Genomic DNA, 277,011 nt, shown 5'->3' with positions numbered 1-277,011 from the left:
AGGGGGGGATTGAGCATCCAAACGGGAACCCATCTGCCCCCCTCTCCCCCGCCAAGCAGCCGCCGGGTGTTTTGCAGCCTCTAAAGCCCCGCTCTGCAGGGGTGGAACAAGCTTAACCAGAGCTTTTTAAAGCTCTCCCACCTTCGCCTCCTCTCTTCCTCCGGGTCGGTGTCCCGGCGGCGGCAGAACAAGACGGCTACAGAGGGCTGCTGGAAGCCGTCTGTGTCAAATACACTGGGAGGCCTCTTTTTTTTTCCCCTTTGGCTTGGAAACTATTTCCTCGCTGCCGCAGGCTGCGGTGACAGCAAACATTCCTACCGGGAATGGCGCAGGGAGGCAGAGCTGGGGCGCCCGGCGCCGGCTCCAGGGCTGCCGCTGCTCACCGGGGTGCAGCAGCACCCACTGACTTGCATCCACCCGCTCCCCATGGGAATAGGGGCCACTGCGGACAAGGGTCCTTTATACTGAAAGGATTCGGGTTTGTTTTTCCAATGGGGAGACGGGGGCAGCTCCCGTTTAGCTCCAGCACGGGGAGAGCCCTCGCCTGACGCGCGCCCTGGTTCTGAGGAGCCGATGGGTCACATGCAGGGATGAAAAGAGAGGTTTGTTCATAAAGAAAAGCCCAAATTCGTAACTGTTGGGGAGCAAAACAGCCCATTAAAGGCAGGGATGTGGTTGTAAACCAACAGAGCTGCTGCTATTTCCAGCTGCCTGTTTGGGTGCAGGGGCAGGGGTGGTGGCTCCTCCATCCCTGGTGTGTGCCAGGGGGATTTTGGTAGCCACCGGGCTGGCAGCACGTGGCATGCACATGGGGTGAGCAGACAGCCCACAGGCAATGCCAGCCCTATGGATGTGAAGCCATGGGTGAGGAACGAGGGGCTGGTCCTAATAGCTGGACCCAGAAACCTGGAGAGGGGCTTGGGACAAGGGCCTGTAGGGACAGGCCAAGGGGAATGGCTTGAACCTGCCCGAGGGGAGACTGAGCTGAGCTCTTAGGCAGAAGCTCTTCCCTGTGAGGGTGCTGAGGCGCTGGCACAGGGTGCCCAGAGAAGCTGTGGCTGCCCCATCCCTGGCAGTGCTCAAGGTCAGGTTGGACACAGGGGCTTGGAGCAAGCTGCTCCAGTGGAAGGGGTCCCTGCTCATGGAGCTGAATGGGCTTTAAGGTCCCTTCCAACTGAAACCAGTCTGGGGTTCTAAAGGCACCTGAACATCCCCACATCCTCAGTTTTCCCCTTTCTCACGAATAACCAGATGACGATAGCTTGGGAAAGAGAGATATAAAAAAAGGGAAAAGCTGACATCTGAGGCACTTGTGGATATTTTCCTCCAAATATTTGCAGATGCAGAGCTGCAGACTGCTGAATCACCTCATCCAGCTGGGGAAGGGCCGGTGCTGGTCTGAGGCTGTGCCTGCAGGCAGCGGGAGGGAGCGAGCAGCAGAACTCCTGATTCCCTTCTCTTCCCACCCTTGAGACCCATTCCCTGGGGACATAGAATGATCCAGTCCCACCCAGTGCTCACTCCAGTTGGGCACTGCTTATCTCTGGGAGCCGGCTCCCAGTCTCCATGCCCCAGCCCTTCCCGGCCCCATTGCCCAGTTAATTCAATCTGTGCACAGGAGACAGAGCTCCGAGGTCTCCCACCAGGAGTTAAATCCACTCTGGAGGGGACATGGGACCACTACACCCCTCATCAGCCCGGCTCTGTATGCAAACAGCGAGGCTCGTCCTTATCTCTCTGCAGGCACCGGCTGCAGATGTGCTGCCCCAACATCCTCATCCACCAGCATTTACTGAATGAAGAGCATGGATTACGGTTTTATGTTTGAGGTTTAGACTTTGGGTATGCTCTGAGACAGGGAAGCAGTAGGAATGGGGTGTCTGGATGTGTCACATGTGTATTTTAATACCAAAAGATGATATTTTTAATCAGAAAACAAAGGTCAGAGGGAGCAGTGATGAGTGAGACGTGAAAATATGAGGAAAGACCAGACTGCAAAGAGCTGGAAATGAAAAATAGGCAAGTGAGGGGAATGATTTCTCCTTTCTCTTGCACTTGGGATCTCTCTTGTGCCAGCATGGGAAGGGGAAGGGAAGAGCCCATGGACCCTCCTGTGCCAAGCTTCTTCCCACCACCACCCAGGGCTGGTTGTGCTGCTCCCTGTTGCCCATCACCCTCATGGGTGGGCTCTGCACACTGCATTGGAGGGGACCTGACCCTCAGAGGCATCCCAGCTTTTGGAAACATCCCCTTCCCAGGCTCCATGTGCATTTTGCACCCACACCGCTGCTGACAGCAACCAAACAGCTTCGCTTTGCTCTCCCAGGCCTCACTCCAGATGGGTTTGAGCCATTCCCAGTGCAGGAGCCAGCCAAAGCCCAGCGGCAGCTCCTGCCTGCAGCTGCCCAGTGCACCCCATCACCCCCATGGGCTGCTGTCATGCACGGTCATGGTCACCGAGCCCCAGTCCCCACTGCAGAAGCAGCCGGAGGGTACCGGAGCATCACAACTTTCACCCCTGCCACCACTTTCACTGACCCCCCTCTTTCCCCTTCCACTTCCATCACAAAAGACCCCCCAGGGGACAGCTTTCCCAATCCACAGAAGCCATTCCCACCCACAGCATCCTTGCCTTCCCACCACCCACATGCAACACCCCCCCACACACACCATCTCTTCCCAGGCTTTTAGGTGTTTTTCACTGCAAAATGAGGTTTTTCCCTGCTTGCTCTCCTGCCGAGTGTCTGCAGTGGGGTTGGAGGGGGAGAGGTGAGCCCCTCGCTGCCCCTGGTCTCTGCATCTCACACCTTACCCCCAGCATCCCTCACATTAACACCTCATCAGCTCCCCGGGGTCCCCAGCAAACACAGCCCCTGGTCCTTGTGATGCAGAGGTGGGAGGAAGAGGAGGAGGAGGAAGATGCTTCCTGGCCCCAGGAGCACAGCTGCCTCCAAGCCTCTCGGGTGGGCAAACAGCACCTGGGAGGGCAGGGGTGCCAGGATGTGGATTCAGGAAGCTGCCCTGCATCCTGCTGCTCCCGGAGCCCCCCACACATACAGATGCTAATGGGATCCTTATTAATTATCCCTGTTCCCCTCCTGCTGTAGAAGATGCTTCCCCTCCTCTTGCTGTGCCATGGATTAGGCCCAGCACGGGGGGGATTCGGCACTGGCACACAGCAGACGGCCTTGGGAAGAAGATTCCCTGCTGCCAGCAAGGAGGGGACAGGATTTATTCTCCGGTGGCAGCTCGCAGCCATGAACGCTGCTGTGAAAAACAGCACATCCTTTGTTCAGGATGCTGCAGAGCAGCAGCTCCGTGCCTGTGGAGCAGATAAAGCACTGCAGAGGTCAGGGATGGACGTCTGGCACGATGATACCTCCCCTGCCTGCTTCACAGGGCCAGGAAAGGTAAAGGGAGGCTCTCAGAGGGAGTGGGACAGGGTTTGGGAGGCACACAGAAGCATCACCCAGGGCCTGGACAAGAGGGAAAGGCACCCACAGCCCTCCCTGCTCCTGCTCATTCAATCCCACAAGGATAAAGCCATCCAGTCTTTCCAACCCCCTATAACCTGCTACATACGATCCCAAACCACCTGCAACTATGGGGACCAGCATCCTAGCCAAGTCTGCAGCATCATTCCAGCTCTCCAGAGGTTATAGGGATGACATGATACAGTCTGCCTATGGAAAGCCTTTCTCCCAGGTCCCTGTGTGTGAAGAACAGTGTGTAAGTGTGCCCATGGGCAAAGAAGCAGTGGTATACATTGCACACCACCCAACGTTCCCAAGGATAAAACTTCCCTGTGTGCTCTGCTCACTTCCAATAGCGTGCAGCTCAACGTGCCTGTCTTATGGGGAAAAGCAGTCCTGTAGGATTTTAGGGAGCTCACAAACTGCAGGCCATGGATGGAATACTTGGGAAGCCCCCCAGTATGGCCCAGCCCCTGCACAAGACTCCCTGTTTGGGTGGTGGAACCAGTGCTCATGGCCCTCAGGGATGTGATCATTCCTATTGCTCCTTGCAGAGGTGACAAGCAGGGCTTTCTTTACAACTAGAGGCTGCCTGGCAAGCTGAACTTATCAGGAAGGGGAGATGCTAGACTTGGAAAGGGGAAAATAAACACATTTGGAAGCAAAGGAACTGAGCAATCCCACACTTATCTCCAGTCACAAGCCCTGCTTCACTGGTGCCGGGCGATAGCATCACCGGGGCAATGGAAGGCACCATCACGGGCTTCAGTGAGTGATGCAATCAGGAACAATCCTGAATCCTTCTGGAGATAAAACCTTTCCTTGCCCCTCAGAGGGCTGAAATCAGCTCCTGCTGCCGTGTCTGCCCGAGACCCCACACTGGTGTCAGGATGGAGATGGGTGCCTTTGGAGAAGAGGATTTGGGGAGCACACAAACCACAGCGAGAGGCTGCAGGCCATAGGACAGCAGCGTTGCAGGGATCAGTCCTTGCACCCTGCCCTATCTGCTTCCTCCTCCCAACAAAGGTGTTGCTTAAACCAAGGCACTGACCTCGTCAGGGGCCCCTGCCCTTGGGACCTGTGGGATGCTTTGGAGCGCTCCTACTGATGCAAGAGTCTGCGGGCAGGAGCCTCCAGGTCTGAAAAACACATCTCACATCCACACCAAAGTCCTTTTGGCCTCCAAGGTGAGGAGCAGCCCCCAGACACAATCTCAACCCAGGCACCCAGCAGAGGGCAAAGATCATGTGCAAGCAGCTGTTTGGGCTTCAGCAGGATGCATAAAACCCATGGAAACACAGCACATCTTAGGTGCAGTCACATAACCCATGCTCCTGAGAACAGAGCGTTGAGGTTTAACCCCTGTACTTGGCACTGGTGCGGCTGAGGGACCTGAGGGGTTCCAATGGAGAAGAGAAGGCTCAGGGGGGACCTGATGGCTGCCTCCAACTGCCTGACAGGAGGATGGAGCCAGGAGGGGCTGGGCTCTGCTCCCAAGGAACAAGGGATGGGACAAGAGGAACCGGCCTCAAGCTGCACCAGGGCAGGGTTAGATGGAGCTGAGGAACAATTCCTGCCCCAGAGGGTGCTCAGGCATTGGAACAGGCTGCCCAGGGCAGGGCTGCAGGCACCGGCCCTGCAAGTGTTCACACCCTGTGGAGACGAGGCCTCAGTGCCATGGGTTAGTGCTGGCCTTGGCAGTGCTGGGCAATGGTTGGACTGGGTGAGTTTGAAGGGCTTTTCCAACCTGGCTGATTCTGCGATCATCCCCATGCTGCAAGAAGTCGATTGAGGCTGTGCTGCCTCCCTCACACAGATGTGGCCACATGTTCATCACACCCCCATCCCCACCATCCCCACCCAGGGCTGTCCCCAGCAAGCCCCTCACCACCACCACCATGGTCCCAAATCCCAGTAGACCCCTTGTGCTGTGCCACAGGGGATCCCTGCATGTGGCTCCCAGCACACACAAGGCACTGGAAAGCGATTGCTCCTCGCAGCCTTGTTTGACTGAAATAATTCTATTTGAATACAAGGCGCTATTTCAACAGTTTTAAGTTGCAGGGGGTTATTTCAGATGATTCCCTTTTAATCAGTTTAATGGGATTCTCTGTTTTTAAGATAGAGCACCTCCAAATGGTCTGATTAACTTTTCAGAATCAATACGCTTAACAGCAAAGCATACAATTACACAGGCAAATGAGCTCCATCGGGGCTTCTGCATGAGCAATCACCCAGTGTCAGCTTGGACCACGGCATCTGCAGCCTGGGCCCCCTCCCCAGACCATGCTCCCTAAGGAAGAGGGTCCTTGGGGCTGGTGGGGGAACCGCGTCCGCTTGGTTTTGCTTTCACACACCGTGATTTAAGTGCAATGTGTTAAAGACTCAAAGCATCCCTAGGAAAACAGGGCTGGGGCTGCATCCACTGCAGTGTCCCAGCAAACAGCCCCAATCCACCTCGAACTGGCACGCAGGGATAGCCCAAAGTGCCCCATCCCCTTTGCACCCACCATACCCCCAGACACAGGAGCATGGTCCATCCAGCATCACTCCCAGCATCGCTCCCCATCCAGGCCACGGCGCACATCCAGCCTCCAGCTCCCGCTGATCCCAGGCAGGCGCCGCTCTCCCTCCCCTCCTCGCTTTTGTCAAGTTGCATAATTTTTGTGAACTTACATACTTCAAAAATTCTGTTAGAAATGTCAAGGTGACTGCGCATTAGAGCTGAGCCAGAGCAAACACCGGTGACATTACTTTAATTCTTTCAGTGCCAGGTCATTTTCTCTGTAATAACAGTGCTCAGATCCCAGCCCCCTGCCCCCTTCGCAGCATCCTCCCCACCACTTCCCTGCTTGTTTTGGTTTGCTCACCCAGCAGGTACAAGCAAAGAGGAGGAGGGAAGTCACTGCTCCTGTGGAAACCCCTTTGGCTGGGATTGGAGGGATCTGTTCCCCAAAGCCCACTGAATTTAGAATCATAGAATCATAAAATAGTCAGGGTTGGAAAGGACCTTAAGATCATCAAGTTCCAACCCCCCTGCCATGGGCAGGGACACCTCGCTCTAAACCATATTACCCAAGGCCTCATCCAACCTGGCCTTGAACACTGCCAGGGATGGAGCATTCACAGCCTCCCTGGACAACCTATTCCAGAATTTCACGGGGTTTGGGCAAATTCAAACTCCTTGTAAATCTCCAATTTAACACTGTAAAATCCTGTGCTCTCTTTTAGTTTCTGGATGCTTTTCTGCAGGGAAACATTCCAGATTTGCACACTGAACCGCATGTTATTGGAATAATCGGGATTAGGAATACCTGGAACATTAAGGGGACCTACAAGAAACCTGGAGAGGGGCTTGGGACAAGGGCCTGTAGGGCCAGGCCAAGGGGAATGGCTTGAACCTGCCCGAGGGGAGACTGAGCTGAGCTCTTAGGCAGAAGCTCTTCCCTGTGAGGGTGCTGAGGCGCTGGCACAGGGTGCCCAGAGAAGCTGTGGCTGCCCCATCCCTGGCAGTGCTCAAGGCCAGGTTGGACACAGGGGCTTGGAGCAAGCTGCTCCAGTGGAAGGGGTCCCTGCCCGTGGCAGGGGTTGGAGCTGGAGGAGCTTTAAGGTCCCTTCCCACCCAAACCATTCCATGGCTCTTGTGATTTCCTGCTGCAGGGTACAAGGTGCATCCTGTTGGTTTGCAGACAAAGGAACCCGGGTCCATCAGCAGACCCAGGACAAGCTGATGCTCAAAACCCTGCCCTTTCCACTGAGCCCTGCTGCTCCTGGAGGTGTCCAACAAGAACATGCACCTGCATTGCTTTCTTTCCTACCTTAGAAACACTCTGTTGGGATGGTAACTGATGCCCTCCCCCGGGGTAGGAACACCTTGCAGTTCCCACAACATTCATGATGAAGGCACCACAGAGTGAAGGGAACCCAGTGGCAGCTCAGGGCCCGGCAGTGCTGTGATCCAGCTGGAGGCATTTGCTTAAAACACAGGAAAACCAACCCACATTTCCTTTGGCTGAGGGGAACCAAGCCCCAAAGCAGCCGGCACAAGGGGGTGCTCCTGGCTCTTTTGGCTGCAGGGTTTTACACCTCTCTCCAAACACCATCCCAGCAGCCCTAACACACTAAACCAGCATAAAAGCCATATGTTGCCAGTGGGGTTTGTTTTCTGCTGGATCAGTGAGTGCTCATAACTAACGCGGGAGCATGGGAATGGGAGCAGCAGTAGGAGCATGCTGCAGGGATGGCATACCTTCACCTGGGCTCAGAAGGGCTTGCGACGTGGAGGCACCACACTGCAGGGCTTAATGAGCTTGAAGAGGCTATTTTGAGAGTCAGGCGCCCTCCCTACCCCCCGCAGAGGATGCTGCGTACAACAGCAAAGCCCTGGACCACAGCATCCCCCTGCTGAATGCCGTGTAAAGCACTAGGTAACAGAACAGGGAGGAGCGGGAGCGTTCCCTGCCTCCCTGAGCAGCACGGGGATGCTGAGAGCACCAGAGAGCTGGAACATCCGCCACTGCCACAGCTGTGTGCTTGTGCAAACAGAGCCCAGCCCTGAGGCCTCTTTCTGCTCCCCGGCTGCCAGAGCCCGCTCGGCTCCAGGCAGGAAAAGGCATTTCCTCGGGTAGGGCATTCACTGCGGGCTGAACCAGGAGGTGATTTTTCCCCTCCAGCTGTGCACACAGCAGGCAAAGCCCGCGGGGCAATGGGCGCTAAGCTCGGACTGCCACACCGAGCCGGTGCCACCGAGGGTTTAAGAGTTCCAGGCTCTCCATGGAGCATCCAAGCAGCCTGGGTGTGGGGGCACCAGCGTCCCACCCCTGATGCTGGGAGAGCAAGGGGGATGCTGAGTCCAGGCCCGTTTGTAGCATCTTAAACAATACAACTGGTTCTGGAGCCAGGCTGAGAGAGCTGGGCTGGGGCAGCCTGGAGAAGAGAAGGCTCCTGAAGGGGAGACCTGAGAGCAGCTCCAGTGCCTAAAGGGGCTGCAGGAAAGCTGGAGAGGGGCTTGGGACAAGGGCCTGTAGGGACAGGCCAAGGGGAATGGCTTGAACCTGCCCGAGGGGAGACTGAGCTGAGCTCTTAGGCAGAAGCTCTTCCCTGTGAGGGTGCTGAGGCGCTGGCACAGGGTGCCCAGAGAAGCTGTGGCTGCCCCATCCCTGGCAGTGCTCAAGGCCAGGTTGGACACAGGGGCTTGGAGCAAGCTGCTCCAGTGGAAGGGGTCCCTGCCCGGGGCAGGGGTTGGAGCTGGAGGAGCTTTGAGGTCCCTTCAACACAAACCAGGCTGGGGTTCTGTGATTCTTGTCCCAGCACTGCTGCTGAGGGTGGGCAGGAGTCAGGGCTGAGCACAGCAAAGCCAGGTTCATCTTCCCTGCTTGATCTTCAATGCTTTCCATGGCATCCAGCAGCTCCAAAGTGGGGATCCTCTGGGCCAGGGGTTTGCTGTCCCTACAGAGCATCCTCTGCCAGGGGGAGAGAGTGTATGTGACACTGCTCAGAGAAAAGCCCTCATGAAACTGTGGCCCCCTCCTGCACAGCCAATTAGAACCGGTGCTCAGTGATGCTCGGGGCTGCAGCACCGAGGGCAATAAACACGCTGCTGCGAGGGAAGAAAAGATTCTATCCTTTTTGCAGTGTTTATCTGAGCAAACAGAAGCTATTTGCAAATGGTTTTGAGGTGGTAGCGCCTTCCCCTGCGAGTGCCAGAGGCTCCAGAAGGCGCAAGGGGTGTTTCCTCCCCCAGTGCAAACAGGGAGATGCGTGGTGAGGGGACGGGTGGGAGAGTCCTTCAGTCTGACCATGATCAAATAGAGCTCTACGGAAGGAGCAGCAGAGGCTGGGTGCACAGCCCTAAGCAAGGGCCCTTTTCTGAGCATCAGAGCCCATCCCCGTGGCCACTGGCCCATGTCAACCTGGGGACCAGGGACAGGGCGAGATGCTCCCAGCTGCCTGGTTTCTTGCATCCACAGCGTGCTCTGCTCCAGCAGGTTCCCTGTTTGTGGGCTCTCTTCTGTGTGCTGCCCTGCTGTACCAGCTCCCTGCTGCTCCGTTTGGGCAGCCAGGAAACCTCAGCTCGGAGGAGCCCAGAGGAAATGGCAAAGCCTCAAGGCTCCTGCTCTCCAAAATAAGGTGCAGCTAAATTAACATGGTGTGAGGGCTGGGTGATGTCAGCCCGGCCCTGCATGAGGGGTGAGGGGGGGTAAATGCATCCCTCTGTCCTGGCTGCATCCCGCTCTTCCCAGAAATGCCCTGTGAAAAGCTGTGGCCAGAGATGGAGAACACCAGGGGGGAAGCTGGGATCATTGAGGGATTTAACACAAAGGTGTCATTGCCTTCCTTTCACAACAGGAAGGGAAATCCTCCTCCTTCTTTTTCTGGACTAACAAGAGAAACCCTTGTGCTATAACCAGGGGCTCTGAAAAACATCCCCATGATTCCCAATGAGCTTTGTGCGGGTTGGCGGCCGCAGCACTTGGGTCTCACCTGCTCCCAGTGCCTTCCCCTTCCTACTGGGGCTGTCCATAGCCAAAGGGATAAACTACAAATACGATTCCCATCAGGAAGAACAGCACCGTGTCCTTTGCACATCAGCATCTGGACCAGTTACCAAAGGCAGCTCCTGAGCCATCGTCTGGCTACTGTATTCCTGTATAACGTGGCCTGCTGCAATGCCCCGGCAGAAGCTCATCCCTCACCACGCTTGCATTTAATCCAGCAGGATTTAGACAAATTCCACTGTGCTGTTTAAATACTCAGACTCCTCAGCCGGTGCATCCTGCACATCCCTTCAGGCGGCTTCCATTCCAAACCTACCTTGGGCTCACTTCTCCAGTTGGTTGATGGCCAAAAGGCAGGAGCTGCCTTTGCCACCCCCAGACCCATCTAGAGCAGAGGAGCATGGCCAAGCCCTCAGACCCCAGCAAGGCAATGGGGAGTTCACTGAATTACTCCTCTCTCCAGCCTCAGTTCCTTGGGTTTGGATGTTGCTTGGGTTTGGGGTGATCTGGGATTAAGGGGTTACTTCCTGTCGCTGGAGTTGAGATAAATCCAGCTCTTTGCTTCCGCTGTGGTGCTGTCTTGCATAGCCAAGCCTATGTGCTCACCAAGCCATCCACTTGCTCGTCACTCAGCTTGCTGTAAATCTGATAGATACACCTATAGCACAAACCTTGCAAATCCATAGGGTCTGAGAGACAGAAACCTGCTCTGTGCCATGCCTCTGCCCCTTCCCTGCTTTGTCAGCACAGCTTTGTGCCAACAGAGCCAAGGTTTGGGCACACAAACCCTCCCACTTCAATGCATGCAAATGAAAACCTCACTTATTAATGGAACTTGACGACCCAAGCGATGGGGTTTGGGGATGGGAAAGACGGGATGCAGCCGGAGCATCCCTCGGCCAGGCCGTGCCTCCCGCAGCCCATGCCACGTCTCCCAGCCCACAGGGGAGACGTGAGAGGCACTGGGATGGAGCAGCGGGCTGGAACGCTGGGTCAGACGGGGCGCAGGGAGCAGCCCCTGCCCGGTGCTCGCTCCGAGACGTGTCCTGTGTACATTGGCCACGGCCCCAAGCCCCAGCCGGCGGCCGGACCCACACTGCATCCCCTCTCTGCGATGGGTGATGGCAAGGGGATGTCCAGATCGTGGAGTCAGGGATCACCCCTGCACCCCCCCCCATGGCTGTCCTGCACCCTATGCACCCACACCCTGCTCCCCATCCCCAGGCTGCTGTGGAGGTGCATTGGAGGCACAGACACAGGGGCATTGAGCAGGGCTGTGAAACGCAGCAGTGTCTGCGGCGCTCCCGGCCGGCACTGCCAGCATCCAGGAGCTGTGGGACAGCAGCCAGGGCAGGAATAAGTAACAGCACTGTGGTTCCCCAGCCCGGGTAAACAAATACCTGCTCAGCACAGCTCCCTGCCCGAGCTCCGGCAGCGGCACTGCGGGATGCATGGAGCACCAGCATCCATCGCCCCTCAGCAGCAGGGATAACGCCCCTGCAGGGGGAAAGGAAGTCAGGGTTTCGGATATGATCCAGGTATTGTAGGGTAAAACAGCAGCAAAGCAGCCTGGAAGGTGGCAGCAACCTGCCTGCAGCTGGAAGCTCCATCCATTCCTTGCGTGGTCCATGCAGGACCCACACAGGTAACACACCACATCCTGGTGGTGGCAACAGCGGTCTTGGCATCCAAACATGGACACAAACACCGTCAGCTTTCTGGGCTTCTCCTTGGGTTTTGAGATATTCACTTTATAACTGCACAAACTGCAATAAAGGCCTTTTCCCCTTACTGGGTAGGGACAGGCCAAGGGGAATGGCTTGAACCTGCCCGAGGGGAGACTGAGCTGAGCTCTTAGGCAGAAGCTCTTCCCTGTGAGGGTGCTGAGGCGCTGGCACAGGGTGCCCAGAGAAGCTGTGGCTGCCCCATCCCTGGCAGTGCTCAAGGCCAGGTTGGACACAGGGGCTTGGAGCAAGCTGCTCCAGTGGAAGGGGTCCCTGCCTGTGGCAGGGGTTGGGGCTGGAGGAGCTTTAAGGTCACTTCAACCCAAACCAAGCTGGGATTCTGGGATGATTTGCATGGGGATGCACACATCGAGGCCTCTCCCAAAACACTTCTTCAATACCAAGGTGGCTTTGAAACTACCCAGAGCTTTATTTTCTTAATGCTCTTGCCAAAAATTGGTGCTTTCCTGAAATCAGTTTCTCCCCATGAAGTGGCAGAAACCCTGAAGTTAAGAGGAGGAAAAGTCTGGAATGTTCAAAGATCCTATTTTCTGGAACATGAGGAAGCAGCAGCTGGGATGAAGATGTCCACAGGGTACTGGCCATTAACTGCACTGGTCAAACACCTCTTGCCTGTTGTATCTCAGGCCAGAGAGCCATTCCTAATCAAAGGGGCAGTTTTGCCACATCTCCCAGTAACAGAGGATTTTAGGAGAGAAAAGGGATTTTCCAATGGGGTTAGTGCCTGGTTTTTGGCATTCTGGAAGGATCCTGTCCCAGTGCCTAAATGAGAAGCTCTCTTTGCTGGAGCTCGGTTTCTGCTTGGGGACTTAAGCAACGTTAGAAGCTCCTACAGCATAAAAAGGAGGCATCCTTGCAGCTTGCAGGTGCATGCGGGGCCTCAGCCCTGCAGAGCCACCGGGCGGGCTGCGGCTATGGCATGGGGGAAAGCCCTTGGGATGCACCCGCACGGCTCCCTCGGTTCCGTTTGCGAAGCGGGGCTGGAAAGGCACCGAAACCACCCCAAAACCGGGTGTGGGCAGTGGAGGGGGGGGGGGACGGCTCGGCTCCAGGGCAGAGCCGACAGGAGAGGGCAGCAGAGCCCCGCGTTTGGGCTCCTGCAGCCAGCGCTGAGAGCAGCTCCAGTGCCTAAAAGAGCTGCAGGAAAGCTGGAGAGGGGCTTGGGACAAGGGCCTGTAGGGACAGGCCAAGGGGAATGGCTTGAACCTGCCCGAGGGGAGACTGAGCTGAGCTCTTAGGCAGAAGCTCTTCCCTGTGAGGGTGCTGAGGCGCTGGCACAGGGTGCCCAGAGAAGCTGTGGCTGCCCCATCCCTGGCAGTGCTCAAGGCCAGGTTGGGCACAGGGGCTTGGAGCAAGCTGCTCCAGTGGAAGGGGTCCCTGCTTGTGAAACTGGAGGAGCTTTAAGGTCCCTTCCCACCCAAACCTTTCCATGTCTCTAAAGCATCACCTCCTCCTGTCCATCACCATCCCTCAAGACCATACCATGAGGCTGCAAAGGTCATTGAGCTGCATTACCAAAGCCCAGCTTAGCCAAGCCCCTGGCAGCAGCAGCAGCTCCCTTGCCAGTGATTAAGTGTGATAAGGAACACGAGCAGCAGCCGCTGCCGCTCTGCCCTCACTCCATCAGCCATGTGGCTCCACTCAGCACCCTCTTCATCTGGCACAGGCGCAGGGAGCACAGCAGGGTTTGGACGGCAAACACAGGATCCCAGCGTGGCCGCTGATAGGAGCCGGCAGGGGCTGCCTGCAGGGGAGCTGCATTTCCACACTGAGCAGGAAACACCACATCAGCAATAAGAGAACGGGGAAGCCAGCATCGCGTGTGCCCTGCAGCCGCAGGGGAAGGGAGGGTGTTTCTACCCTTGGTATCTATCACGCAGAGGATGGAAAAGCATCTTTGGAGACTCAGCTCAGCCAAGAGCAGGTATGAAGTAAAGCCCAAGGCTGCAGCTGGCAGAAAGCAAAGGGGGTTTTATTAAAGTGTTCACACCCCGTGGAGACGAGGCCTCAGTGCCATGGGTTAGTGCTGGCCTTGGCAGTGCTGGGGCAATGGTTGGACTGGGTGAGCTTCAAGGGCTTTTCCAACCTGGTTCATTCTGTGATTGCACCAGTTTGCAGCAGAGCCAGAGCCAAACCCTCCCTGCTGTTAGGAAACAAGCCCCAGGCCTGAAGGCAAGAGGCAAAGGGATTTCTCTACGGTGACACAGGATTTCTCTGCAACAGAGCAGAGCCCCCAAAACCCAGGCACCACTGAAGCAGCAAGGCAGCATTGCACATGCACTGCAGCCGGCTGGGGACAGCAGCACCCACCACCTCCCAGTGACCCATCACAGCCAACCAGCACCCAACCAGAGCTTGGAGCCAAGGAGCAATGCACTGACCTGTATGTGCTCTCAGAGCCCAGCAAGAGAGATTTATAACAGCAACAGCCTTCTGCATGCCTCAGCCCTGCCAAGCCATCACACCCAGGGAAACACCAGCCTCTACCAGGAGCATCCTCACCAAGAAGGGGCCCTTTGCACCCTTTAAATGGGATTTCATCCTGATAAAAGCCACCTGAGGAGCCCTTATTTACCTGTTAATTCACCCCCAAGCTCTGTTCTCTGCCATACCCACAGCATCTGTAGGCTCTTCTGCTCTTCTATGTGGGGCTGAGCCTTTGGCTGTCAATTTGGGGTCCAGCTATAGTAAGAGAGCAAGGCAACTCTGCTGCCAGCAGGCACTGGGGGGAGTCTGCTCCCCACAGGGTAAATGCAGGCTAAGGAGAGCTAAACCAGCCCCTTTGCTAAGGCTGGGGCAGAGGGAAACCCATCATCTCCTTAAAACCCAGGACTATCTCCTTGGGATTTGTGGACTTGGAGGTTTCCTACAAACACTGGGTGCTGCACACCTTAACCCAAACCTGGTCATCCTGAGGTCCATAATTCCCTAGGACATTCAGCATCCCTGTGCTCATAGGGATGTGCACAGCCACTGCGAGCAAAGCCGGCTTTTCCCTTTGCACCCAAGCAGGCTTCAAGAGCCTTTCCTTCTCCCTGCCAAATCCTGATGCTGTTAATGGTATTGTTAGCATAGAATCATGGAATGGTTTGGATTGGAAAGGACCTTAAAGCTCAGCCAGTTCCAGCCCCTTGCCACGGGCAGGGACACCTTCCACTAGAGCAGGTATTATTGTTTATTATACTGTAATATCTCAAAACCAAACCCCAAAACCTTAATTCTTGAGGGTAGGAAGAACCCAAACCCTGGCTACTCCATATTGCTAGAGACAGCAGAGACCCTATATAGCGTTATTCCCCTCATTGACAGGTAAAGAGAGATGGGGTTGGGGGGATAAGAAGGAGGTCAGTGATGGGGAGCAGCCCTGGAAAGGGGCTCAGCACCCCTATCCCGCAGCAGCACATTCCCTAGAGGGGATCCATCAGGGTGAGGGCCATGTCATGGTCCCATGAGGGGCGCTGGCAGCGGTGCCGATGCGATGTGTTCACATGGGGATGTTTGACCCAGGAGCAGCTCTTGCTGCCTGCCAGGAACCGCTCTGACTCAGCCGAACGCGTTCAGGCTCTCCGATAACCCAGCCAGGGGAAGGCTCTTTGCCCTCTTCAGCACATCAAGCACTTTCTGAGTCACTGAGCCCTGCCCTTGGGCTCTCTCCAGCTCGGCTGGGCCGGCACCGGGCGCTGTCAGGGAGCTGGAACCCATGCGGGGCTGCTTCTCCTCCTGTGTTTCTGACCCAGAGTAACTCCTGCTGCTCCTCTGCTGCCCTTCAGTGCAAACCCTCCTCCCACTAACAGGGGGCAAGAAGAGGTTTGCAGCCCTCAGAGAGCCACATCTGGGATGGAACAGGGCGGGAGGGGGGGGTCTGCTGCAATCTCCGCACCTGAATGGGGAGCTGTGATTTCCTATGCTCCCATAGAGGCAGGCAGAGCAAAGCCACGTTCACTTCATCCTTCCAAGCTGGCAAGATGCTGAATGAGCTCAAAGTGTCGGCATTAGTGTTTGGGATGAGATCATGCGAATCACCAGGGCTTGGCTGTGTTGCTGTCATCCCCAGCAAGCTCGGCATGGATAGAAAGGAACGGGCTCCGCAGCCGAGGGCAGTGCAGGAAGGGTGAGGACACGGGCACCACAGGGACAGCTCGAGGAAAGGGTTGTGCAAACAGTTTGTTCTCTTCAAAACACGTGTGTTGGCCAAGAGCAAGGGATTAGTGGAAACGGGATCCTGCGGGTGCTGAGGTGCCAAGGAACATCTAATGGCTGGGACTTGGAGGCTTTTAACAGCATTAGCTTGGCTTCGGAAGAGCCTCCCAGGGTTTTCTGTGCAGCCACCAAAGGAAGAGGCACATATGGGGAGCAGAGAAGCTGTCCGGGTTGGGACCCTGCTGGAAGATGCCTGTAGCAGAGGCTGCTGCCAAAGCAGTTGTTTTGGGGTCATTTCCCCAGCTGCCTATTCCAGGGAATGACAGAAAACATCTTCAGGGCTCCCTGGAAATGCTCATTCCCAACTGATTGATTTGGGCCTACAGGGATGCCGGAGAGGGACTCTTCTTCAGGGACTGTAGTGATAGGACAAGGGGTGATGGGTTCAGACTGAAACAGGGGAAGTTCAGGTTGGAGATAAGGCAGAAGCTCTTCCCTGTGAGGGTGGTGGGACCCAGGCACAGGGTGCCCAGAGAAGCTGTGGCTGCCCCATCCCTGGCAGTGCTCAAGGCCAGGTTGGACACAGGGGCTTGGAGCAGGCTGCTCCAGTGGAAGGGGTCCCTGCCCTGGCAGGGGTTGGAGCTGGAGGAGATTTAAGGTCCCTTCCAACCCAAACCAGGCTGGGGTTCTGTGACTGAACATCATGGAGGTGTCTGCTGGCGCTCAGGGCTCTGCTCCATTGCAGTGGCCACGGGGGCCACGTTGGGGTGTATCACTGCTGACACTGGGGCCATGGGCTGGGTGCAGACATGCCCAGCTGCTCCTCATCAGGGTCATTAATGTATGCTGGAAGGACCTCTCTCCCTTCCTCTGCTCTCCCCACTGCATCTCCTCTGCTGAGGCACGAGCCTTAAATTCCTGTCCTAGCACAAGAGGGGTCGGTGTCAAACGCTTCATTCTGGGTTTTCCTGCACGGAGCCAGTTCATTTACACACCACCAGCTGGAAGGCATTAGGCCCTTAAAACAAACCAAATCACTGCAGAACTGTGCCTCCCTGCAGCTGGCCTGCTATTGATTTGTGCTGATTTCTGGAGCCAGCCAAAGCCGGCCTGCTGGCTGCTGCCTTTGGTGTGATGGAGAGGGCAGGGAGGCAGTGCTGGGGTTTCAGGTGCCCTGCTCTCCATCGATGCTGGGTCCATGCAGTGCTAGCTGCTTTATTCCCAGCTTCATTTAGGAAGCACCAAGGACTTGCTTGTAGGAAAAACAGTGGAAAAAAATATGGAAAAATAGGATGAGGGCTGGAGCATCTCTGCTCTGGAGACAGGCTGAGAGAGCCGGGATTGTGAATCATGGACTGGTTCGGGTTGGGAAGGGACCTTAAAGCTCCCCCAGCTCCAACCCCTGCCACGGGCAGGGACCCCTTCCACTGGAGCAGCTTGCTCCAAGCCCCTGTGTCCAACCTGGCCTTGAGCACTGCCAGGGATGGGGCAGCCACAGCTTCTCTGGGCACCCTGTGCCAGCGCCTCAGCACCCTCACAGGGAAGAGCTTCTGCCTAAGAGCTCAGCTCAGTCTCCCCTCGGGCAGGTTCAAGCCATTCCCCTTGGCCTGTCCCTACAGGCCCTTGTCCCAAGCCCCTCTCCAGGTTTCCTGCAGCCCCTTTAGGCACTGGAGCTGCTCTAAGGTCTCCCCTTCAGGAGCCTTCTCTTCTCCAGGCTGCCCCAGCCCAGCTCTCTCAGCCTGGCTCCAGAGCAGAGCTGCTCCAGCCCTCGCAGCATCTCCATGGCCTCCTCTGGCCTCGCTCCAACAGCTCCAGGTCCCTCTTGTGCTGCTGCCCCAGAGCTGGATCAGGATCTGGCCTTGTTATTTCAGGGAGGAGAAGTAAGAATCCTCCTCCTAAAGCTCCCCTCTCAGTATAAGGCGCAGTGATGCGGATGTGCTCATTTAACCCCTGCAGCAGGAACAGTTGCAGCAAGGCTCAGATATTGTCCCCTCTGAAGAAAAGACCCGTGCTTGAAACAGGAGCATCCCAAGGTGCCCAACTTGCTGTGGAATTGGGGTGGTTTTCTCTGGAAAAAGCAAGGCCGGAGGAAGCTGCAAAGCCCAATCCAAGCGGTGTGAGATGCATGGGGTGCAGGGCAGGGGGATCTCTGCAGCACCCCTTCTCTGCCAGCAATAAGGTGGAGCCCTGGCTGTGTCCAAAAGGGCTGCAGTGGGATGTGGGACCTGCCCTGGCTGCGCAAGGACCACGCCACGCTGGGGCACCCCCCCTTCACCCCCAGCCCTGCGCTCATTGTTTCCCTGAAGGTTCCCAGTGCTGGAATTTCCTTTGGAGGGGCAAAACAATATCAGGAAAATCAGGGTTTCTTTTCCCTTTTTTTTCCTAAAAAGCCACTGGAGGTTCCCCCTCCCCTCCATGCAATAACATCCTCTGCCATCCAGGCTCCCCGTCCCCGCTCTGTGATGAGACATCAGATCCTGACACCAGCTTCCTCCCCACTCCAAACTCAGCATCAATGGGAAAAGGCTCTTTCAGTGGCTTTTCTTTCCAAGGCCCCACCTCAAATGCTTTTTCAGTGCAAACGGCTTGGTTTATAATCTGACTGCGGGACTTTTCCTCCACCTTTACCTCCGTGTGGATAACATTGGTCATGGGAAAGCGCCAGATTCCCCTTTACTGCCCACTGGAGCAGTTATTTGAATCAGCAGCAACACTGAGACGAGATTTGGGGTTCTCCATCGCCACACCCCCAGCTGTGATTCAGATGACGCCTCCACAGTGTTCCCAGTGGGGATGCTGGGGGGGGAGAGTGGGTGCATCCCACATGTGCTGCCCTCAACAGGGAGCATGGACGAGGCCAAGCTTCCCTTTCAGCCCCGTGTGCTCAGGATAAACCTCAGACCTGCATCCCAGCCCAATTCCTGACTTAACCCAGAGGAAAAAGAGCAAAGCTCTCCCGGGGCCAGGCTCCATCCACAGAAGCCTCATTGAAGATGCCGGGATGCTGCGGCAGGCTGCGGGATGCCTGCGATGGGATGGGATGAGATGGGATGGGATGGGATGGGATGGGATGGGATGGGAAGGAGCCAGGCGGGAAGGATCCGGGTGCTGGCAGCGGGACACGGGAGGAGCATCCCATCCGGCAGCACAGCCCAAAGGGAAGGGTGGGGGTGACATCCTCCCGGGAGAGGGGCAGCCCTAACTCACCTGCACACCATCCATCAGTGCTCTGGGTATGGACACATCCAAGTCGCTGCTGCAGCCCCCCCCCCCAGCTCTGACCTTCCCCTGCTCAGTGGACACGAGTGCTGCAAAGCCTTGGGATGCGATGGAAATCACCCCAGTGTCCCCGAGGTGTGAAAGGGACGAGACAAGGCCCTTGGGGTACCAAAGCGTGGTGTCAAGAATCAGTTCTATTCACTGCACCTGGGAAATCACGTAGGTTTGGGGGAGAGCAAACCTATGAGTTGAGCTCGTGCCCATGGGTGCAAACCTCGTGAAATGCAGTGAGACGCTGAGTCAGGGCAACCCCAGCACAAACACAGAATGATGGAGAATGGATGGAGCAGCCCTGAGGAGAAGGACTTGGGGTGTTGGGTGATGGAAGCTCCCCATGACCCGGCTTCAGTGAGCGCTTGAGCCCAGAACCCCTCCATGTGCTGGGTGCACCCCCAGAGCGTGAGCAGCAGCTCAGGGAGGGGATCCTGCCCCTCTGCTGTGCTCTGGGGAGCCCCCCCTGCAGCCCTGATCCAGCTCTGGGGCAGCAGCACAAGAGGGACCTGGAGCTGTTGGAGCGAGGCCAGAGGAGGCCATGGAGATGCTGCGAGGGCTGGAGCAGCTCTGCTCTGGAGCCAGGCTGAGAGAGCTGGGCTGGGGCAGCCTGGGGAAGAGAAGGATCCTGAAGGGGAGACCTGAGAGCAGCTCCAGTGCCTAAAGGGGCTGCAGGAAAGCTGGAGAGGGGCTTGGGACAAGGGCCTGTAGGGGTGTTTGGGCTATGGTGCCCCAAAGCATGGACAGCATCTCTTGGAGGTCATGTGGGGAGCCTCGGATCTGGCTTTGCCACCCTGGGGGTGTAGCACAGCCCCAAGGGCAGAAAGGAAAGAGGAGAACATGCTCATCACATGAACCAGCAAGATCTGGGGGATCACATGGAGCGGGAGGTTTTCCTGCCCAGGACACGTTTTGCTTCCTTTGCCAAAGCTTTGGGTCTGCAGAGCGGTCCCTGGGAACAAAGGGAATTCTATGGGGATGCCGAGCTGCCGCTGGACGTGCAGGGCGTTTGCTCTTGGCTGCTGGGGCAGGGGAAGGCAGGAGGGAGGCAGCAGCCCCGGCTCAGCGCTGCTCCCAAGGGCAGGATTGTTCCCACCGCAGAGGTGTGGTATCCCGCTGCTGGCCCTTTCCGGGACAAAGGATCCCTGAGCTCTGCCAGGAAATCCCGAACCTGCAGGAACCGGCCCCATCTCCACTGCCCATTGTCATCTGCAGTGAAGGGTGGTGGGGTTCCTGCTTTAACCACCCACAGGGATGGTTTTGTGCTGTCCAAGTGCAGAATAACGGGAGCATGGTGTGCGATCTCCATCCTCTGGGATGGAGCAATGTAGGTGGGATGAATCGGACAGGGAACACTTTGGAAGTGCGGGGAATTACCTGAAATGGCTTCAGGACACAGCCCTGCGCAAACTCCTATTTAGTTATATATTCTTTATTGCTTTCACTTTGTTAGAGGAAAGCATGGGCTGAAAACTTCACCCACAGACAGTAACCATGATGTTGTTCCCATTAAACAACCCCCCCGAAGGCTTTCCCTTGCCACACATGGATGTGTTGGGAAACGCAGTGGAGCGAGGCCAGAGGAGGCCATGGGGATGCTGCGAGGGCTGGAGCAGCTCTGCTCTGGAGCCAGGCTGAGAGAGCTGGGCTGGGGCAGCCTGGAGAAAAGAAGGCTCCTGAAGGGGAGACCTGAGAGCAGCTCCAGTGCCTAAAGGGGCTGCAGGAAAGCTGGAGAGGGGCTTGGGACAAGGGCCTGTAGGGACAGGGCAAGGGGAATGGCTTGAACCTGCCCGAGGGGAGACTGAGCTGAGCTCTTAGGCAGAAGCTCTTCCCTGTGAGGGTGCTGAGGCGCTGGCACAGGGTGCCCAGAGAAGCTGTGGCTGCCCCATCCCTGGCAGTGCTCAAGGCCAGGTTGGACACAGGGGCTTGGAGCAAGCTGCTCCAGTGGAAGGGGTTGGAGCTGGAGGAGCTTTGAGGTCCCTTCCCAACCATTCCATGATTCTATAATGCTATTATATCACAATCCATTCTTAGTTTGGATATGAGAAGTTCTTTAATGTGAGGGTGCTGAGGCACTGGAATGGGTTGCCCAGGGAGGTTGTGAATGCTCCATCCCTGGCAGTGTTGGACAGAGCCTTGGGTGCCATGGTTTAGTGTGAGGTGTCCCTGCCCATGGCAGGGGTTGGAACTGGGTGATCCTAAGGTCCTTTCCAACCTAAACCATTCTATGATTCTGCTGCTGGGCGCATCCTCCCCTCCTTGCTCTCCAGTACCCAGAGGCTCTCCATGCTGCAGGCAGACAGAGCCAGGTATCCAAGGTATCCCCAGCTATGGGCAGCAGTGGCATCTGGTTGGGTTCTGGGGAAGCCCTCTCCAGGATGAGCCCTTTGCTTTTCCTTTAGGTGATTGAATGAGAGAGGTTTCCAGGGAAGACGTAACAATAACTCCACTTACAATGTCTCATTTCCAACTGTGCCTGGTGGGGATGCAGCCTCTCCCCTCGCTTCAAAGGGCAGAGGGGGATGCTTCAACTGCAAGGACTGAAAAACTTGGCTTTTCAGGGAATAAACTTGGGGTTCTTTGATGCTGCTGGTTCTCACAACACGGCCATGAAGCACCCCACATCCCCTCTGTAAGAGAATGGGGTTTTCAGGAGGAGCCTTTGTTTCCATCAGAAGCCCAGAACCTGGTGTTGAATTTCATTGCTTTCAACTCATTTTCCATGCACTCTTTTGGGAATTAATAACTGAAGAAGACACATATTTGCTCTGGGGAAGGGTGGGATGCTCACTGTGATGGCTGCTCCCCCACAAAAGCAGAGGCACCAACACCCCAACGCTCTATAATATGACTGAAAGTATTTTACACCTCTTTTCCCTCTGTGCTTGGCTGTTCTGCCCCAGTGGGAACCACATTATCCCCTTTTGTGGTTTCTTTTTCATTAGAACTGTAAAATCAACTGATTTTTGTTTTAATTTCCATTTCATTGAAATTTATTAAGCATTTTAGACAGATTTTCTCTTCCTTTTGCTTTTTCTCTGCCACCGGCCATGATGCTCTTACTGCTCAGAGGCAACTACAACCCTTGGGGATGACACTGGCTCTTCTGTTGAGCAGCCGTTTGAGAGGGCTCTTTGTGAATGAACTGATGGGACCATTAATGCTGTACCACTGAGATTAAAGTTGGAGCAGTGGGGTCAACTGTTTGAGTCTGATTTCCCTGTCTGCTGCAGGGGTCTGGAACTGGAGGAGCTTAAGGTCCCTTCCAAACCCAACCAAGGCTGGGATTCTGTCATCTTTAAGGTCCCTTCCAGTTCACAACAGTTTGGGATTTGATGATTTCCTTCTCCTCCTTCCTAACTGTACAATGTTCCACCAGAATACAAAGTCTTTTTGGCTCATGCCTAACATAACCCAGCCAGAAGGAAACGTATGTAAATGCTGCAAAGCAAAGATGCTCACGTTTAATATTCAAGCTTGAGAGGCTGAGAGTGGAGAAAATGCACATTTGGCTGCCTCGTGTTTGTATTAATCCAGGTCTCACTGCAGGGATTAGCCTGGTTTTAGCTGGGAAAGCAGCTCCTGGATGCTGACAAGGTGGTGGCACCACTGTGACATGGGTTAGTGGTGGCCTTGGGGTAATGGTTAGGCTTGATGATCGTAAAGGTCTTTTCCAACCGAGCTGATTCTATGATTCAACGGTGATGGTGAAGTGACCCCCAGCCCTGACGCACTCCCCGGGCTGGATTCAGCCCTACAAAGCCCTCAGTGTGCCCTGGTTTCCAATCAGATGAGGAACCAGATGTAAGTTGGTGGCAATGAGTTAACATGAGCCACGCTAACTGCAGGGAACGGAACGTTCCTCATCGCAGCGAGTGTTCACACCACCACTGAGGTATGGAAATGGGGCTAATTGGACACAGCCCCGTGTTATAGCCCGTGTATATGTTCCCACTGGATACATCCATCTACAGCTCCTCCAAAGCACAGTCCCTGGTGTGAGCTTTACCAGCTGTGCCCCAGAGCCTGGAAGGGGCTGGAAGCATCATTTCCACCCTGGGATAAGAGCTTGGAGCCGTTTTAAACCCTATTTTTCAGACATTTTCGAGTTGGAATATTTCAGCAGTTCCATTTCTAAACCACATTTCTTTTTTAAGGAAAAGATTTAAACACAAAAATAGCCTGAAAGGGGAAAAAATAACCCCCACCGCCTGCTCTGCCCAGCACCGCATTTCATTAGCGTTTCATTCTGATCAGAGAACAAGACATTTTTGATGGCCTATTTTAACACTTTTGGCTGTGTTTCAAGGTGGATTTTTATGTTGCAGGCAGAAAAGAAACTATTCAGCGTGAGATGAGATCTTACCCAGGGAAGCTGTGGCTGCCCCATCTCTGCAGTGCTCAAGGCCAGGTTGGATGGGGCTTGGAGCAAGCTGCTCCAGTGGAAGGGGTCCCTGCCAGGGCAGGGGATGGAACTGGATGAGCTTCAAGGTCCCTTCCATCCAAACCATTCCATGATTCCATGATGCTATTTAAGCAGCACTTGATGCTGTCTCGGGGAGGGAATGACTTGGGGTTTATTTTAACATGGACCATCTGGAGAGCTGCACTGGAGGGAAAGCAGGTTGGGCTGGCTGCTTGGGCGACTCAACCAAAATAACTTGGTGGAGAAGCTCTCATCTCAACTCTCTGCTCCGTGAGGTTTGGATGGGAGGAAGGAGGGAGGGAAAGGCTGGTGAGCTCAGCATGGAGCACAGCACCAGGAGAGGGTTTAAAGCCGTTATTGCTGGCAATGGGGGGCTCTTTGGCTTAGAGAAACTCATCTTTCCCAAGCACACAGTGCAGGATCCCTTGGGAAATCACCCCAAATGGGAGAGCTGCCCCAAGCCGCTGGAGGAGCGCTTCAAGGCCAGGTTGGACACAGGGGTTTGGAGCAAGCTGCTCCAGTGGAAGGGGTCCCTGCCTATGGCAGGGCTTGGAACTAGAGGAGCTTTAAGGTCCCTTCCAACACAAACCAGGCTGGGATCCTATGATTCCCAGGGCACGAACAGATTGCCCCATTGTACTGCACCCACAGCCACCCATATGGAGGCTCCTGTGGCACCAGCCACCATGAAACGTTGTGGTGCAGCCAAACCTCTTCGTGCCCGCTCTCCCCACCCAAAGCACTCTCAACCAGCAGCACAATGTGGGCAGAAGTCCTGCTCCCTGCGAAGGAGTTTCCTCCCTTACAGTAAAGGAGCATTTAACCATTTCCTGTTCCTCGGGCCGATGTAATCTCCAGGCAGTTTCATTGTTTTATGCCCCATTTTCCTGTCGCCGGCTGCAACAGGAACGCCTGGAGCCCGGTGGCCTCCGTGTCCATCTCAGCACCCGCTGACACAGGGAATTCGGTGCCATTTTCTCCCTATTAAAACACCCCGTGGAGACGGAGGGGGAGCACTGCGTGGAGATGAGGTCTCCGTGCCCTGCCTCATGGTCCCTGCAGCTCCGGGTACCAGCTCCCCCTGTGCTTCTCCACATCCATGATATTTAAGCTGGGATATCATAGCCAAAACATCTTCACCAGCTGCTCAATTAACTATGGTTGCATATGTAAGCACCAAGAGGAAAAATGCACCTGCTTTCCCATGCCTGTTCTCAGTAATCTAATATATGGGTTTAGCTCCATTCCCAGCCCTGCAGGACCCCATCCACACACAGATGAGCCCATCCAGCCTGCTCCCAGCTCCATCCTGACTTCCCAAAATCCCCATGACCCACAGGAGCATGACTTGGGAGTGTGACACGTGGGAAACTGAGGAAAAGGCAATCACTTGATGGCTCAGAGTGGGAGGATGAGGATGGGGCTGCACCATTAATATGTCCCCAGCCCCATCGGTGATGGCATGTGGTGCTGCCCGCCCCCAACTGGGGCTGTTGCTGTGCTGGTGCTGGTGGTTTCTTGGCATGAAGATGTCCTTGATCCCTCTCATAGGAAAAAAACCATCCAAACTACCAAAGAACCACACAAAATACCCAATAAACACAAGAGATGATTAAAGAATAATAGTTAAAAATAGAAAGATGGAATCTCTGCCCCATTTTTACTCATTGCACCAAGAAATTTGGTGTAGACTTGCCCCTGCCCATCATAGCAGGGGGTTGGAACTGGATAATTTTAAGGTCCTTTCCAACCCAAACCCCTCTGGGATTCTGTGATCTGGGGGGAGGGTTTCAGCACATAACAGGTTTTGGGGCCAGGTTTAGGCTGGTCCTCACCCCCTCACCCTCTGGTCCCCGGGTTTGGATGCCGGGTGCTGCGGGATGCTCCCTTCCTGCGGAAAGGGGGGTCCCTGCCTGCACCCCCTCCCTGCAGTGAGGAATGTCGGGGCAGGGGGAGGGATGCGGGAGCGAGCGCGGATGAAGGGGGGGGCGGTTTCCAGGGCAACCTGCCTCCATCTCCTGCCTTGCCCGGGCGGGGACACCCCGGAGGGACCCGGGGTGCGGGGGGATGCGGAGGCCCCGTCCCGTCCCCCCTCTCCCTCCCTGCATCCTTCCCTCCATCCCTCCCTCCCGCCCATCACCGCCGCGCCCGGGCTGCAGCATCCCGCCCGCCGCAGCGCCCGCAGCGCCGGGGCCCCGGGGGACGGCGTGGCCGGTCGGGGTGGGGGGGCAGCGGGACCTCGGAGAGGCAGAGCAAGGGGACGTCCGCTGCTTTGTTCCCCCCGGGAGAGCCTGAAGCAGAATCCTGGCTGCTTTCTGCTGGCGCATTCTCGATGGACAAGCTGATTTCCCTGGAACGGGCGGTGGGGATGAGCTTTATTCCCAGCCGGCACGCACGGTCTGTCCTTCACTTTAAAAGGTCCGGATCCTCCCGGTCATCTGATCCAGGTCAAGCAGGACTTTGCATTGCCAACAGCCCCTGCATCCCACCGGAGCGGATCCCAGCGCCTGCGCCCCCGGAGCAAAGCAGGAGGCTCCTTCGGTCCCTGGAGGATTGAGAGGTAACGTATCCCCCGGCTCGGGTTCTCCTTCCCTTTGCTCCCCCCGCAGGGGTTAATGACACCATTGAGATGTGCAGGGATTCACTGGGATGGTGGCACTGATTCCCAGGCCAGGTTTGTCACTGGCAGGCCCCCATGCATGGTGAAGGCACCCACCACCACCACCCCCCCCCCCATGCTCAACAAGACCCCCAAAAGCCGGGATGCTCCGGCCTGGAGAAGGATGCTGCTGCCCTGAGGAGTGACCTGCAGGTGCCTGGGCAGGGATGGAGGGAGCTGGAGGGGGGAACAGTCAGAACTGCCCAATGTATGTAGCTGTGAGAGTTGGTGGTGGCAGCGCTGGTGGGGGCTGCCCCATCCCTGGCAGTGCTCAAGGCCAGGTTGGACACAGGGGCTTGGAGCAAGCTGCTCCAGTGGAAGGGGTCCCTGCCCGTGGCAGGGGTTGGAGCTGGAGGAGCTTTAAGGTCCCTTCAACACAAACCATTCCATGACTCTATGATCCATCCAAGAGGGAAGGCAGGGAAGCGTGCTTCACATCCAGTGTGCCACAGCTCTCACCCCCATCTCTCTGTGCCCATGCCCTGCCTGCAGGCTGACCCCCCATCCCCGGCACTGTCCCATCCATGGACAACCTCCCATCATGAGTGCGGACACCGAGCAGCTCCCAGCGGTGTCCCAGGCAGCCAGCGTGTCCCTGTGGACCGTATCCAGCTGGGCCTCCTCCGAGGTGCCCCCCAACACCAGCATGGCCATGGGGGAGGCCGGCTGGCAACAAGGGCAGACGGAGTGGGGCAGCAAGGCGGGTGAGATCGTGGGCATGGTGGTGATCCAGTGCATCTATGCTCTGGTGTGCCTGCTGGGGCTGCTGGGCAACTCCCTGGTGATCTTCGTCATCCTGCGCTACGCCAAGATGAAGACGGCCACCAACATCTACCTGCTCAACTTGGCCATCGCTGATGAACTCTTCATGCTCAGCATCCCCTTTGTGGCCACGTCAGCCGCCCTGCACCACTGGCCCTTCGGCCGGGCCCTGTGCCGCACCGTGCTGGGCGTCGATGGGCTCAACATGTTCACCAGCGTCTTCTGCTTGACCGTCCTCAGCCTGGACCGCTACATCGCGGTGGTGCACCCGCTGCGGGCGGCCACCTACCGCCGTCCTCGGGTGGCCAAGATGGTCAACGGCGGCGTGTGGCTCCTCTCCTTGCTGGTGGCTTCACCCATCCCCATCTTCGCCGGCACCGCAACCACCCGCGATGGCCAAGCGGTGGCCTGCAACCTCCTGTGGCCGAGCCCGGCTTGGTCGGCCGCTTTCGTGGTGTACACCACCCTGCTGGGGTTCCTGCTGCCGGTGCTGGCCATGGGGCTGTGCTACCTGCTGATCGTGGGCAAGATGCGCGCCGTGGCGCAGCGGGTGGGCTGGCAGCAGCGCCGGCGCTCCGAGGGCAAGCTCACGCGCCTGGTGCTGATGGTGGTGGCCATGTTCGTGGTGTGCTGGATGCCCTTCTACGTGGTGCAGCTCGTCAACCTCCTGCTGCCCGGCCGCTTGGATGCCACCGTCAACAACGCCTCCCTCATCCTCAGCTACTCCAACAGCTGCGCCAACCCCATCCTCTACGGCTTCCTATCGGAGAACTTCCGGCACTCCTTCCACGGCGTGCTCCGGCGCTGCCTCGACGCCAGCCTCTGCTGCTGCCACGCTGGTGAGGGGGCAACCGAGGAGGAGGAGGAGGAGGAAGAGCCCCTCGACTACTGCGCTGCCCCCCGGGGGGACGACAAGGGCAAGGGCTGCGTGTGCCCAGCCCTGCCCTGCCAGCAGGACCCCGGGCTCCCCGAGCCCTGCTGCAAGCCCGCGCCGCTCCTCGCCAAGACCACCACCTTCTAGGGTGGCCCCAGGCCCTGTGGGTGTCCAGCGGGCGTGGGGAAGGGGGATGGAGAGGGGATGAACTGCCGTGGACCCTCGTGCTGTGCGGTTCAGCCAAATAAAAGCCATAAGAGTGGCCTGGGGTGCAGCTCGTCGCATCAGCTGCGTGAGTGTTGTGGTTACCTTCGGCATGGATGGAGGATCCATGGGGATCGCGGGTGGCGGGGACCTCAAAAGGCAGTTGTGAGCAGTGACCAGCCACAGGGCAATGCCACTCCATGGTAATACAGAACAATGCACCACCAACTCACTGATCCTTCCCAAAGCACGCTCCGAAGGACGGAGGGAAGCCCACCAGCCCCTTGGCTATAGCCAAGTGAGGGGGTAGGACCAGGCTGGGCTTCTCCATCACTGTTGGGAGCACAGGATGGATGTGACCCTGCTGGGCTCCTTCTACATAGAAAAAGGGGGTTCTGAGCAAACCAGCCTTGGCAGGAGCCAGGGAGCACCAAACCTCCCTTCAGCTAATGGGGAAAGGGAAGAAGTTAGGTCCCACCAACAATCTGCCCCCCCCAGATTGCCAGGCAAAGGGATTCTAGCACAAATGGGTGGATCTTCCCCGTGAAAAAGCCAGGAGAAGCGAATCCCACCCTCTCAGCATCACCTCCAGTGGCACCTGAAGCACACCCCCAGAGAAACATCAGCCCTGGGGCACCATTGAATTCCCCATTTCCAGCTTGTTTGGTTTTCACTTTCTGCTGTTAATGCTATTCCCGTTCTCCATTATTTATGGCTCATTCCTGCTGTTTGAATCACGCCGATGGAATAACTGGCAGGGCTTGTTTACAGCTAAGAGCCCACGGCTCCCTTTTTTCCCAACTCCAACCAGGCTTGTGACAGGTTAAGACAGATCAGTGCTTAGTGATGGGGGGGGGGGGGAATAAAGGGTCATTTTAGGGAAGGGGGGGAAGAATATCTCAGCAGCAGCTTTCTGTAAACCAGCTTTATTTGTCTACACATGGGATTGTGCATTGCAGAGGGTATATTTCCAATAAATAAATAAGTATTTACAAACGTGCCGGGTGTATAAAACAGGGGCTTGGACCATTTACATTAGGAAAGCTTTGATTTATACAATGGGTGTCTTTTATTTCCCTTGGAGGCTGCAGAGGAGCTCTATCATATGGGAACGGGGAGGGGGGGGGATGCTGCTTGTTGTTTAGCACATAAGGACAGACAGGACCACCCCCCTGCCCCGAGCCCTTCACCCCTCTGCAGCATCCAGCCCTCCCAAGCGCTGACCCCGGCCTTCCAAAGCTTCCTGTGGGAAAGCCAAGCCCTGCTGCAGGGTGATATCTCATGGGCATAAAGCTGTCAGCACCCGCTCCCACCACTCACCCCGCAGCCGCTCCGGCTCCCAACACCACTCAGGCTTTGCCCTGGGAATCCCCATGGAACAACGGGGATGGAAAAACACCCCAAATGCTTTTCCTGATGATCTGTGGATGGGAAGCATGCAGCAGGGTGGATCGTGGCCCCCCCTGGAAGGTTTTGCCATAGGCTTCAACATGGGTTAGACTCAGCCCTGGGCAAGCCCAAAGGACAAAACCCTGTGGGCAGGAGGGGTCCGTGCTGTGGGTTTGTAAAGAAAACCACAGCGTTTTAAGGCACCAAGGGCAGAAAATCATGGAAGGAATGGGATGGGGAAGACGAGGCTGGGAACGACCGTTCCTGCCATGGAAAACGTGACCCCGGCAGTCTCAGTGTCCACGTTTAACCTCTGCCCACACCAAAACAGCCCCAAAATGGTAAAAGGGAAGAGAAATCAAGTGGTTTAGCCCTGCCTGACCGCAGCAGGGCCCCTGCTGTCGGTACTGATTTAAGGTGGAAAGTGCTCAGCTGCCAGAGGCAAGAGGCAAAAGGGGGGGCAGCAGAAGAAAGCTGGGAGTGTTGCAGAGTGCTGAGCACGAGGTCTTTGCTCCTTCTGCCATCACCGGTCGGTTTAAACCCACTAACGCAAACACAAAGGCAGGGGCATCCCATCTCTTTGCCACTCCGGGAATGCCATCCATTCCATCCCAGCTTCCCAGTGAAGGGAGCGGGATCTGGGGCCAAGCGACCTTCCCTGGGTAGCAGCAACTCAGCCAGCGCAGCTCTCATCCCATGATAGGTACAGACTTACAAGTCACATCCAGAAGGAGACCTCCCTCCTGTAACACACGAGGGCTCCCCTTGAACCCCCCCCCGGGTTCCTGGAAAAGGGCAAGGAAAGCTGAACCCCCACACTGCCTGCAAAGGGAGAGGAACCAAGCAGCCCTTCCACCTTCCCTGCTCTCTGGGGTGAATATTGCAGGAGCCGGCTGGAAAGCAGGGACTGTTTCGGGATGGGGGGGGGGGAATCACAGCTTTTCCCAAACTCTTTTTATCCCTCAAAGACTGCAGGGGATGGGGAGAGTGAATGTTAGTGAATGTTACCCAGTTCCATCCACCTCCCTCTGCCTGTCCTGCCCGGTCTCCCTACCCCTTCTGGCTGGCTGCTGCGCACCCCGAGGTGACCGGCTGCAGTCCCATCTCCTTCTCATGGGGACAATTGCACTTGTAATCCATGGTGGCGGGGGCCCTGCAGCACCTCCTCGCCAGATGGTAGGCGAGGGCCAGCAGAGCCAGCGCTGCGGAGAGGACGCCCACAGTGATACCCACCAGGGCACCGGGGTGAAGGTGCTGTGCCTTCGGGGGGGTCCGGCTGGGGACGGGCAGTTGGGGTCCGGGCCCAAAATCCCCTGAGTAGGCTCCTTCCCCGTCCTCCCCCAGGATCTCAGCGCAGTCAGTCTGGTCCACGAGGCGGTAGCCGGCGGGGCAGTGGCACTCGAAGCCGCCGGGGTAGTTGGTGCAGTTGTGCTGGCAGAAGTTCATGTCGCACTCATCGATGTCCATGCAGACCTGCCTGTTGTCGGCGTTGTCCAGCACGAAGCCTTCGGGGCACTCGCAGGACAGGGTGTAAGGGTCGCACTTGGCCGGGCACTGGCTGCGGTTGCAGTGCAGCACGCAGTGGGTGGGCACCCGGGGGTCAATGGCGTAGCCGGGGAAGCAGCCGCAGCGGTACCCGTCGGGCACCTCCTCGCACTGCTGCTCGCAGGGTGCTTTGTAGCAGCGGGACATGGGCAGCGCCTGGCAGTGCCCGTCCACCATCGCGTACCCGCGGTGGCAGTGGCACTCGAAGCCGCCCTCGGTGTTGACACAGACCTGCTCGCACACGCTGGGCACCACGGCACAGTCATCGTCGTCCTCGCAGCTGCTGCCGTCGGCGGCCAAGAGGTACCCGGCCTCGCACATGCAGACGAAGGTGGAGCCGGCCACCACGCAGTGGTGCTGGCACGGGGCTCCGGCGCAGGGCGAGCGGCACCCGCGCTCGTTGCTGCTCAGCACTTTGCCCTCGGGGCAGGAGCACCGCGCCTGCCCGCTGTCCTCCTCGCACGCCCCGTCGCAGCCCCCGTTGTCCAAGCGGCAAGCCCAGGGCCCCAGCTCCGGGCGGCCCCAGCGCAGCCGCCCGCTCTCCCCGTCCTCCTCGCAGTGCAGCTCCAGCCCCAAGGCCGCGATGACGGCCGCGCTGCCGGGCGGCAGAGCCAGGAAGTCCCCGCCGCTGGCCCCGAACGGGGTGGTGTACACGACGGGGAGCCCGTCGGCGGGCGGCAGCCGCGGGCAGCTCCCCCAGTAGTTGTACTCGCAGAGGAAGCCGTCGGCGGGAGCCTCGCAGGGCCGCTCCTCCCAGCGCAGCTCCCTGGACACGGTCACGCAGAACTCCCCGCACTGCCGCCCCGACGGCGCCCAGTTGGAGTAATCGGTGCTGCGGTCGCCGGTCACCCACTGGAAGCCGCGGAGGCGCTGGGTCGGCTCGGTGCAGGGCAGCCCGAGGCGCAGCCCCAGCCACAGATTCCCGCTGCGGTTCTGCAGCAGCAAAGCGATCGCGTCCTCCGCCACGGTGGACCGGACGGTCATGAGGTGCCCGCCGCCCCGCTGGCACTCCGCGCCGGCCTCCGCGAACGGCAGCGCCGACCAGAACACCCCGAAGCAATCGTGCTCCAGGCACTGCGCTCCCGAGGGGCCTCCGGGATCCGGGTCCCCCCCGAGCCCCAGCCCCAGCCCCAGCCCCAGCCCGGCCAGCAGCAGCGGCAGCGGCAGCGGGAGCCGCCGCATGGCGGGCGGCGGAGGGGCCGGCCGGCACGGCAAATCTCTGGCATGCCGCCGCCCGCCCGCCCCGATTTATAGCGGCCCCGGCCCTCCCCGCCGCCCGCCGCAGGAAGGAAGCGCCTCCGGGGACGGGCCGCGGCCGCCGCCGTCGTGGAGCGGAGAGATTGCGGTGGGGGCGGCCCCGTGAATCCCGGCCCCCTCCAGCGGGGGGGGGTGAGGGGGGTGCGTGGGTCCCCCCCACCCTGCTCCTTGTGCCGGCTCCTCCCGCCGAGGTCCCGCCCGAAGGGAGGGAGCTGCCGCGGTCCCCCCGCCCCGTCCATGCGGGCCGGGAAAAGCTGCTCATGGCCTTGAGCGAGGGCGAAAGCAGCGCTGGAGGGAGGGCACCTGCTGCAGGGCGCCGCCGGGTCCCTCGGCCTGGGTAGGAGGGAGCTGGTCTCGGTGTGCTAGCGCCTAAGTCGGTCAAGCAGCTCTCAGGCTGGATGTGGGGCTTTAGAAAGCAGCGTTCCCTATTGCAGCGCTGGGCGCACACGCTGGGAGCCTGCCTGCAGTTTACAGGCATCCATGTATCCAACAAACTTATGCATATGGAGCATTGTGTGCAGTTCTGGTGTCCTCAACATAAAAAGGACATGGAACTGTTGGAACAAGTGCAGAGGAGGCCACGAGGATGCTCAGGGCCTGGAGCACCTCCTGTATGGAGACAGGATGAGAAAGTTGGGGCTGTTCAGCCTGGAGAAGAGAAGCTGCGTGGAGACCTCAGAGCAGCTTCCAGTGTCTGAAGGGGGCCTATAGGGATGCTGGGGAGGGACTCTTCATTAGGGACTGTAGTGACAGGACAAGGGGTGATGGGTTCAAACTGAAACAGGGGAAGTTTAGATTGGATATAAGGAGGAAATTCTTTCCTGTGAGGGTGCTGAGGCACTGGAATGGGTTGCCCAGGGAGGTTGTGAATGCTCCATCCCTGGCAGTGTTCAAGGCCAGGTTGGACAGAGCCTTGGGTGCCATGGTTTAGTGTGAGGTGTCCCTGCCCATGGCAGAGGGGTTGGAACTGGATGATCTTAAGGTCTTTTCCAACCTTAACTGTTCTATGATTCTATTATATGATTCTATATGTACAGCCTTCCCGGAAAATGCTTTAATTAGATTTCCTAGAACTCACTGTAGTATTTGCATTTTAATGACACATGCACTTTTCATGCCGAGTGGTGGTCTCCAGGGGTCTCTCATTGTCCTCCATAGTCTTCCACTGCTTGATCTCCGTGCTTGTGCCTGTGAAAAGACTCTTGGGAATCACCTAACAGTTGTGTGTGTGGTTTAGGTTAGCTCTGATTTGTTCCTCATCTCGAGGAACCAGCCCCAGCCCTGTCTGCTTTGCTCATTCCTGTATCTTCACAAGCTGCCCTCGTTTTATTCATGCCCTAAGGCCGCACAGGCCCATCTTGCTCAAAACAGAGCAGTCCCAATTTACAGCTCAGCATTTTAGCTTACAGGTACAGCATCGGCTTTACTGCAGTGAGCACCAACCCGAAGCTCTGAAGCAGGGATGGGCCTTGGAGCAACCTACTCTAGTAGATGTCCCTGCCTGTGGCAGGGGGTTGGAACTGGATGAGCTTTAAGGTCCCTTCCAACACAAACCAGTCTGGGATGCTATGATACGAGTCAATGACGCTGCCAGGATGCAGTGATGGAGCAGCACCGACGGCAGCCCCACTGGGACATCCACCAGTGCCAGCACAGTGGCTGCTGCCTCCTTCCAGCCACTGTGGCTCATCTCCCCTGTGTGAGCTGCAATGTCCCAATTCCCCATCATCACTCTAATCCCCTCCGAGGCAGCCAGGATCAGGGCTATGGGTTCATCATGGGGGCTGACCCCTGGGGTCTGGCTCCTCTTCTTGCTCAACAAGCCAGACCCTTTCCCATGTGTTCAGCTCTGCAGTTAGAACATAGCCACAAGCAAACTCCAGATGAAACACAAACATCCAAAGCTTACAGGAAAGGACATTTGACCTGGTTATTTTGCCAGCTCTGAGAGTGGTGTTTTACCAACACAGGCACTGCAGTTAGCCCTCAGGAGCCACAGGTTTCCTTATTTCACTCATTGCAAGGAGGTTCCTTTATTAAACTCTTAGGTTTTGGCTTCTCCTCTCCCAGCCCGGGGTGGTTCATGTTAGCTCTTCAAAGGCTGTGAGGAAAAGGAAAGAAGGGGAAAAGAGTACTAATAACCCCTAATAATAGTAGTAATAATGGCAATAAGAGCCATAGAAATAGTAATCATGAAGAATCACAGCCTGGTTTGGGTTGGAAGGGACCTCAAAGCTCATTCAGTTCCAATCCCCAGGCACGGGCAATGACATCTTCCACTGGAGCAGCTTGCTCCAAGCCCAGTAATAGTAATGGTAATGGCAATAGTAGCAAAAGAATAGCAATAGTAATAATAATGCTAATAATTGATCACCAAACCAGCTGTGCTGCTTGGTGGCTCCAAAGCTGTCCCGATGGAAGCAGGAGCAGCAGAGCTCATGCGCTCTCAGACACCTCTGCTTTCTTTGGCCTCTTCTGCTCCTTCCTCCCCGTCTCCCCAGGAAAGGGAATGTCACGGGAATGCTGTTTTCCACTCGGACTGCAGGAGGAGCGATTGCGAGCCCAGACCTCGGGCTCTGGAGCCTCCAATCTACCCTTTCCCCCCCGATCTCAACCCAAAACCAGCGTCCTCCCTAGCTGACAGTGTGCTGCAGGTCTGGCCGTGGCAAGGAGGGACAGGCCGGTGCAGGGACAGGTTCCCCCTGGGCAGAACCAGCCGCTGCCTGCAGCAAACAACCCCCAAAAGAGCTCGGTTGCTCTTCCCGGCCAGTAAAGGTGTAAATAGGGAATTCCGGGAGGGCCCGGCAATGCCGACCGCGATGGCTCCAGTGAAACCGGTTGTGTCCCCAGTTTTTATCGCACAGATTTCACTTCTGGTGGCCTTTTTCCCTTTTAATTTTCCTTTTCATTTCCTTTTCCTTTCCCCCTTCTTCATCCTCTATTCTTTTGCTCTTTCTTTCTTGTCTTTTTCTTTTCCTTTTTCTTTCTCTTTTTATTTTTCCTTTTCTCTTTATTTTTCTCTTTTCCTTTTGCTTTTTTCTTTTTCCTTTTCTCTTTATTTTTTCTCTTTTTTCTTTATTTTATTTTTAATTTGTTCTCTTTTTCTTTTCTCTTTCCATTTTCATTTTTTCTTTAAATTTATTTCTTCTTTTAATTTTTATTTTCCTTTTTCTTCTTTTTATTTTCCTTTTTCTTTTTCCTTTTCTCTTTATTTTTCTCTTTTTCTTTATTTTATTTTTAATTTGTTCTCTTTCTTTTCTCTTTTCACTTTCATTTTTCTTTAAATTTCTTACTTTTAATTTTTATTTTCCTTTTTCTTCTTTTTCTTTTCCTTCTTTTTTTTTTTGTTCTCCCCCTTCTTCATCATCTGCTTCAGAACCAAACCAGCAGAAACACGAGGGGGGGGGAGGTCAAAGCAAGGAGCAGCAGAAGCCAGGATGTAACGGGTGGGAAAGAAACAAAGCAAACACCCACAGCAGATTTCTGTTGGGTTTATTATCACAGAACCGGATAAAAATGCGCTTGTCAAGGCTGCCTGACGGGAACTGCGCCTGAACTTCGGCAGGAATGCAGCCCTCCCATAGCAGCGAGCTCTGAGCTCACGGCGCTGCCGTCCTTGCCGCTGCCAAGGGGCTCCCGGGTCGGTCTGGCCACGGGAAGGGACAAAGGAGCGGGGTTCCTCGCGGTTTAACTCCTCTTCACCCCCCGATCCCTGCCCCGGTGACTCACACCCGCCGCGATGCAATTCCCGCTGACCAGCGGCTTTTCCCCCTTAGGAAAGCTGATTGATGCTGAGGACATCACCGCCCACCGCTGGGACAGCGCCTGACTCACCGGGTCCCTGCGCCCCGGGCACGGGGGTGCCGATAGCGGGATGTGGAATTGCTGCTCTGATCCCCGGTGATGGGGAATGTGTCATGGACTGGCTCGGGTTGTGCTGCTGGGGTTTGGAAATGAGGCTCCTGATGTCTGGATGCTGGGGATAGGGCACGATTTAATGGCATGTAGTATAGTATTAGGCAATATGATGTAATGTAATACCACATAATGCAATATAATACTACAATATAATACGATATAGTATCATTAATACCATATAATAGACTGTAATGCAATAGAGTGGAATTAAATAGTCTAGAATGAACAGGGAAGGGAAAAATATAATAGTAAATCATAATTAATTGAATAAAATGAAGGGAAGATAATTAAATGGAATAGTATTGTATTAAATAGCATATAACAATATAATCTGAAATAATTACACCAAGATTAAACCAAAATGAATAGCAGACCATTAAACAGGCTTTCTGTGCTTTCCCATCTATATATGCTCAGTGTGTGATCCCACCTGGGGTCATGAAAACTGCACAGGGGTCCCCTCTCTTCACTGATATGGGTGATGTGGTTGGGGTCTTGTGGTGTCCCTCAGCACAGATGAGCCATGTTTCTGCAGATCCAGGGTGGAATTCCTTGTGGAAAAGGTGAATTTCCCTCCTCTGGATCAGACACAAGGAGACAAGCATCTCACGGTTAGGAAGTGCTGGACAATATGTCCAAGAATAAGGCACAATGGGGCACCCAGGTGAGGCTGGGACCTGCAAGGGGCAGCAGGGACCTCAGTCACTGCGCTGAGGATGCTTCATTTGCTGCACGTTCATTGGGTCTGAGCTAGGTCCTGCCAGCATCTGGTACCTTTGCCTTTGCCTTTGGCTCATGTTTCTATGTTCACTCCTGGATTACAACCAGGGGAAGCAGCCAGTGCCGCTTTGCACAGGGAGTAAAGCCTCCCAAAGCTGGGTGTTGGCAATATCTGGCACATGTGTGACTTCTACCATAGAATCATAGAATAGTCAGGGTTGGAAAGGACCTTTAAGATTATCCAGTTCCAGTCCCTGCCATGGCAGGGCAGGGACACCTCACACTAAACCATGGCACCCAAGGCTCTGTCCAACCTGGCCTTGAACACTGCCAGGGATGGAGCATTCACAGCCTCCCTGGGCAACCCATTCCAGTGCCTCCCCACCCTAACAGGAAAGAATTTCCTCCTTATATCCAATCTAAACTTCCCCTGTTTCAGTTTTAACCCATCACCCCTTGTCCTGTCACTACCATCACCTTCATGTGGCAGCCACCTTTGCACCCTCTCCTATCCCTGTACTCCCACCCCAAGCCAGTGTAGCTGAATGAATGGGTGATTTAATCACTGATGTTCATTGATCAGTGAATCCATGTTCAGCTCCATTTACAGTGCATGGAGAGGCCAGATGGGGTCAGCACCCCAGCAGGGAAGATGCTCAAGATTTGCCTATTTAGGAGCCTTGGACTCTAATCCTTCCCCCGGAGCTGTCTTTGAGCCTTGCACCATCTCCAAGACCTACACTTGCTTGTGGCACCGGAGGCTGGGTTTTCCCATAGGAAAGCTGAAGGATCTTTGCCACAAGCTGGCTCTTGCCCTCGGTCCTGCTGTCACTGGCACTGCTCAGATCTGCTTGTGAGACTGGAGCTCCATGGATCAGCCTCCAAAGGGCTTGGGAGAACCAAATGCCAAGAAACACTTAAAAGGGTAAAAGCAAGGGAAGGAGGAAATGAGCAGATACTTGAAGCATTCGGGATCGCAGGGGCCGCCTCTTTGTGCATGGTATTTGGTAGGTTGTATTCCAGCCTTAGGCAGCGCCTCTGGTGGAAGCTGTTTCCTTGCATCAGCTTTCCCAGAAACAGGGGAAAATGATAAATGGGAGGTGAATGACTACCTCCTGCTTCCATCATCCCACCCTTGGCAGCTCCCTGTGCTTGGCAGGGCCCCCCCACCACCACCACCACATTTGGCATGGCCTCATCCCTATGGGAGCTTCCTGGGGCAGGCAGGACAACGCTGGGAATACTCTGTACTTCGATGCATTGAGGCACCAAACACCCATCATGAGATGTGGTGTCCTGTAGGGTTTTCCTGGTTTGCAACCCTACTGACGGCCAGTGGCAATGACGGACAGGGCGCGCCATGGATGCTGTCCCAGATGTGGGTGATGCATGTGGGGGGTTATGAGTCATTGAGGTTTCCCCTTGTCTTTGTGACCTTTTCACTTTCAGGATGGCCTTTCCCTGCTGCTGCCCATGGTGGAGATGCTTTGGATTCACTGAGTGATGCCTGTGGCCAGGTGCTGCCCAGAGCCAGACATGCAGACCCCTGCCCTCATCCAGAGCTACACCAAAATCTGGGGTTGCTTCTGGGTTAAGAGCCTTGACTGTGAGCTTGAGACCTTGACTGTGGGCTTGGGACCTTGACTGTGGGCTTGGGACCTTGATCGTGGGGTTGGGACCTTGACTGTGAGCTTGAGACCTTGACTGTGGGCTTGGGACCTTGATTGTGGGCTTGGGACCTTGGTCTTGGGCTTGGGACCTTGATTGTGGGCTTGAGACCTTGATTGTGGGCTTGGGACCTTGGTCTTGGGCTTGGGACCTTGATCGTGGGCTTGGGACCTTGCTTGTGGGCTTGGGACCTTGATCGTGGGCTTGGGACCTTGATTGTGGGCTTAAGGACCTTGACTGTGGGCTCAAGACCTTGATTGTGGGCTTAAGGACCTTGATTGTGGGCTTGAGAACTTGAACGTGGGTTTGGGACCTTGATTGTGGGCTTGGGACCTTGATTGTGGGCTTGGGACCTTGATCGTGGGCTTGGGACCTTGATCGTGGGCTTGGGACCTTGACTGTGGCCTTGGGACCTTGATTGTGGCCTTGGGACCTCACCCATGGGTTTAGGACCTTGCTTGTGGTCTTAGGAACTTGGTTGCTGATTTAGGACCTTGTTCATGGGCTTAAGACCGTGCCTGTAGATTCAGGACTTCGCCTGTGGGCTTAGGACCTCGCTTGGGGGTTAGGACCTTGAACATGAGCAGAGGACCTTGCTTGAGGATTTAGGTGCTCACCTGTGGGTTCAGGACCTTGCTCATGGGCTTAAGACCTTGCTTGTAGAGTCAGGACTTCGCCTGTGGGCTTAGGACCTCGCTTGGGGGTTAGGACCTTGAACATGAGCAGAGGACCTTGCTTGGGGATTTAGGAGCTCACCTGTGGGTTCAGGACTTTGCTCATGGGCTTAGGATCCAGCTGAGGTCACCCCAGTGCCCCCGCCCCATGGCCCTGGGGACATGACGTGACTGGCCCTTGCTCGGGACAGCAGCTTCTATGAAAGGCTGAGACCCCACTCACCTCACTACAGGGATGAGTAGTGGGGTGATGAGTAACGAGTGGTGTCCCTCAGGGATCGGTGTTGGGACCGGTCTTGTTCAACATCTTTGTCGCTGCCATGGACAGTGGGATTGAGTGCGCCCTCAGCAAGTTTGCCGATGACCCCAAGCTGTGTGGTTGGGTTGATGCGCTGGAGGGAAGGAATGCCATCCAGAGGGACCTTGACACGCTTGTGAGCTGGGCTGATGCCAACCTCATGGAGTTTAACCATGGCAAGTGCAAGGTCCTACACCTGGGTCGGAGCAATCCCAGGCACAGCTACAGGCTGGGCAGAGAAGAGATTCAGAGCAGCCCAAGGAGAAGGACTTGGGGGTGCTGGTCCATGAGAAAATGAACATGAGCCGGCTGCAGTGTGCGCTTGAGCCCAGAAAGCAACCGTATCCTGGGCTGCATCAAAAGGAGTGACCAGCAGGGCGAAGGAGGTGATCCTGCCCCTCTACTCTGCTCTTGTGAGACCTCACCTGGAGCATTGTGTGCAGTTCTGGTGTCCTCAACATAAAAAGGACATGGAACTGTTGGAACAAGTGCAGAGGAGGCCACGAGGATGCTCAGGGGCTGGAGCAGCTCCTGTATGGAGCCAGGCTGAGAAAGTTGGGGCTGTTCAGCCTGGAGAAGAGAAGGCTGCGTGGAGACCTCAGAGCAGCTTCCAGTGTCTGAAGGGGGCCTATAGGGATGCTGGGGAGGGACTCTTCATTAGGGACTGTAGTGACAGGACAAGGGGTAATGGGTTAAAACTGAAACAGGGGAAGTTTAGATTGGATATAAGGAGGAAATTCTTTCCTGTGAGGGTGGTGAGGCACTGGAATGGGTTGCCCAGGGAGGCTGTGAATGCTCCATCCCTGGCAGTGTTCAAGGCCAGGTTGGACAGAGCCTTGGGTGCCATGGTTTAGTGTGAGGTGTCCCTGCCCATGGCAGGGGGTTGGAACTGGGTGATCTTAAGGTCCTTTCCAACCCTAACTGTTCTATGGTTCTGTGATTCTACGAGCACTGACAGGGGTCTGGCAGCACCACCACTGTAGAAAACACAAGGCCCACGTGTACCAAACCAACAGGGGTTGATCTCCTATTAAAAACCACAGAGAACACTGTGTTCTGGGCAGGGTTTATTGGTGTCTCATCAGGAAAGCAACACGCAAGAGTCACCAACGCATTGGCAAACCTTGTTCTTAGCAAAAGCAACCGTCTTCATCGTGCACTGTAAAAATACAACTTCATCACAAGGCCCTGGCCATGTACAAAGCGAATCAGCCCTGTCCTGCCCTGGTGGCCGTGGGACAGCTGTAGCTCTGGCTTTGTCCTTGCTTCAATGGAAGGATGAGGAGCAGAGGTAGCTGTGCCGGTCCTGCGGGATGAACGCCCCGTCTCCTCCAGCTGTGAGACAGGGTACCAACCCATCCATCCCTCTGCCCATGGGATTCCCCACGCCCCTGGATAACTCCACTGAGGAATGGATCAAGATATTCCTGCTGGGTTTGTGGCAGGAAGAAAAGGAGACATGACATTATCCAGGTGTGACTGCACCAGGATGAAGGATGCTACATCAGGAAAGCTTCCACCAGGGAGACCCCAAGCTAAACCCTAGTCTGGACCTGCTCCCATCCTCCATTGTGTAAAGCACACACCCTGGAATACACACAGGTTGTAACAGAAATTGGGATTATGGGCTTTACTGAGGAATTCCTGGAATAAATAACACGGTTGAGCTCAGGGCCCGCAACTGTGCTTCCTTCTCCCTTTTTCATAGCGGAATACAAGAACTGATTGATACCTTAACTAAAAAATAAGGCAGAAACACTCCTGAGATCCCAAACATCTGGAAAATTCCATAAAGCAAACACGGCTCTGCCTGCCTTTTCCCACAGGGGCCTGGAGCTGGCACAGCCCAGCAGCACAGGCAGGATTGTACGGATGTAGGTTGTCCTACTGACTTCAGCAGGATTATTCCCTGCTCTCATTCATTCATGTATTCCAGAGGCTTTGCAGGCTTATCGGAACACAGGCAGGGATTTGCTGTAGGGCATCCAACTGCTGCGTTCACTGCTTCTCCCAGCCACTGCGTGCAGAAAAGGAAGCACATTAGGGCAGAGCATCAAAACCTCTCCATCTATCAGCCTTGTTTTGGTTTTGTTTGGTTCATTCCACAATGGAGACACGAAGACGGAAAAAACCCAGCAGGAAAGGGGTTTTTTGTTCCATGGAAGAACAGGATGCAGGTCCCTGCCTGCCGCAGACTCCTTTGTGCTCAGTTCCCATCGCGGCAGCAATTAAGCCTCGAGGAGACAATAAACCCAGCAGAAGCTTCAGGAAACTGCCATCCCCCCAAAGGACATCCCTGCTCTTCCCTAGCACCCTTTTGCCCTGTGGAATGTGGGTACACACTGAAGCTTGGTGGGAAGCAGGAACGGCCTCTGCGCCCTTTGGGTCCATGCTGGAGCAGCTCGATGAAGCTTCCTTGTCTGCAATCACTGAGTATAAAGAGCTCCCTGAAGTGACGTACCCGGGCAAGGCTGTGCAACAACTTCACCCTGAGAACGCTTGTGCTCTGAAGCCAGGTTAGACACTTTCTATACAACAACAGCACATACACAACATCCAGTGCATCCTTTAGAGGGAGAGGGATGGAAAACGCGCTCAGCCTGGACCCCAAGCTGTCAGGAAGAGCTTCTACCCCAAAAGTATGACCCATGAGGAAAAGCCCCCTCACATCCAGCTGTATGTCAAGGAGAGTGCTGTTTTCTCTGTTTTCCGAGTGTTTTTACACTGAACACACAGGAAACAGGTCCATGGTGCTTCCAAACCTCCTTTTCCCCTATTTACCATGTGGTATCTCCTTGACTACAGCTTTCCCTGGGCTGTGCACTTCCTGAGCTCAGGGGGTGAACCCATGTAAAGGGGCTCGATTCATTGGGAAGCACCAGTGTCCCGCTGCTCCAAACCCAGCACAATGCCACTGGGAGCAGCAGGGATGGATGCCTGATACCCACCAGCGCTCCTCCCTGTGAGAAGCTGGCTGCTGCTGTGGTTTTAACCAGGTTTATTCCATCACCTCTAATGGGACACCTTTAACAACAACAAAGCACAACAAACACCTCTGCTTGTGGCTGCAGTGACTGGTGCTTGTCCTGGGGAAACACAGGAGGATTTCAGACCCATCCCATGGAGAACAAAGCAAACCCACAGGTGAATGCAGGCTGTCCATGGCCAGGCAGGCAAGGGGGGGGCACTGGCAGTGCTTCTGGGATGGCAAAGGACTGGGGAAGATGGGAGGACAGGGCAGGGATGCTGCTGCTTTCGCATGTCAGCATTTCAAACACAGGGAGGGGAGACCAAAAGACAAGTGCAATGAACTGGTTTCCTTTAGGAAGTGAAATCAGTCCTTTTAACTTGCTGCATTTAAGCACAGTGAGGTTCTGCAGAGCTGAATCCAACCCCATTCCCTTCCCCCTCACAGCATTGTCCCTGTGATCCCTTCCCTCAGAGGAGCAGTGGCTGGTTTCTAAACCACATTATAGGACACATTGCAGCTGCCTTCCCACCAGCACTGCCTTTGAGCTCCTGGTTCACAAGGAGCCCCAGGACAAGCTCTTGGACATGCACCCCACATTGAACAGACAGCACCACCCCCCCGCCCCCCCATCCCTGTTCCTTCTCTTTCCCATTTGCAAACCAGCTCTGTCCCATGGAGGCTTTTCCTGCCCCAAGCACCGTTACCTGCGCTCACCGCCTGCCCCACGGCTCTCCGGCTGCTCGGGCACCCAGCAGTAGTTGTCAGCCGCACTCTTAGCCGGCCGCTTCTCCTTCCTGGCCTCCCTCCTCCTGCAAGCCACCAGCACCAGGGCGAAGGCCAGCAGCAGCAGGATGGCCACCAGGCTGCCCAGGATGTAGTAGAGGAGCAGCCTGGGGCCATCGGCGCTGTGCTCGGCGCCGGGAGCCGACCCTACTGCTGTGGGGGACGGTGGTGTTGCCCCAACAGGGATGCTCGTGGTGTGGGGGATGCTCATGGTCCATGGGGTGCCCGAGGTCCGGGTGATGCCCGTGGTCCGTGGGATGCCCGTGGTCCTCGGGGTGCTGCTGGAGACCCCCACGGGCTCCTCTGCGGCGGTGGGTGCAGGGCGGCAGCCGTGTCCATCCTCCTCCAGGAGGAAGCCAGGGGGGCAGAGGCACTCGTAGCTGCCGGGCAGGTTGCGGCAGAGCCCGGGGCAGGGATCCTGCAGGCACTCATCCACATCCACGCAGGCATCGCTGCCCCCGGGCTGGCGCTTGTAGCCGGGCTGGCAGGCGCACTGGAAGGAGCCGGGGACGTTGATGCAGAGCTGGGGGCAGACGCCCGGCCGGGCACACTCATCCTCATCGCTGCACAGGGGGCTGCCTGGCGCCTCTGGCTGGTAGCCGGGCCGGCAGAGGCAGACGAAGCTGCCGGCCGTGTTGTAGCACTCGTGCTGGCAGGGCCCGGCCTGGCACTCGTCTACGTCCAAGCAGCTCCGTCCATCGGCCGCCAGCGCGTACCCCTCGTCGCAGCCGCACTCGAAGCCTTCGGGACGGGCGCGGCAGGTGCCCTGGCAGGGGCTGGGGTTGCAGCCATCCTCGGGCACACAGGACACCGTGTCCGGAGCCAGGACGTGCCCGGGGTCGCACGCACAGCGCGGGGGCTGCCCCGGCTCCTCCAGGCAGCGCTGCTGGCAGCCGCCGTTGCCGTGGGCGCAGGCGGCGGGGCAGAGCGGGCCAGGGGGGTGCCAGGCGAAGCCGCCCCCCTCCACCGTCCCCCTGCAGACGGCGAAGGCCGCGCCGGGGCTGCCGTCGCAGCGCGCCTCGGCCAGGGTGCCGAAGGGGGCCGCGGCCAGGCGGGCGCTGCGCACGCCGAACGGGGTGCTGTAGGTGACGCGGTGCAGCGCGGCCAGCGGCAGCGGCCCGCACATGCCCTGGAAGCTGAACTTGCAGAGGAAGGCGGGCAGCGGGGCCCGGCAGGGGCCGTCGGCCCAGCCCGCGGGCCGCAGGCTCACGCAGCGGGAGCTCAGGCAGGTCACGGCGGGCTCCGACAGCCACGCGGAGAAGTTGCCCCCTTCGCCGCCCGCCGCCCACGCGAAGCCCCGCAGCGGCTCCTGCGGCTGCACGCAGCGGCCCCGCGGCAGCGAGAGCCCGATCCAGGCCGGCCCCGTCCAGGCGGCGGCCGCCAGCAGCTCCCGCAGCCGCTCGGCCTCGCCGGCGCCGCGCACCGGGGCCAGGTTGCCCCCGTTGAGCCGGCAGCGCTCCTGCGCGCTGCCCCAGTCCAGCCTGGCGCGGTGCAGGGTGTAGCAGGCGGTGCCGGCGCACAGCACCGCGGCCTCCTCCTCGCCGGGCACCGGCAGCGGCAGCGGCAGCAGCAGCAGCAGCGCCAGCAGCCGGGGGGCATCCATCCCGCTGCACGGACGGGGGGGACTCGACAGCCGCCGGCTCACATCCCCTCGCCCCGCCGCGCTCGCCCGACGTGCATCCTGTGTTTCCGGGTCTCCTATTTATCACCGGAGGCTAGGGCTTCCTGTAGCGCGGTGCGGCTCCCTGCGTGGTGGTGGCGGTCGCCTCGCTGGCTTCCTCTTTCCCTCCTCGCTCCCATCCTAAGGCTTGGCTGGCAAGGCTATCCCGAGGTTAAAACCAGCCGTGTTCCGTTTTGGTTTGGGTTTTGAGGGCTCACGCAGCAGATGGTTTTTCTAGCCCTTAATAGGGCCTGATAGTTTTCAAGCATGTATTGCTAAAAGGGGACAAAAACATATCAAACCCAAACAAACAAAGAGCCGTGGGATCCCTTGCTATCGGCCTCCAACAGAAACTGAATGTTTGGCTCCTTTTCCAGTGCATTTTTCCCCTTCTTCGTGCGCTTTAAATAGATGGACAAACCCTGAAATAGGAGTTGGGTCGTGGGAAGGTCCAGGCTGCCAGGACAGAGCCGAGCTCCCGGAGCAAACCCTCTGTGCTGGGGTTAGCGCTGCCCCAGCATCACCGGCTGAGGGCTGGTGCTGTGATGCTCTATGGTAATAACTCTGATCACTTGACCCCGAGCCAGTACGGTGCAGAGCATCAGCTGTGTCTGATGGATGTTGGTGGCCCTGCAGAGAAAGGGCAGCAGCACTGATACAACACCCTGTGATGTTTAAACAAATATTTATGTGGCTAAAGCCCCTGAAAGGGCTGGAAATGGCTTCTTGCACCAGTGCTTTGGGATCCAAACCCATTCCAGCAGCGTGGTTGGAGCTGAAATGGGAATTGGAATAGGAATCGGAACGCTTTTGTTTACCTGCACAGACATCAGAGCCTGGCAGTGCAGGGCAGGGGTGGCAAGTGAGCAAAAAGCTGAGTTTAAGAGAAGGAAATCCCAGTTCCCTGCCCTGATGGTCCACCCGTCCTCCTGCATCCCCAGTTCCTTCTCCTGGAGCCTCCCTATTGCAGCAGCTAATTCAGGCGTGAAGCCCTTGGCCTGTGAGCCTGTCTTACCTGATGCTGTTTAGCAGGCATCCTTCATCACCAGTGACTCAATGTTCACTCCAGTAACCTGCCTGTTTGCTGATTTAACTGGGTGTGTGTGTGTGTGTGTGTGCGTGTGTGATGTCTGTGAGCCACAGCACCCCAACCAAGCAACCGAAACAAGGAGCCCCCTTGTTCCCTTCCCTCCTTTACACCCTGAATATAAACCTTTCCCCAAATCCCAATACTAAACACTACGGATTTCTGTTGTTCTTCCCCAGATCTCCCTACAAGTGCCTTGGTTCCTGGGATGTCCCTGCCCATGGCAGGGGGGTTGGAACTGGATGATCTTAAGGTCCTTTCCATCCCAAACCATTCCATGATCTATGTCCTCTGGCCAGCAGCAGGGACTGCTCCTGGGGTTTGGGTCTTGGCACATCTGGAGGTTGCAAAGAGCTTGGATGCAAAGGAGGAGGGGACGGGAGCCGGAGCCCCTTCCCCAACCTCCCCTGCACCCCAAGCTACTGGATGTCAGCAGCCTCTCTAGCAAACAGAGAGAGATGCATCATTTGGGTGGCAGGGAGATGTCATTTCCATCCAAGCCAAGAATAAGATGCAGGGATCAATACCAAAAGTGTTTTGTGCCAGCAGCCGCACTGGAATACAGCCTTGGGAGGGAAAAAAAATCCCTTTTTCGTGCCATTTTGAGTTGGTTTTATTCCGAATTTCCTCCTGAAAGGAATGGGGGGGGGTTTCTTTGGACTTGCCCAGAGCAGGAGAGCTCAACACAAAAGCATTTCCTTTCTGCTCGGGCAGTACGTGGCTGTGCTCTTACAAAAACACTGCCAGTGTTTTCTCTTCCCAGCCCCAGCCGAGCTGAGGGCTCAACAAGAGGTGATTTCAGGGACCCAAATGAGCATTTTCCATCCCAATCCGTTCTAGGATTCGATGGGTTTTTTTACCCAGCCAAATTCCATGGGCAAAAAACAGTCATTTCCAGCTATAGCTCCTCCGGATGTTTCCCAGCTGGGGCTATGGACAACACCAGGAATAGTTAAAGCTCATCCCAGGGCTTGTATCTGAGGTCATTGCAGCCAAGTAGCTGGTGATGTCCTTCACTGGGATGTGTGTGAGGGCAAACCAGCTGAAAGGGCTCCTGTCCCTGGGAAGAGCACTCTTTGAAGACCATGGTGTCAGATCCTTGCCTTTGGTTTGCAAGGATATAACTGTGTGCCTTTAGTCTTGGCTTGGGCTTAGTCTGGGCTTGGGGTTTTCTTTCCCCCAGTCAATGTCTGGATGTTCCAACCAGTGCTGTTCACTGCTGGTTACAATTTCACAGACAGAATTCCTTCCCTTTAGTGGGATCATCATCCCCAAAGCTGATGCTAATATTTATAGCTCTGGTTTTGCACGAGAGTCACTTAAAAACGCACCAAGACCCTATTGTTTCTGTTAAATACACCAGGCTTTTTACATTTCCTCCTCAGCTGGGCTGATGTTCCCATTTGAAAACCAATCATGTCCCGTTCCTAAGTTAAAAGGGGGGGGAAGTGTTGTTTCTCAATCCCTAGGGCAGAATCCATCCATAAACACCCTGTTTCGGATAATAATCGAAACCAAACTATCTTCTGGCGAGCAGAAATCCTGCTGAATGGAAAACTGCCCTTAAATATAAGTATATATAATTAAACTAAAGGCATTAAGCAGTCAGCTTGCTGAAGGCACTGCTTCAACCGTGCTTCCCCAAGGCCAGAGAAGGAAACGTGCACCCTCTGCTTGACATCACGCTGTTTGTGCAGAGCCCCAAGGCTGGGACAATGGGGCCGGGGGGGGGACACCTGCACCAGCAGCACCCGGAGAAGAATAGAAGGAACTGGGCTTCCTCTGGGGCCGTCCTCAAGGACATTGCGTGGGGCCGGTGCCGTGCACTGAGCCAGCGCTCCTGGGGTGAGCAGCGGGGCCCGGAGCTGTGGGCAGGGTCCTGGGGTGGGGAACGGGGTTTGTGTGTGAGGCATGGATCCAACAGGAGGGACCTGGAGCTGCTGGAGCAAGGCCAGAGGAGGCCATGGAGATGCTGCGAGGGCTGGAGCAGCTCTGCTCTGGAGCCAGGCTGAGAGAGCTGGGCTGGGGCAGCCTGGAGAAGAGAAGGCTCCTGAAGGGGAGACCTGAGAGCAGCTCCAGTGCCTAAAGGGGCTGCAGGAAAGCTGGAGAGGGGCTTGGGACAAGGGCCTGTAGGGACAGGCCAAGGGGAATGGCTTGAACCTGCCCGAGGGGAGACTGAGCTGAGCTCTTAGGCAGAAGCTCTTCCCTGTGAGGGTGCTGAGGCGCTGGCACAGGGTGCCCAGAGAAGCTGTGGCTGCCCCAGTACTTGTCTTTGCAGAAAATACATGCATTATTTATGTATATATATAACACTATTACACACAAACACATGTGCATCCTGCATATACAGGTTTTAAACCTTATTCTGTGCAATTCTATCAACAGGTATATTAGAATTCCCTTTAGGCTACGGTAGCATCACAGAACCCCAGCCTGGTTTGTGTGTTCAAAGCTCCTCCAGCTCCAACCCCTGCCACAGGCAGGGACCCCTTCCACTGGAGCAGCTTGCTCCAAGCCCCTGTGTCCAACCTGGCCTTGAGCACTGCCAGGGATGGGGCATCCTAGGAGTATGTTCTCCTCATTCTGCCCAAGGAACACCATGCTCTGCGAATCCTCCCAGCAGTTTTGCAGGGGCTTTATGCAGAGAAAGCAAAAGAAAACAGAACAAAACACCCCCTGCGAATCCATGCCACAAAACCAACTTTCTGAGAACCCTTTCACATATATTAGTGGTAATCATTTCTGTTAAGACCTTCTTTTGGTGCTGTTCCTTTCTCCAAGCGGCTTTATCAAACCAGGGCCTCATTGGAGGTGCAGGAGGTGTTTCCAGCTCACTCTGTGTTGCTAAAACAGCTCATGAGGCACAATCGCAGCCTTTGGGATAGCAGAGACACAGCAAAGAGCCACTGCTGATGGGAGGAGGAGGAGCATGAGCAGCCAAACCGGACCAGGCAAGGATGTCACCAGCACCAGGGGTCTTCTGGTGTATTCTGGAGCACATGGACCACAGAGCCCCAGAGATGCGGTTACATCGAAGAGCATCACCTTCAGGCAGCAGGTCCATGGGGCCATTACTGCACCAGCCGGTGCGAATCCCAGCTTACCAGGATCTGGATGCTTTTGAATAGCAAGGGGTTGTTACAATAAGGCACTATCAGCAGCACACATGAAAGGCAGCCCCATAAGGAGAGCACTTCCCTCTCCTGAGAGCCTTAGCAGCTTCTCCCCCCTGGCAGAGAAGGAACAGTGCTTTTATCCCAAGGCTGGGGGCGGATTGTGCTGCTCTGTGTATTTGTCCTGCCTCTCCCTCTGTGCTGTGGGGGATCTGCCCCTGCGAGGTGCAGCAGTGGGGTGGGGGGTCTGGGTAAAGGGGTGCTGGGGTGGGGATGCTCAGAACGCTGTGATTTCTTTATAGGCTCTGCTGGGTTTGGAGCATGGTTGGGAGGTTGGATGGGGCTGGGAGCAAGATGCTCCAGTGGAAGGGGTCCCTGCCCGTGGCAGGGGTTGGAGCTGGGTGAGCTTTAAGGTCCCTTCAACCCAAACCAGGCTGGGATTCTATACTATTTAAAGAAGGAACAAAGATGTCAGGGATGTGGTTCCAGTACTGGAACCTGGGGCTGTATCACTCCCTGGAAGGAGTGCACTTCATTAGGGCAGATCGATGTAATTAACCTCTTTAGGTGGACACCTTCTGACTCTCCTTCTGAAGGTTCCTGCTTGTGTATTTAGCACAAAGGGGGGAATTAAGAGAAAGGCCTGAAAGCCCCGTGGCTCGGCTGGGCTCCTCCATCTCTCAGATGGAGATAACAACGGAGCTGCGTTATCTCCATCTCCCTGGGCTCTGTGCTCCACAGATAAAGATTTGCTTTTAATTCCCACTTAGTGAACGGAATGATCAGAGCCCACAATCTCTGTCTTGCCCTTCCCCTCGCCCCAACGCATCACTGTTTGCTTTCTACAGCATGACTCTCCCAAAGGACCGAGAGTGAGTGCTGTTATCCAGCCTCCTCCTCCTCCTCTCACCCGCAGCATCATTAGCTTACACCACATGTTTGGGATGGCTCCTGCTTTAACAAGCTGAGGGAAGCAGGGATGTGAAGCACGTGGGATGGGGGCCAGCAAGGAGGGTGCAGCAGCACGAACACAGCACTTCAGACCCCTCCACAGAGACGCCTTGGGGGCTGCTGCTTCCTTTCAGTGGTTAAGTAAAGCTCGTGTTGCTGCTCACCCGTTGCACTCTGCCCCTTTGGCTGAACTCACTGTCCTCAAGCCAAAAGAGAGTGTTTTCCACCCGGCGTGGCTGGGAGAGACCTCACTGCATCTGCTCACATAGATAACATCATTCCTTCAGCTGTGATAAACTCCGCAGGGCTCGAATGTGCAGGGTTCAACTGAGGAGCTGACCCAGCTGCTCCTGGCTTGCTAATGGCTGAGATCATGGAATGGTTTGTGCTGAAGGGACCTCAAAGCTCCTCCAGCCCCAATCCCTTCCACTGGAGCAGCTTGCTCCAAGCCCCTGTGTCCAACCTGGCCTTGAGCACTGCCAGGGATGGGGCAGCCACAGCTTCTCTGGGCACCCTGTGCCAGGGTCTCACAATGAGCAGCAGAGCCCTGGGGCTGTGGCCAACAGCTCCTTGGGTTCCCTTGCACCTGAGTGGAGCCCTTTCCGCAGGTGATGGGGATCAGGCAGCTCCCACCCTGCTCCTCAGGGCTTGATGAGCATCAGGCTCCTCCAAGTACAGCTATTTCACTGGGCTGCTCCCCCAGCACTGCCCCTCTGAGAGCCTGGGCCATGAGCATCTTCTCTGTGTTGTGTACTGAGCACTGCTCCAAGCCCAGCGTACATTGGACCGAGGGACTCCAGAAGAGCGCCTGCAGCCTCTGCTACGGCAGGTAGGGGATGAAGTGGGTGAACTACTGCAAAATGCTTTCCCAGAGGTGGTTGTGTGTCAGTCTGGTGGTGCTGAGGCTGATGGTTGGCAATTCGGAGGTGTTTGGGTGGAGATTGCTCCAGGACTGAGTACCCAGAGAGATGGTGGATGCACCATTCTTGCAGACACTCAAGGCCAGGCTGGATGTGGCTCTGGTTAACCTGCTTGTCCCTGCTCATTGCAGGGGGTTTGGAGTAGATGAGCTTGGAAGGTCCCTTCCAACCCAAACTATTCTGGGTTCAAACTGAAACAGGGGAAGTTTAGATTGGATATAAGGAGGAAATTCTTTCCTATGAGGGTGCTGAGGCACTGGAATGGGTTGCCCAGGGAGGTTGTGAATGCTCCATCCCTGGCAGTGTTCAAGGCCAGGTTGGATGAGGCCTTGGGTAATATGGTTTAGTGTGAGGTGTCCCTGCCCATGGCAGGGGGGTTGGAACTGGATGATCTTAAGGTCCTTTCCAACCCAAACTGTTCTATGATTCTATGATTCTATTCCATGACTCTATGATGCATCCCAGATGCTGTACCCAGGCTGCTGCTCTGGCACTGGACGTGTTGGGTATCCAGGCTCTTTGTCACGTTTAGACCTTACAGCAATGGGTAAGGCTGAGGCTGGCACACAGTGACCTACCAAGGGCTGCAGTGGGTTTGTCTTGGTAGAGCCCAAACCCAGAGCCACCTTCCCCAGCAAAGGAGAAGCAATCCAGCCATTCCCTTGGTGGGCTCATGTGCAGTGATGGAGATGGGGAGCTTCTTTGCTGGGGACCACTGGGGAGCGAGTTGCCTGTTGCTGGTTAAATGCTTGCTGTTGGTATTTGGGGATGTTCTCTTGGAGAACTGTGTGGGAAAACACAGGGGAAATGGGGCCCCAGCTGCGTGTTTTTATGGGCTCCGAGCTGTAGAGCAGCAGCAATGTCACGTTTGCATGGGTGTTCATGCAGCGTGTTCGTGCAACGTTGGCCTTTACTTAACAGCAACAAGATGTGCCGGTTCCCTCTTCCCATTACTGTGGCCTGTGGGACATGGCAAAGAAGAGCACGGGACATGGGTGATGATTCCTGGCTGTGCAGTGTGGTTTCTGGGTAGCACAGGGAGCAAACAACGACAGCACCTTGCTAAAGGAGAAACCCAAATGCTTTAAAATAGAACCTTGGGCTAAGTAACTAAGAAAATGTGTTTGCAGAGGTTAAATGGGATAAGCTGGGTGCGACTGGAAGGGGCTGGCAGGATGCACACGCAATACAAGGGCTTCCTAGCATCTGCGTGGCAATGTCATGCTTGGCTTCTGTCATTTCTTTCCTTAGTATGCTGTTTCTGCTTAGTGGGGATGAAGCAAACGCAGATGTGACACACAAGCCCCAGCACCCAAAGCCTGTGGTGCCATTTAATGCTCCAAAATCCCTATTATTTACTAATTATGGTTGCCTGGTGTGTGATCAATGGTGCAAGGGCTGATGGTGATGCCTCGAAGCGTTGAGGAATGGGATTGGGGACAGAGGTGGATGCTTGTCACCATTTCCTGTCTTCTTTGCTCCCCCATTCAAAACCAGCCTCTACAGAGAGCTTCATCCTCTGGTGCTTTCACCCTGTGTAAGGAAACCCCTTGTTATACCCGGTGTAGCTGCCCAGCAGAGGTGGTGCTTTGATGGAGCCAGTGAATTCCCACCTGGATGGAGGGAAATAGGGAGTGGGGGAAGGAAGGAGCAGCTCCCACGCGAGCATCCCATCCCTCTGAGTGCCAGCATCTTGCCTCATCGCTCCCTTCTCACCCCTTTAGGGTGGAGGGGAGGTTTATGGGTGTTCCCAATGGAGGAGCCCTCCCAGCAGCTCCATCAGCTCTGCTGCTGCCACTGTTTCCCCAGCGATGAAGCATCCCCAGGCTGAAGCTGGGGGAGGATCGGGGTGGGATGAGCCCTCCTGACAGCAGATGAGATCAGGGGGCTGAGCGCGAGGCGGTGCCGCTGCTGTGCTCACGCAGGGGGTTGTTCCCTGCAGGATGCTCTGTTCCTTGGCCGTGCATGGGCTGTGAGTGCCTCCTGCTTCATAGCATCAGCTGCCAAAAGTGGGTTTTCCACCTATTTCTGAGCAGCTTCCAGCAGAGCTGCTCGGCTGCAGCAATACACGATGTTCAGAACAGCCTCCTGTCTGACCAAGGAGGTCCCTGTCTCCTGCAGATAAACCCAAGCTGCTCCCACCCTTATCTCATGCATGGGCAGTGCATGTGGGCACTCCAAAGTCCTTTGAGCATCCCTCAGTTGGCTTGCAGAGCATGAGGCACTGAGCTGGCAGTGCGTAAGGGGAACACCAGGAGATGGTGGCATCTAAACAGGGTGTTTCCAGGCTAAATAGGAGCTGTAGCAGTGTGCTGGGAGCTGCTGGTTGCACCAGCCGAGCTCCCTGCTTGTCCCTGTACTATCCCAGTGGGATCCCTGTGCCTTGGCTTGCTTGGTGGAGACACTTGCAGCAGGGCTGTGCTGGTGGGAGGGAGCTGATGCAATGTGCTATTGGCAGCTCATAGGATAATGGGTACCACATGCGGCTGGAGGTCAGATCAGGACACGTCACCGCCTTTGGGCTGCTGCCCTCCAGCGCTGGGTGCTCTGAGAGAGGATCCAGCCCCTTTGGACAAGGGATGTAGGGACAGGGCAAGGGGAATGGCTTGAACCTGCCCGAGGGGAGACTGAGCTGAGCTCTTAGGCAGAAGCTCTTCCCTGTGAGGGTGCTGAGGCGCTGGCACAGGGTGCCCAGAGAAGCTGTGGCTGCCCCATCCCTGGCAGTGCTCAAGGCCAGGTTGGACACAGGGGCTTGGAGCAAGCTGCTCCAGTGGAAGGGGTCCCTGCCCGTGGCAGGGGTTGGAGCTGGATGGGCTTTAAGCTCCCTTCACCCCAACCCATTCCATGATTTCTTTACATGCCAGGAAAGGCTCCCCAGGTGTCCAGGAACAGACCACGAGCTCCCAGGCACTCATCCCAGTAGCTCTTGGCTCCCTGGGAGCCGCAGTGGGACACCAGGCTCCTCGCAGGGAGCTGCTCCCACAGAGGCTGCTTTGCCTCTCAGCTTGTTGTTCGAGTGCTTTCCTGTTGCTGTTTCTCATTGCTGGGGTGGAAGTGCTGACTGGTTTGTACTGGGTGGCCCAGGGGGTGGATCCATGGGGTGTGTGAAAGGCGGTGTCCTAACAGCATCTCGCTGCGGCTTCCTCACAGATGGAACACGTTTAGGGAACCATGAATCCCGTTAGATGCTGTCCCTTGGTGCTTGCATGCGGAGGGGTCTCCTCCCACTGATGTGCTGGGAGGGCGAGCAGTGCTGTACAACAGCAGGTCCTGGGGGGGGAGAAGGGGAAGGGGAAGGGGAAGCAAAGGGCAGACTGAAACAAACCCCCAACCCGGCAACGCCTCCTTTGAATCTCATAGGGCAGATGGGGGGATTTGGATGCTGGAATCCCACCAAGACACCTGGCAAAGCACACACCCCCCCTCTGGCTGTACAAATAAACCCTGCCATTCCCACAGCCCACCAGTCCAGCCCAGCCTGTTCAGCTCAGGAAGCTGGAGTGAGTGGTGATTCCCCTGCTGATCCAAAGCGTTTCTGTGCTGCAGGAACTGCTCCAGCTCTCCCAGATTCCCTTCTTCTCCCTGAATCCCATCCCTTCTCCTCTGTGGGACGAGCCCTGAGGTAATCTGGCAGCGCAGGGAGGGCTCTGCCTCCTCGAGGCGGATCCTGAAGCAGTGCTTGAGGGACTCGCCATGCGCCTTCCCAAGCAGGGATTGCCTAAGGAAGGGGGAACTGGGCTGCTTCATCCGGCAGTGACCAGCCCCGAGACACAAACTGGGGCAAGGCAATTGTGAATGACAAAGGGATGGGGGGATTCTGCGTGGTTTAACCCCAAAGTTGGGTTTCTCTTCATGGGGAGCTGGCTGCAAGGGTGAGGAACACGCATAGCAGCCTCCGATGCTTTTCCTTCAGCCCTCGTGCAACGCTGGGGCTGATATTTAGGGTGAAAAGGTAAAAATTAAAGACCCAAACCTCTAAAGCCACAAAGCACCCGAAGCAGAAGTGGGATGAACGTGCCCAGGTGAGGATGTGGCCCTGGTTCCTGTTTAACACCGGGCCCCAGGCAGGACCACGGGCCGAGCATCCCTGGTCCCTCCATGGAGGTGCCTTCTCTCACCCCAGTTTTGGGTGATGGTTTCCCCTCTCTGAAGCTGTTTTGCCCCATCCAGCAAACAAGCATCTCCTTGCTGCTTCCCCTCCCTGCATCACACAGCAGCATGAGGCCGGGGTAGGGAATAGCAACGGTGCTTCTACAGGGTCAAACAAGAGGCAAAGCATTGCTTTGGTTAGGGAATGCTGGGGGTTGCCCCGTTTGCTTTGGTGTCCAAATGCCTCGGAGCTGGGCGTTGGGAGGAATGGTGTCACTGATGTCCCGTGCTGAGGTTTCTGCCTCCCTTCTTCCCTTTGAAGCCATACAACTGCAGCAGAACCTAAGCCCGCAGGCTGGGGGCTGAGGCTCCCAGCAGCAAACAACGTGTGCAAGGCTCTTCCTCTGCAGTACATGGAGGGGAATACCGCACAAGGGAAACAGGGGGAGAGCAGGAGGAGAGGGGGGAAGCAGGGATGGGCCGAGCTGCTCGAGAGCTCAGGTCAGCAGCTCCCAGCGCCTCCAGCTCCTGCCTGCAAGAGGTTTAAACTGGCACAGGGGAAGCTCAGGTTGGAGATAAGGCAGAAGCTCTTCCCTGTGAGGGTGCTGAGGCGCTGGCACAGGGTGCCCAGAGAAGCTGTGGCTGCCCCATCCCTGGCAGTGCTCAAGGCCAGGTTGGACACAGGGGCTTGGAGCAAGCTGCTCCAGTGGAAGGGGTCCCTGCCCTGGCAGGGGTTGGAGCTGGAGGAGCTTTAAGGTCCCTTCCAACCCAACCCAGGCTGGGTTCTGGGATTCTCTGCAGCCTCAGAAGTGCTGTAATGCTCAATAGAATCATAGATAATACATGCATAGATAACATGTGTAATGTAACATGCATTTGGCCAGGAGCTACAGCAGTGATGATGCAGAGACTGGTGTAGGGACATGGGGAAGCATCTTGGAGTCATAGAATGGTTTAGGTTGGAAAGGACCTTAAGATCATGCAGTTCCAACCCCCCTGCCATGGGCAGGGACACCTCACACTAAACCATGGCACCCAAGGCTCTGTCCAACCTGGCCTTGAACACTGCCAGGGATGGAGCATTCACAACCTCCCTGGGCAACCCATTCCAGTGCCTCAGCACCCTCACAGGAAAGAACTTCCTCCTTAGATCCAAACTTCCCCTGTTTCAGTTTGAACCCATCATCCCTTGTCCTATCACTGCAGTCCCTAATGAAGAGTCCATCCCCAGCATCCCTATAGCCCCCTTCAGATACTGGAAGCTGCTCTGAGGTCTCCACACAGCCTTCTCTTCTCCACTAACCCTGTCTAAAACCCAAGTGCATCAAGCACCGTCCTCACCAGCTCTTGCTCATTATTACTGCTGGCCTGTAAGGTCTCATTTCATTGCAAACGGCTCTTCCCAGTGTAGATTTGATGCTTGTCCTGCATTGGTGGGTGTCCAGCACTGATCACCCAGAGCTGGGCTTGCTGATGGATGTGGAGGTGGGAGAGTCGCTGCCTGTCCAAGCTTTGGGTTAGTGTGGGAAGTGTTGCACCATTTGTCCCCCAGGTGATACGTGAGGGCTTCATTTCCTCTATGGTTCCATGAGAAACTGCCCTTACATGGGAGCGTCAGGCTGTGGGAACCACCTTGGACCTGGAGCTGAGCTCGGTGATAGGCAGTGTGGAGGTGCCGTCAGCTTCAGCTTTAGTTTGCTCCTGGAATAGGAATGGAAATAAATGGGGCTCTGTTAGGGCTCCAAAAGAGACTTGGGCAGAGTGGAGGGATGCAGGGCTGGGTGTCCTCCCCAGAGAGGGAATCCTAAAGGAAGCCCCATCAGGCAGAGTGGAGGGATGCAGGGCTGGGTGTCCTCCCCAGAGAGGGAATCCTAAAGGAAGCCCCATCAGGCAGAGTGGAGGGATGCAGGGCTGGGTGTCCTCCCCAGAGAGGGAATCCTAAAGGAAGCCCCATCAGGCAGAGTGGAGGGATGCAGGGCTGGGTGTCCTCCCCAGAGAGGGAATCCTAAAGGAAGCCCCATCAGGCAGAGTGGAGGGATGCAGGGCTGGGTGTCCTCCCCAGAGAGGGAATCCTAAAGGAAGCCCCATCAGGCAGAGTGGAGGGATGCAGGGCTGGGTGTCCTCCCCAGAGAGGGAATCCTAAAGGAAGCCTCATCAGGCAGAGTGGAGGGATGCAGGGCTGGGTGTCCTCCCCAGAGAGGGAACCCTAAAGGAAGCCCCATCACTTCTTGCACCCACAGATCCAGCCTCCAGCACAGGACATCCCACCGGTGGGGATGGTCCAGGGTGGATGTTCTGGGAGGCTGTGATTGATGTTTGGGGTGAGGCCTCTGCTTGATGCTCAGGACAGTCACGCACATACATCAATGAAGGTGGCTCCAAATGCCTGTGGCTTCCTCTCTGGAGCAGGGAGGGGTGGGTTTTTCCTATGAAATGTGAGTTTCCTCCCTTTCTAGACTGTTTACTCACAGAGCACCGTTTCCTGCCCCTTCCCCGCACCCTCCTGCTGGAGCTCCTTGCCTTGATGGCTTTTCCCCTGCATTTCCTGCCCGAGCTTTGCTGCTTGGCAGCAGCGAGCGCAGGGATGGGGAAGAGCTGGAGTGGCAGAAACCCTGTGAAACGGAGCCTTGGAGCCCAACGGGGGCTCCTTGCTGTGATCCAAGCGTGATGTCCTTGTCGTTCCCACCGCCTGTGGCCCGGGAGGGGCTGGCACACGGGGGTGACGCAGTGGGGCGGCACCGGCAGCAGCATCCCTCCGCCTCCATCTGCAGCACACCCAGCTCTGTTGTGGCTCCGTTTCCTATTTACTGTCCCAGCCCTGCTCCATTGAATTGCTTTTCCTCCCTCTGCCTCCCGCTGATGCGCTCGCTCCTGTGAAGGAGGTGCCTCTGGAGGAAGGGAGAAGGAAAAGGCAGGGTTGGACACAACGGGAGGGACGGGTGGTGTCCTGCCCGGGAAGGAAAGGGAGGGTGGGAATCCTCCAAGCAGCTCCCCAGGACCCTCCCCAGCTCGCAGCAGCACTGCTGGGGCTCGGTTCAGTGCGGAGGGATGGGTTTGCTGCTTCCTTCCTCAGGCACTGCCTGGAGAGCAGCGGGGTAAGGTATTAACAGAGCCCGAATGATGAGGGATTGATCGAGGGATGGGACAGGGTCGTAAATCCCCGAGTGATTTGTGTTGAAGGGAGCTTAAAGCTCCTCCAGCTCCAACCCCTGCCACGGGCAGGGACCCCTTCCACTGGAGCAGCTTGCTCCAAGCCCCTGTGTCCAACCTGGCCTTGAGCACTGCCAGGGATGGGGCAGCCACAGCTTCTCTGGGCACCCTGTGCCAGCGCCTCAGCACCCTCACAGGGAAGAGCTTCTGCCTAAGAGCTCAGCTCAGTCTCCCCTCGGGCAGGTTCAAGCCATTCCCCTTGGCCTGTCCCTACAGGCCCTTGTCCCAAGCCCCTCTCCAGCTTTCCTGCAGCCCCTTTAGGCACTGGAGCTGCTCTCAGGTCTCCCCTTCAGGAGCCTTCTCTTCTCCAGGCTGCCCCAGCCCAGCTCTCTCAGCCTGGCTCCAGAGCAGAGCTGCTCCAGCCCTCGCAGCATCTCCACGGCCTCCTCTGCAGTTCACCTCTCACCAGGCAGGGGCAGGAGGAGCATCACTCATTCCTTCCTTTCAGAAGTGCTGGTACCATTCTCCTGATAATACTCGTGCCAGCAAATCCATCCTCTGGGATCCTCCATTCCCAGGAAGATAGCAGTTATAATACGTGAACTGGGTGTCCCCTTCTGGGGGACTCTGCAGTGTCACTGCAGGGGGGGAAGCATCCTATAGGAACAGGGGTGTTACAAAATGCCGTTATTGACTGTCTATAGGAGTGTATAGGACTGGCAGCCTGGAGCTGCTGACCCCTGCCATGGACAGGTCCCATAGAGGACCACCCAAACCCAACCATCCCATGAGGATTCTTCCTGTTTCTCTTCAAGTCCAGGCCCAGCTTCTAGGGAACAGCAGTGCCTTGGGGAGCCCTGGGGCCGCATCCTTCAGCTGTGCTCATCTCAGCAAGAAGCTGCTGGGGCTGATTGCAGGGAGCTCAGCAGAAGCTATGGATGTGTCGGGATCCAGCTGGTCAGCGTTGCTGGAGCTTCATTCCCAGTGTCACCAATGCCTGTGGAGTCCAGTGTAAACACCACATTATCTGCAGCTGGCATTAGTCAATGCAATCCTCATCCTATAACTGTGTATAAACAGCAATCAAGGGGGAGCCAACGCTAAGCCCTGGCCATGTGGGCTGCTCCCTGTTTCCTGATGGGTTTCCTTCCCGAGGCACAGGGTGCAGCTGGAAGTCATGGCTGACATAGCCACAAGTGCCCCTGCTTCATTCCTGAGCCTGGCTGCCAGGAGGGCTCTGGGTTTGAACCCCAAAGGTTTGGATCCCACGTTCAGCAAATGCATTGGAATAACCAATCCCTTCATTCCTGCCAGTTTGTAGCTCGCATCCCCTGGGATTTGGACCTCAGAGGCTGTGGAAGCTGCTGCTGGGGGCATTATCTCACCTGGGATGGGTGATGCTGCAGCTCGCATGCAAGCAAGTCCTGGTCATTCCCTGTGGAGCCACCTAAATGCGTGGAAAACCCTCAACTCCTCCTTTACCTGCTGACTGCAATCACTAGCATGGGGAGTGTTGGGCTTAACCATGGGCAAGCAACAGACCTGCAGAGATCTTGTGGAGAGGCCAAAATGAGTCTATAAGTGTTTAAATACGTCCTTCACATCCCAGTCCCTGGAGTTACCTGATGCTTCAGGCTTCATTTCAAGAACCTCAATGTTTCCAGCCCCTTTGGTTATGGAGGAGTGCTCAGGAACCTGCCCCATCCTCGCACCTAAAACCCCATCAGCAACTAAAATAGGGCTTAAAGGGGGGAAAGAAGCTAGACCCAGGTTGCACAACGCTGCCAGCGTGACCTGAAGTCACGGCTCTGACTCGGGTGGCTCCTGCACAAGGAGGTGATGCAGCCCATGGCTCCTTCCCCTCCGTGTCCCCATGCTGCTGCCTCTCCATGAACAGCAGCAGCCAGGCTTGAAGCCCTTCCCTTGGCTGGTTTCAGCTGAGCCTCACGTGTGGTTGGGCCCCTCTGGAGGGGTTCCTGTGGGTCCTCTTCTGGATGAGCTTTGGAGGCCATGGAGTCCCATTGAGCTGGGGCCGTGTGGTCCTGTTTGCAGGAGCAGGGCACTCACGGGTCCTCCTGTGCTGTTCCGGGAGCTGGGGTGGTTACAGAAGTCCTGGAAGGTTCCCATCCTGGCATTTAACCATTAACTCGTTTAAAGGCAGGGTGATGACCACGTCCAAGCTGTGCTCCTGGAGGTGTGTTCTGGTATAGCTTGGGATAGAGCAGATGGATTAACAAATCCATGTGAAGCAAAGGCCTTGTGCTGTTACAAGCTCATACAGCACCAATGACACAGTCTGGGAGGGGTAACAACCCAACCCAACCCATTTGATCATGGATAATGCACTGAGTTGCGTTCCTGCGCCCAGCTTGGGAGAGCTGCCATGGAGGGAGGTATGGGGCCGTTCCAACGTGGTTGGCATTTTCCATTAGTCCCAGTTTTCTGCCCTCTGCTTTTGCTTTGTTTAACTCCTTTTTCCCCACTCCCATCCCGTATTTACCCACGGAAACAGGCCTGCTCAGCATTTCAATGGCAGGAAGGCAGGAGCATCCGAGCCCAGCGTGTGCTGGGAGCTCAGACCTCCGCATCCGACCCCTTATTGTGCTGCCCATGATGCTGGTGAGGGGACCCTGAGGAGCTTCCCTGCACTTAGATAGGAGGGAGGAGGAATCGCTCCTGAGCTGGGCTGCTCCCTATCATCACCACCCGCAGCTGCAGGGCTTGGAAAAGGGCATCTCTAGAGCACCTTGTGCTAAGCGCCTGCTCCAGGGCAAGCCAACAGGCAGGGAATGCTGTTCTGGGCAGGAGGGAAAGCAGCAAGCCTCTAAAATCACCAGGCAAAGGTCAAGCAAGGTTTTACCTTCCTGCTTTAACGCTGGGCAGGAGTAAATCCCACCCCACTGGAAGCACCACTGGGGGCTCTCGGGTCTTCCTGGACGGATGCTGGTACAAGATGCCCTTTGCTCAGCATCAGTGTGGATCTGTGTGTGAACAAAACCCAGGTCCTGACCCCATGGTGCTTTGTGCTGCCAAAATAGGCTGGGCTGAGCAGAGCCAGCAAGTGGTTGTGCTTCAGTTTGCTCCCAAGACATCTCACTATGGATCAGGGCTGGGTTTGGGGATGGCACTGTGGCTCTGGCAGGGGAAGACCTCCAGATGCAGGAGGTGGGATGGAAAAGTGCTGGCAAATGTTCCTATATAGCCAAACAGAATGGATCCCATCCAGAGGTCACCCCCACTGGGGCTCCTGCTGTCTCTGGATATGGCCCATAATTAGCTTGCTCTACGACTGCATTCCCATATGAGGCTAACAACTGGTGACCAGTGGCGCAGGGGGCCCCTTCCCAGTTCTTCACCCTGTGGGAGGTGATGGGAGAGGAGGCATCCAGCCAGGATGGAGCTGTGCATCCATCTGACGGCAGCTTGCAGGTGGGTACTGACCCCATCTCCAGTGGGTGTGAGCCTGGTAAAGCAGTCATTGCCTCTGCTCCCTGCTGCTGCAGGGCACAGGGGTTACAGGAGTGAAAGGGCACGGCTTGAGTGCAATTGAGGGGCAGATCCCTGGCCAAGCCTGGCTTCATCCCCTGGAGGTGCCAAGCCTTGCTTTCAGCCACCTCTGGGGGGTTTCTCCCTTCGGGAAGCAGGGCTCACGCTGCCTCTTTGCCCCCTTCGTGGGCGATGTGAAACCCCTTGTGCGTGTCCGTGTGGAGGGCAGGGGATGGGGCTGTCCCTGTCCCTGTCCCTGCCGGGAGCAGGCAGGAAAGCGAGGCACTCTGCAGGACAATGCATTGCTTCCTGCAGGGAGGGACCCCGCAATACAGGAAAGCATCAGCACTTTCTGTAGGCAGCGCCCGGGCACTGGGCTGGCCCCTCCTGCAGCAGCTTCTGCTGCTGGCATCATGCAAACCGCAATGGGTTTGATTGTTCTGACTGAGCAGAGCTAGGCTGGACCATTAACCCATCCCTGGCAGTGCTCAAGGCCAGGCTGGACACGGGCTTGGAGCAAGCTGCTCCAGTGGAAGGGGTCCCTGCCCGTGGAACTGGATGAGCTTTAAGATCCCTTCTACCCCAAACCAGTCTGGCTCTCTCTGAAGGATGGAGCTGCCCATCACTGGGCACCCTGCTCCAGTGCCCAACCACCCTCCCAGTAAGAAAAGGAGGTTTACATTATCAGCCCACCTGCAGACAGTGGCTGGAGCCCAGGGCCAGCAGCAGGGCTCTGGAGCACCACTGAAGGCTTTAAGAGGGCAGCTTTCCTTCCAGTGCACCAGCCCAAACCGGTCCCCATCCAAGGATGCTGGAGGCGCCTTGTTTATAACCATCAACCTCCAGGATAAGAACTTCATAAACAGAGATGGGGACGGGGTGATTGTTATAGCATGGGCTATAAAGATAAGGGGTGGAAAGGCTGTGCAAGGCTGTTCCCTGCCCGGAGGACGTGCATCCATTGTCCCGTGTCCCTGTTCCTCCCTCCTTATCACAGCGCAGCAGGAGCCGGACACCGGTGCCAGGGGATGTGCTGCCTGCCCGGGCCAAGGTACCCGGGCTGGAACGTGACCACTTCATCACAAGTGAAGCAAATCGAGTCAATGCAAAGGGAACGGCCCCTCGTGTGGTGCTGTCAGTGCTGGGGAGTGCTTCAGCTGGAGGAAAAACTGCCCTTGACTGCGGCCCAGCTCTGGTTGTTGTCATCGTTCTCACCCTCTGCATGGGGCTGCCAAAAGCAGGGTAGAAACTGCTTACTTGGGGCTTTGAAACAAAGGCATTTTATCTCTTTTACAGCGCTATTTCTTGGTGTCCCCATGGGCAGGCTCCTCCCCTGCGCTATGATAAACATGTGTCTTAGAGGCATCCGCTGCTCCCTTTGCTTACATGGGGATGGCTGATTAATGGCGCTGAGGTCAGTGATGTTTGGGGGCTTTGCTGCTGCTGTATCCTGCTGGCACAGGGTGAAAGATGTAAAAGGTGACAAGGAAGATGGATCAGGCTCCAGGCTGCATCACCAGAGGCGCCAGGATGCCCTTGCTCCCAAATCGCTTGCTGATCCTCTCAGGAGGACTTGGATACCCATAGGACAGAGATGTTGTGGCTTTGGGAAGGGGAAACCCACTGGCTGCTACCAGCAGACCCGTAGGGATTGGGGCTGTAACCAGAAGCTTCTGGGGGCTGCATCCTGCTGGCAGCATTGCATGGATGCAGCTGGTCCCATGGTGTGGAGGGGGAATGCTCCCCATTTCTGAAGCTTCATGTTTTCCCTCAGTTTGGTGAATCAATGGGTCAAAGCTTTGTGTGCACCTCACATAACTGCAGGTGGTTGGGATTCCATTGCCATCAGGTTAAACAGGCTGGGGGAGACCGGATGGAGCAGCCTGAGGAGAATGACTTGGGGTGTTGGGTGATGGAAGCTCCCCATGACCCGGCTTCAGTGAGCGCTTGAGCCCAGAACCCCTCCATGTGCTGGGTGCACCCCCAGAGCGTGAGCAGCAGCTCAGGGAGGGGATCCTGCCCCTCTGCTGTGCTCTGGGGAGACCCCCCCCTGCAGCCCTGATCCAGCTCTGGGGCAGCAGCACAAGAGGGACCTGGAGCTGTTGGAGCGAGGCCAGAGGAGGCCATGGAGATGCTGCGAGGGCTGGAGCAGCTCTGCTCTGGAGCCAGGCTGAGAGAGCTGGGCTGGGGCAGCCTGGAGAAGAGAAGGCTCCTGAAGGGGAGACCTTAGAGCAGCTCCAGTGCCTAAAGGGGCTGCAGGAAACCTGGAGAGGGGCTTGGGACAAGGGATGTAGGGACAGGCCAAGGGGAATGGCTTGAACCTGCCCGAGGGGAGACTGAGCTGAGCTCTTAGGCAGAAGCTCTTCCCTGTGAGGGTGCTGAGGCGCTGGCACAGGGTGCCCAGAGAAGCTGTGGCTGCCCCATCCCTGGCAGTGCTCAAGGCCAGGTTGGACACAGGGGCTTGGAGCAAGCTGCTCCAGTGGAAGGGGTCCCTGCCTTTGGCCGGGGTTGGAGCTGGAGGAGCTTTAAGGTCCCTTCAACCCAAACCAGGCTGGGGTTCTGGGATTAAATATCCTGTATCCCTCACCCGATTCTCACGTTTATGATTTGTTTGTGATAAGAAATCTCATCGATATCTGCAGCATTCCCAAGGCTTTTTATCTTTCCCAGGTGCTGCCCCATCTGCAGGGGTTATCTGTCGGTGTTGTCTGAGCATCCACATGGATTTCGGTGAAGGGCACCGCGGGGCCGGGTGAGCATCCCGCTGGAAGCGGTGGCCGTGGGAAGAGCCCTGCAGATAAGCATCTGGATCCTGCAATTGTTATCCCGAAAGGAGCGGCGGGAGGAGAAAGGTGGGGAGGAACAAGGGATGGTCCTGGCTTAGGGGGCAGCGCAGGGTGCTGGAGGATGGGAATGGTGTGTGGGGTTTGGGGAATGCTGTGTAAGGCAAGATCCGGCTGTGCGGTGATGCCTCATCCCTCCCGGACACCTGCACGCCCCATCCTGATCCAAACCCAGCTGGAGGCAAGGGCAGCCTTTCCAGTGATCTCACTGGGGAAATAGGGCCCTCCCCTCTGTTTGTGCAGGAAGGAAAGGATTGGGAATGGGGGACTGGACACGCAGAGGGATTTAAGGAAAAACGAGCACCCTCTGCACACACAACCTGCTCCTGACAGCCTGCTCCATCCCAAAGCCTCCTGGTGTTTCCCAATGAGCTGCACCCCTTTTCCTCACTGCTGAGAGGGCTCCAAGGGCTGTCTCCAAGCAGGATACAGGAGGTTTGGGGCTCAACCCTCCCACCCCATCCCACTGAAAGCTTCCCCCTGCAAGAGCTGCCCTTTGGATCAAGGGAAAGCACAGTGCTGGGGTTGGGCCTCTCCTTGTCCCTTCCCAAAGGAGCTGCTCCATGAGGCAAGCAGCTCATTCCGGGTGCTTTGGCATGGTTCTGGGGACATCATCCTCTTGGGAAAGCCTCGCCAGGCAGCTCTGATCCTGGTACTGCAGCAGAGCAATGGGAGAGCGGAGCCGGGGGTCACTGCAGCAGGGACAAACCCATCCCAAGGTTATTCCTAGGGAGGTGCATTCCCTCTCCTGCTCTTCTGCACTGGCAGCGTTGAGGACAGGGAACGTCTCCTTGACTCCAAAGGGCAGGGATGGAAACGTGGCAGCTCGTGCTGGGAGGAATGTGCAGCGCTGGCGCCGTCCTCCTCTTCCCTTGGAGCTCTTCCCTTTGGAGCAGTTCCCTGCCCCGTTTCTCAGGCTTTCTTGCTTTATTTATGGGTTTTGCTATGAGTGGATGGCACCAGGAGCAGCAGGGCTGCAGAGTGATGCTGCGACAGTGCTCCTGGTGACGTCCTGCATTGCCTGAGCTGCAAAGCCACATCAGAGCCCCATCCAAACCACAAATCCCCTTCTAGGCTGCAATTACAGCCCCTGTCCGATACCATCTGAGAGTCTCCTTGGAAAGAGGGTTTAATGTAAGCACAATTTGTGTGCTTCATCCTCAGCAAGGCCCCGTCCTGGCTTCCTGCTGCCTCCCTGCTCCTCATCAAGAGCCACAGATCCCGGCTGAGTCTCGGGTAGGATCTCGCTCCATGCGTGTCTCCATTCACAGTGCTCAGGACTATAAACCTCAGCAGCAGCTTTGGCACTGGCCGAGAACAAGGTGGGTTTGAACTCTCGCCACCTTTGCAAAGGGATTTGGTGTTGATTAACATTGCTGCAAAGGTGGAGGAGAACCCACCCCATCCCTGCATCATCCCTCTTGCAGTGAAATGGCTGCAGCTCCAGGAAGGGGGAGGCGAGGAGAGGGTGTTCTGTCATAGACTCATGGAATGGTTTGGGTTGGAAGAGGCTTTAAAGCTGCAGCCCGCAGCTTCATTTCAGAAATAGCAGATGTGTGCTATTCCTTCCTTCTGGTTATAAGGGTATGGGGTGATCTGCACAGAGAAAGAAGCAAAATGGGAGCTTGCTTCATAGAATCAGCAAGCCTTTAAGCTCACCCAGTCCAACCCTTACCCCAGCACTGCCAAGGCCACCCCTAACCCATGGCACTGAGGCCTCGTCTCCACGGGGTGTGAACACTTGCAGGGCCGGTGCCTGCAGCCCTGCCCTGGGCAGCCTGTTCCAATGCCTGAGCACCCTCTGGGGCAGGAATTGTTCCTAATGGCATGCCAGCAATGAAGAGCTTGGGCAGGACTCAGGTCATAGCAGAGCCCCCATCATCCTCAAATACCTGCACTGGTGTTTTCAGTGAGCAGCTACAGCTGAACAGCAGGAGATGCTGTGCCAGGGGGGACAGAGCTCAGAGCAGCTTCCAGTGTCTAAAGGGGCTACAGGGGTGCTGGAGAGGGACTCTTCATTAGGGACTGCAGTGACAGGACAAGGGGTGATGGGTTAAAACTGAAACAGGGGAAGCTCAGGTTGGAGATAAGGCAGAAGCTCTTCCCTGTGAGGGTGCTGAGGCGCTGGCACAGGGTGCCCAGAGAAGCTGTGGCTGCCCCATCCCTGGCAGTGCTCAAGGCCAGGTTGGACACAGGGGCTTGGAGCAAGCTGCTCCAGTGGAAGGGGTCCCTGCCTGTGGCAGGGGTTGGAGCTGGAGGAGCTTTAAGGTCCCTCCCAACCCAAACCAGGCTGGGGTTCTATGACTTTAGGGACCTCTGCAACCCTCTCTGTGCCCCACTGGCTGCACTAAAGCACATGAGCAACCTCCATGGCTCTCGGTGCCCAAGGGCAGAGAGCAAACCCTCACTGGTCTCACAGACCCGTGAGAACCGGCTCTCTGGGATGTACTGGGAGCCGATGAGATCACTTGTTGTGGTCCTGGCTCTGTTGCCATGGCAATGAGCTCTTGGTGACATCAGCAGAGCTGGAGGGGTCACCAGGCTTTGCCTGCCCGAGGAGCTCCCATCTTCTTTCCCAAGCCCATCCAGGACAGGAGGGGACCTGGGGGTGTGCTTTGGTTCACTGAGGGTGGATGGAGCCGCTCTGCCTTTGGGGTTTGGGCTAAAAGCCGCTCGGCACAAAGGAGCCCGGAGACAAAGGCAGGCGGGGGCCCCAGTGTCAGGCTCTAAGGAAGGGATCTGGGTCCAGACCCTCCCAGGGCTGTCCCGGGGGAGCTCCACCATCCAGGTGGGAAACCCATTGGGATGAGTCAATGGGAGCAGCTCTGTGAGCAGGGGGTCACTGCTGCGGGGTGTGGGTGCCTTAGGGCGTGCAGGGAAGGAGCGTTTGGGGCCAGTGTGTGTTTAGGTGGGGATGAAGCGTGCCTCAAGCATCGATCTGGAGCAATGGGGGCCCTGGGGGCTGGAAGCAAGGATGGGGGAGCGCTGCTTCCCTTCTTCTGCTGCCTCTCCCCATAGGGGAAGGCTGTCCTGTGCCAGGCTGCACCTCCTCATCCTCCCTTCCTCTTCTCTTGGCTCACTGGCCGGGGACACCAGCACAGACCAGTGTGTAGGGCACGTGCTGCACTGGGAGCCTGCAGAGCACCACGAGAGGCAAAGGTGCGCTCCCTTTGCTTTAGAGAGGTGAAACAAGCCCGCAGGCTGTGCTCAGGGTACCAATACCTGGGTAGGGAATCGGGAGCCCCTTGAGGACTGTGAGTAAAGACCTCTGTTCAACAGCCCCCCGTGTGCCTTCTGCTCATGGCTCATCCTTGCCAGCCCTGCTCTATGGAAAAGAGGGATTACACTGCCTCAGAAGCAGGCAGCAGCAGGCAATGGGAAGCACCTGTTTTGCTCCAGGCTGCTCCCACAGGCTCTTCCCATCCTTTTAGCCATCTCAAGATCCCACAGTCACACTGGAAAGGCCAGGTTATTCTGGGATGTCTGTGGAATGGGGAAAGGGCATGGAAAAACCACTAACAAGGATGTGCGCCAGCATCCCAGTGATCCCGGGAGGAGCAGCAGCAGCCTCGGATGCAGGCTGCGGAGGGGATGTGTTGGTCACTCGCTGCCTGCTCCTGCCAGGGGGCTTTTTCCTTCTGGGACAAGGTTTTCCACCTCCAGGCAGCGCGGATGGGATGGGGGGAGCAGCCTCTTTCCATCAGGGAAGCAAACCCCAACTTGGATGTTTCAGGTTCGGGACAGCTTGGAAGGCTCATAGGAAATGAGGGAGCGCGCATCCCCATGAGGGGCTGGTGGTGTGACACGTCACAGCCTGTGTGCTGCCTCTGTCACCCGGCCTGGCTGCTTCCCAGCTTACTAACGGGATAGGCACGGGATGTGGGGTGGGAATTCTCTGGGATGGTGTCACTTTGGCAGAGCTGCTCTGGGAGGAGGGCCAGAGCACAGCCAAATGCATCAGCAGCCTCCAGCACAGCACCGGTCACCACCCGGGACCTGCAGCTGGGATCTTGCTGTTCTGTAACAGAGCCCAGATAAGCAGCGGGGGAGAAGATGTGGGCTTGGGGAACCCCCCCATGTCCTGCTCACAGAGTGAGCAGCTTTAAGGGACCTTAAAGCTCCTCCAGCTCCAACCCCTGCCACGGGCAGGGACCCCTTCCACTGGAGCAGCTTGCTCCAAGCCCCTGTGTCCAACCTGGCCTTGAGCACTGCCAGGGATGGGGCAGCCACAGCTTCTCTGGGCACCCTGTGCCAGCGCCTCAGCACCCTCACAGGGAAGAGCTTCTGCCTAAGAGCTCAGCTCAGTCTCCCCTCGGGCAGGTTCAAGCCATTCCCCTTGGCCTGTCCCTACAGGCCCTTGTCCCAAGCCCCTCTCCAGCTTTCCTGCAGCCCCTTTAGGCACTGGAGCTGCTCTAAGGTCTCCCCTTCAGGAGCCTTCTCTTCTCCAGGCTGCCCCAGCCCAGCTCTCTCAGCCTGGCTCCAGAGCAGAGCTGCTCCAGCCCTCGCAGCATCTCCATGGCCTCCTCTGGCCTCGCTCCAACAGCTCCAGGTCCCTCTTGTGCTGCTGCCCCAGAGCTGGATCAGGGCTGCAGGGGGGTCTCCCCAGAGCACAGCAGAGGGGCAGGATCCCCTCCCTGAGCTGCTGCTCACACTCTGGGGGTGCACCCAGCACACGGGGGGGTTCTGGGCTCAAGCGCTCACTGAAGCAGGGTCATGGGGAGCTTCTCCCCACGCACCCCCAAGTCCCCCTCCACCCAAACTGTTGCTGTGCCTGGGATTGCCCCGACCCAGGGCAGGACCTTGCACTTCCCCATGTAGGACCTCAGCAGCCCCGTGCTCAAAGCCCCGTGTGGGGCGCGTGGAGCTGTGGCAGGAGATGCTGGGGTTTTGTGCCAAGGAGATGCGTTTCCTTCCCCATTGCCCTGACTGGGAAGCAGGGAGCAGAGCAGCACAGGGAGCCAGGCTTCGCCTGTGCTCTGAATCTGGGGTGCGGAGCAGGCTCCATGCATCTCCCAAGGAAGGAGAGAGGAAAGGCGGGATGCTGGGGACAGCCGTGATGAGGGAAGCATCCTGAGCGGGAGCAGGGCCGTGGCCGGAGCCGGGGTGGTGCAGGAAGGCTGCGGCAGGGCTGGCACGCACCAGCACACCCTGCCCTTCCTCCTGCCTGCTGCCTTGCGCAACACCCTCACCCTCCTCAATGGGGTCCAAACGGGGGGCTGATGGGTGACCTCGGAGCCAGTAACGCAGTGGTGGGCTTTGGGAAGGGAAAGCCTTGAGCAGCACTGCTGGCTGCTCCGCAGCAAGCACACGGATCCTGTGTGTCCTGGGCTGCAGAGTGGCCAGGCACGGTGAAACAGCAGCAGAGAGCAGCAGGGCTGTGGTTTGTGCTGCTTCCCCTCGGACATGGCTGCAGGAGAGGCTGCGGTGGGGATTGCTCACTCGCATCCTCCTCCGGGAGCCCACGTCTTCCCCTGGGAAGCCTGCAGCAGCACGGTGAGACCACGCAAGGGCTGCTTCCCGTCCCCCGGAGCTCAGTTTGCCCCACGGCGATAGCGAGTGTGGAAACCGTGTGTTCCGGGTTTATCTTCAACGAGGGAAGTGTCAACAGGGTCAGCAGCGTGAGTCAGTGCAGGGTGGGTGGCGAGGAGACAGCCTAGCAACAGAGCAGCGTGCCACGGGCCTCCTGTCATTCCCCTTGTCTTCCCGTAGCCCACGAGTCATCCAGGAGCTGCCTTTGAAACGGCCGTGACTCTGTGTGATGACTTACTGTGAGTGGCAACAGCCTCAAGTTGCTTCAGAGGTGTGGAAAGCCTTTTGCTGCTGCAGCCCAGCCGCTGCTGGCAGAAGGTGACTGAGTTTCCTCTGCCTCACACACTGTGGTTTTGATAGGCTTGTCCCCCTTGGCTGTGCAGTTACTGTGGTCCGGGATGAGGGATGCTCACTGTGGTCCAGGATGGGGGATGCTCACTGTGGTCCAGGATGGGGGATGCTCACTGTGGTCCAGGATGGGGGATGCTCACTGTGGTCCAGGATGGGGGATGCTCACTGTGGTCCAGGATGGGGGATGCTCACTGTGGTCCAGGATGGGGGATGCTCACTGTGGTCCAGGATGGTGGATGCTCCCTGTGTTTCAGGATGGTGGATGCTCACTGTGGTCCAGGATGGGGGATGCTCACTGTGGTCCAGGATGGGGGATGCTCACTGTGGTCCAGGATGGTGGATGCTCACTGTGGTCCAGGATGGTGGATGGGGATGCTCACTGTGGTCCAGGATGGTGGATGCTCACTGTGGTCCAGGATGGGGGATGCTCACTGTGGTCCAGGATGGTGGATGCTCACTGTGGTCCAGGATGGTGGATGCTCACTGTGGTCCAGGATGGGGGATGCTCCCTGTGGTCCAGGATGGTGGATGCTCACTGTGGTCCAGGATGGTGGATGCTCACTGTGGTCCAGGATGGGGGATGCTCACTGTGGTCCAGGATGGTGGATGCTCACTGTGGTCCAGGATGGGGGATGCTCACTGTGGTCCAGGATGGTGGATGCTCCCTGTGGTCCAGGATGGTGGATGCTCACTGTGGTCCAGGATGGTGGATGCTCACTGTGGTCCAGGATGGGGGATGCTCCCTGTGGTCCAGGATGGTGGATGGGGATGCTCCCTGTGTTTCAGGACGGTGGATGCTCCCTGTGGTCCAGGATGGTGGATGCTCACTGTGGTCCAGGATGGTGGATGCTCACTGTGGTCCAGGATGGTGGATGCTCCCTGTGGTCCAGGATGCTGTGCACACTCAGGATCTGCTCTCCTTGCAAAATCTCCATGGGCTTAAAAAGCGGTTTTTGGGATGCTCTGCTCCATGAACCTGTTGTCGGGCCCTCTGTGGAGTTGAAGTCGGGATGCTTTGGCACATCCATAATAAACATCATGACAGCAGCCAGAGGCACCTGGCTCTGAGGAGTGCTCTGTAACCCAGCCTAATTAAACTTCATTATACTTCAGTGTGAGAGGTGAGAACTCTCTTCCTCTGCATACAGCACAGTGCTCAATGTGCATGGAGAGCCTCCTGGAGCAAGAGCAGCATGGCTGCAGGAGAGGTTTGCTGTTCAATGAGGCCATGGCAGTGTCTGGCACGTCTCATTCCCACTTTGATGTGCACCTGAGATCACGGGGAGGTGGGGCTGGCTGCTGGCAATGCTCACAACCCCATGTGCTCCTCTGACAATCAGAGCTGCAAAACCAGATGCAGAAAACATCACCTGCCTTTCTGTCACCTTTGAGGCACCGGTGAGGAGCCAGTATCCAAACCAGTGTGATCCCTTTCCAAACAATGAGTGCTGATGTAAAGAGATGCGCTTTGTCAGGCCCCTGCTGTTCTGCAAACCAGTGTAACCCATCTTCCCCTCCTCCAGTGGTTCCGTTATGCTGTGCAGCTTCCCCAGGAACTGGGAATTTAAGCTGGTTTATAGAGATCCTTGATGCAGTTTTCACAGCCCTCAAGCCTTGTGATCATTCCCCTCCCCAGCACCACACAGCAATTAAAAATGCATTCTTATGAAGCAACACAACTGCTGGGAGCCTGCTGGGAATGTCACACCACTTTGTCCTTGACATGGCTCCAGGGTGAAGCTGGAGCACTGGAAAGACAGCGCACACTGTCATATTCAACCAAAAGTCCCTCTATTTGCCCCATTTCTGAGGGCACTTAGAAATGAATCGGACCAAGCTGAGGTTTTGGGGTGTATGTAGGGACAGGCCAAGGCTCCCGTGTCTGGGGTCCGGTTCCAGCCTGGAGAAGAGAAGGCTCCTGAAGGGGAGACCTGAGAGCAGCTCCAGTGCCTAAAGGGGCTGCAGGAAAGCTGGAGAGGGGCTTGGGACAAGGGCCTGTAGGGACAGGCCAAGGGGAATGGCTTGAACCTGCCCGAGGGGAGACTGAGCTGAGCTCTTAGGCAGAAGCTCTTCCCTGTGAGGGTGCTGAGGCGCTGGCACAGGGTGCCCAGAGAAGCTGTGGCTGCCCCATCCCTGGCAGTGCTCAAGGCCAGGTTGGACACAGGGGCTTGGAGCAAGCTGCTCCAGTGGAAGGGGTCCCTGCCCGTGGCAGGGGTTGGAGCTGGAGGAGCTTTAAGGCCCCTTCATCCCAACCCAGGCTGGGGTTCTGTGACTCCAAGATAAACCTCAGCCCAGCACAAGGCACCGTTTCCCATCTGGCCCCAGTGCGGCTGTGATGTATCTGTGTGAGGTTTACTGGGCTGGTGAGCAGGCAGCTGTGATGCAGGCGGGCCAGGGGGCCTTGAATCCAGCCCGCTGGCTTGGCAGCGTTGCTGCTTGGTGCAGCTGTGTGTTTTCCATGTGGATTCTCCTTCCTGCAGGTGGGAGGTGCAGGGAGGCAGAAACAACACGACCCTGGCCCACTCCAGCCCCGCAGGGCACGATTACTCACCCTCTAATCACTAGAGCAGACTAATGAATGAATAGATGTTTGGTGCAAGATAGGGAGCTGCCTGCTCACGGCTACTGTAACTGCTCTACAGTCCATGCTTCCCAACCTGCATGGCCTCAGCCCTGATTCTCACTGGGTTTTCCTTCCAGATTACATCAGCAGTGTCCAGCTGACCATCCCTAAAGATCCTTGGTTTGGAGGGACTGAAGTCAAGCTGGTTCTGGGTGTGTTCAGTCTCCCATGCAAACCCCTGCACCCGCAGTGTTGAATCCTATGAGTCACAGCATCACTCGCACCCTTGTGTGCCAGGGTCTCCCCTGGGGTTTAGTCACCAGCCAGTGCAGATGAACTGAATTCATAGCTTCTTGTACTGTTGTGTGGGATTAAGAAAGCCACACCAGGGTCACTGCAGGGTGCTCAGCAAGCCTATGCACACTAAACCTATAAACCAAGTGTGTGCTGGGTGCACCCCCAGAGCGTGAGCAGCAGCTCAGGGAGGGGATCCTGCCCCTCTGCTGTGCTCTGGGGAGCCCCCCCTGCAGCCCTGTGTGCAGTGCTGGGTCCTCAATGTGAGGACATGGAGCTGTTGGAGCAAGTCCAGAGGAGGCCATGAGGATGCTCAGGGGCTGGAGCACCTCCTGTATGGAGCCAGGCTGAGAACATTGGGGCTGTTCAGCCTGGAGAAGAGAAGCTGCGTGGAGACCTCAGAGCAGCTTCCAGTGTCTGAAGGGGGCCTATAGGGATGCTGGGGAGGGACTCTTCATTAGGGACTGCAGTGATAGGACAAGGGGTGATGGGTTCAAACTGAAACAGGGGAAGTTCAGGCTGGAGATAAGGCAGAAGCTCTTCCCCTCAGGGTGCCCAGAGAAGCTGTGGCTGCCCCATCCCTGGCAGTGCTCAAGGCCAGGTTGGACACAGGGGCTTGGAGCAAGCTGCTCCAGTGGAAGGGGTCCCTGCCTGTGGCAAGGGTTGGAGCTGGAGGAGCTTTAAGGTCCTTTCCAACCCAAACCAGGTTGGGATCTATGAAAGACAGGCAGAGCCTTTCCAGCAAGGCCTGCTGCAGTGGAACAGGGGGGATGGTTTTAAACTGAAAAAGGGAGATTCAGGCTGGGTGTGAGGAAGGAATTCCTTACAGTGAGGGTGGTGAAACAGTGGCACAGGCTGCCCAGAGAGGTGGTGGCTGCCCATCGCTGGAGACATTCAAGGCCAGGCTGGGTGCGGTTCTGGGCAACCTGGTCTAGATAACCAGGACCTAGATGGCCTTTGAAGGTCCCTTCCTACCCAAACTGTGCTGTGATTGTAAACCAGGGTTGCTCTACTGATCTTTGTGCTTGGAGGAATTGCTTTCCCCCTAGAAGTGTATCCTATCTGCCCTTGCAATGCTCAGCACATTCATGCTGCTTCAAGGCAAGGGAAGCGGAGCTGTGCCACGTATACACAGCACAACTCCTCCTCTGGGTACTGAAGGTTGAGGCTTTCACTAATGTTCCTGTGAGCACGTTTACAGCAATGCTGTTCTCTTCTTTCCCTGCAAAATGAGTTTATAATCTCATAAAGAGTAATGAAACCAGAATGCAAAAGCCCATTAGTGCACGGCGTCCTGGGATCTTAATTAAGGTGAAGTCAAGCTTTGTGAACTCCATCAGAAGGATTTGCACTTTCTTCTCCCTGGCGTTTCTACAGCTCTTGAATTTGTGCATTTCTGGCACTCTGCAACCATTAAATATCCTGAAGTGAAACAGATGCTTCTAATGAAGAGCTCATGGCCTAAGCAAAAGTCCCTGCTCCTGGACCGAGGGGTGTGCGGCCTCTTACAGCCCCACTGCTAGTTAGGAATATGCACTTCTTTAACTGTCATTGAGGAAGACTTCTTTTTAAGCACCAGTTATTTCTCTGGGAACACTTCTGGGTATCTGCTTGGTGTACATAAGGAGCAAGGTGGCCATTGATCCACAGTGGAGCACAGCAGGTCTCAGCCCAGCCCATGCTTGGTCCTGCCTCCAGCAATGAAGTGTCCCTGAGATTTAGGACCACTCATTAGCTGGACTAAGCCCAAAGCTGGTAAATTCCTGATGCAAACCTCTGTGCATCCCTCGTCCCCCCCTTCAGGTGGAGTTAGTAACGCCCTCTCCTCAGACATGGATCTGTTTTGACTTGCACCATTTACAAAGCAAGCCCTCTCTGGCCAAAACCAGATGTAAAAGGCGGTTGCAGTGGAGCTGTCACTCCCCTGCTCAGCCCGTTAACTCCTGCCCAGGCTATGCTGTGTTCCACTGACCCGTGTCAATCCCCTGAGCCAGATCAGCCCTCCCTGGTATTAGTTACCCATCTGCTCAGGCAGTGTGACCCCCGGATGGACAGCGAGAGGGATAACACAGTGGGGTGAGCATCGTTTGAGAAGCAGTTCCATAGGCAAGGATTGAGCTGTACAAACAATGGGAAAAGAGGTGAAATGAAAGCACTGCTCGGAGCCAAAAGGCTGAAGGTCTCTTCCCCAACCTGCTCTTTTAGCCCTGAGGCTGGCATAGACTTGAGCTACACAGGGGACCCTGCCCACAGGAGGTGGGAATTGCCCATTGTCTTGGGCTTGAAGACTCTTGGACTATGACTGTACTAAGCAATTTAATGCTGCTCGAGCCCTGTTCTGGGACCAGCTTCCATCTATGGCATTGAACTCTGCATCTCCCACACACGTGGGCCTTTTGGCATGTCCAAGCAGAACTGGGGTATCACGGAACCCCAGACTGGTTTGGGTTGGAAGGGACCTTAAAGCTCATCCAGCTCAATGTCCTGCCACGGGCAGGGACCCCTTCCACTGGAGCAGCTTGCTCCAAGCCCCTGTGTCCAACCTGGCCTTGAGCACTGCCAGGGATGGGGCAGCCACAGCTTCTCTGGGCACCCTGTGCCAGCGCCTCAGCACCCTCACAGGGAAGAGCTTCTGCCTAAGAGCTCAGCTCAGTCTCCCCTTGGGCAGGTTCAAGCCATTCCCCTTGGCCTGTCCCTACAGGCCCTTGTCCCAAGCCCCTCTCCAGCTTTCCTGCAGCCCCTTTAGGTGTTATATATCAATAACGTCAGGTGTATCTTTGGCTCAGATACATCTGCCACCTCACACCAGCAGCAGGGCATCAGAAGCATTCAGTGTCAGACTCAGGACGCTGCCTGCTCACAAACCTGCACACAAACAGCTCCTCACGTTGCTCCTTGCTCTGGAGAGAGGGTTTTGTGCCCCATTCCAGCGGCAGCGGGGACTCTTGGAAGCAAAGCTGTGTGTCACACAGGGGCTGCTGCTGCTGCACGTCACGTCTGCCAGCGCCGGGTTGGGAGTGAAGCCTGCCCTTAACTGCATGATTCACTCGGATACCAGTCACAAATAGCTTTCTAGCCTCTGTTTTCCCCAGTAATTCATCAGATTACCCCTGGAGCCCTATGCCAATAGTGCTGTAATTGGCAGCATCTCCTCTGATACTACCAAGAGCAAGCACTACAGCACTGGCCATAATCATCACTTCATAACAAACAGACAAGAGTCATGAAAACTTCTTTAGGCTACTTAAATAACCCTGGCTTTATGCTTCCTGTAGGGACAATTAGATAACAGGCTTAGTATAAATGGAAGCTTATGACGCATTCAGTGGAGCTGGTGTGAAAGCCTGACTCAGGCCTCCCGGCTGCAGAATCAGCCCAATGCAGTTTCCTCAGCTGCTTTCATCTTTGATTCCACCTTTCCCTGCTGTCCTGCCAGGAAAAGGGCCACAAAGCCATCCCTCCAGGCCAACACGGGCAGCAAACAGGGATGGAGCTTCGTGATCCTGCACAGTCCGCAGCGAGCTTTGGTTTCTGTGCAAGTGGAATGTTCCAGCTCATTAAAAACACAATTAATCCCCTTTTAACCATCCACGCTCGTTCCCAGCATGGCCATTAAACACAGAAAAGGAGGAGGGAGGTTTCATGCTGGAAGTTAACAAATGGGTTGGTTTTGGACTCCTCCCAAGCAAGTTCTGCTTTTCCCCTAAGCCCTCCCTGCCCTCTCCAGTCCCCAAGGCTCCATGCTTGGATGGGAAATAATTCATTATTTCCCGTGTAGAATAATAGCAAAGAGGAGTGAAGGGACTGTAGTGCCAGGACAAGGGGTAATGGGTTAAAACTGAAACAGGGGAAGCTGAGATTGGATATAAGGAGGAAATTCTTTCCTGTGAGGGTGCTGAGGCACTGGAATGGGTTGCCCAGGGAGGTTGTGAATGCTCCATCCCTGGCAGTGTTCAAGGCCAGGTTGGACAGAGCCTTGGGTGCCATGGTTTAGTGTGAGGTGTCCCTGCCCATGGCAGGGGGGTTGGAACTGGATGATCTTAAGGTCCTTTCCAACCCGAACTATTCTATGATTCTATGATTCTATGAATAAATCAGAACGTTGTTCTGCTTGATGAGGAGGTGGGTCTGGCTCCCCTGGGAAGGTGGGAAGGGGCAAAGCTGGTCCTTTGCTCCAGTAATGTATGTAATGGACATTTAGGGCAGGTAGGGACAGTCCAAGGGGAATGGCTTGAACCTGCCCGAGGGGAGACTGAGCTGAGCTCTTAGGCAGAAGCTCTTCCCTGTGAGGGTGCTGAGGCGCTGGCACAGGGTGCCCAGAGAAGCTGTGGCTGCCCCATCCCTGGCAGTGCTCAAGGCCAGGTTGGACACAGGGGCTTGGAGCAAGCTGCTCCAGTGGAAGGGGTCCCTGCCCATGGAGCTGAATGGGCTTTAAGGCCCCTTCCAACCTAAACCAGGCAGGAATTCTATATCTTGTGCCAATAAAACCTGTGGCTTTCATCCTGCATCCTCCTGACATGTGGCTGCCTCGCATGGGGTGGTTTTCCTGAGGCAGGGAATGCAGAGGTGACACTGGTATATAAATAGAGTTCATTCCCTGAGCCAACCCCAGCCCCTGCTCCAAGAGGGTCTCCAGAGCTGCTTCCCAGGACCATGTGTGGATGGCTGTTGAGTATCTCCAAGGATGGAGCTGCCCATCACTGGGCACCCTGCTCCAGTGCTCAACCACCCTCCCAGTAAGAAAAGGAGGTTTACATTATCATCCCACCTCCAGACAGTGGCTGGAGCCCAGGGCCAGCAGCAGGGCTCTGGAGCACCACTGAAGGCTTTCAGAGGGCAGCTTTCCTTCCAGTGCACCAGCCCAAACCGCTTGCCCTCAACTTCTCCCTCTCTCCTGCTGTCGCATCCCCTTCTCCTGCTCGTCTCCTCTGTGTTATCTCTTCTTCCCCCCTCTGCAGCGTGTTGCTTGTTTGTTTGTACTGCAGGGCAGAGGTATCTGGTTTCTTGGATGAAGTCCCAGAGCTCCACATGTGGCTACTTGTGCTGACTTTAACCCAGATTCCTGGCCAAAGGAAGAATGCGATGCTGCAAGACCTGGAAGTTAGGACCAGGGAATGTCCATTCCTATGGTGATGACCACTTCCTGCCCAGTATCTGGGACACCCACCGCAGAAGGGAGGTCGCGTGCTTTGGGGTGAGCGGCTTGAAACCCAAAGCAACCTCAGATGACATTTCAGATGCATTTAGCAGTTAAAGCTCATTCCTGCCGTGCCTTGGCACACCCTAGAGCAGACGCCCTGCAGATGCACTGGCACATTTTCAAGCAGCTGAACCTTTGAGTCCACCCTCTTTTAACCTGCCAGAGGGGACATTGGGATGAGCTCCTAAGCAGAAGCTCTTCCCTGTGAGGGTGCTGAGGTGCTGGCACAGGGTGCCCAGAGAAGCTGTGGCTGCCCCATCCCTGGCAGTGCTCAAGGCCAGGTTGGACACAGGGGCTTGGAGCAAGCTGCTCCAGTGGAAGGGGTCCCTGCCCGTGGCAGGGGTTGGAGCTGGATGGGCTTTAAGCTCCCTTCAACCCAAACCAGGCTGGGGTTCTATGATCTCCTCAGTTGGACAATTGACATGCACCTAAATTCATGCAGATGTGGCCTGTGACCAAGACACCTCGGTCACCTCACGATGGTTTGTTCTTCAAAGCTGCTACCAGCTGATGCAGGGAAGGGACATCATTTCCCAGCATCCATGCTGCAAAGCCAGGGTTACAGTGATGATTAAAACCTGCTGAGGACAGATGCAGCCTCCGGGAATGCTCCTCACGATCCAAGCTCCGCAGCTGGGCTCTGGGAACCTTCCTGAACACACAGACTATGATTAATGGAGAGCCTTCCCGAAATATCCTCCAGGTGTTTCTTTCTCCAGCCTTGCTGCCTGTGTACTCATCCCCAGGACCTCCACACCCAGCTGCTGATAAAACAGGCATGTTCTCATCCCCGGCAGGGAACAGGCCAGAGCAGTTGGAGGTGGGAGCACACCCACAGCAGAAAGCTCCGAGCTGATGGCAGCTCCCTGAGGACACTCAGTCCAGGATGTCCGCTCTACCCACTCCAGAGGGAGCAACCAGATCCAAACCCAAATTCTCATCTGTTTCCAAGCAATGTCATGGAATCATGGAATCAGCCGGGTTGGAAAAGCCCTTTAAGCTCATCAGGTCCAACCATTGCCCAGCACTGCCAAGGCCACCACTAACCCCTGGCACTGAGGCCTTATCTACATGGTTTGTGTTTGGCAGTGTTCAAGGCCAGGTTGGACACAGGGGCTTGGAGCAAGCTGCTCCAGTGGAAGGGGTCCCTGCCTGTGGCAGGACATTAAACTGGAGGAGCTTTAAGGTCCCTTCCAACCCAAACCAGTCTGGGGTTCCGGGATATCCCAGTTCTGCTTGGACATGCCAAAAGGCCCACGTGTGTGGGAGATGGAGCGTTCAATGCCATAGATGGAAGCTGGTCCCAGAACAGGGCTCGAGCAGCATTAAATTGCTTAGTACAGTCATAGCCCGAGAGTCTTCAAGCCCAAGACAATGGGCAATTCCCACCTCCTGTGGGCAGGGTCCCCCTGTGTAGCTCAGGTCTATGCCAGCCTCAGGGGTAAAAGAGCAGGTTGGGGAAGAGACCTTCAGCCTTTTGGCTCCGAGCAGTGCTTTCATTTCACCTCTTTTCCCATTGTTTGTACAGCTCAATCCTTGCCTATGGAACTGCTTCTCAAACGATGCTCACCCCACTGTGTTATCCCTCTCGCTGTCCATCCGGGGGTCACACTGCCTGAGCAGATGGGTGACTAATACCAGGGAGGGCTGATCTGGCTCGGGGGATTGACACGGGTCAGTGGTCAGGGGTTGGAGCTGGAGGAGCTTTGAGGTCCCTTCAACACAAACCATTCCATGATTCCATGATTCCTTTGGATCTGCAGTACATGAAGCAGGACTCGGATGGGTACAGGAACACAAATTGAGTCCTTGGCAAAATCACTAACCACATAATTACAATATTGGATTACGGTCAGAGGCACAATTGACTTTTGTTTTCCTTATGGCAGAAAAAGCTTGGCTGAGGAAGAGCTCCATGGAAGGTACCTAGGTCTTGCCTTGCCCCACTATTGCTTGCTCCCAAGCTGTAGGCCAGCTTTAGGGATGAACCTTGGTGCACAGCAGGGATCTAGATGCTGGATGCATCCTGCAGGTACCAGGGGTGACCTTCTGCTTGCTTGGGCTTCACAGAGGGAGTTTGGGGTCTTGCAAGGCAATGCTGCTTTTGGGGATCAAAGGACAACGCAGCTAGTCATTAGGAAAGAGCCCCATCCAACGGATTTGGATTGATTTCTTCCCTCTAAAGCCTCCTCAGTCAGCAGGTGGAGTTTGTCCACCAGCACCTTCATGGAATCAGCAGCTATTTTAATACAAGGCTTGGTCAACATAAGGGATGACAACATGAGCAGAGCAGGGCTGGGACTGTGAATCTGGCAAGGGACTGCTGGTTTCTTGCCATTCAGACTAGCTTGGGGGGGGGGTGGTTCTGGTTTATTTCTCTTGGCTGGGAGCAAGGTGCGAATCTGAGCTGATGCTCTGTGATCCTCTGCAGTCCATTTGGCCTGCCTAAGTAGGAGAGCAAGAAAAATGTTGGGGTTTTGCTTTCTGCTGATTGCATGGTTTATATTTAAGTGACTGGAACTAAACAGGAGGCAGCTTGTTTCCAAGAGGAGAAAGCTCCAGCATCCTGCAGATATCAGCAGCCTCTGTTAGCCAGAGACTGAACATCACCCACCTGCTTTGGAGATTTCTGACACAGGAACAAGGTCTTCATAACCTTTTATAAAGCCCAGACTCATCAAACTAGTTGAGTATGTCCTGGTGTCCTAGTTGAACTAGTTGAATAGTTCTGGTGTCCTCAACATAAAAAGGACATGGATCTGTTGGAACAAGTCCAGAGGAGGCCACGAGGATGCTCAGGGGCTGGAGCACCTCCTGTATGGAGACAGGCTGAGAAAGTTGGGGCTGTTCAGCCTGGAGAAGAGAAGCTGCGTGGAGACCTCAGAGCAGTTCCAGTGTCTGAAGGGGCCTATAGGGATGCTGGGGAGGGACTCTTCATTAGGGACTGTAGTGGCAGGACAAGGGGTGATGGGTTCAGACTGAAACAGGGGAAGTTTAGATTGGATCTAAGGAGGAAATACTTTCCTGTGAGGGTGGTGAGGCACTGGAATGGGTTGCCCAGGGAGGTTGTGAATGCTCCATCCCTAGCAGTGTTCAAGGCCAGGTTGGACAGAGCCTTGGGTGCCATGGTTTAGTGTGAGGTGTCCCTGCCCATGGCAGGGGGTTGGAACTTGATGATCTTAAGGTCCTTTCCAACCCAAACTATTCTATAATATGGGCTTGACTGGACATATGAAGAGTTATGGAGTTAAAGAAGGGGTTGTGTAGAGAGGAAAAGCTTGCCTGAGCTCTCCAGAGCTGACTCAGACCTTCAGCATGTCCTGGAGCGGGATAGGCAATCCTATGCTTCCAAAGCCACTGTGTTTGATGCTGTAGTTTAGCAGGGGTTAAAATATTTTGCTTCTCTGGCAGGTTCAGGGAGAAGCAGAAGTTCAGGATGTGCCAGCAGCTTAACTGTGTGTAATGAACAAGGGCACGTAGCAAACGAGCTGCGCAGGGATTGATTTCCTAACAGAGCGAAACCATCCGGTGATGCTCCTCTTACATTTGGTCCTCCATCGACCTCACAGGCCACTTGTCAAGAGCACTGTGTCAGGATTGTGGTGAATTCACTCAAAAGCAGCCATCCCCCCTCTGGGAAGCTGTGGGAATATATATCCTATTGCAAATGCCTAAGCCCAGGAATGAGCTACAGAGACAAATGAGTTGGGAAAAGCATTGGTCTGCACCCGGAATTCACAAGCCAGAGCTGAAACTGCAGGCGCTCTGATGATGCCAATGGGTGATGCTGACCTGGTTCCAAGATCATTCCTGAGAGACCTTCTCAAATGAGGGTCTTGCCTGGGACCCCTGACCTCGGAGGGAGCCCTTCCAGTGAGTTTATAAGCTTTGGATGTGTCCCCAAATGATTTAACTACCCTGTGGAACCGATTCATCCAGCGTAGCCTTGGAGAACATCACAGGTCTTACACAATTCATACATTCATGGAGGCTCAAATCCAAGAGAGGCTGTTAGTCCATTAAGTCTGGGTCATCTACCATCAGCCATGCAAAGTTACCCCGTTTCTGAGTGCAGCTGTGGCTAGAGCCTTCCCTCTGGAAGCGAGCTTGAAATCATCTGGAGACGCAGAATCATGGAATCCACCAGGTTGGAAAAGCCCTTTAAGCTCACCCAGTCCAACCATTGCCCCAGCACTGCCAAGGCCACCCCTAACCCATGGCACTGAGGCCTCGTCTCCACGGGGTGTGAACACTTGCAGGGCCGGTGCCTGCAGCCCTGCCCTGGGCAGCCTGTTCCAATGCCTGAGCACCCTCTGGGGCAGGAATTGTTCCTCAGCTCCATCTAAACCTGCCCTGGTGCAGCTTGAGGCCGGTTCCTCTTGTCCCATCCCTTGTTCCTTGGGAGCAGAGCCCAGCCCCTCCTGGCTCCATCCTCCTGTCAGGCAGTTGGAGGCAGCCATCAGGTCCCCCCTGAGCCTTCTCTTCTCCATCTGAACCCCCCAGGTCCCTCAGCCCTTCCCCATCACCCCTGTGCTCCAGGCCCTGCACCAGCTCCATTCCCTTCTCTGGCCCCGCTCCAGCCCCTCAATGTCTCTCTTGGAGTGAGGGGCCTCTTGTAACGAGGAGCTGCTGTTCCCTCTTGGTCTGCTCCAGCCACCAGTGTCTCCATTGAAACAAATCCCACCTTGCTGAGGATGACACCGTGCTTCTCTTTAGTATTGTGGTAGCACCTTTTGAAGACAAAAAAAGCCTGAGGACTTTTACCAATTGTCCTGGGTTTAGCAGCAGCAGTCATTTTTTCTCCTTCTTGGTAGCTGGTGCAGTGCTGTGTTTTGACTTTCGGGCTCGGAACAAAGCTGATAGAGGTGATGTTTTGGTTTGGCCAAGGACTTTGTGAGTCTCATGCTCTGCCAGGGAGGAGGGGAGGCCGGGAGGAAGCAGAGACAGGACACCTGACCCAAACTGACCAAAGAGGTATTCCATACCACAGCACGTCATGCCGAGGGGGGAACTGGGGGGGAACCCGGAAGGGGAGGGGGTCGGCCGGGTCGGACTGGTGGTTCGGCGCGTGGTATTGTACTCCTTTCCTTTGCTGTTTTCTCTTATCATTGTTGTCGTTGGTGGTAGCAGTGGTGATTCGTATTGTACCTTAGTTACTAAACTGTTCTTATCTCAAGCCGTGGGAGTTGCATTTCTTTTTGATTCTCCTCTCCGTTCCCCAGGAGTAGGGGGAGGGCAAGAAGGGGGGGGAGTGGGTAACAAGCTGTCTGGCTGTGGGTTAAACCACGACACCAATTCATATTTTTCATGTGACACCAAGATCTTGGGACATACACAACTCCTGCTTCTCGAGACCTCACCTACAAGCAGCATATGGGGGAATATATCTGGTCTGTGTGATTTGTAGCACAATCCTATGCTGAAATGCATTATGCAGAGCAGCATCAGAGGCTAACCAGTACACACCGCGGACATACAGCCCGAGAGCCTGCTGTTTGCTTTCCATTAGGGCTTTGTCTGGAATCTGCACTTTGAGACTCTGCTGAAAGCTCTGTCTCTGCTCCGGGGACAGCCCCAAGCTTTGCTCAGTGGTGGCTTGGCTCCTGTTCAGAACGGCTTCGGTTTCATCAGCTCCAAACTTGGGGAATGCGTGTTTGGAAGCCCTCTCCTCCTCAAAGGCTCTGCAGACGCGTGGTCACGTTCCTCCCCACACAGCGGTCACTTGAACAGGATTTGCCCACCAAGGGAAACTTTTGAGACCGGCCTTTTTCCACCCTTCCCAAAGTATTTTCCCTCCATGCTCCTTCACTCTTTACCTTGTCTTTGTGCTTTCTTGATGGCAAAGGGGGTGCCCAGCACAGACCATGCTCCGGCTGTGAAGCTGCCCCATAAGGGGTGTCCATAAGGACACAGATCTGCTCCTACCCTGCCCAGGTCTGGCTGGCACCCTCTCCCTGCACATCTGGCAGTGCTGTCAGCACACAGGGCTGCTGTCAGTGGGACTGAGCCCACCAGGCTCTTGGCAGAGGCCGGTGGGAGCTGGTGATGAGCCCAGCAAAGCTGCAGGGTTAGTTTCTCTGACTGCAAGCACGTTAAAGTCCTTCCATGCCGCATGTGAGAAGGTCCAGGTTACGGCAGGGAGCAACTGGATGCAGCTCTCGGGATGCTGGAAAGGATGAGCAGGGCTGCAATCCCGGCGGCTCTTTCCAAAGTCTGCAGCATCCTCTGGCGGAGCCATAAGGAAAGGATGAGGCTGTGCAGGGGAGAAACACCAGGAGGTTTTATCTCATCCTTAGGGAAGGGTTTGGGACCTCAGAAACTAGGGACTGTAGTGATAAGACAAGGGGTATGGGTTCAAACTGAAACAGGGGAAGTTTAGATTGGATCTAAGGAGGAAATTCTTTCCTGTTAGGGTGGTGAGGCACTGGAATGGGTTGCCCAGGGAGGTTGTGAATGCTCCATCCCTGGCAGTGTTCAAGGCCAGGTTGGACAGAGCCTTGGGTGATATGGTTTAGTGTGAGGTGTCCCTGCCCATGGCAGGGGGTTGGAACTGGATGATCTTAAGGTCCTTTCCAACCCTAACTATTCTATGGTTCTAAATGTACCCCAGCTTTGCTCATCTGCAACACAACCAGGAAGAGCCAAACTGCCCATGTCCTGATGCCAACCAGGTGATGGGGAGCTCCAGAGATCCCATCTCTGGATGGGATTTTAAATCAGCCTGAGATATGGGGACTGCACTCCCACTCCCTGCTTTGCTGCACGTCCTGGCTGATCTCGGGCAAGCCCCTGCCAATCTGATAGTTCAGTGCCCTGGGAGCAGAACCTGTGTCCAGAGTGGAGCAACCCAGCTGGCAGAGCTGCTCCCCAGGTTCTCCCCTTTTCCTGCTCTTAGTCACCATGACCAAAGCTGGAGGTGTTCCTTCAATCCCAGACAAGATAAAATCTGGGCTCCCAACCGTGGTTCTCTCCTGGACTTTGCTGTGGTTTGGTTTAAAAGGGTGAAGCAGGTTGCTGCATCCTGGTTTATTACAACAGCCCGGCGTCTGGAGCTCTTCCTCCATGCATGGAGCACCTGAGTTCAACATCTTTCTCAGCCTGAAAGGATTCAGACACCTCCTGTTGCAACTGTGCAGAAAATAATCAATGACTCAGAGAGAACAAATAAGACATCCTCCCTCTCCTGGTCACATCCAGCAGTCAGGACACTCACTGGGGGTGAGGGAGACAGGGCTAGGAAGCCAAAGGGTCTTGCACATGAGTTGGAGCAATCCCCAGCACAAACACAGGATGATGGAGAATGGATGGAGCAGCCCTGAGAAGGACTTGGGGTGCTGGGTGATGGAAGCTCCCCATGACCCGGCTTCAGTGAGCGCTTGAGCCCAGAACCCCCCATGTGCTGGGTGCACCCCCAGAGCGTGAGCAGCAGCTCAGGGAGGGGATCCTGCCCCTCTGCTGTGCTCTGGGGAGACCCCCCCCTGCAGCCCTGATCCAGCTCTGGGGCAGCAGCACAAGAGGGACCTGGAGCTGTTGGAGCGAGGCCAGAGGAGGCCATGGAGATGCTGCGAGGGCTGGAGCAGCTCTGCTCTGGAGCCAGGCTGAGAGAGCTGGGCTGGGGCAGCCTGGAGAAGAGAAGGCTCCTGAAGGGGAGACCTGAGAGCAGCTCCAGTGCCTAAAGGGGCTGCAGGAAACCTGGAGAGGGGCTTGGGACAAGGGCCTGTAGGGACAGGCCAAGGGGAATGGCTTGAACCTGCCCGAGGGGAGACTGAGCTGAGCTCTTAGGCAGAAGCTCTTCCCTGTGAGGGTGCTGAGGCGCTGGCACAGGGTGCCCAGAGAAGCTGTGGCTGCCCCATCCCTGGCAGTGCTCAAGGCCAGGTTGGACACAGGGGCTTGGAGCAAGCTGCTCCAGTGGAAGGGGTCCCTGCCCATGGCAGGGGTTGGAGCTGGATGAGCTTTAAGGTCCCTTCTAACCCAAACCACTTGTGGGTTCTACGATTCACCCCTGAAGTGCATCTGAGCACCCCCAGGGCATTGGGAGGGTCACGTCCGTCTCCTCCATCCTGAGAAGTGATGCAGTGGCAGAGGGCAGTGTGAAACCCAGCCTGGAGCCGCGCAGCCATGGTGCCAAAGGAGCACCGGGAGAATCCCTCCTGGGCAGCTCAGCAAAGATTGACACAGCAACAGAACCCAGCGGCACGGGCTGCCAGCTCCCGCAGCAAGTCACTCAATCCTTATGAAAGCCAGACTAAATTGGACAGGAGCCTGCACTTCATCTTCCCTCCCAACTCCTCTGGGTGAGAACTGTTGAGCAGACCAGGTTTCCGATAAAGTAAAAGCAAACACCATTCCCTCGTGCTAAGATACAGGAATATTATCCTGACATTTTAGCATGGATCACTCATATTGCGGCTCGCTCGCTCCACTCCTCGAGCTGTGTCTTGACAATAGAAACATTCCCCGACTACAAACAAAATAATCAGGGTTGAAAACCAAATTCATGGTGGAATCTCGGCATGCCTCAGCAGCAGCCATCTGTCAGGCTGGATCTGCTTCTCAACCCAGCCCAGCCCAGCCTGAGCAAGCTGCCTTTGCACTCCGTGTATTTAGGCTAAGTATTTTTATTCTCTCTCCTACAGGAGTCTTTGTTCCACCATAAACAGGAGAACACTTCTGAATATCTACTAGTTTGAATATCTAACAGTTCAAATGCTTGATAGTTTGAGTATCTACTAGTTCAGATAGCTAATCGACTATCCAACAGTTTGACTATCCAACAGTTCTAATATCTAACTGTTCAAATATCTACCACTTTGAATATCTACTAGTTTGAATATCTATTAATTTGAGCATTTGTTTGAATATCCAATAGTTTAACTAATACTTGACTATCTAATAGCTTGAATAGTAGTTTGTATACTTAATAGTTCAAATAGATAATAGTTTGACTACCCAATAATTTGAATATCCAACAGTTCTAAAATCTAACCCTTTAAATATCTACTAGTTTGAATATCTATTGAATATCTATTAATTTATGCATCTAACAGTTCAAATATCCAATAGTTTGACTAGTACTTGAATATCTAATAGCTTGAATACCTAATAGTTCAAATAGATGATAGTTTGACTACCCAATAGTTCTAATACCTAACAGTTCAAATATCTACCACTTTGAATATCTACCAGTTTGAATATCCAATATATTGAGTATCTAACAGTTTGAACATCCAATAGTTTGACTAATATTTGAATATCTAATAGCTTGAATAATAGTTTGAATACCTAATAATTCAAACAGATAATAGATTGACTATCCAATAGTTTGAGTATCCAACAGTTCTAACTGTTCAAATATCTACCACTTTGAATATCTATTAGTTTGAATATCCAATAATTTAAGTATCTAACAGTTTGGCTATCCAATAGTTTGACTCATATTTGAATATATAAGTTTGCATATCTAATAGTTTGCATATATAACACTTTGAATACCTAACAATTTTAGTATCTAACAGTTTGAATAGCTAATATTTGACTGTCTAATAGTTCCAATATCTAATAGTTTGAGTATCTAGTGGTTCTAATATCCAATAGCTCTCGTATCAGGCCAGCAGCCTGATAAGCACAGGATCTAGGTACAGATTTGGGTGCCCAGTATGGAAAGGCAAGCAGCAGAGGAACTGGCAGTGCTACCCGCCTCTTCCTGATGGTATTTTTAATGGAGGAATTTATCGCACATTTCCTCAAGGACTCACAACCATCCTCCACCAGCTTGTTGCAAGCTGTTAAAATGTGAAGATCAAAACCCGCACTTCAGTTAAAAACCACATTTAAGATGAATTTATCCGTCATACGGCTCAGAAACGCGTGTTTCACTCCCAGCCTGCAGCTCTTTGAAACCATTTTGTGTGCTGCATGAGAGCAGGCTGGGGTCACCGGTGGGAAGCAGCAGCTCATCCTGCAGGAACAGCAGGCTGGGAGGTGGGAGACCCCATCTGTGCTTCTGAGCCTGGATTTACCCCAGCAAAGCCCAGCCCCTTCAGTTGGCTCCTACAAAGCCATCTCTTCACCCTGGCAGTAACATGCTGGTGTCGATGGAGGAGCTGGAGCTGTCACCGATACACGGATAGCCTCCACAGCTCGTCAGAGTTGTAAAGTAGGTATGCTTTATTCAGCACTGAGGCACATGGGGATTGCTCCTCCAAAGGCGTACACGCCTTTCCTTTGCCACTCAGTTCCTTTATGTTACAGATAATGATTATAGGTAACCCTAAACATGGGATTGCTTCACGCCTCATACATATGCAAAACACTTGGACTCTTCATTAGGGACTGTAGTGATAGGACAAGGGGTAACGGGTTCAAACTGAAACAGGGGAAGTTGAGATTGGATATAAGGAGGAAATTCTTTCCTGTGAGGGTGCTGAGGCACTGGAATGGGTTGCCCAGGGAGGTTGTGAATGCTCCATCCCTGGCAGTGTTCAAGGCCAGGTTGGATGAGGCCTTGGGTAATATGGTTTAGAGCAAGGTGTCCCTGCCCATGGCAGGGGGGTTGGAACTGGATGATCTTAAGGTCCTTTCCAACCCTGACTGTTCTATGGTTCTATGAAAACCTATTCCTGTGTCTAGTATTACGTTTTCTGGCATTCGTCCCATTGGTGCGCCTGTGCAGTGCCTCCTGGTGGTGGTCGTGAGGGGGTCGTGACGATGAAGGCCTGGAGTTCCTCTTCATCACCGCGAGTAGCCCCTTGTTTTCAGGCAGCCTCAGTGGGGTTTCTGCTCCTGTCCACGTTTAGTACAAGCCGGTTTTATGGACCTTACAGCAGAAACTTGTCAAGTCTCAAAATGTTGTTCCTCTGGTTATCTTTTGTTCCTTTTCTTTCTATGGGTCCTATTTAAACAAGAATGTCTTCAATGTGATGAACCTCATCTACCACAATTCTGCTTCACCATTCTAGCAACTTTGACTCCTCCGGTTCTGCATCACCAAGCACGATGACTGCTTAAGGAGGCAGGCACAGGGTTAACCCCTGATTCCCTGGGATCAGGCTCCTCCAAACCCATCTCTTCACCCTGGCAATAACGTGCTGGTGGCCATGGAGGAGCTGCCAGGGCCAATGGGTCTGTAAGGTAAAGAGATGTATTAAACTCACCTGAGGAACAAGCCCATTATAGACAAGCAGTGCACTTTGCAGGTATGAAAACAAATAGATTTTATTTGGTTATATTTTTATTCTTTGTTCAGGTTTGTAGAAACAAGGCATGAAAATCCATGCATTTCTTTCAAAAGACGACTCCTCATATGGATAGAGCACTGGAAAACCCAGGTCCCCCCAGGAACTGCTATTTACTGCAGTCCGAACTGCACAGGTAGAGGGTGATGCTGAACCACACCTGAGAACTGAACCCTGGCAACAGCTCCAAGGGGGTTTAGGTCTGGGGCCCTGACCTTGATGTGCTGTGAAACGGGAGCAAAACTGGAACAAAAAGCAAGGAAACCTGATGGGTTTTGGAGGAATTCCGGAGCCGGTGCCCAGCATCGCCTCAAGGATGGCGGCATCACCACCACCGCTTCCCCTCGCCCCCCCTCGCGCCCAAGTTGGCCGCTTCCTCCTGCCCCGCCGCTTCCCTCACTCAAGATGGCCGCAGCAGGCCGGCGGCCGATGAGGTGAGGCCGTGGCGGCCATGTTGGTTTGGGGCAGCAGGGTCCGCACCATTCCGCTGGGGGGCTTTACCTGTGGTTACCGGGGAGGAGCGCGGCTGAGGCGGGAGCGGAGACACCCGCCTGGGAGGGTAAGGGCGGGCGTGAGGGGATGGCGGGGCCGGGCAGCGCGGAGGCAGCCCCAGGAGGGCGGGGAGGGGGCGCGGGTGCTGGTACCGGTACCGCCGTTGGGCCCGGCGGAAGGGCGAGCACCGCAGTGCGGGGACAGGGCGGGCCTCGACGCCTCAGGAGCCGGTGTGCTCGGTAAGGGTCCTTCTGTCCGCCAGTGACTGCTCCGAGCTGCCGTGTTTGGGGTCTGATTCCAGCCTGGAGAAGGGAAGGCTCCTGAAGGGGAGACCTTGGAGCAGCTCCAGTGCCTAAAGGGGCTGCAGGAAAGCTGGAGAGGGGCTTGGGACAAGGGCCTGTAGGGACAGGCCAAGGGGAATGGCTTGAACCTGCCCGAGGGGAGACTGAGCTGAGCTCTTAGGCAGAAGCTCTTCCCTGTGAGGGTGCTGAGGCGCTGGCACAGGGTGCCCAGAGAAGCTGTGGCTGCCCCATCCCTGGCAGTGCTCAAGGCCAGGTTGGACACAGGGGCTTGGAGCAAGCTGCTCCAGTGGAAGGGGTCCCTGCCTGTGGCAGGGGTCGGAGCTGGAGGAGCTTTAAGGTCCCTTCCCACCCAAACCATTCCATGGCTCTTGTGGTTTCCTGCCAAGGCTCAGGGTGACCCGTGCCTGCTGCAGGATTTCTGTGTCCCCATAAACGTGTTGTCTGCACAAAGGAAGCAGTAAAAGCCAGGAGCTCATCACACCTGTGTTGTGCTGGTGCTGTAAGGGGTAACATGCTGTGCTGTCTTTCAGATGGGATTGTGTTAGTGCTGTCCCACCTGGGAAGTGTGGGCAGCCTCCATTAGCTCACATGAGCAGTTACAGCTGTGTCTCAAAGGGAGCATACTCAGGGTTTAGAGAGGTGGAAAGCGGAGTTCTCTATGTTTAGGAACAAACAGTAACCATTGAGCTCTAAATGACTCTTGGAGGCGTTTGCCCAGTGATGTGCAGGAGAATACTCCATACATACACTTTAATACTGCAAGAATACAGGATGGCTTTATGAAATCGTAACTTCCAGTCTCTTGAGGAACCATCAAAGTCCCATACTGGCAATATTCTATCTCTATTGACTCAGTAGTATGTAGACATTCAAAAGTTTTATTCATTTCCCAGACATCTTTTAACAAACAGGAATCACATAAGGGTGGGGGTTTTGTTCTCCAGAGGAAAAATGCAGTTTTAACAACGGCAGAACTTTAAGAAGTGTTCTGTGGAAAGTGTGCTACAGTTCTTCACTATGGATTGTAATCACTGTGTGAAAGACTGTATTGAGTTACTTGTTTGACATTTCCCGTGTTTCTTTTTATCCTTTTTCTTTTGAAGTCACCTTGTGGCTTCTGTTGCTTTTCCTTCATAGACAATCTCCACGCTTGGACTTTCTCATCTGTGTTTTCTTTTCCTTCCGTGTCGTGTCGCTGCCTGCTTGACTGTCTGAAAGGCTGTCTTCATGTGTGTAGGAGTCACTACATTCTGAGGAAGTCTCCTAGGGGTCACTTTCTCATTCTCGATTTGTGCTCTCAGTGAATGTATTCTCCAGGTGGCGAGTTTTGTGCTTCCTTTTCCCACCAGGTTTTTCACTTTTCATTCTCTCCGTTCCCCTCAGAGGAGTCCTTGACCTGCTGCTGGATCGACTCCTTGACCTGCACCGTTCATAACAGTAGTAGTGTCTGTGAGGAAATCCCCTCTGGCTGTGTGGATCTGCCTTTTCAGTAAATGATGGTATCCTACATTCTGGACTCGGAGACTGCCTTGAGTAGGTGTCATTAGACTGAGTCCTCCTCCTGCTGGAGGATTCATAGCCATCTCCAAACACCTTTCGACTACAGAAAGCATGTCCCCACTCATGTCTACTTTGAGAACTGTCTTTTACATAATAACGATCACCGTCTCTGCTTCCTGATCTCCTTTTGCCATGGCCTTTGCTGCGTGATCGTGATCTGCTTCCTTCTCTGCATGGAGTGCTCTCATGACTGAAAGAGCCTCTCTGGCTTTCTAGAGAGACTTTGCTTTCATGAGCCCTTGACCTCCTGCTGCTTCTTTTCCTACTACGTTTGCTGCTACCTCTGCTTCTTGATCGTTTCCTTTTAGTTTGGCTTTTGCTCTGGTGCTCCCTCCTAGAGCGATGCCCATGACTGCCATGACTGTTCCATGAACAGGACTGTGGGCTCCTGGACTTTCTCTTCCTAGACAGTCTGTGATTCCAAGGGGAGCACACTGTGTCACTCTCTGGAGGGGGGCTCCAGCTTAAGACCTGTGAAGTCAGATCTTTTACCTGATGTTTGTACTTCTCATCATCTTTTGTCTCCTCACCTTCAGGAGATAAGCAGCTTCCACAGCTACCAAGGTTCTCCTTGTCCGTGGTGGAATGTGGTGATGAACTCCAGCTTGGTTCACTATCACTCCAGCTGTGACAGTTGACTGGCTGCTGTTCCTTTCCATCTTCATTGTTGTCTTCCCCAGTGGGTTCCTCAGAGTCTGAGGACAGCTCAACAACTTCTGGTGTCCTCTCAGCTGGTGGCTTAACATACCCAACAAAAACACAGTTGTCTGAGGAAGAATCGCTGTCACTGGAGTCAGCGTTAGCCTGTAACTGAGTGTGCAGATTGGCCCTTTGACTCTCTGGAGCAGAGCCTTCATCAGAACTTGCTGACATCTCCAGAGTCCCAGGAACCTCTTCTGAAATGGAATAGGAAGGGCCTGGAGTTTCATCATCCCAAGGAGCCTGGCTGACACCAGTCACAGACAAACTGTTATCTGGGCCTTGAGAGTACGCTGTATCTGGAGATACTGTAATAACTGACGAGTGTGAGCGGCTTCCTTCATCGCACGATGGTGCTCGCCAATCGTAGTTGACGCGTTGATCGTACTCTTCTAAGTTAAAAGGGCAGCGGGCAAAGCTGATGAATTCATGTAGGAAATGTTCAGTCCGCTCCAACAAAAACGGCTGTAACTCATCAGCAAAGGCCTGGCTTTCCAGATCGTACGCAGTCAGATTGCTGAGGATAAGGCGCCGTACAGTATTAAAACATTCATAGGTTCCAAAGAGGGCTGTAAGTTCTCTGTCCAGCCAAGGGACCAACCTGTGCAGGCAGGCAGGGTTACAGCGGAAGAACTCTGCTGAAATGTCTCTGGAGCGGCCAGCCCCCTGAATGCTGCGAATACGCACCCCAGTGCTGTAGAGAGCTCTGCGGAAGCTGATCACGTCCTCCACCTGAATCCGCCGCAGAGCTCTGCCCTCTGCACCAGCCTGGCTCCTTGAGGCTGGCCTCCTTAGCGCCTGCTGTGTCTCTCCCTCCCTGTGCTGCGCTGGGTCAGAAAACACTGGAAGATACAGCGTCCTGCGGGAAAGGGAAGGGTCAGGGCGAGGAGCCTCTGCTGAGGTGATCCGGTGATGAATGATGCGGCCATCAGGGCCGAAAAAAGGGCCTTTTCCTACAGGGCTAAGGATGTACTCCTCGGAGTCGTCTTCTTCACGAATGGGATGGAAAATAGCAATGAAGGGTTGCTTGCAGAGGGGACATTCTGCTTTGGTTTTTGACCACTCCTTGACACAGCAGTAACAGAACCTGTGAGAACAGCCATCCAGAAACGCAACATTGTCCAGTCTGTCCAAGCAGATAGGGCATTTAGAGTCAGGAGAAGCATCTGCTGGCAGCTTGCTTGTGCTGGCTTCTGCTGACAGATTGCTGTCTCCTGACAACTCCTCCTCTGCTGAAGTCATGTTGGCTGCCGTGCCCTCGCTCCCCGTGCGGGCTGCGGCCGTCTTCAGCCTGTGCCGTACCCGGTATCTCCCGGCGCTGGCAGCCTCCTGCCGCTCCTCTCCCGGCAGGGAGCCCCAGTGGCTGCTGCCCTCGGCCAGAGGCCGTAAGGGTTCTGCCATGGGCGGCGCCGCAAACACTGTGTTGCCGGGCAACGTTCGTCCATCACAATCACCGCAAAGCTGAGCCTGCGACTCCTACGGGAGCTGCTCCAGGCCCTGAGCATCCTCGTGGCCTCCTCTGCACTTGTTCCAACAGTTCCGTGTCCTTTTTATGTTGAGGACACCAGAAGTGCACACAATGCTCCAGGAGAGGTCTCACGAGAGCAGAGTAATGGGGCAGGATCACCTCCTTCGCCCTGCTGGTCACTCCTTTTGATGCAGCCCAGGATACGGTTGCTTTCTGGGCTCAAGCGCACACTGCAGCCGGCTCATGTTCATTTCCTCATCGACCAGCACCCCCAAGTCCTTCTCCTTGGGCTGCTCTGAATCTCTTCTCTGCCAGGCCTGTAGCTGTGCCTGGGATTGCTCCGACCCAAGTACATTTTCCAGTGTACCTGGGAACCATCCCCCTGGATTTTCCCAATGATTAGTACAGTTGAGTAACTTACGTTGTCATAAGACTCTTTTTCACCTATATTAGCTTCTTATCTCACTGCTCCCGATATGTTTTCATCATCACAGCCCATCTTTAAGACAGGCAAACATTCCCTGATTGTAGAGGAAAAGAAACAAAGCACAAATGAGAAAACAGAGAACAGGAAAGGCTCGTTTACATTGGATGTAAGGAGGAAATTCTTTCCTGTGAGGATGCTGAGGCACTGGAATGGGTTGCCCAGAGAAGCTGTGAATGCTCCATCCCTGGCAGTGTTCAAGGCCAGGTTGGACAGAGCCTTGGGTGCCATGGTTTAGTGTGAGGTGTCCCTGCCCATAGCAGGGGTTGGAACTGGCTGATCTTAAGGTCCTTTCCAACTCAAACTGTTCTATGATTCTGTGATTTGCGGACTGAGGGGAGTTCTTGCCATGAGTCTTATTGCCCTTTGCTTAGAGCAGCTTGTGTGTTCATGGATATTTATGTGATCTTAAATATCCCCTCTTGGGGGGTTGTTGTATTGGTCAGGATTTGGGTGTTGCGCTGCTGTTACTGTCTACCCATGTTGGTCTTGTTTTGCCAAGCTGCTTTTGCCTGGCTACTGCCAGCTATGGAGGAGCAGTTCCATGTCCTTACGCTGCAGCAGCGCTTCAGAGAGATATTTGGGCAGTTCCTGCAGGGGGTAAAGATGATCAGGTAAAAGCATATCAGGGCCCTTTTGGGTATGGGGTTTTTTCCTAACACCATTGATACTTTGAGGGTTCTCATTTTGATTGCAGGATCAGGGCTGTTTGTTGTACATGTACGTGCAGCTATTGAGAGTTTAAAGGAATCTTTAGTGGGAAAATAAGTAAGATTTTCCTCCTCACTTCCCTGAAAGTGAAGATCCAATTGAGAGGGATGGAGGAAACCAAGCAAGCAGGGCTTATGACAGTCTGCAAAAGCAGGGTGTGTTTGTGTGCAGTGACAGGAGAAGTGCGGTGTGATTTCTTTGATTCATTGGGATTTTCCTCCTTGATGCTTGGGGTATAAATCATTGCACCTTCCAAAGGGCTCTCCAGTATCAATCACACCAGCTGAGGCTCTGGCCCATAGAAACTGCCCAATAGATGTGACCAGTGAACATCCAAGGAGCCAGGATGGGTTAGAAACGTGTCCAATAAATAGAATCTTCAGAAATATTTACTTTGTAATTATTGGATCTAAATATTTAGAATGTTTTATTTATTTATAGAACTTCAGCCTGGTTTGGGTTGGAAGGGAGCTTAAAGCTCCTCCAGCTCCAGGCCCTGCCACGGGCAGGGACCCCTTCCACTGGAGCAGCTTGCTCCAAGCCCCTGTGTCCAACCTGGCCTTGAGCACTGCCAGGGATGGGGCAGCCACAGCTTCTCTGGGCAGCAAACCCTGACTATTTAACCTAAACACTTAGGAGTCATTACTTTTTTATTTAAATTCCTAGAAATATTTCCTTCTTTATTTAAATATGCTGGAATGTTTACTCTTATGTAATCCAAGTCTTTAGGAATATTTACTTTTTAATACAAATATTTAGGTATTTATTTAAATCTGGAGAGTTACTCACTTTTTGACCTACTTAATATTTAGAAACATTTAGCACACCCGTCTTCATTTGCTGTATTAAATCATCCTTAACTGGAGAGCTGCTGTTGCCCGTGTCATTGCATCATTAACACAATGAAAAGCAGTACTGCACAGAGCAAGTGTAAGTCTCTTTCTGGAGGCTGGAAACCCCTGTTAGGCTTTGCTTTTAAAGCAGTTGTGCTTACAAAGTGGCTGCCCACACAGTGTTCAAGTGGCAGTGCTCAAGGCCAGGTTGGACACAGGGGCTTGGATCAAGCTGCTCCAGTGGAAGGGGTCCCTGCCCGAGGCAGGGGTTGGAACTGGAAGAGCTTTAAAGTCCTTTCCAATGCAAACCAGGCTGGGATTCTATGATTCTATTCCAGTGTCCTTATCAGGAACTGTAATTGGATTGAAATACACTTTGGCTTTTGCAGTAGGTTTTTTTTAGGGTTCCTGATGTTTTCTGTAAATGTTGGATACATGCAAATTCTTTAAAGCATTTATTCCCTTTTTCCAGGCAAATTAAGTTACACACAGAGCATGCAGGATGTGGAAAAAACGCTTCCATTTGATGCCTCCCATTGATGCAGCTTCAGGGTGCAGCAGGATGGTGTTTGTAGTGCTGTGAACATCCAAGCGGCTCCCTTTTGCTTCCTAAGCAGTAACAGCTTCCCAGTGAGCTGCAGGGAGCAGCGGGATCTCCCTCCCAGTGCTCTGTGAGACCTGGAAGCAGCTCCAAGAGGGTTCCCGAGGGTGGGAGAGAACAGCAGAGGGGTTGTGGAGCAGCTCAGCGCTCTCCTCCTGCTGCACTGCACCTTCAGTAACACCCTACAGCACCTCTGTGAGCTTGTCCTGCAGGGGTTGGGGGGGCTTGAAGTGGAGCAGGAGGGAGAAGTGCTGTTCATCCTAGGGTTTGGGCCAGCCAGAACACTGGAAGGTGGGAGATAAGTGCAGCTCTGGGAATGCTTGGTGTACAGATGGAGTTTGGGCTGAGAGCCAGGGTTATGAGCACTGGGGTGTCAGTGGAAGCACAGAATTAAACCTTACGCTGTTGATGATGTTACTGTTATTTTTCCTGTCAGATACTGGTGGTTTTTTCAAGCCAACATCAACCTTTAATTAGAACAAAATATGTCCTTTAATTCAATAACTGGATGATTTACTGTGACATTTGTCACCCGTATTCCCATTGCTGCAGATGGGAATTCCTCAGGGATCTCCTCTTGTCATTAGGTGTTAATGAAGTGCAAAGAGTAAGGACTGAAATAGCTTTCCTATTTCACTGGGCTGCTTCCTTACTCCCAGGGGGAAAGCCAAACACTTGGAAATCTATTAGCTGGGCTTTCGGGAGGGGGGGAATAATAATCTTACACCGTGTTTTACAGCCTGTGTTTGAGTCAACCTCATGAAACTGTAAGACATGGGAAAACAAACTGTATTCTGCAGCACTTCAGAAAGCTAAAGCTCAATTTCCTCTCCAAATGGGAACAACAAGCACAGTCTCATTGCTCCTGAAGGAAAAGAACCAGTGAGACTTGATTGATTTGTGGCATTTTTCATTGGCAAGACACTGCAGTCAGATTTAATCTAGAACCAGGTGAACTAAAGAGGGGATGTTGGAACCTACCGCTGCGGTTGGCTTACTATCAGATACTCACTTGAGAGAGCTCCCAGGGGAGTGTGGATCGGGTATTTATCACAGATGGGGATCTTAAAGAGGAGGAGGAGGAAATGAGCACGTGCTGTGCTCATTGATTTCTGGAAGCACTGCTAGTGGGTGAGCAGCTCAGCCCAGGGTCAGGCCTGCACAGGGACAAGGAAGGATATCCTGTTGGAAATCATGAAGCAGGACAAGCTGGGGACAGATAAGTGGAAGCTGTTATGAGTTTGTGGGATGGATGCAGGTATCAACCTCCAGATGTGTGCTTCTTCCTGCTGCCTGCAAGCGTGCTGTAGGAGCTGGTGGGGTTACGTCTCCATGTAGGTGGTGGTTGTTGGTAAGGAGTAGCCACATACTGAGCTGGGAGCCCATACAGGCCAGACCTGGTAAGGTGGGGACCGTGGTAGTTACTGCATGGTTGTAAGGGTCTGGCTGTGCTATTTTGCACATCCCCTCCTCAGTTTCTAGCTTCTGTGGGATGTTTCAAACCTGCTTTGTGTTCACTTCTCCCAGCTGTTGTTCCTGTAGTAATACTTTGGTTTTCCCTGAGTGAACACTTCTGACTTCCGTGGCAGTGAGGAGTGCAGAGCAAGGAGGCTCTGCACCAGCAAGGGGAGAAGGCTGATAGCCCACACAGGCCTGTTGGATGGGTGGCACCTCTCACAAGAGCGCATCGGGTGCGCAGGATCAACCCCCAAAATAAGGACAAATATGGGGGTTCTGCATCACTCAAACTTACATTTTTTAATGCAGTAAAATGTGTGTTTCCTGGGAGTGCAGCTCTGCTCGCTCCAGTGGCATTTAATAGGGTCAGAGGAAAATCAGTTTAAACCTTTAAATGCACCTTTTAAACCATCCTTTGGGGTGCCACAAGCATTGAATGACTCCATTAGAAGATGATTATCCTCCTGGTGCTTGCTGCAGTAGCTTGTAACAGGAAGAGGATTCTCAAAGCTATCTCTTAGGCTTGCTATTGAAACCTCTTCACTCCAAGCTGTGTATTGTATTCCACTTCCTGGTACTTTATGTTGAAGATGCTTTTGTCTTCTTAATCAGACAGTTTCTATCTGCCAGGAATGGATTTAGTAGAATGTCCAACATAATTTAGATCAGAAGTGAAAGTAGAATTGGGTGTTGTTTTCTGCCAACCATTATTGCAGTGAGGGAAGCACAGCGAGCCAAGCTTAGACAGAGCCTTGAAGCAATAACAACCTGATTCCTCTGTTTATTTTGGCCTGATGTTCTTCCCCGGCTTACAAAGCTGCTGTAAGCATGTGCTAAGCAATAGGCATTTAAAAACTAGGCTAGATCAGGAGAAGCAGCTTAGAGGATTGGAGCAGAGCATCTGAAGGCCTATGGCAAAGGTAAAGGAGACTTCATGTGCCAGCAGTGAAGATGTCGTGTGCAGGTTGAGACAGGGAAGGCCCCGAGTTCTCAGGCACTGGATTTCCTGTCAGAGTTGCTGGTGTCTGTCTCTGGAGCTGGTGGGGAAAGACATATGGTTCTTTCTGAAAGCATCAGAAAACTTGTGAGCCCTCTGTGTGTCGATTGAGAAGGAGCAGTTCTGGAATACTGTCCAAAGAAACCGCCGTTCCCTCCTCAGAAATATCATAGCTGTTTCCAGCTCTGCCTTGTCCCTGGCTATTATTTAAGTGGCCAAATGCACCACAAGTTTGCCAACTGGCGTTATTAACCCCCAGGTCTGATTGTGAACGTGGGGAATTAGAGCAGAGACAGAATTGAACCAGATCCAAAGATTTCTTGCCCTGCTTTGGCCCGAGGGGCTGCCTGGCGCAGGAGTGGAGCCTGGTGTGACTGTGAAAACATGGCTCTGTTCCAACAGCAGCCAGGAATCCATCACAGGGGATGCAACTGGCTATGCTTCAGTTACCCTGCACTGCAAGAAGGGGGGGGAAGAACCCTTGTTTCCACTCTAAACTGTTGGGACTGCTACTGTTGAAAAGTGCCTGGTGAAGAATGGTTTAGTATGAAGCTGAGTCAATCATGTTGCTTGTATTTCATTACTGGGCTACAGAATATTCCCTCTGAAGGGTTATTCTGGAGTGCAGATCTCAGTCTGTGCCTGTAATAAACCACGTGTGTTTGCTGATGATGGTTGCATTGATAGAAGTAACCTTGAGGTCTTTACCATGTCTCCTAAGTGAAGAATTAGGGCATGGATCTCCACTGAGCTTTTCTCAAGTGCATGATCACAGAATCAGAGTGGTTTGGGTTGAAGGGACCTTAAAGCTCATCGAGTTCCACCCCCCTGTCACAGACAGGGACACGATGTTGTTGTACATCAGTACTCATGGAAAAGGAGCCCAAGCATTCAAACCTTGTCTGTTTTTCCTGGCAGGATGGAGAAGAAGAAGATTCGAATGAAATCCAAGGTTGCTGCTCCCAACCTGCTGCGGGCTCTGCACTCCCTGTACCAGTTGGGTCACCTCTGTGATGTGACCGTTCACACACAGCACCTGGGAATTCAGGAGGAGTTCCTGGTGCACAAAGCTGTCCTGGCAGCTTCCAGCAACTATTTCAAGGGGCTTTTCCTGCACGATGAGATGCTGGACACCAAGAACTGCACGGTGACTCTGCAGGACATTTACACGGAGGAGTTCACCTCCTTCCTGGAGTTCATTTACACCGCAGAAGTGGAGATTGAGGCAGAAAAGCTGCACCGGATGAAAGAAATAGCTGAAAGACTCGAATGCAAGGATTTGCTTGACATCTGTGAGGAGGTGAAGGCAGAGGGCAGGAAGGGCTTGGATCTGAGCCTTCACCTTAAAGGTCAGCTGTGCACAGAGAGTGGGGGCCCACAGTGGCCATGCATCCAGCTGGAGGAGAGCCACAAGCTGAGTAACTCTTCCCAAGTCGTGGCAATACCTGTGCAGAGGAAACTCTGGGATAGGCAGAAGCATAAAAAGCTGCTGGCTGGGTATGAACTCATTGAAGGGCAAGCAGCAAGCCTGGAGCAAGCGGACATGGCTTTACCAGACCCAAAACCCAGGGTGGCAAAGCTACCAGGGTGTAACCGGGCAGGACCCAGGAGCAGACTCAGTGTGGAGGTCGTTAGTCTGCAAAGCAAGAGCAGTGGCTCCCTCCTGAGCCAGGCCGGGTCAGAGGAAGCCCGTGCTGTCATGGAGAGCACTCTGTCTGAGCAGTGGGAGGAGGAGAACAGTTTCATTTCCAAGCTTGCCCCTAAACCAGGGCGGAGGAGACCCCCACGGCGCGTGGCGAAGGCGCTGCCGCAGACGCCGTGTGAGCAGTGCAACGAGTCGCTCCGTGTCAACGGGCAGCATCAGTCACACGTGGCCCTCAAACACAACCCAAAGCCAGCCATCAAGGACAGCTGCAGTAGGTGTAAGCAGCTCTTCCCCACTCCCCAGAGCCTCCAGCAGCACCACCTCACTGTTCACGGCCGCGAGCGGGGCTTCTCCTGTGTCTTCTGTGAGCAGAGGCTTAAGCGCCAGAAGGCCACAAGTGACCTCGTGCCCAGGGTGCCCAGGCAGCAGCAGCGTGCCCTGGCCTGCCCATGCTGTGACAAGGTCATCAGCTCCAAGTGTGCCCTGAGAGTCCACATGCGAACACACACTGGGGAGAAGCCCTACAGGTGTGAGCGCTGCCCCGCCAGCTTTGCTCACAGGTCTGCTCACAGTGCTCATGTCAGGTACAGCATTCCCTGTGTGTGTGGGTGTGTGTGTGCGGGTAGGAACGTGTGTTTTCCCCCTGAGCAACAGGGTAACAGCATTCCCAAAGTCCTCCCTGGTTTAGTTCCAGACTTCTTGGATCTGATGAGAAGTGTGTTGAAATTGGGACTGATTTTTTCCCATTGACCTCATCCAGTTCTCAGTCTGGGTTAGTGGATTGAGGTCCCCCAGACTGGGAATTTAGGGGAATGTTTCCTGTTGAATCAAAGGGGACTTGTGCAATCAGAACTTGGGGGTGATTCTGGACACTTCAGATGTGGGTTTTTAAACAGGAGCCTGAAAAGAATGATCATCTGTTTAAAATGCACAAGAAAATCCCCATTTCATAGAATCATAGAATGGTTTGGGTTGAAGGGACCTTAAAGCTCCTCCAGCTCCCACCCCTGCCACGGGCAGGGACCCCTTCCACTGGAGCAGCTTGCTCCAAGCCCCTGTGTCCAACCTGGCCTTGAGCACTGCCAGGGATGGGGCAGCCACAGCTTCTCTGGGCACCCTGTGCCAGCGCCTCAGCACCCTCACAGGGAAGAGCTTCTGCCTAAGAGCTCAGCTCAGTCTCCCCTCTGGCAGGTTCAAGCCATTCCCCTTGGCCTGTCCCTACAGGCCCTTGTCCCAAGCCCCTCTCCAGCTTTCCTGCAGCCCCTTTAGGCACTGGAGCTGCTCTCAGGTCTCCCCTTCAGGAGCCTTCTCTTCTCCAGGCTGCCCCAGCCCAGCTCTCTCAGCCTGGCTTCAGAGCAGAGGTGTGTTTGTTTCCTAAATGTCAGGGCACTGTGGTGCTTTTTAATGCAGTTTTTGTGGGCCCCACGCCCTTTGTGCTGTCTGCTGGGTGGTCTGAGCTGCCAGACAGGCTTATTGAGCACTGCCTGACTGGAAACAAGACGTTGGAATTGCACAGTAGTTTCCAGAATTGCAGAAAGCCACTGTACGTGTCAAAGAGCTCCATACCCCATAGCCTGCCTGTGGGGGGCAGGAGGTGGCTGGAGCTCAGCTTCCCTTTGAAATATGTCAAAATCTGTTTATAGTTCAGTCCAGCAGCAGGGAAAACATTCCAGATGGGTTGTGAGTGCAGTGCTACAGCTTCTTCTGCTCACTGGGTAGCAATAAGCAGTTAACTGTTTGGCTTACCAGGGAGTCTGTTTTCTTCCTCCATAGTGGTGTTAAAGCAACTTAAACAGGGAAGTTCAGGTTAGCTATAAGGAAGAAGTTCTTCCCTGTGAGGGTGCTGAGGCGCTGGCACAGGGTGCCCAGAGAAGCTGTGGCTGCCCCATCCCTGGCAGTGCTCAAGGCCAGGTTCAACAGGGCTTGGACAGCATGGTCTAGTATGAGGTATCCTTGCCCATGGCAGCGGGTTGGAACTGGGTGATTTTAAGGTCCTTTCAAACCCAAACCAGTTTGGGATTCTATGAACTGAGATATTTTAATTCTCTTTGATTCCCTGCTCCAACTCTGCCCAAGTTTCCCTGGTTTTTTGTCTCTCCACACATGCTGTAATATCTCAAATGGTTTGAAGAACAATGAAAAGGAAACGACTCTTCCTCTAAGGCAAACATGTCTGAGCTGAAACAATGAAACTCACTGAAGTTGTGCTCTGTGCTTTGTTTGTCTTGCAGGAAAACCCACGAGGCTGGGCAGCAGAGGCAGCTTGTGCCTGTCTATTGGATGGTGGTGCCACCTGAGCATCAGCCAGACCCTGTGAGCTGTGACAGGGATCCTGACAGAGAGACGTGGGCTGGGACATCAGAGCGTGAATGGGTGAGGCATGAAGAGGCCACGAGTTGTGAGGAAGAACCTGGGGGTTCATCTGCTGCTGGAGCACACTGTAGCAGTGAGCAAGAACAGAAGCAGAAGTGTGAGGAAGGTGAAGCAAGGTGTGAAGACGTGGGTGAAGGTGAAGGTGAAATGAGTGTGAAGGGCGAGGAGGTGGCAGATGATGATGCGGGGTACTCAGAAGCTGATGATAGCAGAGACAACGAGGTGTGTACTGAGGAGGATGAATACCCTAATGAGAAGGATGGTGAGGAACATGGATCAGATGAAGAGTTTAAGGTAAAGAAGATAAATAAAAGCAGGATGCAGAAGAAATCTTCTTACGTGATCCGGTGTGAGAAGTGCAAGGAGCAGTTTGTATCCCGGAAGAAGTACGTGGATCACTGCAGAGATGTCCACCAGTGCCTGCCAGGTAAGGTGTACCAGTGTGACATCTGCAGCAAGTCCTTTGCCACTTACAACAGCTGGAAGGAGCACCGGGCCTGTGTCCACACTGAGGAGAGGCAGTTTGCCTGCAGCCTTTGCAGTGCCACTTTCAAAAGGAAGCGGGATGTGAGGACGCATTCCATGCGGAAGCACGAAGGCAGAGTCAAGCGCCCGCTCTGCTCCGTCTGTGGGAAGATCCTGAGCTCCAGGACAGCCCTTGTGTTCCACATGCGGACACACACGGGAGAAAAACCTTATGAATGTAGCATTTGTCACTCCAGATTCACTCAGCCATCACAGCTCAAGATCCACACCAGGTCAGCCTGCAGCACCCCTGCTCCTGTTCCTGCTTCCTGCATGCTTCATCTCTTCCTCCTCTGACGTCCCGGTTCCAACTCATTCTCCTCACATTTTGTCCTATAGGATCTGTGATTAATTCTCTTACGTAAAGGCAGTGTCAGCATCTGGCCACTGCCTCATTTTGGGCAGGGGGTTGGGAATGGATGCCCTGGGCAAACTGGTGAGCAAAAGGCAGCCTTCACAACGAGATGATGGCCTGCAGTGATTAGAAGTAACATAGAGTGAGTCAGGGACCTCAGGGATCCCAGTGACAGAGCAAGTCACTTAGTGTGGGATTTCACTTCTGGTGTGCAGTACAGAAGCTGGTCTTCACATCTGGACTCCCTCTGTAGTCATTAGGCTGGATGAGTTGCTCTCTGGTGGTGTCTCTGTTCACTGTGTCCTCTCCCAGGAGGGGGTGAATCATCCCATGGAATTCCCAAACTTTTCCAAGTGGGGAGCCCAGTTTAGAAGAGGAGATTAAATGTTGGAGGGCGCAGCTAGGAAAGGGAAATCCCATTACTGGAGACTGTGGCCCCATGCAGTGGGGTCTGCAGCTTGCTTCTGTTTCCTAAAGGGTTTTAAAAGTGGTGATTCAGGACCAGCAGGACATAGAATCATGGAATGGTTTGTGTTGAAAGGGACCTTAAAGCTCCTCCAGCTCCAACCCCTGCCACGGGCAGGGACCCCTTCCACTGGAGCAGCTTGCTCCAAGCCCCTGTGTCCAGCCTGGCCTTGAGCACTGCCAGGGATGGGGCAGCCACAGCTTCTCTGGGCACCCTGTGCCAGCGCCTCAGCACCCTCACAGGGAAGAGCTTCTGCCTAAGAGCTCAGCTCAGTCTCCCCTCGGGCAGGTTCAAGCCATTCCCCTTGGCCTGGCCCTACAGGCCCTTGTCCCAAGCCCCCCTCCAGGTTTCTCGTAGGCATCTGAAATGTTTGGCTAATCTGTCAGCTGGAACCCAGCAGAGATGTGCTACATGTAAGACATGGTGTGACTGCAACAGTACAGTCTCCCTTGGGGTTTGTGTTGGGTAGCTGCTGTCTCAATTAGCATTTTGCCTGACAACTCCAAATGAGATGGTTTTGCACATCCTGCTGTTTGGCTTGGAATAAGGGGACTCAGCGCACTGTTAGACCAAAACGTAGGCTCAGACTTTCTCCGATCTGAGCTAGTTTAAATTCAGGCCTGCAGCATGTGTGCAGGAACACCGTTTGCCTGGCTTCCCTTAGTGCCTGTTGCCTAAACAATGGGAGTATCTCCCAGTTAGAGTTTGCAGCCTGGAGAGCCTGATGCTGCAGTATCACAGGAGCCAAGAAGAGGGCCCACAGTATCACAAGGGATCTGCTGCTGGCGTTGTGCTGGGGACAGTCTGGAAGTGCGTTCAGGCTCTTGCACAGCAGCAGCTTGTCATCCCTGCTTCCTCCCTTCTGATGCCAATCCTGTGAGGTGTCACTTGTGGGAGAGGTGGGTTTGTAGTGCCTGAGTGAGGAAAAGGTGAAACTGAAGTGGGAGGTTTAGTGCTTTATTATAGCACCCGTCCTTGTTTTAAATATTATGTCTCCTGAGTGAGCAGAATGTGCTTTTTTTCCACTGCATTGAAAAAGTGAAGTGTGCAGAATACCATTTCAGATAGAGTATTTTACAAGAGCTGATTTGTTGTCCCTTGTGTCTCTCTTTGTGTAGGTCCCATACAGGGGAAAAGCCATATATCTGTGAGGACTGTGGGGCTTGCTTTGCTGACAAAGGGAAACTCACTGGCCACAAAAGGACCCACACAGGTAGGTGGTAAATACTTCTGTTCCTTCATCTCCCATCACCTCCCTTTATGTTGCTAAAAATCACTGGTAGGGGTCTGAAGAAGCAACTAGGGATAGAAAGCCATTTAAAACCCAACTCTGAAGCCCTAACCTCAGCTGCAGGAATTCAGAATGTCTTTTCCTTGTGCCTCAGGAGAGCGCCTCTTCAGATGTGACGTGTGTGGAAAACACTTTGCCACCAATGAATACCTGAAGTGCCATAAAAGATGCCACCTGGGAGCCAAACCCTACAAGTGTGGGGTGTGTGGGAAGACATTTGGGCTGAGGGCCTCCCTGGCCCAGCACAGTAACGTCCATGCAGGTAATGAAGCAGATGGTTCAGGGATGGGAAAGTAAATGGCACTGGGAGCTTGGATCTTCCCAGTTTGGATGGTGACATTTTATTCCACGACTGCTTTTATATCATACATATATCTTGTATCATAAAATCAACCAGGACCTTTAAGCTCACCCAGTCCAACCATTGCCCAGCACTGCCAAGGCCACCCCTAACCCATGGCACTGAAGCCTCGTCTCCACGGGGTGTGAACACTTGCAGGGCCGGTGCCTGCAGCCCTGCCCTGGGCAGCCTGTTCCAATGCCTGAGCACCCTCTGGGGCAGGAATTGTTCCTCAGCTCCATCTAAACCTGCCCTGGTGCAGCTTGAGGCCGGTTCCTCTTGTCCCATCCCTTGTTCCTTGGGAGCAGAGCCCAGCCCCTCCTGGCTCCATCCTCCTGTCAGGCAGTTGGAGGCAGCCATCAGGTCCCCCCTGAGCCTTCTCTTCTCCATCTGAGCCCCCCAGGTCCCTCCGCCCTTCCCCATCACACTTGTGCTCGTATGGATGATGCTTGTCAAGAGTCCTGGTTTGTGCTGAGGAAGATGGAGCAGGGAGCAGCTGTAGTTCCTGCTGTTGCCCTTGTAAGATGGGGAGAGCTGTTCTCATGCTTTCTATTGGTCACAGCTCATTTCCATCCACACCATTGAATCAGTATTGATCTTTTAGAAGCTCTTCATGCTTTTTATCCATTGGAATGCAGAGAAGCTGCCTCCTAACGCTGCTCTCCCGTCGTTCCAGAGACGCGTCCCTATTTCTGCGAGCAGTGCGGGAAGGCGTTCACCCAGCAGGGCGCGCTGCGCCGCCACCAGCGCATTCACACCGGCGAGAAGCCCTACAAGTGCCGAGCCTGCGAGAGGACCTTCACGGACATGTCCACCCTGCGCAGACACGTCTCGGTACGCGGCCCTTGGCGCCTCTGTGGCGGGCAGGCTGCTGTCCTGATGCTAACTACCGGGAGAAGGCTTTTGCCTTAAGGAGGGATCGTGGAACCCCAGCCTGGTTTGGGTTGAAGGGGCCTTAAAGCTCCTCCAGCTCCAACCCCTGCCACGGGCAGGGACCCCTTCCACTGGAGCAGCTTGCTCCAAGCCCCTGTGTCCAACCTGGCCTTGAGCACTGCCAGGGATGGGGCAGCCACAGCTTCTCTGGGCACCCTGTGCCAGCGCCTCAGCACCCTCACATAAATCACTTCTGCCTTATCTCCAACCTGAGCTTCCCCTGTTTCAGTTTGAACCCATCACCCCTTGTCCCGTCCCTACAGTCCCTGGCTTCATCACATTGGTGATGAAATCTGGGGTTGAGGAACTGATTGACCATCTTTTAAAAATATAGAGACCTTTAAAAACCAGCTTTTAAAGCTGCATTTCTGAATGTGCAGTTTTCCTCCATGAGCAGCACAGCAGCTCCCGCTGCTGGCTGTCAAACCACTCATCTCCCAGGTACTTGTAATGTCTTTCCTAAGGCAAATCCAACCTTGAAAACGTCTGAGCAAGGACTCGTTCTTTAAAAGGATGAAATCTTCCTGGTGGAACTGAACCCTTCGCATCAGGATCCCAGAGAAGCTGTGGCTGCCCCATCCCTGGCAGTGCTCAAGGCCAGGTTGGACACAGGGGCTTGGAGCAAGCTGCTCCAGTGGAAGGGGTCCCTGCCCGTGGCAGGGGTTGGAGCTGGAGGAGCTTTGAGGTCCCTTCAACACAAACCATTCCATGATTCAGAGCTCAGCTTTTCATTCAAGCACAGTGTTAATCCTAGCACCATTTAATTTTGCACTGGATTCAATGTTCTGTTATTGAAGGCACTGTCATTAATCCTTCCCCTTTTATTTCCCTAGATTCATGACCGCAACGCTCACTGGAGAAGCTTCTTGATAGATCTCACAACCAAAAAAGACCACAACTGGTCCAAAATAGAACCATTCTCAGGGGCCTTTGTGAGTGAGGCCTGTGCTCCGGAGGTCTGGTCAGTTGACCAAGGTAAACTCTATAAACCAGACAGCGCTGCTCTTCAGAAGGGGGACCCGGTGCCACTGCGTGTTGGTGACACAGAGGACACTGCTCCCACCCATTCATATTTATAATGGAATTTACCCTCTTGAGGGCTAAATGACCTCAGACGTTTGCTGCCATGGCCTCGTTGGGCTCTGCAGCCCTGTGTGGGGGAGCTGGCAGAGGAACGGGCCCTAATTCCCGTTAAAAGTGTTGGGTTTAGGTCTGTACAGAGTTACAGTTTTTAACCAGGTCTGGGATAGTGTCACGTGCCGTGGGCACTGTCGCTGTACATATCTGCCTTTTGTATGTGAATAAAGACGCGCTCATCCCGTGCCTCATTCATTGGCGTGGGTTTCACCATAAAACTCCTTCATTTGGGAAGGATAAAGCCCAAGAACTGGGAATTTGGGCGGAGCGAGGGCCGCCGTTAGGCCGCGTTGCTTAGCAACGCCCGTCGCGCCGCTCTGACGCCACTTCCTGCGCGTCCCCAACGGCCGTTGTCAGGGCGGGGGTAGCAGCGTCAGCGCTTCCGGCCGCCGCCCGCAGCCTGAGCCCTGAGGAGCGGCACGGCCCGGTGAGTGCGGGGTGTCCGGTGGGTGCGGGCCGGGTCCGGTGGGTGCGGGGTGTCCGGTGGGTGCGGGCCCTGCCCGGTGGGTGCGGGTCCGGCCCGGTGGCTGCGGGGTGTACGGTGGGTGCGGGCCCTGCCCGGTGGGTGCAGGGTGTCCGGTGGGTGCGGGCCCGGCTCGGTGAGAGCGGGCCCAGGCTGTCCTTCCCCCGCCCGGCTGCAGCCGGCCCTCACCCGGGAGCTGCGGCGGCTCGTCCCCCCCCCCCCCTCACGGAGGCCTTTCCGCCTCCGATGGCCACTGTGATCCCCTCCCTGCCCGCCCCGCCGCCGGCCCGGCCTGGGGAGGTACCTTGATGGGCTCCCGACGTTCCCGTGCGCTGCGAGGCCCTTCCTGAAGGGGAGGGGAAGCGGGGTCGAGATCTGCCTCAGCGGGGGGTTTGCAGGTACCGCACGGCCCCGTTACCCGTCCCGCGGCTCCTGCCCCCTCTTTCGGCACGGGAGACGTGATGGTGGCGGCTGCAGCCGGGCCCGGCGGCTTCCGGCTGTGGCAAGTAGGGGAGGCCGAGGAAGAAGCTTGCTGAGGAGGAGGAGAAGGAGAGAGCGAGCTGTGCGGATCCATGTGGTGCAGGAGCCTCCTGGTCTAGGGTCAGGGTCTCCATGGGGTGTTCTAGCCTGTCATCGAACAGTCACACCGGGTGTTCCCTGCAGCGCGCTGGCCTTCGCGGATTGAACTGCTCCTTCTGCTGCTGACCAGTGGTTGTGGTGCTGTTAGTGTAGCCCCAGTGGCTGGAGTGATCCTGAATGAGGCAGGTCAGTGCCTGGCAGTGATGTCTCCTCACAGACTGCAGGATTGCTGGTGCAGGGGAAGGGACAAGCTTGGGGGTCCACAATCTGCTAACTCTAGCTGGCTCTTTTTCTCTCTTTTCAGCTAGTTCTGCCTCTGGAAGGGGACACATTCATTGTGTTTCATGACTGACCTTATACAGATGCAGCTTTTCAGCCTTTGTCTTCTTAAAGATGAATACATTATGCTTCTGTGGACCATATCCTGCCAGCCTGGTGCTCAGCAGCTCAGCATACTTCCCACAGGAGTAAAACTCTTCACAACACACTGAGTCTTACTGTACACATTCCTTAGGGAATATGCTCCTCCCATATTCCAGCTGGGAAGCTGGATGGAAGCAAGGGTTCTGTTTTCACAGTGGCCTTCGCTTCTGCAAACACTCTGGTCAGAAGAACAGGGGGTTTCTGCTTTGCAGCCTTAAGGAAAAGGGGACCAGCACAGTGTGTCTGTTAACACTCGTGCCTGTGGTCAGCTCACAAGGGACAGTTTGCCCCAGAGGGAGAAGTTTGTGGTTTGGGCTCTTGTTTCCTGCTGGGGATCGCTCTTATCTATACGTGACCCCAGTTTGTGCTGTGGGCTCAAGTGAGAAATAGATGGATAGTTGTGAAATAACAGAAGTAGTTGAAAAGTAATTGTGTTGGGGGGGAAAAGTTACATTTTCAGATCATTCTTAAACCAAATTTAAAGCTTGTTTGGCTTAGCCCAAGCCTTTGCTTAATTCAGTCTCAAATATTCAGGGTGCAGCAAAAGTGGGAGCATTTAAAGAGCAAAGTTGAACAGGTGAAGTTTAAACATAGTCTTTTATGAGTGTTCATAAGAGTCAGCCTTTCAGTCAGGAGCCGAATCGTGTCGTTCTCATTTCTGTCAAAACTGAAGTGTAACACTGGGGTTTGCTTGCAAGAGGACAACATTTTGGGGTGCTTATTGAGCTCTGAGATAGCACAAGCAATTCTTACCCCCTTCTGGGGTCTTTTGTTCTGGGTGGAATAAGTGCAGCTCAGTAGCAGTGGGCTTTAGCTGTTTGTTAGAGTAGTGTTAACAGAAACATTTATGTCTTATGGGTCAGCTTGCTGAGCTGATGATCCAAAGGCTGGCATACAGGAAAGAGGAGAATCTCTTGGTTCTCAGGAGAATCCTTTAATGTAGAATCTAAGGCAGGGTTTGGGTGCTTGTGGTGGATTGTGTCCCCTGTTCTCCCACTTGCTTGTTGCATGAGGCTGGGAAATAATCCTGCTTCCTTCAGATCTGCCTTATTTATAACCCTTTGGGGCAGGGCTCCCTCTGGCTCTTTGCCTTGTGTAGCGTCAAGTCCATGTTGCACTCCTTTTCCCTGGCTACTGATGACCTCCAGTTTTGTCACTCTCTGTTGTATGGTTCCTTCAAAATACTTCCCCAAAACAGTTTTAACAGTAAATTGTGTTGGGATGCGAGTCAGCTTTCAGGCTGCTGGAATGGGTGAAAATTTGACTTTCCGGCCCTATGGGAGAAGAAATAGCATCTCTGCCTGATGCTATGGATGTTATTTCTCATATCTCTTTCATGCTTAATATGGCTTCCTTACTCTTACATTAATACAAATCTTGTTCCATTTCTATTTCTGAGCAACACTGTTCATGTCCCATGTATAAAAGGCTTCTAGTCAACTGCAGAGTGAAGACAAACCTTAGTTAAGTATTAGGAAGTGGAAACAAGCTTTTCAGATTCAAAACGTGTCTGTATATAGTTGTTAGGAGCACAGTAAGGCTCTGCTGACTGGGGGGTGTTGCTCCTACCATCTTCAGTTCATAGAAATATTGTTTGTTCTGGAATCAAACATTTTAAAGACAAAAACTCAGCTCTGTTGAGCACTTTGGAGCAGTTTAAATCATTACTGGGAAATACAACACAACCTGAACACTAGTGGAGACTCTGAAGCTCTTGTGAGGCTGTAAGTGGGCACTCCAGACTTAGAGGCTTTGGCCACGCTGGGTGATGAAGTGTTTTCAAGAGGAAAACCCTGAGGAAGTGTTATCATTTCCACTTGTGGCTATTGTGCAGGCTCCCGTGCTTGAGGCACTGAAACATTTGGAATTTCATCTGAGTCTTGTTTAAAGGCTTATCTCCAAAGGCTGTTGCAGGAGCTGTTTATTTAGCATCCCACTTAACTTGTACTTAATCTCACTTTTCTCTTACTGCCTGATTAGGAGGGAGAATAATTTCTTCATTCCACCTTAATGAGCACATTTCCTTCGATCTTCCTCTGTTTGCTCTGCCCCTATTACAGGCTCTAATAGTGTTTCAGGCAGAATTAGGGTTGAGCTTTAAACTCAAATTAACTTCAGAGAACTCTGTGTGTGTGACTGGCATTGTGCTTTGAGATACAGCTGCTGAGGGTGATGCTTTTGAAACCTGTGCTTCTCACAGTGCTCTCTTAAGCTCAAGCACTTTGAGTGAGCTTCCCCTCACTCCATTGAGGGGCTGGAGCGGGGCCAGAGAAGGGAATGGAGCTGGTGCAGGGCCTGGAGCACAGGGGTGATGGGGAAGGGCTGAGGGACCTGGGGGGTTCAGATGGAGAAGAGAAGGCTCAGGGGGACCTGATGGCTGCCTCCAACTGCCTGACAGGAGGATGGAGCCAGGAGGGGCTGGGCTCTGCTCCCAAGGAACAAGGGATGGGACAAGAGGAACCGGCCTCAAGCTGCACCAGGGCAGGTTTAGATGGAGCTGAGGAACAATTCCTGCCCCAGAGGGTGCTCAGGCATTGGAACAGGCTGCCCAGGGCAGGGCTGCAGGCACCGGCCCTGCAAGTGTTCACACCCCGTGGAGACGAGGCCTCAGTGCCATGGGTTAGGGGTGGCCTTGGCAGTGCTGGGCAATGGTTGGACTGGGTGAGCTTAAAGGGCTTTTCCAACCTGGCTGGTTCTGTGATTCTAAAGTCTTAAGTGTTTAACTGTCAAGTGAAGCGCTCTCAAAAGTCTGGGTGTGACTTTGGCTGCTGAAATCTCTGGGTTTTATGAGCCTCCATGCAAACAGCTAACACACAATGTTGTTAACAGCCTTTTACAGAGCGAAGAAAGATGGAAAGTAATGCAGTGTTGCTGGAGTCCAAGTCCTCTCCTATCAACCTGCTGAATGAGATGCACCAGCTGCGTCTCCTGGGCCACCTCTGCGACGTGACGGTCAGTGTGGAGTACCAGGGCGTCAGGGCCGAGTTCGTTGCTCACAAGGCCGTGCTGGCAGCAACCAGCAAGTTCTTCAAGGAGGTGTTCCTTAACGAGAAGGGCATGGATGGCCCCAGGACCAACGTGTTCCTCAATGAGGTCCAGGTTGCTGATTTTGCCTCATTCCTTGAGTTTGTCTACACTGCCAGGGTGGAAGTGGAAGAGGACAGAGTGCAGCGGATGCTCGAAATAGCTGAAAAGCTGAAGTGCTTGGACCTCTCAGAAACCTGCTTTCAGTTAAAGAAGCAGATGCTGGAATCAGTGCTGCTGGAGCTGCAGAACTTCTCAGAATCACAGACCTCTGAGGAAGAGAGCGCTGCCCAGCCAAGTGTTCTGCTGGAGCCCAAAGCCGTGGCAGAAGCTGGCCAGGCCGACTGCGCCCTGGCTCCCCCAGGTTCCCCAGCAGCCAGGCCCAGCAATGGCATGGCTCCCGAGCCTCCAGCTGCCAAAGCAAAAGAGAAAATGGACAAAAAGAAGGAAATGCTGAAGGCTCCTTATGCCAAAATCAGGAGGGCAAGTGGGAGGCTGGCTGGGAGGAAGGTGTTTGTGGAAATCCCAAAGAAGAAATACACGAGGCGGCTGAGAGAGCAGCAGAAGAATGCGGAGGTTGGTGCTGAAGAAAACAAGTGTCCTCAGGATCAGATGTGTGAGCTGGAGAGGGAGGAGGAGGAGGAGGAGCAAGGGGAGAGCAGCATCAAACCTGAGAGCGAGGAGTGCGATGGCCACTTGGAACCGGACGCAAGCCTGCAGAAACCCGACGAGGATAGAAAGAAGCGCGGCAGCAACTTCAAGTGCAGCACGTGCGAGAAGGAATTCCTGTACGAGAAAAGCTTCCTGAAGCACATCAAGCACAGCCACGGCATCGCAGCCGAGGTCATTTACCGGTGTGAGACCTGCAGCCAGACCTTTGCCAACCGCTGCAACCTCAAAAGCCACCAGCGGCACGTCCACAGCAGCGAGCGCCACTTCCCTTGTGAGCTCTGCGGTAAGAAGTTCAAGAGGAAGAAGGACGTCAAGAGGCACATTCTCCAGGTTCATGAGGGTGGTGGGGAGCGTCATCAGTGCCAACAGTGTGGAAAGGGGTTGAGCTCCAAAACTGCCCTGAGGCTCCATGAAAGGACGCACACAGGCGACAAGCCTTATGGGTGCACAGAGTGTGAGGCTAAATTTTCTCAGCCTTCTGCACTTAAAACCCACATGAGGTATGAACAGACTTAACTGGGCCTTGTTAGATTCTGGGGGGAGAAGCAGAATCCCCTGGAACACACCTTGAGCCTTCAAGTGAAGTGGGGATGTAAAACGGGCCTGACTGGAAAGTGTCAGCTTGTCCTTTCTTCCAGAGCTTTGGGATTGCCCCCTCTGCTTTCCAGGTTAAGGGAGCTGCTGTAACTTGCTTTAAGCTCAAGGAGAGGTGGTGGGTCAAGGCCTGCTGCGGAAGCCCAAAGTTAACTTTCCCCATGGGAGGAGACCTTATTAAGAGTCAATGGGATGTTTCACATAGGATGGTTTGTGTTGGAAGGGCCCTTAAAGCTCCTCCAGCTCCAACCCCTGCCACGGGCAGGGACCCCTTCCACTGGAGCAGCTTGCTCCAAGCCCCTGTGTCCAACCTGGCCTTGAGCACTGCCAGGGATGGGGCAGCCACAGCTTCTCTGGGCACCCTGTGCCAGCGCCTCAGCACCCTCACAGGGAAGAGCTTCTGCCTAAGAGCTCAGCTCAGTCTCCCCTCGGGCAGGTTCAAGCCATTCCCCTTGGCCTGTCCCTACAGGCCCTTGTGTGAGTCCTTTTATCCCCAGTGTACCTATAGAAGGTTTCTTGCTGCCCTTAATAACGTCATGCAGTAAGCATGAAAACACTCTTTAAAGGTTTGGCAGTGTCTTAAATCGCAGAACACCAGGTTTGGGTGCTTAGCACAGACAACACCTCCTGGGTGACCAGAAAGAGGCTGACTTGTTGCTGTCTGGAGTGAAGCAGCTGATGAAGTCAGTTGTGGTGCTCACACTGCAGGGTGACTCAGGGGCCTGACATGCAAACAGATGCTCTTGAAAGCTCATGGGAGAGACACCGAAGCAAAATCCTATTTGTGAAGGGCTTTCACGTGCTTTTAGGTGTCCAGCCAAGCAGGCCTCTGTGTCCACAGTTCAGATTATAGCCTGGGGGGGAGGATGGAGAGGGAAGGATAGAAGAAACATCCCCAAGTACCACCACAGGGATCCAAAAAGGTGGTGCCAGCCTGTTCTGAGGTGGCATGTCCCTGCAGGGTGAAGGGTTTCTTAACTGCCGCTTCCCTGCCCCTTTTGAAGGCACAGGTTTACTCCCAGTGGTAGAAAGCACACCCAAAAGCCAACTTCTGCTGTGGTGTAGCCGCTGATGCAGCTGTATGGCCCTTCCCTGCCCCTGGGTGTCCTTCCCTAACCACAGCTAACTGCTTTGTGCTGCTTAAAAGTCGATTTTGGGGTTTGAGTTTCCCCTCCATTGTGTATAACTGCTCCCTGAGCTTGTTCAATGCTGGGAGCTCAGTGCTGTCCTATCCTGTGTATCCTGACAGCCTGTGGTGGGGGTGTCTCATCTTGTGTCTGTTTTTACACCTCTGCTCCTCCTGTTGATGTGCATCACCATGAAAACTGGTCCCTGTGGGCTGCGTTCCTGCAGCACCATTCAGCAGAGCCCTGATGTGTGCATGGGCTCAGAAACTAAAATTAGAGTATCCAGATATGGGATTTACCAACAGTTTTTACCTGTAAGAATATATTTTTACCCTAAAGGAGTGCCTGGATCTGGGCCTTGCTCCTGCAGGACACTACAGCCCCTTGCAGCATGGGTTTGCTTTGAGAGCAGCCACCAAGCGAGGGCAGCTTGTGCTGTGCTGTGCTGCAGAGGGAAGGCTGAGCCCTGGTGCTTTAACGTTGCTTTCTCATTTCAGAATCCACACTGGTGAGAAACCTTTTGTCTGTGATGAGTGTGGTGCCAGGTTCACTCAGAATCACATGCTTATCTATCACAAACGATGCCACACAGGTAAGGCTGCTTCTGCACGGGCTGCGGGTAGGAGGCGGCCCCTGGGACACCACGAGAGCTCTTTGCCCTCACAAAATGCTCTGTTGTTGTTGTAAAATGGGAAGTGCTCATCCCTAACCATGGGTTTACTGGGAAAAGGTTCCTGTGGGTGGATGGGCAGAGCGGAGAGAGCAAAAAGAGCTGATGAAAGAGAAAAGGAGTTCCCGTTTCAGTGCCAGAACTGAGGACTGAGGCTGTCTTGAACAGTCTTCGATAGCCAAGGATGTGTCATCAGTAAAAGCTTTTAGGTGAATCTTCAAGAGGAAGCTTATTTCTAAGTCTGGAAACATTAGCACAGAGAGATGAAACAGCTCTATGGCTTGTCCTGAGCTGCAGAGAAGTCTTCAGGAGCACAGGGCCTTCCCCTGGGAATCCTTTATAGTTTCACATTGAGCTGCGTGTGGTACCTTCCATCTCCATCTTAAAGTGTTCTGCCCTTGCCCAGTAACTTGTAAGCACACACAGATGGTAGAAAACATTAAATGACAATGAAATACAAACCAACAAATGCCTTTCAAGACAAGTGTGACTGGAATTGGCTGCTCACAGGTGCAGGCTTTTCATGGAGGCACACAGTGTTGTTTGTGGTGGGAGTGAGCTGGAATGCTCCAGAGATGGTGAGAAGAGCACGAGCTGCCCATCTCTATGGGCTTTCCTTGTCCTGTGAGCATACCTGTGGAGAGGTGGGGCTGTCCTTGCACTTGGAGGGGTCTGTGCACATTTCTCATAGGAATTCTCTGTGCCTCACCACCGTGGCCTGTCCAGATCCTGTTACGAGGCTGCCATGGCCACCGTTTGTATCTAACTGCTGTTAAGCATCATGCACAAGTCCGAAGGCTTTCTCAAGTACTGTGTTCATTAATTCTCCTCCTCACCTGTGCTGCAGGGGAAAGGCCTTTCATGTGTGAGACCTGTGGGAAGAGCTTTGCCTCTAAGGAGTACTTGAAACACCACAACAGAATCCACACCGGCTCCAAGCCTTTCAAGTGTGAAGTTTGCTTCAGGACGTTCGCGCAGAGGAACTCGCTTTACCAGCATATAAAAGTGCACACAGGTAGGAGGTGCCAGAGCCTTTTCAGTTGTAGAACCCCAGCTTGGTTTGGGTTGAAGGGACCTTAAAGCTCCTCCAGCTCCAACCCCTGCCACGGGCAGGGACCCCTTCCACTGGAGCAGCTTGCTCCAAGCCCCTGTGTCCAACCTGGCCTTGAGCACTGCCAGGGATGGGGCAGCCACAGCTTCTCTGGGCACCCTGTGCCAGCGCCTCAGCACCCTCACAGGGAAGAGCTTCTGCCTAAGAGCTCAGCTCAGTCTCCCCTCGGGCAGGTTCAAGCCATTCCCCTTGGCCTGTCCCTACAGGCCCTTGTCCCAAGCCCCTCTCCAGCTTTCCTGCAGCCCCTTTAGGCACTGGAGCTGCTCTCAGGTCTCCCCTTCAGGAGCCTTCTCTTCTCCAGGCTGCCCCAGCCCAGCTCTCTCAGCCTGGCTCCAGAGCAGAGCTGCTCCAGCCCTCGCAGCATCTCCATGGCCTCCTCTGGCCTCGCTCCAACAGCTCCAGGTCCCTCTTGTGCTGCTGCCCCAGAGCTGGATCAGGGCTGCAGGGGGGGTCTCCCCAGAGCACAGCAGAGGGGCAGGATCCCCTCCCTGAGCTGCTGCTCACACTCTGGGGGTTCAGCCCACCATGCTTGCCTGTGCCTCATCAGCTGGTGAAGCACAGGGCTGTGCAGCACCCACCATCACCCTTTCACTGCTCTTGCAGGGGAGCGGCCCTACTGCTGTGACCAGTGTGGGAAGCAGTTCACGCAGCTGAACGCGCTGCAGCGGCACCACCGCATCCACACCGGGGAGAAGCCCTTCATGTGCAACGCCTGTGGCAGGACCTTCACCGACAAGTCCACGCTCCGGCGGCACACCTCGGTGAGCACCTCGTGGCCTGCTGCCCCTGGGCCCCCCACTGCCCGCGCAGCGGGGTTGGGATGAGGAGGTGTTACAGGGGTGCACCAGCATCACTTAGGAGCCGGATGTGCCTCCTGGCCCGTCAGCACGTGTCCAGCCTCACCCTAAGACCTCACCTGGAGCATTGTGTGCAGTTCCGGTGTCCTCAACACAAAAAGGACATGGAACTGTTGGAACAAGTGCAGAGGAGGCCACGAGGATGCTCAGGGGCTGGAGCACCTCCTGTATGGAGACAGGATGAGAAAGTTGGGGCTGTTCAGCCTGGAGAAGAGAAGCTGCGTGGAGACCTCAGAGCAGCTTCCAGTGTCTGAAGGGGGCCTATAGGGATGCTGGGGAGGGGCTTTTCATTAGGGACTGCAGTGACAGGACAAGGGGTGATGGGTTCAAACTGAAACAGGGGAAGTTTAGACTGGATATAAGGAGGAAATTCTTTACTGTGAGGGTGCTGAGGCACTGGAATGGGTTGCCCAGAGAAGCTGTGAATGCTCCATCCCTGGCAGTGTTCAAGGCCAGGTTGGACGAAGCCTTGGGTGCTATGGTTTAGTGTGAGGTGTCCCTGCCCATGGCAGGGGGTTGGAACTGGATGATCTTAAGGTCCTTTCCAACCCTGACTATTCTATGATTCTATGTTTCTGTCTGCTCGTTGTTTCCAGATCCACGACAAGAACACCCCCTGGAAGTCCTTCCTGGTCATTGTGGAAGGGGCGTCGAAGAGCGACGAGGGTCACAAGACGGAGGTTCCCGATGAGGACTATGATGTGTCCCCCAGAGTCCCGGGGAAGCTGCTGCCCTTCCCTGAGAGCAGCCACTACCAGAACTTGGCAGCGGCTGCCCCGGGCAGCGTGACCGCGCTGCACGACACCAGCCCTGCCGCCGGCACAGACTGTAAGGCTGATGGCACCCCGGGACCCCAGGAAGCCCTCATAGCAACCACCCTGAGCGAGCTGACGGTGCTGCACACACACACAGGCTCTGCCCAGCCCCAGCTGCACGCTCTGGTCAACATGGAGTAACGGGGTAGGTACAGCTGCACCCTTTGTACAGCCCTCTGCCAGCAGCCGACCGAGGGGACTGGGGAGGTGTGATGAGGAAGCAGGGATAGATGGGAAGGACATGCATTGGATTGCCAGGATTTCCACACAATATTCACTCCCCACCGGGTTCAGCTCCATCTCCTGAAGGTAGGGCTCAGTATCACCGCACCAGGGTGGTGGGAGAGGCTGCACAAGCCCTGTATGCTCTTCCCTCCACCTGGAAGGGTGTAGTCGAGCCCGTTGGCTCTCGCTGCCTGCAGTGACAGGAGGTGCTTGTACTCAGCTTGGTTATAATGAAGGAGTGAGTTTGATCTGGTTGATGACACTTGTACAATCAAGAGAAGCAACGTGATGTTTCTCAGCCTTGCCGCTTACCGAGATGAATTACGGTTTCCCTAGTGGAAAATCATCCATAAAATGAGATTTACTAAAGCTCTTTTCAGGAAGTGCTGGGATATCTCTGCTTTTGCCAAAGGCCCAAGCAGCGAGCCAGCTCTCTCCTTGGGAGTGAGCTTTGGAGAGATCTGGGCTTTCATTCCAGTTTGGATCCTTTAGGAGCAAAATGGGCAAGTGGGAGCCACGTGCTGTGCCTGTGCAGGTGCTGGTTATTACTTTCATTTCAGCGGGACCTTACAGTGTTGCACTCATAGTCAGTGAGTGTCTTCATCTTCTCACTTGGAACTGAGAGACCAAATCACCTCGTGTACCAGGGGTGATTAAGAACAGTCTCCAGCAGGAAAAGCCACTGGAGGGACTTGTAATTGGCATTTTCCCATTACCTGGATCCAAGCTCTTTCCCGTTGCTTCAGACACCAGCAGAGCTCTTTCCTCCACTGCTGTTGAGCTGCTGCAGGTAATCCCACCCCTGCAAGAGTCCCCTGAGGTGAGTTCAGCTCTGAGCAGCAGCTCCAAGCTTCCTGTGGCTAATGGCAGAAAGAGTGCAAGGAGGTGAAAACCATCCCTGCATCAAGGGATTTAGGCCTTACATTGCCCAGATTTGTCTGCAAGACTCTGTAGGAACCTGAGCAGCAGCTTTAGGCCTGTGTCTGGTTAAATGCCCTCAGTGAAGGGGTTCAAAGGAAGGGATGGGGCAGCCACAGCTTCTCTGGGCACCCTGTGCCAGCGCCTCAGCACCCTCACAGGGAAGAGCTTCTGCCTAAGAGCTCAGCTCAGTCTCCCCTCGGGCAGGTTCAAGCCATTCCCCTTGGCCTGGCCCTACAGGCCCTTGTCCCAAGCCCCTCTCCAGCTTTCCTGCAGCCCCTTTAGGCACTGGAGCTGCTCTCAGGTGGGTGCAGGACTCCAGGCACAGTCTGGTTTACATCAGGAAGGTGAGCACTGGCACTGAGGCTCCCTCCCAAGCCCAACTGCCCTTCACCCATCAGGTTTGGATCCCAGCAGCACCAGTGGCCTTGAGAATCACCCTTTGGGGGACCTTCCTTTAGTATCTTCAGATCTTCCCTTAGCATCTCCTCTTGTTCTCCCATCACATCCAGTAGGTGGGAAAGCTTTTGCTCAGTTAAACCTGAGCCACTTTCCATCCAGGGCCAGCATTTCCTGCCTTTCCCCTTGCTAAGCCAAGCTGGAAGAAGGTAGTTCCATGGTTGACCTGACTGAAGCACTTGGGAGGATTTGGGATGTTCTCCATGTGTGGCACAAGGAACCTGTGGAATCCTTGGCCCTGTCAAACTGGCCTGGGATGGCTCTTGGGTTTCTGCTTCCCTTTCCTGTTTCCCTTCATGGCACTATTCCATTGGCATTTCCACAGCTCCTGGAGGGCTGTGCTGGTTGAAGGTAAGCACAGTCAAACCTTGGCAGGGTTTAGGGGTTGGCAAAGCAGTAACAGCACCCGGGCTGGCACAGAGCTGGTTCTGAACCTGACAGGGATCCCTGGAGCGTTGCTCTGGTGGGATTGTAGGAATTCCCTTTGTGCAGGATACAAGAGCGTTTCCAAGAGGTTGTATCTGTACTGTTCATACAAGGCCAGGGTCCCCGCTGCGGTGTAAAGGGGGTGTAAAGCCTGAGCATCAGTACCTGGAAGCAGGGAGCTGTTGCCCTGGGCCCTGTCCAGCAGTGAGTTCCTCCTGGAGCCTGCTCTGATTAAACCCTGAACGTGCTCACTGCTGTCAAACAGTTCTGTCCCCTGCCTGTGACACCAGGGTCCCACCTCAGCCCCGCTGCAGGCCTGGTGCTGGGCAATGGGCACAGAGCTCGTCCTGCCCAGACCTTGATGATGGGAGTCAGGACGGGATTCCTGGAGCTCAGCTCTGGAAAACAGGGACACTTTGGGGTTGTTCCAGCTTCCCCAGCAGCAGGTCAGTGGGGTGCATCACCCCCAGCAGCTCTTACCTGCTGCTTTACACCAGGCTCCCGCTTTGCATTCTCCAGGGAAGCCCATCCCTCACCAGTTACATCCATGGGTTTCACTTTATTCGTGTACAGAGTCACACAGAACAGAGTATTCCTGCTAAGGCCATCCCAGTCACACATTGCCATGGTACAGAGGGGATACAGCAGTGGCAGATTGTCGTTTACAGTGTCACAATTCACCACGGGTACACCGGAGGACGGACATGCTGTAGCCTACTCACACGGAACTAATGGTCGTGGTTTAATGCTGTTACTCACAACGGGCCCCACCAGCCCTGGGCCTGGGTTCTGCTCAGACACAGCTCAGCCCAACCGTGCACAATGCTGGCAATGGGAAAAGGGAACACAGAAAGATGGGAAAGCCTCAGATCTCTGACACAGGGAATGGAGGAACATAGATCAGCCTCCTGCCTGCGCTTCCCTCGACGCAGCCATCACCTTGTGCCTGATCCCAGCAAAGTGACCCAAAAAAGGCAGGAAAAGCAAGGAAATGAGCTAAAAATGCTTCCAACCCATCCTTCTACCTCAGGTGAGTGCAGCAGCTTTGGGTTTGCCTCTGCTTAAGCCCACGGCAGGGATAAAGTCCAGCTTGAACAGGACTAAACCCTTCAACCCAATGCACCACTGGGTCTGCTCATGAACAGGTTAAAACCAACTGAACAGGAGCGCAAACACTGGTGCCAGAGCCCATTGCTTCAGGGAGGGACCCGAGGGCAGAGCTGGCCCCGGGCAGCAGCACTGGGAGGCTCCAGTTGTGCCAAAGCAAGCAGCTCCTGCTCCGCTCTTTGCCCATCAGTGGCACAGCTGAACCCCTCCACTGCAGGCAGCCAGGGCCATGCTCAGAGCCTGCCCAAGCCCTGGGCCACCGGCCTGGAGCCAGCCTCGGGTGCATCCCACCTCTAAAATTCCCATGGGAACTTCCCACCTGGCTGCACCTTCCATCACCCAGAGAGCTCGGCCAAGGTCTCCGGGCACCCTCACACCTCAACCAGAGCCTTTGCAGGTGCCAAGAAGGAGGCAGCATCACCACTGGGGCAGAGGTTGGAGGCTTCACGTGTCCATAGGACCTGCAGCAGCGCCGGCAGGAGGAGCTCCGGTAAATGGATGGCTGGAAAGAGATTCCTCCTGCGGAGGGGAGGGTGGGCTGTGCTGGGAAATAAAGTGGAGACATAGACCCAAGGACATCCAGAACCTCAGCGTTGCATCCTGGACCCCAAATACACCGGCTCTACTCGGCAGCTGCCCTGTCCCCCAGCGCGTCCTGCCTCCAGCACACGTGTATCTATGGGATGGATGCCACACGTGCACAGGGGATGGGGGAGCCACGCAGCCTTGCACTAGAGCACGGGTGGAAAAGCTCAGTTAAAAAACACCCCGAGCTCGGAGCGCAGCTCAGGGGAGGTCCCCAGGGCACAGAACCAGCGACACCAGAGCAGAGCAGAGCAGAAGCGAGGGCTTGTACTGAGCTGCACCGGGTATTTACACACTGAGCAGGGACAGGGCCCCCAGGGAGGGGGCTGAGCCCCAAGCGCTGCCTCCGCCTCGGGGACACGGAGCGGGACGGACACCATGGGACACGCAGGGGGAGACACGGAACGAAGCCAGAGGTGGTGGCACGGGGGCTGCAGCGGGGCCGCCGCAGCCGTGGGATGGGAGCTGCTTCACTTGAGGTCCCCGTCCCCTTCCCCCTGGATGGATTTCTTGATGCGCAGCAGCATGGTCGTGAGCCACTGGTCCAGGCGCGATATGGAATCGAACTCCTTCACCTGCGGGACAGGGGCACAGCTGAGAGCGGGGAAGTGAAGGAGGCTGCGGGGGAGAGGCACTGGGCAGGGCCTGAGGTGCGTGTGGGAACTGCTGGGGCCAGAGGGAGAGGGGGAAGAGGGGAGAGAGGAGAGAGGAGGAGAGGAAAAGGGAAGAGACCAAGGAAGGGAAGGGAAGGGCAATAAAACTAGAATAAAATTCAACAAAAGGATTGATATTGGAATAAAATCCAATTATGAAAATCATAACAGAACCCTATAAATTATAAATATGCTGAAATTTAAAATGCAACAGAATAAAAAGTCAATGAAAAATGAAAAATAAACCGTACCCTTCTAAACCTCAGCAAAAGGAGGCTCCAAACCCCGCACCCTGCACTAACCAAACCCCATACCCTGCACTAACCAAACCCCATACCCTGCACTAACCAAACCCCGCACCCTGCACTAACCAAACCCTGCATCCTGCACTAACCAAACCCCGTACCCTGCACTAACCAAACCCCGCACCCTGCACTAACCAAACCCCATACCCTGCACTAACCAAACCCCGTACCCTGCACTAACCAAACCCCATACCCTGCACTAACCAAACCCTGCATCCTGCACTAACCAAACCCCATACCCTGCACTAACCAAACCCCATACCCTGCACTAACCAAACCCCGCACCCTGCACTAACCAAACCCCATACCCTGCACTAACCAAACCCCATACCCTGCACTAACCAAACCCCATACCCTGCACTAACCAAACCCCGCACCCTGCACTAACCAAACCCACCTGCACTAACCAAACCCCGTACCCTGCACTAACCAAACCCCGCACCCTGCACTAACCAAACCCCGCACCCTGCACTAACCAAACCCCGCACCCTGCACTAACCAAACCCCATACCCTGCACTAACCAAACCCCGCACCCTGCACTAACCAAACCCCATACCCTGCACTAACCAAACCCCATACCCTGCACTAACCAAACCCCGCACCCTGCACTAACCAAACCCCGCACCCTGCATTAACACCCCGCTGCACTAACCAAACCCCGCACCCTGCACTAACCAAACCCCGCACCCTGCACTAACCAAACCCCGTACCCTGCACTAACCAAACCCCGCACCCTGCACTAACCAAACCCCGTACCCTGCACTAACCAAACCCCATACCCTGCACTAACCAAACCCCATACCCTGCACTAACCAAACCCCGTACCCTGCACTAACCAAACCCCGCACCCTGCACTAACCAAACCCCATACCCTGCACTAACCAAACCCCACCCTGCACTAACCAAACCCCATACCCTGCACTAACCAAACCCCATACCCTGCACTAACCAAACCCCATACCCTGCACTAACCAAACCCCGTACCCTGCACTAACCAAACCCCGTACCCTGCACTAACCAAACCCATACCCTGCACTAACCAAACCCCACACCCTGCACTAACCAAACCCCATACCCTGCACTAACCAAACCCCATACCCTGCACTAACCAAACCCCATACCCTGCACTAACCAAACCCCATACCCTGCACTAACCAAACCCCGTACCCTGCACTAACCAAACCCCGTACCCTGCACTAACCAAACCCCGTACCCTGCACTAACCAAACCCCATCCAAGGAGAGCCAGAAGCAGGAGCCACCCAACAGCACCCGGAGCCCAGAAGCAGCCTCCGCTGCCGGGCAGGTCTGCAGCTCCCTGGGTTTGCAGCCCTAAGGACGGGAGCTGTGCGCTGCCACCGATCCCATGGGATGCTCCATCAACCACCGGCATTCCCGATGCTTTCCCTGTTGGACTGAGCTAACTGACCCCACACCGAGCAGTGTGCCCCCCATAAAGCTGAGGTTACCCAAGGCCCAGCTCAGCACTCACCGCCTCGGTGTAGGCCTCGCAGTTCTGCTCCTCGTGGGCTTCCAGCAGTTTCTGGGGATAAAACCACGGAAAATGGGAAACTGCCCCATGAGCAGGGCAGCAGCCAGGAGACCCCTGCCCCTTCCCATCCATTCCCTTCCCATCAGAGCACAGGCATGGAGCAGTGTGGGGCTGGGCTGAAGGTTGAGAGGTGAAGCAGTCACCATGCAGCTGCTTCCAGAGCCCGCTCTGCTCTACCAGGCTGGAAGAGCAGAGCACACCCAGGGCGAGGGGAGAAGGCACCAAGCAAAGGGCAGCAGCACCGCTTACAAGCGGGGCTCCCACCCTGCTCCCCTTTACCCTCCCTTCATCCCGGGGGCACTCACCTTCAGGAGCTTGCATTCCCGGGAGTCCGTGAACGCTGGGAACATCTCCTCGTACTTCTCAAGCGCCAGCTGGAAGAGAGCAGCCGACCCTCAGCGCTCCCCATCCAACCCTCAACCCGCTTCAGCTCCTGCCCTCCAGCCCTCAGCGCTCCCAGTGAACCCAACCCAACACCACGGCACTTGCAGCTTGACCCATGCACCAGCCACAGCCCCTGCTGCACAGGGATGCGGCCCAGGCTGCCGGATCGGGATGCAGGAGGCCGGGGTAACGCCTGGAGCCCGCTGACCTTGGCGTTGAGCTCGTCCACGATGAAGTGGCACAGGGCAGCTTTGAAGAAATACTCCTTGGCGCTGTACTTGAGCAAAGGGTTGTCCATCGTGTTGGTCCCCACCTGGCACAGGGAGAGGGGGGGAAGGAAACCCCGTCATGAAGAGCTCAGTGGTTAAGATGTAAGAGGGATGGTTAAGATTGCACCGATCGTGGGTAGCGATGGGGGAAAGCACCAGGGTCCATACAAGAAGCTGTTGGGGAGCCAGAGGTTTACAGCTAAACCCAAGTGGAGTCAGAGCCCCCATTTGGGGTCCCATGCAGGGACAGAATCAGAATCCTAGAATAGTCAGGGCTGGAAAGGACCTTAAGATCATCCAGTTCCAACCCCCCAGCCATGGGCAGGGACACCTCACACTAAACCATGGCACCCAAGGCTCTGTCCAACCTGGCCTTGAACACTGCCAGGGATGGAGCATTCACAACCTCCCTGGGCAACCCATTCCAGTGCCTCACCACCGTACAGGAAAGAATTTCCTCCTTATATCCAATCTAAACTCCCCTGTTTCAGTTTTAACCCATTACCCCTTGTCCTATCACTACAGTCCCTAATGAAGAGTCCCTCCCCAGCATCCCTATAGGCCCCCTTCAGACACTGGAAGCTGCTCTGAGGTCTCCACGCAGCTTCTCTTCTCCAGGCTGAGCAGCCCCAACTTTCTCAGCCTGTCTCCATACAGGAGGTGCTCCAGCCCCTGAGCATCCTCGTGGCCTCCTCTGCACTTGTTCCAACAGTTCCATGTCCTTTTTATGTTGAGGACACCAGAAGTGCACACAGTGCTCCAGGTGAGGTCTCACGAGAGCAGAGTAAAGGGGCAGGATCACCTCCTTGGACCTGCTGCTCACTCCTTTTGATGCAGCCCAGGGTACGGTTGCTTTCTGGGACACAGCAGCCCTTGGAAGCGCAGGAGCAAGCCCTGCCAAGGCACCACCAGTGTCCCCAGCAGCTCCTGGGCCATGCAGTATTGAGCCCAACCCTGCCCCATTCCCCTCGGCAGCGAGAGCTCCCCCACGGGGGCAGCACGGCCTCACCTGCTCGTAGATCTCGATGGCCTTCGGGTACTGCTCCAGCTGCGCCGCGTACGCAGCCACCTTCAGCAGACACTTGTTGGCCGAGCTGCAGGCAAGAGCCCCAGGTGAGGAGCTGCGGCCTGGGCACCCCCCAGTGCCTCCCATAGCAGCTGCTGAGCCCAGTGGGACCCACGCTGCGCAGCAGGGGAGGGCACAGCCAAAATGAGACTGGGACTGGCCACAGGGTGGGAGCATCCCACCAAGGGTGGGGTGGGAGAGTGCAAGGAGTGGGACAAACCCCCCCTGCTCCCACCCACCCTGCTGAGACCCCCTGGGAGGCCACTTGCCTGTTGGACTCCTCTCCCTTGTAGTAGTCAGCAGCCTGCTCGTAGTGCGCAATGGCCTGGGGACAGAAACACCTTGGAGTCACCCCAAGCATGGGGCTTGCCACCGGAGAATAAACCAGAGCAAGGCCTCAGGGGGCTGCCCATGAGGGGCAGTAACAGAGAGGGGGGATCCAGGGAGAAAGGGATGGTCCAGAAACCAGGATGGGGAAGCCATGAACTGTTCTTTGTGATCTGCAGCCAGCTGAGAGGCTGTGGGATCCCTGCTCAGGGGCCCTGCGTATGGGAACCAACCTGGGGGGCATCCAGAAACACCTGTGAAGCTGCAGGAAAGCTGGAGAGGGGCTTGGGACAAGGGCCTGTAGGGACAGGCCAAGGGGAATGGCTTGAACCTGCCCGAGGGGAGACTGAGCTGAGCTCTTAGGCAGAAGCTCTTCCCTGTGAGGGTGCTGAGGCGCTGGCACAGGGTGCCCAGAGAAGCTGTGGCTGCCCCATCCCTGGCAGTGCTCAAGGCCAGGTTGGACACAGGGGCTTGGAGCAAGCTGCTCCAGTGGAAGGGGTCCCTGCCCGTGGCAGGGGTTGGGGCTGGAGGAGCTTTAAGGCCCCTTCAACCCACACCAGGCTGGGGCTCTATGGAACCTTCCCATCCCCAAGCCGCCGCCCCCTGCCCCTTCACCTTCTCGATGTCCACCAGCTCAGCCTCGTAGATCTCGGCGATGGTGATGTGGTGCTTGGCCGCGATGGTGAAGCGCCCCTGGGGAAGCAGAGGGTGCACGTGAGGGGGGCTCCCCCTTTCCACCGCCCGGCACCTCCCGACCTGCACCTCGGCGCAGCAGCGCTGCCGGGCAGGCTCTTACCATGTCGGTGTAGATATCGATAGCTGCATTTAAGCAGTTGATGGCCTCTGCAGCGTGAGCGGTCGGGAGAGAGAGCAGAGTCAGGCAGCAGGTCAGAGCGCCAGCCCGCACCCCGGGACGCCAACCCCCCATCCTCAGGCAGGGATCCCCTCACTTCAGTCTCTGGAAGGGCCCATTCCAACCCTGAGCTGCAGCGGGAGCGTTCCCCCACCCTTCCATGGCTCCCATCCCGCTGCACCCAGCACAACCTCCCCTCCTGGCCCAAAGGGAGCAGCCCAAAGCGAGGGGCAGTAAAACACAACCCTGGCTCCGTGCCCTGCGCCCTCAAACAGAGCAGAACGCAGATCCCATCTCCTGACAGGCAGGGGCTGCCGATCCCTGGGATTGGGGTGGTTTACAACACACACTGCAATTGTCACCCGGAGCGAAGCCTCTGCAGCTCCCTGGGCCGGGGAGTGGGGGCAATAGGGGAGGCTGCTCCGTTTCCATACATCGGAGGGGAAGGAATGGGAGGTGCTCCTGGAAACCACAGCCCTGCTCTTCACAACCAGATCCGAAGGATCCAGATCCTTACCCTTATCTCTATCACATCACAACCAGATCCAAAGGATCCAGATCCTTACCCTTATCTCTATCACATCACAACCAGATCTAAAGGATCCAGATCTTTCCTCCTCATCCCATCAAAATCACATCTAAAGAATCCAGGTCCTTTACCCTTATCACAACCAGATCCAAAGGATCCAGATCCTTCAAAATCACATCTAAAGAATCCAGATCCTTTACCCTTATCCCATCACAACCAGACCTAAAGGATCCAGCTCCTTCAAAATCACATCTAAAGAATCCAGATCCTTTATCCTTATCCCATCACAACCAGATCCAAAGGATCCAGATCCTTCAAAATCACATCTACAGTATCCAGATTCTGTACCCTTATCTCCATCCCCTCACAACCAGACCTAAAGGATCCAGATCCTTCCTCCTCATCCCATCAAAATCACATCTAAAGAATCAATTCTTTATCCTTATCCCATCACAACCAGATCTAGAGGATCCAGATCTAGAGGATCCAGATCCTTCCTCCTCATCCCATCAAAGCTCAGTCCGGTTTCCTCCCACCTCTCCTGTGCCCCAGGACTGGGGCTGTGGATCCCAGTGTGCTCCAGCTCTGAGACCTGCTGAAGGACTCCTCTGCAGCCAGGCTCACCCCGAAGGCAGGCGCTGAGGAGCAGCCCTGGAGCTCACCCGAGCTCAGCGGAGGCTCTGGCACAGCCAAAGCACCAGAGATCACCCGGAGGAGGCGACAGCTCTCCAGGAACCAGCCCCGCACGGGGATGCCCAGGAGCCTCCATCACCCCCAGCGCAGGCAGGAGGCACCCATGGCTGCCGGGTACCCTGCAGCGAGGCTCTGCAGCCCCAGCACTGCTGCTGATAACCAGAAGCCCCCGCGCGCCACCTCCTCCTCCGCTTCCCAAGGGAGCATCCCGGCCTCCCTGCCCTTACCTTGTGGGTCTGCCTTCTTGTAGGCGTTGCCGGCGTCCACGAAGCTGGTGGCCGAGTCGTGCTTGCTCTGCAGCTGCATGTGCAGCTTGGCCGCCTGGCAGAAGGCGTTCCCTGCCGCTGCAGGAGCACACAGGGACACATGGGGCAGGAGCACGCAGGGTGCCGCGGAGCAGCCAAGCAGCATCACCTCCCACCGCCCGGAGGGGTGCAGCCATGCAGCAACCCCAACGCATGTCCAGGCAGCGCTCACTGTGCTCCTTCACCCAATGGGGGAACAAGGAGCACCCCACGCTCATCCTTGCGATGAGCATCATCTGCTGGATCAGGAAGGGATCCCTTGGATCTCAAACCCATCAGGTCTGATGTCCCACCCTAAAAAGGTGTTTCCTTAAGGAGCAATCCCAGGGCAGCACCTCTTTGGTGGGCTGCAGTGCAAGGGGGGGGTAGGTTTCATTATGAAGCAGTAACCACCACCCTGCCTGAACATGAGGCACAACCAGGTCACCCCTGCACCCACATTCCCTGCGGAACTCATGGGGGAGCCGCGTCCCCATGGAAACGGGCCGGGATGCAGAGCTCGGCGCAGTGATTCACAGGAGGATGCTCAGGCGCCGCGGACACCGCACTCACCGCTCCAGTTCTTGGCGATCTTGAACATGTTGGCAGCCCTGGTGTACATCTCACAGGCCTCCTCCACCCGCGTGTTGCCCCTGAAAGGCACCAGAGGGACTGAGCTGGAACAGCTCCAGGAGACCCGGAGAGGGGCTTGGGACAAGGGCCTGTAGGGACAGGCCAAGGGGAATGGCTTGAACCTGCCCGAGGGGAGACTGAGCTGAGCTCTTAGGCAGAAGCTCTTCCCTGTGAGGGTGCTGAGGCGCTGGCACAGGGTGCCCAGAGAAGCTGTGGCTGCCCCATCCCTGGCAGTGCTCAAGGCCAGGTTGGACACAGGGGCTTGGAGCAAGCTGCTCCAGTGGAAGGGGTCCCTATGGCAGGGGTTGGAGCTGGAGGAGCTTTAAGCTCCCTTCAACCCAAACCAGGCTGGGGCTCTAGGATTCCCCAAGGGGTCTGTGGTTCTGGAGCCAACCCGTGTCTGTGTCCAGGCACCACTCACTGTGCCTGCCCCAACGGGGCAAACAAGGGACATCCCACACACTCACCCTTGCCATGAGCATCATGCACCGGGGCAGCCAAGGGATGCCCTGATCCCGAACCCATCAGGGTTGATGTGACCCCCGTGAGCCCAGCACCGCAGCACAGCTCACGCTGACCCCACCGGGGCCACAGGCAGCAGGTGACAGAGTTCAGCTCTGCCACCCCCCCCCGTGCCTCCCCCTGGCACAGCACCAAGCACAGCACCAAGCACAGGCGAACCCTCGCCCTTGGCAGTGCCCTGTGCATGAGGCAGCGCCAGAGGCGGTGACCGGAGGTGATGCTGCACGGCCGGGGGATGCAGCCCCTCCATCCCAAATCCAAGCCCTAGGGCAGCCGATGGAGCGCTCCAGGCAATCCCCCAGTGCCCACGATCCTTCTGGGAGCCACCCATGGGCCTGCACACCCCCATTCCCATGGGAAGAGGCCGGCAGCAAAGCCCTGCAGCACCTTTCCGACCGCTTCATGGCTCTTTTAGCTGGTTTTAGCCCAAGAAAATGAGGGATTTGCCTCTCGCAATCTCCTGCCGGCTCATTCCGAGGGAGCTGAGGCAGATTCCTGCCTGGATTACGCCTGGAGCAGCCTCTGCCTGATTAATCTGCCTGCGAGGAATCCCTGTCCGTGACTCCTGCTTGCCGAGCTGCGGGCACTGGATTTTTCCAGGCTCCTGTGTGGATGCATCCCGGCCTCCGGGGCAGCACCGCTCCAGAGATGCTCTCTGCTGAGCACCAAAACCAGCAGGATTGGGATGCCCAGAACTGCCGGTTCTTCCCATCCCCCTGAGGAGCAGCTCCTGCAGCAGCAGCGATGTCTGCTTTGGAACAGGGAATTCCGGGATCAAGGGAGATTTGGTGTTTTGGGGGTATCGCACACACCCCCCCCCCCCCAACAGCCCCATCCCTGCGGGGGTCTCTGTGCCCCACGCATGGGCTGGGTCCTGCTGGGAAACACGGCTCCAACGGGCTGAAAGCATCCATAACCCCCTGGTCCTGGATCAGTCCCTCTCGGAGCTGCAAAAGGCCTCAAGGAGGATGGGGGGCTCCGAGCAGAGCCTTGGGGTGCCGCTGCCCGCGGGGGACCCCGGGATCGGGGGGGGGGGAGGGAGAGGGCACCCCATGGCCGGGGCCGCCGCGGCACAGAGCGGATAAAGCCGGGATAAAGCCGGGATGAGCGCAGCCGCCATGGACCCCCCGGCGGGTCCAATGGGGGGGGGCACTCAGACCCACACATACAGACCCACACACACACACAGACACAGACCCACACACACAGACCCACACCCCCCGCAGGCTGCAGAGCCCCATGCGGCTCATCTCACTGGTGCATCCATATTGAGCTGCGGGGGGGCACTGGGGGCTGTGTGCGTGCCCCCCGCACCCTCACACAGACACACTGGGGGGGTTGGGGGGGGGGCAGCACCCCTATAAGCACCCGCTTGTGCAGACGCGCAGCCCCGCATTACGCAGCCTCACCCGAAGAGCCCCCGCAGGAAGGAGTGCGAGCCCTTCACCCGCTTCTCGGCCTCGGCCATGAGCTGCACGGCCTCCCGCTCCTTGCCCGTGCTGTCCATGGCGCCCTCCGGCCTGCGCCTGCCGCCGCCTTCCTCCTCCTCCTCCTCCTCCTCCTCCTCCGCCCTCCCTCCGCCGGCGCCGCACCGCGGGCGCGGGCACGGGCACGGGCAGGCGGCGGCGCGCGAGGGGGTGCGGGTGCGTCACGCACGGCGCGGTGCGGGAGCACGAGGGGAGGGCACGCGCTGCGCCGGGCGCGGGCATGCAGTGAGCGCGGGTGCACGTGACCCGGGTGCATGCAGTGCATGCAGTGAATGCGTGTGCACGTGATCCGGGTGCATGCAGTGCATGCAGTGTATGTGTGTGCACGTGATCCGGGTGCATGCAGTGCATGCAGTGTATGCGTGTGCACGTGATCGGTGTGCACAGTGCACGGTGCATGCAGTACATGCGTGTGCACGTGACCCGGGTGCAGAGTTCACAGTGCATGCAGTGTGCGTGTGTGCACATGATCCGGGTGCATCCTGCATGGTGCATGCAGTGCATATGTGTGCACATGAGCCATGTGCATGGTACATGCAATGCATACGTGTGCACATGATCTGCGTGCACAATGCACATTCCATGTTGCGCATTGCACGAGGTATGATACATGTACCATGCACACTGCACCATGCATGGTGCTCAACACATGGTACACACTGCATGTTGCACAAGCCATGATGCATGCTGCAGATTGCATGTTGCACATTGCATGGTGCCCACTGCATGCATTGCACAGTGTGTGTTCCATGATACACACTGCACAAGGCATGATACACACTGTACAAGGCATGTTGCACACTGTACAAGGCACGTTGCACATCACCCACTGCATGTGCACGATGCACCTGGCACGTTGCACACTATATGCTGCAAGTCACACCATGCACATTGCACGTGCACGACGCACGCTGTACATGACACGTTGCACGTTACACAATACATGCTGCATGCTGCACAACGTATGTGCACGTTGCAGCCTGTGCAGTGCATGCTGCAGTAACACTGCACACCACACTGCAGGATGCACACCGTGCAAGTGTGATGGATACACACTGCACACTGCCCATGGCATGGGCACAGTGCATAGTGCACGTTGCACACTATATGCCGCATGTCACACGATGCACATTGCATGTGCACGACGCATGCTGCACACTGCACAAGTTGCACGTTACACATGATGCATGCTGCACAATGTATGTGCACGTTGAGGACTGTGCAGTGCATGCTGCAGTAACACTGCACACTACATGCTGCAGGATGCACACTGCACAAGCATGATGGATACACCTGCCCGCCCGTGGCATGGCACGCACGTTGCACACTATATGCTGCAAGTCACACCATGCACATTGCACGTGCACGACGCACGCTGTACATGACACGTTGCACGTTACACAATACATGCTGCATGCTGCACAACGTATGTGCACGTTGCAGCCTGTGCAGTGCATGCTGCAGTAACACTGCACACCACACTGCAGGATGCACACCGTGCAAGTGTGATGGATACACACTGCACACTGCCCATGGCATGGGCACAGTGCATAGTGCACGTTGCACACTATATGCCGCATGTCACACGATGCACATTGCATGTGCACGACGCATGCTGCACACTGCACAAGTTGCACGTTACACATGATGCATGCTGCACAATGTATGTGCACGTTGAGGACTGTGCAGTGCATGCTGCAGTAACACTGCACACTACATGCTGCAGGATGCACACTGCACAAGCATGATGGATACACGCTGCACACCGCCCGTGGCATGGGCACTGCATGCACTTCATTGCACTATGCATGACACGTTGCAGGAATCACCCCCCGCAGACCCCCAGCCCCACCGCAGGGGGAGCAGGGCAGGCTCACCGGGCAGGGCTCTCCAGCAGCAGCAGCAGCAGCATCACCCACACTGGATTCGCTGTCCTGGATGCTCTCTGGGCCTTCTTCAGTGCTCTGGGAGCTTCTAGAAACTCTTCTCAGTGCCTTCAGCAGAGCAGCCCCACACACCTGCACCTACAGCCAGAGTCCATCCGCTCAGCACCCTCACAGCGTGCAGGAGGGTGAAACCCGTGCAGCTGCACTGCCCCGAGGCAGCTGGGACCCCTCACACCGCTGAAGTCACCTCTAAAGGTCAATTCAGCCCTGACCTCCCTGGAGATGTAGGGAAGGAGCCACGGCCGGGATGGGAGTGCTCCAGCTGTGGGGATACAGGAGCAGGGTCCGGCTCCAGCACTGCCTCAGGCAGACACCGGGGAGCCACAGGCACTGTGAGGGTGCTGAGGCGCTGGCACAGGGTGCCCAGAGAAGCTGTGGCTGCCCCATCCCTGGCAGTGCTCAAGGCCAGGTTGGACACAGGGGCTTGGAGCAAGCTGCTCCAGTGGAAGGGGTCCCTGCCCGTGGCAGGGGTTGGAGCTGGAGGAGCTCCCTCAGGGCCATGGCGTGACAGGGTGCAGGAGTCAGGGCATTAAACGCATGTTTTCTACCCCGCTTCCCCCGTGTCCTGCCCCCTGTGCTGCGCACAGGCCTGGTCCCTCCCTGTGTGGGGAAGGAGCTCAGCTGAGGAACCTCACCCAGGAGGAGAAGGGAGCCTGGAGCGGGAGAGGCAAAGGCTGAAATCTGCCCTTTCTGACCCATAAATCCGCTCCGGGCCCCCCCTCAGCTGAAGGGGGAAGCAGGAGCCTGGCCTGGGGCAGGCCCGGCCTGAAGTGAGGCCCCTCCGGTGTCCCCTGCCCTCATAAACCACCGACTGCCTCAGGCATGGGGCAGCAGCGCTATCCACACACACCCCCCCCCTCAGCCCCATGGACCCGGGGCAGGACGGCGGCAGCGGGAGGATGAAGGGGCCGAAGCGCCGGGGCTGCGCACGTACACACGGGGCCAACGAGGCCCCGACCCCGGCTCCACCGCTGAGGGAAGCGAAGGCCGCGGGAGGCCCCGCCTCCTAGCGCCGCCGGACTACAGCTCCCGGCGTGCCCTGCGCGGCGCGATGGCGTCATCTCCCCGCGACCACTGCTGTCTCCATGGAGACGCGGGGCCCGCGCCGCCGCGTCCCACCCGGACCAGGTCCCCGGCTCCATAGAGCGGGAGGGAGCCCGGGGATGGCGGCCGGCAGCGGGCGCTCCCCGCCCCGCGGTGACCGGGCTGTAACGCATCCCCCGCCGCCGCCCGCCCGGGGCCTGTCCCGCACCGCACAGCCCGGGCAGGCAGGAGGGAACGGCACCGGCACCGGGATCGGCACCGGGTCTCGCCGCAGGAAGGACCCCAGGGCCCCGGCCCCAGCGCCCCCCCGCAGGTCTGAGCGTGCCCGGGCAGGTGAACACCGGCCCTGCTGCGGCTGGGCTCGGGTAAGGGTGTCCGCATGGAGCCGCGGGGTGGGAGGTCCCGGAGCCATGGGTGCGCCATGGGCACAGCCAGAGGACACAGGGCTGAAGAGCTGGGGGCAAAGCGGCTGGGAGCAACTCAACCCAGCGCTGGCAGTGCCAGAAGCCGCCATCCAAACGCACTCATCCCAACTAACTCCAGGCTCTGTTTCCCTTCTCCAGGCAGGACAAAATGGAGCCATTTCATCTCTCTGCTCTCGGGCTCCTGACGGAAAACAAAGCCATTCAAAGGATCCTCTGCCCCATGGCAGCGCAGCTCTGCCACCTCCTCCTCGCCCTGGAATGGGAAGATGGGATTTGTCCTGACATAGGGCAGGATGCAGAAACGTTGGCCAAAGCCACAGAGGACCTCGCTGCTGTTGCAAGGAGGTGGGTTTGGGGTGCGCGTCCTGGGTGGATTTGGGGCTGGGAAGGGGGAGGAAGGGATGGCAAAGGAGCAGGATGAGAGCCTGCCCCTCCTGCCTGCATCCCGCTGGAGAGGTGGGAACGTAAGGAGGGAGGGATGGGGAACATGAGGAGGGAATTCCACTGGGAATGGAACAGGGGAGCTGGGACAGCGCAGGGACGTGTGCTGGGGGGGACGTGGTGAGGTACTCACGGGATGGCGAAGGGCTGAGCAGGGTGGGTTCTGCTCCAGGCTGGCTGAGGAGTCCGCAGATGAGCTGCTGCAGGAGGAGACGCGTCCCGCGGCCGAGGCCCTGGTGCTGGCGGGGAGGAAGGTGCTGCTGGCAGCCTGCAAGCTCCAGGGGCAGCCCCACAGCCCCGGCCCCCGGGGGGAGCTGGCAGCGGCCGCACAGGGGGTCCTAATGGAGACAGCGAAGGTAACAATGAGGGGATGGGGCTGGAGTGAGCCGGGGGTCGGGTGGGGATGGGAGGGAACACAGCACAAGAGGGATATGGAGCGGTTGGAGAGAGGCCATGGAGATGCTGCGAGGGCTGGAGCAGCTCTGCTCTGGAGCCAGGCTGAGAGAGCTGGGCTGGGGCAGCCTGGAGAAGAGAAGGCTCCTGAAGGGGAGACCTGAGAGCAGCTCCAGTGCCGCAAGGCCACTTTGGATGGGGCTTGGAGCAAGCTGCTCCAGTGGAAGGGGTCCCTGTCCATGGCAGGGGTTGGAGCTGGAGGAGCTTTAAGGTCCCTTCAGCACAAACCAGGCTGGGGTTCTATGACAGGAGCTGTCCTCCACCAGCCCAGCGCTGGGGCTTGGGGAAGCTGTAGATGGAGCAGTGGTGGCTTCCTCACTAGGGGATACCCACTGAGCGAAACACAGCCCTCCCCTCCCCTTCTGTGCCACCTCGGCTGCACAAGGGATCGAACACTGAACAGGGGCTCCTGAGCCTTCTCCCCTCTGAGCAGTTTTCCTGCTGTTCCCTCCCTGGTTAGATCCTTCGGCTGGGAGATGCTGCGGCGCTGAGGAGGATCCTGCAGGCTGCCAGCTGCCTCCTGGAGCGCCTGAGCGTGCTGCAGGGCGCAGGGGACAGGCCCGGAGCGCTGGCTGCTTTCCAGGCCTTCTCCGAGGCCCTGCTCCTGCTGAGCAGCCTGGCAGCACAGCGCCTCGAGGAACTGGGTGACTGTCCTCGACGGCAGAGCTTGGCTCGAGCCCTGCAGCACCTGCAGCAGCAGCTCCCGCTGCTCCACGCAGCCAAGGACAGGGATCTCAGCCACTCCAAGGAGAACGCCTTCCAGCTGGTGGAGAGGACCATCAAGGAGCTCACAGCCCTGCTCAGCGATGATACAGGCAGCAAGGAGCCACAGGACACGAGCGGGACCTTCTCCCGGCACGTGCACAGCCTGCTGGCTCTCCTGTCCCCCCCGGACCCCCTGCTCCTCTCTGACAGCACCTTCAGTGTTCACATAGGAGCAGTTGTTCTCCACTGCATGCTCCTGGCAGAGGCATCCAGGCCAGAGCAGAGGCTGGACCTGGTCAGACGCTGCTGGGCTCTGCTGCGGCTGCGGAAGAGCATCTGCAGCCTGGGGGGGCAGCAGGAGGGGGGGCCAGGGCTGGAGGGGCAGTGTCACAGCATGAGGGAGGAGGTGGAGAGCCTGGAGCAGGCAGTGCTCACAGCCACCCTGTGCCAAGTCCTCGACACCTTCCCCGAGGGTCAGGAGCCCCTCAGGCTGTTGGTTGAAGGTGCCCTCAGCCTTGCTGGCCCCGGGTGTTTTCCTGCGGGACAAGGAGGGTTTCTAAAGCAGCTTCAGCCCCTCACTGCTGCCTTCTTCACGCATGCCCAGGGGATGCTCAGAGCAGCAGACTTCGTCCTGGCTCTGTGCACCAAGCCCCGCACTGCTGCAGAGACCCAGGAGCTGGTGCAGCGCCTGAGGAGGCTCCTGGCCCACGTCCCTGCCCTGCTCACTGCAATGAGCAGCCGTGGAGCCCAGAGCAGTGCTGCTGAGCAGCTGCAGTCGCTGTACCTCGCCTGGGCTGGAACAACGCAGAGCCTCCTGTGGTGCTTTGAGGACACAGCCAGCACACGTGAATTCCTCAAGCTGTCCATCCGGGAGATGGCCAAGGACCGGGAATGCTGCGAACGGGCCCTGGGGAGCCAGGATGCCAAGGGTTTCTCCTGGCACGCAACCCACCTCAGCAGCTGGGCTCGGTGGGTGGTGGAAGCCACCACCAGGTACGTGGACAGAGCCACAGATCCCATCTTCAGGAATGGGTTGCTGGTTTGGGTCGAGCAGCTGGCCAGCTCCATCCCCGAGCTGAAAGCGGCTGCAGCCCTTTGTGCAGAGAGACTCTCCTGCCTCCGCACCAGGGATGTCTTTTCCAAGGCAGCGAGCTCCCTGATGGATGCTGCTCAGCGTGTCCAGGACGGGCTGGATGGGTCCAACCACCCAGACATCCTCAGCCCCCTGCGGGAACAAGTGCGAGGCGCTGGTGTTACACAGGGGGTTGAGCTCAGCCCACGTCATGCCGGGCTAAAACCCATTATGGATGAGGCTGTGCTGCAGCAAGACTTCTTGACTCCTCCATCTTCACCAGCAGGTAACTCACCCCCAAGGGAAGGAGCTGCACACCCCGTGATCGCAGCCCTCCTGGCAGCAACAGGAGCCCACGACACGGCCTTGCTCCGTGCTGCCTGCTCTGCCCTGCTCGAGCTCTCCAGCGGCTGCGTGCACGCAGCGAAGGCAGCGCTGCCCCTTGCCGAGTGTCCCCACAGGGAGACCCTGGGGCAGTACCAGCAGATTGAGCTCCTGACCCCACGGGTGATCAGCCTGGCCAGGGAAGCAGCCCCAGAGCAGCGCCCCTGTCCCACTGCACTTCTCCATGCGGCACTCACGCTCTCAGAAAGGCTCCGTGAGACCAAGGCGGGCCTGGGTGCCGTGGCAGGGCCCTGCTACACTCTGTCACAGCAAGTCTTTGCCTTCGTCTTGGCTGCTGACTCCCTGAGAGGCACACAGGCTTTGGAGGAGACCATGATGGGCCTAGCGGGAGCGGTTCAGTTTGCAGCACACACTGTGAGTGTCGCCTGCAGGGAGGGAAGCCCCCTTTCCCCTGATGCCTGGGAGAGCTTCCTGCGGGTCCAAGCCACGTTTTCACGCGCTCAGATGAGCACCAAAGCATTGCTGGAGAAGGCAGCATCCTTTGAGAGCTCCTGTGTGGTGAGCAGGGCCAGGCTGGAGCTGCTCTGTGTGCAGTGGGCTGTGAGCACACGCATCCTGCTGGCTGCTGTGGATCAGTTCATCGGCAGGGATGTGCTGCTCCTGGGGGAGCTGAGGAGCGCCGTGAGGAACAAGCTCTGCCCTCAGAGCCTCCTGGCTGCGGTGTCCGAGCGCTCCCTGAGGCTGCAGGAGGCTGCCCAGCTCTCCTCATGCTGCCATGGGCACAGTGAGATCCCAGTGCTCAGGGGGGAGATCCAGGTGCTGATGGAAGCGCTGCTGGAGGCCTCCAGCACCCTCCTGCTCTCCCCACTGCCTAATGCCAGCCTGTGCGTTCGCTGGGAGCTCCTGCAGAGGGACCTGGCCCTCAGGGCCAAAGCACTGCTGCTCCACCTGGAGAAGGCCAATGCCGAACACTTGCAGGTGATCAGGGACGTTGTTGAACCTGCCCTGATGCCCCTGCCCCAGGAGGAGAGGGAAAGGAGCAAAGAGGCCTTTGAAGAGAAGGCAAACAGGCTAATGGCAAACGTCCAGTGGGTCAGAACCACCCTCCACCGCGTTCTGGGGGTCAACGTTCAACTGGAGTTGGAGGCAAACCTGCTCTCCATCACAGAGCACCTCCTGGTCCTCACATCCAACGCAGTGGGCAGTGCCAGGCAGCTCTTCCAGAGCCACCGGGATGAGGAGCATCTCCACCTGGAGAGCATTGTCTGGTGCTGGTCTGCAGAGGCACACTACCTCCTCACGCAGCTTCAGGCTGTCCAGGGCCTCGGTGGGGATGTTCTGGAGCTCATCAGACACCGCCTGCAGAACACAGGGGACCAGAGCTTCCCAAGGCAACACAACAGCACAGCCAAGCTCTTCCCGGCCCTGGATGCTCAGAGCCACGCCAGGTCAGCAGGGACCTGCCCAAGCAGGAGTGGAGGAGCAAGTGGAGCTGCCAGGGAGGCACCTGCAATGGTACAGTAGCTTTTTCCCTGCCAGCTCTGGCTGCAGGGTGATGGTCAGGGCTGGCAGCCAGTCCTCACACTCGCACCATGGAGTGCTAAGGTAAGTGATGCTGCCACCGACCTGTGGAGGTCAATGCTCTGGCCCCGTGGTCACCTGCAAAGTCAGATCAGGTTCCTGCCGGCCTCAGTGCTGGATATCTGATCTGATGGCACTGCTGCATAAATAACCCATCCCCAAAAGGCTGCTCTGAGGAGCAAGGGCTCTGCTACACAGTCGCTGCCTGCTCCCCTCCAGTTCCACAGCAGCCACTGCTGGCTGTCAGGAGCTGGCAAAGGCCTCAGTGCCCAGCCCAGCTCACTCAGCAGTGGTGTAGAGCACTTCTCAAGCACACATCTGGAGATGGATCCAGGAGATGATGGATCCAGGAGATGATGGATCCAGGAGATGATAGCTCCAGGAGATGATAGCTCCAGGAGATGATGGATCCAGGAGATGATGGATCCAGGAGATGATGGATCCAGGAGATGGTGGCACAGGGAGATGATAGCTCCAGGAGATGATAGATCCAGGAGATGATAGCTTCAGGAGATGGTGGCACAGGGAGATGATGGATCCAGAAGATGATAGCTCCAGGAGATAGTGGCACAGGGAGATGATAGCTCCAGGAGATGATGGCTCCAGGAGTTGATAGCTCCAGGAGATGATGGCTCCAGGAGTTGATAGCTTCAGGAGATGATAGCTCCAGGAGTTGATAGCTTCAGGAGATGGTGGCACAGGGAGATGATGGATCCAGGAGATGATAGCTCCAGGAGATGATAGCTTCAGGAGATGATAGCTCCAGGAGTTGATAGCTTCAGGAGATGGTGGCACAGGGAGATGATGGATCCAGGAGATGATAGATCCAGGAGATGATGGCTCCAGGAGATGGTGGCACAGGGAGATGATGGCTCCAGGAGATGACAGCTCCAGGAGATGGTGGCACAGGGCACATGGATTTGACAGCCCACTGCAGGAGAAGGGCTGGTTGGGAAGGCAGAGCAGACCCAGGCAGTGGTGGCAGCTCTCCCATCTCCATCCCTCACCAAAACCTGCTTCAGAAACACACAGGCAGAGACTTCTCAGCACCTGCACACCCCAGGCGTGGAACCCATGCAGGTATTGTCTTGACAGCACCACAAGGGTCCTGCCAGCACCTCCCCTGCCAGGAGCCCGGTGAAGCACGAGAGACAAAGCAGTGACACAGGGCAGGGCGGCCCCAGCAAGATGTCCCAGGTCACCAAGGACACAGCAGCAAGGATGCTCCACATGACTCAGTTCCTGAGGAGGAAGGGCCCCATCACAGTAAGAAGCATTTTCTCCTGTTCCACCCCAGCACCATTCCCCCCCAAGAGCAGGATTAGAGCCAGTGATGGGGCTGCCCAGCCCCTGCCGAGCCCCCATCTCCCCACATTACCCCACTCCTGTCAAAGTGGCACCAGCTCTATTTATGCAAAGCACAATAAATTACTTCCCCCCATTAGATGTGAGCTTGGCATCCAGTCCTTTCCCTGTTTGAGACCATAACTGGGCTTCTGCTCTGGAGCCAGGCTGAGAGAGCTGGGCTGGGGCAGCCTGGAGAAGAGAAGGCTCCTGAAGGGGAGACCTGAGAGCAGCTCCAGTGCCTAAAGGGGCTGCAGGAAACCTGGAGAGGGGCTTGGGACAAGGGATGTAGGGCCAGGCCAAGGGGAATGGCTTGAACCTGCCCGAGGGGAGACTGAGCTGAGCTCTTAGGCAGAAGCTCTTCCCTGTGAGGGTGCTGAGGCGCTGGCACAGGGTGCCCAGAGAAGCTGTGGCTGCCCCATCCCTGGCAGTGCTCAAGGCCAGGTTGGACACAGGGGCTTGGAGCAAGCTGCTCCAGTGGAAGGGGTTGGAGCTGGGTGAGCCCTTCCCCTGTCTTGCAAGAAAAGAGCCTTTCCCTCCCCCCTTATGTCATTCCTGTTTCAGAGCAAGGACCAGCTCGTTGCCTGTGCGAGGCAGATGGCTCTGGATGGGCAGAAGTTTGTCACCTTTGGCCGTGCCGTGGCCAAGCTCTGCCTGGACAGGAGGTGCTCCATGGAGCTGCTGTGTGCCACCGAGCAGGCCCTCACCATCAGCAGCCAGCTGGGCATCGTGGCCAGGTGAGGCACCTCTCCAAGGCTGCTGGGCTTGGGTCCTTGGGGGACGTGGGTCTAGCATTAGAGTTCCTCTTCCTGTTCCTGTAGACAGCCCTTTCCTCCTGTTTCCCTGGAAACCTGCTCTGATAGTGCAGGGAATGATCTGGGTTTGGACCAGGAGTAATGAACCACACGGGGGGAACACACCAATGTTCTTCCATGCTTTAAAATGTCTAAATGTCTCTGAAGGGTAAAAGCAGTCACTGCAGAAAGCAAATCCTCTTCTGAGCTGCTCGTGAGCAACACACAGAACCTGGTGCAGGCGGTTCTGCACGTCCTGAAGGCAGCTGAGGCAGCGTGTATCAAAGTAAGTTCATGCTGATGGCACCAGATGGGCTTTGCAAGGTGAGTCCGTGCTGGGGGGAGCTCTTACAGCCAAGGCTGGTGATGGGAGGTGGGAGCTGCCTGCTGAGGGACCTCTGCTTGCTCCTGTGATCATATTTCCTGCCTCTGCCTCGTTTCCACAGCCCACCACTCTTCTTTCCAAGCATCAATAGGCTCTGTCACTGCTACCAACTCTGAAGTCCTGTTAGCTCACCTGCCTCTTCACTTTTGGGCAGGGGAGCAGCAGCATCTCACTGGAAGCCTGTATTTGGAAATGGTCCATGTTGGCCTTAGCCTTTACGTTGTCTCAAGATGGGCTTTGATCAACACCCCCAAGAGCTTCCCTTGGGTGCCTGACTGATCTGACTGTACACAGTTTGTGAGAGCAGCTCTACCTGAAAGCACTCAGGGCCAAGCACAAGTACACCCACAGCCTCCTCTGAGGCAGTTTTCCACCCTCTGCCCAGTTTCCTGGGTACTCCTGCTTCTCCTGAGCTTTCTGAGTCTTTATGCAAGAGACACGTGTTGTTAGAGCCCACTGGATGAACATCAGCCAGGTGACAAAGCTCCTCCTGTGCTTAATTACTGTTAAGAGCATTATATATGTCCATTTCTCACTGATGTGATCCTGAAGGAACAAGCCACGCTCTTATTTTGACTGTCCAGATTACAAAGCCCTTTACAACCTGGCTTCTTCCCTTTGGAAATGTCCCTGAACTGACTCTACTGCATTCCTTTTCTCATTCTGTAAGCAGGTTTTGAAGCACTTTTAAGCATTTCTAAGGCATTAACAGGCAGAGAAGCCACACTGGTCCCGCACACATCGATACACTCAGACTTTTACATCATTCAAGGTGTTTTAAATGAGTTCATATACAATACATTAAAACATGCCCATATTGTGTCTCACAGGGTCTGCGCCAGCCCCCGCCTGACTCTGAGGAAGCAGCAGCAGCTGCTTTTTGCATGCAGTGGAGAAGAAACCTGTTCCTGCACAGAGCCAAGGAGTCCCTCACCTCAGACAGGGATGAACTGGGGCTGCGCAGGACTCGGGCCGGGGCTGAGCCCTCCCTGGTGGCGATGGTGCAGGACCAAGCACTGCACACCAAGGACACCTCCAAGCAGCCAAAGGCTGTTAAAGGATGTACAATTAGGGGTGGCCACCTGTGGAAAGAGGAAGGGGCTTGTGCTTCCTTTTGGTGAATGAACAGAGAATGATGCCACAACACAGGGCAGGCAGCCTGTGATGAGGCACCTTCACTGTTATCACTTTCAGTAGCACCCAAGATGCGAACAGAAGGAGGGAGGAACACACTGGTAGCAGCACCAGCAGATCTGGCTGGGGGGAATACGTAGGGACAGGCCAAGGGGAATGGCTTGAACCTGCCCGAGGGGAGACTGAGCTGAGCTCTTAGGCAGAAGCTCTTCCCTGTGAGGGTGCTGAGGCGCTGGCACAGGGTGCCCAGAGAAGCTGTGGCTGCCCCATCCCTGGCAGTGCTCAAGGCCAGGTTGGACACAGGGGCTTGGAGCAAGCTGCTCCAGTGGAAGGGGTCCCTGCCTGTGGCAGGGGTTGGAGCTGGAGGAGCTTTAAGGTCCCTTCCAACCCAAACCAGGCTGGGATCCTATGAAGGATCAGGGGTTCTATGAACAATCCAAAAGCTCTTCCAAAGCTGGAAGGTCCTTCTCAGGCCCTGATCTTTAGCACTTTATCAACTGTTTTTGCAGTCATCCCCTTTTCTTCTCAGGGTAACAATCCTAAATACTGCACAGGAAGGGCAGCCAGAGAGGTAGAGCCCTGCAGCAGGCTCATACACTAAACATGAAGTCAGGAGGGTAACATGCACTACAGAAGCTGCAGGAAAGATGCACTGAATGAGAAGGAAGCCTAAGGGAGTTAATTCAGGCATCACCGAGATCTGAAACACAAAACAGGAGTGCAATGGTTCTGTCTTTGCAAGAATAAATGGATTTCATTTGCACTACGAAGGATTTGTGTTGAGTCTTTTCATCACAGTAGGGAAATACAAACCAGGCTTTTTATCCTGGGGCTGCAAACCCAGGCAGTGACTGAGCAATGCTCAGTCCTCCCGCAGTGCAGGATGAGCCAAGACCAGACACCAACATCTGGCTCCTTCCCATCTCCAGGGATAGGAGTGGGGAGCATTGTCCTGCAAATCCCTCTCAGCCCTGGGTAAAACACTCATAGTGTATCACTCACCTCATGGGTATGGGCTTCTGGATACCCAGGACCAACACCACCAGCTGCTCCTGTTCCTGCTCTCCACTTCCATGCTTCCACAGCTGAGTGTGAGTTTCAAGCATCCAAGGGGAATGCTGCTCCATGCCAGCACGCTGCACTGGGGGAAGAGACAACACACAATGAATCCACGCAGCAGATCAGACGTGACTTGCTTGGTGGCTGTAGCAGGACTGTTCCCACGACAGCTCCAGCACCTTCCCCACATCAGATAGCTTCATACTTGCACTGTAGGGATGGATCTCCTCCGTGTTTCAGGACAGCAGCAGCAGCAGCACACCAGGGAATCTGTAAGGAATAAACCAACAAGCAGAGGTGGATGGAGGAGCCCAGCAGCATCCTGCAGCCCCTGGTGCTGTAGCTGGGAAATCCAATGGAGGCTGGATCTGGCAGGAGGAAGGAAGGAGGCAGTTACACATGGAGACAACAGGCTGCAAGCACCAGCTGCCCCCTTTCAACTTACCTGCGCCCCTTCTGTTCCAGAATGAAGAATGGTATTGGACTGAAGATAAAGAGATGGCAACAGACCCCTGGGGTAGCAGCCAGCCTCCTGTGTCCTCTACCAGAACACACCCTGCCACTCCCAAATGGGTCCATAACCACACCGATGGCAAAGCACCCAATATCCTGCAGTTACCTCAACTTTAAGAATTGCCATGTTGCTCTCAGGACCAAAGCTTTGCCTTTGACTCTTTATTTTTCTAGTACTTCCATCAAAATCCCCACAAAGAATCCTGTTTAGTGATGGCATCAACACAGGGAAGTTGTAACTCCAGGTTAGAGCTGCGCATCCTACAAGAATTCTGTGAAACCACCACCTGGCTTCAACACCATCCCTTCTTCCCTTTATTTCCCTATCAATCCATGTGCTGCTTCCAAGCTATTTTTCCCTGCTGGCTTGGGTTTTTTGATGAAACTCTTGAACAGCCAAACTTGTCACAAGATGAAGCAGTAATAAGTAGTTACACAGGACTGATAAACCACTCCAAACTAACAACCACATTTCACTCCTGTCATCTCATTTTCAATCATTTTGAGTTAGCACGATTCAAAATATCATCACATTAATGCTATTTATCACTGGGACACGAGGAAGGCAAATTGAAACCATCATTGCCCTCAGCAATGCCTCCTCTGCCATGTTTTGCACAGCCAAGCGAGACATTTCTATTCCTGCCCCTCTGGAACCCCAAACCTTGGGATCTGTGACAGAGATTGTGCTGTCCCAGCTGCAGGTGTGACCTCTGCCAACAGACACAGGGGCAAAGGTCCACTGAGGGAGAGCCAGAATGCACAGAAACATCCCAAGTGCTGGGGAGCAGGCGGCGACTGAAGGCACATCTTAATAAAGGAAAGGAAGCCAGCGAGGGGGGACAACGCTCCCTCCACAGCAAAAGCAGCCCAAAAAGGCCAGACCAAGAGGGGCATTGAGGTCACCTGTGCTCTCTGCATGCAACAGCTTCAGAACTGGAAGGACACGCACCACACTCCTCACAAGGATGCTGTATCGGAGGAGGAGAATGGCAACAAGGCACCTCCAAGCCAGCGGTTGCGAGCAGAGCAGTGGGTTGATACCATGTGCACTGGTGCAAGGTGTGTTTAAACCCCACTGCCTGTGACTGCAGTGTCACAGCACCCTGAGCCACTGCACTGCTCCTCCCCTGCCAACAGCACAGCCACCAGCCTTTATCTGTACCCTTTTTAATGGTTTTGTTAAAAATGTCATAAAGACACCATGAATACAAGTACTGCAGTTACATCCATACAAAAAAAGCAATACAAATTAAGCAGCTGAATACAAAAATACATTGAAATACATGAACACCACAAGGTAACTCAGAGCACTAATCAGAGGGGTGGAGGAGTGGAAAAAACTTAAATAAAACCCTTTTCTGTATTAGACAACTGAAGTATTCTCCACTTGGAACAGGACCTTCCTTCTAGCTCTGTACTTCACAATTTCTTCTATATACAGCATAGAATAAAATACTTTTAAAAGATATGACATTTTTCATCCTCAATATGCGATATAGGTCTCTTTTACACTAAGGATATTGAGCGGGTGAATAAAAACAATGTCTCACGTGTACTGATCTGAAAAGGAGGAGCAAAGTTTTTCCTCTTGAAAGCGTTTCCGTGGGGTCTGGAATCACTCGTTGGGTTTGGCTTGATGTGTCGGGCAATCCTGGTCAAAGCAATCCTTGCCTCTCCCAGTAAATGTACATAATATTGCTCGTGTCTATACAATCATACAAATGTGGCAATCAGATCTACATGGCCTTTATGAAAGAGACAGCTCACACATATACAGCTCCGGAGGGGGGGCTTCTTCATGGCTTATTTACAATGAAAGTGCTTGAATCAGCTCTAACACGATACATGGGAGGGGAAGGGGGGTTTCTACATGTCAATTATTAGTCTTCCCTGAACTTGGAAAAGTATTTCTATAGAAAATACCACAGCTTTGCAAACACTAGAGCGGACTGGAGGACTGCATGTGGTTCTGAGATTAGCAGCTGAAAAGTGTTGAGAATTATAATTTACAAATAAATAAAGCAAAGAGGTAAACCAGTTACAAAACAGCAGAAACCTGCGATATTCACAACGGTAAAAAGACTCGATCGCTAACAAAAGGGGGAAGCAGTGGGGTCAAAAGTCTTGAAAACATCTTTTAAGGACTTGTCATCTGACTCCCCGTCGGGATCGGGCTCCGGGGGCTGAGTTCCCTGCCCAGGCTGCCTGACCTGCCGGGGGTCGCTGTACTGGGGTCTGATGAGCCCCGACAATGCCTGGATGGGCAGGTTGTGCACCGCAGGGGCAGCGCTGGAGTGTTTCGCCTGAGGTTTGCTGCTGCTGCTGCTTGCTTTCTCCGGAGCAGCTTCTGTGGAGCCGGGTCCCTCTGGGGGTTTCTCCTTCTGCAGAGAGGAATCTTCCGGGGCACTGGGCTCGTTTTTCCCAGAATGTTTCAAAATGCTCTTTTTCTGGTTCTCTCCATTCTCTCCCGAAGCCGCTGGAGCCGCGTCCAGTGTCGAGCTGTGATCCCGTGGGTCATACAGACTGATACCGCCCAGGATGGAGCCCGGAGCTCCCAGCCTCCCCCCACTGGATGCCAGTTTGGGAGCGTAGGGAGGCAGATCATCCGGCTCAGCTTTAGCAGTGGCAGCCTCGGGGGGCTGTGAGGAGCCAGCAGCAGACCTGGCGAGGCGGGGGTCAAACTTGGCAGGGTGCGAGGGGTCCTTTGCGACCCCATGATGCGTGTCTGCACTCGACAGTCTGTGGAGCCTGGGATCAACGTTCTTTTGTAAGCGGGGATCTCCCAGCTTGCTGGAGCTGCTGGCATGGGAATCTGCAGCAGGATCCAAGTAGCTGCCCCGGGCTGCTAGGCTGTTCTTTGCCTTGGCAGCCAGGCGCGGGTCTGCCGGCGCAGCGCTCGCATGGGCATCGCTCTTCAAGCCTCGCAGCTTGTTCAGTCTCTGGTCAGCAATGAGGGGAGGGAGAGGTAAATTGATTGAAGAGACGGGGTCAGGCTTAGGCAGAGGTATGGGGAGCAAGTCCTCAGGTGCCCATACGATATGCTTAGCAAAGTTTGGCTTCATGAGGGTAACATCCATCTTAATGTGGCTGAACTGCCGGAGCTGGGATCGCGGGTCCCTCAGCGTCACGCCAGGCAAAGGCTCCAAGGGGATGAGGAAAGCTCGCTCCCGCAGTTCTCTCTCCGAGTCCTCTTCATCATCATCCATCCCCTTCTGCTTGGCCTTGCCCCCAGCGTGGTGCAGCTCAAGCTTTGCTCCCCCAAGGGCCGAGCTGCCGTGAGCACCTTCACTGACCTTGTGCATCCGGGGATCCCGCACGAGCCGCGGGTCCAGGGAGCCGGACTCCGAAGGCTTCCGCGGGTTGGACCTGGGAGAAGCCCTCAGCCTGGGGTCAGCAGCCTGGGGCCCTGCTCCCTTCTCCTTCGCCAGGCGGGGGTCAGTGGGAATTCCAAGCATGTGCTGCTCTGCGGAATGCTGCTGCCGATTCCGGAAGTTCTCACTTTGTTTCTTTAGGGTTTTTAGGATTGATTTCACGCTGCTCCCCTCCTCCTCCTCGCTGCTGGAATACCAGTTGACGTTGTCATCTGAAAACCACCAAACCAAGATCAGTCAAGCCAACAATCACCGGGGAATACAGCCCATTCATTCATATGAAGGGTAGTTTCTGAGCAAACTGAGACTGAAAAGACCTGATCCTAAATAATCTCTCCCTGTATTACAGTAACTGTAATCTAAAATGACAACAATCCAGTTCAACAAAGAACCACCCTGTAGGTAGTTGAGATGCACCCAAGCTCTGCTGCGTTCTGTCAATATTAACTTGGGAAAAGAACCTGTTTCAAACAATTATTTCCACCAGCACTAATAAAAAGCCCGTCTAAAATGTGGGTCTTGATGAAACTCATCTCCACTGTGGGATGGCAGAGTGAAAAGTAAAACAGCACCATTAAGTCCCAGAGCCAGGTCAATTACAGATGTGGCATTTGCTGCATTATTACATCCAAATCACCACATTCTTGTGAAAGCTCAAGATTCAGGAAGGGAAGAATAAGAATACTTTATTTTAAAGGATAAATCCTCATCTATAGGATGTAATTTCCTTGGCAAGCCTCATCAGCCCAGCTCTGTGCTTAGTTCCACATCCTAACTCACCTGCTGGTGGAAGAAGACTTAGTGTCTATTGTGGCTCAGTAGACTGAGAAATGAAGACAACCTCCCCCCCCAGTATCTGATGCCCAGTAACACATGCTCTCCCAAGGAACAAGGGATGGGACAAGAGGAACCGGCCTCAAGCTGCACCAGGGCAGGTTTAGATGGAGCTGAGGAACAATTCCTGCCCCAGAGGGTGCTCAGGCATTGGAACAGGCTGCCCAGGGCAGGGCTGCAGGCACCGGCCCTGCAAGTGTTCACACCCCGTGGAGACGAGGCCTCAGTGCCATGGGTTAGTGCTGGCCTTGGCAGTGCTGGGCAATGGTTGGACTGGGTGAGCTTAAAGGGCTTTTCCAACCTGGTTGATTCTATTCCCCCACTGCCAGCTGTAGCACAGCAGCACTCAATGACAGGCAGAGGCATGTTCTGGAGGCAGCTGACAGGAACATTCTCCCCTCACGCTGCTTTCCAAAAGCCCTCTGGAGGGGAGGACATGTCCCTGTGGTGAGCAGCCTCCAGCTCAGAGCAGGTTACCCCTGGGTGCTCTGGTTTTCTGTGTCGCCTGGAGGGCTGCATCTCCACATCTCTCACCATTTATCACAATTACATGGGCAGCATCCTCAAAACCCCAGGATACAGCATGTCCTCACAAACAGCAGGTACAGCAGCTGCCTTTTGGTCCTACAGAAGCACTTCTGGCCACACAACTCAGCAGCCGCAGAAGAAGGGGCAGCAGGGAGCAGGACAAGGGATAAGAGCACTCTGTGGCTGGATCTGATCAGCAGGTTTACTGCTCTCCATCACCCAGCTTAACACTGCAAAGTGCAGCTATCCCAGAGGGAAAACTACTGCTCTAGAGAGACGGAATACGCAGAAGGATTAAGACCCAACTGTGTGAACAGAATCTAAGATGCACTCGCAGTACTGGCAGTTGGAAACCTCTCTGTTTCAGGCAGGGACTGTAAGAGAGAATTGAGTTATCCACAACAGAACCTTTTAAAGCACAAATTATATCCAAAAATTATCCATGGATCTTTCTACGTGGAACTGGAACGAAGCAGCTAAGCCTGCACTAACATCAGAGAACAAACTGGGAGGAAAGCAAGTACATTCAGCTGAAAACACAGTAATTGTGAGTGGTAAGGTGACAAAAATCCATGTCCCAGTCAGTATGTTTAGAGCTCCAACAAAATGAACTTTACCTTCATCTTTGCTCATTGCTCTCTGCCCCTGGCTGCTGACAGAGTCTCCATCTCTCTGATGCTTCTGACTAAGTCTTGCATAGAGGGCTTTCTGCATTGCTGGAAGGAAATCTGGTACATTAATGGCTGGCTTATGGCCCATGTGGCTACTCATGCAGTCCGACTCGCTTCCACCTTGATGCGACTCTTGAGCCATGAGGTGAGCCTGGTGATCTGAGAATTCTCCATGCCACTGTCCATCTGCAGCACAAAAACACAGTCAGCAGCTAACCTAGACAAGGTTTTACAACACAGGAGAGAAAACATAAACCAAACCAAGTAGAACCAACGTGATGTATATTACACAACTGGAAAACACCATCTGAAAACACCTCTACACTGAAGATATCTATCCAAGATCCTCTCAGCAGCTCAGCTTTGGAGCCACGATATTTCAATACCACAGCACTGCAAAGCACCAGATCAAGGAACAGCAATTCTGAAGTGTCCTTACCACCGGAGTTATTGGCTGGCTGGAAGTTGTGTACAGCTTGGTGGGAATAGTAATTGTCATAGAAGTCAGCTGCGTTCTGAATAGGCTCGTAATTCATGTTGGGCTGCCGCTCTCCAGGCATCTGCTGGTACTGTGGCCCTGGAGGACAGTGATTCTCTCTTGGCATGTTCACCATATGTCCTCCCGGGGCATTGTAAGATCCACCAAGACCCGGTGGGGTGTGAGGTGGGCCACCCTGCTGTCCTTGCATAGGCATACCACCCTGGTTCTGGGGTCCGAGAAAGCCTGGTGGAACACCCTGCATGGGAGGACTCTGCGGCATGCCCGGCCCTTGGGGCCCTCCACATGGATGATGTCCAGGAGAACCTGGGTGCATTGGTGGCCCATTATGTCCTTGGGACATGCCAGGTCCTGGTCCTGGACTTGAACCTGGGTTATACATGTGCTGGGAATGCGGGTCATTTCCCGGGAATGGTGGTCTCGGGGGTGATGCGCTGTTGTAGAAGGTTGGTGGCCTGCAGGCGAAAGGAAAGCAGTGAATCAGGTTCTGCACCTACAAAGATCAGCAGCCTGTTAGCTATCTCCTGCCCTCCTCACCCTTACACATCTGCTCTTAGCTGATCTTACAGTGGATTAAAATCTGAAAGAAGCAAAGTCATTTTCAAAGAGAGTAACTCCATACACTAAATATTCACCACAACACAAGAGAGTGTCTGCAAGTAGAACATGTACAACATACAAGCAGGTGCAGAACTGGGTATTTGCTGCAGCAAAGAGTTTTAAGCATCCCAAGGCCAACAGTCTCCATCAGGAGTGTCTGTTAGCTACAGCCATAAAGAGGTTGTGGAAGAGAATGAACTGCTCAGCCTGCAAGCAGAGATAGGCACACAGGCACAGAGCCAAACCAAGAGCCAACAGAGTGATTTCCTGGAAGGGCAACGCTCAGGAAGTTCTCTTCTAGGAAAAGCATTAAGTAATTACAACAGCCAATATCTGACAGGACTTTAACTCAGCAAATACACTCAGGAGTGCACACTTGTGACAGGAGCAAAGGGAACTGTTCACCGCTCCTGCAGCCGTGTCTGAAGGAGGGTTCTACACTAAGCTCTGACACCTACTTCTTCCCAATTTTGTGTGCTAAATCCACAGTTGGCTTCACAACTATTTCAAACAGAGACGGGATCTTCTTATAGTCCCCTGATGGATCCTGGTAGTTTTCCATGTCAGACTCAGAAAAGGCATATTGCTCTGGTGGGGTTGGCAGAAGCCCCACTCCTGGTGGAGGCTTAGGGAGAGGAACTATGCCACGCTTTCGGAGCTCCTCCAGCTCTTTCTCATCTTCATTTTGTGGTTCCTCCTCGTTATTCAAAACCTGCAACACAGGAATGCAGGAAACACTTCATAAGCTTTGCAGCATGTGCAGTTCAGTTCAGTCCTGCCCTTTCCATCTGATTACCTGCTACAATACTACTATTAACATCAACCTCAGGATGATTATAAATCCACTATGACTTGTTTTACAGGACACCCATTCACAGCCAGGGTGAAACTATTTCTGCAGCCAGGAAGGGACAATCCCACACAAGTAATTTCCTTCAAAGAGTAATTTTAAGTGACGGAAGTTGAAGGACTTGTTCCAAGATCCATAATGCTTCAAGTGTTAAATTCCAGCCACTTTCTGTTACGGGTTGTTGCATAGGGAGTGCAGAGAGACAGACACCCTACTGAAAGGTCAGGATTTCATGAATCATTCAGAGGGGGCACCTCATTCCTTTCTCCACCCTGAATGCAGAAGTCAGTCAGGTGATATCTAACTTCTACACAGCTAAAGGCAAGCCACATGAAAGCCACCCTTCTTGTTACAGACTCCATGCAGACATCCACAGGCAGGGGCACAAACGAAGTTCATGGACAGAAACATGAGTTGGGAAAATCAACAAGTCTGATATGGCTAAAAATGACTGCTAGGAATTCCTAGTATTGAACCTGGCCACAGACATGTGAAAAAGCAAAGGGAAGTTTACCATCATTAGTGCTTAGCATCACATTCCCTGAGAATCACATGGGAATTTCCAGCAACCCCCTCCCATTGTTTTTAGCAGCAACCCTCCTGTTCCCAGGGCACAAACTGCTCACCTTATCCAGCAGCTCTTTTGTTTCTGCAGTCAGGGGAGCATGAGAAAATTTGCACTTATCTCCTTGATAGCACTTTGCTCCTGTGTGATAGAACTTGCAAGGGAACTCATGTAAGCACTGTGTTAAGGAGTCCTAACAAAGGCTCATCTCTAGTTCGTGCACTCAGGCAAGTCTATGAAATTCAGCTCTCAATCATCCTTCAGTTCTTCACTCTTCCAAAGCACTATGCTAAGAACTTTGACAGATAATAACCAACTTACACCTCCCAGTTCCATCTAACATTCCACTCATGATTACATTACTGTGACCTTAATGCTATTTTTGACTCTATTCTAAAATTGTGATTAAAAAGTGAAGATCTGCCCTGGTTTGAGCCCAGCTGGTAACTCAGAACCACACAGCTGCTCGCTCACTCTCCCCCCTTCCTCCCCCCAGCTCCGGGAGGGATGGGAAGGAGAATGGGTAGAATGTAACTCCCACAGGCTGAGATAAGAGCAGTCCAGTAACTAAGGTATAACACAGACCACTGCTGCTACCAATACTAATGATGATAAGGGAAATAACAAGGGAAGAGAATACAACAGCTCACCGACCGATGCCCAGCCTGACTCGAGCACTGATCTAAGCCTTCTGGGTAGCTGCCCCCAGTTTATATACTGAGCATGACGTGCTGTGGTATGGAATACCCCTTTGGCTAGTGTGGGTCAGGTGTCCTGTCTCTGCTTCCACTCGGCTTTGCCTCCTCCCTGGCAGAGCATGAGACTCACAAAGTCCTTGGTCAGAGTAAACATCACTGAGCAACAACTAAAACATCAGTGCTATCAGTGCTGTTCCCAGGCTGAAAGTCAAAACCACAGCACTGCACCAACTACTAAGGAGAAGAAAAATTACTGCTACTGCTGAACCCAGGACAAGGGCTCAATTCCACAGCAGAATCATAGAACCCCAGCCTGGTTTGTGTTGAAGGGACCTTAAATCTTATCCAGCTCTGACCCCTGCCACAGGCAGGGACCCCTTCCACTGGAGCAGCTTGCTCCAAGCCCGTGTCCAACCTGGCCTTGAGCACTGCCAGGGATGGGGCAGCCACAGCTTCTCTGGGCACCCTGTGCCAGCGCCTCAGCACCCTCACAGGGAAGAGCTTCTGCCTAAGAGCTCAGCTCAGTCTCCCCTCGGGCAGGTTCAAGCCATTCCCCTTGGCCTGTCCCTACAGGCCCTTGTCCAAAGCCCCTCTCCAGGTTTTTTGCAGGTTCACAGCTGTTTCCTGATGCCCCCCCCGCAAAAATATAATCTTTGTGTATTAAATCTACAGAGTCTTTGGTACAGTCTTTTAAGAAAAAAGAAATAGCCTTAAAAATCACATCACTAAAGAGTAAATATAAACCTGCAGTTTAACTCAAGAATTACTTTTTAAAGGATATTGTGCAAATAAATGCAATTCTCTCCTTTGGTGCAGTAACCCTGTATGTAGAACTTGCAGATCTCCTTCTTCTTCTCAATCTCTGCATCATGATCGAATTTACACTGCTCTCCCTGAAAATAAAGCCAAGAAAACCCATTATCCACCTGAAATGCTGAGTAATTCTACTCAATATTTAAAGAAAAACATCCTCCTTTGCTGAATTGCAGCTTTTTATCTTTACTAACACAGAACAGCATTAGAAACAAACTAAAACTGTGATTAGGGGGCTTGGACACAGAGAAACAATTCCTGAATTGGGACTTAAAATACAGGCAGTGTTCACAGGAAACAAGCTGTTCTTTCAGTCCCAGTTCTCTTCTCTGTCTCTGCTGGCTCTTTGCAATAAAAAGATATTTAAACAAGTATTTTACTAATATTGTTTTCCATATAGAATCATAGAATAGTTAGGGTTGGAAAGGACCTTAAGATCATCAAGTTCAGTTATGGATCAGAAAACCTGATTCTGTTTTAAGGAGGGGTGAGAGAACTTGAAGTCCAAAAGTATTAAGACTCTTCCACAGAGGAAAAATAAGAGTCCAAATAATACCAAGTTTCTACCAACTGTATCACACTACACATTAGGGTGTAGGGTGAGAGGTTTTATGCACAGTTTTTGTAGTGGTTTTCATGAAAACCCCACTAAGACTATTTTTTTTATTGTTTTAAAACTGAAGGTGGCAGCAAATCCTCATCTCACTGAGCAGGACACACTAGAACACAGAAAGGCAGCAACAAATCGGGGTTCCTTATTGCTCCTGGTTTGGGAAAAAAAGCATTTTTACCTTTATTTTCACCATCTGAAAAAGAAACAGGATGTTCTACCTCTAAATACAGAGAGGAACCATACAGAAATGACACACACCTTGAGGAGCATGCAGTTTCTCTCAAGTGTGGTTATAACTGACTGAACTACTCTGACATCAGAGCATTCAACCCCCCAGCAGCATAAATAGGCTTCAAAATGAAGCAACAGCAGTTCATTTATGGAGTGAGAGATTGTGTTGGAAGGGCTTTGAAGCTGACTGCTCTGAAGAGCATCCTCTTCTTTCTGCTGCCTGCCCCTTGCTGCCTGCAGGAAGATGATTCTCTGGTAGGGGAACTATTGCTACAACCCCACTTTTTACTTGGGAGAGAGAAGCAATTCAGCATCACTAAGCAATTCCTTCAATGGCTCAAAATTAACAGTGGCTCATAAAGAGAAACAATCTAAGGCATTCAGAATCATTGCCTATTGACACACTCTACACTTGTAAGACTTGATGTGTATTTACAGGATACATTAGCAGTGTGAGTTTCTGATACTAGCACAGATGTTTGTACTGTCTATACTAATAAACACAGTATTTTGGATAGAATTTGTTGTAATTCAAAATGTGTAACATGTTTTTCCGTAAGTTGGCATTTATTTATCAATTCTCAAAACATTAAACACCAAAACACTGATTTCAACACACGTTTTCTCTGCATCAGATGAAGTAAACCAGAACAGAGCCTCTTCCCCCCTTTCTTCACAGCAAAGCGGAGATCAACAAGTGCACAATTACCTTAATACACCTCCCTTCCAGGAAGTATTTACAGATCTGTTTGCCTTTGTGTTCCACTGTGTGCTGATTTATGAACTCCTGGCTCATGTTCACCCACTTCTTCACTGGTTTGCCATCCTGTTAAGAGAAATGAACATCATGCTGATGCTTTCTTATTAAGCACAATTGTGGAAACATGAAGAGCACACCTGGGGCACCAGTTACCCCAAAATGTGATTCACTTCACCATGATTTAAGCTCTTAATTATTATACCCACAGCTTAAATTATAGGTAAATAAATACTTTTTCTCAGCTGCTTTAATACACGTTTATACCATGATGGAAAACAGAGAGGAAGCACAATTCAATCATGATCCAGCATGTGAGAATTATTATGCACTTGGTGAGGCAAATAATTGTTCTCTCATGAGTTGATTCCCATGTGGCATCTGCTCTTGGGATAAGCCAAAAACACAGTGGAAAACCCTAAGCAGGGAGTATGGGACGGTGCTGAGGGGACCTCATGCACCTAGTAAGGGCAATGGAAGCCTTTAATGAATTGCTGCCTCTGGCACTGCACCAGAGGGTAGAACACACCTTGTCTCTGCAGTGCTGGGTTGTTTCCAACCAGTCTGATGATAGAAGGAAACGGCCTTCTCCCATTCCCCCATGTTCACAAAGATGAGCAGGGACCCGAGTGCTGAGTAGGAGCTTCTGGAATGGCTGTGGTTCTCCACAGCCATCCCACTGCATCGTGAGCACACCAAGTGTCTGCTCCCATTCTGCTCAGCAGATTAAGCAATGTCACACAACATTAACACTAAGGATGAGTTGCAGATTTTGCTGACACTGAGAAGCAGAAATCTTTGAGCTGGAAGTGCCACTTTCACGGATTCTCAGGATCCATTTGCTCCTCTGAGCACACTGAATCCAGAGAAATCTCAGCTGCTTCACGCAAAGCAGCTTTGAACTTAATACCTGATCCTCTTCAAGGTCATGCAAGTATGACATAAACAGGATGCTCCAAGTCTCTGGCAGTAAATCAGTGACTGTCCCACACCACAAGGCTCTTGAACCAATGGACCAAGGCTGAAACCCATGGAACCTATGTCCCATTTCCTTATTTCCCTGTAGGCAGGAGCCCAGCTTTTTGCCTTCTGCCTGCTGGGACCTGCCTCCACCCTTCCCCACAGCCTGGGAGATGGCACTGGAGGACTGGGCATGCTCTACAAGGAGTCCTACAAACAAAGCATCATCCTAACACATCAAAGAGGATCTAAGAGATCCGGGGAAGATCTGATCAGGACCACCCAGCAGCCCCAGGGAGTTTGGCCAGCAGAGAACATGGCTGAATTCTCCACCACCACATTAGTGAGAAGCCAGCCATGCGCATTCCTGAGGGCAGGAGGGAGCAGAGCCACAGACATTTCAGACTTAACATGAGGTGGCTGAAGTGTATTCCAGCCATGGATGGATTTGACCCATTAATCACTGGTTTGTACTGGTTTGCATTTAAATGAAGACTGAAGTGAGACATTTACAACTACTTGCAAATACTGAACACTACATTGTCTCTTAATTCCTGTGCAGAGAATTACTAGATGAAAACCAAGGTCAGGTGTATTTCCATTTCCACAGTCACAGCCGTGGAAAAGAAGGAGAATTCTTTATGATTCAGATGGAAACTAGAAAAAAAAATGTCCATTTTCTTTGCTAGTAGTAGCATTTCATTTCAGATATAGCTAACACTGAAGTCAATGGACCACTCGAAGCCAAAGCCCATAAACCACTTTCTGCTACTTGTTCCTATTTACAAGAAAAACAAGCAACTTACTATTAATTTATCAATTATATTTTGTACCTTGAGTGTTGGGAAATTCTAGGAAGTTTCTAGATAAGATAAAAAAAATCACAGAATCCCAGCCTGGTTTGTGTTGGAAGGGACCTTAAAGCTCACCCAGCAGGGACCCCTTCCACTGGAGCAGCTTGCTCCAAGCCCCTGTGTCCAACCTGGCCTTGAGCACTGCCAGGGATGGGGCAGCCACAGCTTCTCTGGGCACCCTGTGCCAGCGCCTCAGCACCCTCACAGGGAAGAGCTTCTGCCTAAGAGCTCAGCTCAGTCTCTCCTCGGGCAGGTTCAAGCCATTCCCCTTGGCCTGTCCCTACAGGCCCTTGTCCCAAGCCCCTCTCCAGCTTTCCTGCAGCCCCTTTAGGCACTGGAGCTGCTCTCAGGTCTCCCCTTCAGGAGCCTTCTCTTCTCCAGGCTGAGCCAGCCCAGCTCTTTCAACATGTGTCTTGTCCCCTTATACCTTCCTTCTGATCTGTGAAAACTGCTCACTGCAGATACTTTCAGGGAGGGAAATTCTCCTCCTCTTTAGGAGCCTGTTGGGCCAGTGTGGAGCTCTTGGTAAAGATATGTCTTTTGAAATACTCTTCTGTTAAAGCAAAGCATCCAGTAATCTGCAACAACCACATCTGGAATCTGCCTTTAATTGTACATACCTCATGAAAGCCATCGGAGCCTTTGTTGCCTCCTCTTCCCCTTCCACGATCTTTACGCTTCAGTTTCTTTTGCATCCCACGCCCTCGACCAATATTGTAGTTATTTCCTCTTTGAGAAATACCTGGAAAACAGAAATTACCTCTTCAGATCACCTCAGAAAGTAAAGAACAATGGTTGTCTAGTGACATTGAATACAGACAAACCACACTAACCAAGTCTCTCCCTTTTTGCAGCCTAAATACTCTCCTGAATGACAAGCCAGCAAATACAACTTCACCAGCCAGCTGTAACCCTGTGCCTGCTCCTTGAAAAGCTCTCCACAGCAACAAACAGTATGAAATCAATCTTGTCCCAAGCAGCACTCACCATTGGAAATGCACACGTGTTATTTCTAACCAGCCCAAATACCTGAAGTACTGTTTGGTCACTTTCTGAACCAGAAATAAAGGGGTACAGTTGGCACTGGGTTTAGTGCATGATTTGTTGTCACATCATGCAGGAGACCTGAGATCTTAACCTAAGAAATGTGAAAGAACTGCTACAAATATAGAACTGTTTAAAGGGAACTGTCTGGAAGGCTCAAGACTGCAATGATGCAGCCAGCAGCACAGCAGGAGTCATGGCCTCAGCTAACACTACCAGAGTATCTGCTTTCTCCTGGATCTAAACCCAAAGACAACCAGCTACAGAGTTCCTGCTTCAGGTGCCGGCCACTCTAAGACAGCAAGGCCAACTGCAGTAAAAAACACCTTGACTTCATCTCAGATGACTTGCAGGCAGAGATTTGGAAGCAGTATTGCCAAGCAGCACATGAAAAGCCATTTCTGCCTCAGCTAAAGAGATCCTGCCAATCTTTTGCCCATTTATTTCATTGATTGAACCAAACCAGAACCAAACAATAAATCTTCACTGTAGTAAATGGAAGTCAAGTTGCTACCTCTGAACAACACACAGTATCTTCCTGAGAACCACTACAGTATTCATACTGTCATACAAAACCCTGCTCAAATTGACTGGGAGTCAAACCTTAGCCATGATTCAAGGGAGAAGTCCTCCTTAAGAGGAGTAGTTTTTCACTGGGATTCATGTCAGTCAAGCTTAAATGCAAGAAGAGTTATGAAAAGGAAAATAAAAGGACAGCAGCATAGTACTTGTACTACTACACAGTACATAGTAATACTTCTGGGCATAGTAACAGAAGTATTCAGGCACCTACCAAAACTTCCAGATACTTAATTTTGGGGTGGACTACATTAGATTTTGGCATTAACACATTTACATTCCTCCCCCCCATCAAATCCCATTTCAGACCTTCATAAACTACCACCAGAAAGTCCCTTTGCAGCTCTAGGATTTCTTATCACAGACTGTTTTGGGTTGGAGGGGACCTTAACACTCATCCAGTTCCAACCTCTCTGCCATGGTGGGGGTAGGGGGGTTGGAAGTTACTTAAGCAGTTACACAACAAAGACCTTGGCTTTATTTCTCTCTTTACTATGTACACACCACTCAACTTGATCTTTTTCTTCAACACATGCACCAATGTGACCACATGGCATTGGTCCTTAATGAACAGCATCATCACTGATGGAAGGCTGTAAGCTCGCAGGAAAGCCACCACTGCCAGATCTGAATTCAAACAACCTGAAGTGATGCCCAATACAACTGGCATACACCAGCTATTGCTACAATTAATGATTCCAGTTCTCTTACCTTTCTGGACCCCTTTCATGCCCTGCTTTTTCACTGGTTCCTTTGGGAATGGAGGTCCCAAATCAGTACTGGAGGTCTCTTTAGCTTGCCTGTACTGTTTAAGCTGATCAGCAAAATCTTCATCCTTTTCCTCCTCATTGTAATTCCCAAAGTTTTCATCACTGTAGTGACTGTAGTCATCATAGTCCTTACTCTTGACATTCTTTTTATGCTGCATTTTCTGTGAGCTCATGTAGTTTCCTGACACGTGCCCATGCTGTGGAGAAGGGATTGTATTGTTCAGAAGCAGCTCAAGAGCTCAAACACCCCTATAAACCCATTGGGTTTATGCTGGTGTATTGTCATGCTCTCTACCAGATTTGCACAAGCAAACATCAGTAATACACAGTGAGGAATAGTCATGCAGTAAAAATTACTACTTTGTTTCTGAATGCATCAAAATAGGGAAAAAAAGATAAAAACCAACAGCATCAGCATCTAAACTCCAGGAAACTTTTCAGTTTACCATACACACTTCCAAGGGTTGTAAGTGCCACTTAGATGAACTACGCTTAAAATCATTTTTTCCCTTCACAAGCTCCAATCCTGACGATCCCAGACACAGATGAGACACTCTGCCCTGTCTCTGTCAGGATGAAATACTGCTTATGGCCACTCCTAAGCCAGCACTGGCCCTTCTCCTGTTCCTGCAGATGGGATCTTCAGTTTGTTACTAGATTTGGCTGGCCTAAAGGTTTCTGGAATGGTTTTAGGTTAAAAGGAGAAGCTCCTCTCCTCTGAAGTAGCAGAGTTCCATCAAGCTACTCTATCACAGCTTCAGAGCTTGATGTTCTGTGCCACCCAGTGGTCTCAGGAAGGCTACTGAGGTGCACAGAGTGGAAAAGCCAGGACAAATGGAACTATCAGAATGCAGAATCAACTCTAGATATTTAAAGGTGGCTTTTCAGGGGCTGCTTCCTCTTAGACCAGTCTAAATCACAGAATCACAGACTGATTTGGGCTGGAAGGGACCTTAGAGATCATCTAGTTCCAACCCCCTGCCATGGGTTGGACACAAATCCAATGCAGGCAATAATAAAGATACCTTAATTGTAGCCTGATGGAGTTAAAAATGGTATCAGGCTTGCTTGTATCACCTACATTCATGCCACAGATCATGCTTTACGTCTGGAAACCTCCTCAAGGAGACAAGAACTAGATGTGCCTCCAGAGGCCTATGAGAATGGGTACTGCCATCAAATCAGCCTCCAAAACCCCAGCAGTTACACCTGCTTTTCTAAATCACACCTAATAAAGACAGGAGAAATCAGCTTAAACAGTACTACCTGACTGAATGAGGAATCATAATCTCTGTATGAAGAGCTGCCACTCTTTTTATGTGGCCTTTCTGTACGCTCAATGTCAGAGTCATGGCTGTAGTCGGAGCTGTCATCACTGGATGGGGAGTTATGCTGAAAAGAAGAACAAAATAGCTCTCAACTGTTGTGTAACTCTCTGTGCAACTGCTCTGCTGTACAGGAACTTCAAGGAAGCATTAGCCTAGTAAATGAAAATGCGTTTTTAACTCTCACAAAGCTCTGCTGCTGGGGGAAGCTAAAGCAAGCACTCTTTGATGCCGCACTCTTCGCATCAGGGAACGAGATCTGATCCAAGACTGCCACGTAAACCTGAGGGCTGTGTGGTTGCTTTGGATTGTACCTGCTTCCTATGGGTCTCTCTGAGCCCTGCACCTCTGCCACCCAGCAGGGATGCTGCTGGAAGGCTAACAGATCTGGGAGATGGCTAGAAACTGGCACACGGCCACAGAAACAACCTGCAGTCTGCTGTTTTCTGCAGGGAGAAAGCTCAGGTTTATTCTAGGCCACTATTTTGTCCTGCACTTAAGTTGGTTAAAGTCACATTATCTTAATGAACCTCACTGAAGGGTTCACTGAACCAGCCTGAAATCTTTTCTTCCCATGAGAATAATGAGCAAAAAAGTTAAATTGATAAATTTATATTAAATTTAATCCTAAAACGCTCGCAAATCTCTATGGTCCAGCTGCCACTGTTGCTGCAAGTGGCCAGTGCTTAACTTACACTGCTGCTTCAGATTTAAACAGTTTAAGGGAGTGGCTTAACACTTCATCCTCTCTTGTCAGAACTACCACGACCACTGACAGGAGCAGAGAGTAAAATGCTCACAAACGTCAGCATTTTGTAAGCTGCTATTAAAAGAAATACTGAAATAAGCATCCAGTGAAGATGTGTGTCAGAAATACCAGTTACACCTGCAATCTGATTCTGTACTTTGATATTAACAGAGGAAACCCAAGTTTATGAAATGCAGTGAGGCAAAGCAAACATGTGAGTTTCCAAACTATGGTTTCAAAAGTGCTATGGTTGGGTTATTTAACAGTTTATGTCTCTTAAACCACATAAACTGTCACTGGAATGTGTGAATATGCACTTCCTTCCATGTGCCAGAAGTCTATTTAATACACTAATTCTTTAGTACTGAAGTGCATTGGCGAGAGAGGAACACCCCAAACCTGCCCTCAGACACCAAAGATTGCCTAAATAGTAATAACAGCATTGTTCTTCTCTTAATTCCTTGGCTTCTTGGCTAAACCTATCATTAAAACCAGCACCTCCACCCGCTTGCTTTGCATTTCCCCACCTTATGCTTATCCCGTCTTCTCCTTTTGGATTTCTTCTTTTCTTTCTCTTTTTTGCGTTTCTTCCGTGATTTCCTGTGTCCTTTCTCATTCTTCTGTTTATCATCACCTTTTGAACCATGTTCTTTCACATCCTCATAGGCTGCATCATCTATTTCCCCATCTTCCAGCTCTCCATCCTCTCTGTAGGAGGAAACACATCAATACAGTAAAATGCCATGCTATGATCCCTCTCATCTGCCCAACAGCACAGTGAAAACACCCCCAGTTCTTTGCACCAGGCACATTTTTATACATGCGCTTATGCTTTTTAATACATGGAACACCCCAAGAACTACCAGGATTTAAGAGTTTTCTTCAATAGCTAAAGAAAAATGGAATGCAAACCATTAAATGGCAAAATTAAGAAGTTTTAGAACTATGGTTTGCTTCTTTTTAAGGTCTTCTCTTCCTAAATAGCTTTTTCCAGCCTAGATAAAAAATACAGCACTCTGTTGCCATTAAGCACAACTAAAAGGTAGTTTTGAACCACTTCTAGAAGTGCTTCCACTACAGTGCTGTTCCCTGCATGGTGTTGCTTGCACAACAGATGTGATCACAATTAAAGGCAATTCAACCTCTCTGAAACCATAGAGGTACATAATGAAAGGAAGCAGTTGGGCACTGCAGGAAAAGCAATGTACAGTGGGTACAAACACATGTCCTTCAACAGCTCCTGGAAGTGAAGATGAGACCCAGATATCTAAGGTGGAATGGCCAAAGCCATGAGCAGTTTGAAAAAGAAGAGTTAACTTAGTAGTAAGGTGAATCCTTCAAAAGAAATCAGTAGTAGACAAGGAATTGTTAACCTCTGAAGACTGAGTAAAAACATGAATACAGACACAAAAAACAACACTTGAGGTGCTTGCAAACCAAGCATCAAAGGCTTGTGCTCATCTCTATCAACAGGGAAAAACAGTTTCTATGATTACATGAAGCTTTAGTTAAAGTTCTGTCTACTGAAATACTTTGCCACAAGGAACCATGTTGCCCAAACACCCATTTCTCATCCCTATTGCAGACACTCTGCTGGAGCAATTCCAGCTCCTCTGCCACTGTTTGGTATTAGCTGGGGTTTAGCTGTGGAAGAATCTGCTGCTTTGAGACATTTGTACTTGGCTCTGTATAATTATTCCTACATTACTGCTGCTTCAGGAACTCAGCCTTTGGAGGTATCACGGGAACTTAGGGAGTCAGTGCTTAGTTTTTACATGGAGATTGCTTGGCAATGCCATCAGTGCCTGAAACCCTCCCTCTGAAAGGACCAGCTTCAGCAGACGGTGGGGCAGGAGGAGCACAGCCTGTACAAAACTATACTAAATGCAAAAAAACAATGACTAAACCAAGACTAAAGCAGTGCTGGGGGCAGTAGAAGGTATGAGGACTGAAGCAGTAATTAGGCTTTATTAAATTGCCTCATAATTTATCCACCTCACTATGATCAACTCTGCTTGAAGGCACTGTGAAGAGTAGGAAGGGGGAAGAACTCACCAGGAAGCAAAAGACCTAAGGCTCCACAGTAAAACCAGTCATTAAGAAGAGAGAAGCAACCCAAAGCTGGGATTTGATGTAACAGGAGCAAATGGCTACGGCAGGGAGAAGAAAAGGGCAGGGAGAAGAAAAGGGAAGATGACAGGACTGCTGTAACTGGCACCTTGTGTGCCCTGGGGCTTCTTAGAACTAAATATGCTTAACAACCACAATGGGAGAAAGAAACATCAAACCAAAACCGATCAGGATATGAGTACAGATCACTGATTAGCCAAAAACTGGATGGGAAAACCCCCACATCCAGATGATCAGCTCATATAAAGGCTTTGGGGAAAACCAGAGGAAACCCATCCATTCCAAGGTACCACCTCTTCACCTTTAGTTCTCAGCTACTGGTGGGATGCTACAGCACAGCAACTGCCTATCCATCACCTCAGGGTAGCCCACTGCAGGCATGCAAAGACAGGTTATGGGCATCTGAGCCTCAGGGAGATGCTTTGCTGTGTTACACGACGGAGAAGGGGACTCTAGAACATTTCTAAGTGACACACAAGGCCAACCAGCTCACTTAGTGACTGGAAATACAGGAAACTCTGCAATAAGGGAGAAAATCATCTTCTAGATGAGTACTGAAGATGGTTTTGCTGAATAGCATGAAGTAACAGGACTGGAAAGAAGGAAAGCTTATAAGAAGCTTCCAAATGTCAAAATATTAAGAACCTGGCATTTAAGAAATCAGATTTAATCTGAGTAAAAGATTCTGCCATGGAGGGTGTCATTTAAAGACCATCATTCACACTGGTGGCAGTAAAAGGAGCTTCAGGGCAGGTAGTGAGTGATCCTGCAGGACTCGCTGAAGCAGACAGGACAAACTCATGGAAAACAAGCCATGGAAGACACGGCTCTTCCCTCCAACATGCCGAACACACTGTGGGGAATAGGAGAACAAAAGGGAGCTTAGAGAGTAGGCAAGAAGAACTGCTCAACTGCTGTTGTTTAAATTCAGCTACACTGCAAATGCAGCCATCACTGGGTCTGCTCCTGGCCTTCACTGGGAAACACTCGGAAAAGGACATTACTTTTAGTGCAAACACAAAGCAGCAGGAAGCTATGAGGTTTTGAACAAATAGTGGAAATTAACAGTAATAATTACAGTGATCAGAATAAAGGTTTGCCCATGGCCAAATGGGCACCGAACACAAAGCAGGGGCAGCTTCAGAACCCATTTCTATGTGATTTTGGTAAGGTGCTCACAGAGATCTGCTCATACACAATCCTTACACTGCCTTGCAAAGAGCCTAACATCAAGATATTCCTGTACTTCAGAAGAGAGAAAGGATCTTCAGAGTATGTACCCAAGCATAGAATAACTCCTGTGTTCAAGCACCACAGTGGCCTTTATCTCCAGCATTCCCTGAGAAACTCTGGAATGCATCATACAATAAATATCCAAAGGAAGCATTTGTCCCATCTTTCCAGGTTAATACAGTGTGCTTAGAGTAACTGGAACACAAATACTTAGGGAACACCTGCAGCCATTGGGAAAAACAATCTTTCCTACTCTGACAACATGAGCTCAACTCCCTCCCTAAAGTATTTCTGCTCTTAAATATGCTCTTTAGGAAATGCCCGCTGGAAATGCTCTTTAGGAAATAAGGTTGTTCCCAGTTCCTTTGGGAACTGCCATTATGGATTTATACTGCTGGGATGCATCCAGGCCTTCATTAACTTTCTAGGTAAAACGACTATGCAGGACACCGGTAACACTACCCTTTGGATTGCATTCCAAAGGGAAGCTTACGGCAGGTTTTCCTTTACTCCCCCAGTGCCTACATTCTTTCCACAACATCCTGGAATTTTCCAAGCACTGAACTTCAAGAATGTACAAAACCAGAACAACAGAACAAAACCCAAAAGGAAACTCTGGATAAATGTGATTTGAAAATAAAATGGAAAAAAAACCCCACCATAATTTCTTGGAAATCATTGAGTTATTCCTCAAAGAAAGTTCACCAAAGTCATAGGGCAGAAAAGTCCATTTTATAGGATTTTTCCTGATTTAAACCCAACACTGAGCTGTTCACTTGTGTACCGTACTGGTGCTGTGCAAAGTACAGCTTCTTGCTTACACAACACTCCACAGTGCCTGCTATCAGTGTGCTTCTGGCATTGCTGGAAGCGCCTGACCCACAAACACCAAAGTCTGCTTGATGTGGACAAACAGGGAAGCGTAATTTGGCTCTTTTTCAAGACTCACTTCCCTCTCAACTACCCTGCCCGGCAAAACAATGCACCACCAAAGCAACCTCCACTGACACAAGGCCAACAAGCTGGGGGGACAGCCCATGGTGCCTCACAACACACACCTCAGGAGTCAAGGACAGCCTCTGTGCTGAACCAACACCCCTGGCAAGCTGTAACTGCTGCCATGTGGTTTGTTCCTGGGTTCCAGATTGGGATACGCAAAGGCTGAACTAAATCTGAAGCACCTTCTGGTTAATGGGAGCTCATCCGGACCTGTTACAGGGCAGATGTGCGGTATGAAGTGCTGGCACAGGACACAGCAGGAGAGGGTACCTCACCTCTAACCTGAAATCTCAGCTAGCACTACCAAGCCCTTCTCATTCTAGCATGTTTAAAGTCCTTTTGGAAGAGAAACAGAAGCACCTTCATTAAATACCAGTTTAAATTGCTCAGAGGCGTTCGGATGCTGCTGCCTGGCCTACCGGAACTGTTCATAAAGAGCCCCTGATGATGACTTATTGCCATATGGTCCCACTATTTCCTCATGACCCACAGGATGGCAAATGCAATCCTGCAATGCAAAGCACAGGAGATGCAAAATAAAGTAACACCACATAGACTCCATGAGTTAAACAAATCCTAAGTAAGCCAAAGGCAAAGGCAGTGATGTTTCCTACCAGCCCCTGTACAAGGAGTAGGTACACACAAAGAACACTTGGTTCTTCTCCAGATGCAAGAGAAAGAACTAAAACCACTGATGGATCACTCCCTCTTCCACCATCTCCACATACTTGGAGCTTGATGGATACGTGAAAACGGAACTAGAAAGTGTTTCCACTGTCCCCAGGGTATTTCTAGAGCACCTCAGAAATGGATTACAAAGGCAGGGAAGCCAAATTATCTTTCAGGGAAGAATCAATTTGGTGAAGTCAGTGAAAAGGCAGTTATGCAAATATTTGGGTAGGGAATACAAATCCACACCTAGAGTAACTCGCTGTTACTCTGGTGTTTACTGTTTGGTTTCTAACATTCCAACCCAGCTTTAACTCACCTCTCCTGCCCTCAGCCCCAGTCATTTTTAAATAGCATTCTTCACGTTCAAACAAAAGAAGATTTACAACTCAAGCTCCAGGACACAAAAACGAGATGCATTTTCTCAGTACACTGACAACTGGAGGTTTAAAATGGTGTAAGTAAACTAAACTGGTTTTCCCTGTGGGAAATCTTCCTCTCAGAAGCACTGAGCACACATGCAGACAGTGCAGGAGCTACAGAACCTAACTTACATGAACAAAATCATGCAACCAAAACGTGAGTCTATCATAGAACCATAGAAACCCAGCTTGGTTTGGGTTAGAAGGGACCTTAAAGCTCCTCCAGCCCCAACCCCTGCCAACACGAAGGGACCACTTCCACTGGAGCAGCTTGCTCCAAGCCCGTGTCCAACCTGGCCTTGAGCACTGCCAGGGATGGGGCAGCCACAGCTTCTCTGGGCACCCTGTGCCAGCGCCTCAGCACCCTCACAGGGAAGAGCTTCTGCCTAAGATCTAACATTATTTTCTACAAATTATTGTATTATATTTTCTTATATCTAACATTCTTATATCAAACATTATTTTCTGTCAATTCCTATTTACATAGGTTTGATACACAGTTAAGGAAAAGTCTCATTTAAAAGAATAACATTTTGGTTTACAACATGATGCTTTGATTTTATTCATTTTAGAGCGAGGTGTCCCTGCCCTTGGCAGGGGGGTTGGAACTTGATGATCTTAAGGTCCTTTCCAACCCTAACTATTCTATGGTTCTATGATTAGAATAAACCTTAAAGAGCATATGAATAGACCAGACTTCCCCAAAGCACTACCAACATGAGATAAAGTGTATAGTAGAAAAAACGAAAGGCTGCAAACACCTCCCTTTACTTCTTGTACCCACAGAGAAAGGACACAGCAGCAAGAATGGAAACTTTAAACATGAGCAGCTCTCTAACACATTAAATAATGCCTTATTTTTTAAGAAGCTGCTAATTCCTGGCAATAACCAAGTATTACTGCCCAAGAAGGAAATCAAATCTGTTTCTTCCTGAAGTGGATGCATTGTTAAACCTTAACCTCTTCTTTCTGTGATCAGTTCTAGAAGACAGAAGTTATCAGAAAACACTGAGAATGTTCAAAACCTCATCTTTGCATAAAGAAACACCAAGTTCATTCACACACCTCCTCTTCTGCTGACCTCTGAGTATGTGTGATCAGGACACATAATGCAAGAGACAGAGTTTAAACCTACGGGAAACTACTTGAGCGCTTCTGGCACTGGTCAACATGTATTTAGTACAGAGGCCTGACACCCCTCCTGCATCATCTCCTCTGAAGTTTCCTTTGGGTATATTTTTCTTAGTGCCCTACATTAGATTTCTATTCTAACCCCTTTATTCCAGCTCCCCACATACTGCTGCTGCACCACAAAACCCTCTTGCTCATACTTTCCATCCAGAAATACATGATGCTGTGCAGCACTCGTGACTGCACAGATGGGCATAGCCATCCCACCAGCTCATGCTTCCTGTCTGTTCACTGTCACACAATGAACCTGCAGTACTCCCAACAGGTAAGATTTGGGTGCCATGAACTTACAAAGAGGACAATAACTCATACACAAGTTGATGACATGAAAATTTTAAGTCTAAAATAAGTTCTTAACAGTGCTAAAGTGTCCTAGACACTGTGACACTAAAGAATTTATGAATGGAGGCCCTCAGTGCCATGGGTTAATGGGGGCCTCAGCACTGCTGGGGTAATGGTTGGACTCGATAACCATAAAGGTCTTTTCCAACCTGGTTGATTCTGTGATTCTAAAATGAGAATGAATAAAGAAAACACCCACACAAGAAGGTGTTTGTGCAGTTAACAGCACAAGCTGCTGTGCACCAAGGATCAGCACTGGCTTCTTTGACAACATCCTGCACTTCCAGCTGCACATTAGCTTCAGCCACTCTGCAAACATGAGGTTAATCTACACCAAGGCAGTGAGCTGCAGCACGCAAAGTTACACACCAGTGAGCTGGGACGGTTTTAACCTCTGCCCTGCTTTCATGCCCAGGGCTGGCTCTAACAGATACTGTGCTCCCACAGCGTGGGGGAAGGAAGTGGAAAGACGGCAGGGCCAAAAATAAAGCTTCCTGTGGTGGTACCAGGGGGCAATGAGCAACTTCTGGGCAGCCCACACTGTCACCCTGCTGCCCATCCATCTCCAGGCTCTGGGGCTTAACACTGCAGAAGAAATCAGAGCTCAGAGAGGCCACCTCCTCCTCCCCAGAGCATGAGGGACCCAGCAGCTGCCATGTCTTGCCTCCTGTAATGTTTGCTGGATGGCAAACAGCCGTGTTTGCCCTCAGGGCAGATTTGGGAGCGATTCTCTCTCTGCTTCCTAACGGCAAAGCAAGTTTTGAAATGAGGCTGGAGAACAATAAATCACTGCAAGGCTGCATTCAGTGCTCACAAACAACTCCAGCTAAACATGGACACATTCTTTGGTGATTAACTATTACTGACCTAAGGAGGAATAATCTCTCAAATCAGCTCCCAGCAAACATTTTCAAACCGAACTATGCACACGTGGACAGCAAGCAGCAGGTAAAACAAAAGAGAAGCATTTAAATTGTCAGTTTAAGATGGATGGAAGGGTTGTAGGAAGAGAGAGCAGTGGGGCTGAACAATAGGAACCAGGATTAGAGGGGATCTTCAGCCCTTTGGCTCCACAAGTGCTTCCCTGATCTGTACAGCGCTGGTAAAGCTGAAGAGCCACACGGCTCGAGACAAGACACAGACAAAGCCACGTGCAATAGGACACTGACTAAGCAGTAAAGGAGAGAAAGTACAACTAAGGGGTGTAACAGATTTCAGTTTGCTGTTACTCATCTGCTACAACCCCCGCTTGGGGTTTTCCCTTCCCTTGCCACGGGCTGTAATTCAGAAGAGCAGGTCTCCATTAGGGTGAACCAGCCAGACCGGTTAGAGCAGCAGCTTAAGTCGTGCTCGCCCAGGCCACAAGGGCTACGCTGGGAAGGGAACAGGCAATTCCTAAGGCAGCTGGAAGAGGAAACTGGGAAAACAAAAGGAATGGGTGGCTGGGTGAAGTCTCTGGCTTATCTGGATGTACACAGGGCATGTGTGGCTGGCAAAGGAGAGGCCTGCAGCAGTCACACAATCGAACACTCCAACTACACTTCATAAAGCTCAGAATCAGTTTATCTTGTGGAATAATAAAGGGACTGCACCAACTGCAGTTTGAATGTAGAAACTGTATGAAATACACAATGGGGAAGTGGACAGTGGGGATTAGCAGGGTTCTGGGGGCAAGGAACCTGACATGCAACAGACAAGCCTGGCTCTGAAGTGCTATTTCCAAACACCCCTTGTGAAAACCTGGATAACTTCCTGCAAAAAGTCCACAGGTCACTGAGGTGCCTACTCCAGAGCTGTCCCTAACACTGGATCTCCTTTACTGTGCCACGAGCATAGAAAAAGGGGCCTGATTCTTATCCTGGCAGTGCAGCTCCTGCTGCAGGAGCCCTGCCTGCACCCCTGTGATCTGCGAGTTAACATCCCCATGCTGAGCCCTCTGCCAGGTCACTGCTATTTTTACGGCAGATAATGGGATAAGGCATCTCCAGGACGGAGATTAAATGACAGCAAAGCAGAAATAGCCAGCACCGACCCAGTGTTTTAGACTGCAAAAATAAATGAACTGCAAGTTACTTTCTGAAGTCTCTGGCACCGAGTTTAAAGCCAGAACCAACTGTAGCACGAGTCCTTCTGCCTGTAAGAGCTCACTGCTAGTCAGAAACCAAAGTCCACACAAGATTTCAGCCCATGCATGAGGACTGGATTCTATTTGTGGCAAGTGTTTAGTTCCTCTCTTAGGCACGTGCTTTATCTACAGCATAGGGCAAAGGTGGAACAATGTCCTCAAAATAAAGAGTTTTAAGAGCAGTCAGAAGCCCCCAGCCCTGCAGATGATGGTGACAGCAGCCACAACCTCTCACAAGGATCAGCCCTTTGGGAGACAGCAGGAACTTGCACATTTACCCACAGTTCCGTGTGGATTTGCTGTACCCGAGGTTGGCAGCACCCAGCCTCTGAGCAATTTCTTACCCTATCTCCCTACATAAAAGCAATCCCTCATAAAACCTGACCTCCCAGGAAACACCAACCTTTTACCTGTGTGCAGAAAGTGTCAAACACTCCATCAAACACAACGTCTCCACAATGAGTTAACTAAAAACAACTCTAAAGTGAAACCCTTCCTTCCTTAAGCAGGTGCCTGTCTATAAACATTAAAACAAGACTGGATTAAAACAATCTTCCAACTGTAAGTTGCCCAAGCATGGGCAGAAAAGGGGTTTTACCATTGTCTACTGCTCAAAAGCACTAAGCAACTTCTTTAGAAGTCCAGAGAGTGGCTCAAACTCAAACTAACTGCATGTTACCAGAAATGGCTGTTCATTTATGCCGCATGAATTGACCTTATCTCTTAACTGATTTCAGCAGCTTCCTGTTATGGGCTGCACCTACTGAGCTACCAGTGCATAAAGAACTGCCTCCCCTTTGGCATGGTTTCTGTGGAGGGGAAAGATCCTGTTTCTCTTTGGGCCTCCCCAGCTGGTGGGGAGATCTTTATACACTGCACGAAGTTCATCCTTTGCTCACTGATATAACACAAAGACTTCCATTTGGGGCTTCCTTCTTTTTTACCACCACTCTGGGGGCATGAGGAACACACTTCACACGTTTCAGATCACAGGGGAGCAGAAGTTGTACAAGCCTTGCTTACAAAGAGCATTACTTAACAGGTAAATGTGTTTATTGTTGAACCTCCTGCTCTTCTGAAATGAAAACATTATAAAGCCATGTTTATTTGACGTTACCCTGTATTTAACACATCCATTAGACTCTCAGGTAGTAGTTATTTATTCTATTCCACCGGTTACCAGTGTAACAACAGGCGTAGCGGTGAGGAGAGCTGGTGAGAGGAATTCTACTTGTCACCAGGGCACGGGGAACTCCCAGTTAGGACAACTGTGCTCCCAGCAGCACAGGGGGTAACGGGGGCTCGTCCTCACCGAGGACTTGGAAACACAAAGTATTTGCAACCCTGAAACAGCAGAGAGGAGCCCTAGGACCACTCTGCCTGCTGCTGCTGCACAGTTCTAACAGGCACATCCAGCAATCCCAGCGGACCGCTGCTCTGCTTGGACACAGCACTCCTTTGGAACACAGAGCATGACTCAACTTACGCAAGTAAAAGCAGGGAGGTGAAACCGAGAACCGGCAGCTCCGAGGTCTGCCCTGACCCTGTCGCTAAACCACAGCACCGGTTTGGGACCAGTCCCTCAGCTCTGTGTGGCCCTTCCACTTCATACCACAGGCTCAGTGACTCTTCCTCCAGCGAGGGAACGCTAACCCTTTCCTGGTGGGTTTTATTTGCTCCAGTCCTCTGAGCCAAGCACCAAGCAGGGCTGTGGAGCTGTGTGGGGAGGGCAGCCGTGGCAACCCAGCAGTTCTAACTCCTGCAGTTGTGACACGGGGAGATGAGGACTGAAGGGCTGGTCCCTGCCACCCTGGCACTGTATCTTTGGAACTAGTTAGGCAGGCCAGGGCTGCGTGGAGGAAGGGTTTGAGTTTCCAGCAGCTGCAGGAGAGAAAGGGAGGGAAGGAGGGAGGAACAGAGGTCCTTTCACCAGGACTGCGCATGGGGACTGAGAGGTGGCAAAGATAACGTCAGTCAGAGCTTAATTTGCATAAAAAAAGATCCAGTTAAATGGGGAAGGTGTAATCTGGCAAGAAAATGAGGTTAAATATGGCTCTGGTGAGAGATTCTGCTATAAACAAAACCAACCAAAAAGAGGAAACCCCAGCTCAGAGCACCCTTTCCTACCTGACTAGCAGCGCCAGGGCAAGGCAGGCAAAGAACAATGGTGACATTCAACAGACACCCCCTGGAAAGTGCAATTTATGGAAAGAAATGGAAAACAGTCCCCGTCCCCAGCCAGAATAAATAAATGAAGATGTAAAAAGGCATGCATTCCAAAAAATAACCCCCTGCTAATAATATGCACTTCTAAAGCCAGTGTCACCCCCCTCCTCCCCTCCTCGCATCCCCCCCCACCACCACCACCCCGGTCCTCCAGCCTGAAGGTGACCTGCCCCCACAAAAACATCGTTAACCCCCTCGGCACATTAACACACAGCATCATCATCATCATCATTATCAGCATCACCCCACTAGTATCACCATTATGAGAAGCGGAGAGAGAAGAATGTTACTCGACCTTTCGTCCCCTGCATGTTGCCTGTCAGAGTCGGGCATGTTTGGGTCAAAAACTGGGTTTGGGGGTTTGGAGAACAGGCTTTCAAAGGCCATTGTGCTGGCTGTGGTGTGGTGAGGAGGAGGGAGGTGGAGGCAGGCAGGACACTGCCGCTGCCCGTGGTGCGGAGGGAGGAGGAGGAGGTGGCGGCGGCGGCGGCGGCGCGCACAGCCGCTCTGGGGGCGGCTCGGTGAGGAGGAGGGTCGGGTCCCTCAGTGAGGAGAGATGATGAAGGTTTCACTCACGGTTACTTAGTGAGACACTAACGGGCACTCAGTGCAGGGCGAGGCTGCACAGGCTGAGCCCGGCCGCCCCGCGCGGGCAGGCGGAAGAGGCGGCAGCGGCGGCGGCGGCTCGGAGGAGCAGGCCCGGGGCACAGGAGAGGACACACACACGGGGGAAGGGAGGTGCTGCTGGCCGCTGATGGCTGCCCTAATTCTTCCTTACAAACATGGCGCCCGCTCGAGCCGCTCTCACAAAATGGCGGCAGCGGCGGCGGGGCGGCGGAGGACGAGGACGGCGGCAGCGAGCCCCGCCGCTCACCCCCCGGGCTGGCTCCGCGGCCGCCACCACCGCCACCTCCTCCACCACCACCACAGCGTCTTCCGCGCCCGCCGGGGCCGCGATGGCGTCGCCTCACGCTGCCCGCCGCCTCCCGTCGCGCTCCTCCCACCGCCGCCGCTCAGCCCCACCCCCCCGCGGCGCTGCGTCACGTCGCCGGCGGGGACGCCTATTGGTGGAGGCCACACGCCCGTCACGGCCGTCGTGACGTACGGCGAGCGCGGCGGGGCCACGCCCTCACTCCCCCCCTCCCCACACACACACTTTGCCCGCCGTGCGCGCTCCCGTCGCGGCGTGCGGGCTGGCGTCACGCGTGCGCGCGCCCGTTATGGCGGCCGGGGCACGGCGGGCGCCGCCCGTCACGGCGCTTCCGGGCCCGGCCCGCCCCTTGTCTCCGCGCCGCTTCCGCCTCGCGAGAGCCCGGCCCCGCCTCCGCCGCCGGGCGCTGCACTGTGGTAAACAGCGCCCCCCCCCCTCCCTCCCTCCACAGCCACATCCGGGCACCGCTGAGGGGAGCGGGCTCCCGGCCGCCCTCAGGCGGGGAGCGGCGGTCACGGCAACGAGTCCCGGTGGTTGGCAGCGGTGGCCATGGCAGGGCGGCTGTGGCAGGGGTCAGGGAGCGGTAAAAGCCGGCGTTAAAGAGGTTGGGAGGCGAGATCCTGTGCCAGGCTGTGCGGGTGAGGGGTGTTTGTGAGCAGCGCCTCGGTGAGCGGGGTTCATTAACAGGGCTTGGGCAGCCCGTTAGAAACTCATTAATAAATCCTTAATAGACTCACAGAATCCAACAGGGTGGAAAAGCCCTTTAAGCTCATCCAGTCCAACCATTGCCCAGCACTGCCAAGGCCACCCCTAACCCATGGCACTGAGGCCTCGTCTCCACGGGGTGTGAACACTTGCAGGGCCGGTGCCTGCAGCCCTGCCCTGGGCAGCCTGTTCCAATGCCTGAGCACCCTCTGGGGCAGGAATTGTTCCTCAGCTCCATCTAAACCTGCCCTGGTGCAGCTTGAGGCCGGTTCCTCTTGTCCCATCCCTTGTTCCTTGGGAGCAGAGCCCAGCCCCTCCTGGCTCCATCCTCCTGTCAGGCAGTTGGAGGCAGCCATCAGGTCGGTGAATGGAGCTGCCTCTGTTAGACATGGAATGCTGAAGAGCATTATGGAAGCCAGTAATGATGAACACAAGGCCAGGTTGGACACAGGGGCTTGGAGCTACCTGCTCTAGTGAAGGTGTCCCTGCCCGTGGCTGGATGAGCTTCAAGCTCCCTTCCAATACAAACCAGTCTGGAATTCTACGTCCTCCATGATCCAGTAAGACAAGCAGCAGCTCTCCATGTGTTGCTGCACACTGGTGGTGAACTCCTCATGCTCCTCTGCAGCCCCACATCTCCACATTCATCCCCATCTCGGGATGCTCCTGCCCCGCTCAGCATCAGCTGCAGATGTTGTCACTCATTGCTCATCTTTTCTTCCATAACCCTTATGTGTGTGTTCCCAGCACCCCCGGCTGGAGATATCCCACCTGCCATGGCTGGAGCTGGATGTGCATCCCTGCTCCAGCTCTGCTGACTCTCAGCACTTCACAGCCCCCAGGAGGAGCTTGTTTGTTGTTCTCCAACCAGTTTTCCCCTCAATATTGTCTTTTGAGGGACTTTGTCAAAACTTTCTGGACGAATCCCAAGTTACATCAACTTATTTTCCTTTACAGGCCGGTCTCCTTGGCTAACAGGGCTTTTTGGGACATATGACTCTGTTTTTCCAGTGCCAGCAATCCTAGCAGAAAATAAAGAAGACAGAACACCCACATCGGTTCCCTTTTGGGAGGGATGTTTTTCCCCTCTCAGAGGCAAATTGCAGCCTCGCATCCGTGAGGAAGGAGCCATCTCCAGTGTCTCACACACCAGGCTGGTACCTGAGCAAGGTGAGCAGGGCAGCTTCAGCCAAGGGTCCATCTCATCACACACAGCTCATGGAGATGAGAGGTCAAAGTCAAACCAGGAAACCAACTCAAGCATTAAAACCATTCTTCTGTGGCTTAGGGGCTGAAACAGGGCCCTGGAGAGCAGGGGAGTGGTGTAGGTGATGCCTCAGGTGGGCCACTGAGGGTCATTAGGGCTAATTATAACTAATTAACCCCAGCTCAGTGTCATGTGTGGAGCCAGCACCCACAGGGCTCAGCAGCATCTCCCTGGACAATGGGAGGGCTGGAAAAAAGGTGGTTTAAATATGGACTAAAAGCTGGCTCCTGGTTTCTTGCAGCATGTGCAGGTGCAACATCCATGGTATTCCCTGCTCATGGCTTGGGGAGTGCAATTAGATGAACTATGTGTCCCTTCCAACCCAAACCAGTCTGGGATTCACTGGTTTTAACCAAAACCGTGCCTGCAGGAGCAGTGTGTAGCTGTTTGCTTCAATATCCCTCCATGTGCTTGTGTTGTCAGGGAGGAAGTTACCCTCTTGGGAAGCTCCTCAATGGCTCTTTTCTTCTTTCCCCCAAAATACAGCTGAATTTGGCAACAGCAGCTAACCCAATTCCCTGATGTCCACACCAGGACATCACAGATACATTAGGATCAGGGGATGTAGCAACATACCTAGCAACCATAACAAATAGAGCTGTGATTCAGCTCTTCATCCAAGCCCATAATGGGATTAATGAGTGTTTTGGCTTCTCGGGGCAATAAAACTCAGATTTTAACCTGCAGCCTTATGCAGGAAAGAGAATTATCATTCTGCTTGCAGGGATGTATCTCAGAACCATAGAACCCCAGATTGGTTTGGGTTGAAGGGACCTTAAAGCTCCTCCAGCTCCAAGCCTTGCCACAGGCAGGGACCCCTTCCACTGGAGCAGCTTGCTCCAAGCCCCTGTGTCCAACCTGGCCTTGAGCACTGCCAGGGATGGGGCAGCCACAGCTTCTCTGGGCACCCTGTGCCAGCGCCTCAGCACCCTCACAGGGAAGAGCTGCTGCCTTAGATCTGACCTGAGCTTCCCCTGTTTCAGTCTGAGCCCATTACCCCTTGTCCTGTCACTACAGGCCCTAATGAAGAGTCCCTCCCCAGCATCCCTATAGGCCCCCTTCAGACACTGGAAGCTGCTCTGAGGTCTCCACACAGCTTCTCTTCTCCAGGCTGAGCAGCCCCAATGTTCTCAGCCTGGCTCCATACAGGAGGTGCTGCAGCCCCTGAGCATCCTCGTGGCCTCCTCTGGACTTGCTCCAACAGCTCCATGTCCTCACGTTGAGGACTCCAGCACTGCACACAGGGCTGCAAGTGAGGTCTGACCAGAGCAGAGCAGAGGGGCAGGATCCCCTCCCTCGAACTGCTGGTCACACTCATCTTAATCTCATCAGGCTGAAGGGCAAGAGAAGCTCAGGACTTTGGATGCCCAGCAGGGAAAGGCCCACCAGGAGTGTATTTTGGAAGGAGGATGATGATGAGGAGGAGAAAACAGGACATGAAGCCATGGTCACCTCCTGCCCTGAGCTTGGGACTCATCTCCCTCCATGGGGTGAAGAGGAGAGGGAGCGCTTCCCCCCAAACCTTGAAAATTCAAAGGCTCATCCCAAAGAGCAGTTGTATTTCCCAGGGCCAGAAGAGCCTCTCTCTGCACATTCCAGGCTCAGGAAGCGTGCAGGATGCCAGAGTGGCTGCTCTGGGAGGGGAACAAAACCTCTTGAGTCAGCTCAGACGCTGGCCGGAGGTTTGCAGCCCCGGCCAGACACTGCAGAGCCGACCTTAAACGTTTGTGGGGCTGAGCAGGAGCTGTGCAGCCAGGAGACAGCCGAGCTGCCCGGCCCCAGGCCTGGCTCTCCAGGCCAGCAGGATGCGGCTGGGAGCATGTTCCAGCCCGGCCGGAGAGGGGAAACCAGTTCACCCTGGCCTCGGGAGCTGGGGAAACGCTGTGCTGGGAGGAAGAGCCTCCGGTGCGGAGCTCCAGGCGCCCGGCTCCAGCCTCATTAGCTGGGGAAAGCATCACATGGAAACTATTCTGCCCATCAGGAACTGCTCCTCTGACAGGCTCCTGGGTTTGGCTCCCAGCGCCTGGCAAGCGCAGGGATGATGAAACACGGCTTCACCCTGTACCACAGCCAGGAGCGGGTGATGGAGGCACCAGGAGCTGCTCTGGCATGGCCCAGCCCTCCTCTGGAGGAGCACATCCCCACGTGCAGGTTTTCCTTTATCATCCCTGTATCACAGTGACAGAAGCACGTCCAACCAGGCTGGGCAACTGGAGCCACTCTGGCCAACCACACGCACTGGGCTGCCCACTCTGCAGCCTTCTTCCTCCTAACTGTGTCCTTTCCCAAAGCATCCTGTCCATCTTCTCCTAAAGAAATAGTCCAATAAAACATTGCTTTTCCTTTCAGCTCCTTTCCTGCTCCGGCTTCTGTGTCCTAGCAGCGGTGTCGGTGCTGTGTGAGGACGTGTCCCACAGAACTGCTTTTATCAAAGGCTAATTCAGACCACGTGCCGGGCCGGGTTCATGAGGATAACTGCTGCCTTTCCTGGATGGAACATGACTTGGCTGGAGTCTGGGTAGCTCCAAGGACATAGCTCCAAGGAAAACCTCATCGCCTGTTCTCGAGGCATCCCAGGACGCAGGTACACAGCAGAGCAGCGCAGTGGTGTGTCCTACCCGTTCCCTGTCCCTCCTGCGGTGGTGCCCAGCACTATCCTCTGATCACAGCAAGGGAAATAAACCCAGGGCAGAGCCAAAAAGCTGCCTCCTTCCCCATCCTGATGCCATCTGCATGGGGACAGCCCCTCCATCACCCCAGGATTGAAGGGGTGTCCTCGGTAGGACAAAGGGATTCTCCCACCTTAGGGGAGGAGATGAGAAAAGAGGACATCTCAGCCCACTTTGAAGGAGATAGCACCCAGCCATTCCCTTCTTTCCCGATGCTCCTCCTGGTCTTTGTCCTGCCTTGGGTCTCCACCACCCCCAGATGAAGGTGGCAGCTCCCAGGTCCTGCTGCTCCACCACTCCCTGCTCTGGGAGCAGCTCCACTCTCAGAAGAGCATTAATTCCCATGTTTGGGTTCTCCTCTAAGCTTCCTGTTGGGTTTTCATCTCCCTCCCCCAGCACAAGCCTCGGATGCATTTTCCCTGCCCAGCTCCACCATCCCACCGGAGCAGCCGCCAACCCAAACATCCTCCATCCGCCGGGATCGGGATCCAGCAGCCCTGTGCTGAGGAGCACGCACTGAATGTCCCCCCTTGTTCTGCGGGGAAAGGTCCTGCCCCCCTCCAGAGCTCCATGGAAAAGCTGTATTCCCCCCCAAAAAAAAACCCCATGAGCTCCATCCCCCAATGGATGCAGCACAGATTGGAATCACTGGGGCAAGGAGTGGGAAGGATTTAGTGGAAGCAGCATCAAATCCCAAGGAAATTCTGCCCCATTGCATTTTTGGGGCAACATAAGGCAGAAAGATAAACCTGACAGAGGCAAGTTCTTACCCCACAGACCCCGAGTCCCCCCCCAGGCAGCTCCAGGTGAGCATCACCCCCATCCACACGTGCTTTGGGTACTTTATTCTGCTCAGAGGTTATATCATGGTACTAAACCAGCGTAACAGAGAACATGCATAACGTTGGGCAGGGGTTGTGGTTAACATGGACAAGCACCAAGGTCCCGGGGGGAAGAGAGCCAGGCCAGGGAGGGGGGTCCGTGTGCGTGTCCCTCCCCCTGGCATGGTTTCCAGCCAAACCCCCGCTATCCCCATTGCTGTGTACACACAACGGGGTGAGGCTGTGCCTGATGGATAAATGAAACACTCACATCTCCAGCTCCCTCGAGCATGGATTCATTCATGGATTCATGGATTTTTCCAGTCCCGGTCAATCCCATGGGATTGGAACCCCAGACCAGCCCCCTCTATGCAGGCTGCCATGGGTTTCCTCATCCAAAGGGGAGCAGAGGCTGGGTCTTGGAGCAAGCTGCTCTAGCGGAAGGTGTCCTTGCCTTTGGCAGGGGTTGGAACTGGAGGAGCTTTAAGGTCCTTTCCAACCCAAACCATGCCTCTATGTTTTAACAAGATTGGGGTCAGTGCACGCAAGCCCGAGCCAGCGGGGGGGAGAGCAGTACCTGCTATGAGCCTCCCTCCTCCTGCATGCACCACTTTAACTTATTTCCTATGAAAGAAAAGAATTAAAAGGCAATGAGGGCTGTGGTTTCTATGCACTGCTTTCTGTGCTGTGCAGGCAGTGAGGCTGTGGGACATTGTCCTTGTGGAGCTTCAGGTGCGGCTGATGCTCTGCTCCCACTCCAATGAGCGGGTAACCTGCACCTGATTCCTTCTGCACCTCATTTCCCTCTTTTCCCCCCAATATAGGTGGTGCCAAAGAATAACCTCAATGCAGAGGGGAGGATGCAGAGAGGCTTTGCTATGGGATGTCACCTGGAGCTCCTGTGAGACACCCGCCTCCAGGGCTGGCGCTTCCGTGCGGAGGATGCTGAGCAGGGACCACCCCGGCTGCCACCTCCCCTAAAACTCATAGGCAGACACGAAGATGGTGATTCTGGACACGTGCTTGGCCTGGAAGACACGGTCCAGGTACTCGGACATGTCCACATCCACCTGGATGGTCTGGGGGCCCTGGAGGCTCTGCACCAGGATGAGCTCCCCGGTGTGCCGGTCCGAGCGCTGCATCACAAAGTGCCCGCGGTTGTTGCCACCCGCGATGCCGAAGCGGAGGCTGTCGGGGCCCGGCCGGCCGGGAGCTGCTGCCGTGGCCATGCGGAACAGCGGGGTGGGAGTCAGCAGCTTGGATGGCAATGGAAGGTAGTGGAAGGAGATGGTCTTGGGGGCTTGGTGGCACGAGCGGCTCTCCATCGGGCAGGGGTTGCGCTCGCACTGGCTGCAAAGGGAAAGACAGAGGGAGGTATTCTGGGAGCACCAGGGATGCTGGGTCCATGTTGTACCTATGGGGATGCTACATGTGTTTTTAGAACCCAGCACCCCAGCTCTGGGGCAGCAGCACAAGAGGGACGTGGAGCTGTTGGAGCGAGGCCAGAGGAGGCCATGGAGATGCTGCGAGGGCTGGAGCAGCTCTGCTCTGGAGCCAGGCTGAGAGAGCTGGGCTGGGGCAGCCTGGAGAAGAGAAGGCTCCTGAAGGGGAGACCTGAGAGCAGCTCCAGTGCCTAAAGGGGCTGCAGGAAAGCTGGAGAGGGGCTTGGGACAAGGGCCTGTAGGGACAGGCCAAGGGGAATGGCTTGAACCTGCCCGAGGGGAGACTGAGCTGAGCTCTTAGGCAGAAGCTCTTCCCTGTGAGGGTGCTGAGGCGCTGGCACAGGGTGCCCAGAGAAGCTGTGGCTGCCCCATCCCTGGCAGTGCTCAAGGCCAGGTTGGACACAGGGGCTTGGAGCAAGCTGCTCCAGTGGAAGGGGTCCCCGCCCATGGCAGGCGTTGGAGCTGGAGGAGCTTTAAGGCCCCTTCCAACACAAACCAGGCTGGGATTCTATGAAAGCAGGACCAGGCTTTGCACCCTACTGCACTCACAAGGGTGATGTCTTGACATAGGTGACGTTGCCGGTGGGCGGGGGGCACTGGGGGTTCACACACTGGAAGCCCCCCCCAGTGTTGATGCAGGTTGTTCCCCTCGTGCAGTTGTCCAGGGACAGAGCACACTCATCGATGTCTGTAAAACAGGGGTGGGCAGCAGGTCAGGCTCACCAGAGACCTCACAGAGGGCAGAAGGTAGGCAAAGACACCTTGAAATGGGTCAGACATCAAACGTGATCAAAGAGAGGTGGCTGAAAACACCTGAATCACCCCAAACCCTGTCTGTGCCTGCTCTGCTCTCCCTGAGCTCTGCCCTGGGCCAGCCAGGGTTAACAGCACTGCTCCCACAGCAGCAGGGGGGGGCTTAGTTCCCCAACTTTCCCCCTACTTGTTTGCAAACACCATCTCTTCCTATTCAGCAAATGCCTTTGTAACCACTGAGGTACCCAGCAATAAAACCAGGAGCTTGGAATGCAGGTACTTGCTGGGAGCATTAGATACTTTGGAACAGGCAGAAATAGGGGGGGAAAGGAGAAAATTGAGGAGAAAAGAAGAAAGTGTGAGTTTTCTCCCATGAACTGCAATAATCAACCCTTTATAGCCCCCAAATCCCCCTCTTTCAGAAGGAGACATCACACAAGTAGTTCTGGCCACCCACCACCCCTACCCACTGCTCCTCTGCTTTGCTCTCAGCCCTCTCCCCAGAGCCCCTGGTTCTGGAGGAGGAGCTGCTGACCCCTTCCCATGTAATCCTTGGCTTTAACTCGATTTAGAAATGTTTCTCCTTGGGGATGCCCAAGGGACCAGGCTGAGAAAGCTGGGGCTGGAGGAGAGAAGCTGTATGGAGACCTCAGAGCAGCTTCCAGTGTCTGAGGGGAGCCTACAGGGATGCTGGAGAGGGACTCTTCATCAGGGACTGCAGTGACAGGACAAGGGGTGATGGGTTCAGACTGAAACAGGGGAAGTTCAGGTTGGAGATAAGGCAGAAGCTCTTCCCTGTGAGGGTGCTGAGGCGCTGGCACAGGGTGCCCAGAGAAGCTGTGGCTGCCCCATCCCTGGCAGTGCTCAAGGCCAGGTTGGACACAGGGGCTTGGAGCAAGCTGCTCCAGTGGAAGGGGTCCCTGCCCGTGGCAGGGGTTGGAGCTGGAGGAGTTTTCAGGTCCCTTCAACCCAAACCAGGCTGGGATCCTGTGATGATTTTCCTCCCCACCTGGACACCATCTCCCTGTGCAATCCCACCAAGATTCCCACACACGGAAATGCTTGTGAAGAAGTAGAAAACTGGGTTAAGGACAGAAAGCAGCGGTTGTGGAAGCTGGGACAGGGCACGTTTCCCTGCTGCCCTCCTCACCTTCGCAGCTCTTGCCATCGCCCAGCAGCACGTACCCCCCGGGGCAGGCGCAGCGGTAGGAGCCGGGCAGGTTGACACAGGCGTGAGCACAGAGCCGGGGCCCCCCGTCCCGCTTGTACACCTCACACTCATTGAGGTCTGCGGAGAGACGAGGGCTGCAGAGGTGAGACCCCATCCCCTCCATCCCCATCCTCTCCGTCCCCTCCATCCCCATCCTCTCCATCCCCACCCCCTCCATCCCCATCCGCTCCATCCCCATCCCCTCCATCCCCATCCGCTCCATCCCCATCCGCTCCATCCCCATCCCCTCCATCCCCATCCCCTCCATCCCCATCCCCTCCATCCCCATCCCCTCCATCCCAATCCCCTCCATCCCCATCCCCTCCATCCCCATCCCCTCCATCCCCATCCCCTCCATCCCCTCCATCCCCATCCCCTCCATCCCCATCCCCTCCATCCCCATCCCCTCCATCCCCATCCCCTCCATCCCCATCCCCTCCATCCCCATCCCCTCCATCCCCATCCCCTCCATCCCCATCCCCTCCATCCCCATCCCCTCCATCCCCATCCCCTCCATCCCCATCACCTCCATCCCCATCCCCTCCATCCCCATCCCCTCCATCCCCATCCCCTCCATCCCCACCCCTGCATCCCCATCCCCTGCATCCCCATCCCCTCCATCCCCATCCCCTCCATCCCCATCCCCTCCATCCCCATCCCCTCCATCCCCATCCCCTCCCATCCCCATCCCTTCCCCACCTCCATCCCCATCCCCTCTCCATCACCCCATCCCCATCCTCTCCATCCCATCCCCATCCCCATATCCCCATCCCCTCCATCCCCATCCCCATCCCCACCATCCCCATCCCCTCCATCCCCATCCCCTCCATCCCCATCTCCCCCATCCCCATCCCCTCCATCCCCATCCCCTCCATCTCCATCCCCTCCATCCCCATCCCCTCCATCCCCATCCCCACCATCCCCATCCCCTCCATCCCCATCCCCTCCATCCCCATCCCCATCCCAGTGCAGAGCTCACCCTGGCAGAGGCCGGTGGCCGCGGTGCCGCTCATGTGGAAGCCGGGCTCGCAGCTGCAGTGCTGGGTCTGGTCGATCTGGGCACAGCGGGGCTGGCGGCTGAAGGCCGGGTCATCCGTGACGCTCCAGGCAGGAGGAGCTGGGGGCACACAGGGTGGGATGGGGTTCAGTGACGGGGGTGACAGGAGGCACCCGGAGTCACCCACCCGCGGGGTCACCCACCCGTCTGTGCCTGGTACTGGCAGGTGGCCCCGGTCCACTGCTGCGGGCAGAGGCACTTGAACTGGTTGAGCCCCTCCAGGCACGTGCCCCCGTTCTGGCAGGGGCTGCTCGAGCACTCACTGATCTCTGCAATGGAAAGAGAATCCATGGTTCATTTCAATGTGCTTCGGGAAGCAAGCCACAGGGATGCTGCACACACTGGTACCCTTCAGCACCTGAGAACCGCCTGGCTTCAGGGTGAAAGGGGGAGACTGAGCTGAGCTCTTAGGCAGAAGCTCTTCCCTGTGAGGGTGCTGAGGCGCTGGCACAGGGTGCCCAGAGAAGCTGTGGCTGCCCCATCCCTGGCAGTGCTCAAGGCCAGGTTGGACACAGGGCTTGGAGCAAGCTGCTCCAGTGGAAGGGGTCCCTGCCCATGGCACGGGTTGGGACTGGAAAAGCTTTAAGCTCCCTTCAACCCAACCCAGGCTGGGGTTCTGGGATTTCCCAAACCCACGCACTGTTTGTTTCCAGTGCTGCCCTGCTGCAAAGAAGCCCCGATGGCACTGATGCCTTTCCCCCTCCATCATCTCTGCTGTGCTGCAGGTGATGCTCCACCTGCAACTTCCACCTTTCCTCGAGCACGAGAAGCACCAAAGCAGCGGCCACAGGAGCTGCAGCATCCCTGGACTAACCAGGACCCCAGGACAGCTGCAGTAGCTCCCCGTTGGTGGACCCCAGTGGCCTCCCCGTGTCCCAGTTCCCCCCTGTCCTGCAGCTGAGCGCTGGGGCAGTACCTGTGCAGCGGGGCTCCTGCCCGGTCCAGCTGCCGTTGGCCTGGCACGTCCTGGTGCTGGAGCCCAGGAGCTGGAAGCCGGGGTCGCAGGCGAAGTGAACCTCGTGCTCCACCAGGTACTTGGTGCCAAACTTCTTCCCATCCGCAGGGGCTTGCAGGGCAGGGCAGGAGGCTGCAGGGACACAACAGGGAGAGGGATCGCGTTCAGGTGGTGCTTTGGGGACCAACACCATCATCTTTCCATCCCCAACTCTACCCGAGCCACAGTGCACCCGGTTCTTCTCTAACAGTTATCTCCTCTGAGCAGTGACCTGCTGAGGTTCATTGATGAGTCTGGGCCCTCACTGCAAGAGAGACATTGAGGGGCTGGAGCGGGGACAGAGAAGGGAATGGAGCTGGTGCAGGGCCTGGAGCACAGGGGTGATGGGGAAGGGCTGAGGGACCTGGGGGGTTCAGATGGAGAAGAGAAGGCTCAGGGGGGACCTGATGGCTGCCTCCAACTGCCTGACAGGAGGATGGAGCCAGGAGGGGCTGGGCTCTGCTCCCAAGGAACAAGGGATGGGACAAGAGGAACCGGCCTCAAGCTGCACCAGGGCAGGTTTAGATGGAGCTGAGGAACAATTCCTGCCCCAGAGGGTGCTCAGGCATTGGAACAGGCTGCCCAGGGCAGGGCTGCAGGCACCGGCCCTGCAAGTGTTCACACCCCGTGGAGACGAGGCCTCAGTGCCATGGGTTAGGGGTGGCCTTGGCAGTGCTGGGGTAAGGGTTGGACTGGGTGAGCTTAAAGGGCTTTTCCAACCTGATTCATTCTGTGATTCTCTCCAGCCCCACAGGAGAGCCCAGCAGAGAGGCTGGGGCTGAGCATCCCTGGCAAGGGGCTTGGTGGCATTTCTGACACCTCTATTGCTGGGGATATGGTTTTCCAGCCCCCTCACCTCCAGCTCCAACCCCTGCCATGGGCAGGGACCCCTTCCACTGGAGCAGCTTGCTCCAAGCCCCTGTGTCCAACCTGGCCTTGAGCACTGCCAGGGATGGGGCAGCCACAGCTTCTCTGGGCACCCTGTGCCAGCGCCTCAGCACCCTCACAAGGGAAGAGCTTCTGCCTTATCTCCAACCTGAGCTTCCCCTGTTGCAGTTCGAACCCAGCTTTGCAGCCGGTCCCCCCTGTGCAGCTCTGGCCCTTTCACCTCCCCACATTGCCAGGCTGGAAGCGCTCTGATTCGAATGGAGAAATCCCCATCCCCACCCCGCGCACCCCGAGCCGCCCGCCCCGGTGTCCCGCAGCTCCCGGTGTGAGGCGGGCACTCACCGGGCAGCGCCGCGGCCGGTCCCTTGGCCAGGGAGGCGTGCAGGGTGCTGAGCCGGCTCTTCATCAGGCGCAGCCCCTCGGCGAAGCGCGTCTCCTGCCCCTTGAGCAGCTGCTGCATCTGCCGGATGGCGGCCAGGAGCTGCTGCCTGCTCAGGCAGCTCTGCGGGGACAGAGGGCATCAAACACCCCCGCAGACCCCGCTCCATCCTTCCCCTCCCCGCCTGCAGGAGCGGCTTTATCCCGGGGCTCGGCATCCCCACGGGGGCTGTGACCGCTCTGCGGGATGGATGCTGGCGCCCGCGTTCATCCCGCTGGAGCTCCCGCTTGCACATGACACACCGAGGGGAAAAGAGCTGTCTTGTGAGCTCGGCCGGGGCCAGGGCGCTCGTGGGCCTCCTGCCTGCACCGCGACCGCTGCCACGGGCTGACTCATGCCCATGGGCACCGTTAGCGTGGGTTTCCCTGTGGGACTGGCTTCAAAGGGAGGAAAGGAGCAAGGGATGAGCGAAGCCGGGGCTCAGACACTCACAGCGCGCCCGGGGTTTGGTGAGGGTGGGATGAGGCTGGAGCGCAGGAGCTCTCCTGGCCCGAGGGGTTCCATTCCCCCCCTCAGCCACGGTTACTCTCGTTCCCAACAGCTCCCGGGGTTACGGAGCGGGAGCAGGATCCAGCCCCGGCGCCGGGCTCCGCTCCCCTCGGTGCTGTTGGGGCTCACAGGTTGCGGGCGGGGATGAGCCCGTCTGTGCCAGCAGCTCCGGGTGCCCGCGGCACGGGAAGGGAGGCAGAGGCGAAGAGGTGCGGGGCGAGTGCGGGCTTTAATGAAGGGCTCTTTGTTAGGGGCGGTTCAGGTCCGGGGCCGGCGGGAGCTCCCGGCGGGATGCTGAGCAGCAGCAGCACAGACCCCGCTCTCCCATAGAACCGAGGGGGGGGGTTGGTCCCGGTGCGCCCGGGGGCGATGCAGGTGTGGGGTGGGAGGAGAGGAAGAGCTCCGGGGCCCGGCGGGGACCTCCCGTGGGGAGCGGGGGGAAGGGACGGGAGCCGCAGCCCTGGGGTCCCGCTCACCTGCGCGGCCGGCGCGGCCGGGAGCAGCAGCAGCAGCAGCAGCGGCGGCAGCAGCGGCGGCGGCAGCGGGGGGCGGCCCCGCGGCCCGGGCATGGTCCGGCGGCCGGCGCGCTCCGTGCCCAGGCGGGGCTGTCCCGGGCGCCGCTCCCGCCCCGCGCCGCGCCAGGAGGAGGCGCCTCCCCCGCCCCGGCCCGGCCCTGCCCGGGGATGCTGCGGGACCCCCGGGACCTCCCCGCGCATCCGGACACACGCGCGGCCCCCCCGCCCCGGTGCCCGTTTGGGGGGACCCAGGAAAGCCGCCGCAGCGCGGCCCGGGCGGGAGAGCGACGGCGGCTCCGGACGGGCCGGGAGCCCCTGCCCAGCCCCTGCAGCCCCACCTGCAGCCGCATCCCTCCCGCCCAGGTACCCCTTATCCCGCACCCTCAGCCCCTGCACCCCTTCCTTCCCAGCCCGGCATCCTCTCCCGAGCCCCTGCAGCCCCATTTCCAGCTCCTGCATCCGCACCTCCAACTCGACACCCCCATTTCCAGTCGCTGCACCCCCTTCTCCACCCCTGCACCCCTTTCCCAGCCCCTGCATCCCGCACCTCCAACTCGACTCCCCCCTTCCCAGCCCCTGCAGCCCTTTCCCAGCCCGGCACCGCGTTCCCCAGCGCTTCACACTCCTCGCCAGCCCCTGCACCCCCATTTCCACCCCCTGCACCCCCATTTCCACCCCCTGCACCCGTTCGCATCCCCGCTCCCCGCGGCAGAGGCAGCGGCAGCCGCACCGGGCGGAGCGCGGGGTCCCGGCTCCATCTGCTGGGCACGGCGCGGTGCCGGGTGCTGCAGAACAGCCCCTGCTATGGGAAGAGCCGAAACGTCCCCAGCAAGGGGAAGGGGCAGCGGGGAAGGGCCGGGCCACGCAGGGCGGCTCCGCACCCCCCTCGGGCTCCCCTTTCCCATCGTTGCAATAGCACCGACGGTTTCCAGCAGGGTGGGACAGGGCAGTTCATGGGTGCCCACCGTGTGCTCCCACCCCTCAGCACCCTCCAGCCCCGCTGTGGACGGGTCAGCGGCTGCCCCTTCCCTGTGAGCCGTGGGGAGCTCGGGTACCAGAGCCGCTCACTACAGACAAGCAGCTACAGCGTTTACTGCCCTCATCTCATCAGGGGCTGCAGGGACAGGCCAGGGGGAATGGCTTGAACCTGCCTGAGGGGAGACTGAGCTGAGCTCTTAGGCAGAAGCTCTTCCCTGTGAGGGTGCTGAGGCGCTGGCACAGGGTGCCCAGAGAAGCTGTGGCTGCCCCATCCCTGGCAGTGCTCAAGGCCAGGTTGGACACAGGGGCTTGGAGCAAGCTGCTCCAGTGGAAGGGGTCCCTGCCATGGCAGGGGTTGGAGCTGGAGGAGCTTTGATGCCCCTTCAACCCAACCGAGTCTGGGGTTCTGTGACTCCAATCGCAATCCCCCGGCCCAGCCTCCTCCATGAAAACCATGCAGGAGATGATCTATAAAACAGACTCGTGTTTATTCACACACACCCTGGGTCCCGTTCCTGGATGCCACCCTCACCCCGCTCCCTTCACAGCAGCACCCCAGAGTCCCCCCCGCAGCCGGCGGGCAGGGGGCTGCCCTGTGCCCACGCCGAGCCGGGCCCCCCGGGCAGCAATGGGACATAGGAGTCCTCCCCGGGGCCAGCGAGCGGCTCCTCCAGGACGTACCTGGTGCCGCAGGGCTCCCGCTGCTGGTGATGCACATCCACAGCCACCAGCGCCGCCTCCGCGCCGGGGGAGCCGGGCTCCGACCCGTCCCCGGCCTCCAGGTCCGAGTCCGCTTGGGGGAAGCCCGAGTCCTGCGTGGAGTCCGGGCTGTCCCCGGGCAGGCCGGTGTTGATGTAGATGGCGGCCCCGGGGCTCCGCAGGGCCGGCAGGTTTTCCAGCAGCTTCTCCAGGTGAGCCTTCAGCTGCGGGAACGAGGGGCGGGCGGCGGGGTCGGCTCTCCAGCACGCAGACATGATGTCATAGCTGGGAATGGGAGAGGAGAGCGGTTACCGGGGGGATGCTGCCGGGTGCAGGGGTAGGGATGTACGGGGCTTATCCCCGATGGCGATCCGAACTGGGCAAGCCCTGAGCTGCTCTGCATTAAACAGGACTTGGGGTGCTGGGAGATGGAAGCTCCCCATGACCCGGCTTCAGTGAGCGCTTGAGCCCAGAACCCCCCATGTGCTGGGTGCACCCCCAGAGCGTGAGCAGCAGCTCAGGGAGGGGATCCTGCCCCTCTGCTGTGCTCTGGGGAGCCCCCCCTGCAGCCCTGTGTGCAGTGCTGGGGTCCTCAATGTGAGGACATGGAACTGTTGGAGCAAGTCCAGAGGAGGCCATGAGGATGCTCAGGGGCTGCAGCACCTCCTGTATGGAGCCAGGCTGAGAACATTGGGGCTGCTCAGCCTGGAGAAGAGAAGCTGCGTGGAGACCTCAGAGCAGCTTCCAGTGTCTGAAGGGGGCCTATAGGGATGCTGGAGAGGGACTCTTCATCAGGGCCTGTAGTGATAGGACAAGGGGAATGGCTTGAACCTGCCCGAGGGGAGACTGAGCTGAGCTCTTAGGCAGAAGCTCTTCCCTGTGAGGGTGCTGAGGCCCTGGCACAGGGTGCCCAGAGAAGCTGTGGCTGCCCTATCCCAAGCTGGATGCTGGGACACACTGGGAGCTCCCAGTGCTGGGCACAAGGTTTCTCCACAGCTTCCTTTAGGGACAGGGGCCTTTCAGGAACACTGCAACCCCAGCACCTTTGCCTGTTGACCTGTTCCATTTGCAGCTCACAGCCCTGGGTGGGGGGGATGAAACATCCCCGGCTTCAATGGCACCAATGAAAGCCTGGGATAAACCCCTCTGTGAGCGGCTCAGGCGTGCCCTGTTCTGAGCTCTCCGCGCTTTCCCCTTCCCGATCCGAGGGTTTAGGCACTGCCGGGGCTGCCCAAGCAGAGGCACGGCGGTGGCTCAGGGAAGAGCCAAGACCTGGCCTAGGGGATCGTGAAGAGTCCGCTTCCGAGCACCGACTGCAGAGGGCGGTGCGCCCGTCCCGCAGCGCCAGCGCGGTGACACTACTGCAAACCCAGCCCGTCCTCCCGCCCGCTGGGACCGCTGCCTGCACCGAAGGGGCTTTTCCCTCCCTTCCCTGCTCTACATCTGCCTTCCCTTTGGGACAGGAATCGGGAGGTTCATGCAAACATTAAGGGGTTTGAAGGTTTCGTTTCTGTGATACTTTTGAGTTTAAAGGTGTCCCACACCTCTGCGTGCTCTCATAAGCATCCTGCTGTGCACCCCACAAGGAACAAAAGGATAAACCCTTGCCATCTGGTGTTAAATCCAGGCTTCAGTGCCAGTTATTTCTGAGGGCTCTGGGAGAAATGGAGGGGGGGAGGCGGAATGTGACCCCCTCCCTGGTGCAAACCCATCTCACTCCCCTCGGAGAGGCAGGTTCGCAGCACTGGGATGCTGGCTCGGTTTTCCTTGCTCTGTGTTCACAGTATCCCAGTATGTTAGAGATTGGAAGGGACCTCAAGAGCTCATCCAGTCCAATCCCCCTGCCGGAGCAGGAACACCTAGATAAGGTTACACAGGAACGTGTCCAGGTGGGCCTTGAATGTCTCCAGAGGAGACTCCACAGCCTCCCTGGGCAGCCTGTTCCAGTGTTCCGTCACCCTCACTGAGAAGAAGTTTCTTCTCAGGTTTAAGTGGAACCTCTTGTGCTCCAGTTTGTACCCATTGCCCCTTGTCCTTTCATTGTTTGCCACTGAGAAGAGCCTGGCTCCATCCTCGGGACACTCCCCCTTTATATATTTATATACACTAATAAGGTCACCCCTCAGTCTCCTCTTCTCCAAACTATAGAGACCCAGCTCCCTCAGCCTCTCCTCATAAGGGAGATGCTCCACTGCGCCCTTTTAGGCCCATTCAGTGCCAAGCCACAAACCCCAGCGCAGTCGCTGTGTGCTCAAGGAAAGGACATCAGCAACCAAGAGGCACCAACAGCAGCCAGAGCAGGCAGGGCAGCTGAGGACCAGCGATGCCCAGGTCACCTGCAGGGGGGTGCCACAGCCAGGAAGGGGGTGCAGGACTCACAGCTCATCCAAGCAGTCCTCGGGCTTCTTGAGGCGCTGCCCATGCAGGAGGTACTCGTAGATCTCGTGGTTCTGCACCCCTGGGTAGGGCGTCTTGCCCCGCGTGGCGATCTCCCACATGGTGACGCCGAATGCCCACTGCCAGGACAAAGGGAGAACACGCTGAGGGGAGGCTGCCAGGAGGGATGAATGCAGCTTTTCATGGGGAAAGGTCAGTGCCCAGCGTCCACGGGGCCGGAGCACAATGCTGGGGGTTGTCAGGCCAGCCCTGCCCTCCCCACCATGGGCACCGCGAGGCAATGGCACCGAAGAGGCGAGCGGCCCACTCGGGAAACCTGCTCCAGGAGGCAGGGAAAGGTCAGTGTGTGCTGCTGCCAACAGCTGCCCACTCCTCTGCTTTGTGCTTCCAGTGTACAACAGGGAGCATCCTGCACATGGGCCACAACAACCCCCTGCAGTGCTCCAGGCTGAAAGCTGCCCATGGAACAGGAGCTGGGGGTGCTGAGGGATGGAGCTGAACATGAGCAGCTTGTGCCCAGGCAGCCAGGAAGCCCCCAGCATCCTGGCCTGTACCAGCACCAGTGCGGCAGCAGGGCCAGGGCAGGGATTGTGCCCCTGTGCTGGGCACTGGTGAGGCTGCACCTCGGATCCTGTGCTCAGCTCTGGGCCCCTCACTGCAAGAGAGACATTGAGGGGCTGGAGCGGGGACAGAGAAGGGAATGGAGCTGGAGCAGGGCCTGGAGCACAGGGGTGATGGGGAAGGGCTGAGGGACCTGGGGGGTTCAGATGGAGAAGAGAAGGCTCAGGGGGGACCTGATGGCTGCCTCCAACTGCCTGACAGGAGGATGGAGCCAGGAGGGGCTGGGCTCTGCTCCCAAGGAACAAGGGATGGGACAAGAGGAACCGGCCTCAAGCTGCACCAGGGCAGGGTTAGATGGAGCTGAGGAACAATTCCTGCCCCAGAGGGTGCTCAGGCATTGGAACAGGCTGCCCAGGGCAGGGCTGCAGGCACCGGCCCTGCAAGTGTTCACACCCCGTGGAGACGAGGCCTCAGTGCCATGGGTTAGGGGTGGCCTTGGCAGTGCTGGGGTAAGGGTTGGACTGGGTGAGCTCAAAGGGCTTTTCCAACCCAGTTGATGCTGTGTCTCTATAAGGTGCAGGGAGGGTGGACAACTCCAGCCAGGGCCCAGTCCCCAGCTCCGGCTGCCCATCCCCATGGCCCTACCACATCACTCTTGGTGGTGTAGACGCGGTCAGCCAGGGACTCGATGGCGATCCACTTCACCGGCATCTTGGCTATCCGGCCCTGCCGGTAGTAGTCCCCACTGTAGATCTTCTTGGACAGCCCGAAGTCTGCCACGCACACTGTCATGTCATCCCGCAGCCTGTCATGGGGAAATGGTCATAGGATAGGGAAGTTTGATGTGCCAGCATCCAAAGCAGAACCCAGAGCCCTTTACCCACATCCCTGCAGCCCGGGGGAGGCTCTAGTGCAAGAAGCCCAGTGGTGCTTGGTTCATCTGCCCAGGACAAACACACTCACATGCAGTTCCGAGCTGCCAAATCCCTGTGGAGGAAGTGCCGAGTGCTCAGGTACTCCATCCCCAGGGCAATGTCCACCATGAACTTCACCAGCGTCTGCAGGGGCACAAACTGGGAAGGGAAAGCGCTGCATCAGCAAGAGCCAAAGAGAAGCTGCGCTTCCCCCTCATTTGGCCTTGGGGAGACCACATCTGGAGGCTGTGCCCCATTTGGGGCTCCTCAGCAGGGGAAGGAGCTGTTGGAGCAAGCCCATCAGCACAGGGCTGGAGATGGTGCACGAGGAGCTGGCTTCTTCAGCCTGGAGAAGGGAAGGGGAGAATCCCATGGGATTTTGCGGGGCTGGATCCCACCCCTTCCACCGGACACAGCAGGAAGCAGGGCTACAGCCAAGCCCTCTTCTGTGCTCACAAGCAGAGGCAGATTTGTCCCACTTTGCCCCCCACAGACAGGGGGCCCCCTGCTCCCCGTGCTCCTTACCTGGGGGGCCATCTCCAGCCTGGAGCGCAGCAGGAAGCTGTGCAGGTCCCCGTACTTCATGAAGGGCAGAATCACCATGGGCCTGGGCACCTGCTGGGAGCTCAGCTCCATGCACACGCCTGCAGAACGCAGACAGGTTGCACAGGTCCATGGGGAAAGGCGCCCGGTCCAGCTCCTCATCCCAAATCCCACATGGAAGGGCCGTACCTAGGAGCTTGATGACATTGGGATGGTTGAAGTCCTTCATGCACGCTGCTTCGCTGAGGAACTCTTCTATCTCCCTGTGGGAGAAGTTATCCACTGGGAAGCAGAGAAGAAGAAGGAGGTTTAAAACCCCAAGAGGTTTAACACCCAGAATCATTGCTGCCATCTCCCTCCACAGCACAGCTCCTCCGTGGGTCAGGGGAAGGGGCCACAGGGGTGCCTCATCCTTGGCTGGCTGCTATGGCAGAGGCCACCATCCCCACAGAACGGTGCCAGGATGCAGAGAGAGCACCTGAGATGGGTACCAGCACACCAGCACCCACAGGTTCTGTGAGGCCAGGGGGATGACTTACACTTCATGGTCTTCACAGCCACCTTCAGCGGGGTGCCTTCAGGCTGGCTGAGACGTCCCTCCATCACCGACCCGAACTCCCCTGCACATGGGAAAGAAGCCAGCCCTTTATCCCAAACCCAAAGCCCTGCCTTTCAGGGCACCACTGAAGGTCTGAAATGGTCCAAGATGGAGCCCTCATCCCAAAGGGAACATGGGATGCTTGTGTCCATCAGTGGCAGAAGGACGTGAACCCAGGGGTGCTGGAACTTGAGCCACCCTCTCCCCGCATCCCCAGGCCTGCAGCTGGTGGAGGCCCCAGTGCCAGCCCCCTAACCCCAGCATCCCAGCCCCAGCACTCACCCTCTCCCAGCACCTTCCCCAGGCTGAGGGCGTTCCTGTCCACCACCACATCCTGCAGCTTCTGCTGGAGCTCGCTGCTGACACCCAGGCTGCCCACTGTGGGAGAGAACAGGGGCTCAGCTCCCCTCCTGCTGCTGGGGCGGCCCCAGTAAGCCCCTTGCGGGGCCAGGGATGCACTCACGGGTCAGCTCCACGGCTCTGCGGCAATAGGACTTCTTGGCTCTGTAGCTCACGACCAGCATGGAGTCCTTCCTGCTGAACGCGGTCCTGGGGGGACAAAACCAGACCCCATGGGCACGTGTGGCTGCTTCAGCCCAGTGAAGGAGGCTCTGCTGCGGGCAGGGGCAGCCCCAGCACTGCCAGGGCCCTGCTGTCAGAGGAGGAGACGCACATTTGTAGAACCATGGAATGGGTTGGGGTGAAGGGGCCTGAAGCTCCTCCAGCCCCACGGGCAGGGACCCCTTCCACTGGAGCAGCTTGCTCCAAGCCCCTGTGTCCAACCTGGCCTGAGCACTGCCAGGGATGGGGCAGCCACAGCTTCTCTGGGCACCCTGTGCCAGCGCCTCAGCACCCTCACAGGGAAGAGCTTCTGCCTAAGAGCTCAGCTCAGTCTCCCCTCGGGCAGGTTCAAGCCATTCCCCTTGGCCTGGCCCTACAGGCCCTTGTCCCAAGCCCCTCTCCAGCTTTCCTGCAGCCCCTTTAGGCACGGGGAGGCCCAAACAGCAGCAGCCTCTCACCAAGCAGCAGCCCTGCATCCTCAGAGCTGTTCTCCTCTCTTTCCTTTCCCTCCTCCTGGAGCAGTGCCATCGCTTACAGTGCCCCAGGACCACAGGCACTGGATAAACAAGGCTGATGTGTTGAGCAGTGAGTCACAGGGGGCTGGGGAGGAAACGGGACACTCACTCCCTCCTCAGAGCGCAGCCTGCACCAGCAGGAACAGGTGCCCACATCTGCAGCCTCCTACAGTGACCTCTTCCCTTGCTCAGTGCACAGCTCCAGCCCGTCCATGCCCTCTGCTAGCATCTGCAACCCCATCCCACAGCAAACCTAAAGGGAGCTTCACACCACGGCCCCAGGACAGTGGTGATGGATGGGCTCTCTGCTGGGAGATGCTGTGGTGTGGGGCTGAGCAGACACCCAGCTCCAGGAACTAAACCACAGTGGATGCTGAAGAGCTCCCAGGGAGGCAGCATCTCAAGTAAAGAGCAACAGATGCTGCACCAAGCAGGAAAGGGGTTGTTAGATACAGCCAAATTCCACAGTGGGATGGGGTGATGCCGTGGGAGGTGAGCACAGGTCGATTCCAGCTCAAGAAACCCTCCTTACTGAGGTGATGCTCTCCCACAGGAGGTAACTATTGCAGTTCCCCTTTGGCAGAAGACACCCACGGGATGGCACTTACAAGGCACGCTGCCAGCACCACAACTGTGTAACAAACCCCATAGCAGTGAGCAGCACTGGCTGCCTGCAGCAGAAACCAGCCCTTGTGTGATCCAGCAGCAGACCCTGGGCCTGGCCATCAGCCCATGGCGTGTGAGGAGGCAGGAGGGGTTCCTCTGGGACACAGCCCACAGGATAGGGCACAGCTCTGCTCCCTCATCTCGGTGTCAAGATGCTGAGGCCACCCTTCCCATGCCCAGGTGCACAAGTTCACTTCCCTTTAGACACAGGACTGGTGAGTGAAAGGTGAACTGCTGGGCTATGGAGGGCAGGGGAAGTACCAAAAGACACCGAGTCCCTCACCACAGGCATTACAAATGCCATCTGTGGCAACAGCATCAGCACCGGAGACAGGAACCTTGTCCCTGAGCCACCCACCCTGCCCCTTGTGCCCTGCCCAGCTCAGGCACCTCTGGAGCTGTGTTCCCATTGCCTTACCCATACTTTGTCTCCACACATCTCTTCTGGATGACCACGGACAAGCAGAGGAGGATCCCAACAGCGACTGTCCCGCAGATAAAGCCCAGGGCTATGATAAAGGAGTCGGCATTCCCGGAGGCTGGAGTCGAAGAGGGGGCTGTGGTTATTAATCCTAAGGAAATATCCCATTAATGGAGCTGGCTCAGCCTGCAGCACACAGGGCCTGGGGGAGGATTTCCCAGGGGTGAAACCCAGTGGAGCCCAACCGGTTACATGGGAGAAGGGGGCACAAGGACCAACAGGTTACATGGGAGAAGGGGGCACAAGGACCAACAGGTTACATGGGAGAAGGGGGCACAAGGACCAACAGGTTACATGGGAGAAGGGGGCACAAGGACCAACAGGTTACATGGGAGAAGGGGACGAGGACCAACAGGTTACATGGGAGAAGGAGGCACAAGGACCAACAGGTTACATGGGAGAAGGGGGCACAAGGACCAACAGGTTACATGGGAGAAGGGGGCACAAGGACCAACAGGTTACATGGGAGAAGGGGGCACAAGGACCAACAGGTTACATGGGAGAAGGGGGCACAAGGACCAACAGGTTACATGGGAGAAGGGGGCACAAGGACCAACAGGTTACATGGGAGAAGGGGGCACAAGGACCAACAGGTTACATGGGAGAAGGGGGCACAAGGACCAACAGGTTACATGGGAGAAGGGGCACAAGGACCAACAGGTTACATGGGAGAAGGGGGCACAAGGACCAACAGGTTACATGGGAGAAGGGGGCACAAGGACCAACAGGTTACATGGGAGAAGGGGGCACAAGGACCAACAGGTTACATGGGAGAAGGGGGCACAAGGACCAACAGGTTACATGGGAGAAGGGGGCACAAGGACCAACAGGTTACATGGGAGAAGGGGCACAAGGACCAACTGGTTACATGGGAGAAGGGGGCACAAGGACCAACAGGTTACATGGGAGAAGAGGGCACAAGGACCAACAGGTTACATGGGAGAAGGGGGCACAAGGACCAACCGGTTACATGGGAGAAGGGGGCACAAGGACCAACAGGTTACATGGGAGAAGGGGGCACAAGGACCAACAGGTTACATGGGAGAAGGGGGCACAGGACCAACAGGTTACATGGGAGAAGGGGGCACAAGGACCAACAGGTTACATGGGAGAAGGGGGCACAAGGACAAACCGGTTACATGGGAGAAGGGGGCACAAGGACCAACAGGTTACATGGGAGAAGGGGGCACAAGGACCAACAGGTTACATGGGAGAAGGGGGCACAAGGACCAACAGGTTACATGGGAGAAGGGGGCACAAGGACCAACAGGTTACATGGGAGAAGAGGGCACAAGGACCAAGGCTGGATGTGGAGAGCAAGACCAGAGCATGCAGGTCCCAGGTTCTTGACTGGGTGACACAGAAAGCATCCGAAGGAGGATGGATGGGTACCAACTGCATCGGCCAGGCAAGGAAAGCACGCCCTGCATCCCTTCCCCCCACCATGCCCCCACACAGACAGGGATGGGGTCTCCTTACCGCTGCCAGGGATGAAGACCTCCACGGGGGTGCTGAAGGGCCCCACTCCCCCTTTGGTGACGGCAGCCACCCGCACGGCGCAGGTGGCGTTGGTGGCCAGCACGGGCAGGGTAACGCTGCTGGCGTTGTGCGGGGCTTCCGCGGAGCCGTTCTGCGGGAGAGAGCAGGGGAGGAGCCTGAGCAGGGGGAGGCAGAGCTGGGGATGCACGGAGCACAGCCCCCGGGTCCGGCTCCTGCCTGGCTCCGGTGCCGTGAGCCCAGAGGAAGCGCAGCACCAAGCTATTGCTGGAGGAGAACAGCTCTGCCTGAGCCGGATGGGATCTGAACGGGGCTGAGCAGCATTTCCCATCCAAACCCGGTGCCACTGCTGCTCTTTGCTTGGCAGCAGCAGCAGCACCAGCAGCCTGGGCCAGGAAAGAGGCAGGAAAGCGATCTCACAAGGAAGGGGAAAAGCTCTTCATGCACTGCTGGTAACACGGAGCCTGGAGGAGAGAAGCTGCGTGGAGACCTCAGAGCAGCTTCCAGTGTCTGAAGGGGGCTACAAGGATGCTGGGGAGGGACTCTTCATTAGGGACTGTAGTGATAGGACAAGGGGAATGGCTTGAACCTGCCCGAGGGGAGACTGAGCTGAGCTCTTAGGCAGAAGCTCTTCCCTGTGAGGGTGCTGAGGCGCTGGCACAGGGTGCCCAGAGAAGCTGTGGCTGCCCCATCCCTGGCAGTGCTCAAGGCCAGGTTGGACACAGGGGCTTGGAGCAAGCTGCTCCAGTGGAAGGGGTCCCTGCCCATGGCAGGGGTTGGAGCTGGAGGAGCTTTAAGCTCCCTTCCAACCCAAACCACTCTGGGATTCTATGATTCTATGCTTTCAGCTCCAGCACCCCTGCTTTGATCAAGTGCCCGGCCACAGCAAGTTAATCTTAGGGCAGGTATTTCCTGACTGTACTTTTTGTGTCAAGCTAACAGCATTGCCAGTGATCAGGGTGTGCTTCCTTGCCTGGCACCATGGCAGGAGGCAGCATGCCCGTGGCACAGACCTTTCTCCTTGCTAGAAACACAACTGAGTCTTTCCCTGCAAGTTCCCTGTTGTTTCCTGGCCTTCCTCAACACACAAAGTGCTGATGCTGATGCTGCTGCTCTCCACAGGCCTCCAGCTGCAAAACAGCTGCACATCTGGCAGGCTGCTGTGGCCAGCACAGCCCAGCTCCTTACCCTGGCTGAGCATCACAGGCTGAGCAAAAGGAGCAGCCAAGGGGGATCAGTGGGCAAGAAGGAGGGAATCAGAGCTGCTCAGAGGGAAACAGCTTCTGCTCCTGGTCAGACAGAAGCCACAGAGGTGGATGTGACATACTCCAGGCACAGGAGTGGGTCTGCACCATGGGGCAGCGATGTGAGCTGGTACCTGCTGCAGCCTCCCCTCTCACTCCTGCTGTTCTTCTACTTCACATTCACAGCATCCTTCAGTGGATACCTATATCCTGTGCTCAGCTCTGGGCCCCTCACTCCAAGAGAGACATTGAGGGGCTGGAGCGGGGCCAGAGAAGGGAATGGAGCTGGTGCAGGGCCTGGAGCACAGGGGTGATGGGGAAGGGCTGAGGGACCTGGGGGGTTCAGATGGAGAAGAGAAGGCTCAGGGGGGACCTGATGGCTGCCTCCAACTGCCTGACAGGAGGATGGAGCCAGGAGGGGCTGGGCTCTGCTCCCAAGGAACAAGGGATGGGACAAGAGGAACCGGCCTCAAGCTGCACCAGGGCAGGTTTAGATGGAGCTGAGGAACAATTCCTGCCCCAGAGGGTGCTCAGGCATTGGAACAGGCTGCCCAGGGCAGGGCTGCAGGCACCGGCCCTGCAAGTGTTCACACCCCGTGGAGACGAGGCCTCAGTGCCATGGGTTAGGGGTGGCCTTGGCAGTGCTGGGTGAGCTTAAAGGGCTTTTCCAACCTGGCTGAGTCTGTGAGATCCTTTCCCTCCCAGCAGCCAGAAACGGACCAGGATCCATTCCCATCCCAGGCGTCCCTGTTGTGTCATGTGAGGACAGAGCCCAGCTGCTATCACCCAGGCTGTGGAGCGCAGAGCACACAGCCCTTCCTGCAGGACACAAGTGCCCAGCTCCATGTTTGTCATGAGCCTGGCCGTGGTGGAGGAATTCCTTCACGTCCCAGCTCTCCAGCCTTGGCTCAGAGCAGAGCTGCTGCTTTCAGAGGGAAGTGGACCAACTTCTTGGCTTTGGAGCTGGTGTGCAGCAGGAGAGGCCTGCAGATGGCCCTGCTGACACAGAAATGCAGGAACCCCTGGGCTCTTCAACCGGTTACTCTGGGGCATTTCATAGGAAGTCAAGGGCTTTATTCCTGAGACATCAGAGCTGCCCTCGATAGCAAACCTGCTGCTCGTGGGCCTCAGGCTGCCTGCTCATGGGCACCTGGGGGTGTGGGAGAACACATGGTGCTGTGCACAGAGGTTATGGCACGGGCTCCACTCTTAACCCTGGCAGCCCTCGCATCCAGCCCTGCCCTCGCCTGGCCCTGACCCACACCTCCACCTCCTGCCAAAACGAGTCCACAACAACCACAACTGCTTCCTCCTGCCTGCAAAGAGCCGGGGTCTCTCCCACAGGCACCTCCCACTGAAGTCACCCCCTTTGGAGCATCCAAAAAGCCGTTCCTTGATGAGGAAGCCAGCAGAAAGCCCAGCCCATAAGCACCTGAGTGGTGAGTGCCCCATCCCTGGCAGTGCTCAAGGCCAGGTTTGGAGCAAGCTGCTCCAGTGGAAGGGGTCCCTGCCTGTGGCAGGGGTTGGAGCTGGAGGAGCTTTAAGCTCCCTCCCAACACAAACCATTCCATGATGCTCTGATGCTACGACTGGGGCAATGCATAGAACCCAACAACAACAACAACAACAGAGTCACTCTCCCAGGGCTTAAAGGGCAAGGCCTTTTTTGTGCTTTCTGCTCCAGAGAAGACAAATATGTCAGCAATTTCTATTCCATGCTGGTCACAAGACCGCAGCACGGCTCCCCGCCTGGATCCAATCTGGATGTATACATGCTCCTTTCAGAGCAGAAAAGGAGAACAGAAAATGCAGCATCCTACAAAACCCAGGGGTGAGTCATTTGTTCCACAGCCGGTTCAGGCCCTCAGTGCCTCGCTGTGCTTTCAGCCTGGGACAAAGGAATCCCAGCACCGGGGCTACAGCTCTGCAGTTATCCAGGGGCTCCCAACCACTGGTGGATTCCTGGGCTTATCTCAGCTGATTTTGCCCAGTGGATAAGCCAGGACTGCCCAAGAGGTCAAGCCAACCTCCACCTAGCAAATTCCTAAAGGCTACTTCCCGAATCCTAGGAAAAGCAAGCAGGGATGTGCCAGAGGACTTCATAACCTCCCAGGGAAGTCCCCACACCCAAAATGCTCCCTGAGCTTTGAACCTCTGTGCCATGGGGTTGCAGATGAGTTAATGCATGGGATAGGAATTGTGCTGAGGCGCTGGCACAGGGTGCCCAGAGAAGCTGTGGCTGCCCCATCCCTGGCAGTGCTCAAGGCCAGGTTGGACACAGGGGCTTGGAGCAAGCTGCTCCAGTGGAAGGGGTCCCTGCCCGTGGCAGGGATTGGAACTGGATGAGCCTTAAGGTCCCTTCAACCCAACCCATTCCATGATTCTATCATCCCCACCAGAATAAGGAACAACTCAAACCCAGGGAACAAACTCTCCCAAACACCTTGTGATTGACTCCATTGCTGGAAGTGCCAAGAGATGCTGGCAAACCTCAAACAGCACTCCAAAAGCTGTACTGAAGGCTGTCAACAGCAGGAAGAGCATCTCACTTCTAGTTCAGAGAGTAAACCTCTTGTCTCCCTCATGCACAGCTGCTTATTGACAATATTAACCACCTAGGGCATTACCAGGCTTACATTAGCATGCAAGAGAGAAGCCACTTGTTAAAGAAGCCCAGATGGAAGCACAAGACAGTAGACAAATAAGCTCAGACAGAAAGCACCAGGACCAAACCGGACATCCCTGCTTGATGCCTGCTGGGATTTTAAGCCCTCATTTCCAGGGTGACTTACCAGCCCCTTGGAGTTCTGCCACCTGTACCAGATGTGATAGCCCTGCAGCTCCCCATGGATCCTCTCCAGGGGCGGCTTCACCCATCGGATCTGCAGGGAGGAGCTGGATGCATTGAATGACACCGTGACATTCAGTGGTGGGGTGGTTGGAGCTGCAGGAATCAAAGGGAAACGAGGTGAGGGGAGCTGGTGGATGGGTGCAGGGACATGGTAGGCTGATGGAAAGGGAGCACAGGGTTTTCCTACAGCCTCCACTACTCACTTCCTACCTCCCTCGGTAGTGCTGCCGGTTATCCACGGGCTGAACGCCGACCAACCGACCTCATTCCTGCAGGAAACACTGATGTTGTAGTGTGCCATGGGCTCCAGGTGCTGGATGTGATACACGTGGGGAGGCACCGCCGTGGTGAGCAGCACCAGTGAGACATTGCCCCGGGGAACAGCTTCCTCCACCTGAATTGAACAAGCAGCCACAAACAGGGATTAGTCAGCAGCAACCTGCAGGGTGAGAGCCTGGCAGGGGTTCCACAGCTGTAAACAGGATCCAGAGCCTGCTTCCCCTCCAGACAGCAGCAGGGCCTTGCTCCTGAAGGCTGCCTTGTGTCTGTAGCTGGTGGCAGCCATCTACAGGGCCTAGGGTGAGGGCTCCGACACACACGGTGCAAGAAGAGCTGCAGTGGGGACATGGCAGAGATGTGAAATGCCATCACTGCGGAAGGAAGAGGGAAAAGGAAGAGCAAAGCTGTTTCTTGTGGCACCTCGGAACATCACCATGCAGAGAGTCCCAAACAGACACAAGGAAACCCTTTTTGTGCCGGGCAGCATCAGACCTCAGGCCTTATCACGTCAGATGGTGCAGGGCTAACCACTGATGTCAGCAGACTCCAGCACCCATGAGGTCAATGCACTAAAACCAAGTCACGCTCTTCACACAAAGGGAAACTGCTCTCTCCTAAAAGGCACCCATGTAGCTACCCACACAGCCCTTGCAGCCCTCTGAAAGCCTCTCATTCCATGGGAAGCACCATGAGAGGGGCCTGCCAGCGGGAGGAAAGAGGGAAGAGCATGAATGAAGACACCAGCATGAGACAGTAAACTGGGAAGGCAACCCACAGGATGTGTTGCAGCATGAGCCACGAGCAGTACAGTCCCGTTAAGAGCCTCAATGCATGGGTTTGGGGTGGCAGGAGACCTGTTCTCCTGCTTAAGCAACACAAGTATCCCCCTCCAGGGTGGCCTCAGCATCAACACCAGCAGTCTTTCCCAGCCAGAAGAGAATGGCCTGCAGGCTCCTAAGGCTGAGAAAGTCTCCAGCCATCAGCAGATGCTTTGAATGAGCAGAGCAGTGCGCAGGCTGCTCCTCAGGAACGGGCTGTTCTTACCATCGAGCCCAGCTCAGCTTCCTCGGCCCTCAGCTGCTCTCCTGAAGGTGAAAAACGCACCAAATCCATGGGGTTTTTAAACTCAGGCTTTCTGCAAACTTCCCCAGAGCAGCCCTGAGGAGAAGGACCTGGGGGTGCTGGTTGCTGAGGAGCTGAACATGAGCTGGCTTCAGGGTGCACTGGAGCCCAGAACCCTGCTGTGTGCTGGGCTGCATCAAAAGCAGCGTGAGCAGCAGGGCAAAGGAGGGGATCCTGCCCCTCTGCTCTGCTCTGGTGAGACCCCACTTGCAGCACTGGGTGCAGTGATGGGGTCCTCGGCATAAGGAGGACATGGAGCTGTTGGAGCAAGTCCAGAGGAGGCCATGAGGATGCTCAGGGGACTGGATGGAGCCAGGCTGAGAAAGCTGGGGCTGTTCAGCCTGGAGAAGAGAAGCTGCGTGGAGACCTCAGAGCAGCTTCCAGTGTCTGAAGGGGGCCTATAGGGATGCTGGGGAGGGACTCTTCATTAGGGACTGTAGTGACAGGACAAGGGGTGATGGGTTCAGACTGAAACAGGGGAAGCTCAGGTCAGATCTTAGGCAGAAGCTCTTCCCTGTGAGGGTGCTGAGGCGCTGGCACAGGGTGCCCAGAGAAGCTGTGGCTGCCCCATCCCTGGCAGTGCTCAAGGCCAGGTTGGACACAGGGGCTTGGAGCAAGCTGCTCCAGTGGAAGGGGTCCCTGCCTGTGGCAGGGGTTGGAGCTGGATGATCTTAAGGCTCTTTCCAACCCAAACCATTCTATGAAGTGCACGTGTGGCACCACCAGCTCCCTTTCAAGCTCAGGAAGGAGTCACTCGGGCTGTGGGCCATGCTGCCCAAGCGAGGGGATTATCAAAGGGCACAGCAGCAAAAAGGCTTAGTCACAGCTGTGTTTTTGCCAGAACTTCTGTCCTGTTTTCCATTTGGAAAGGCTATTTCCTAACGACAGACCGTGAACGTTAAGTCATAGGAAATTCCTTGGCTCTCCACCCCGCTTCCCAAGCCCCAGCAGCGGACATGGTGCTAATATTAGCTCTGGTACCTTTCTGTAACTCCTTTCACTTTTACCTGCCTTCAAACACGGCCTCTCTGCAGGCACTATCTCAGCTGGAGTGTGGGTTGGCCAGTACAGAACACACATCCCCAGGGGAGGAAGCAGTGGGTTTGGACTGTGAAAGCAGCCATGTCAAACAGAGCAGGTGGGACCTGCTTGCAGGGCAGATGGCATTCCCTGCCTTGTCCAGAGGACAGGCTTAGCCCCTTCCCAGGACCTGCAAGGAGTGGAGAGCCAAGAGAAACTCCATCTCCAGACCCCTGCTAGAAGGTTGGGAATGGTTTGAGCAGGAGGTAAAAGCAGGGACAAGCAGGTGCCTGCAGCAATTCAAGGCTTACAAAGACTTCTCAAGAGCTACTTGGAGCCGTTCTGGGCATCTCTCCATGAAGAGTGATGACAAACTGGCCCAAGGGGACAGATTCTCATGGTTCACTATTGCACAGCTCACATGGGCTCTTCCAGGCAGGCAGCTTGCCTTTTGTGTCACCCCATTCAACCTCTCTGCTCCTGGGACAAAAACCTGCTTCCTGCTCCCTGCATCAGTCTCTCTGTGAGACCCCTTGCACCAACTGCCTCCCTCCCAGCAGGCAGAGCAAAACCACTTTCTGTGAGCAGACACCACCAAGCTGGTGTCCAGCAGCTCCTTCCAACCCTCCTGTCCATCCCAGTGGTGCTCCGGCTGCCCCAGCTCCCAGTGCCTGGGCACTACTTGGACTCCTCAATATCATGCCACCACGAATCAATCCCCAGCCGCTCGGAGCACAGGGCAGCATGGGCCAGCAGGGCCAGGTTCCCCTTTCAAAGCACCTGGGAAAGCCCAACTCAGTTTGTGCAACCCAAAAACCTGGTCAGATCCATGTGGTTCAGGCCAAACACTGCTGTCCAGCTGCCTCAAGGCCTGTGTGTAAGGGGGGCTGCAGGGTAAGGAGGGTTCTGGATGCTCACCTTGACTCTGCAGCTGTTGAAGGCAGAGAAGGCATCAAAGCCTGGCACCCAGGATATCAGGATACCATGGCCTGTTCTGTTGAGGACATCCACGCGGAGGGGTGCGGATGGTATTCCTGCAGGGAATCACAGAACCATGGAATCAGCCAGGTGGGAAAACCCCTTTAAGCTCACCCAGTCCAACCATTGCCCAGCACTGCCAAGGCCACCCCTAACCCATGGCACTGAGGCCTCGTCTCCACGGGGTGTGAACACTTGCAGGGCCGGTGCCTGCAGCCCTGCCCTGGGCAGCCTGTTCCAATGCCTGAGCACCCTCTGGGGCAGGAATTGTTCCTCAGCTCCATCTAACCCTGCCCTGGTGCAGCTTGAGGCCGGTTCCTCTTGTCCCATCCCTTGTTCCTTGGGAGCAGAGCCCAGCCCCTCCTGGCTCCATCCTCCTGTCAGGCAGTTGGAGGCAGCCATCAGGTCCCCCTGAGCCTTCTCTTCTCCATCTGAACCCCCAGGTCCCTCAGCCAAGAAGAGCCACAAGCAGTCAGCGGGAGGCCTGAGCCCAACCATGGCACATCTGGCTCAGACCAACTGTGTGTGAGCTCAAGTCCTCACTGCAGCCACAGCAGCAGCCTCCAGCAGTGTGCTGCAGATGTTTAACACCACTGGGCAGGGAAGCACAGAACTACTTGACTCTTTTGCCCATGTTCTGTATTTATGCGCTGAAACAGCACTCGGGGTTGCTTAGAAGCAATGACATATTTTGGGGAACACCTTCCTCACATTGCCAGAGCGGCCTTCATCAAGAATGTCAGGAATTTCCATTGTTTCCTATGGAAAACTGTGAGCACGCCCTGGTTCTGAAGGAAGGAAAAGAGTGATACAGCCCTTCCGAAACCAGCTCTGGCGCTCACAGTTCTGCTTTCAAACGTGCTCTTTGATGCTTCCTCCCACAGTGGTGATAGTGGGATGAGGGAACCACACGGGGTGACCATGGTACTATGTGCATCCCACTTGATATTAAATAGAGGTTTAGAATGGGGGAGGAAATAAGTATTGGAGTCAATACAAGCATCTCCTTCAGCTTATGTAGAATGGGTGCTTGGGAGCGTGGAGACCAGGCCAGCTCCTGCTTGGACACACGTGCTCTGGTAAAGCAAGCATCACGTTGTCTCTTACCTTTGACATTGACCAGCCCTGGGCTGGATGCGGTCAGTCCTTTCCTGTTGTGAGCCTCACAGCTGAACAGTGTTGCTTCAGTGAGACCTGCAGAGGGAAAACATGGACCTGTTTAGTGACCCTGACCAAAATAACAGAACCATGGAACCGTGGAATGGTTTGGGTTCCACTGGAGCAGCTTGCTCCAAGCCCCTGTGTCCAACCTGGCCTTGAGCACTGCCAGGGATGGGGCAGCCACAGCTTCTCTGGGCACCCTGTGCCAGCGCCTCAGCACCCTCACAGGGAAGAGCTTCTGCCTAAGAGCTCAGCTCAGTCTCCCCTCAGGCAGGTTCAAGCCATTCCCCTTGGCCTGTCCCTACAGGCCCTTGTCCCAAGCCCCTCTCCAGCTTTCCTGCAGCCCCTTTAGGCACTGGAGCTGCTCTCAGGTCTCCCCTTCAGGAGCCTTCTCTTCTCCAGGCTGCCCCAGCCCAGCTCTCTCAGCCTGGCTCCAGAGCAGAGCTGCTCCAGCCCTCGCAGCATCTCCATGGCCTCCTCTGGCCTCGCTCCAACAGCTCCAGGTCCCTCTTGTGCTGCTGCCCCAGAGCTGGATCAGGGCTGCAGGGGGGGTTTCCCCAGAGCACAGCAGAGGGGCAGGATCCCTGAGCTGCTGCTCCCACTCTGGGGGTGCACCCAGCACACAGGTCCTGGTCACACCAATTCACCTGCTGTCCCCTGCAGCTTCCTCTCCTGCACTGCTGCTGCATTTTCACCCAGCAACACAAAGGACCTTTCATCTCCCACTGATCTCTTCCCTCTGTGGCACTTGTGCAGTGCTGGGGGTGACCTAGGACCAGCTCAGCACCATCCCCAGTGCAGGCACACACATGGCATCGCGGCAGGACTGGATGCTCCTGTGGCCCCATTGCACAACTCCTGAGTAAGCACTTGCTCTGTGTGTGCAAAAAGGGAAAGGCAGAAAGCAGAAGGTCCCAGCAGCACAGCTGGGATCAGATGACTTAATGCTCTTCCAAGATTGCTCAAATGTCCCAGCTGATAACGGGGTTTGGGGGGGCACTGGGAATACCCCAGTGTGCAGAGCTGCTTGTTTCCCCTGGGGTGCTGGCATGGCCTGTGGGAGGTTACCCCGGGCAGCAGCAGTGCTCAGGATTGTTGTCCCATGCAAAGGACTTTGTTAGAGGTGCAGGGTTCCCCCCTCGGGCACACTGGGGGTGCAGGGGTACCCCTTTGGGCACAGCGATGCGCTGGGCATGGCAAGTGTTTGCTCACAGCAGCAGCAGTGGCTTTTACTGGCAGAGCTCCTGGCCAGGAGGGGACTCTGCAAATGACCCAGCTTAGCCTGTGCCAGCGGATGCAGGACCATCCAAGGGGAATGAGTCACTGCTTCCGGCTTTCACTGCCTTTTAAAGCCTGTCTCTGGCGGCCAGGACGAGCCGGGTACAGTCTGGGTGCTAATGAGACAGTGGCCTTCTCCTAGGAGCACATCCCAAAATCCCTACAGCAAATCCGGGATGGGGTCTTTGCCACACAAAGGACTTTTCTCCCTGTGCTCCACCAGGCTGCAGGGGCCATCCCAAGGTCTCCCAGAGGCATTAAGAGGGGACCACCAGTAAGGCAGCTCGTAGAGCAGCAGTGCATACACTGGAATGGTCAGAGGCTGATGAAAAATCTGCTTCTCTCTTAGGAAGGAGCAGTCTGAGTGTCCTGCCCTTCCAAGGAGGAAATCCCTGCTAGCAGCCAAAGGGGGTCGGATGGGGGTTCCTGCCCCCAGCTCATCCCACACAGAGTGGTCCCAGGGCTACTGGACAAGCAGCACAGACAGTGCTGGGCAGAGCTGTGCTCCCAGTGCTGAGGGCAGAGCAGGACCAGGCTGGGACTCCCTTGCTGCAAACTGGTCCTTCTGTGGTAGCTCTTCTGCAAAGCTGGACCCATATCCCACTGTACACAACGTGACAGCCACACTTCATGCCAGGTTATCCATGCTGAGCTTCCCAGCCAGCCACCAGCAAGGCACCGTGCAGCACAAAACCAGAGCAGGCTGCAAGGCCTGGTGACAGCAGGGGGAACACAGCCCCTGCCAACAGGAGCGTGAGGCCAAGGGGATGGGCTGCAGGATGCACAGGATCCCAGCCTGCCCTTCCCTGCAGCCACACAGAGGTGTCCCCGCTGGGCACGGCTCACCTGGCACCACAAGGACCGATGGGGAGATGTGGGGCTTCTCATTGACTCGGATGTTGTTGCGAAACCAGTAGATCTCCACAGGCTCCGGGGGGCCCACGGCCTGGCACGTCAGGTTGAAGGGGCTGTTCCTGGTGACGTTCAGCTTCTCAGGCTGCCGGATGAAGTGTGGGAGCCCTGCACAGGCACAGAGAAGCAGCAGATTGAGAGAGGTTGGCAACAACCCCAAAGCGTGCTGCCTAGGGTGGTGAAACCAGCCCGTTCCCAGCCAGGATCCCCCTTTCCTGGAGGCCAGCCCCCGGGTCATGGTCCCCAGAGCTGTCACTCAGCCAGGGCGCAGTGCTGCAGCATGGCCCCGCTGCCCCTCACCTTCCAGCTGCACCGAGATGGGATCCGACACCACCTCCATGCCGGAGATGTTGAGCTTGCAGACGTAGGAGCCGTTATCCGAGCGCTGGGCGGCAACGATGCTGCCAGAGAGAGCAGAGAGCAGGGCTCTGGTGGGGAGCCTGGTCCCACACACAGCCCCCAAGGAGGACACAGCAAACTGACAACCTTGGGGGGGAGTCAGTAACAACCACCCCATAACACACACCTAGCAGAAGCAGGGCTTGCAAACCCAGGCTTTAAGGGGCTAAGGAGAGCCTGCCCATTGTAACCCCCAGTCCCAAGCCCCTGCTGGTTGTCTCCCCCAGTGCTCCTGGCATCCCTGCTCCCCATGTGCACAGGAAGGACGGCACTGGTTACCTGAAGGTGGAGGTCATTGCCACCTCCTCCTCATCAGAGATCTCAAAGTGGCTGGTGGCGATGCGGTCCAGCACGTGCAGCTCCCTCCCGTCCTTCCATAAGGAGATGCCCGGAGCATCCGGCCTGAGCAGCGGCTGCGGGACTCTGATGGAGCAGTTAAAGGTGATGTCCTTGTGCTCGTTGATCACGATGTGTCTCACCGTGGGGTTAAACCTGATCTGCCCCAGGGAGCTGGCCGAGGGCTCCTGGGGCTGCTCCGGGCTCCAGTGGCCGGCGGTGGTCACGCTTTGCTTGGGCTGGTGGGGCTCTGCTGACAGCGATGGCTTCAGAGCGGCCCCCTGGTCAGCAGCATCTGCAAGAGGAGACCTGGGGTTTGTGACCAGCAGGCAGCGAGTGCAGAGCCCCCCCACTTCCAGTCAGAGTTAAAGGCAGCTCATTGCCAGATGCTCCAGAAGTTCCCAATCCCTGAGAGCTCTAAGAGGCCCAGGGGGGAACATGGAGCAGGAGCTGTCCCAAGACCATGGCCATGCAGCACCTCCAAAAAACCCCCTTTCTAAAGCAAACAGGAGCAGCCCAGAGTGAAGGAAGTGCTCAGCTCCTTCTCTTCTAGCAGGGGAGAGGCAGGAGCTATTCCTGCTGCATCCCACCGCCAGGGCTGGAATACAGAGGGATCCCTGGCAGGAGGAATTTGGGACTTTACTCCAGTGAACCCCTTTTGGGGCCTCATCCCCAGCACGTTCAGCTGGAGCAGAGGCAGTCCCAGCAGGGGTCTTGCTGATTCGAGGCTCTTTGCCGGTGGTGCTGCTGCCTTCCCAGCACAGGGTGAGCTGCTCTGAGTGGGGAGATGCTCTCAGAGGCACCACAAGTGCTTTTCCTAAGCAAAATGCCCCCAAGGAGCTGTTTTTCTAGGGCACACGGTTGCCAATGTGAAAGGGAAGCCTTCAGGCAGCGTGCAGGGGCCGGCCCCTCTTTAGTGCTGTTCTCCGGGGTCTTTTCCCAAACGTTTTCCCCAAGGGAAGGCTATTTACCAGCTCCTTGAAGGCTTCCTGCCCCTGCTTACAGATGACGGAGCACACCCAGCCCTCTAACAGCGTTTTCCCCACCCCAGCCACAAACAAAACCAAGAGCAGCTCGATACAGAACAGTTCCCCCCCATATAAACCAATTCCCCCCAGTAAAGCTGTGTCTCTTTGAGGAGCTCCAGTGAATATATCACAAGGAGCTTTCCCTACGGCATTTCCAAGCCTCCCAAAGCTCTCCCATGCGCACAGAGAGCCCGGCCGAGTGGGAAACCTCCCTTGCTGCTCCCAGCAAGCACAGGCACGGTGCCAGGCAGGAACTGCAGCTCCAGTCGTTTACCTCTTCCAAAACCCACCCCCATCATTCCCAGTTCCAAAGGCAGAAAGCACAGCCTCCCTCTTTAACCCGGGTTTGGCGCAGTTTGGTTGGAGGCAGGTCCCAGTCCAACATCAAACACCGAGTTTCTACAGCTACGTCACTGCTGTTGTGAGGAATGGGGCAGGAGCCTGCGTGCTCTGCCCCGAGCCAAGAAACACACGCTCGTTTTGAGGCTGGGTATGTGCCTTTGCTAAATTGCTCCCTATTTTTAACCCTCCCAAAACGCTGCTTCTAGACAGGAATGCGGGAAGGGTTCTGAGCGCTGCCGGGGGCAGGGAGGCTCAAGGCTCCCCCTGGCTCAAACCCCAAACAATGGGTTTCCCTTTCAGACCCTAAGCCTTCCCAACCTGCTTCCTAAGCTTCACCATCCCAACACAAACAACAGCCATGTGACTGCTGCGAACCCAAGCCGACTGCCATCGGGATACCGGCTCTCAAACAGCTCCAGAAAGGGTGGCCACAGGCAAACAAGTGAGCGACCCCCAAATCCCCTCCCCTTCCTTCGCCATTCCCAGAGGAGAAGCCATGCTCAAACTGGTGTGTTTGTGCTCCCGGAGCAGTTCCCCCCGCATGGACCCCTGGCTGGGGAGGACACGGATGTGTGCTGGCTGTCCCTGCCCTTGGCACGCACTCTGCCTGCTCCAGGATGATCCCTGCTCCAAGCTGAAAGGCAAAGAGAACCTCAGCCTCCTTCTCTGCCCCGATGGAGTGGGAAGGTGGTGGTTGCTAGCCCGGGAATGAAATACTTTCCTCTGTGACTCATGTGATGACAGGAATTCTTCACATCCAACGCTGTCTTCGGGTACCCCTTCCACCCCCAGCTGCTCGGATGTGCCTGTCTCCATGGCACCTTCACGGGGGTTTGCCCCATGTCACAAGGCACCTTTGCCTGTGCCCAGAGGCTGGCTCCCAAAGCCCACACTGCAGCAAGGAGCTGAAAGCCCCGGTGCCTGCCACACAGCAGCAGCTCCCCTCGCCTACCGCAGCCTGGCCCGAGGCAAGAGCTGGAATGGGAACAAACCCGCTTGCAAGTCCAGTGCTGCTCGCTCCAAACACCTGGAACCACAGGGAAAGCAAAGCACCGGCAAAGGCACGGTGCTCTGTGCAGCCTGGCTGCTCCTACATTGGCGATAGCCTGGAAAAGGGTGTTCCAACCAGCAGGGTGCCTGCTGTTAGAGGTGAGATACCTTACTGGGGGTGAAAAACAAAGAGCGGCACGTATCAGGACTGGAACAACAAGCCCTGCTGCTGCAGTGGCAGTCAGGAGGCTGTTAGAAAACACCCAGGTCTGCCAAGCAGCTCCCTTCATCCCTAGCCCTGGGTTTCCCACTGCTGGAAGTAATTCACCTGCTGGCAACTGATTCCTGTTGAGCGTGTCGGCAGGGACAGGGCAGGAGGAGTGAGGAGCCCCTGCCTGCGGGTTTCCTGCCTCCCCGTTCCTTGGGAGCCGTGAGAAGTGGATTCCACCGGGGCTGACTCCAAAGAGACTCCCAGGGGTTCCAACACCTTCTGTGTAAACCTGTCCAGGACTCCCGGTTAAATCCACAGCGAGTTCCCCTCACTGCCCAAAGCAAACACATCCATAGGACCCCAGCTTGGTTTGGGTTAGAAGGGACCTCAAAGCTCCTCCAGCTCCAACCCCTGCCACGGGCAGGGACCCCTTCCACTGGAGCAGCTTGCTCCAAGCCCCTGTGTCCAACCTGGCCTTGAGCACTGCCAGGGATGGGGCAGCCACAGCTTCTCTGGGCACCCTGTGCCAGCGCCTCAGCACCCTCACAGGGAAGAGCTTCTGCCTAAGAGCTCAGCTCAGTCTCCCCTCGGGCAGGTTCAAGCCATTCCCCTTGCCCTGTCCCTACAGGCCCTTGTCCCAAGCCCCTCTCCAGGTTTCCTGCAGCCCCTTTAGGCACTGGAGCTGCTCTCAGGTCTCCCCTTCAGGAGCCTTCTCTTCTCCAGGCTGCCCCAGCCCAGCTCTCTCAGCCTGGCTCCAGAGCAGAGCTGCTCCAGCCCTCGCAGCATCTCCATGGCCTCCTCTCAAGCAAGTCCTCTCCTCCTCTGTGGACTCACTCAAGCAGCTCCTGCCTTCCCTGTTAAACCCTGTTAAACACACACCGAGCCCAAGCCCCCACTCAGCATCCCTGAGTGTGGGCTACAGATCCCCACCAGCTCCCGAACATCAGTCAGCCCTGACGACAGCACACTTTAAACCCCAAACCTCCATTCACCCCTTTGCATTTGTTTTAGCCGGTAACAAGCCCGTGGAGCCGCAGAGCCAGCAGCCAGCCCCCCGCAGAGCATCCCTGTGCCCCGAACCGCTGCCTTCCCCGCTGATGCCTCCCAGCGCCGGTTCGCTAACGGCACAGAGCCCAGCCCCGCCGGTGTGGGGCGGCGTGCGGCCGTGTCCCAGCAGGCAGGGGCTCAGCACAGCGCAGAGCCGCGGCCGGGACCGCGGGACCCGCTCCGTGCGGGGCTGGCCGCGATGCTCAGCCGCCGGTAACCCGCAGCAAAGCCGCTGCTGCGCTTCGCCCCGCTCCGGATGGGGGCACGGGGCACAGCCCGGCTGATGTGGGGGCATCGACGCCACAGCGGCCGGCAGAGCGCTGCCCGTGCCCATCCCGACACCCCCCGGACCCGGGACCCCCCCGGCTCCCCGCACTCACCGGCCCCACCGCGGGGGGGGCGCAGGGCCGCCAGCAGCGCCCAGAGCAGCGCCCACCGCCCCGCGCCCATCGCCCGCCGCCGGCCCCCTCCGCTCCGCTCCGCCAGCGCCGCTGCTCCCCGGCCCGGCCCCGCGGGAGGAGCCGGAGGTGCCCGGGGGCGGTGCTCGCACGGGCCGGGGAACAGAGCCCGCCTTGGCCACCTGCCCCCGGAGCCACGCAGCGAGAGTGGGGACCACGGGACGGGACGGGACGGGACGGGACGGGACCGTCCCACTGGAGCCGCTGGAGCGGAGGAGGCTCTGCGGGGAATGGGGACAGGATGGACCCGTGGCTGAGAGCGGTTGCATCAGATTGAACCATGCTCAGCGCTGGCTCCTGCGCTTGGGTCACAACAACCCCCTGCAGTGCTCCAGGCTGAAAGCTGCCCATGGAACAGGAGCTGGGGGTGCTGAGGGATGGAGCTGAACATGAGCAGCTTGTGCCCAGGCAGCCAGGAAGCCCCCAGCATCCTGGCCTGTACCAGCACCAGTGCGGCAGCAGGGCCAGGGCAGGGATTGTGCCCCTGTGCTGGGCACTGGTGAGGCTGCACCTCGGATCCTGTGCTCAGCTCTGGGCCCCTCACTGCAAGAGAGACATTGAGGGGCTGGAGCGGGGCCAGAGAAGGGAATGGAGCTGGTGCAGGACCTGGAGCACAGGGGTGATGGGGAAGGGCTGAGGGACCTGGGGGATTCAGATGGAGAAGAGAAGGCTCAGGGGGACCTGATGGCTGCCTCCAACTGCCTGACAGGAGGATGGAGCCAGGAGGGGCTGGGCTCTGCTCCCAAGGAACAAGGGATGGGACAAGAGGAACCGGCCTCAAGCTGCACCAGGGCAGGTTTAGATGGAGCTGAGGAACAATTCCTGCCCCAGAGGGTGCTCAGGCATTGGAACAGGCTGCCCAGGGCAGGGCTGCAGGCACCGGCCCTGCAAGTGTTCACACCCCGTGGAGACGAGGCCTCAGTGCCATGGGTTAGGGGTGGCCTTGGCAGTGCTGGGGTAAGGGTTGGACTGGGGGAGCTTAAAGGGCTTTTCCAACCTGGTGGATTCCATGGTTCTACGACTTCTCTCAGCCCTCATGAACCCAACTGTCTCTCTGCACCTTCTCTTCTAGCTGCACTCAGCAAACAACCAAATAACTGTCCTTTAAATCTGAGGCTTGTGATAAGCTCCCTTCCCCCTACAGCCAGGGCTCTATTTCATATTAACTGCTTCTACCCTCATGCTTCAACATCTTTGTGCTTTAAGGCATAGAAGTTAACACAGCACGGAGTTAACCTGCCTGTACATCTTGAGCATGATGTGTGAGCAGTTTCCAAAGGCAGGCATGGACAGCAGAAGGAAATAGTGCCATATACATTAGAATGTTCATGAGGCTGCTGTCCCTCTGCAGTCACCGACCCCCTTCAGATGCTTGTGGGATATAGAATCACAGAACCCCAGCCTGGGTTGAAGGGACCTTAAAGCTCCTCCAGCCCCAACCCCTGCCACGGCCTTTTCCAACCCAGCTAATTGTATGATCCTTTGGTTCTTTCTGGTTTCTCTGGGCCAGAGCAGCAGGACAAGAGGGGACAGGGACATAGCCAAGCCACCTGAGAAAAGGAGGAGGACCCAAGTGAAACCAACACTAGTGCAAGGAGTGAAACAGAATTCATTTCCCAATGGTGTGGAAACAGGAAACAAGGGAGTTTTGGGGTTCTCAGAACCTGATCTGAGCACTGGCCGTGCCTGAAGAAGCCTGAGACCATTCCATGTGAATGCCATCAGCCATGACTGGAAAGGGACTGGGATCTGGGGAGCTTTCAGCCTGACTTGCTGCTACCCAGTGCATTTCTCTGCCGCAGCCTTCCTGCTCCCTGCAATGCTCTTTGCAGCTATGGCACATGTGTAAGTGTTTCCCTCCAGCAGCCTGCTGCAGTCTTCAGGTTAGGGAAGGAGATGTAAATGTTGGTTGATTAGCGCTAGGTAAGCACCAGCACACCATGGAAACAGAACTGGGGCTGAGCAGAGCTCTGCTGGAGCTGCTGCCTTCTGGGGGTGGTTTCTGAGCACTGGGGAGGGCACTTCCCAAGGCCAGGTTGGACACAGGGGCTTGGAGCAAGCTGCTCCAGTGGAAGGGGTCCGGCCTGTGGCAGGGGTTGGGGCTGATTTAAGCTCCCTTCCAACCCAAACCAGGCTGGGGTTCTATGAAAATCCAGGCTGGGATTCTATGAAATCCAGTCTGAAACATTTTCCAGTGTGGGATTTAGAAAAGCCTGAAGTTCAATGCAAAAAGAACAAAGCTCTGCAGCCTTCTCCGACCCAGAGCTGCTCATTCACTGCATACCCTCAGTGGCAGTGGTTGCATTTCCACCCCTTTTGCTCCGGACCAACTTCTCCCATCTTGAAGTGATCAGCAGCTGAGGGAGGGCTCGTGTCGCAGGGGCCACGCTGAGGGGGAGAACAAGAAAGGGATTAAAGCTGCTGCAGTCAGACCGAGCATCCCCTGTGGGTCTGAGATCCAGCGCCCCCCATGCAGCTCCAGCAGCCTGGCATTGCCTCCCCACGCATCCAGCGTCACGCAGGGAGTAGGAGGGGACCAGGGAGAGGCATTTGTCCCTCTGCCTTTCCAGACGGGCTGTTGATGGGAGCCTGTCATTTGTGGTCAGCTTTCACCACAGGGATGCACTTTTCATCTGGCTCCATGGCCTGCTGCTGCTGGCTTTGCCATCTTTGGGAACAAAGCGATGGAAAAGCCTTTGGACTCTGTGGGCTGCAGGGTGGAAACAGCCCCACACTGCATGAGTGTCATGTAACTGGCCCACTAAGACGGGCTGAGGAGGAAGGAGGCATTTCTACGCAAGAGGAGAAAGAACAGTGAGAACACAGGGGCACGTAAAGAGGATTTCAGCAGCTCTCTAAAATCCCCTGATTTGGGTCATTTCTTCCCAGCAGGTTGGTTTCTGCTCGGGGCTGGTGTAAACCAGTCTCCAGCTCCATAGGGTTTGTTGCAGTTCATTTGGGTGCAGCTGGACATGAGGAAGAGGTCGGTGCACAAAGAAGCAAGGGGAGGGGAACACAGGAGAAACTCTCGGGTGAGGTTTGGGATAGGAAAGGTCTGGAAGCAGTCTGACCACTTCAGCCGCTCTTGGTTGGTGACATGCAGCTTCCCCCTCAGTCTCCTTCCAACAGCATATGGAATACAGGCTTGGGAGAAGCCTTAAGAGCCTGCATCCAAGCAAATCACGTATTTCCATTCCTCCGAACCCAAACTCAACAGATGCTGCACAAACTGCTTGTGGTTTTCAGTCCCAGAGTACACATGTGGCCAGACTCACAGCATCTCCCCAACGACCATCCCCTGTTCTCGCTGCTGGGGCTGGGCATCAGTCAGCATTTGGCCCTGGAAATACCCGACTGCTCTCCTGGGGAGGTGGGAGGGGGACAAAGGCAACTGGTGTCTAAGGAGGGACTGACACAAAGGGAGAAGGAATCTTTGATCCAAGACAAAGCTGTCTGTCTGCTCTGTCTGAGCTCAGGGATCTGACCCCAAACCAGCTAAACCAGTCGTGCCCGTGGCTCTCCAGAGGCCACAATGGAGGGAGCTTCTACCTCCCCAAAGGAGGAGGGCAGAGCAGAGTGCAGGTAAGTGCATGGCTACAAGCTGTCCCTGAGCCCTGCTTTCAGCCCCTGCCTCTGCAGCACAAAGGTATCAGATCCATCACCCAGAGCATCATCCAACCCCAGAGCCACTGCCCTCCAAGTCCATATTTCCATGCTGCACATATATGCATGCAGAGTCCTGCTCATGAGTGCAGAGACGCCTGTCTTTAGCAACGGGCTTCTCCTGCCCGGATGAGAAGTTACAATCCTCGGAGAGCATCAGCAGCTCCACAGGTATTCCCAGCTTCCTGTTAGCAGGTCCCGGTGTTGTAGGTGCTCTCAGAGGCACCCTGAGTGCTGCAGAGCCAGGCTGCAGCCTGGCCTTGACCCCTCGATGGTTTTAGTTTCACTTGAGAGCACTGACACCGTTTCTTCAGCAGGCGTTGGAGGCGATGTGACACTTGTGAAATGGGACCATTTAGCAGAAACGGCCCTTAGCAATAGGCTTTGGGCTGGCTTCTGCTGGGACTTTTCCCCCTTCTGCTATTTCTGTGATTTTGTTTTCATTTTGCTATTCTTTCCTTTATTTCTGCTTCCTTTTTCTGTCTGTATTTCTGTTTGCAGGGGCTCTGCTCTTTCAGATACCAAACTTCCTGGCACCACGTCTCCAGCTCAGGGCTGATGGCCCGCTGTGTGCATCCCAGGCACAGGACGCAGCTCACAAACAGTTTGCAGAGGAAACTGAGCTTTTCATGGTGCTACTAAAATGCTGCTTCCTTGGGGCACAGGGTACACATGAGGTCCGTCAGCAGGCACGGTCTGTCCTTGGCTCCACTCTTTGTTCCTGGGACAATTCCTCCTGCTCTGTAAATGAGGCTGCAAAGGCACAAAGCCATCTGCAAAGGTTGGACGATGGTTGCACCCTCCTCCTTCGAGCCCTGCACATTCCTCCTTACCCACAGAACTGTATTTCAGTGTTACTCGTGGACATACCCCCATGTGGCTCCATATGGAAACGTGGTCCCTGGCTGGGTTTAAAGAGGCAGGCTCCCGTTGTCTCCAGCTGTCTCCCTGCCAGATGCTGCAGTATGGTGAATTCATGCTTCTCCTCAGCCTGGCATTCCCCAGCAGGCTGCTTCTCCTTTCTAAGAAACCATAGTGCTCTGAGAAACCATAGTGACTGGGACCAAGGATTCCCCGAGCCCAGGCTGGAACCACGCTTTCCAATGTGCTCCCAATTCCTCCACAGCTTCTCCCCAATCCTTTGATTCCTCACGTGAAGCCCATAGCTTGAAACTGAATCACTCTTGTCAGCAAGCAGAACCCTTTCAGTTCCCATCGGGGTGCTTCGTACAGGTTAGTATGGGCTGTCAGGCAAACACAGCTCCTTTGTGCTTCCCACCACTGTGCTCTTTGAGGGGGGAAAAAGGCATTTTCTGATACACTGCATGGACACAGAAGGAGAAAGGCCGCTGCTGCACAAGGTTGCAAGCAGAAACTGGCTGTGACCTGTGGGCAGCAACACCCTCTTGGAGGTGAGCAGCTCCAAAGGGGAGAGGTGAAGGCAGGCGCAGTGCAGGAGCGGCTGGGAAGGCTGCAGGAGCGTGCTTGCTGGTGGCACATGGTGTGGGACACACTGCAGTGCCTGCAGATGGGCAAGGAACAGCACAGCACTGAGCTCAGCACTGAGACTTGGGCTGGAGAGGGTTAAACCAGCCTGATTGTCCCAGCAGATCCTGGCAGCAGAGCACGTTGTGCTCGGACACCCCAACCTCGGCAGGACAGAACCCAAACGTCCCAATTACACACAAGTGACATCTGAGTATGCACAAACACGTGTGAATGCATCACTCCTGCAGCAGAATCTGTGTTCTCAGCAGAATCACAGAACCAGAGAATAGTTTGGGTTGGAAAGGACCTTAAGATCATCCAGTTCCAACCCCCCTGCCATGGGCAGGGACACCTCACACTAAACCATGGCACCCAAGGCTCTGTCCAACCTGGCCTTGAACACTGCCAGGGATGGAGCATTCACAGCCTCCCTGGGCAACCCATTCCAGTGCCTCAGCACCCTCACGGGAAAGAATTTCCTCCTTAGATCCAATCTAAACTTCCCCTGTTTCAGTTTGAACCCATCACCCCTTGTCCTATCACTACAGTCCCTAATGAAGAGTCCCTCCCCAGCATCCCTATAGCCCCCTTCAGACACTGGAAGCTGCTCTGAGGTCTCCACGCAGCTTCTCTTCTCCAGGCTGAGCAGCCCCAACTTTCTCATCCTGTCTCCATACAGGAGCTGCTCCAGCCCCTGAGCATCCTCGTGGCCTCCTCTGCACTTGTTCCAACAGCTCCATGTCCTTTTTATGTTGAGGACACCAGAAGTGCACACAGTGCTCCAGGAGAGGTCTCACGAGAGCAGAGTACAGGGGCAGGATCACCTCCTTCGCCCTGCTGCTCACTCCTTTTGATGCAGCCCAGGATACGGTTGCTTTCTGGGCTCAAGCGCACACTGCAGCCGGCTCATGTTCATTTTCTCATGGACCAGCACCCCCAAGTCCTTCTCCTTGGGCTGCTCTGAATCTCTTCTCTGCCCAGCCTGTAGCTGTGCCTGGGATTGCTCTGACCCAGGTGTAGGACCTTGCACTCGACATGGTTAAACTCCATGAGGTTGGCATCAGCCCACCTCACAAGCGTGTCCAGGTCCCTCTGGATGGCATTCCTTCCCTCCAGCGCATCAACCGAACCACACAGCTTGGGGTCATCGGCAAACTTGCTGAGGGCGCACTCAATCCCACTGCCCAGGGCAGCAACGAAGATGTTGAACAAGACCGGCCCCAACCCCGATCCCTGGGGGACACCACTCGTTACAGGTCTCCAGCCGGACATTGAGCCATTGACCACAGCTCTTTGTGTGCGGCCATCCAGCCAGTTCTTTATCCACCGAGTGGTCCATCCATCAAATTGATGTCTCACCAATGTAGAGACAAGGATGTCGTGTGGGACAGTGTCGAACGCTTTACACAAATCCAGGTAGAGGACATCAACTGCTCTACCCCTGTCCATCAGTTCTGTAGCCCCGTCATAGAAGGCCACCAAATTGGCCAGGCAGGATTTCCCCTCAGTGAAGCCATGCTGGCTGTCACCAGAAAGGCCGGGCTCGCTGCCTGACCCCCAGTGCTGGCAGCCAGGGATACAGCTGAAAAGGTTTTGGTACCTCCAGACTTTGGCTTTCCAAGCGTGGCGGATGTCCCTGCACCCATCCAGGGTGAAGGTGGATGGCACAGCCTCTCCACTCAGGACACAACAGGCACCTCAGGCACTGAGCACAGGGGCTGCGTTTTAGCTGGTGCAAGTCACTGGAGCCCAGTTCTGGGTTAGGCTCTTCATCAGGGACTGTAGCAACAGGACAAGGGGTGATGGGTTCAAACTGTAACAGGGGAGACTGAGCTGAGCTCTTAGGCAGAAGCTCTTCCCTGTGAGGGTGCTGAGGCGCTGGCACAGGGTGCCCAGAGAAGCTGTGGCTGCCCCATCCCTGGCAGTGCTCAAGGCCAGGTTGGACACAGGGGCTTGGAGCAAGCTGCTCCAGTGGAAGGGGTCCCTGCCCACGGCAAGGTTTTGGGGCTGGAGGAGCTTTAAGCTCCCTCCCAACCCAAACCAGGCTGGGGTTCTGTGATTCTATATCCCACAAGCATCTGAAGGGGGCCAATGACTGCAGAGGGACAGCAGCCTCATGAACATTCTAATGTATGTGGCACTATTTCCTTCTGCTCTCCATGCCTGCCTTTGGAAACTGCTCACACATCATGCTCAAGATGTACAGGCAGTTTAACTCCCTACTGTGTTAACTTTTATGCCTTAAAGCAAAAAGATGTTGAAGCAAGAGGGTAGAAGCAGTTAATATGAAATAGAGCCCTGGCTGTAAGGGGAAGGGAGCTTATCACAAGCCTCAGATTTAAAGGACAGTTATTTGGTTGTTTGCTGACTGCAGCTAGAAGAGAAGGTGCAGAGAGACAGTTGGGTTCATGAGGGCTGAGAGAAGTCGTAGAACCATGGAATCCACCAGGTTGGAAAAGCCCTTTAAGCTCCCCCAGTCCAACCCTTACCCCAGCACTGCCAAGGCCACCCCTAACCCATGGCACTGAGGCCTCGTCTCCACGGGGTGTGAACACTTGCAGGGCCGGTGCCTGCAGCCCTGCCCTGGGCAGCCTGTTCCAATGCCTGAGCACCCTCTGGGGCAGGAATTGTTCCTCAGCTCCATCTAAACCTGCCCTGGTGCAGCTTGAGGCCGGTTCCTCTGCTCCTGTTGTGAAGGGTTAACTGATGTACAGGGGGGTTAGGGTTAAGCCGCTTGTTTAACAATGCTTGTGCTCGGTCATGCTTGTCATACTCGCCCTGTGTGCTAGAACAAGATGTAAGGACATGGCTGTTGTTAGGAGGCAGGGACCGTGACTTGGTTCCCGTCCTTTGGACGCCCAGCCCGGCTGAAACTGGCTCTGCAGTTTGGGCAATGACCAAGCCTGCAGGGCACATACGTAACGACAAAGGGTGGAAAGTTCAGGCTCGAGGAAGACTCGTTGACTTCATCTTGAGACCCTCACCCACAACCACCAGGAGGCACTGTGCAAGCACAAGGACCTTTTACCTCATTATAATACGGAGCGGGGATAGGACATGAATATGTATAGGCGTGTTGTGCAGCCTCATGCATATGTATAACTGTAGAGGATAAATGTGGAGCAGAAACAACACTGAGGTGCACATGCCTTTGGAGGAACAATCCCCCATGCGTCTCAGCGCTGAATAAATCATACCTACTGTGTAACTTGAACGAGTTGTGGACTCTATCCATGGATCAGTCCCATCCCTTGTTCCTTGTAGTGTAAAATCCCATCTTGGCCATGATCTAATTAATTTTTTATTACAATTGATTAATATGGAGAGGCAGTAAGCAAGCAGCGCTGGGTGCGCCGGGCAGTCTCCGCTTCACCCAAGACGCACCCCGAGAGTTCTGGGGTACAGTCTCTGCTACTCCTCGGTCTTGGATTTCAACCAATCCTGTTGTCTCCTTCACCCCAATATCAACGTGGTTCCTTTTCAATGTTCTCCTCCTGTTGCTGGGGGCTTATCTTCGGGTGAAGAAACTTCTTAAAACGTTATCGAATTCCTTGGCAATACATTAACAGGGGATGTCTGTCACAGGCTTAACCACCATCTTAGCCCCCGAAATTCCACTTCTTATATAGTTACTTATTCAATACACGAGTTTCACCTCATCCTGTAACAGTATATATATATCTTGATTACCTAACCCCCTCAAGGCATTCAAGCAGTTAAACAAAGTACCCCTGTAATTAGCAAAGCGTTTGCAACATTCAAGTAGTTAAACAAAGTACCCCTTAAAGTAACAAAGCGTTTGATTAGGAAGGATTATTCCTTTGTTTCTTCTCCTCTTTCATCATTGTATTGACAGGAACATCTATCATAATCTGATCATTCTTATACATTCTACACGATACAATGGTTCCAATGATTTTCAGTTCCACAGAGCCCAGCCCCTCCTGCCTCCATCCTCCTGTCAGACAGCTGTAGGGAGCCATCAGGTCCCCAAGAGCCTTCTCCAGTCTAAATTCATGAGGGAAGTTGCCATGGGAGGTGGGAATGGGATGGACAGGCTGAGGTGCCTGCCGAAGGGCTGCACTACCCGCCAGGGACTCTGTTTTATAACACCGCTGTGGTTACACCCCGGCACACACGCGGTTCAAGCAGGACTCCCCTCAGCACACCCCACCATGGGCTCACTGTGAGGCCACTTCCCCCCTGCGCGCCGCCATTTCCCTCCCGGCGGCCCCCGCGCGGCCCGCGGGGCAGGGCGGGAGCGACAAGATGGCCGCGCCCGTGTGAGGCAGAGGCTCCGCCGCCGCCGGCCCCGCGCTCTCCTCAGCCGCGCTGCCGCTGCCCGCGGGGCCCCGGGCGGGCCGGCAGCCGGAGCCCGGCGCGGCGGGGGTGTGCAGCGCGCGTCCGGCCCGGAAATAATGAGGATATCGGGCCCCCATGTCGGACCACTCTGACGAGAGGGCGACGATGATAGCGGCCGGCGACCTGCAGGAGTTCGCCCCCCGGGGCCGCGAGCACTGCCGGCGCCACCCCAGCGCCCTGACGCTCCAGCTGCGGCGGCTGCAGCCCGCCTCCGAGCTCTGCTCCTCCGACGGGGCCGCCGGCCTGGTGGGCTCGCTGCGGGAGGTGACGATCCACGAGCGGCAGCGGGTACGGGGGCGGGCGGGGAGCGGTGGCTGCAGCGCAGGCCGCACGGCTCCCTGACAGCGCCGTGTTTTCCAGGAGAGCTGGCAGCTGAGGAGGGGCGCCGGCGATGTTGGGGAGGAGGTGGACTACGATGAGGAGCTGTACGTGGCCAGCAACGTGGTTATCTGGAGCAAAGGAAGCAGGAGCCAAGCGTCCACCGTTTATAAGGCTTTCACTGTTGACAGCCCCGTGCTACAGGTGTGGAAAGGTGGTGGCTGGATGAACGAACATCAGCTAGAAAACACCGGGTGGTTTGGGGCAGTGTTCTGAAGGGGGGTGTTTGGGGGTGGCGAGGCTGTGCCCATCAGCTCATTCTCTATGAACAGCAGTGCTGTGTTTGGTTCCAGGCCTTGTGGTGCGACTTCACTGTTCCCCAGGACAAATCTGACAAAGCTGATGGTGAGTTTCCTGCGGAGTGTAATGGCAACCGATGCTTTGAGCTCAGCTTTCTTGGCTCGATGTGCTTATTTAGCAAGACTTGTGCCAAAACTGTCCCAGATCTACTTAAGAAATAGAAACTTCACTGTAATTTGTTTTCTTTTCCCCTCTAGTTTCAGGCAGTGGTGAAATAGTAGAGAAATGTATCTGCATATTGCAGAATTCCTGCATAAATGTGCATAGCATAGAGGGAAAGGATTACATTGCTGCTTTGCCTTTCCAGGTGAGTGCTGTCCTTTTCTTTTGGCCCACCCATGGGCTTCTCATCTGTTTGTGCACTGATGGGGTGGGGAGGTGTGTAAAGGGCTCCTGGTTCCGGCTGTCTGAATTCACAGAACCCCAGCCTGGTTTGTAGGTTGGAAGGGACCTTAAAGTTCATCCAGTTCCAGCCCCTGCCACAGGCAGGGACCCCTTCCACTGGAGCAGCTTGCTCCAAGCCCCTGTGTCCAACCTGGCCTTGAGCACTGCCAGGGATGGGGCAGCCACAGCTTCTCTGGGCACCCTGTGCCAGCGCCTCAGCACCCTCACAGGGAAGAGCTTCTGCCTAAGAGCTCAGCTCAGTCTCCGCTCGGGCAGGTTCAAGCCATTCCTCTTGGCCTGTCCCTACAGGCCCTTGTCCCAAGCCCCTCTCCAGCTTTCTTGCATCCCTTTAGGCACTGGAGCTGCTCTCAGGTCTCCCCTTCAGGAGCCTTCTCTTCTTCAGGTTGAACTTCAAAGTTCTTCACTCTGTGGCTGGGAAAGTATGGCTATGACTGCTTTGTAGTCTGAAAGCCTGCTCCCATTTACTCTTCTCAAAAGAAAACACTTAAACATCTCATTTTGCTATGAGGAGACACTCAAACATGAAGTGCAGTCAGTGCAGTAAGTACGCAGTGCTTTTATTTGGTTATAACTCTTTTTGCTGGGTTTTTTAGGTTGCAAATGTCTGGCCAACAAAGTATGGTTTGTTGTTTGAGCGCAGCAGTTCCTCACATGAAGTTCCTCCAAGTCCCCCCAGGTATGCAGCAGTTCATGGTTTTGTTACAGGCTGTTTGCTAATCTAATGCAGGAGAACAGGAGCTGAAGAGCAGGAATGAAAGGATCCATGTGGTTGTGATGGGGCAGGTGAAACATGAGGTATTAATAGGAAAGGACAGTACTGACAATCTGTGATGTTCTTGTGGTACTGTGTTAAGGACTAGTTGGAAGTGGTGATGCTGGGCATAGGAGCCATGATATGGGTGTTACCAGCCTGATTTCTTTAAGGTTTGTCCTGGGCATTGGCCCCAGGCTGTGATGGACAACTGGGAGATTCACTGAGGGGTTGTCATTGAGACACTCTGCTGCTTCTCAGGATGCTTTAAATCTATGGAGCTTTCTCTTGCCTATTTGGGGAGGATCCTAGTCCCTGTGCTCTCTGGCTGGGCATGCAGCTGAGCAGCAGTGGAAGGAGCTGGATGGTGCACTGATGAGCAGCTTTAATACAGCTGCTTGCTCTCTTTTGGGCTTTCTGTCCATTCCCAGCACTTGCGATTCTCCAATCCTCAGAGGAGTTGGGAGTAGAAAGAGAGGTCCTGAAAACAATCATGAGGGTGCAAATATCATGATTGACCCTACTCAAGCCAGCTTTTGGTGCTAATTCTTCCTTCTGCCACTGTCACTGCAGATGGGTGGCTTGACTGGTGCTCTGTGATGGGTACAGATGATGGCTGGCTCCTTGTCTGGGAGCTGTGGAACCTAAACTCCTAAACTGAGTCCAGGTTAAGGGCTTTCTCCTCTTCCTATTCCTCCTCCCAGCTCAGCTGGTGCCAGCTCTTCACTCAGACCAGCCAAAGTCTGTCTTGTGGCCACCAGGTGGGGGCATTCTCAAGTGCTCTGAGATGCAAAACAAGACCCAATCACCCTGTTTTGTACATCAGCCTTCGACTCGACTCTGTCAATCCAACAAGCTTCTGTGCATGGGATATCTGTCTCTGCTGTTAGATCTCAGGCTCTGATTTGTTAAGGTCTGAGGAGCTGCTTTGGGATCACAGCACCAGCTACAGGAGAGAACAGTTCTGCTTGTTGGCATTTGGGTTTGAACGTGCTGTGTTTGGTTTCTTTCTAGAGAGCCTTTGCCTACGATGTTCAGCATGCTGCACCCCTTGGATGAGATAACACCTCTTGTCTGTAAGTCTGGGGGTAAGTTTATGTCTTTAGCTGTATTGTTTGGAGTCCATCAGTGTGGTATCAAATGCTCCATGTGCCACTTGGGCTTTCTCTGCATTACAAAATGTGCAGAAAATGACACTTTCAAGGCTGCAGAAGTGGGGGTTTTACCTGCTTCATGAACAGGGAAACTGCTCAGGGAAAAAACACAGATTGTGGAAGAGAGAGGGTGTGAAAGATGCTAACCCTGTAATGGATAACACTGCTGTAGAAGTGATCCTTGTGCCTTAACCTCTTCTTTAGCAGGCGTGTTTGGCTCTGCCAGAGTGCAGTACGTTGCTGATTACACCATGAGGATCGTGTTCCTGAACACTGAGCCTTCCATTGTGATGACCTATGATACTGTGCAAAGTTTACACACAGTTTGGGCTCTTCGGAGAGTGAAGCCAGAGGTACAACTTACTGATTGCTAAATGCCATTGTAGGAAAAACTGTGTGTGCATTTCTGTGCCCTTATGGCTGTGTGCATGTTACAAATGCCTGGTATTTGTGTTTTATTTTATTTATAAGAGAGTAAGGTATTTGTTGGTGTGTGTGTTTAGCTTTTTTTTTTTTTTAATAGGTTCTTTCATGTATTTGCCTGGACAAGAGCCAGGGAGAGCAGAGGGAGAGTCCCAGAGTGGTTTGGGTTGGAAGGGACCTTAAAGCTCCTCCAGCTCCAATCCCTGCCACAGGCAGGGACCCCTTCCACTGGAGCAGCTTGCTCCAAGCCCCTGTGTCCAACCTGGCCTTGAGCACTGCCAGGGATGGGGCAGCCACAGCTTCTCTGGGCACCCTGTGCCAGCGCCTCAGCACCCTCACAGGGAAGAGCTTCTGCCTAAGAGCTCAGCTCAGTCTCCCCTTGGGCAGGTTCAAGCCATTCCCCTTGGCCTGTCCCTACAGGCCCTTGTCCCAAGCCCCTCTCCAGCTTTCCTGCAGCCCCTTTAGGCACTGGAGCTGCTCTCAGGTCTCCCCTTCAGGAGCCTTCTCTTCTCCAGCCTGCCCCAGCCCAGCTCTCTCAGCCTGGCTCCAGAGCAGAGCTGCTCCAGCCCTCAGAGCCCAGAAGGATTGGACTCAACTGCTGAGTTCTATAAGGAAAGTAACAAACAACTTAGTGCCATGGAAACCATTGGCGTAGTTTCTATGTCTGTGGGTGAGAGAGCATGGTTGGTACGAATAACTTCATAGGCTGAGCATCTAAGGTATAAATCATTCACACCCAGCTGACAAAACAGGCTATTTGAGCACCTTCCTGGCTGGTCTCGCCCCTGTGCTGTTCATGCACCCACAGCTGTTTTCTCCCCCAGGAGCAGAACATGGTGCTGAAGTTCTCGGAGCAGCTGGGCACACCGCAGCACATGGCCACCAGCAGCTCTTTGACTGCTCATCTCAGAAGCTTCTCCAAAGGAGACTCTCCTGTGGGCTCCCCTTTCCAGAACTACTCCTCCATCCACAGCCAGAGCAGATCGGTGTCATCACCCAGCATGCAGTCCCGCTCACCATCCATCTCCAACATGGCTGCTTTGAGGTGGGCACTGAACACAACACATAGCAGATGATAGCAAAGAATATAGAATCACAGAATCATAGAATCATAGAACAGTCAGGGTTGGAAAGGACCTTAAGATCATCCAGTTCCAACCCCCCTGCTATGGGCAGGGACACCTCACACTAAACCATGGCACCCAAGCCTCTGTCCAACTGGGCCTTGAACACTGCCAGGGATGGAGCATTCACAACCTCCCTCGGCAAACCATTCCAGTGCCTCACCACCCTCACAGGAAAGAATTTCCTCCTTAGATCCAATCTAAACTTCCCCTGTTTAAGTTTGAACCCATTACCCCTTGTCCTATTATCACTACAGTCCCTAACGAAGAGTCCCTCCCCAGGGGATATGAGCAATGGGATAGACGTTTGGTAGTACTGTCTGCCTTCATGTACTGTTACAAGTCTAAAGTGCAGGTGCCTCTTCTGTTACAGCACTTGAAAGCCCTCTTGGAATGCTCTTGTGGCATTTGGTATGCTATTATCTCTATAGTATTGGGCCATAAGTGGTATGCCAGAGCCAAAGAGGCTGTTGTGTCATTACACAGCCATTCTGTAGTGGAGTTGAGACCTGTCTGCAGTTTGTGTGAGTCCCAGGGGTGTTTTCAGTTAGCCTTTCTAAAGAAAGCCACATTGAGAGAGAAGAGATTGGAGAGATGTCAGATAAAGTGGGCCACACAACTTAAAATGTTGGTTTTCTTACTTTTGAAATCTCATCATTGCATTCTGACAGAGATGACTGGAACTTACTTAGAGAATTGTTTTCCTGTGCTGGGCTCTATTGCTAAAGGAAACTGATAGTGAGCTAGCTACTGGTTTGGGTTTGGTTTTAAAGCCTCTACCAGTGTATGAGCTCCCTGGGGTTCTGTACCTGCTTTTGAAATGCACTTCTCAGCAGTGTCTTGTGTCTTTGCCTGCAGCCGCTCTCATTCCCCTGCTCTGGGAGTTCATTCTTTCTCAGGAGTGCAGAGGTTCAACTTCTCCAGCAGTGCTCAGTCACCGAGGAGGCACAGCATTACCCATTCACCCAACAGCACCTCCAGTGATTCCTTCCTTGTACCAGAAACAGAACCAATTGTTCCTGAGCTGTGTATAGATCACCTGTGGACAGAAACAGTCACAAACATGAGGTTAGGTGCTTGTGCTGGGATGTGGGAAGTTCTGGAGTTCCACTGTGGGAGGGGATGGGGTGGAATAAAATGACAGCTTAGTCTGCCACCTTGAAGGAGATTCATGGACCTGTACTTCCTAATTCCCTTTTAAATGATGCTCACTAAATGCTTAGCTCCCTTCCAAAGAGCACTTGGAATGCTTTAATTTCTTGTGTTATTCATGGTTCTCTGAACATGGGAATGGTTTGAAGAGATCTGTAAAGCAAAGCTGGTTCTAACCTGGTCATTGCTTTAGGTATTTCTGATCTAGGGAGAGTTAACTCTCTGTTACCATCAAAAGGGGCAAAACACAGCATAAACCCCGAGACTGAACAGGAGAATAAAGCCAAAAAGAATTCTCTGTGTGCCAAAAAGTGGGGAATGTGAAGACTGGAGTGCTAGGAAATCAGTTTCAGGAGTAATGATTGAAACTGGTGCACTCTGTCATCGGATGCACTGCAGATTGAAGGCTAGTGTGACACTGTGTTTCCCTTCATGGACATTGTCACAGTAGCCCAAACCATGTGCTGATCACTATGTCTCTCTTACAGGGAGAAGAATTCCCAAGCATCAAAAGTGTTCATTACCACTGACCTTTGTGGGCAGAAGTTCTTGTGCTTTTTAGTGGAATCCCAGCTCCAGCTGCGGTGAGCATCCCAGTCTTGGGGACAGAGAGGAGCACTCTAGATATTACCACCTCGGTTTTGCCATACCAGTTCCTCCAGCTAGTGGAATCTGTTGTAGCAGCACGTGATACATGGCTTGCTCTTGTATGGCGTGTTCTTAACTGTGATGCATTGATGGTTTGAGCTATTTAAGTAAAACTGAAGTTGCAAGAGAACATTCACTGATATTTGAATGGTGTTCTTGTTTATCCTCATCTTTACCCTTTAGAAGTACATTGGGGGTTTTAATTAGGCTTGCAGAATAGAAGGAACTTGACTAGCAGGGCAAAACAAGCAAAGGAGGGAGGAAGGAACCAGGTATACCACAATAAAAGTAACTGCACCATGCAGTAGAGAGCTGTCTTTGCTCTGTAACAACAGCTAGGACAGTCCTTTCATGTTTCCTGTTGTTTCTCAAACCTCTAGGTGTGTAAAATTTCAAGAGAGCAACGATAAGTCGCAGCTGATCTTTGGTTCTGTTACCAATATTCAAGCAAAGGATGCAGCTCCAGTGGAGGTACGTACCTCTCTCTGGGCACTATGAAATGTGGAGCATCTGCTTTGTCGCTTATCATCCAACTGTTGTCTTCCTACTTAAATACAAGAAGCTGAGCATGCTGCTTGGTTCTCACAGGGCATCGATACTCTGCTGGTTCTGGATGGCAGTGGGAATCTGGTGCTTTATTCTGGAGTGGTTCGGGTAAGTAACTGGCTTTCTATCCGAAAATAGATGTTTGAAGCTTTGGTTACAAGCTGGGTTGTCCATAGGAGTCCTGTGTGCATCATACCCTATGGTACAATCTCTTGAGTTTCTTTTCAGTGATAGTGAAGTACTAAGGTAAGAAAATGTTTTCAAAGACAGAAAAAATAAAGAATATGGAAAATAAGAATTGTTCCTGAACAAAATATTTTCAAACTTCTGTAGCATGTCACACAGCTTTAGATGTCAAATTGTTTTGCTTTACCAAGGGCTGTTGTTATATTGGTGCAAGGAAGGTTCTTGGCTTTCCTTTGCTTTGTTCTTTTAAATGTAAGGCTTTGAGTCTGGAATGGGTTGCCCAAGGAAGTTGTGAATGCTCCATCCCTGGTGGTGTTCAAGGCCGGGTTGGACAAGGCCTTGGGTGCCATGGTTTAGTGTGAGGTGTCCCTGCCCATGGCAAGGGGGTTGGAACTGGGTGATCTTAAGGTCCTTTCAAACCCAAACTATTCTATGTTTCATATGATTGTATGATTCATGTTTTATCACCTGTCATGTCAGATGGACATGATTCATCCAAAATAATTAAAGCTCCTTTTAAACTCTGTAGAGATGCACTGATCTCTCTCTCTGTATGCAGAACTTGGACACTGCAATCTGTACCTGTGTGTGCACACACATTGGTGTGCAGGTGTGTAATTGCACATATATATATATGTATATATATGTATATAAAAAAAAGGGTATACTCAGCTTTCTCAGGGCAGCCCTGCTAGAACTTCTAGTGGGGGTAGGCCTGTGGTATTAACGTACAATACTGATCATACATGGTAGGTTTTTCATCATGTCATCATCTAAAGAAAATAATTACGTGAAGAAGTCATTAATCTTCTCCTCAGAGACTTTAGCCTCTTTCTTCACACTTTAAGGTGTTAAATCTGATCATGTCTGTATACGTAAGCAACCTATGGAAGCACAAGCATGAAACTCAACCATGTGTTTTCCTGTCTGTTGTTCACAAAAGGTCGGGAAGGTTTTTATTCCTGGGCTGCCTACGCCATCCCTGACAATGTCCAACCAAATGCCTCGGCCAAGCACTCCCTTGGATAGTGTCAGCACTCCATCCAAGCCTTTGAATAAGCACCTGGGGCCCCTGGAAGAGGTAGGGAGAAAGGATGTCCTGCCTTAAAAAGGGTTTAGTTGGAACAGCTTCAAATGGTGGGTTGATTTTAACTTTCAAGGCATCTTTGGAGTGAAATCTTTTTGTTTTCCTTCTGTAAAACCCTTGAATAAATAGTGTTTAAAGAAGATGTCTTTAGTGCTTCCTTATCTATTTATTTATGACTTCTGCAAAACCTCTGAGGCAGAGATGGGAAAGCTCTGTAGTTGTTTTCAAAACACTAGTCCATTAAAAATGTCAATTTTAGCTATCCTTTGCTCAGATCCTCTTATTTCAGGAGCTCTAAGCCATCATTTACCCCTTTCAGGGTGTGCTTCTGTCACCAGTTCCAGAACTAAGGGATTCCTCCAAGCTTCACGACTCCACTTACGTTGAAGACTGTACTTTCCAGCAGCTTGGGACTTTCATTCATGCTCTGAGGGATCCTGTCCACAACAGAGTGACTTTAGTAGGTATCACCCTGTAACTCGAGTCAGTACTTTGTTAGCAAAGCAAAGTGAGGGTCACATTTACTTCTGCTGCACAGTGAGACTTTGCAGGTCCTGACCAAGAGCAAGATATCACACCTGAATTGGTGGCTCCCCTTCTTTCTCTCTGTAGAATACTCTTGTTTCTTCAAGGGATTCAGCTCAAGATCTGTGTCAAGTGTTTCAGGGAACTAACATGTGAGGCTACAAATCTACAGTGTAGCAAACAGCCAGGAATTAGGAATATGCTTCATATATAAAGGATTCCTGAGTTGATAGAGAAGGACCCTGGCTTTACTTCATACATTTCATGATTTGACTCTTACCCATTTTATCTCTTCAGGAGCTCAGCAATAACACAATGGTCCGGATTGCTATTCCTGAAATTGCCACTTCAGAACTGGGTATGATTCAGATCCACCACATGAAACATGTTCCCTAATTTTGAAGTAGTTTCTGCATAGCTCGGGCTGTACCACATATCCCAAGCTCTTGCTAACTTATCTTCATTGCTGCTACCGTTTATGTAGGTGTGCTCTGTTGTTTTCAGTGCTTCCAGCCCCCGCTCTTAGAACTTCCTTTGTTCTTCAGACACTTTGTTCTCTACTATTGTTTGTATAATTGCTTGAGGAAGGGCTGAGATGCCAGTTCAGACAAAAGTTGGTTTCAGTAGTGAGCAAAAGGAACTCTTTTTCCCCTTGGTGTGGTGAATTAGAGGGGCTGTGCTCAACCTGCATCAGAGGAACCTGGTGTTGAAGCTTGTGTGATTGTTCTGTTGTGTGTTGAAGCTGTTGAAGGTTGTGAGGTGTGGCTTTACTGGATGAGTGTCCAGAGAGTTCAAAGTAGGTCCAGTAAGCGAATTGTAGAGATTTATACCACTGACTGAAGCAGCAAGATGGAAACCACACCTAATCCATTATTTTCCCTTCTTTTGCAACAGTGAAAAGATGTCTGCAGGGGGTCAAAGCTATCCTGCCCAAGGAGATAGCTGTACAGATGCTTGTCAAGTGGTACAATGCTTACAATGCTCCAGGAGGACCAAGCTATCACTCAGAATGGAATTTATTTGTAACATGCCTCATGAATATGATGGGTTATAACACAGAGAGACTGTCCTGGACACGTAATGTAAGCAAGCATGTATGTTTTGTTTTCCTAGTTCGCTTTGAAGCTACTGATAACCCTTCAAGGTTCAAAATGGTTACAGTCAGAACTAACTGAAATGGATTGTATATTATCTTAAATCACAAGATGCCATCAAATCAGTTTTATATTCATGAATTTCTGTCTATGTTTTAGTCTGTGTTTATCATGAAGCATATTTATAAGGTACTTACCATCTATCTTGATCAAATAAAAATTAACTATGAAGATTTTACTCCAGTTCATGACTAACACTGGTGCATTAAAGATTTGATTCATCTAATCCATGTTAAGCTGCTTCTCTCTAGAAACACAAGGTACAACTCAAATTCCTGTTTCCTAAAGAGGATTTTCTATGCAGTTTTCAAATCACAATGTTTAAAGTTCTAGGGTTTCTTTTTCAGCTGTTTTTGTTGAATGTATTTGGAGTTTCCTTTACTTACTAGCAGGAAATGCACTGAATTTGCAGTACTTGCAGGGGGAAAAAAGGCCCCAAGTATATGTGTACAGCTGGAATGAAAGCAGTCACAGTAGATCTACATTACTAGCATTAGTTCATACACAGTTTTTCCTGTGTCCTAGTAAATGCCAGATGTTAGGCAGTCAAACTGTGGAATTCAAACACCATATGCTAGAATAGCTGTATTTACAATTCAAGCACCATATGCTGGAATAGCTGTATTTACAATAATCTCTCTGTGAAGTGTAGAAGTAGCTAATGCCATGTCCTGTAATACCAGGGTTGAATTTGGGTGTTGTCATTGGTGATTTACTTATACAACCTTGAGAATTGTAACTCTAATTTACTTTTGATCATTTTATTTCTTGCAGCTTGATTTTGAAGGATCCCTTTCACCAGTTATTGCTCCAAAGAAGGCCAGACCATCAGAAACAGGGTCAGATGAGGTAAGGAATTGTTCTCTCTTAAAATCAGAGGCAGGGGTGGGGAGGTGGTGTTTGGTTTGATGTTTTTTTAAAGGCAAAGCATAGGAAAACCCTCTGAATATTGTATTTCATCTGAGATTGCAAACCTTTGGGGGCAGGAAAGGTATTTTGCCCTTTGTAGTGGCTGTGTCGTATGACCCCTCAGGGTTCTCTCTTCTAGACAAGTAGGTTGGACTCAGGAATAAATTTGCTGGGGATCACAAAGCAATCCCAGATAATCTGACAATGTCACACTTCTCTTAGATGCTTCTTTGTCTCTTTAGAATGAAGTTCTCACTCCCCTGGCTACTCAAGCAAGTAGCAAGTTAGGAGCATCAAGTAACATACCTCACTGACTGCACTGATGCTCGCTGAGTTTAGTGGGGTGTTTAAGATTAATTCACTGAGCTCTGCCTAGGTAGGAACAGGAAAGCTTGGCTTTAGGGAAAGCGAGGCTTATTGTCATCCCATTCTAAGAGGCTTGTGAGCTGTGGTGGTCCAGTTGAGCTGTGGGCTAACAGTTCAATGAGCCCATGGGGTTATGGATTATGGGCTATGTGGAATAAAGATCAGGATCTAATGATGTTGAGCTGTGGCAGGGGGGAAGCTCCTAGGCTGGGGGCACTAGATGAATGGTATGAATACTCACTGAGGTGTCATGCACAAAGTATTGATGCAAGGAAGGTATTTCCTTTTCTCTTGTTCTTTTAAATGCAAGATTTTGATTCTTTTATACATATTGTGGGGGTGAAACTTAGCAGTTGAACCTTTGGGTCTGTGCAGTACTTTTACAATACAACAGTCACATTTGTATTGTTTTATGGGGAGAAAAACTCCTTTGAAACAGTAATTTGGAGTTATCTTGTTGAAGCTTATGTTCACCATGAAACCTCTGCCTCTCTCCTGTTTGCTTGGTTTAGGACTGGGAATATCTCTTGAGCTCTGACTACCATAAGAATTTTGAGTCTCATCCTGTTGCCAAAGCTTTGCGACTGGACCCTCTGGAAGCTTTGGCCTCGAAGGATGACTTTTCACAGAGCCTTAGTTTGGATTCCTCAACCCTCCTTTTCACCCACATCCCTGCTATTTTCTTTGTTCTTCATCTCATCTACGAGGAGCTCAAACTGAACAGTCTAATGGGAGAAGGAATTCGTTCGCTTGTTGTTCTTCTGGTTCAGCTGGCCAGGTATGTCCTGCTGACAAACTGCAGCTCTTGTGTATCATGCAGTGTCTCTTGTTAATTATTTTCATGTGGGATTTGGGGATTGCCCAAAATGGAGCAGACTTTCCATGGATCTGAAGAAAATGAATCCTTAAAACCTTACCCTGGTGCTGAAAGGGTTGGCCTGTCCTCTAGTCTATCATGCTGAAGAGAAGCAAGCCTCAAATAAGCCTGTCTCTTTGAGGCTGACAGCTGCTATATGCATTCATGTCTTGCAGATAACCCAGCATGTTGTCTATCTACTCAATAGAAGATGTCACAGATGCAGGAAGGTTTTTGTCCCCTCTAATGTCACTCACCTCTTTCTCATTCTAGGGACTTAAAACTTGATGCTTACATAGATTATTACTACAGAGACTATCCAGCCCTTGTCAAAACCTCCAGGCAGACTTGTGTAATTGATCAGGGTGAGTTGAAGGCTTTGCAAATCTGGATATTCAGTGATGATGATGTGCAAATGCAGTGATGATGATCTGCAAACTATCTGTGCTACTGAGCACCTTGGTAACTGTTCTCCTTAAAGCTGGTCAGGACTTAATCCCTATATGTAAAACTGTCCTTTGTTTTTCATACCCTCTTAAGAAGCCTGGGATGAAATTAGCACACTAGAGCTGGTGCTCTTCACAGGACAAGGGCTTGGGAGGGGAATGATGATTTCATCTTGGCAAAGCTCAGGCTGGCTGAGAAACCTCAGCAGGCAACTGGGGAAACCTTGGCAGTGAGATGTGCCTCTTGTGGAAAGTATGGCTGGGCTGGCAGGCTCTTGGGTTCATAGAAACTAAATCAGAGCGAAAACCACAATATTTAAAGTTTAGTTAAGGTCATAGATTGTCCATGCCCCTATAAAGTGTCCTACCAGCTTGTATTTATTAGTCATGTAAGAGGAACCACTGTTTCTCCTGACCCAAAAAAGTAATCTTATAGCAATCCTCAGACTTTACTCCCCCCATCTGTGGACAGGGAAGGCAGAGGTTATAGGCAGGTTGTCCTCTCACGTGAGCAATTTAATGTTGTTGAATTACAAGCCTGTTCCAGTGAGGTTTGGGGGATTACTTGGTGCTTATTCCTTTTTATGGGGTGAGATGATTTTGGTTTTGAGAGTTTGGTGCCCCACACGTTCATCACTGTCTAGCTCTGAACTCCCATCTAACAGGAAGGATGTGATCTGCAACCTGTGGGGGAATACTGTCTTTTTGTTGTTAAAAGAAGCACTGCAGGGTTTGCTTTGGGAATAGTGGAGGGTTATTGTGCATTCACCATGAACTCAGTGTCATGTCTGTTCATATGGTTATAGTCCAAACAGGTTTCATGCACCATCCTGCGTTTTTCTCTGCTGAGCCTCCAAGTATCTTTCAATGGCTGAGTTCCTGTTTGAAAGGAGAAGGAGTGCAGCCTTACCCTTACTTACCAGGGATCTGTGAGAGGAGCAAACTGGTAGTAGTGGTATGTACTGTAGCAAAAAGGATACGTTTTACTCTGCCAGCTCTGGCTCTGTGGCCAGGGTGCTTCTGTGAGTGGAGCTTCTCTGTGCTTCCTGTGAGGGGAGCATCCCCAGTGGGAAGTCAGACAACAGGGTTTAATCGTGGTGTGTGGGGCCAATAACTCTGCTGGAGCTATACTGCTGGAGACTTAAGATCATAGGATCATGGAATGGCTTAGGTTGGAAGGGACCTTAAAGCTCATCCAGTTCCAACCCCCTGCCATGGGCAGGGACACCTGGTAGAGCAGCTTGCTCCAAGCCCCTGTGTCCAGCCTGGCCTTGAACACTGCCAGGGATGGGGCATTCTTAAGCATCTCCAAGTGTTGCTGCTCCATACTAAGACTCATCTGCCTGCATGAAATCCCCTTGAGCATCCCCCAGATAGAGTAAGGGATGCAGCATCAGACTCTCCTCAGGGAAAACAATACATGTTCAGCAGAGACAAATCCCTGTGAGCCACCTCTTTCATTACTTGAGTGTTACTGAAGGGTGTGGGTGGGTTTTAGCAGGTGGGAGGAGGTATCTGAGGTTGGGAAGGAGCGCTCCTGAGTAGCCTGTGCTTCACTGCTTATGTTTTTTTGTGGTTTGCAGTAGTGGCATGTGCAGAGTAATACTGTAACTCCAGGTTAACTGTAATTTGTGAGTGAGAATTTCCCTGCTCGCTTCTTGGGCATGTATCAACATAAATACTGAGTCGCATGAGTAGTTACAAGTGCTGATGTTATCTCCCTCCCTTATTCACACTGTATTTGTGGAGGAAACCTGCCAGGACAGGGTTTGGAGCTGAGCTGTTGAGCCTGAGGTGCCTGGAGAGGAAAAACAGGGAGGAGAGACTCTGCTCTGAGCAGGCCCCAAGATGAGTTGCAGAGTCTAAGGTAGGAGTTGCCAGGAGTCAGCCTCTCCTCTGCTCCAGAGTGTGGAGGCTTGAAGCAGTGCTGAGGCAGTTTAAAGTGCTGGCTGGCATAGCTGAGGTGGACCCTGCTTTGAGTGGGGAACAACTTCCCACTTGGAGCCTTCCTAAAGTGGTCCATATTCAAGACATGGAGGAAACAGTGAAAAATGGTGTCTGTAGATGACTTATTTCACAAGAGAAATGGAATGAAATGTGAGAACCATGGGAAAGATGACCAGGAGCACGTGTTTCTCTGTCTTACCTTTCTACCTTTGAAACAATTGTCCAGGAATGTTCAGCTGATTGCTTCAGGATGTATGTTTTCCAAACTCCAAGATAAAAATCTAAAGCATTAAAGTTGAGTTGTTCAGTTGTTTCATTCTCCCTTTATTAACAGTGTTTTCACAACAAACCCATCCCTCTGTGTAAGTTACTAAAGTTACCTTCTGCCTGTTGGGACACTAAGTGACTGTATTATGATGTGTGTTTCCTACCCAGAGTGTGGCTCTGTATATACTTGGGGATGAGAGTGCTGTGTCTAATGAAGCCTCCCATTATTTGTACAAGATTACATCAGGTAATGATGCATTGATGCCATGATACTATCTCCTGGTGTCTTGTGCTACTTATGTGGTGTCCTTTTGCTTGGGGGATGTGGAATTTATGTGCCCTTGTCTTCCCTAGGCCAACGAAAGCAGCAAATGGAACAGGATGACAATAGGTATAAGACTCTTTACTATTTAAACTCATGAGGTTTTGACTTTCTGCTGACTTTTGGACTACCTTTCATTGGCTTCCCCTTTATTTTACAGATGCAGTTTCAGACACAGCACATCTGTTTCCAGCCTGGCTGAGAAGTTAGTTATTTGGATGACTGATGTTGGTAAGAGCAGCTTCTATCATTGTGGAGAATGGCACCATCACAAGGAGTAGCCTAGTGCTTGCACAGTACGAAATACACTTTATCTCCTTTTGATAACAACTCGTTTTTTCCCTGTTCTTTTTAAGGTTTCACCTTAAGAGATCTGGAGTCTCTCCCATTTGGGGTGGCTCTTCCCATCAGAGATGCAATATATTACTGCAGAGAGCAGCCTGCCTCAGACTGGCCTGAAGCTGTTTGTCTCCTTATCGGGCGCCAGGATCTGTCCAAACAGGCCTGCGAAGGGAACCTGCAGAAGGGTAAATCTGTGAGTATGGGCATCAGGGGATTTCACAACACTGGGGTTGGGCAGAGCACTCTGTTCCCCACCATCCTCTGATGCTCAGGGCATCAGAAGGTGCAGATTCAAGGTTGAGGGCAACGCTTACACAAATAGGAGGGTTTCAGTATAAAACCAGCATCCGGCACAGGAAGGCCACGTCCGTGACTGTGGCAACTGTCAGTATAAACCAGATTTCACCTTCATTTAGACATGATGCTCAAAAGCTTTGCCTGCAGAGCTGTTTGATTGCCTCTGTAAGTCCTCCTCCTGCTCTGCAAAATGGCTGCCCCTCTAAGAGGTGTTAGAGAGGTTTTGGTACTCAGTCCAGAGACAAAACAGGAGAGCACAGAGAATCACAGAATCCACCAGGTTGGAAAAGCCCTTTAAGCTCACCCAGTCCAACCCTTACCCCAGCACTGCCAAGGCCACCCCTAACCCATGGCACTGAGGCCTCGTCTCCACGGGGTGTGAACACTTGCAGGGCCGGTGCCTGCAGCCCTGCCCTGGGCAGCCTGTTCCAATGCCTGAGCACCCTCTGGGGCAGGAATTGTTCCTCAGCTCCATCTAAACCTGCCCTGGTGCAGCTTGAGGCCGGTTCCTCTTGTCCCAGGGAGCAGTGTTGAGGACACTGAAAGCTGGTTAGTGACATGCATAGAACCACTTTAATAATAGCAGATTGTAGCCTGTAGTCAAGAAGAGGAATTTATAGTCCCAAGTATATCTTGGTCAAGATCCTTTTTGCTGTCTTAGCTTTGGAAGCGATATTAAAATTACCCAGTTCTTTATATCTGAGGCTTCATGACTAACTGCACAGCAAAGAGTTAATCCATTGAGCAGAAAGATTCGGACATGGAGTTCATTTACCACGTCCCACCACTCATTAAAACCCAGTTTTGTTTTCTGCTGGTGAGGTTTTGCCCAACTGTAACAGTACTGAATCTTCAAATGGTGATAAATTGATTTTATCACTTACTTTATAACAATGCCTCGAATGCACGTTACCTTAAAAGGAGAAAATGAGCTTCAAACACCAAATTGTTTGTCATTTCTCAGGAGGGCAGGGTGGAGTTTCCTGTTTCAGACCGGACGCTTCCTCTATGGGTGGTGCAGTTCTCTATTGAGATCTGGGGGGGATTTGTCAGAAGAAACTGGGTTTCATTCATCAGCTGGTCATTTACTTGTGCTCTGGTGTTACGTGTTACCAGTGAGCCTTAGGAAGAGCCTGCCTTCAATCTGTGATTCTGTATCTTTCCAGCTTGCTGACATATAGAACTGGAAAAATGATCACTTTAGGGAGAGGTGTGTGGGCTTTGTGCCTAGTTTTATCATACCAGTAATTCTCAGTGCTTGCCTTGTTATTTTTCACATTAATCTGCCATCTCTGACAGATGGAAAAGAAAGAGGAATATACTGGCCCACCGTAGGGTCAGTGTCCAAATTATTCTGTCAGACTATAAGGAAACTATATTCAGGAAAGCTGATTTCTGCAGAACTCTAAAAATAAAATGAGTCATAGCATCCCAAACTGGTTTGGATTGGAAAGGACCTTAAGATCATCCAGTTCCAACCCCCTGCCACAGGCAGGGACACCTCGCACTAGACCGTGTTGCCCAAGGCTCTGACCAACCTCACCTTGAACACTGCCAGGGATGGAGCATTTACCACTTGGGTAGCCTGTGCAGGGCCTCACCACCCTCACAGTAAACATCTTCCTTATGGTGCTTTGTGCACAGAGACAGCCTTGTCTGAAGCAAGTGTAGGACAAGCAGAGTGTGGACAGACTCTGTTGCGTCCCATGCTGTTCTTGGCCTGTGTGCTACTTATGTGATGTGAATAAGCAGTGTTTCACTTGATCTTAAAGGTCTTTTCCAACCTAGTTGATTCTATAGGGGAGGACAGAGTCTTGAACAAGCATTTTGTAGATCTTGTATAGAAAAAGGGGTTTTTCCTCAGTGCTCCTAAGTTATGAAGTCCTTCAGTGGGTTTTTTTCTGGTCATGTATGGATCTGTGGTGTGGAGGTTCAAAACCATTCTGGTACTGTGGTGATGCCAGGGTTGGCCAACAGCAGCAGGCATTTGGAATTCACTGCCATGCAGCCTGACTTTATTTTAATAGGAAGCTTGGTTTTCCCAAAGTTGTTGTAGGAGGGAGTCAAAATGAAAGCTCTGATTCATTCAAATATCAATGATCAGTAAAATAACACAGGTTTCTGACCAGAGTGAACAGAACAGCTTGAGGGTCAGTAGGTACTGACACTTCTAAAAGCAGGTTGTCACCATGGGACTGTCTCTGGAGTTTAACTTCTGGTTTAATACCCATCAAAATGCTCATTTGGATTCTGTTTTTCACTCTGAACTTAGAGAAAACAACACGTTTTCATATCCATCATAGATAACTATTTGTGTAGGCAGGAGGGGAAAGCCCTTACCTACCACTGCTCTGAAACAAGAAATAGCATGGAAAGAGAGAGAACTATTTGCTGTGTCACCTCTTGAAGCTCTCACTTGTCAGTCCTTGCTCAGTAGCTACATCTTTGCAGCAAAACACTTGAGATGTCATCTCCTGAATGGTAGTTAGTTATCCCCTGTAGATGTGCAAAAATGCTTGATGACAATGCTCATAAATTCTAAATGGATGTGGTTATATTTACAGCCCCATCCCAGTGCAGGGATGTGCTGAGTGCATTCAGGTTGTGGTGCTGCTGTTTGCTGGCTTTCTGACAGTTACCAACATCCGTGTGCACTACCAGCAACAGCTTCTTCCTTCCCTCTTGCCCTTGCAGTCCGTGGGCCCAGTGCTGTCCTCTGATATTCCCTCTGGGACTGAATCAGAAGAGGATGAGGATGGAATGAATGACATGAATGAGGAGGTGATGTCCCTGATCTGGAGCGAGGACCTGAGAGTGCAGGAAGTGCGCAGGCTCCTGCAGAGTGCCCGTCCTGTACGTGTCAATGTGGTGCAGATGCCAGAAGCCAGTGACCATGAATACATAGAAGAGAAAGAAAACAGGTAAAGAACTCTTTCTACTTATCCTTCTTGTTAATATTTCACTCAGGTGAGAAGTGGTGTGAATATTGCTGTTGGCTTAAGGAAGTATGTCTAATCACACAGTGCAGTATAACTTAGTCTGAACCGAACGTTAAAGTAGGCAGGCCTGAGCGAAGGACACAGAAGAGGGTTTGATTTCATGATCTGAGTCCTTGAAGCTCAGTCTACATCAAAACTCTGCTGTATTTGAATTGGAGGACTCATAGGGTTGGAGCGAGATATAGGAAAGACTTGTAGTTTGAACCCCAGACAGCGTGTTGAGCTCAGTTAGGGTTTGAAGGCAGATTGTAGCATCTTTTCTTCAGGTTGAAATATAAGCAGGGCCTGCTCTGTAGAGAAAATGCCTCTGTAGAGAACAAAGATCATTCATTCCCCAACTAAAACTGGAGAGCCCTTTGCTCAAGGCTGATCTTAGTTCTAAGCAAATCTTGGGTCAGGGGACTTAATACATTCTACAGAAAGCAAATGCACTCTCCAATCCCTCTCTTTGTTTTGAAACCTCATGTTGGAGCCATTTTATACCCAGTGGCCTCACAATTATCCCCATCCTGCTTCTTTATTGCCTTATTTTGGGGGTGTTAAGACTTATCTGCTTTAAAAAAACCAGAAGCAAAGCAGACTGCAGAACATCATTAACATGTAAAACACCCTACAGAAGTCGGAAACCAAAATGCATCAAACTACAAGCTGAGTAATCTAACAAGTCTAGAAGGTGTTTCCAGAGTAAATCAGCGAGCTGTGGTCAGTGTTCTTGGAAGCACATCATGAATTCGGTGTACAGCTTGTTACTAGATGTGATCACAGTCATAGCAGGATCCCATACAGCAATCAGCTTGGTTTGCTTTCTCCTTTCACCTTGTTTCTGAGATGGCTGTTGAATTCTCCATAGCACAGATTTATTTAACAGCTACCTTGAAGGGAAGCTTCAACATGTTGTCAGCTAAGGTATAGCTTTGAGATTAAACTTTTAAGGACTAAAGATTTGCTTCACAAGTTTGTCCTGCTAAAAAAGGAAAGATAACACGTTATTTCATCAGGGAAAAAACGGTCTGTTCACTGCCTGTCATCTGTAGATTCATTTTACATCATGTATTTGACAAATTTTCCATGTTAAGCAGTTGGCTTGATCATGCTTTCATCTCCCCAACAGGTTGTTGCAGCTTTGCCAGCGAACCATGGCCCTACCTGTTGGACGAGGGATGTTCACTTTGTTCTCATATCATCCTGTTCCAACTGAGCAGCTGCCCATCCCGAAGCTGAATCTAACGGGTGCGTTGGTCACTGGTTTAGAATCATGGAATGGTTCAGGTTGAAGGGAGCTTAAAGCTCCTCCAGCTCCAACAGGCAGGGACCCCTTCCACTGGAGCAGCTTGCTCCAAGCCCCTGTGTCCAACCTGGCCTTGAGCACTGCCAGGGATGGGGCAGCCACAGCTTCTCTGGGCACCCTGTGCCATAACCTCACCAGTTTTCTTCCAGAGAAATCCACTATTCAACAGAATGTGATGGAGTTTATCCCATTTCTTTCTGAACCTCTTGTAATTTTTATAGTATCTTTCTACAAAGAGTTGTGCTTTTTGTGATGAAGTAGCTCTTTCTGATTTTGAATCTGCCACCTTGTAGTTTCTTCCCCTGGAATGGTCGAGGGCAGTGCTACCAAACACTGAGATGCTATGTCAGGTATATTGTGAGAAGCAGAGAGAAGTGAAGCAGCTGGTCAGTGTTGGGGTCATACAGGACACAGATACTGCAAAGTCATAGAATCATAGAATCAACCAGGTTGGAAAAGGCCTTTAAAATCATCAAGCCCAACCATTACCCAGTAATAACATAACCATTGCATTACTCCACATTGGTGGTTTTCTTGCTGTGCTGCTGTCTTCTGACGTGTCTGAAGATACCTGGGGCTGTCTCAGATCAGAGCTGTTACCTCACAAGCTGCCAGTGTTCACTCCCTTGGCACCCTCCTGAAGCTGAGCACTGCTTCTGAAGCAGTTTGGCTTTACCTGACCACTTTACTGGTTCTCTCACCGGCAGGCCGTGCTCCTCCGAGGAACACCACCGTGGACCTCAACAGTGGGAACATCGACGTGCCTCCTAACATGGCTTGCTGGGCCAGCTTTCACAACGGGGTGGCTGCTGGCCTGAAGATAGCACCTGCCTCACAGATAGACTCTGCTTGGATTGTCTACAACAAGCCCAAAATTGCTGAACTCGCAAATGAGTACGCTGGCTTCCTCATGGCTCTGGGGCTCAACGGGCATCTCACAAAGCTTGCCACGCTCAACATACATGACTACTTAACTAAGGTGAGCCCTTCCTTCAGGAACAACAGAGACATACCTACAGGACTTGAATCCTTTAAAGAAAACAAGACAGAAAATGCAACAGATGTCTTGAAACACTGAGTTGGGAGATTCCTGGTGCAGGAGGATGAGAATTGTTTCCTTAATGTCAGTGGTGCAGGACTTCATTTCTGTTTAAAAGATTTTCAGCAGTTTTGTCACTACATCATAGAAACCCAGACTGGTTTGGGTTGGAAAGGACCTTAAAGCTCCTCCAGCTCCAACCCCTGCCACGGGCAGGGCACCTTCCACTGGAGCAGCTTGCTCCAGGCCCCTGTGTCCAACCTGGCCTTGAGCACTGCCAGGGATGGGGCAGCCACAGCTTCTCTGGGCACCCTGTGCCAGCACCTCAGCACCCTCACAGGGAAGAGCTGCTGCCTTATCTCCAGCCTGAACTTCCCCTATTTCAGTCTGAACCCATTACCCCTTGTCCTATCGCTACAGTCCCTAATGAAAAGTCCCTCCCCAGCATCCCTATAGGCCCCCTTCAGACACTGGAAGCTGCTCTCAGGTCTCCAAGCAGCTTCTCTTCTCCAGGCTCAACAGCCCCAATGTTCTCAGCCTGGCTCCATACAGGAGGTGCTGCAGCTCCTGAGCATCCTCATGGCCTCCTCTGGGCTTGCTCCAACAGTTCCATGTCCTCCTCATGCTAAGGACCCCAGCACTGCACACAGTGCTGCAGGTGGGGTCTCACCAGAGCAGACTAGAGGAGCAGAATCCCCTCCTTCACCTCGTATTGTGCACAGCTCATTGGGATGGGTGAATGGGACACTGGGACAAGTGTTTTTCCTTTGCTGAACACTTCTGATCTCTTTGGCTGTTGCTCTTTGTTTCTGTTCTCAGGGCCATGAGATGACAAGCATTGGCTTATTGCTTGGTGTGTCGGCTGCCAAGTTGGGCACAATGGATATGGCCATTACGCGCCTCCTGAGCATCCACATACCTGCCCTGCTGCCACCAACCTCCACAGAGCTGGATGTCCCCCACAACGTGCAGGTGGCTGCTGTCATAGGAATAGGCCTTGTCTATCAGGGCACTGCTCACAGGCACACAGCTGAGGTTCTGCTGGCTGAAATAGGTACGTGCTGTGCTGACACTGGCAGAAATGGGGTGGGCACTGGGGGAGTCACAGCGTGTGAATGCACAACGCAGCAGGGAGATGAGCATTTTAACTGTGCATTTCCCACCACAGTGTTCACCTCTCATTTCCCAAACCTCATCTTCTGTTTTCAGAGGAGCAGAAGTTACTGTGACCTGTGTGTTTGTGTAGCATAGAACAGTCATTGAATTTAGTAGAAGGAGTATGGCAGCAGCGTTGCTGGACTTAGATGCTTTTTCCATCTGGAAATCTTGTCTGATCAAAGGTGGTCAGGAGTGCCAGAGACTTGGTAAAAGGGGATCTGCAACTACCCATTCCTCCTGACCCAGGTGTCATAACTGCAGAGATCCTGACCCCCTGCAGCTTTTGAGCAGACCTGTTGCATACTGTATACCCAACACATCTGATGCTCCCCAGGCATCTGTTGTTTCTCATGTCAGTTCATGAGGTGGCTGCCACTGTAGCAACCAGAGGTGGAAGCACTGTGTGAGGGGAAAAATGCTTTCCTCTTGCAAAGACAAGTCCTTTTGGCTCACTAGGGTGGTGGAAATAGAATCATAGAATCCTAGAACAGTTAGGGTTGGAAAGGACCTTAAGATCATCAAGTTCCAACCCCTCTGCCATGGGCAGGGACACCTCACACTAAACCATATCACCAAAGGCCTTGTCCAACCTGGCCCTGAACTGCCAGGGATGGAGCATTCACAACCTCCCTGGGCAACCCATTCCAGTGCCTCACCACCCTCACAGGAAAGAATTTCCTCCTTATATCCAATCTAAACTTCCCCTGTTTCAGTTTTAACCCATCACCCCTTGTCCTATCACTGCAGTCCCTAATGAAGAGTCCCTCCCCAGCATCCCTATATAGAGCCATGATGTCCTAAGTTCTCCTGTTCTGAATTTTGCTCCAGGCTTTCTAAACAGTAGTCAATAAGAGTTGATTCTGAACAGTAAATCTGATCCAAGTTGTCTTCATTCTGCACATAGTTCTTCTGATTTTATTTGTAGCACTTAAGTTCTTACTTATGTCTATGTGTAAATTTAGCTAGAAGAGGCTGTGTGGTCTATTTAATAGAGAATAGCATAAAGATAAGGGTGAAATTGTATCTGTTGATTCTGGTCATTTGATCTGTGCAGTCTTTCCTGGCAGCAGCTTTTGAACTCTGCTGACAGCATTTGGATAGGGTTAGAGCACAGTTGTAACCTGGCATTTTCACTGTGTCTCTGAACTCCAACCATACCATTTAGCAACAAAACCTGGTTCTGGAGGGTTTGCCTTTTGGTGATGGGTGGGTTAAGTGACAGTTAATTCCACTGAAAACTTTCCTGACTTTTTCCTCATTTCATTGGGAATATAGAGCTTAATTAAACAGTGTTCATTGGCTGCAATTCTAGAAGATGAATTTCAGTGGTTTGTGTTCTGCAGGCCGTCCCCCTGGACCAGAAATGGAGTACTGCACTGACAGAGAGTCCTATTCCCTTGCGTCTGGGCTAGCCTTGGGCATGGTTTGCCTGGGGGTAAGTGTCTCAATTGCAGCTGCAGTTAGTAGAAGAATACATTGAAGTGGGGTGATAAGAGCTCCCAACTGCCTTGGATGAAAAGCATTTCTGTTCCTCATATAGGAAGGCATTCCCATATTAATTCTTCTCCTTCTCTCCATCCTTTAGCATGGAAGCAATCTGATAGGCATGTCAGACCTCAATGTTCCCGAGCAGCTTTACCAGTACATGGTTGGGGGTCACAGGAGATTCCAGGCAGGGATGCACAGAGAGAAGCACAAGTCTCCCAGTTACCAAATCAAGGTATGTGTTGATTTTTGCATGTTTAAGCTGAAGACAGCAGCAGTTGGACCTCTGAGAGGTCTGTGTCTATACCAAGTGACTTTGAATGTCTACATCACTGCAGGTTTAGCTGCTCTGAAAGCATGTGTTGTGTTTTCACAGGAGGGAGACACCATAAATGTGGATGTTACTTGTCCCGGTGCCACACTTGCCCTTGCTATGATCTACCTGAAGACTAACAACAGGTATGAACCTTGGAATTGCTCAGACATGTGGCAGTGACTTGTGATAGCAGTTTAACCTGCTGTTACGTTGGCTGTGCTTTGTGTGGCTTACTCAGTTTTGTGAGCTGCTGAAATCTGATGTGGAAACCCAATTCCTTCACTGTGCTCTGCAGATCCATTGCTGACTGGCTCCAAGCCCCAGATACCATGTATTTACTGGACTTTGTCAAACCAGAGTTCCTCTTATTGAGGGTAAGATTTTCTTCTGTGTCATTTTTCAGCCTATTTAGTGATACAAAAACTGTATTACAGTTACTGTATTTTAAATCCAGCCACATCCAGAATCCTTTTGATAGCTGGTAACCCTCTTGCTTGCCAACCAAACTAATACCTGCACTGTCTGCTTGTAGTAAGCCACTTGTCAGGCAGCACTAGACGGGATTTATTGAGGAAATACTTCAGTGATACATTTTATGGGGAATGTTAAATGTTTAATGAATTCTTACTGCTTTTCCCATTAATTATGAATTAATTTCACAATAGAGTATAAGTTAGGGCTCAGCATCTAAGCCCATAGTGAATTTTCATCTCTGTTTACCACCTAAGGATACAGACTTCATTATACAGGATTTATTCTGTGGTTCTTTTCCCTGCAAGCAGAACTTGCATCTCCTAAAAGTTACTTTGTCATTTCTGATAGGAAGGCTGAGAAATGGTGAAAAGCTGCTAGCGAGTGGCTGGATTGTCTGTGGATGCAGTCAGCACACTGAAATACACCATTGGTGCTTGTATAGCTTTATTTCCTTCCTTATGTCTTTGGCTTTCTCACTTGTTTTCAGACCTTGGCTCGGTGCCTGATCCTGTGGGATGACATCTTGCCCAACTCCAAGTGGGTTAATAGCAACGTGCCTCAAGTAGGTTTCATGTGTTTCATTCCCAGTTTTCCTCTCACTGGGTTGTTCTGCATGTGAACATTCCCATAGTACATGAGCTGCCCAGGAAAATGTTATGTTGTGTTCACATGGCAAGGATGGATGTTACATTGGATTCCTGGATCATTATGGGAGCACTGAGGGCTCTCATCCCATCATTCTAAAAAGGAGAGGGTGGAGGAGGGATGCAGCTCCTCAAGACAGAAAATGGTGCCAGAGAGAGAAAGGGTTTAAACATACCTCCACACTGACCAAGCGAGAAGTGAGGTGCAACACTGCTTCAGTTTCAGTTGAGCATTAGGAATAGCTTTTCAGCAGTGATATTCCAAGATATGTTGTATGGAATTTTAAAGAGCAAATTAGGTCAGTATCTATCAGAAATACAGGATGCTGAGGGTCTGTATGGCCTCTTGAGGTCTCATCCTGTTCTGTTTTCTCTCATATTTGAGTACATACAGAAACACAAATCTTGCCATCGTTTTACATATCTTTAAGGGGCCAGATCCAGGAGCAGTGAAGGGTGTCCCTTTGGATCAGAAGTACAGTGGGGCAGTAGCATGTAGAGGGAAAAAACCACAAACATCTTTATATGCCTGTGAAACAGACCTGCTTGGGAACCCTTGATACCCAGTTTCAGTTAGTTAATCACTTTCTCTGGATTGATGTCATTATCTCTTATCTTTCTGTAGATCATAAGAGAGAACAGTATATCTCTTCAAGCAACAGAGCTGCCTTCATCTGAAGACCTGAGTTTAGAAACCCTGGCGTAAGTAACATGGCGAAAGTTCCTCTGCAAAATGCAGCTGAACCCTATATAGAGACACCAGCATGAAAACCCCTCTCCCTTGTTATTTAGGGGATTTTACTCTATTTTCTCCAAAGGATAAGTCTGTCTCTTTAATCTTTTCTGCTTTTACTACTTTCTAAAGGAATTTGGGATGTGTGTTCAGATGAGGACAAGAGATGCATTGAGTCATTTCTTGCTTGTGTTGTTTCTTAGGCAGGCTCATGTCTACATCATTGCTGGAGCATGTTTGTCACTGGGATTTCGGTTTGCTGGGTCAGAAAATCTGGCAGCATTTAAGTGCTTGGTAAGAAGGTTTATTTTCCCCTTCACTTTCCATTGAGCTATAACTTATCTTTTGTGTCTATATTTAATATGCATTTCTGTTCTTTCCAGTACAAATATGCAACAGATTTCCTCAAGTGTTTGTCAGCACCAACAGCTTCAATAGTAAGTTCTTTCCAGTTTTCCCTCAGTGAAAAGGAGGAGGTTTTGCTGTGTAATGCACTTTGATAACCCTCACCAAAACCTTAATGGAAACAAAACCATCCCTTTTACTTTTCAATATTACTATCGAATGTGGCAGGGCCGTGAATCATTTTTAAGGACTTTGCTGGTCTCTGCTCTCCCTCACTCTGTAGAATGTGGTTTTGAACTCTGGGGTAGAAAGCAGTGCATTAGGTCAAGCAGAAGCGTGTGTTTGACCGCAGAAGTGTAATAATGCTCTCCCTATTCCGCTTGAAGACAGGTCACTATAACCTCGAGACATGCTTGAGTGTGCTGCTGCTGGCTCTTGCAATGGTGATGGCTGGCTCTGGAAACCTCAAAGTCCTTCAGCTGTGCCGGTTCATGCACAAGAAGACAGGTGGAGAGATGAACTATGGGTTCCACCTGGCTCACCACATGGCTTTGGGGCTACTCTTCTTGGGAGGAGGAAGGTAACTTCCCATTTCCAAAGACAAGGGTTTTACCTTTCACCTCTCCTGCAAAAGCTTTAGCAGTGGGTACTTCACTTGATTTAATAACATCTGGATGCATAAAAACATTGAATCATAGAATCAACTAGATTGGAAATGACCTTTAAGACCATCAAGTCCAGCCATCTTCTGTTGCAAATGGAAGTCCTGCTTTCTTCTAGATCCTGCATCACTTACATGCCATAGGAATGTTTCTGGCTTGTGGTTTGTGTTTATTTCCTACCATACATAGTTATTTTGGCTGCTGCAGGAACACATTTGTAACTTCCTTACCTATATGTACTTTACAACTGTGCTTCCGTTCCCTGGGACACCGAAATACTTCGAACACCTCTGGCCAGTGTTTGTTAGCACAGAAACTAATAGATAATGTTGTTCTGCAGATACTCACTGAGCACTTCCAACTCCTCCATTGCTGCTCTCCTCTGTGCTCTGTACCCGCACTTCCCGGTTCACAGCACGGACAATAGGTAAGAGTTCACAAGGGTTCATGTTTCCTGCAGCTCAGTCATCTTACAAAGCTGTTTCCTAGAGGCAGGTCATCCAGAATTTGTACCTACATGCTCTGCAAATCAATGCTTGGAGGTTTAAACAAAAAAGGAAGTGGAAAACAGAAGAAATAAGTGAAGTTACAAGGTGATGGTAGTGATCTTTGAGCAGTGAGGAACTGCAGGCAGGTTTCTGCAGGCTCTAAGCTGTGCTCCTGGGACTTGACTGTTCCAGTTTGCTCAGCTGAAAAGATTTTCATGCAGGATCTGTTCATCCCTGACTCTGAATTGGTTTTAGTTATAATTCATTACTCCCTGTTCTGTTAGCCAATGCAGTAGAAGAATCCAAAACCTACTGTATTGGACCATGTTTCTCTGCTGGATTTGGCTGTTGAGCTGTGTGGAGCCGGTGTTTGGGGGTTATTCCCTGCCTGTTCTGCACAGTGCTGAATTCCTTATTCCCACACCCAGGTACCACCTGCAGGCTCTGCGTCACCTCTACGTGCTGGCGGCAGAGCCAAGGCTCTTAACACCGGTCGATGTGGATTCAAACACTCCTTGCTATGCACTGATAGAGGTGACATATAAGGTAAAGTGTCTGGAGGAGTGAGGGCCTTTGAGAAGGGGGGGGGAGACAGCTGAAGGCTCTCTGCCAAAGGTGTGCTCTTCTCATTGTTGTGGTCAGCAGTCTTGGTTTGGGTTCAGCTTGTGGTGGAGAGGAGCCAAACTATTCAAGTAATAGAAGGGTCGTGCTCAGCCCACTCAAACCTTACATGTGCTTTGATGTCACCTTGAGAGCAGAATACAGGGCAAGGAGAAGGCACCACAAAGTCTTCAAACAGTCAGTTGTGCAATGACTGACCCAGTATCCTCTTTCTAAAGAGGAAGGGCTTTCAAAGGCACAGAGGTGGTTGGAGCCATCCGTGGTTTGAAAAGCCTCCTAACTCTGCTGAAATGGGCAACGTGGCATTTATCCATGGTGTTTGGATGATGTGTCTTTTAGGAAAGGTTCCTTTTTATGGGCTTTATTTTGTACAGGCTCATTTGAGACAAATGATGCTCATAAAGGGACTAAAGAAAGGGATTTTGGGTGAGAAAAGGTGCAGCATAGATCCCTTATGGCTCTGGCAAAGAGTTCTGCATGTTCAGGGCATAGTTTGTTATTCAAATCCTCAGATTTCAGTTGAAGTGTGCCTGACTTGCACAATGTTGTGTTGATACATTGATGGGAAATACCTTTAGTTTAGGCTTATGTTTCCTGACAAAAAGGTAATGCTAAGTCATGTATTTACTCAGAACTGAGGAACAGAAACTGACTGAAGCTGCCAGTGGAGTTGTTGAAAATGAGATGAAAGTTTTCTTTCTTTTCACACAAAAATGAGCTTTACTAATGTGTGAACACTGGTGTTTTGAAGGGCACACAGTGGTATGCAGAAGCCACCGAGGAACTGATGGCACCCACGCTCCTTCCAGAGCTTCACTTACTGAAGCAGGTAAAGGAAGTCTCCCTTTAATGAAGAGCTTAATCACCCACTTTGTGTCACAAGCAGTGCAAGAACAGATTGAGTGACCTTTCTTTGGTTCCCTGTCCAACCTTAGCCAGACTCTGGACAATGCTGTCCCATAGTAATGGCTGCAAAGACAAGTCTGTCACTGTGGAGCATGTGTTCAGCCATGCCACATGCTTCTCTTTGGTCTTTATCATGATGCTTTCAAGATCTGTTGTAGCAGGGAGTTCCCTGTGCCAGCAAGCTTTGCTGTAAGAGAGCAAAACTAGGTGCTCTTCTTCCTGAGTTTCTGGGTGGGCAGCACTGCAAAAGGGCACATACTATTGTAAGGGCTGAGGAAGAGCTGTAGACTTGGGTACAGACTCTTTCATTTAATGATTCTGGCTATATCTAGTAACAACAATGCTTCCATTGACAGATCAGAGTGAAGGGACCACGGTACTGGGAATTACTAATAGATCTAAGCAAGGGAACAAATCATCTGAAGTAAGTATTCTTTATAACACCTTATAGTACAATGCTTGACTGACTAATGACCTTGTAGTAATAGTTTTCAAGTGCTTTTTTTAAAGCATCCTGTACTCGTAACACCTACAGTTTAGAAAGAAGTCTGGTTGTGATGGCTTCACTGTTGTGCTGACAGCACTTCAGGGTGAAGAAAGAAACTGCGTAGTTGGTTTCACCTCTTGATGTGAATAACTCATGCAAAAACAGAGCAGGGGAAAACCTGATAGTAGAAACCGCAGCTATTGGGATTGAGTGGGACCAGAAACCCTCTTCAGCTCATGCTTTTAGTTTAGTTTTGAGTTGATGTGATGTCATGTTTCCCAGACTGTTGATACAGTGGTTCAGTAACTGTTACTGCTTTGTGAGGTACTGCTTTTCTCACGTGAAGTATACAAAGTGCTGCTGCTGCCTTTCACCTCTCTGTTTAAATGTGTGGCAACTGAAAAACAGAAGTCTTACCAGAATACGCTATCTGTGAGTAACATCATTCTCATCTTTGCCCCTAACAGCCTACAGCGTAAGTTGCTGCTGTGAGTAGTGCTGAGAAGCCAGCTGCATGTTTCATCAATAACATGGGGTTTCTAGTTCATTCAGATGCTTCTACTGAGATTAAATTAGGCACCACAATGCAGCGTCTCTGGGTCCTGCCTTTAACCATGACAGGCAGGACTGATGTGGAATGCAGATTCCTCCAGATCAGGAAGCACATGTGGATGCATTTGCTGCACCAGAGCTCCAGAAGCCAGCCTTGTTCTCCTGGCTTCACTTTACCATGCTTGAGTGCTTGTTTGTCCAAAAGAGCCTTCCTGTGCTGCCACAGCAGAAACCAGGGTGGGTGACTGAAGAGCTTAATGCTTTTGGGACTTATCTGTTCTTACCTGTTCTCCAGCTGCTTTGAGTCTGTCACATCATCCCCTCAGCCCATTAGAGCAGTAGGGACCTGCCTGGCAGTGTTTTGGACATAAACACATGTGTGAGAAATGATTTCCCTATCTTACTACCTGTGACTTGCTCTATATTGTTATGCTAAGCAGTTTCAATACAAACAGGTTAGTTATTTTAAGGATGCCCAGTGCTTACAGTTCATGGTGCAACTGATACTCCAGATGAGGTAAACATGCAGCTGCTGTGCAATAGCATCACTCCAAGCTGCTGCACACTTCTGTTGTTGGCTTGGTCAGGAATAGTAGTGTTGGTTGCGTTTCTGGTTTTGGGGGTTATTGGCTTGCTTTTCAGTGTAGAAAGGACCATCACCTGTGGATACCAGCTTGCATGGTTCACCTTGGTGATGGAGCTCATCCTAGGGGAGTCTAACAGGAAATGCAATGACTTCAGGAAGTTATATTCCTTATACCAGTAAGGCTTATAGACTTTTTTCATCACCAATGCCTGCCACCACATCACCATTTGATAGCAGCCTTTCCTCTGCAGATACCAAGTTTTCTATGTATACATGACTGAGGCAGGGTTTACATTATCAGGACAAAGCCTACGTGGGGATACTGGCCTCTTGAGGGTTCCCACACACAGGAGGGATGTGGAGCTGTTGGAGTGAAGCCAGAAGAGGCCGTGGAGATGCTGTGAGGGCTGGAGCAGCTCTGCTCTGGAGCCAGGCTGAGAGAGCTGGGCTGGGGCAGCCTGGAGAAGAGAAGGCTCCTGAAGGGGAGACCTGAGAGCAGCTCCAGTGCCTAAAGGGGCTGCAGGAAAGCTGGAGAGGGGCTTGGGACAAGGGCCTGTAGGGACAGGCCAAGGGGAATGGCTTGAACCTGCCCGAGGGGAGACTGAGCTGAGCTCTTAGGCAGAAGCTCTTCCCTGTGAGGGTGCTGAGGCGCTGGCACAGGGTGCCCAGAGAAGCTGTGGCTGCCCCATCCCTGTCAGTGCTCAAGGCCAGGTTGGACACAGGGGCTTGGAGCAAGCTGCTCCAGTGGAAGGGGTCCCTGCCTGTGGCAGGGGTTGGAGCTGGAGGAGCTTTGATGCCCCTTCCAACCCGAACCAGGCTGGGATTCTGAGTCTATGATATTATTGCATCTCAACTGTTGGAGGTCATGTTTCCTTTGCTATGTATGTGCACTGATTTAAAGCAAACCCTGTTGTTATTGCAGATCAATTCTTTCCAAGGGTGGTGTCCTGTACGTGAAGCTGAGAGCAGGGCAGCTCTCCTACAAGGAGGACCCGATGGGCTGGCGCAGCCTCTTAGCACAGACCGTCACTCACCGCAACTCAGAAGCTCGGGCGTTCAAGGTATTGCTCCCAATCTGTTTTCCTGGCAGGAATGCTGCCTCTGGGAAGGCTGGGGGAAGCACAGCAGGCCCTGCTCTGTTCTTTACCTCCAGCACTTGGCTCTGCCACATGGTTATGAGTAAGAAGGTACTTGCTTTGCTTGAGGGAAAGGAAGTGTGGCGGCTTTCACAGAGCATGCAATGAGCTTGAGCTAAGAATGGATGTTTGCTGTGGGCAGACAGAAGTGTTGGACCCAGTTTGCTCGCAATGTGCTTTATGTAGGTTCCAGTCTTGTCACTTGTGTGCTGGGGAAGGAAGGATTGGGTATAAATCGCTACTGCATTTGTGCAGTAAACCCAAAATGTTCATTTTATGTGTGTTTTGATCTGCCTTTTAGCCAGAAGCAATTTCAGCTTTCACCTCTGATCCTGCTCTGTTTTCATTTGCTGATTACTTCTGCAAACCAACAGGGAACATGGGCCAGGTATGGTACCTACATGTGGACTAGCATGGTTTCTTGCTTGCAGGAGTAACAGGTGGGAAAAACCTACATTAAACTGAGGAACAGGATTCATTCCTTTGGGTCATGGAGATGGGAATATGCTAAGGGATATTTTTTATAACATGAAGGTGTAAAACAATACTTCTTGTTGTCATTTTTTATATCACAGTTGCTGATAGTTGTGTCCAGTAGTTGTATTCATTGCAGAATGTGTTTAACACATACTGAAAGCCCTGTGCAGTGTCCTGGAGCATTTAGGTGAAGTCACTGCGGAAGGGTTAGGGTGTTTTGCACTCTATTTCTTTGCACTGAACAACTTGAGGGAGTAAAATCCAACCACTTCAGGCCTACTTTTAATAAGCCCAAGAATGAAAGTGAGCTGTGTAGCATTGGCAGCTACCACTCATTGATGCAGTGTCAGTGCATGGGTTAACTTTAATGGAAGGAAATGTGAGCAAAGCAAGAACCTGAAATCAAGTGTCGCCAGCATGTGCTCTGTGTTAAACACGTGTCTTTTATCAGAAACAGGAAATCCTGGATCTTTTCTCTTCAATTCTTTACGAGTGTGTTACCCAAGAAAATCCAGAGATGCTGCCCACGTACATAGCCATAGATCAGGTGGAGTAAACTCTTGCTTTCTTATAGCTACACTTGGGGCAAAGAGTGCTGGGTTTGCATGTGTTTTCATAGAGGACAGAGAGGAAGAAGGGGAGACATTAGTGACAGCAGGGATTTTAAAAGTTGGAGCATAGTCTAAGGTAATGAGAACTGAAACTGCACAAGAAGCATTAACTGGCAGCTTCTCAGTAGGTGCTGGGAAGGGTGGCCCTTGCCCGGTGGGGTTTGAGGATTCATTCACTCGGTGTCTGAGACAGCACTGAGCAATATCGCTTCCCTCCTCCACTTCATGCTCTCACAGTCACTTTGTGTTTCCCCTTCGCTAGGCTGTGAGGAGATTGGAACGCAAAGAGATGTCTGAGACGTTTGAGCTGTGGCAGATCAAGCTGGTGTTGGAGTTCTTCAGCTCCAGGAGTCACCAGGAGAGGATGAGCAGGAATCCCAACCGAGGACTCTTCATGAACTCTGAATTTCTGCCTGTGATGAAGTGCACCATAGATAATACCTTGGATCAGTGGCTTCAAGGTATAGAGAAGAAAACTTTCGTCCTCCAGCCATGGTTGGCATTTAGTGTTCTTATCTTCTTGCTGATCAGGGTTGACTTTTTGTTTCAAAAGTACTGAAAACTGATAACTGAAGGGAAGGCACTTGTGTGTCAGCATAAACCAACATGGTTTCAGTTTTGTGCATTTGGTGTGAAGCACTGACTGTACTGGGGGGAAGTTTAGTTAACGGGGAAGGTTTTGCTTCCCAGAGTAAATGCTTTCCTGAGACCACACTGGGAGAACTTTCTAGAAGCAAAAGCAAGGGATGATCACAGCAGAGAGCAGGGTGGCCATGGCAGGAGGAAGGTTTGCAAACAAACCCTTTGCTCACCTTCTATGGGGAGATGGAGACTCTTTTCCATGGGATTTTTCTGTGGAGATAGCATTGCCTTGCCTTTCTGCTCCCTCAGTTTCAGCAGGACATGTTGTGTGTTACAGCTGGAGGGGATGTGTCTCTGCATTCCTACCTCAGTGGGCAGCCCCCAGAGGAATCTCAGCTCAGCATGCTGGCTTGCTTCCTCATCTACCACTCTGTCCCCACGCCGGGCCAGCTGGCTGCTGGTGGCTTGGAAGGTAAGATCGGGATGACAGTGTCCTCTGAAAGCTGGTCCATTGAAGTTTAGTCTTTAATTGTCTCAAGTTAAAGGTACCAAGTTTATGCAGAGCTAAAGAAGTCAGAATTGGCCTAGATACAAAAAGCCTCAGCTTTTGCCTGACCTGCAGTTAAGGATGTTCTTGCAGGCAGCAGTTAGAGGAGCTGTGACAGGGGGAAGTGTTCTTTTTGTTGAGCTGAACATATCCTGAAGTCCTTACATCTTTCCTATAAGCAGCTCTTCAGGCAGTCACCAGCTCATCTATGTTTCCATCCTGATTCGGGATCCAGGGAAATCCTGGACCTGTTCACTAGGCAGCTCTCCCTCTCTGCCTCCATCAGCCCAGGCTGGGGATACACCAGTCCTCTGCTTGCCTAAGGCTTGTCAGCTTGTGCTAGAAATGCAGCTGCACTTTGCTTTGGAGAACTGAGGCTGGCTTAGGGGTGTGAGAGGAATGTTCCCACTTCAGTGGTGAGAGAAGGCCGAGGCTGAAGGCTTCCTGCAGGCTGCAGCCTCCCAGCCTGGAGACTGGCACCCTGAGAGTACAGGGTGTCTCATCTTGGGTGATCTCTAGTTGGGTGCTTGTGTGTTTGTTCAGGTCAAAAGAGCTTTGTGCAAATCCAGCTTTTCCCAGTCCTCTCTATGTTACACACTCTGTTCTGGGATCCCCTGCCACCTTAATGGAGTTGGGATTTTGTAACATTCTGTTATAAAAACTTACCTTTTAACCAGTGTTACAACAAAATGACCAGCGGTGAGCATCTCTCCAGAGCCGCCCTGAATGCTGTTTGCTCTCCCTCTATGACACTCCTTTCTGGGGCATTACCCCCTGGACATGCTCATTTTCCTTCCTTCTTTCTTCTCTTTAGGAAGCACAAACTTCTCTGAGCTGCTTCTGAAGTTCAAGCAGTTGAATATGCCCGTCCGTGCGCTCCTGAGGCTCGCTCCTCTGCTCCTCAGAAACCCACAGGCCATGGTGCTGTAGCTGCAGGAGGGCAGAGCTCTGTGTTGGTCAGTGCTTTTCAATACCAGGTAAAACCTACTTGATTCTGTAGCTTCTCCAGCGTCAGCTTCAAGCCTGTCCCTGGATGTGGGGACTGTGACCTGGAGTTATTTATAAATTGTTCCAATGAATTCAAAAGGAATTGTAAAAGTGAACTGAGAATAAATTTACTTTTGTAACTAAGGGGTCTTTACAAATGTGTGGGGTTTGGGGGGCTCTGGAAAGCCCTTGGCTGGGAACTGAACAATCTCCTTGTTGTTGTAAACGCTTTGCTTGTCTTTTGTCTTCATCTGCCTTCACGAGGGGCTGGGACTGCAGGAGGGAGGCAGCTCGGGAGGCTCTTGCACAAGAGGGACGTGGAGCTGTTGGAGCGAGGCCAGAGGAGGCCATGGAGATGCTGCGAGGGCTGGAGCAGCTCTGCTCTGGAGCCAGGCTGAGAGAGCTGGGCTGGGGCAGCCTGGAGAAGAGAAGGCTCCTGAAGGGGAGACCTGAGAGCAGCTCCAGTGCCTAAAGGGGCTGCAGGAAAGCTGGAGAGGGGCTTGGGACAAGGGATGTAGGGACAGGCCAAGGGGAATGGCTTGAACCTGCCCGAGGGGAGACTGAGCTGAGCTCTTAGGCAGAAGCTCTTCCCTGTGAGGGTGCTGAGGCGCTGGCACAGGGTGCCCAGAGAAGCTGTGGCTGCCCCATCCCTGGCAGTGCTCAAGGCCAGGTTGGACACAGGGGCTTGGAGCAAGCTGCTCCAGTGGAAGGGGTCCCTGCCCGTGGCAGGGATTGGAACTGGGTGAGTTTTAAGGTCCCTTCAACACAAACCTTTATATGGTAAGGTGCCAAATTTGCTTTTCCTCTTGGGTCTCCTGCTGGGAAGGAAAGGGAACCAGCTGCCCTGCTGTTCACATGGTGCTGAGTGTGCTCTTCAACATCTGGCATCATCTTTCAGTCTCATTCATGGGATTTACTTTATCTGTGGGTCTCAAGCCTACTGTACATCCTCCGTAAGCACGAACTGCTCTGCTCTACTCATCACTACACACTCACTACTGCACTGTTTATGTCTTTGTTTCTTTCCTCCTCTTTGTTCTGCAATTAGTCAGTGGCTGCTGAGCAGGCACCTGCCTCCAGCACGTTACGTTATGTCTGGGCAAGGGCTGAAACTACAGACACACCACTTCAATAACCGGGCACTCATCTGGGTTCCCTTCATCTCTGCTCACTGCTGCCTTCTGTGTTCCCCAGAGCACTGAACTTGGAGCGGGGCTGGTTCCAGGTTTGCTCAGGGCAGGCCAGGCACTTAATTTGTCATTAAAGAGGTGGAGCTGCTCCAACAAAAGCAGCCAGGGGCTGAGTGATCACTACTGAAGAGCAGCCAGAGCCAAGCTTGGGAACTGCGTGTTCTGAGCTCTCAAGTTTGGTTTTATGCTGCTGATCTTCATCCCCTTTCTATCCCCAGCCCCTCCAGTAGAGGAGCCGAAGGCTGTTAGGGATGGAGGAGGACAACCAGCAGTGATTACAAAGAACCCCAAAGTGACCTGGGGTTGGTGGTGTCCCACATCCCCTGCTGGCTCCGGGTCAGGACAAGGGTTACAAGAAAGGATGAGGCCGACACACAGCGTGCTCCTGGGAGGAGCAGTGAGTGCAAGGGGAAAGGGATGTGTCCTGAGGGCAGTTCCTGTGCACAGTGCACAGGGGATGGCTCAGTGCAGGGGGAAAGGAAAGGGGTACCTGCCATGCCTCTTGGAGCCTGCAGACAGTGGCTTTAGTCTTTTAAACACAAACCATGAAGCACCTACTCCATCGGTACCTTCCTTGCTATGTGAATTCAATGAAGCCATTAATGGCTATGGAACACCCCACTTCTGCCCTGGGGAGCCACATGGTTCCCCCTGCAATGGGACACAGCTCCCGCTGCGCTCAGTGTCCCCACAGCTCCCTCGGTGCCCAATGGGGACGTTGTTTTCTCCCTCCTCAGCTGGGGAAACGAGAAGCATTAACCGCTCAGTCCCCAGAGTGGATGGAGCCGCTTTCCTCAGCTCCCACTCTGAGGAGAAGCAGGGATTTAGCCTCCCAACGGCCCTATCACACACCCAAGGAGCTGCCCGAGTTCCTCCGTGCTGTTCGTGCTGTGGGAGGAAGAGCAGGAACTGCAGACGCTGGATTTTGAATGCAGAGCCGAGAGCCCTGCGCTGGAGCTTGCGAAGCTGCTGGGGAAAGCGGTTGGGCCCCATTCAGAGCTGGTCTGGACCCCCCTGCAGCACCGGGGCTCTGCGAGCGGGGAGGTGAGGATGCATCTGAGCACAACCACGGGGTAAAGCAGGGTTGAGGGCGGCTCCTGCGTGAGCTGCGATGTGCATTTGGGGCCGCGGGAGCCCCTGTGCCACGCAGCGGGCTTGGGATGCTCACCCATGGCCAGGTCCCTGCTCTCCCCCCCGGCCGCATCCTGCGGGGGTAGGAAGGGAGCCGCGGGGCTGTGCGAGCCTCCCGAGCTGCACCATCGAGCACGAGGCTTCCTGTTTCCTTTCTGAGCCTCAGGAGCGTTTGAACGCAGCCGCCGGCGCGATCCGGACCAATGGTGTGGGCACAGCACGGGGAGCATCTGCGTGGGTGCCTGCGCCCGTTAGCACCCAGCTCCAGCCCCTCGGGCCGCCCAGGGTAAGGTGCTACGGAGCGGGGCGAACCGGGGTGCTTGGGCTCTGGACCGCGGGCAATGCCCACGCTGGCCCGGCAGTGCCTCGTGTTGTGGGTGTCACTCGGTGCAGGCTCCCACAGGGTGCGTGCTTTGAATGATGCCCGTTTGGGCTCTGCCTCGTCCCTGAGCTCTCCCATGGAGCAAGTGCGGCCCCTGGGCAGGGGGAACTGCTTGGGGAGCCCTGGCTGGGGTGGGGACGGAGATTTGGGGGTGCAGAGAGCAGTGAAGGTCCCCCAGAGCATCACTGTGTGTGGTACCCCATGCACAGCACCCCAGCACCTCAGTGTGTCCTCCAGCTCCTCTTGCTTGCCCACCAAGGTTGGGTGAGCACCCCCTTGGAAATGGGACCCATCCAGCCCCTCTGGGAACCCCCAGGATTTGGGGGTCCTTGGGGCAGCCCTGGGACCTGCTCTGGTCTCTCTGCCTGTGGGCAGTCACTGGTGGGAGCTGGGATGCTCAGCCTTTGGTGGGCTTTGCAGAGGGCAGCAGCTCTGCTTGGGCACAGCATAAAGATGGGATGTGGGACATGGGACACAGCATGGAGATGGGACATGGGACATGGGACATGGGACACGGCATGGAGATGGGATATGGGACACGGGACATGGCATGGAGATGGGATATGGAACATGGGACACGGCATGGAGATGGGACATGGGACATGGGACATGGGACATGGCATGGAGATGGGACATGGATGTTCTCTGCAGCACCAGCACCCCTGGGTGCCTACATCCCACCCCAGGGTCCCCCACCCGGGTAACTGCGGGTGCAGCAGTGGCTGGTTTCATGCCTTAGTCCCCACAGTGCCTGATGCTGAGTCACCTTTGGGGGTTATCTGTGCCTGCCCTCACGGCTGCTGCGGGCTCTTCCTGGGCTTTGCGGGAGGGAGGCAGCAGTGGGGTGTCCTCCACACACACACATCCTGCGATTTTTGCCATGGGAAGCAAATGCATCCCAGCCCCCTGCATCCCAACCCCTGCATCCCAACCCCTGCATCCCAACCCCCTGCATCCCAACCCCTGCATCCCAACCCCCTGCATCCCAACCCCCTGCATCCCAACCCCCTGCATCCCAACCCCCTGCATCCCAACCCCCTGCATCCCAACCCCCTGCATCCCAACCCCCTGCATCCCAATCCATGCTCCCTTTGGGTCCGCTCCTGTTTCCTTCTCCCTGCAAGTGAGAGGCTGTGGGAGGGGTTCAGCAGCCCAAGGGATGGATGGAGCCTGAGATCCCCCCTCCTGCCCCTTTCCCTCGCTCAGCTTTCAGCCTCAGGGCCATCCCAGGGCAGCACATTCCCACTCCAGCCCCATGCAGAGCCAGTTTCCTTCCCTCATCACTGTTTCTGCTGTTGATCTCAGTTGCTGACCCCCTTAGAGGTCCCCCGATAGCCATGGGGCAGAGCACGGCTTCTCCACCCATCCTATGGACCTCATCTGCCCCGTGCATCACCCCTGGGCTCTGCCGCTGGTGCTTGCATGGGACCCGCTTCCCGAGTTCCCTTTTTGGCAACAGTGACCTCTGTTGGCACCACCGTGGGCCCGGTGCCACCAGCCCGGCCCTGGCTGCACCCCCAGCATCCATCACCCACCACCTGCATCCCTCCCTGGGCACAGACGGGGACATCCCTTGGTTAATCCCTCCCAGCACCGCCTCCAGCGCCGGTCACCTCAAGGCAAAGCCCTGCAGGTCCCGCTGGGTCCCGTGGGCAGGGAGGGGGCTCCAGCCCGGCTCAGAATGGGGTGGAAGTCACTGCAAGGGCTCCTGAGGACAGCCCAGAACCCGGCGGGCATTCAGTGGGAGGCGTGTGGCCAGCTCCTGACTCATGTAAATAGAGATGCTGCGAGCAGTGACTCAACCCGGGAGCACTTTCTGTGTGTGCTTCAACTCCCTCCGGTCCCTACTGGGTGCTTTGCACTGGTTACTATAATGATAGTAACACACGGGTGATTTGTACAGCGAAGGGGGAAGGAAGGGGCTGGGGAGTGGGGATGGGGGCTCTCGGGTTGGTTGGGCTCATGGAGGATGCTGGGGGGGTGGCACCGGTCACTGCTCCTCCATCCATGAGGCACTGATTGCTCCCCAGAGTGCCTCCAGGAAGATGCTCTTTATATAGCCATAGGACAAGGGGTGATGGGTTCAAACTGGAACAGGGGAAGCTCAGGGTGGAGATAAGGCTGAAGTGATTTATGTGAGGGTGCTGAGGCGCTGGCACAGGGTGCCCAGAGAAGCTGTGGCTGCCCCATCCCTGGCAGTGCTCAAGGCCAGGTTGGACACAGGGGCTTGGAGCAAGCTGCTCCAGTGGAAGGGGTCCCTGCCCGTGGCAGGGGTTGGAGCTGGAGGAGCTTTAAGGCCCCTTCAACCCGAACCAGGCTGGGTTCTATGGGCCCGTGCACGTTCCATCCTCCGGAGTCACCTCTGGACCGGAGCCGCAGGAGGAGCGAGCCCTGCGCTGAGGCCGCGCTGCTCTGGGGTCAGCTCCTCCTGAAGCACCAGAGCCTGCCCCAGGCAGGAACCGAGCCTGAGAGCTCCATGGGGGGACCCAGGAGGGCGGCAGCCGCCCCCCTGCAGCAGGAGGGAGGGAGAGGCTCCCTTAGCTGGGCAGGGAAAGGGCTTGGAGCATCGCGGGTGGGTGCTTCCCAGAGCTGTTCCCTGGGAACGGGATGGGTCCCATTCCCCACGCAGCATCCACCCTTTCCCACGAGGCCTGCAGGGAGCTCATGGGATCTTTCAGCCCATCCGATGGGGATGAGGGCAGAACCGGAGCTCTTCCCAGTGGACAGGCTGGGAGTGCATCCTGGTGCCTGGGAGCCGGGGGATGCATGGCCCTCAGCAGAGCCTCCCACCACCCCTGGGACAGGGTCTGGTGCCTGCATCTCATCCCATTCCCAGGGGTTGGCTGCAAGCTCTGGGAAGCGCGACCTTTCCCAGTGAAAACCCTTCCCAGTGAGGGCATCCGGTCACTCTGGGAGAAGCGGGAATGGCTGCTGGCCGTGGGAAAATCCCCTCCCCGTGTCTCAGTGGGGCTGATGGGGCTGTATAAACCCAACAGCACATCCCGGGCTGGAGCTGCAGCGGGGACAGGAGAGGAGAGGAGAGGGCAGGTAGGATGCTGGGTGGATCTGAGATGGACGGAGAGGCGTGGGATTTGGGAAGTGCTGTGGAGGGGTTTGGGATGGGGGTACCCTCATGTATGGGGTCTGTGGTGGGAGGGGATGCTGGTACCCGGACAGGAGATAAAGTGAGGCTGCATTGGAAAGGGCTACAATTCGCTCTGGCTATTGGGCTCTCTGAACATGTGCTCTCCTTTAACTACTGTGGGCGCTCATGTCCATGGGTTACCAGTACCTGATCTATGGGATCATGGAATGGTTTGGGCTGAAGGGACCTTAAAGCGCCTCCAGCTCCAACCCCTGCCACGGGCAGGGACCCCTTCCACTGGAGCAGCTTGCTCCAAGCCCCTGTGTCCAACCTGGCCTTGAGCACTGCCAGGGATGGGGATTTCCTCTTTTCCCAATATTCTCCCTGTTATTTCCATTCATATTTAAGCTTCATCAATGTTTAATATTGAGCCATTAATGTCATTGAGGCAGTAACTGCAGGTTTGGGCTGGGGGCTCTCCCTAGAGAGCTTGATCTCAAACCCTTGTCATCAAATGCTGTAAAAAGGGAAATGTGGGAAGTGAAGGGATGAATCCTTGGGTCACATCCCCAGGGATTCAAGGATATGCTCGAGCATCCTGCCCTGGGCACACGCACTGGTGTAAACCTGGAGGCAAAGGATGAAGCATCCATGTGCTGGCTCTGATCTAGTCCTGCATCCGCTATTCCTGTTCCTCCTAACAAAGCTCATTCCTCCATAGGGGATTCCCTGGCCCGTTGCTGATCCACAAGAAACAGAGGAGCTTTTCCAAGCAGCACGAATGAAAGAAGCAGCCCATTTCCCCCCAGGGCAGCGGATCCTTGGAGGAGCAGCAGGGGTGAGTCAGGAGGAGCATGGATGTTCACTGGGATTAGGGATGGAGGGGAAGGGGGGCTCTCTTTCCCCTCCTGGTTATCTGGTCATCTCTTGCTGGTGGGAAACAAGTGACATTTGTGGCCCTGCAGCCAGTGCTCATGGTGGTTTAAGCCGTTCCCATTAAATAACCCCAGTTCTGATGGGTCCTCTCCCATCACTGGCTCCGGATGGGGGGTTTGGGTGAGTGTCTCCGTGGGATGAATGGCACCGTTTGGGATGGGTGGCTTGGGGTGCCCAGAGCTCCTTACCCTCAACGTGCCTGGTCCAAGCCGGGATGCGGGGCGGGTGCTGCGGGTCCCTCTGAGCGCATCCTGGCTCCTGGAACCGTGTGCTCTGGGGGCTGTGAGTTCCAGGGGGTGACAGCGGAGCCGCGAGGGCTTTGGGGACCTGGCACCCCCCTGGCAAAGAGGAGAGGGACAAACACCCCCAGAGCAATGGGGACTGTGCCAGGGGGGGGCTTTGCTGGCCCAAAATGAGGCAGCAGCAAGCGCGGTGCTGAGGAGAGGGGAGAGCGGTGCCTTGGGTGCTCTTCCCCTTCTGCTGCATCCCTCTTCCTCTTGGTGATGTCTCTGGTGTCACTGGTGCTGTTGGTGATGCTGTTGGTGATGCTGTTGGTGATGCTGTTGGTGATGCTGTTGGTGATGCTGTTGTTGGTGATGCTGTTGTTGGTGATGCTGTTGTTGGTGATGCTGTTGTTGGTGATGCTGTTGGTGATGCTGGTGCTGCTCCACGGTGCCATGCAGGGATGCAGCATCTCACTGCGCATCAGCCTCTGCCCCGCTCTTCTTGTCCTTCTCCTGCAGCAGAGGAGCAGCCCAATGCGGGTGCTGCTGAGCCGCATGGGTGCACATGGGGAGACCACCCCCGTGGCCTCTGGGGAGCTTCAGTTTTCTCTCATTGGGTGCCCCCACACCTGTGTGGCAGGGGAGGAACAATGACAAGAGCCAAGGTGCGGGCTCATCGCGGCGTCCTTAAACCAACCACAGAACCCCCTTTGAAACCCGAGCGTGCGGTTGTGTTGTGCTGATAAAAGGGGTTAATGGTGCCTAGGGGGGGGTTGCCTTCCCCATCCCTCCGGGTACAGCTCTGGATGGGGTACCCGGTGCCCATCACCCGAGTCACGCCGCAGCCCGGGTCTGGGAGCGGGTTGGTGCTGCCGGGGTTCTACCCCTGCGGCTCCTGGGGGTTTCGGTTCACCGGGGGTTGAACGGTGGCACCAGCATCACTTTGGCTCACTGTGCCATAGAGCACGGCACACAGGGAGCTGGTTCCGGTTGGAAACTGCCCATGTCACCCTGCATCCCTGGGATGTGCCACCAGCCACCCCCAGCATGTACCACTGTGCACCCCCAGGGTGAGAGCTGCCTGCTTGGGCTTCCTGGGGGCTGCAGGCTGGGGGTCCCCAGCAATTCCCAGCCAGGTTTTAGGGATTGATTGATTGATTGATTGGAACATTTGCCTCTCAGGACCGTAATCCTGGAATCTTCATCCCCCCATTGCACTCACTGGGCTCTTCCCCCACAGCACTGACACAGGGCAGGTCTATTCCCAGATGTTGCACTGATTTAGAAACCACTAAATACACTCTTTCCTACCTATGTAGAACATTTTCCCTATTTTGATGCCATTATTTCATGCCCTGTTTTCCAAGCTCACATTCCTCCACCCCTTCCGTGGCAGGTTTGATGGTCACGCACTGGGGGACAGCAGTCACTTCATTCCCACTCTGTATGTGCTTTCAATGCGCTGTTCCACGTGGGAATCTTCTTCTCCCACATGGGAAGGAATTCCCAAGCACCCCAGCAGCTCGTTCCCAAAGCAAGGCAGTGGCAGAGCGCTGTGAACCCCCCAAAGCACTGGGGTTTTGCTTTCCTTATCACTCCCAAAGTAAAGCAAGGCCCAGGATGCCCATGAGCTCCCGCTGCTCATCCTGCCTCATCCACAGTGGTCCTGTGCCCTCTGTGAGCCATGGTCCCACAGTGGGCACCCAGAGCATCACATCTGGCTTTTCCCACAGGAGGCAGGTTTACTGCTCCTTTATGAACCCACACAGGCCATGAGACCTGTCCGTAGTGGTACCCTGCACTCAGTTATCCCTTCATCCCCTGATAGATGAGCTCGTTCATTTCCTGATGTGTGTGCACATACGTATGTTCTGACACAAGTATTTTCTGGTACACATATTTGTGGTGGATATAGAGATGTAGATATAGATACAGATGTAGATATAAAGGTAGATGTAGGTATACTGATATGGATATAAAGGTATATGTGTATACAGATGTAGACGTATGGATATCGAGATGTAGATATGTAGATGTAGGCATATAGATATGGAGATGTAGAGTTAGATATGTACATACAGGTATGGATATAGCTATAGGTATGGATATAGAGATATACAGATGTAAATATGTAGTTGTACAGGTATGGATATTTAGATACCAATGTACACATGTAGATGCAGACACACAGATCTAGGTGTAGATCTAGATGTAGGTATGTATAGATATAGATATGGGTATAGCTATAGATATGTATATATAGAATACAGATGTAGCTATGTAGACATACAGATATTAATATAGCTATTTAGATGTATAGATGTAGATTTAGCTGTAGGGGAAGATACGTAGATCTCGATACAGGGTAAATGCAGGTAACTATGGATGTGTAGATAGAAGATTTAGATAGATCCAAGTGCCATGGCCATGCAGGAGACCTTCCTCGGGTGCATTTCCCCGGCTCCCCTCACTGCCAGCTCTGGATGCTCTCTGCTGTCCCCATGGGTCCCAGTTACAGACGCAGGGATGGAGGCAGCGGGGGCTGATGCAGAGGCAGAAGGAGGAGGAGGAGGAGGACGGGGCTGCCCCGGCCATGGGGGGCCAGCGGAGCCGCGCTGGGTCCGATGGGGTCCGATGGGGCTGAGCCCCGGCTCCAGCGCGCTCTGAGCGGGGCAGTTCCCGGCCGGGGCTGCAGGGGGGGGTGGTGGGAAGGAAATGGCCCTGCCCGCGGCAGAGCCCCCCCCGCACCCTCGGCATCGCCCGCGTTAGGTTTAAACCCTTTAAACCCTCATTTTCCATGTTTTCCATATTGCTGGGTTTCCAAGATTTTCACTCTTTTCATCATTTTCATCATTTTCATCATTTTCATCATTTTCATCATTTTCATCATTTTCATCATTTTCATCATCATTTTCATCATTTTCATCACTTTCGACATTGAGAGTCACTTTAATACTTTCAACATATCTTTAATATCTCCCTTGTTTTCCATATTTCCATTCTTATCCTTGTTTTCCCCTCTGCAGCAGCAGGAAGGAGCTGCCTGTTCCCTGCTGCTGCTGCTGCTGTTGCTGTGATGCAGCCACATCCCTGCCTGGGCTGGGAAGCACAGAGCCCCCCCAGACCCTAACCAGGATCCATCTCAGGCTGGGCACAACCTCAGCTTCACCCCTGTGTTAGAATAGGAGTAAAACTGGTTGGTGTCTCGGTGCCCTGAATAAACCCCCTTTATTAAACATGGGTGCCTAGCAGGTCACCAGCACCCTTGGGTGTTGCAGGGATGGGGGGAGCCTTGGAAATGGAGATGTAAGATGCTTGTGTGAGCTGTGCTGATGGGATGCTCCCTTTGGAAAGGCAGTGGGGACCCGGCTGAGAGCTCAGCGCCTGCTTGGGCTGAAGGGTTTGGGTGCTTGGCAAGGGTGTTCTCCTGCAGTAACAGCGGATCCAGGTGGAAAGGGGCCAGCGAGGCCCGCTCCCGGCTCACTGCAGTGATTTGTAGCTTCCAGCTTCCAAACCAGCGCAGCAGAAGTGCTGAGCAAGCGCTTTACTGCAGGCACTCAAGCAAGGGAGGGCTCCAACACTGGCACTGGGAGGATGTTCCCCCCCAGTGCAGCCCCTCTCTGGGTCCCTCCTGCTCCCCGTTGTGCTGTGAGCAGGGGTTAGGCCTGGGGATGGGCACAGTGCTATGCACGGGCTCTGGTTTGACCCCGGTGGGAGGGTTTAGGCTGAAACACCAGCACGAGCCTTGCCTGGAATGAGCGTTCCGGGCACCCCAAACCCCCAGCAGAGCCCGCTCGCTGTCACCGCACACATCAGGGCTGGTGCTGATGCTGTGCACCAAGGCAACGGCATTGGGGACCGGCAGCACCGGGGCCGCACCCCCTGACCCCGGGAGCATCGTATCCTGCTCCCTGGAACCCCTGCCAGGGCAGGCTGCGAGCCCTTGGGGACAGGGAGTGCGGGATCAGGAGGGATGCTGCTGGGGTGGGAGGGATGCTGGGAATGCAGGAGGGATGCTGGGCATGCTGCAAGAATGCTGGGGGTGTGGGAGGGATGCTGAGGATGCACGAGGGATGCCGAGGGTATGAGAGGGAGCCTGGGGGTGCAGGAGGAATGCTGGGGGTGCAGGAAGTATGCTGAGGATCCAGCTCATATGAGATCCTGTATGCTGAGCATGCAGTAAGGATGACAGGGGTGTGGGAAGGATGCCAAGGGTGCAGAAAGGATGCTGGAGACATAAGAGGGGTGCCGGGGATGTGGGAGGGATTCTGGGGATGCAGGAATAATGCTGGGGATGCTGAGGATGTGGAAGAGATGTTGGAGTTGCAGGAGGGATGCTAGGGATGCAGGGGGGATCCTGGGGATGCAGAGGGGATGATGTGCAGGAGAGATGCTGGGTGTGCAGGAGGGATGCTGAGTGTGCAGGAGAGATGCTGGGTGTGCAGGGGGGATGCTGGAGATGCAGGGGGGGATGCAGGAGGGGATGCAGGAGGGATGCTGGGTGTGCAGGGGGGATGCTGAGTGTGCAGGAGGGATGCTGGGGATGCAGGGGGGGATGCAGGAGGGGATGCAGGAGGGATGCTGGGTGTGCAGGGGGGATGCTGGGTGTGCACGGGGGATGCTGGAGATGCAGGGGAGGATGCAGGAGGGATGCCGGGTGTGCAGGAGGGATGCCGGGTGTGCAGGATGCTGCCGAGCACAAGCTGCAGTTGCAGGTCTCGAGGGCTCCAACCCTTCAGGACCTCAGGGGCACCCCTCGATGAGAAAGTTCCAAAGCTGATGTTGTGTTTCCCTGAGCTCGGTGCTGCTCCGCAGGGCTCCGATGCAGGAGGTCACCAGCACACAGGGAAACCCGAGCTGCGGCTCGGCCGGGAGCCCGTGCCCTGTGCCAGGCTCTGCTCTAAAGGCGTTTGCGTTGTCTGTGCACGGAGCTCTCAGGATGACTCAGAACAGAGGGAATCGCCTTGCTGAGAGCAGGGCGCTCCCCCGGGGCTCCCCATGGTGTGAGGCCAGGCAGCAGCAGCGCAGGAGCCTGCATCCCTCCGGTTGCCCTGTCGGGGATGGGCAGCACCTTCTCACCCTCTGTTTTAGTTTGGGAAGCAAAGAAATCGGTGCTTGCAAAGGAAGAGATGCGGTGCAAACCAATACCAGCCTTGGGACCAAATGCAGTCACTGCAAACAGATGCAGCCATTGGAAATAAATACAATCCTTGCCAATTGGGTGATCCTGATTCAAATAAACGCAAGGATTGGAAGCAAGCATAAGTACAATACAAGTCCACTTGTATTCGAGGTGTACATCACGGTGCCAAAGCATCACCCTGGCAGGAGGGGACCTGCCAAAGCCTCCTTTGGTTGGCTTTTGGGGTTGTGTTTTTCTGTTAAGCTCTGCCCGGCTTTTGGGGCTGGAATGTAAAGAAATGGCTCCGGCTCCTTATCTTATGCATGCCTGGGGGTTAACTCCTCCTGATGGCCCCTGTCTGTGCCTTCGGTGAGCAAGGAGATGGGGAGATAGCACAAAAAGCCTGCCTAAACCGAAGCTCCCATGTGGGGCTCGGCGTGGGGAACACGTGAGGCTTAAATGTCAGGGAGCTCACAAACACCTTCTCTCGCCAGCCCCGGAGCTTTGCTTTGCTTTTAAATCTGTATTTTTATGTAAATACCTCCTTGTCAAACCACAAGCTGCTTCTCAGTTTTGTTTTCAGCCAGCTTTGATGGTGAGATTGGCATCTCCTGGCTCAGAGACATGAGCGATGTGCTGCGGGTGGCTGGAGCGCGCAGGAGGGATGCAGCCCGAAAGGGAATGATGCTCCTGGAGCAGGGATGGGTTTGCCTATGGGATCCTCTCCTTGCTGCGGCCAAGGAGGAGAAAAGTCCCCTTTTGCTCCTCAGCTGATGGCAGTGACCAGCCCCCAGCCTCCTTCTTGGGGCTGCTTTATTAATATTGCTTAATTTCAGATCAATTCTCAGAGAGGGAAATGGCCCATACCCCACCTCAAATCCATGTGGTTTTCCAGGCAGCATTCGTTTTCAAGCCCGATGTTACCATTTCACTGGCTTCAGTTTAAACCCACCTCTGCCAAAGCAGGAGGTGATGCCCTAAAGAGAACAACGGTGATGATGGAACAAAATCAGCTCAACACGAGCTCGTTTCCCCCACAGTTCTTCCACCCAAATGATGCTCAAACAGCGGCAAAGCAGAGGGGAGCCTGGGGCTGCCTAAACCTGCTGTGAAATCATAGCTGAAACGGCCCAATATTCTGGTCACTTCCCGTATAGCAGGCGGTGCAGTGAGCCCTGGTGAGCAGCCCAATCTCAGGGCACTCTCTCCGTGTTTCACTCTTTCCACATGAGTCAAACTAGAAGGATCTTTACTCACTCTTACATTACTCCTGATGCTCCCTTCGCCCAGCTGCAGATGTTACTGCGCCCGCTGGGACGCGGTCTTTAATCACGCTGCAGAGAAATAGATGAGTCAAGACCCGAATTTACCAAACCCTCCTTTTTTTAGCTGCTTTTGGACTCTGGTTTTCAATCGATGACGTGGGGAGAAGGAGGAGGGGGGGAAGCGTTTGACTTGAAAATAGTGAAGTGGAAATTCACCTTCAGCCTGGCATCCAGTGCTCTGCGGGTGAGACTTCAATCAAGTGTCTTTAGGTGTGATTGTGTGATGCTGTTCCAGCCCTGCAGCTCCATCCCCATCCTCACCAGGGGGTGAAGGGGTGGGGAGGGTGCCGCGGGGCACAGGGGGGTGCTGCGGTGCGGGGCGGGTATTTTTGGGGTGCTTTGGGTCATTGTTTCTCGGCGCTCGATAGAGGAAGAATTGAGTTTCAAGCGAAGCGAGTTTCGTGTTGTCACAGGAAGTGGAGACGGCATTGGGAGAGCCCTGAGAGATCGGCTTGAATACAGAGATAGATGTAATTCAGCCCCCCCAGTGGGGTGGGCTTGTGTCTGGTGCGGGCAGGGCATGAAGCCGGATGTGGGCAGCGGGGCTGCAGGACCCCCATCCCCGCGCATCCCGGCGGGGAGCGCCCGCAGCGCTGCGCGGCCGCGGGGGCCGAGGGCACCAATTCCCATGGGAGCAGCCCCGAGCCGTGCCCCGCAGCGGGGGAGCCCGAAATTGTGCCGGGCCCGCAGCGAGGGGGGGGCGCCCGTGGGGAGCCCCCGCGTTGGGAAACCGTTGGAGCTGCTTCTCCAGGCAGGATCCGTGCCCCGGCGCTGCGGGCGGCGGCAGCCTGGGAGCAGGAGCTGCTTTCACACCGCCTCACCCCCCCCCAGCGCCGGGCGGCCCCGCCGGGGCCGGGAATTCCATGGAAAACCCCCGCATTGGTTAATGGGGGGGGTGCTCGATGGGGATGCTGCGCAGCACTTCCCTCGCCCGCACCGCGCTGCAGCATCGCGGTGCCCCCCTTACAGCGGTGCTGAGCGCGGGGTCGGACCGGTCTGAGCCGTCCTTTCAGCTCCAACACCCCCAAACCCACCGCTTGACCCCCCCCGCACCCCGCTCCACCGCGGCTGAAGCCGTGTCCCGCACTTCACCTTTGCTCGCCGAGCCCTCGCCTGACTTTCGTTTTATTGCTATTAATAATGCCTCCATCCTGCGGTATTAATTTGCTTCGCTGGTTTCAGTATTAATATTGAAGAGGTTTTGGATCAGCAGCGTTTGTTTTCGGTGGTAAATAACAGCTCGAGTGATCGAAGCCACGCCACGCTTAGGAAAGGGGGGGCTCGGTCACCATGGCTGGGATGGCTTCGTGCTGACGGCTGGGAAAACACAGTGGAAACGGTGTCTGGGACAGGGGAAAATCCCACCGGGGTGTGCAGGGCTGGGTTTGCCTCTCCCAGGATGGGGAAATGCAGGTGATTCCTGATAAAGCAACGATGCTCGGAGAGGGCACAAAGGATGGGTTGGGGATGGCTCGGCGCTGCCCTGGGGATCAGCCCTGCCTTTGGGACACGAATGTGGCCAAGGGCTGGTTTTGGGGTGAAATCTGCCCTTTTACTCGTTGTGCTGTGGCTTTTCTGTGCCTGTGTGCGAGGAGCTGCGCCGGTGCTGAGGAGCTCGCAAACAGTTTTGGGAACAAGATGTCTGCTTCAAGCATGACAGAACTGGCCACAAATTGCAGATGAGGCTGATAACAAAAGCCAACAACATAAAACACATAGAAAAACAAGAGGGCGAAGGCTGCGTGACCACCGATGGGCTTTCTGGGCTCGTTGTAACCAGCTCTCGGTGATGGGAGTGAGAACACATGAAAAGAGAAATGCCTTTGGTAGAGTCCAGGCTGAAATCGGGTGCTCCTTCACCAAACCATGGCTAAAGGCAGCGCTACCGGCACCGCTCCCGCCTGTACCTGCCCCGGGTTGCTGCATCATCCCAATGCCCTCCGGCTGCGAGGGCATCACTGCTGCACCCAACGAGGGCAGATGAAGGCTGGCTCGGGGCTTTTCTGTTAACCTCACACACACATCACTCACACGAAGCACATCAGTAACTCAGGCTTTTCCTAAGCAGAGCAAAGGGGAAACCGACCCGGTGGGCAAGGTTCTTGGGGTGGATGAATGAGGCTGAGCTCCGACCCGAGGCTGGAGGTGGGTTTTTTGGGGGGGTATTTTTTCCCTTTGTTCTACTTATTGAACCTTTGTTTTTATAAATAAATACAAATAAGTCAAAGCGAAACTCGATGGCTTTGGTGATAATAAAAGAGCAGCCCAGGGGGAAATTTTCTTCATGAGCGTGTTCTTTCACAGCCCACACTCGGGGTTTCGGGAGGAAAACTGCTTAACCTTTGCAGCAGCACAAGCACAGGCTCTTTGAAGCCCAGGCACCCCGACACAGGGGTTCGCAGCGTGAACCTGGTTGCGCATCATCGAGTTTCTGCCTTGATTTTAAGGGCCATGAATAGAGAAGAACTCAACCCCCAGCAGCACGAGGCCTTTTAGCCCCTCAAATCTCTGCTTTTCCCTAGGCCAGGAGGGAAAATATGGCCCCAAAAAGGAGAAGGAACAATGAAATCCCCCCCAAAGGAACTATAACCCCCCCCCCATCTGCTTCTCTGTGGTGTTGTTTTGGCTCTGTGGGGCAGCTCCGTGTTCTAGCAGCTCTTACAACACAGCAGGTTTAGTATTTGCAGCTCACTTCCTGTATGAGGTTAGTTTGTTTATCATAAAAACCCCTATTTTTAAACCCATTTCTGCCAATAAGTCATTTGAATGTCGATGTGAGGGCTCGTGGCTGTGCCTCTGACGGGAGGACATCGGGAGGGATGGGTGTCACAAGGCCATGGGGAGAACGGGGGGACCAGCACCCCATGTCCCCATCCCTGGTGCTTGGGGGGGGGGGGTTGTGTGATTCCGAGGGCGGAAAAAAAGGGGGATTTAAGAAAAGCCTGGATTTTTTCACTATGGGGCCATGAGCAGCCATGGGGGCACACTGGGATCACAGCACCATGGAATGGTTTGGGCTGGAAGGGACTTTAAAGCTCATCCACAGCTTCTCTGGGCACCCTGTGCCAGCGCCTCAGCACCCTCACAGGGAAGAGCTTCTGCCTAAGAGCTCAGCTCAGTCTCCCCTCGGGCAGGTTCAAGCCATTCCCCTTGGCCTGGCCCTACATCCCTTGTCCCAAGCCCCTCTCCAGCTTTCCTGCAGCCCCTTTAGGCACTGGAGCTGCTCTCAGGTCTCCCCTTCAGGAGCCTTCTCCTCTCCAGGCTGAACAATGCAATGCACTGGGATGCAATGAGGAATAACCACAGCTCCCATTGCCCTTTCCCTTTGCTCTCCACATCCTTACATGCCATCCCCCAGCCTGCATCATTACAGAGATGCCATTTAGGGCCAATTAGTGCTGGAGCCGTGTGCTGGTGCGGGCAGTGGAGGGGATGCTGTGGTTTGCATTCCCCTTAGGGAATGGCCGTGGTGCCATCTTCCAAGTGTATTTCCTCTAATTAATAGCCAAGATAATGATGCCTTTGTCATAACTATTTCCACTCGGCACACGACGTCCTTAGTCGCGCCGGGATGAAGCCTGTTGTAATTAACAGCCCACGAGGCTGGGAAGGGAGCATTCCCTGGGCATCCTCCTGGGAGAACTAACGGACGAGCCTGTCAGAACGCTGGCGAGGAGAAATCCATCAAACCCAGGAAGAAAAGGCCCTGTATCCCCACGGGGGTCCCTGCCCTCGCACAGTCCTGGCTCTCAATGAGCCACGCTGCAGCATCCTGGCTCCATGGGACCAGCTTCCATAGGCACGGCGGGGTCACCAACAGGAATAACCCCGCAGCCTCACTTCTGTGGAGCAGCTTAAACACTGCAGGGCTTAACCATTAAAACTCCCCTGCCCAAAAGGCCCGTAATGGGTTTGGGGTGCTCAGGAAGGGCAGCAGAAGGTGGGTTTCGGCTTGCAGAGCCCTTGCTGGTGGGCAATGGGGAGGTCCCCTTGGTCCAACCATCCTTGGGCTTGTCTTACCCCATATAAATGGATGCTCAGCCCTGTTACAGCATCTTTAACACCCCCTTATTGCTCCTAGAGCCCTCCCTGGCCTCACACTGGGGCTGCCCGAGCTGTCTCCCATCCCTGTTCATGCTGGCCTTGCCCAGAGGAGAGGTCACCCAAGGGAAGAGGAGGAACGCCGCTGGAAGCAGCGAGCTTTGTGGCACTATGTAAATGAGATGCAAAGCAGGGGGGGTGGGTGTATTTTTAGCCCTTTAAGGCTGCACAGGTGTTTGAAAGGTCAGAGGTGAGTCATTGGAACAAAAGCTGTCTTGGTGCTGCTGCTCCCATGGACATTTGGCTCTGCCATAACCGTGATGCTCAGCCCATCACTGATGGGTGCTTGGTGCTGTGTGGCCCCCACAACGTTAGCACCCAACAGGGAGCCTCATCGTTGGCTGCTCAACCCCTGCCTACCTTGGGGCTGAGGTGGGAACAGCCCAGGTTGGTTGGGAGCTGGCTGGGCCATGCTGGGGGCTGTGTGTCCCTCACCGTGCACACGAGGCCATCGTCCCAGGTTGGACACAGGGGCTTGGAGCAAGCTGCTCCAATGGAAGGGGTCCCTGCCCATGGCAGGGGTTGGGGCTGGAGGAGCTTTAAGGCCCCTTCCAACACAAACCATTCCATGGTGCTGAGTGGCTTGGATAGGAGGCGAGTGTAGAAAGGCTTCCAGTGGTGGTGAGGCTTTTTCCACAAGGAATTTCCCTCCCCTCCCCCTGTTCTCAAGGACTAGAGGAAGTTTGTCATCCTTAAAAACCATCTCATGTGCTTCCAATTAGTTCCTGAAGCAGCAATCGAAGGGCACAGGGAGAAGGGGCTGTCTCTTGGGAAGGATGCAGATGATGCCTCTTTGGTGCAGACCTGGGCCATGACCACGCTGGGACTTGGCCATGTTCAACCTCGCCTTCAACTGGGCCACAACCACCTTCGATCCTGGCCATGGCCAACTCATGCGTGCTGCTGCCCAAGCACATGGCCAGAGGTGGGATCCCACCAGGGCTCGGCCCCGCTGCCTGTTGCCAGTGGGGTGGTTTTCCTCTCCCCTCTGGTCCCACCACAATCACTGGGTCGGGGCAGGGATGAGCTCCTCCCAGATGGGTCACAGCAAAGGTAAATGGAGCCCATGAGGTCAGAGCCTCCCTGCATGGGCCCAAAGGAGGGATGGGCAGAGCGGGGCTGGCAGCTGGGA

The 277,011-nt window shown here is 54.1% G+C and overlaps 12 protein-coding genes across 24 annotated transcripts; 5 read left to right on the top strand and 7 right to left on the bottom strand.

The window, feature by feature from the left end:
* Positions 1-25,408: 25,408 nt before the first annotated feature.
* Positions 25,409-28,108, top strand: SSTR4 (somatostatin receptor 4). The gene is made up of 2 exons (XM_061356902.1): positions 25,409-26,111; positions 26,703-28,108. Exon 2 carries the CDS (start codon positions 26,752-26,754, stop codon positions 27,991-27,993), a length of 1,242 nt encoding a protein of 413 aa, XP_061212886.1. The 5' UTR covers positions 25,409-26,111; positions 26,703-26,751; the 3' UTR covers positions 27,994-28,108.
* Positions 28,109-28,960: 852 nt separating this feature from the next.
* On the bottom strand, positions 28,961-32,230 carry THBD (thrombomodulin). The gene has a single exon (XM_061356901.1). The coding sequence runs from the start codon at positions 32,164-32,166 to the stop codon at positions 30,490-30,492; it is 1,677 nt and encodes a 558-aa protein (XP_061212885.1). The 5' UTR covers positions 32,167-32,230; the 3' UTR covers positions 28,961-30,489.
* A 10,887-nt stretch (positions 32,231-43,117) lies between these two features.
* On the bottom strand, positions 43,118-45,097 carry CD93 (CD93 molecule). The gene has a single exon (XM_061356899.1). The coding sequence runs from the start codon at positions 44,874-44,876 to the stop codon at positions 43,191-43,193; it is 1,686 nt and encodes a 561-aa protein (XP_061212883.1). The 5' UTR covers positions 44,877-45,097; the 3' UTR covers positions 43,118-43,190.
* Positions 45,098-90,104: 45,007 nt separating this feature from the next.
* On the top strand, positions 90,105-108,591 carry LOC133214171 (GDNF-inducible zinc finger protein 1-like). 3 transcript variants are annotated; one of them, XM_061356908.1, is made up of 7 exons: positions 90,105-90,302; positions 100,267-101,607; positions 103,225-104,124; positions 105,831-105,925; positions 106,098-106,265; positions 107,020-107,177; positions 108,110-108,591. In XM_061356908.1, the coding sequence occupies exons 2-7, from the start codon at positions 100,268-100,270 to the stop codon at positions 108,353-108,355; spliced, it is 2,907 nt and encodes a 968-aa protein (XP_061212892.1). In that variant the 5' UTR covers positions 90,105-90,302; position 100,267; the 3' UTR covers positions 108,356-108,591. The 3 variants fall into 3 exon arrangements, with proteins under 3 accessions (XP_061212892.1, XP_061212894.1, XP_061212893.1); XM_061356910.1 differs by having other exon boundaries at positions 90,106-90,302; positions 100,267-101,577; XM_061356909.1 differs by lacking the exon at positions 90,105-90,302 and adding an exon at positions 90,407-90,474.
* LOC133214116 (E3 ubiquitin-protein ligase Topors-like) lies at positions 91,566-94,197 on the bottom strand. Its single transcript, XM_061356803.1, is given in 2 exon segments — positions 91,566-91,694; positions 91,696-94,197. Coding segments are annotated over 2 exon segments (2,631 nt in total).
* GZF1 (GDNF inducible zinc finger protein 1) lies at positions 108,112-119,356 on the top strand. Of its 2 annotated transcripts, none has more exons than XM_061356914.1 (6): positions 108,112-108,251; positions 112,708-114,074; positions 115,793-115,887; positions 116,813-116,980; positions 117,680-117,837; positions 118,530-119,356. In XM_061356914.1, the coding sequence occupies exons 2-6, from the start codon at positions 112,729-112,731 to the stop codon at positions 118,887-118,889; spliced, it is 2,127 nt and encodes a 708-aa protein (XP_061212898.1). In that variant the 5' UTR covers positions 108,112-108,251; positions 112,708-112,728; the 3' UTR covers positions 118,890-119,356. The 2 variants fall into 2 exon arrangements, with proteins under 2 accessions (XP_061212898.1, XP_061212897.1); XM_061356913.1 differs by lacking the exon at positions 108,112-108,251 and adding an exon at positions 108,755-108,840.
* Positions 119,357-122,767: 3,411 nt separating this feature from the next.
* On the bottom strand, positions 122,768-132,101 carry NAPB (NSF attachment protein beta). The gene is made up of 11 exons (XM_061356898.1): positions 131,948-132,101; positions 129,957-130,036; positions 129,327-129,443; positions 127,821-127,867; positions 127,640-127,717; positions 126,967-127,022; positions 126,641-126,725; positions 125,571-125,675; positions 125,284-125,352; positions 124,919-124,969; positions 122,768-123,043 (listed from the first exon to the last, which is right to left on the bottom strand). The coding sequence occupies exons 1-11, from the start codon at positions 132,043-132,045 to the stop codon at positions 122,939-122,941; spliced, it is 891 nt and encodes a 296-aa protein (XP_061212882.1). The 5' UTR covers positions 132,046-132,101; the 3' UTR covers positions 122,768-122,938.
* A 3,439-nt stretch (positions 132,102-135,540) lies between these two features.
* LOC133214161 (uncharacterized) lies at positions 135,541-143,736 on the top strand. 6 transcript variants are annotated; one of them, XM_061356890.1, is made up of 7 exons: positions 135,541-135,785; positions 136,054-136,237; positions 136,795-139,971; positions 141,133-141,303; positions 141,946-142,118; positions 142,344-142,461; positions 143,391-143,736. In XM_061356890.1, the coding sequence occupies exons 1-7, from the start codon at positions 135,589-135,591 to the stop codon at positions 143,679-143,681; spliced, it is 4,311 nt and encodes a 1,436-aa protein (XP_061212874.1). In that variant the 5' UTR covers positions 135,541-135,588; the 3' UTR covers positions 143,682-143,736. The 6 variants fall into 6 exon arrangements, with proteins under 6 accessions (XP_061212874.1, XP_061212878.1, XP_061212880.1 ...); XM_061356894.1 differs by having other exon boundaries at positions 143,234-143,527; XM_061356896.1 differs by having other exon boundaries at positions 142,344-142,499; positions 143,391-143,527.
* Positions 143,737-146,420: 2,684 nt separating this feature from the next.
* ZC3H6 (zinc finger CCCH-type containing 6) lies at positions 146,421-174,923 on the bottom strand. The gene is made up of 12 exons (XM_061356897.1): positions 174,212-174,923; positions 163,107-163,287; positions 161,773-161,898; positions 160,448-160,703; positions 158,734-158,855; positions 156,252-156,368; positions 154,667-154,778; positions 153,249-153,358; positions 152,231-152,484; positions 151,113-151,627; positions 150,620-150,859; positions 146,421-148,852 (listed from the first exon to the last, which is right to left on the bottom strand). The coding sequence occupies exons 1-12, from the start codon at positions 174,301-174,303 to the stop codon at positions 147,360-147,362; spliced, it is 3,618 nt and encodes a 1,205-aa protein (XP_061212881.1). The 5' UTR covers positions 174,304-174,923; the 3' UTR covers positions 146,421-147,359.
* A 5,395-nt stretch (positions 174,924-180,318) lies between these two features.
* FBLN7 (fibulin 7) lies at positions 180,319-188,170 on the bottom strand. The gene is made up of 8 exons (XM_061356915.1): positions 188,058-188,170; positions 186,996-187,155; positions 185,688-185,858; positions 184,915-185,040; positions 184,694-184,831; positions 183,655-183,792; positions 182,301-182,439; positions 180,319-181,659 (listed from the first exon to the last, which is right to left on the bottom strand). Exons 1-8 carry the CDS (start codon positions 188,148-188,150, stop codon positions 181,287-181,289), a joined length of 1,338 nt encoding a protein of 445 aa, XP_061212899.1. The 5' UTR covers positions 188,151-188,170; the 3' UTR covers positions 180,319-181,286.
* Positions 188,171-189,465: 1,295 nt separating this feature from the next.
* Positions 189,466-214,165, bottom strand: MERTK (MER proto-oncogene, tyrosine kinase). The gene is made up of 19 exons (XM_061356911.1): positions 214,085-214,165; positions 210,030-210,381; positions 209,652-209,752; positions 209,286-209,459; positions 207,108-207,194; positions 205,941-206,056; positions 202,812-202,995; positions 202,543-202,694; positions 198,489-198,639; positions 196,947-197,100; positions 195,250-195,335; positions 195,069-195,164; positions 194,728-194,808; positions 194,378-194,470; positions 194,171-194,289; positions 193,695-193,804; positions 193,377-193,536; positions 192,153-192,289; positions 189,466-190,058 (listed from the first exon to the last, which is right to left on the bottom strand). The coding sequence occupies exons 1-19, from the start codon at positions 214,152-214,154 to the stop codon at positions 189,617-189,619; spliced, it is 2,865 nt and encodes a 954-aa protein (XP_061212895.1). The 5' UTR covers positions 214,155-214,165; the 3' UTR covers positions 189,466-189,616.
* Positions 214,166-223,604: 9,439 nt separating this feature from the next.
* On the top strand, positions 223,605-258,527 carry ANAPC1 (anaphase promoting complex subunit 1). Of its 5 annotated transcripts, none has more exons than XM_061356889.1 (47): positions 223,608-223,963; positions 224,036-224,197; positions 224,347-224,398; positions 224,551-224,660; positions 225,352-225,434; positions 226,524-226,585; positions 226,871-227,016; positions 227,911-228,131; positions 229,069-229,278; positions 229,851-229,946; positions 230,391-230,481; positions 230,599-230,664; positions 231,686-231,823; positions 232,149-232,289; positions 232,652-232,712; positions 233,249-233,436; positions 234,283-234,357; positions 235,296-235,561; positions 235,913-236,004; positions 236,892-237,040; positions 238,468-238,546; positions 238,654-238,690; positions 238,782-238,852; positions 238,978-239,156; positions 241,955-242,181; positions 243,371-243,489; positions 244,255-244,526; positions 245,406-245,640; positions 247,088-247,179; positions 247,330-247,464; positions 247,606-247,688; positions 247,841-247,919; positions 248,507-248,581; positions 249,289-249,365; positions 249,600-249,690; positions 249,780-249,833; positions 250,128-250,321; positions 250,744-250,830; positions 251,320-251,437; positions 252,264-252,341; positions 252,775-252,842; positions 254,966-255,104; positions 255,481-255,567; positions 256,108-256,203; positions 256,530-256,728; positions 257,187-257,321; positions 258,211-258,527. In XM_061356889.1, the coding sequence occupies exons 1-47, from the start codon at positions 223,751-223,753 to the stop codon at positions 258,324-258,326; spliced, it is 5,844 nt and encodes a 1,947-aa protein (XP_061212873.1). In that variant the 5' UTR covers positions 223,608-223,750; the 3' UTR covers positions 258,327-258,527. The 5 variants fall into 5 exon arrangements, 4 of the variants coding, with proteins under 4 accessions (XP_061212873.1, XP_061212872.1, XP_061212871.1 ...); XM_061356888.1 differs by having other exon boundaries at positions 226,868-227,016; XM_061356887.1 differs by having other exon boundaries at positions 226,524-226,597.
* The last annotated feature ends 18,484 nt before the right edge of the window (positions 258,528-277,011 follow it).

The sequence above is a fragment of the Neopsephotus bourkii genome, unplaced genomic scaffold (genome assembly GCF_033783945.1).
Source record: "Neopsephotus bourkii isolate Nb327-2 ecotype Australia unplaced genomic scaffold, CSIRO-AGI_Nbou_v1 NB_873, whole genome shotgun sequence".
In the NCBI taxonomy this organism is placed as follows: Eukaryota; Metazoa; Chordata; class Aves; order Psittaciformes; family Psittacidae; genus Neopsephotus; species Neopsephotus bourkii.
This window is presented reverse-complemented; position numbering and strand designations above follow the sequence as displayed.

Bases quoted from the DNA above. Each gene is read 5' to 3' on its own strand.
- SSTR4 (XM_061356902.1), top strand. From the start codon at position 26,752: ATGAGTGCGGACACCGAGCAGCTCCCAGCGGTGTCCCAGGCAGCCAGC.
- THBD (XM_061356901.1), bottom strand. From the start codon at position 32,166: ATGCGGCGGCTCCCGCTGCCGCTGCCGCTGCTGCTGGCCGGGCTGGGG.
- CD93 (XM_061356899.1), bottom strand. From the start codon at position 44,876: ATGGATGCCCCCCGGCTGCTGGCGCTGCTGCTGCTGCTGCCGCTGCCG.
- LOC133214171 (XM_061356908.1), top strand. From the start codon at position 100,268: ATGGAGAAGAAGAAGATTCGAATGAAATCCAAGGTTGCTGCTCCCAAC. The intron at 101,608-103,224 runs GTGTGCGGGTAG...TTTGTCTTGCAG, and splicing joins CCCTGTGTGTGTGGGTGTGT to GAAAACCCACGAGGCTGGGC. The intron at 106,266-107,019 runs GTAATGAAGCAG...CCGTCGTTCCAG, and splicing joins GCACAGTAACGTCCATGCAG to AGACGCGTCCCTATTTCTGC.
- GZF1 (XM_061356914.1), top strand. From the start codon at position 112,729: ATGGAAAGTAATGCAGTGTTGCTGGAGTCCAAGTCCTCTCCTATCAAC. The intron at 114,075-115,792 runs GTATGAACAGAC...TTCTCATTTCAG, and splicing joins GCACTTAAAACCCACATGAG to AATCCACACTGGTGAGAAAC. The intron at 115,888-116,812 runs GTAAGGCTGCTT...CCTGTGCTGCAG, and splicing joins TCACAAACGATGCCACACAG to GGGAAAGGCCTTTCATGTGT.
- NAPB (XM_061356898.1), bottom strand. From the start codon at position 132,045: ATGGACAGCACGGGCAAGGAGCGGGAGGCCGTGCAGCTCATGGCCGAG. The intron at 127,868-129,326 runs GTAAGGGCAGGG...CTCACGCTGCAG, and splicing joins CAAGAAGGCAGACCCACAAG to AGGCCATCAACTGCTTAAAT. The intron at 127,718-127,820 runs GTAAGAGCCTGC...CTGCTTCCCCAG, and splicing joins TCGATATCTACACCGACATG to GGGCGCTTCACCATCGCGGC.
- LOC133214161 (XM_061356890.1), top strand. From the start codon at position 135,589: ATGGAGCCATTTCATCTCTCTGCTCTCGGGCTCCTGACGGAAAACAAA. The intron at 136,238-136,794 runs GTAACAATGAGG...CTCCCTGGTTAG, and splicing joins TCCTAATGGAGACAGCGAAG to ATCCTTCGGCTGGGAGATGC. The intron at 142,462-143,390 runs GTAAGTTCATGC...TGTGTCTCACAG, and splicing joins CTGAGGCAGCGTGTATCAAA to GGTCTGCGCCAGCCCCCGCC.
- ZC3H6 (XM_061356897.1), bottom strand. From the start codon at position 174,303: ATGGCCTTTGAAAGCCTGTTCTCCAAACCCCCAAACCCAGTTTTTGAC. The intron at 158,856-160,447 runs GTAAGAGAACTG...TCTGTTTTCCAG, and splicing joins CATGAAAGGGGTCCAGAAAG to GTATTTCTCAAAGAGGAAAT. The intron at 150,860-151,112 runs GTAAGGACACTT...TTTGTGCTGCAG, and splicing joins GCCAGCCAATAACTCCGGTG to ATGGACAGTGGCATGGAGAA.
- FBLN7 (XM_061356915.1), bottom strand. From the start codon at position 188,150: ATGCCCGGGCCGCGGGGCCGCCCCCCGCTGCCGCCGCCGCTGCTGCCG. The intron at 184,832-184,914 runs GTGGGTGACCCC...GTGTGCCCCCAG, and splicing joins CCAGTACCAGGCACAGACGG to CTCCTCCTGCCTGGAGCGTC. The intron at 182,440-183,654 runs GTGAGGAGGGCA...CCTGTTTTACAG, and splicing joins CGATGGCAAGAGCTGCGAAG to ACATCGATGAGTGTGCTCTG.
- MERTK (XM_061356911.1), bottom strand. From the start codon at position 214,154: ATGGGCGCGGGGCGGTGGGCGCTGCTCTGGGCGCTGCTGGCGGCCCTG. The intron at 202,996-205,940 runs GTGAGCATCCAG...TGTTCAATTCAG, and splicing joins TCAACAGCTGCAGAGTCAAG to GTGGAGGAAGCTGTTCCCCG. The intron at 190,059-192,152 runs GTGAGTCCTGCA...TCCCATTCCCAG, and splicing joins GAGGACTGCTTGGATGAGCT to CTATGACATCATGTCTGCGT.
- ANAPC1 (XM_061356886.1), top strand. From the start codon at position 223,751: ATGTCGGACCACTCTGACGAGAGGGCGACGATGATAGCGGCCGGCGAC. The intron at 249,366-249,599 runs GTAAGTAACATG...GTTGTTTCTTAG, and splicing joins CTGAGTTTAGAAACCCTGGC to GCAGGCTCATGTCTACATCA. The intron at 250,831-251,319 runs GTAAGAGTTCAC...TCCCACACCCAG, and splicing joins GTTCACAGCACGGACAATAG to GTACCACCTGCAGGCTCTGC.